Source organism: Papilio machaon, chromosome 9 (genome assembly GCF_912999745.1).
Source record: "Papilio machaon chromosome 9, ilPapMach1.1, whole genome shotgun sequence".
NCBI lineage: Eukaryota > Metazoa > Arthropoda > Insecta > Lepidoptera > Papilionidae > Papilio > Papilio machaon.
Window position 1 is genome coordinate 4,581,197 of NC_059994.1, and position 247,041 is coordinate 4,828,237.

The following is a 247,041-nucleotide window of genomic DNA, read 5'->3' on the forward strand; positions in this document are numbered from 1 at the left end:
TCTCATTTAATTTAATATTAGAAGGCATAAGAATTACATTATAAAAATATATTAAACTGACTCGTTCATTTACAACAATTCTTAATGAACTTGTTTATCGTATTATATGTCGCAAGGCGTGAAATGTTTCATCAATAGCGCTTTTTGAAAAATCGAATAAATTACATAATCGATTTTTAAAAAATCGATTTTTGTAAAAAAAATAATCGTTCCATAAAAATCGTAAAAAACCTTAAAATAATCGATTTTTTCATAATCGATTATTTTTTTAACATCCCTATCATTTTGTTTAATTTACGCGCCACGCCACGCTCATAAGTTCAGCTATGTTGGGCTACTGTCGGCGACTCGATGAATGAATTGATTATGGATATATGTGAAGTTCGCGTGCAAGTGTGATGCATCAGAGCGTCCGGGAAAGACGTGACCAACAGGACAAAGTCAAAAGAAGGATCGAAAACACTTTGGTGCATTCATACTTTTATACTTTGTCTAATACTTGATATACAAATACCACTAACTGACTACAGGTTCAATTGCAATCAAAATAATCAAGTGTAAAGATCGAATTAATGTGTTAGAGAATAGTGTAATATTTAGTGAAATTAATATAGTGTAACAAGTGTCGCCACAATAAGTGTCAAATTGTATTTTTTCACATTTTCAATTTACCAAAGCGTGTGCAATTCGTGCATATCATCAAAACATCTTCTTTTCACTTGTTTCACTTATTTCTCTCAGCCCCAAAAGCAGTATAATTTTGGTATGGTTAACTTTTAACTTGCGTTAAATTTTCGAGAATTTAACGCTTAAACGATTGACGAACTTAGTTTTTTAATAAACGAATGAACGATTAACAAAGTTAACTTTTCGATTAACTGTGCCTACCTGTGGTTATAATCTATATATTTTTTTTTTAGTATTCTGATCGGTACCCTAAAAGCGCGGCTTTATATGGATCGTTTCATTTGTGGTAAGAGTACTTGGTTAAGGGGCAAGTTCCCCTTATGTTTTACTGCCACGCTTGAGTAAATCCCCGCTTCGCCTCCCCTACTAGTAGGTAGGTAATTTCGAATTTTATGTTATAATATACAACAAAGATGTGAAATTGTTATCATGTTAAAATTATAAATTATCTTTTTGGTATCACTTATGGAAGTTCTTTGTAAAGTAGAAATCTTTTGGCTAATTGGTAATAAACTAGTTATGCAATTCAATGCTTTAAAAAATAGTTGAAAATCAATAGTCAACTGATTGTATTGTAGTTAGCAAACTGAAGACAGACATTGAATTAAATAAATTATAATGTGGTTAATATTACTTAATGAAAAAAGTTTGTTTTATGTTGAAATATTTATCTCGCCACATTAAAAAGTAACATAATTCAATCATTCAACCCATACTTAATATTTAATTAACTTAATCTAAAAGTAAATGTAAAAATCAATGCAGATAAAGAATTATATAAAATTAATAGGCACATACATTTTCGTATTTATAAAATGTAAATGTAAGAAATTGTTCATTTCTTTTTATTTTCATAAATTTTCACCAGTATTTCTGATCAAATTCTGATTTCTGAACGTTGACAGTATGGAAACTGAGAAGAATAAAAGATCCATTTTCATAAATTTATTTATGGCCATACCTAATGGCGCACAAAAAGATTTATAACTAATTTCTAGCCATTAAAGTCATATTTTAACTGACTTTGATCAATGAAATTTATTCATTTATGACCTTGTACTTTCCTACATTTGATTTTGTTTGTATAAAAATATGTTTTAGAGTGTCCTAATTGTATAATTTTCATCATCAATCATATTAAAATATTTCATTAAATATTAATAAACTAGTTATTAAAACCCAGACATTCACTTTTTTATTCAATAAAACAAAAAAGTCTCAGAAAGATCAAAGGATTTTAAAATTACTGCAAAACGAATTTTACTTGTCCTAGAAAGTACAAATTTAGTGCTGTACATCCTTTTTGGTTGAGTGAAGGAACGAAAATTTGGTTATATACCTACTACATATATAATATGTACAATAACAGTTGTCACTAACTTAATAAACATTAAAATTTAAGACAGTATTTACATTCATTAGCCGAGTGTAAAATATAAAAGTAGTACACACAATTGTGTTATGGCGTCGGAATAAGTTACCCTTCAATTCATAAGTCACTATAAGCCACAATTTATTTTTTTTGGGAATTTAATACATAAATTCTTATAGATAATTTGTTTATTTTTATTTCATTGTAAATGAAATCAAGGATTTTCGGATTTAGAATGATTGGAAAAAATGGTCCTTAAAAGAATACATACATATACTGCGGTCAAAGTTTTCAGGACTATTTTATATGTGATTGTTATTTGACGATAATGGATTGGTAATGCATTTTGATCCATTTTACTACTAATGTTTAAGTTATTCATGACTGCTATTATATCTACAATGGTCATGAAAGAGTTAATGTAAGAAATAACTTATTTTACTATGTACAATTACAGACTGATTTTGATGATGTATTTAGACATTTAAAATTAAAAATGGGATAAAGAGACGAACGACACAAATTGAATATTTTAAAGACTAATAATTATTTATAAATTTGCTTCTATTTTTTTTTTCTATACAATTTACTTTTTATTTTTCCGAAAAACAATGAATGTGATACAATTAATGTGGATTTTGTATAACAAATAATTAATTTTTGTAATAAAATAGTACTATAAAGATATGGTACAATTATTAAATCACATTGATTTAAATTTTCAATTCTATTTAAATACAATTAGCAATTATTTCAATTCCCATATATTTAAATCTATAAAAGGTGTCTTTTAACAGAGTCTTTTCCCAACTACTTTTATGATTTTTACACAAACATATAATCCTATCGACATTTGCTTTATTCAATGATATATTAAACACATTTTACATTAAGCACATCACTAATATTTACAAAAAGACGTAAGTAAATTATATGACAATTATCATCGTTTGCGTCCGCGCATGAATTGTAGTGCCTTTTGCATGAGGGGTGCTTTCTTGGGCTTGTTGAAGTTTGAGGAGGAGACAGGAGTGGCAGGTGGAGGCCGCACCGAGCCTCCACGTAGCACATTGGGAGCAGACGCTAGAGATGCCACTCTAGCGGCTGGACTAGCGGTTGAAGCATGTGCGGTGCCATGTTGAGCCTATAAAAAAATCTTAATTAAAATATCTAGATTTTTTTTATGAATCAAGTAGATTATACTGGATAAGCGAGAGCCATTATCCAGTCCCAACTGATGACCTCCATAAGCGAAAAACTCTGGTTAGAGAAAATATTATTGCGGTAGTTAGACTACTAGCTAGACTTTCGTTTATCTGGTTTCGATCGTCTTAACTAGCTATCGCCCGCAACTCCGTCCGCGCGGAATGAAAAAAACTTAATAAGCCTTTGTGTTGTTCCAGACTGTGTTCAATATCTGTGACAAATTTCATCGAGATCCATGCAGATGTTCTGGAGATACCCTCTAACAAATATCCATCTAAACATTCGCATTTATAACATTAGTAAGATTAAATCTGTAAAATCTTCTTGAAATTAGTTCATGCAAAATACTTATATGAGGTGAATTTTATTAAATACTCACTTGTTTCCTCAAGATGTTTCGTGGCGGCTTCACCACAGTATCGACGTACGCCATTTTTGTCTGTTTTATGGGCGCTTTCTTGGCTTCTTGAGTTTGTTTAATATTAGCCGTTAGTGATTTCAATCTATGTTCCTGTTCTTCTTGACATCTCTGCGAATTAAAGAATATTACTTAATACACAATAATGTATGCCAAATCGCTAGATAAAATATATTGGGTATAAAATAGCCTAATGATTAAGAGTACTTGAAGAGGAACTCAAAGCAGTAACTTTGAATACTAGCGTTTGACTATTGTTCTTAACCAATCTTGCTCATATTATAAATGCGAATGTTTGGATGGATGTTTGTTTGAAGGTTTCTCCAAAACAGCTCAATGGATCACAGTGAAATTTGGCATACATGTAGATCATAGTTTGGAAGAAGACATAGTCTACTTATTATGTTTTTTTTATTCCGCGTGGACGGAGTCGCGGGCGACAGCTAGTTTTAGAACAAATTAAAAAAAAAATAGTAAAGTTTATTTTACTCTAACAAAAATTAAAGTTTTCATCTGTGGGTCAAGGTGTATGTCAAGCTTACCATATACATTTCCCTCCATGTTTCCATTTCTTGTCTCTGTTTGTTGCGGAAATGTTTCTCACAGAACTTTTGCCACAAATGATCCGTATCTTCCATTAGGTACGGATTGAAGTGTTCCAACATAAACAGTTGTTGCGGTGATGCCATATCAACAACTGGCTTAAGTATCTCATATGGCACACCACCAGTGTACTCGAGTGCTGAAATTCAAATTATTAACATATCTTTAATCGAATTAAAATAGTGTTCACAAAACAGCCATAAGACGAATGTTCTGCAATTTAGAATATTAAGATGACATTAAGGACTACAAATTGTTGAAATCAAATATGTTTTAGGAAATTGTGGTTTTCACAATTATAAATGAAATTAAACGTTTTTTGTTGTTAAACTTACCATCTATATGCTCTTGAAGTACATGTACACACATCTCATACAAAGTTGGTATTTTTCCTATAACTTTGTTCCCCGAATAGACCTTTGTTCTAAAAATTTAATATTATTAATTATTGCAACACTAAACAAAGTTAATATATACAAAGTAAATATAAAATGTTGAATGCGCGTATTATTTTTACCTTTGATTTTTGGAAGATATAACATGACTCATGGCATCCTCGTCTGTGAAATGTGGTAGAAGTTTTGGTGGAGGTCTGGGTTTGTAATTCGGTGAGATTTCTGGCAAAGCGGAGATTTCCAAGGGCGGTAGGGGCATCAGTTTTGCAGTAGGGGCTAGTAACGAAGCCGGACTCAACTGTAAACATTATAAAACAAACCTTTATTTTAGTGTTTTGTCCATATGTGTATTTTCAGTAAATCAGGACTAAACAAGTATCTTACATTTACAACAAGCTGTATTACAAGAACTTCAAAAAACATAACAAAAAAAAGACACGAAAGTTTGTTATTTTAAAAGTTTTCAAAACTAGGCATATTTTTCCAAGGACTAAATCGATTGTTCTATTTCCTCTTAGATTGGGATTGTACGGCTAACTCTTTTGGTAAATGTGCAAATGTGTTTTTATTTTTATAGTAGAATTTTAATATTTATTTGTTAAAATCTGGTACATCCACGGCCTAAATATACTATAGGACAATGTAGAAAAAAAAAACATGTAAAATTATTTAAAGATGAGAGCAAGGTTACGCATTATGAATTTTGTGTACAACAAAGGAATAGATCATAAATATGTAAAGTCTGATGCCTCGTGTTGTGCCAACTATCAGTATTATTGTAGTTCTTATCACCTGCAAAATTATAATATTTACGTTGTTGTGGTTTCAAATGTGTTTGAGGGGAATTCACAGTGATAATACAATTTGGGTGTCGGTAATATAGATAGAAAAACTACTGGATCGATTCCAAAAATAATTTTGTCATGAGAAAGCTACATTATCGTAGGATAGGATTTAATAATTACTGTCATTTATTGACTTAGGAATATACTCTTTCTTTGCGTCCACTACATAGATTAAAGGGAGGCAACGCATCTGCAAATGCGATTGTCTATGCAATGGGCGCGGCAACGGTCACTTCGTTATTTTGGCGAATTGAAGTGGCCTCTTGTTCGTTTTTTACCTTATGCTGTATAAATCCGTGGGAACAAAGTCACTGGCAAAAGTGATTCAATAATGTTAAAGTTTAAAAAAGTAATATGTTCAGTTTATTTTTTAAGCCTTCGAAGTGTGTCCTATGTCGAAATTTATTTGAGAACTTTAAAAAATGTAGACAAAGGAATTCTGTTATACGGGCATTTGACAATTTAACTAAGAATAAGAAAAAATATTTGTACTCACATCGGGAAACGGATTCGGCGATAGAAATTCTTTAACAGTATTAGTTTTCTTTTTAGGCTTAGTTGGACTTATCATCCCTAGCGCTTCGGCAAAGCTGGCACCTGTAATGAGAGTTGAGAACATTACTGTGGTTTTCTAGTGTCAAAACATTCGTGTGAAAAAGTGTACCATCGCTTTCATTTTTATTCTAAAACCAGTGGTAACATTTCTTAATATAAGTCTTTCAGTCATGTCACTTATTTGAAATTCAATTTCAGAGAGCTAGAATATAAAATATGCACATTCACAGAAGCGTTAAACGTTACGTTATAGAAGTACGTACCTGACCCACAATCAATTCCGTCATCGCCGCTGTCCTCGCTATTACTTATATGAGCTTTTTTCTTTGGTATGTCTTCTGTTGACTTACTTGAGCTAGACTTACTCGATTTTGATGAAGAATGAGAATGTTTCTTTTTATCATCTCCACTTTTATCGCTTTCTTTTTTATGTTTCTCTTTTCTTTCTTTTGAACTGCTATCAGATGAATGCTTTTTGTCAGTTTTTTGACTATGATCAGACTCTTTTGATGACGAGTGTTTTTCTCTTGACCTATCTTTGCTTGATTTTTCTTTACTTGAACTATCTTTACTTGATCTGTCTTTACTCGATCTATCTTTACTTGATCTGTCTTTACTCGATCTATCTTTACTTGATCTGTCTTTACTCGATCTATCTTTACTTAATCTATCTTTACTAGAGGAACTGTGCTTGCTACTACTGCTTTCTCTTGATTTGTGGTTATCTCTCGATAATTCTTTACTTGAAGACTTTTCCTTTGTTTTTTCGTTTGAACTATTTTGTTTCTCTGATGCACTAGCATGTTTTTCAGCAGAATTATGCTTGTCTTTTTTGTTTGAACTTTCTTTCTTTGAACTGCTATGTTTACTTGAAGATTCATTTTTCTTTTCTTTCTCCACAGATTTATGACTCGATTTTTCTTTTTTATTAGATGAGCTTTCCTTATCTTTGGTACTAGTTTGTTTATGTGAGCTAGTCACTTTTTCTATTGAAGATTTTTCTGATTTTGTTGATTCGGATCTATGTTTTGAATGTTTGTCTGATGAATCACGTTGTTTTTCTGATGCCGAATCATTTTTTCGATCTTTGTGACTACTGTGTGAAATGTGCTTAGAAGAATTTGAGGATTTTTCTTCTTCCTGTTTTTCTTCTTTTATTTTATGTTTTGGTTTTCTGTCTTCTTCTGAACTTTGTGATGTGTCGGATTCACTACTATTACTTTGAGAATTGTCTGTGTCTTGCGTGTCACTTTCGCTTGATTCACTTTTGACATACTTCCTTTTGTATTTATCATCATTGGTACTAGAGTGCTTTGATTTCTTTGTTTCAGGTTCTTCTTCCTGTAATAACGAAGTATAAAAATGATATTCTACCAAGAACAATGTAAAATTAATTCTACTTCAAAACTAACATACCTCACTGCTGTGATGTCTTCGCTTATGTGAACTGCTGTCACCATTAATATGTTTATAGTCACCTGTAGATTTGCTTGACTTTGACGATTTCTCATACTGGTCATGTCTACTTTTTGACTGAGGTGTGCTATCTTCACTATCCCTTTCACTTATATTCCCATTGTAGTTTGATGCTGATTAAATAAAGAACTTACATTTACCCTATAAGTTAGTACATAAAGGATACACTTTGCAAACCTCACTAAAACACACTTCACAAAAAGAAATATGAATTACATGCAAAAGCAGGAAAAACCCAGTGACGGGATAAGAGGCAACACGTTCCAGGAGGCAAGGCAAGATACCCCGCCTATGGAAAAACCCACTTATTTTTATTCAAAATGTATTATTCAATAAAGTATCCTTGAATAAATGGATAATGCTAATATATTTCACGTAACCTGTTTTCAATCATTTTTTACTGTAATCTATAAGGCATGTGGAGTTTGAAACTCTGTTAAATATCTGTAATAATGTGTGGTAAATTTGTAAATATAAAGTGGCAAGAGATGATGTTTGAAAAAAAAGATAAATAATTTTAGAATAGTATGGTTTTATCTGGTTTATTGATTTGTTTAATTGGAGTTTCAAGATCTCTAAAAACAATTACATCTAGTACCTAAAAATTATTTAACATAAATTTTTAATGACATTAAAATAAACATTAATCCAAACAACATGCAGTTTAATGATATTCTATAAAACGAAAAACGAAATGAAAATATACATATAATGCATTAATTCTTAATGCAAAAATATTTAGCTTTAAGCTTAAAAATCAACTTTTCCAAACATGCAAATTTTCTGATATTGGTATTGTGAATAGTTAAGGTTCACACGAAACAATGTTATTTATGATCTATGGAGGCTCACTGTCATTTCTGTGGTCAGCTTCCTGGTCACTTTCTTCCGCTGCCACCATGACCTTCCATTTGTAAACGAGAGCCCTGGCAGCTTGACCAACATCTCCTGGTTCTTTGCGCAATGCATTCACAGTTCTGCCTACACCGGTCTCTTGCAGATGTTGTACTGTTACATCCAGTTGAAATAATTTGTTTATACATTTTAAAATCTGAAACAAGTAATAATCAATTAAAAAACTAAAATAACTGCAAAATAATCTATGTATATTGTGGTGGCAAATTATAAAATGAATTTATACATCCTAAATTATAATACTTCTATCATATGATAATTTTTCAAGCGTACCACGTTTTCTAAGTAAACAAACAAATTAAACAAGTTCATCAAGTCATTTATGACTTACAGAGAAATTAATGAAATCAAAGTCTATGCTCACTTTTAAACCATTTTGACTACATATGGAAGGCTATTTCTGAGGCAGTTAAAAAGGTGTTAATTTAGAATTTCATACTTTATCTGGTTAAATTATTATAATAACCATGCTAAGTGGAAGCCTTACAAACTAATGGTTGGGGGTGTAATTGTAGTTGATATTATATAAGGTAATTGCAACACTATGAAGTACATTAAATATGTTTTTATTTAGCACAAAAGTTGTTACTATTCTTAGAAACAAGTGGTTGTTTATTAAGATTTAATAAAATATTTGAATGATTTTCTTACATCTTAAGTTGCTTATCAACAATTCAAATTGAAAATTTGCAATGTTTTCAAAAGTTGGTTTACTCCATAGACCTATATTACCTTTGGTAAACCAGTTGGCTTAAAAAGTATTACAAATTACAGCTTATACAAATAATAAGAAACCTAAGAGAACTGACAATAAAAGGAGTTATAAAAGTCATCAACTTTTAGACATAATAATATTATTCAAAGCTGTTATATTATTTAGAATTTGATGCAAGCTACAAAACTGGCAAAATAAGCAGAATGTAAAAAAACAACTAGAGATTGGAATCATGGGATGTTTATTATTGTTAACTAATTGCAAGTGTACTATATCATCTGCCTAAATTTTAAATATAAATACACAATTGCATGAAATACCCCTGTGGACACGAAGGCGAAGTGTAAATATCAGGAGTGTATTAAGTATATTATTAGAATTGAGTGGAAGATAAGACGTGAATATACAATAAAATATAAAAAAAACCTACACAAAGTTTGACAGATACATAGCTATGTGGCTAATTAGGGAAGCTTAGGGATAATTGTGTTGAATTTTTCAAATCCTCACAAACTATAGTGAGCAGGTGCAACAGATTTTTATTTCGTTTTAGTGAAGTCTTTGATGATATTGTTTATATTATTTACGATGAAGAATGAAAAATTATTTCAGAACAAGGAAGATTTGAAAATGACACTTACTTTTTGTTCGTCATTTGGATATTTCTCAATAGCATGCTGATAATGTTTGATCAAATCCAAAACGGACGCCATAACACTTTACTTTAGTAATAAAAGAAATGGCAGGTTTTGTAACATCAGAACATGAATGCCAGCTGGTATACGGTCACCATTTTTATCGCACACATGTCCTGTCAGTGACGTGACGTATAGTAATCAAAGAGTATAAAACGTGTCGTTGGTACAAAATAGTGATGCGACTCTCCTCTATATATTACCTTATGGTTTCATTAAAACAAAAGTGCATTAGATGTTCGATCATTTGAAAGAAACCCAAGTGAAAATGACAGAAAAATGTAAACAAATAATTCATAATTTCCCTGTCCTTCTCACCTGTTCACTCACTTTTTGATGATGTCATTATTTTTAATCTGTCTCTTCCTAAGCCTACCCCGCCACACTGATAATTAAAGTTTCGTACTTCTTTCGCACATGCTGTTCTTCCACAATAATCTTTTGCTTTCTAATTTTTCTACCAATGATGCTACTTTAAGACTTTCTCTTATGAGAGTACATACTCATTTCGTATCTTGTGGGCGCGAGTAAAACCTATTTTCGCGGTATAGGCAGATTAAACTGCCAAAGCTGTTGCAGTGCAGTGAATAATTATCTGAATAGAACTTTTGCAATCTTCGACTATGAATTCAACTAATACGGTATTAATTTACTATACATTAATTAAGGTAGTAATAATGACATTTTAATTAAATGTAATGTAATTTATTACTTACTAGCTGTCGCCCGAGACTGCGTCTGCGCAGAATTAAAAAAACTTAATTAGTAGGCTATGTGTTCTTCCAGGCTATGTTCTACGTCGATGCCAAATTTCAGCGAGATCCATGCAGCCGTTCTGGAGATACCTTTTAACAAACATCCATCCATCCATCTAAACATTCGCATTTATAGTATTATTTTATAGTAAGATTTCGGCGTTGTCACTTCTGTAATTAATGACAGATTGCTGTAGATTAAAACAACACATGGCAAGAGCCCTTTAACCTCGCTTATAAACCCTTTGCTTTGGGCTATAATAACCGCACCGCACCCAACGCATATAACTTATTTACTTTTGCGCACAAGCATTTGGTCTTTGATCTTCAACATCATTGATAATGCCCTCCGAGTTAATAAATACTTTACTATTCTTTAGACGAAATTCAATAATAATAATTATGTTTGAAATGTTATTACTCAGTATTAACAGGCAACTTTATATTCAACAATTTTGCCTGAGGTATTTTTTGATTAAACTCACCATTTTACTGAAATACTTATTTTTTTTGCTTGGATAATTTTAAAATTGCACAAGTGCCAGTATAATTTAGTATGCCAAAAATTCTAAATATGTCGTAGAAATATTTCTACGAGGAAATAAGGGGAAATCGTGAGATAGCCGAGTTATCGTCGATTTTAATGCCTACTCCATATAAATATTCGGGAGAATAATTCCAATAGTGTAGTACGCATCGGTATTCAATGAATTTTACGTTATAAGACATGGATTTAGCCATACGTAGCACATTTAAGTAATAAAAATACACTAAAATATCAGACGAAAATGTCTATAAAAGTAGAAATGTTTCCCAGTCTGCACCGTTTCCTAAAGATACCAGCTGCCAAGAAATTAAAAGAAAATAAAAACAAAAATTTTCTGAAAAGCTCATGAATTTTTACTTATTTTGACTAATAAGGCAAATATGCTAAATTCAAATAATTTTTCTGGAAAACATTTTATGATATGCTGTCGCTGTTAGTGTAGACTTCCCACGCGAGTTCGCTTGACCCTGCTTCGTGGTTATGCTTGCCTGGTACTCGTAGACACGGCGACGCGGTGTCTCCAGACAAGAACACGATAAACGCTAATGTCACCGTTATGTGTCCCCTCTGCACTACCTCCGTGTCATGAGCCCGGGTAACGAAATCCTTGAACATTTCCTCGTCGAAGCAAATATTAAATTTACAAACCACTAAATATGCTGAAATGTTTGTATTCAAGGGACTATAATTTACACATCCATAAAACGTAATGTATTTTGAAATTTCTAACATGTTTTTCTCGATTTTATGTTCTTCATTCTACTTTGACACTAAACATATACATTTGAAGATTCTTTTTATTCTAAAGTGAAACAAAATAAAAATCGGCAAAAGCTGTTGCAATAATTAAACAACATGTATTAATAACATAACAACATGAGGAATCTGTTATTATGTCTACAATTCAAAGCGCCTGCTGTTCCTCACTTTGTCACTGCAATACAATCTAAAATGTAAATGTTATTGCAGGCGTTTACGAGTAAGGCTTACATCTAAATACTCGTACATAAATACAATACACAATTTTTCTTCTGAAATACCGTAAATAGACGTAACAATAAGATACATGTTATCTGAGATAAAGCAAGATTACTGCATAGACAAAGAGCACAGATTTGAGGAAATTACAATTTTCTAAATAGTCTAAGTGTTAGCAGCAAGCAAGACAAAGTGATAGCGCTAAAGAGTGATGCGCTGGGATATATTAAGTTGGTACACCGTCAGTATACAGGGAGAGATCGCTATCGTTAGGAATCACACGGCCGGTGCGGCTGCACCGTTGGTTCCGAATTCAATACGCCGCGGAAGCGTTACGACTGCAATCAGTTTCGCGCCCACAGATCGAGATAATTCACTTGTATGCTAATGGCGCCCTCTGCCGCGCCGTGCGACCGCATCCACTCTGATGTGATAATACAACGCGTCTACACAGTGCTTCACAGCAAAGATTCATCTACAGATAAGAAATACTGACACAGAGTAATAGAAACAGAGGTTCAGCACGTCGTTCAGACTCCAGTGATGCCATTGAGACACGTGCCGGTGTCGACTATGGCCCTATTATGGTTTAGGCCGTCGTAAAGATAATATATGCGGTTTAGAGGTCAATGTAATGTAGTTGTTTAAAAGGAGAGTTGCTTACGCAAATATAGTATGACTTGATGATTCCAGTTTTACTAGTTCATTTCCTGTGCAAGGTACCTACGAGTTAGGTTCGAGCGTTCGCTGAATAGTCGGCGCGGTGGCGCGTGCTAAGGGCTTCGCTATCGTCATTCTATTAAAATATATCGTTAGCTATCGATCAATCGTTTGCATCGGTAAGGTGTACTAAAATGAGATTACTGTAATATTCCGTAATGCAATCGATTACCAGCTGCGTCATAAATAACACGTGCCATTCTCGTTGTAGTTAATTTATTAGAGACCATTCGATCGCCACTCTCATTAATTTACTATTGATACATTTAGTACACGTTAAATTGGAAATAGTTTATACACGACCAAGATTGCCGCTTAGTTAAGCTTTCATTCCAAGCTTACATGTAGATTCTGTATGATATTCTGAATAACATATTTCGTACATAATATGATGTTTGCGTTGCCAACAACGTTAAATCAATTTAATACATTTTAGGCTATCCGTAAGTCAACGTAGGTTCCGGATAATCTCCACAACGGCTGAATCAATTTTGACGGGACTTTTACTTTAAGATAGCCGATGTGTATTTCAAGGCTATTTTTTTGTAATGACATCTAGCAAGAAATAAAATTAGATAAATCTTCTTTCATCGTTAGTTTGAGTTAGTTTCACGTTTTATTTATATTCAATAACATTTTATTACATAGAAGTCTGTTGATTATGTAAACCATCATTGTTTTAAGCTTGGATAGTATTTGTGTTATTGAATATAGACTATCGTTAGAGTTCATCGCGAGAGCGCGCACTCGTCGATATGACCCCTGGCAATTTAATAATATTGTCTCGAACAAATTGAAATTATATTTGGAAAACAAACATTTCCAATGTTTCAAGTCGATAAATTTAGGATTACCAAGTATTCATCACTTCTGTATGCGCTTTTTTTCTTTTCAGTGAAGTCATATCGGAGTGACGAATTGTAATAAGTACATGACCGTTTTAAGTTACAATGCAGAAAATATAGATATATCTTAAAAATGTTTTTACTGTTAACATTTTTGGTACAAGTCGTACATTTTCCCTATACATGCAACAGGTTTAAAGCACAAAGGCGACGGCTGCGTTACCAACGGCGAGTTATTACTTTGCCATCAAACTGATTGATGCGCGCTCACAATTGAGCTGTTAGTTGCATATACCGTTGTCGGCTATCCTTTAATGTACTCCCTGTTTGCTGTGACATTGCCCAGGACACAGTTAGTCATTGTGCATTTTACCATGGATATCCAGTGCTGAAGAAACTATTTTGAGAATAAAACAGAGTAACGTTAGGTATATCCCACGAGTGACCCTACGATAAAGTCGCTTGAAGAACCGCTAATTTAGTAAAGAAAAATTATTCAATAAACAAAGCAAGACGTGTGTAAATGTTATAATAACAGTTTCCTGTATAACTAACAACGTAATTTTGCTAACCCACAATTATAGCATAAGGGGTTTGCGTCGTGCAATTTTGCAGCGTAACGAGGTTCATTTGTGATTTTCGTTACCGGTCGCCGGTTCGCGACCTGCTCTAATTAGCTCGCATGCTTGTGATTAAATGACTAAGTCACGACTAGTCGCTTACCCCAAGCCCGAGCGGTTTACTATCGATAACTTGGACATTCGTCAACATTGCTCATTTGTATGTGCACTGTGATGGGAGCTTACATATCATCGGGATCGCCTCGTGATGCTCGAAGATAACAATTTACAAGGAGGTGCGGTTATTAGAGATATTCCTACATCTGCAACCCTCCGGCTGTTGCGGTACAGATCACGATTTTCTCTCTTGTTTACGTAATAGCTTCAAAGTCTTCAGGCGAGCGGTGAGGAGCTATGATTATCACAGAGAATCAACAACTTCGTGTTAAGCTGCGTTTATTTAAATAATACGGATAAACAACATGATTTTGCACTGTTAAACATTAAATATGGGCACCGGGTTCGCGATTCGTTCGTATTGCGGACGCAATTTACGTAGCAGAAGCCAGTCGGGGAAACGTGAGAGGTTGCGAGTTGTCTCTTTATCGTTTCCCGATCGATTGTTACCCACTATTTATTATTTAAGATAGAAACTCGAGTCGCTTTACAGGAGAATTAGTCATGAGGATACATAAAATACTGAAAAGGTAGGGTGAAAATAATACTTTTGCACCTTTATACGATAAAGTAAATTCTTTGCTTTTTTATGACTCTAATAATTAGTAATTAAATGCAGTTAAGATTGATTGTTAAATACTTTTGTGTACCGTTAGTTCGGGTCGAGTGTGTTACCTATATTTAAGATTTCTAATTAGTCGAGCCGCTTCGAGTTACAGACATTAAAGGAATCTAATTAACTTGAATAAAAAAGCGATAACTAATTATCGCTCGAGGGGTTTGTTCTCGCATTCTCTTAAACAATACCAAGTGTATTTTTTGTAGTCTTCAATTTATTTAGGAATAGCCAACATTTGATTGCTAGTAGTTACAGTCATGTCTGGAGAGAACTGGCGTTAGGAAAAGAGCATGCCCACGTTCCAAAGACTGTCCCTGCCCAAAAAATCATCAGTAGGTACCAATTTTATATTAATGTTAAAATGTAAAAAAATATCACCTTTAAATTTTATATTCCTCAGATTTAGGTTGAAGGGCTTTGAACTTTGTTAACTTGTGAATGAATATAAATGTATGTGAATAAAATTAATTAAATTAAATAAAGTAACTTTGATTATCAAATATTGCGAGTTTCCTGATTATTTCGTACACTTGGACTTGTTTAAAAAACCTTAATTGGTCGTTAATATTAAAAAGGTTTGCTCCAAAAAATGTAAGATATAAATCTGCAAGTAATTTGAAGTCTTTAATTAATAACGTCGGCATTGATTTAAGATATTGATTTTGACATTGCTCCTTTTAGTGTGTTAGTAGGCAACGTAAGTACGGGGGTTTTTGTTAATGTAATTTTCTTTTTATTGTTGTATTTTACGACGAATACGTACATTAATATTTTTGCTCGTAAGAGTTGACATTTATTCTCAAAATTTACGAATGTACGAGAAACTTGTATAAATAATTTGTATAAATTTATAATTGCTTACATCTGTATAATATTGCTCATATTTTGTTTTAAATGTTTTCAGGAGTTAAATGCAGTTGGAAGTATTTCAAAGTATAAGTATGAATAAAGAATCATAACTTGAGTTTGTTGAGTTGAACAAAATCTGAGTTTATTTTTAGACGGAGCTCTCTTACTGCGAAACGTTAGTTTTTATTATGTAAAAATAAGTAAAACATATATGATTGTGGCGATAAAATGACATTTATTACAGAACTATTGAAAACGTAGTGTAGTTTTATGCATAAAGTTGAAATTTATCGCATTTTTTTCATATTGTTGATTTTCCCAGAAAAGACACCTATAAAATGTAGTCATCTACTAATGTAATAGCATTGAATAGTGTTCAACATAATTTTCCAGCTTCGAGCTGCGGAATAAGGTCGATTTTGATTTTTTACATGACGTCTGAGATCTGGGTTACAAATCGAAATGCAAAGCGCGCGCACGATGTCGACGGAAAAAGCTAAAAGCTCAGTACAATCGACCTGTTATCTTCACCCTACGTCCATCATCGGTGATGCTTTGAAAGACAAGCGATCACGTTTCATCACCGCGATTCGGAATCGACTTTCTAAAATCGATATCTGGCTCACTGGTTTATATCGAGTAAGTAACGGATTTGCATTCGCAATCGATTTTGCACGTAGCGATGTTATTGTTTCCGTTGGGTTGTACGCGTTTTACATCTGCGTGTCGAGATGCAGCTTCGTGTGGTTTGCGGTCTGCCAATATAACTCAAGTGTCAATATTTTCACGGGACGTTTTTTTTAAAATCCACTATAAAGATTGTACTTTCAAATTATTAAGGAAATTTATTACACAACGGTTGAATGAAATCAACGTCCGTCTGTTTAATGCTACCTTAATAATTCGTCCACGACTTTACAATTTGATCAGATCATATCGATGGCGCTTGACAGACTTTATTTGAAAGCGATGTAAGATAATTATCGTTAGCTTGACTATTTGTTATTGATGGACTGACAGAGTTGGAGACAGTATTTGTTTGATATTGTATTAAATAAGTCAATAGGTATCTAGCTGCAAGAATGGATGAAAGAGGAAAAAATAATTCACAGAATCATAAAATTATTGACAGTCGGTTTGGCAACCATATTGAGCAGTATGATGCGCGCGCTACGTAGGCACTCATTGTAACCGTGTCGCTGCGAAGTGTTCTCATCACAAGTGTCGGCAAGTGGCAGCACCGGGTCACCGCGATCTCTCACCTGTCAATTACTGACTCCTCGACCTCCGAGTAATTACTACCTAAATATCGCACTATATAATTACTACATGTTCAACTCGCTCCCAATAATAAGTACCTGCGAGTATAGTTTTTGTCGAAATAAAAAAAAAGTAACATGAACGGTGTGCGAATACTGTTAGTCGTTTCGTGTATCGGTTTCTGTGCGTCTATTGATAGACATGAGGTGGTCATCGGGCCGGCACAGATATCATATCGCGGCCGTCCATTAGACGAAAACATACCACCTGTAATGATGAGCGCTGTTGTTCGATCAGATTTTATCTACGAGAAATAAAGTAATGAACACAACACACTACGCAGATGTTCGGTTTGGCGAACCGTGACTCTGCGAATATAGGTGACGTTTAATGTTTGGACGTCGAGGTGTTTGATGAAAACACATCAGCCAGCCACAATAACTCAATGTTGATTGTTAAAACAATACAATCACTACTTACTATCAGACATTCAATAGAGAAATTTGTCTATCTACTCATACTTATACATACCAGTCAGTTGCTCCAATTGATGCAATATTTATTTCATTCGAGTACGTCTAGAAGAGAGCTCAGAGACGATATAGATAACAATTTTCTTTCAGCAGATTAGTTAAATATTCTAATTCCTGAAATAAATAAAATTAAAGATTTAATTGTATAATTTTGTCGTAAGGTTCGATTATTATGTTCTCCTTATTTAGGTAAATAAAACGAAGTGAAAAAATAATATATGTACTTATTTATATCGCATATTGAATACACAATCCATTTAGTAAACATCGACAAAAATAAAAACACGCTGAAAAATTTTCACATAAAATTAATTAAATTATGCGGAGCTTACAGCCCATCGAAGTCCCCGTAAAATTAGCAACGATATTTGTCAGAATTTTATTACAATATAAAAAGACTTTTTGTTTAATGTTTTTATTAATAAACCATGATTATGCTGGAATACTACTGAGTTACTGTGGAAAGACTCTACATAAGTCTTTTATACTGCCCAATATACTTAGGCCTATTCTCGCATGGGCCTCTCTTTTACAAGCAAAAACAGTTCGAAGGATGACCAAGAATTAATATTTCCCGCTACCATTGCAGTCTTATAAAATTATTCTGTTATTTACATCACATTAAATTATATATTTTTTATAAATATAATATTATTTATAAAAAATTATAATTTTACATTTATATAAGTGAGATTTTTATATTGCAAAATAGCAGCCACGTTATTGTTTTAATTTATTGGAAAAACAGAATAGTTTTACATAATGTTTACACATTTGGTTTACGCATTTGGTGGTTGGTGGTTGGTTGGTGTTGCTAGTTTAAGCAACAAAATAATATGTCATTTAAACTTTGGATATTTAATAATTGTAACAGGAAATTCCTAACTTTTTAGACCGAAAGTATTGTCATTGTAATCTGCGGGGACATTAATACCATAGGTGAAATGACGCCTTTTATTTTTGAAACCATCAAAACGGTTCTAGTACCGTTAAATAAATATTAGATTTCAAATTGACTGCACACACTCACACTAACGACCGAGAAGGATTGTGGAACATTTGTGTATTTAAAAATATAATCATGTCTGCATCTAGGGTAAAAAGATGGTGGAAATGTATGGATAGTGTCACATAAACAATTATCTGGAGCATTGTTGACTAAAAATGTTTTAGGTCGTTTGTGACTGTAGTATCCATCTACATCTATGATTAAAATCCTTATTTGTTTATTTTCGTATCATCTGTGCGCAATTACAAAATGCTAAACGGAGTATTTAATATCCGTTTACATATCACAACAATATTTTTATACATATATCAGTTCAGTGGATACTGTTTAGATGATAAAAATTTGTTGAAAGTTCCGATTAGATTACGACATAAATGTCTGTAATATTTACACTAGAGCGTATTTTTACACAGCGGCTGTCGCGGAGCTTATTATTGTGTAGCAATAAATTTTGCAATAAGAGACACGTGTTCATACAGACATTCGATGTATAACACTGAATGTACCGTGTTTAGTGTCGTAGTTCAAACGTACCTTTAGGAATAAAATAAGCTGTTTATTTACATACAATAACAGTCTATTTAATATGCTTATAACTAGTATATAACTTACCTGTGATTTAGTAAAAAAATATTTGCAGACTACCATATAGTAGCAAACGGTAATCGTTTACTTTTCTACATATTGGCAATTTGATAAGTACTTTATAGGTAAAAAGGCACAGAAAATTTTGTGATGAATTTTAAATATATTGTAAATAACTAAAACTACAATTTTGTCCAGACTACTTTTTTGTCTGATAGGTCAATGTAAGGTTATTTGCTAAAAAATAAGCAACAATTTTCACAAGTAGAATTAATATGCATAAGGTTATTGTGGTTTTCTACATTAGTTTGTAATTGTGTAGTGTTTGTCTTCCATTTTCATATTCTTTAATTGTAAAATTATTCAAGATTTTAATATAACAGCGCATTCTTTCAAAACACAATAAAAATATTGTGGCGTAACATATACTATAAGTTTTGTTTTTATAAACATACGAGTAGTTCCGTTTAAAAAAAATGAAATATAAATTATCACATAATATAGAATTGTACACACATTTACCAATCGAGCTTAATTGACTAGGTTAGAAAAATGGCTAGAACGCCTACAGAAATTTAATACCTGTCGAAATAAACAGGCTAAATTTCGTAACTTTATGAAGAAATGACATGTTCTGTTGGCAAGAAACTTTTGAACGTAGAGAGACGAGGCGCCGCGCTGCATTACCATGCAAAGCAGTAGTTATGCTATTATTAGCCGCGGCTAAGGTTAACGAAGCGTAATTTAACCGGCGCCGGATTAGGTCGTTTTTTCGATCGGCTTCCATGTCCCGTCGGCGACGGCGTCGCAGCGGTTTCGGGTAATTAAGTCGGCTATACGTGTAATTGCATGTGAAAATAGCTCTTTATAAACGTCGCAGGTTCAACGGACTGCCGGGCGGAGATAAAAAAAAAAATGTCGGCAAAAACTGACGCGAAAAAAGCGGCCGAACGCGTTTGTCAAAATACACGTCACGGGATTATGGATGTGTGTGCATGCGGTTGTGAGCGCGAAATCTTTGCTATGTTCGCGGTTTATTGATCGCGATATATGATCGTTAAGGGACAAAGCGATACCGTATATATTTAATAGTATTTTATGTTAAAAACCGAGATCGATTTTTATACAAAGGTACTCAAATTTTTTTTTCATTTTTCCCTGTTTTCTAACTTGATTTCAGTATCGACAATCCGATTGTAATACGTTGTAATTGATACATGATTACAATACCAAATACAAGTATAGATAGTTTCCTTGTATCGTTTCATCCCTCTTTCGGAAGTCGAAGCCCGATCTTTGTTTGCTAATGAGCCGGTGAACGGCGAGCGCAGGTGGGCCGCGCGCTCCCGCTAAAGAAATATGATGTCACGTTGATAATAAATAATAGCGGGCTATTAATTTATCATTCATTGTGCGTAAGATTTTAACAAACCGCGGCGACGATGCGTTATTTGTAACGCTATTCTTAATTGGAAATCTAGTTTTTCCTAATTTATATTGTTGTGGACGTATAAAAAATGTATCGTTATTTCTTTGTCTAAACGTTACTTTACAATTAACAACATCATAAAGCTAGATATTATGTACATAGACTTCGGCATGCATTTTTGAACGTCCGAGAATATAACCGTTTGGCAAAAAAATTATCACAATTACTTAATTATTTACATACAACAATTTCTCATCCAAATACATAGCGTATTTAATTTAAACACTGAAAATTTAACACGAAACATTCTGAAATACGAAAAGTTATTTAAAAAAGGCAGTACGTCGCTTACTCATAATTATTGGAAAATATTTTATAGCACGTAGAAACTCGTATTTAAAACGTTTTTTTTTTTATAAAATAGGGCTTTTTTGTAGCCGCGTGTAACCCGATCACATGTGTTAAAGCACCTTTTCTTATAATTTACATTTAAAAAAAAATTCACAAATTTACTAAATAATGAACTGCAAATTTTACACATTGATAGATATAGTGTTGCAGTAAAACTAAGGCTTATATTCATATGGTGCATGATTTTGGAGAATAATAGTGTCTGGTAAGAGTCGTCGTGTTGTTGCGGACAGAGTGAGTTACGCGAAGCGCTGCAGCAGGTCGGTGGTAACGCCGCGCAAGAAGTCCAGAACCTCTGCACCCTCCGCGAACGTCTCCGACTCCACCTCCTCACTCGTGGCCTGAGGAAAAAGAATAACAAGCTCTCTTAAATTTTAATTAATTAGTAAATTATTTTATTGAACAGAGACACCTAAATGTATAAAAATAATTACGTAGATGCTAGGTGTGATTCGTTGCGTTTACTCCTTTCTTTGCGACTAAATAATTAAGAAATAAAAAAGTAAACGTATCTTGTAAAAACTGAATTATGAAATACAGACTAGTTTATATCTTTATTAACTAGCTGTACGGAACTTAGAAGAACCGTAAGCAGTAAACAAGCAAGGATCTTGTCAAGTCGCAATCATCAGACGAGCATTCAATAAATAAGCGTCCCTGTCGGCGAGCGACAAAAAATATACGTCACATCCTGTACGTGAGTTAGGCTTAATTTATTAAACTAAGCTAAGATAACGTCTACGAGGTGTTTAGTTACGGCAAAACAAACTGAAATTGATACGTTCATTGTGGGCCGACCGTTATTTAATAGTTGCTGTATATTTGCACACGGCGGCAGGCGGTGTTTTAAACGGACGCGGTGTCCTGAATTTAATTGAATTGTTGTTTGAACAATAATCCGAATCACTGTAACTGTTTGCAACACTATAGCTAATGCCAGATTGAGAACAGTTATAATTCGACTTCTTGACTTGACTGTTCCGTTTTATTTCAATTAAGTTTTTTTTAATTACCAGATAATTTTATTTGATTGTAAACTACTGTGAATTAAAGCGTCGATAGCCCAAATGTTAAAGACTTTCGATCAAGCGGTCATGGGTTTTAATCCCGCCATTAGTGCATTGTCGTAAACCAGAGTATCCCATTTAAGAATAATCAGAAATACCAGTAAATTTCAAATAATCTGATAACTAAGCAATCTTAACATTGGGTTGAAAATGAGCTACAGAGTACAAAGATGCTCAAATGTGTAATTTACAAAAGATAGCAAGGATTCCAACTTATTATTTTTACTTCTATTTTATGTGAAGGCATTTCAAGATCTTAAACGTTAAGGCTCGCGAAGGTTTTTGTCCGCAATATGTGTAAAGGGATTGTGATATAGCGATAAGAGCTCACTAGTAAACAGCTGAAGAGACGTTAATGCTTCTGGGGTGGACATACAGTTTAATGGGCCACTAAGTGCATGTTTATAGGCTGCGATGTTCATTACATTAATTAAGTAACCGCCTACTCGTTCTATTTATTGCACAACTGTTTAAGTCTACATTTGTTTTAAATTTAATTTGTTTTATTATTTGTGTGTAATTTTATCCTACTTCTTAAAGTAAAAGTTGAATTAAAAACGTTAAAGTCCATCGTTTTTGGATTAAAGTCATTGGATAGATTGGCTCATAAGTCACTATCAATGTTCCATAAAGAAATTTTAATTTTTAATTTAAATATTTTTTAATCAGATTTTAGATATCGCTGTTCAAGTCTCGTTTTATTTCATATTAATGAGTTTTAGTCGTAAAGTTTACAACAGTACATTAATATCGACTAAACTACTTTACGTGAGTAAAAGACATTTCGCTAGACATTTTACTTGGAGAGTTGTTTAATTTGTGTTAAGTCATGGTGATAAATACTCAAAGTGCATTTTACAGCTTCAGTTAACGGGGAGGATGACCAAGACTACTTCCATCTGCGTAGACAGCGTCTTCCCAGATGAGAGCGATAACATGCATCATTGCCAGAAATCTGCCACTGGTTTGTTTCTTACCGTTTTTAATGCCTTTTTAGGTAAAACATGAATTATTAAGTGCATTTTTCTTACTTCTTAAGAGCTTTCTTAACGGTGAGCGATAACGTATAGTTACAACATTAGTGTTTTTAAATGGAGCGAGGTGCGTCAGGAACTCGCCGAATGGAATTCCATGGTCTTTGCCCTTCAGTACCAGCCACTGGCGTTAAGATAGGGCGCGATTGGGCGACCGCACAGGCCGGACAGTTCACGTAACCCGGTTACCCTCCCTCATACTAAGGCATGGTAAGAAGGGGACGCTATTGAAATCTCAGTGGCTGGTATAGACAGCACAGTATACTCCTCTGAGCCACGGGCGAGATTATGCTGCTGTTGTTGGTTTAAAAATCAAAACATACATGTGCTGTCTTTTGTAGTAACGTACTGACCAAATCAAGGTATCGATTAGAAATTCTTATATTTGATGGTTATTCTAATTATACTTTGATGATTTTTTAAATATTTTTTGAACTTTTTTAAACGCAATTAAATGATAGACATTTACGATTGCAGGCTTGTTATTTTTCTCCAATCATTAAGTGAAAAGATGACACACATTGTGAATCTAGTAACAAAAACTTAAATGAATGAGGCAGAGCAATGAGGGTATTTCGTGCTCATTGTTGTCGATTTCTCAGACTGATTTACTAATAACTGCTATTAGCCCGCCTCCGGCCGCCGATATTAGTGTTGCGTGAGGACTACTGGCCTTACTGCCACCGAAAAAAAAAACATAATTATTCCTAGAACGGTAATTTTAAATTGCTCCATGTGTATATGTTGCCTACGGTTATATTAATGCCGTGTCAAGTGCCGATATTCGAAGCCACTGCAGACTTAAATTCTACAAGTGTTCAATTAGCGTTGAAAATAACTTAATTAATTAAAGTTTTTATATACCGTTAGTTATTTAAGTAGGACTTGAAAACCTTTATTATAACAGTAGTTACGTTTTATATTATTAAACAAATTAAAAAAAAGGGCGAAATGAAATTTCCAACACGTTTACGTTTTTACGTTATTGTAAACAACACAAACTTGATATGACAACATTTGATTTACATAATTTTGACGACAAAATTAATATACTGTCTTGATATTGTGTGTGACTATAATACTGAATATGATAAATTCTATGTTATAAGGCACCGGTCGCGTATGATGCAACGGTCCAGTTATTATGGTCTATGTTAAAGACATAAGCACGAGTAGAAACGCACAAAAAGTGAACACTCAAACGGCAAATAGGGAAGATTATAAGTCCAGTTACGTAAAGCAACCAAGATATGATTAGTTAATCAGGTTGATGAGGCGATTGACGAGCGTCTTGCGGTCGTAGAATGCGACGGCGTGTCTCCGCGAGCGGCGAGCGTAAACGCGATTAAGATCTGAGACAACGAGCGGTGAGACGACGACGTAGCCGTAGGTCATTACGCCAAATCTTTGCCCGCACAGCCACTTGGCCGCTCGCCTGCTCGGCCGCCAACGGTACCGCAGTCCGCCGCGCCGGTTCCGAAACACTTCGACGATCACAATTTTAACTTCACAGTCGCATTGTCGTTGCGTACATACACCATGAAACAAATGCCACACGACGCACACGTCAATTAAACATTGATAATTTTCCAACTGGTCGGTACACCGTTACCGTCCCTGATTTTGTACATCGAAATGTTTCCGTTTTAAAGTGAAAGAGCGACGAATGAATTAACGATGTTAAAATTGCCGTCTCTCACACGTATACGTACGCCGCCGATATGTTTGTAGCCACACAAGTCGACAGCCGAACAGTATTTTAGAATGTTCGATTACGTGTAACATTGTGTGTCTTTATATAAATTTCTAATTAAGCATACAAAGACGTTACAAATTGAATTGCATTGTGATATTTTTTCTCTGATATGCGGTCGCGAGAGGACGAATAAAACGAAAGCCAAACGTTCCACTACAAACACTTAACTTGTCCCCGGTGCGGCGGGAAACGAAAGCGGGGCATCATTGTAGAGATAATAAAAGTAAAATGCTGATCACGTACTGAAAAGTGGACTATTAAATTTTCCGCTTCATTTTGGCGACAAACGGTTTGTGAACGGTTCACCGCGTGTTGCGAGTAATCCAATCATGCGAAAAGCGTAATGCGAGCCTCTAAAATTCGTTCATGTTTTCGACGTTGTGATGAAATCAGGCGGCAGGCTTTGATCGAGTGCTACCTCGGCTCTGATAAACAGAATTTACAAATAGTTCTGATCTATCTGATGTAATATTTATTCAAATTTTTATGTGTATTATAAAGTTAGTGAGGCGTTTGAATCTTTGACAATATAATTTAAAACCAATACCTGCTTCTTAATATGTGTATCTTTATCATGTTTGAATTATAATTTATTAATTTAAAACTAAGTCACAGATAAGGATGCGTAAGTTTTCCGCTATATCATAAACATTCCAATTTAAATCTGACCATTAGCTTTCAGTGTATGTTAATTTAGTTCCAGAATTTATGATATTGCGGTACACGGATATACTGAGGTAAATTTTTCAACTGTTTTATTTATGTAATTTAGTAAACAGGTTCGGAATTTTGATGATTCTTTTATGAATTTCTTTTATTCAAATTGATAAATAACAAATGTACATATTTATTACGTAACTTTGTCATAAACACATCAAATTATCATGGCACACCTTATTTGGTGCCAATATCCACTACGATAACATTATAAATAAATATTTAAATAAAAATTATCAGATATTGTACAAGCGTCTTAACAGTGGCCCATTAGCCGTTTTAGCGGATTCATGTCGCCAGACAATGTGACCGAAAATCCACACATAAACTCGCACAAAAACTTAACGAAAGTCGAAAGCGCTTTCACTTATCGGCGGTGCGGTATTGTTCGTTGCCGAACCATTTCTTTTTATGAACCTAATGGCTGAATTATCGTGAGATGTTCACCGGATGGGTCAGCATCTGTTATTACGGTGAAATTACAATGCGGCAGGCGCTGTCAGTCAATACGTTGCATGTTTATTAGCGAAACTATACGTGTCCCGTTAACTTATTATTGCCAGCGGAGATGTGCTTTTATTAACAACCAAAATATTAGATTACGATGTGTTTTATTCGTGAGCTCATTATTGTTTTGTACAATATTAATGGATCTAATTTTGATAAATTACATTTTGACTGCGCTCTAAGATTGCTTTTTGCATCGAGATATTCAATAGAGTTCGTACAATAAGAGTTTCTTTGATTCAATACACAATTACCTTTCTGTATATTTTAAAGGAGAGTTCTAATTTCATTGGGGACCTTTGTAGTCAAGAAATAAGTTTTTAAGACAGTGTTTCAGCCTTTCTAGATTGCAATAATAAGGTCAATGAGCTTTTAATGTTTCTTCTGCTATACAAATTATACTTACCGATCAATATCTTGGTCGAATCTTAGATTGTTCTCGTTTATATGGTTAATACATTAAAATACATTAAAATACATATGTATACATATGTATGTGTTGTGTCACCTGTTATTTTATTTATTAATATCCATCGCAACAATCAACAAAAATAAACTGAGGTCGTTTTGCGTAGAAGCATTAGGACGACTTGTTGCTACAACCAGATATGGTTTGTAACTTGACCGTCCTTATAAACATTGTCAACAATTGCGATAAGTGACTTTTAGGCCTTTGATGTACTGCCCACAGGGCCTGGGAATGCAAGCAAGTAACTGTAAGCTCATAGACATTCCTAATTCGGAAAGATAAATGTTGCGACTTGTATTCAAGGATGGCAACACACAAACTAAATGTATAAATTAATATTATAAATACAAAATGTGACAAAGGGAGTCACATTGCACTAGAATGTAAATGGTGCAGATACACGGAAATTTAAAACAAGATATTGTCAAGTAATCAATCACATACATGTATAGGAATCGGTGTAAAGATAGACCTAAGAAATTTCTGTTTAGTAAAACTGCAATGGATGTTTTACAAATTTTGCCTGTTAAATTTTCATACTTTCCTGAGAAATTATTTTATACGAAATAAAAAAGTACAAATGCAAGGGTATTTGACACGACACTGTAATATAAAATATAAAAGACTGAACCCTTGTGGTTTCGCACCGCTGACCGTTGACATGCAATTAATTATATAACGTAAGTAAATAACATCCGACTGAACAACTGTAATCATCTGATTAAACCTGCAGTAATGCAATTACAGAGATTTATAAGCTGAGTACAAATATGGCGTATAACTACTGAGTCCGCGCTTTGATTTAATCATTTAGAGTAAATTGATTTGTTAGGACCTTTTTGTAGATATATAAATAAAAAAATGCTATAAATCATATCGAAGTTAACACATTTTGTATTCAAATGTAAAATTCACGAGATTATAATATTTATATGCGTTTTTCTGAACTTATATGGTCCCAAATTATTTCTTGAAACGAAGCGGCCAAAGTTTGTTTCTTTAAACTATCTCATAACATAAGCTACTTGTATTTTCACAACTTTCTACATCGAGTAATAACAGTGAGAATAACTTACATTTATTTAGACAATAATAAAAGCAAAACGTACGTACTTTGTGTGCAGTTGGACATTACACTTGCGGAGCGCATAATCATGATTTATGTTTATGAACGTAAAAACACGCAGACTAACAAACTATCGTAGGCGGAGATTTCGCACTAGAACGAGAACTGTACGTGTCCAGAGTATATGTCAACTATAACCCTTTTAGTACAACATTTTATATGTAGTTTTAACGTTTCGCGTACGAAAAACTAACTAAGCAAAAACCTTCAAATTTCTTAATTACAGTTATCATTAACGGATCTATAGGTTATTATATAAATTAATGAAGATATGCCACTTTTAAATACATATATTTTTAAACACTGTATGTGTTTAAAAAGTCAATCTTAAAAAAATAATCAAACTGAATATTCAATGGGATTAATTTAGTGGCGGAGAGATCAATAATACATTCGATCAAATCAACAAATATAAAACATCAAATTATTATGTTTCTTGATTACGAAAAATATTCGTATATTTATTTAGTTCCTAAAATTAATTAAACTTCGAGGTGACTGTACGTGCAATGACCTTAGCTTTATTCCCATTGGTACAGTCATAAATGAATATATATTTCAGACTGATTCCTTAATCGCTATGTTCACGCAAGGACGTTTATCACAAAACTGCCATGCGACTGACTTAATATCTCAACATGCAATTAATATCAAAGATTCGGCTGAAAGTATATTAAAATTTTCATTTAGAAATTCAAGGAAACAAAACTATTGTGATTTTTGAAATGTCGATTAAATTCCTAAAAAATTTAAACACAAAAGTAACTTTAAAGACTTATCTCGGAGTTAAATATTCATTAATCAATTACTGTAAAATAAAATTTAACATTCTAATACTTCAAATGATAAATGGAAATTTGTAATCGAAATTTCTAATGTTATATGCTAATGATCGGTAGTTAAAAGATAAAAACAATTAATTCTCTTTTTGTCTATTTAGTGTCTTATTTCTACTTTCATATCGATAATAGTATTGACCGAAAACTAACTGTTTTAGACAACAATAAAACTTTCTATTTAGTGAGCTGAACTTTTATTGATCTGAGTCAAATTAAATTCATTAGCTGGTTTGAAATATTATTGACATAATAACTGTACTTGACTAAATGGAATTGGTAGATCCCGCAACAACAATATTTGTTGGGTGCACAAATTGGCCGAGTCAGCCAGTGCAATACCACGACCACACAGAAGACAGGTGTGAAGTGGAAGCAATTCCGCGTTTCGTCTGATGAGTGTGGTACTGGAGACCTAATTTTAGTCCTCTTTCTCTTCCCACCCTTTTCTTATTAGGAAAAGATGGGAAGGGGAAGTGGATTTGGTGGAAGAGGGGACGCATAGGAAGGAGAAATATCCTCTTTCTGTGCGTCCCCTTCTCCGTTGATTAAAGGTAGGCAACGCATCTGCATTTGCGGATGTCTATGGGCAACGGTCGCCTCATTATTGCGGTGAATCCAGGTGGCCGTTTTCTCCTTTGATATAAAAAAATAATATTTGATTGCATAAATAAATAATGTTTTATATTACTTTTTACAGTAATTAACAACTTTTAATCATAGTCGTGGTGGTCTCATGTTAAGACTGTTATTAAAAAGCTATTTTATTAAATAGGAAAATGACCAAAAGTCCCTGTATGTGTTTGTAGTCTAAGTTGACATCATATTCGTGCTACATCACTCACCTAAGATAAAGAATAAGAAAAACATTGAATATAACTAACATGCGTGAAGAAGTGAAGAACAGGTTTCCTGAAGCGTTTGAATTGGTAAGCCGCTCATATGAGTGCTAATATTCTGGATGTGCAAAACGCATAGTCGGTTAGATTACCTGTGGTATATTCGTCGTCTGCGGATCGCAGTCCCATGCGTGTCACAAGTCACCCCACACGAGAGCTCGCTTGCCCCGGTCCACGGACGCCAGCAGCCCCGACTGAGGGTGCCACGACACTGCCGTCACCGCCGTCCTGTTGCAACAAATGCTAACATATAAACATATGCATATACATAAAATATACATAAATTGTCTCAAACAATATGCCTAAATTATTATATACATCTTTTGCCCGCAATTTCAACACGCGGAATATACAAAAAAATCTACTAATAAATGTATCCTATCTACTCGGACTTAATGTAGCTTTCTGATGGGAAAACATTTTTTGTCAAAGATAATAACAGCGATGACGATATATTTTGTTCAGAGATTTTGGTATCAGAAACCAACGGTGACTGCTTCAGTGGGTATATGATGATAAAAATGAATTTAGTTTTTAATACGCGTCCATCTTCACGCCATCTTTCAACATCTTAGTACCTTGATTCATATTTATATCTTGAACATATTTTCTTGTTCTAGCCGTTGTATGGACAATTGCTGGGGTCCGCTTTCACCCATAAATGCTTCGCTTGGTTTATTAGCTCTCGCGTCCGCCTTTAAGATGTCTAGCTCGCACCTTTTGTGTCCGCTACTGTCTCGCCCTTGTCGCTATGGTAAATTAACGTATTTCTTATACATTGATCGTATAAAATATATAATATAATGTACAATTAATGATCATAATATTTTTATTTTTTATACTATACGGTGGCAAACGAGTAAACCGCCACTTGAATTCGCCGAAATAACGAAGCGACGCTGCCCATATCTGCAATTGCAAATGCGTTGCCCACTTTTAATGACTGAGAGATCGCAAAGAAATATAATATTCCCCCTTCCTATGCGTCCCTATCTCCGCCGTGGACTAAAATTGGTCTCTCGTACACACATTCATCAGACAAAACGCGGAATTGCTTCCACTTCACTCCTGTCTTCGGTGTAGTCGTGGTATTGCACCGGGAGAGTTGGTCTATTCATGCAACTAACAAATATTGTTGTTGCAACTTATGTCGATCCTATACCGAATGTGAACCTATGAATATGAACTATAAGGATATTAATCTTTTATGCTTCTAAATATAAAGATTTGATATGCTAAATAATTTAAGACAGGGAAAAGTTAAAATAGCGTTGTCTAGGAGGGTATTTCTGTAGCCTTTCATTACGTGAGCCATGCCCCGCAGTAGGGTGCATATAGACCAAGATTACTATTATAACAAAACTATTTCATCCAGCCAGTATCCTGAACTTTACATAATTCTCCACGGATCGACTTAAACGCATTTAAATTTTATTAAATTACTACACGCACAACACTCGCCTTCATTAGAGGGCTTTAAACCCTTAAACTTATTTTCAGTGTTCTTTTTTGTAATAAGAAATCAAAACGATGAACATTAAAACTTTAAAAGGTTTGTCCTGTAGTCAACTTCACAATGTTTTTTATGTTTCTTAGTCATATGTAAGCGCAAAAATCTTAGACTGTAGTATTCATATTTCCTTAATCTGTTTTCTATTCAGAAATTGAACTTGATGTTTCTGCTTAGTGAAGCGTATTTAAAAAACAAAACAACTAATATTATACGGATTTGTATGTATTATATTGCTTGGAAAATATAAAAATGTAACAATAGAAGGGTCAGTTATCATTTATATAATTAAGAAAGCTTTTACATTACCAAAGTTCCGATTATGTAAATTTGTACATAAGAATTCTTAGTAAATATTCAGGCGTTCTATATATCAAAGTGTAACAACTATAAATTGAGCTTACGATTTGTGCAGCGCGGAAAGGTTTGTGGAGTTAATACACATGTTTTGACATTTCCGTGTCGTGTTAGAGGTAAGTAAATTCGTTGCAGTCTAGTTTGCGCCTACGACCTACGCCAATAGGCGTATCCGCTAGCCAGTTGTGTGGTGTTTTCAACTTGAGCAGGATGTTCTAGTAAAAATAAAACATTTTATGACCGTTTTATGTATCTATGACGATAAGTACCAAACTTAACTCTGATATATGATCAGAAATATATCAAAAGTTATATCGCTTTTTTAAATAGAGGTTTGTCTCGTATTTTCGTATTTCTATTAGTAGTAAGATATAGGCCATGGTAGCATTCACGAAGATAAAATCTTAAGAGCCATACAAAAGGTTTAACAAAACAATAATAAACATGTTTAACAAATCGTAGACATTTAATAAAACAAAAGGTTAACGTTTCTTATGTTTGTTTGAATTGAATAAAAGATATTTTAAAGCGCACTTACTCAGAGTAAAATTTGTGACAAATAGTAAATGTGGAGTGTGCGCCGGCGCATTTCAAGCGCAGTGAAAACATAAAATTGACAGCCTCGGGTCGTCATAAATCTGTCCGGGAACAACTCGGTCTACAAACCTAATCCACTTTAAGACCTAGTGTTTGCAAATTCAAGAGAAATCAAAGATTGTTTTTTAAATTAATTAAAAACAGACAGCGCTAATGGACTAATGTCTTATTGTTTCCATTCCTAACGATGTCGTGCTCAATAATTAATGACTTCAATAGTTGGAACTACACGTTAATGAAGTAACAAGTCATCGAAGAAGAAGAAGTTTATTACAAATACAAAAAACAATCATTTACATTTGTATTTTAACAATTTAACATCAATTTAAGTACGATAAATTCGATCTTGCTATGATAAAATATCATTTTCTCAATCAATACACCGAAAATAGTTTTTGATTGCTTTAGAAGTGTTCACGGATCATTTACAATGAATCGTTTTGGCAATAAATGCTTTACGATAACAATAGATTTATAAAGCAAGACGTTTAAGTGGTTAGTTTTGCCTTTTACGGTTTGTTTAAGATGAGAGGGATTTTATCACTGAAGCACTTTCTACATAACCCGTAGTTCTTCCGTTCCGTACAGGAGCGGTAATTGGCGTCCAATTGCATTCGCCACAGCGTTTGTGAATTGTAGGTTAAAGACCGGGGCCACGATTAGAAATTAAAGATGCTGGGTTCCACGAATTGTTTGAACTCAGGACCTTCGCTCAATTGTATATCTATATAGCAAAGATCCAGCGGATGGCGAGATAAATTTCAAGAATCTGGTTTACCGCACATACCATAGAGTTACAGTATAACGTTATCGCAACAATAATTCGTTTTTTTTATTCGTGACGGCGCAAGTCCACGCAATAAATGATGCATACGCGCCGCGAATACACTACCGGCTAGAGGTTGTGACAAAATCTAAGTTCATAGGGTCATAAAACCACTCCGACTACATGCTATATTTTATTACTAAACTGGTGCATTTCGAGTTGGACGCATGGACCGTTACATTTCTCGGAACTTACGAGGTGACTATGAACGGTATCAGGCGTTATGCGGACGTACATTACAAATATTATGTTGGCGCTTAAATCTGTGTCACTGGCACTTAAGAGATACCCATCGTGGCTTTTATTAATATACGAGCGTTTAATAAGACCGACAAAAAAAGACTAAGTAACAAAAAGAATCCGGCGGAGCGCTGTCGAAAATGCGGTATGAACGTAACGTATAATCTGAACGCGGTCAACGCGTTCGAAATCTCTTCACCAGAACCAATCGAATACGTATGTAAATTTTTATTCGACTGGTCTATTTAATTTCGAATATAGATGATGTTTATGCACCGATTTGATTGTCAGAGGCTCTATAAGGATTAACAAGATATTAGAAGTGGACGCTCATAAACAAGAATTAGCGTCGGTACGGTTCGGTTCGTTTACACATACAGCTGACCGTTCCCGGTTGCGAATAACGAGCCACGAGAGAATATCCACCTATATGGTCTCTAGGAAGCGTCGTAAATGTGAAACGAGCGGCCAATCGCAATTGTTGTCATGTTAAAGAGTCGAATGTAAGCAGCCGGACAGAAATGTATTATTTTCCACGATTTAAATGTTTATCATATAATTATTGATATTAAATAATTACAAGTGTTTAACATTAAATGAATACTACTGTCTGTTTTTAATTCATAAGTCAGTCATGCAACAGAGATGGTCAATAATTAAATTGTTCGTAGGCGACCGCTGGCGTAAACCTGCTTGGATGCAATAGTTTTAATTTATGGCGTATGATAATGCATTTCGTGTATAATCAAATCAGTTTTATTGGGTTCAGATCCGTTCATAAATACGGAAAGCATAATACAATTAATTCCAGTCACGTCTTGATTCATAACCGCATTACACGCCTACTATGTTCGGGAACAGGTTACCCAATAAAGCAATTTCAAGAATCTATTCGCGGCGGTCGATAGCCTTTCCGCTACAAAAAGCATGAGAGGCGGCGGCACTGTAATGATGAGGCAGCTCTCTTCAGACATACACTACGTTTGAATTTGCTCTACTAAATTTATAAATTCCTTACATTAATTGAAATTAATAGGTCCATCACAAAATAAAAAATATCCATTAGTTTGGATTTGGTATGAGAAATCTGTTGTAAGTTTCTGGGTGCTGCAGTTACTTAGTGTTTCAAAAGTAATAAACATTGGGAACCATCTCAACACGCTCATACACATGCAATAACTTTCTATGAAGCTCTAAAAAGTCGTCTAGTGTCAAGCCGACGCGATACCTTAGTACATATAAGGATTATCAGTTCATCAACTCAGTGTAGATTGACGAAATTTTTGTTCTTTTTAGAAAAAACATTTATTTACAATACTCGGCATCTGATTTGGCATATCGGAAACTAAAGTACCCACTTTTCCAATTACGAAACAGTTGCGACGTAGTTAACGCCATGCCTAGTTTGAGATGTTATGATGTAGTTTACGACTATACAGATCAAATGAATAACATAGGTTATTTGAAATAACGTTTAGGTAGAGGTTCGCTTTATAATGTTTCCGTTCTTTTAATTACTTGTTTATATCGATACCATTTTTTTTAAAGTCTATATGCTACTGATGTTTTTATAATACTTAAAGTGTCTCACTAATTTCTTTACACATTTTATGTTTAAATATTGCATCCGGAAACAATAAATTGTAATGATATACTGCTGTTTTCAAATGTACATATATCAAGTTGTATCAAGATTCATGATATAGATGTTTGTGGTCATGAACTTGTGACGATTAAAAACATATATACTGAAGTTTAATAACATTTGCGTACTTTTCCTTAATATAGAAATACACATAAAAGTATAAGCGGATCGTTTAAACTCGACAAAAAAACTTTAAAAGTTTTAATTTAAGGTGTTGATTTATGATACGAACTTTTATCTGGTTATCATCTTATATAAAAACGATGTATGTATTAAGTGCCTTAAATCGAGTAATCAAATTATAAGGATAATATCCGAACACTGTGTTTGAGAGTACGGGCTTGTGATTTTATATCAATGAACGGATATATATTTATATAGTTAATATGAGTCGATCAATGCGGCTAATACATCCACCGTTATAACATAGGCTATTCATTATATTTGCGAGCTGATTTTTGAAAGGTTTATTAGACAATTGCTTCATAAATGTCAGAATGAATCACTTCGGGTACGGAAATCGTTAGGTAGAGTTAATTGCATCGCACGCAAGTTGGTACTTAAGCATAATATAACAGAAATGAGCATAAGAAATCGTTCACTTTATTAAAGCTCGGGTAATGGGGGCTTTTTAATAGCAATTACATTTGATGTGTACGCTCAAATAGCTGTTATGATAACGTGCGATTTCTCGTCGCGTTTATGTATGTAACGATTGCGAAGGAATTAGGCTTATCTTGGTCGGGGAATAAATCATGATTTTGCAGTGACAGGTATGAGTATGTGTCGTGGTTGCGAATGTTAATTCCTTGGCGAGGTCCGCGCTGTGTCGGTCAGTCGGCGCATAGATAACGTTAAGGAGAGGGTGACAGCCCGCGACATCAGCGCTCTATTGTACAAAGCCGGAAATGTCTCTAGCTTCGTCAAGCAATCTTGTGAGAAAAATTGCAATTATTCGGAATCATTAAGATAAAACAAGATTTTTTTTTAATTTATCTACATTTCAGAACACAGATATTTGTAGAAGTTACTAAGAATAAATAAAGAAATATCAAGAGTTAACTGTTATTATAGAGTACACTTTTATTTAATACAGAATTCTTTTTTGACTTATATTTTCATGACAAGAAATAATAACGGATTGAGTATTTTAACATTTTTGTCGCAAAATTAAAATATAAAATACTGAGGCAGATTAATGCTAAAATAAAATATACAATCTAAATTATTGTGAGTCGGAAATGCTCTAGACTAAAATTACTTCTGTAAAATCAACTATGTCCATAAAATTAACGAGCAATTTGTTTTAACATAGGAGATAGTCTGACTATAATAAAGAAAAAGCACTAATCATTAAAAGGGAAATCATAAAGGAAATATGCGCAAAGGTGTAATCAAATTTAATTGTGAAATATATTTAATTTTGAAATTACGTCCAAGTTAATAGTTAACTGAGGACGAAGATAACACTGCGTTTTATTATAGAACGGTATATCGGAAAACAAACGCAACAAAACCGTATTAACGTTTGTTCAATATTGAATTAGACGACTTGCGCTAAGTAATAAAGTGACTGAGCGATTCCACGCGCGTAGGAGGTCACAATAACATGGCACCCATTTGTAATAAACACTTGTAGCTTGTTAGAAAATTATATGTTAATGAAATAATACAAGGTACATTTAAACCTTAAATATATTGGTGCATTATTTTGGAAGTATCTTGAATTATCATTTAATTACTAAAACAGAAAAGGATTGATTGACCCATTAAAAGTTTATGTCCATATATTAAAGTAACTTCATATTCAAAAGGCTGTCATGGATGTTTCCCTTTGTTTACATTGTTTCACAGTTTGGCTGCGTGGGGAGCCCATAACATTTATGAGAAGGATCTGAGCGCTTCCAATCGTATCGCGTCGGAATACAATACAATGGAGGTCCATGTAGCGAGGCACTTCGCAAAATCACCTGTCAACTTAACAAAAGCCTATTGAAAACAAAGGACTTATCAATTTTATTCTAAATGGACTTCAATTCGCTTTGTGAATAAAGCAACAAAGAATTTATTCACATTTCACTTTTTACTTCCGGCGCTAAAACAAAGTCTATTTCCTACTACTACACATTAATAGAAACCGTCACAAGAACGCGATCACTACCAAATAAATAAATATGTAGTAGACGATACGTGTGGGAAAGAGAAATTTGCAGTGAGACAGCCCAAGTCAATGTTGACCTCACGATTTCAATTGTCCATACGAAATGTTACGAGGAAACTAAACGATGTCACGAGTCAAGCAATTTTAGTTCTAAATTCAAGGTCGGAAATGTGACTGAAACTTTATTAGATGTCGCCAGGGTCAGACTTAAACTGCAGTATGAATACTGTGAATTGGAACGATGTTGTTCATCGGGTGTATTGATTTCCTCTGGAGTTGTCGGTATCCGACCATTACACAACAGAACTCTATTCGAATAAGAATAAATACCAAATTACAGAAGCAGTAAAATTGACAGATATATTAATCACTGGCCTGAAAAAATATCGCCTGTATTTAAAACTTGATTTACGGCCGTTTAAGATTACTGTTTGACAATGTACGTAGAACTTGATAAATGGCTTTTTAAGCGATTATTATTGAGAAGTAAAATATCTTTATAAAAAACACTATGTGTACGAAACTGATTTGTAAAGTTAATGGATCGATATAGAGATAAAAATGAGTCTATTCAAATAGAAAGACATTAAGAAAACTTACATCTATACTGATTTTTTGTGCCGTATCGAGTCAATTAATTCTCACTTTCCGTAATTTTACACACCTACCTCGGTGTATATCATGAACGTAGAACTGTATTTTATTTAACCCAACGGAGAGAATGTTTACTGAAACAAAGTGGTCCCACGACTGACTCGCAGAATAGTAACTAATTAAATAGTTGCTAATTATGAAGTCCTGCAATGAAACCGTGGTCTGACAATACACAGGTACAGCTCAAACACAAACACTAATTTTAGTGCCGATGGAAGAACTAACAAGAGACGTGAGAAATACAATAATTTTTTGATATTGTTAAAGATTCTCGATTTTCTTAGCTTGAAGGTTTTTCATCTTTCACCAAATAAAAACTTCAATATATCATAACACCGATCTCGCGTGCTCCTTGCTGACTTTACTCTGCAAAAAGTAAGCAAGTTATACAGTGTAGCGTACTTACGAGTGCTCCTTTAATATAGTTTCCAATTTTCCCGTGTGCGTGTTCCAAACGTAGACGGACCCGTCCGCAGCGCCCACGGCCAGCAGGCGACCGCCCGGACCGAACGCCGCTCGCGACCAATCGCAACCCACTTTGAATGACTCGTGGCTGGAACACATCAGGTTGTCACAAATCGACTATGTTTCATATTTAATACGTAACATTTATTATTGATATTCGAGCCCAGTCTCAAAAAGTCCAATTTATTTCTCATAATAAAACATCAATACTACATTAGACAAGCATAAATCATACGTAAATAACTATGTCTGAATAGTTAAAATATTGTAGTTACACAATTTTTATTTTGGGCAACGGTTTAAAGGTTACGTGAACATTCGAACAAATCATAAACAACAGTAACCTGATAATCAATTAAGTGTTAACGGTCCGTCATCATCTGAATAAATCAAATTTCCCCAAATAATTTTTGATTGATTTAATTAAGGCTACCCATTGACATGTACCAATTAATAAATGAATTAGATTTATTGAGTTAATTAAAGATTAAACGGAATTAAATAATACCTGAACGACCGCACTATAGTGTTCATCCGGAGATCTATTAGCTGTATTGTGTCGTCTCTCACGCACGCTAGTAAATAATTACTATCTGAAACAAGGGAACGTAAATATACTGAGCTATATATATAGAGATGCTTGACATAATGATGAAATAACTGTCGCCCGCGACTCCGTCCGTCCGTCCGTGGAGATTCAATTCCAGATCTACTCCAGGCTTATGTTCGGAAATTTCAACTAGACCAAATCAACAAGATTTATAAATTAACTACGAAAAGATCACATCTTATCTATATATATCATCAAATGTTCGGCGCCATTTCCATAATTCACTTGATTAATCTCTCTAATAACGACGTCCGTTACTTTATGTAAAAATATTTTATTTTATAAGGATAGGACTTATCGGTTATTTAAAAGCAGATCGTCATAAAGTTAATTCATGCGCTGAATAATGGTCACTTAAAATTATTAACGATTAAGATGGCTAAAAGATTGCAAAGTTATACGGAACCGAATCTGGTGATTTGTCTCGGCGGTACGTTACTGACCCGGCTCTCGCGTTATTATTACATTGTCTAGTTCCCAATACTCGTAGAAAGATTTAACCTTTGACGATATAAGGTAAAATGCTTTTGCCATTACCATGATCGTACAATATAATGGTATTTTATTAAATTATGTGGGTATTGAGAACACGGAGGCATCATGGTCTCGTTAGAGGTCGCCCATTCGAACTGTATCCGAGGCGGGGTTAGACAATAACCCGAAGATATGTTCCCACCATTATCTTTCGAGATTTAAATATGTCGGCGAACAAGAAACGAGCGATGAAATAGGATTTCACGCTGCGTGGCGGCGATCGCGATCCGTCCGATTACTAAAGAATCCTCGTAATGGATAATATTGATGGATTCAGATCGAGCGTGACGTGTAACTGTGAACCGGCTCCCTATTCATTCGTCGGCGAGCCCAGCGCTCGGTGGCGACAAATTGACGTGATTCAATCAGTTCGCCGAGGTAGCGAGTCCCGACGCTGCGATCGATTGAAGGTATCAATCTGGCTGTTTCGTGCGCCGACCGGACCGTTACTGACAAAAAAGGGATTGATCGAGACACGCGTAACGGAAATGGGCATCGTACACCCGTCACCTTGTTGTGTTGGCACGAATACCGATACTAATAGATATGGTGTGTATTCAATTTTCTTTGAATATTAGTTTTGGGAACAACGGAAATTAACAAGCTCGAAGCCTCTTTCAAGAATTCAATACGCTTGTTTCGCAAACAAGATGGAAGTGGTATTGAAAACTATTACAAATAAATAATGGTTTGTTTTGTTGTTATAACAGTTACGTACTTTTATAGTTTGGTATTTCGTACATCAATACTACAGCTATACATTTACGAAAAGAGCTATCGGGATATGGTGCATGAAATCTGACTGTTGATTAGAATACTTTGTAAGGAATGCGTAATACTGATTACGGATTGGAAAAGCGAGTGCGTATTATGGACACAAATGTAATGAGTGGTTAACTTAAGAAGCATTTAATTTGTAATTAATTTCTTACCTCTACTGAGATCTAGTGATGTGACTTTCCCTTGTAATACGATATGATTGGCTGACATCTCTGTGCGTATGTCCCAAAATCTGATCCGTTTGTCGAAGTGTCCCGAAATGATAGTGGAGCCCGCACCGTCTGACGTCACCAGATCGTTGCAGGACGACCCCGCAAACTTTGTTTCTGTACCTAAAATATTTCTGTTGTTAAAGTTACAAAAAACATGGAAATGATTATAAAAAGCCCACCTTGTGAAGGATTCTTGTAATTATTTTATTGCTGTGTACCTGCGCGTAGTTCACCTGTATTTAGTACTATTGAATAAAGTAATATGGCATGAGGCATTGATTATTATTACTGCCTAGTCTCTTAAAACAAAGTCGTAAAGTTATAGAATACAACATATAGATTCATTATACAAATTGATATTCATGTTACATATTCTATCGAGAGTTCGATATCTATCTTAAATGTCTTTCAAGTTAAAAGCGTGATGTGTGTTCCGATATTAGAAATATAATTATGTTTGAACGACGTTTTTTAATTTTATCACAAGCTTAGAACGTTCTTAAAAAGATAAGGAAGTAACTTCAAATGTGCGATCATATCTCGGATATAATTTTCTTTTATAAATACAGTTTTAGTAGTAATTTTATTTCTTATGGGGAAAGATGCCTTCACATATAGTTAATTGGTTAAAGATATCTTTCTCTACTTTTTATAACTTTAAAATCGCTGTATTTACCAAGAGCTGTGTACGACTAGGACAGTTTACAACTAAAAATTACTTGCTACGAATGCTTTAGCAATAAAGACTAGTCTTCGCAACTGATTCAAGTTAACGGATTTAAACACTGATAAGGAGCTGTGTTTTAGTCATACCCGGCTCTATGTGGTTACCTCGATGAATGAGACATGATAGGTACATAACGCGACAATGAGATAAGAGAATGTTGAACTTACACATTCTACTTCTAAGATCCCAAACTTTGAGCGTTCGATCATGGCTGCCGGTTATTACTTTGGTGGGTTCTTCTAGAAACTTAGCGGCCATCACTTTACCGCTGTGACCAGTTAGCGTGTGCTGAAACAATATTATTAGTTAGAATTAACCATTCCTTTGAATTTCGTCTTACTTAAGGAAAAATTTAGAAAAAGCCCAAAATAATGAAAAAAAGATAAAATTGATAAAGTTATCTTTTACACGTTTTATTCGCATATATCGCAATAAAATAAAACTTAGTAGCCTATGTGTTCAGACTATTTTCTAAATCCATTTCAGCGAAATCCGTTTAGTTGTTCTGTCGATCCATCTAAATTTTCGCATTTTTAATATCAAGGCGATAAAATTTGGAACACCAAATATGTTTGGAATAAGTTTCTTGCGATACCAAATAAATTCCTATATAAAAAGATAATTCAATGGGCCGAGTCATAAACGACTAACTTATAAGTATATGACTATATTATTTTTAGCTCAGACAAAATGTAAGTGAATTTGACGGCGAGAAAATATTTTAATAATTCAATTATCTCCGAATTAAAAAGTGTACTACAGCGTCGTTAAATACGTTTGTGTTGAAATAAAACTCGTTGAATGACAGCGACGAATTCGTTAGCAGCTCATTCCTGCTAAGTAACTTATGCTACACCTTTAGCACATTCTAAGATGACTAAGTTCACTTTTGCAAAATATCTACATATATACATCAATGTGTAGTGGTAAGGGATTGTCAAATAAAGGTACGTTGTCCGTATATCTTGTTCATGACGAAGAAAGCTTGTTAATATTAGAAAAAATGTACAAAAACTCAGGAAGCAAGACATTTAATTATCTATGGGATGTCAATGATTGTGGGAAATAAATAAAAAATAGTAGCGCATCGAAATCTGTCCAGTAAACGAGAGAGATTAGTCTCAGTTTGGGGTTAAAAAGAGAAGTTAAGTAATACAATGGTACGTGAACTACCGACAGTCAACATCGATAGCCATTTACACTCGGCTCCCGGCTCCCGGCTTCCACGATGAACGATTATTGTGGCAGCTACACGGCATCGTGATCTCCTCACTCAACGGTAAGCCACGGACTCCTCACGAATTGTCTCATTACGTGCCGCGTATTTGCATTCAAAGAGTCTATTAATTTAATCAGTGGACATGTCGTGTTGGACACTTAGCCGGCGCCGAGACTTAATGCACGCGGCATTTGGTTGTTACGCTGACAGAAATTACACAAGGGCATTTCCCTCGACGCGTGAAACTTGACTCATATAATAAATTCATCCGAATGAGGTAGGATATCCTTCAACGGTACGTGGGACGTGACAAGCTTGAACAGGTACGAGAGTTTGTTAATCAGATGTCCTCTTTTTTACAAAAGTTCAATTTCCTTTTATTACAAAAACGATAATTAGCGACTGCAAATTTTAAATGCATATTTATGACGGCATTAGTAACAAATCACAACCGATTAAGGTTAATAAATACTTAAAAAGTTACACTTAAAGTGCTCAATTTTTTTAAGTGATTAAGTAACCAATGAATTCGCAGACTTAGTAAAAATTTGGCATAAAACATGAATAAATGTTACTGACCATTTTAAGTGTAAAAGAGTGCAAGGTTTACTACAGAATATGTAAGTTCCAAACTTAAGAGTTGAGGAACAAGCTCGAGTTTGTAGAAACAATTAAACATTACGTGCATTGTACAGTAAGATACATTGAATGTTTACCAGGTAAACATGACGCGTGCCGTAAGATGCCGAGAGCAGTGTAATGTCCCCTTAACTCGGGTGGCAACGCGACGTCTGACCTTCTCTCGCCGTTCTTAATTACCAGCAAAATGCTCCGTTATCAGGTCTGGCCAACGACTCTCATTCCATTTGCGTACAATGAACAGTAACATAAACAAAGGCTAGGGAGACGACGGACACGCGTGCAAATACCGCACTCGCCGGAGCTTGTATGCTACATAAATTATATGCCCGCTTACTGCACACTTTTTATCGACTACTGGTTTAGCTGAAATGCCATTTGTTAAAGAAAACAGACTTTCGAGCCATGTTCGTTTCATAAAATATTTATGGTGTAAGATAATTTATAACACTAGAAACAATAATTTCCTTTGATATATTATTTACTGCTTAATTTTATATAAACATCGCAGTATAATGTAACGGTATCTTCATCAAATTACCTATTTATTGAGCAACTTAATGTAGCTATTTTACATTGTTTAGTTCATACAGATCGTAATTTATAGGGATTAGACATATTAGACCTTAATTTTAAAACTTCCGTCTTATGGTGTACCTACTCTTTGTACTTTGTAAATGGGATTATACGATGTAACATTTTTGTTTGTATTAAATATGTAATTGTATGCAACGGAACGAAATCTTACTAATCTTATAAATGCGAATGTTTATATTGATAGATGGATGGATATTGGAAGGTATCTCCGGAACGGATCAACGGATCTTGATGAAATTTAGCACAGATGTAGAACATAGTCTGGATTTTTTTTAATTCCGCGCGGACGGATTCGCGGGCGTCAGCTAGTAACAAATAAATAGACAGCTTTTCGAGAAGAACCTGACGGGGAACCACAATAAATAAAAATGGAAGTATAGCGTTTAAATAACTTTGTTATTTATGGCTATGATAAAGTAATAAATTGAAATCTTTTACCAGAAATGCTTTGGTATAATCACGATCCAGTATAGGAATTATTTAAAGTTAATCCGCGAGGCGCCATTAGGACGCGCGCAGTGTTTCAGTGAGTGGCCAACGGGACCTTATCATCGCTTTTAAATTTATTGTATAACGGCTAATTAAGAGTACACTCGTTTAGTTCGAACCCCGCGTCACGAATGTGGGGCGCCTATGTACTGTTTAGGGTTATTGCGGCGATAGAACGTCTGCACTAATTGAGGGGGGTTAGGCGATATCATCCGGACAAGGGCCACCACTCTAACGAGCTAATATAAACTGCCATCGCATCTCTACCGGGTCTAGATTACAAATGAATGGACTTGCCGACACAATGAGACCATATAAAAACGTTATGTGTGCGCTCCGAGAGCGCGCGGACGGTCTCGTTCACTAATTTGACTTTAATGCTGATTTTAGGACGACAAGCATCGTACGTTGCCGCTGCCGTATTTATTACTGTTACAATACCATCATTATCCTCGGCAGCTTTTGTTGCGACCATGTATTTGATAGCAGTTTGTGCGTCTTGTTTTGTAATAGGCTCACTGAGAACGTATACCTTAGAACCATTAATCATTTTCGACATCTAATGTGTCCTAACACCCACTTTCTCAACAAAGTGCATACATCGTTTTGTACCTTGCACCTTTAATATTAAATTACCCAATAACCTTTGGTAATTTTTTTTTGTTTATATGCAATCTCATTTCTTTAACGCTAATAAAAGTAAACATCTTTAAATGCATTAATGTACCAAGTCCTTTTAAAGAAACTAAAATATTTTTATGGTTAAATTAGTAAATTAAACCTTATTTACATAGAAAGAGCCGACTTAATTACAAAATATGTATATAAAATAAAACGTTTATAAACGACAGACGATATATCGTTGGAAAGAGCAAAGACCCTTCTACACAATTGTATTCGAGGCGCTTATCTATGCGCTATGAATTTGAATATCTGGAAATACTGTTAGAATATATAAATTAAGTTAGTGTTTCACGCAAAACAGTACACTCCTAATAAATCTAGCAGATTTCATAGCATTCTCTCATTAACTATTCAAGTTGAAGCACGTTGGTAATCGATACGTCATTTATCACTTACAGACACGAAATAAGTAGCTTATTCACAGTCTTAACTCTTTAATTAAAAAAAGAACATTACAAAAAGATTCCTAACAATCATAGCACAAAATATATTAATGATTATTAGTAGAGTTTAAATTATGTGCCCTTTTTCTAAAGTAATTACGTATACTCAACAGTACTTTTTAAAAATATTCGCTTCAAAATTTCTTCGGAGAATACAAATTGCATTTCAAATTTTTCATTATTTATCCACAGTACACTCTGACTCTACATTCATAACTAATGGTAATTGTTTCAAGTACTTCTCATTCAACTTTGTTACTCGTTAAAATAAAAGGTATGCATTAAATTATAACTTTACATTTAACACATTAATGAAAAAGAATGAAAATATTTTTACTTTAAACAAGCCCCAAGAAGCAAAGATGAATAATCTAAAAGTAACGTAAATTCTTTACCTGACAACTTGAATCGCGAATATAATTGGTAAAACAAACGTGATCAAATTCGTCAAGTGAATTATAAATAGAAGGCTTGTATTCCACGGACAGTGTTATTTTTAATAAAATTAATCGGTGGAATATTAAGTAGACGGTGTGTTGAAAATGTATTTCATTCATTTATATAATACAGACAGGTGGTTTATTTTCGAAAGCTTGATTAATATTAGGGTCGTTGCACTGCGTGCGATTTTTCATAACAATTACTGCGGAGTTAAGTCGTCACATTCAACGCACAGTATCATTTTAATGTCATTCGTTAGTTAATTACGCTGTAAAGTGACATAATCATTGTTATTAATACACTCTTATATTGGTTGTCAGGAAATAAAACATTTTACAATTCTATAATTACTTTTAAAAATTGAATAAAACATTATAATTTTATTGTTATAAAAATTAGATTACAAGTTGCCTGATGAACTATAAATTGACTAAGTAAGTACAAGCAACTAAAATGTGTCAAGTTGAAAAAGAAATAATTGAGTGAATTATTTTGCGAACATTTAAAAGACTTGAGCGGTGCATTTTTAAGCGAATCGTCTCGCAATCGCCCAACCATCAGTCCCAGGAGCCTACTTTCAAAATGGCATTTCAATTGGGTTTGAATTAATTGCTTAAACAGTTAATGATAACCTTGTTGACACACATAACGTGGATCTGTAGAAAGCAACTGTTAATCTTTCCACTGAAGAGTCGTTGTTGAAATAATAAACTTAAAAAACCAATTCAGCACAATTCTACCGCAAATAAAAATGCAATAGTAAGTAATTAAATCAATTAGTATGATAATTATTTATTGGCTGAGAGAAAGTTGCTTACGATGAATCCGTCGATTCTGGACAATTTGATCTTATTGTAATGATCGCAATACTTTTTTCTTAAGCTCGTATTTAACTACACTTTGCAAGATCATCTATTTAATTAATGTAGCTGACACCTGTGACATCGTGAGCGCGGTAAAAAAAAACTGTGTGTTCTTCTAGATTCTATATCCATTCAAAATTTCATCCAGATCCGTTGAGCCGTTCTGGAGATATTAATCCAACCATTAGCATTTATAATATCAGTAAGATTAAGAAGTAAGATGTAACGTTAAATTTATATAAGCCACCAAATTTTATAATTGAAAGTTAAAATAAAAGTTTTATATTCCATTTACTTGATTTTATTGTAAATCAATTTAATTTTGCTGTACTTTCAAACATGTAATTTTTTAGTTGCTATAAAACTGATGGCGATTTGATGTTCCTGGGTATTTGATGTCGGCAGGCTGCTTTTGTTAGTGAAATATCTGCTCCAGAAAAAACAACCAAAAATTTAATAAGTGGATATTTGATTATAGCAAAAACTGATTTAATAGTTCACGGTCTGATTTTACAGTGTCTTACAACTATAGTGTTTTTAATATTACCAAACAAACATAATATGTTCGACATCTTACTATGCTAGAAAAGACTGAATTATTTCATATTATTTCTTGTAACATAATCAAAGATATGATGAATCATAGAGGTACGGATGAACATCTTGAAGAATTAATATTTTCCCGCGCTGATTATCAAGAGATGGATGAATGCAATGGCAAATTCTCAGCACTTTTAAACGCAATCGCTATAAAACTGATTGATGATTCATGTTGTGTTGGCCGTAACGAACTTGTTGAACCAACATCTTCCGTTTGCTAACAAAGGCCGTAATCTCCGCAGGATGTAAGCGAGCTAAAAGGACCGACTATAATAACCACTCAGTCAATCTCACCGTTTTCGATAAAACAACTTAATCAACATTGGCGGGTTTTAACTTTATTACACATTACTTAAATAATTAATCTCATGAAATAATAATGATGGTCCGCGATTTTATAACTTAATAAAACTGTTTGATGGGCTAAATTAATACAACAAATTACTCTTAAGGTTAATGAGAACATAACTATCTAATATATAAAATTCTCGTGTCACAGTTTTCGTTGCCATACTCCTCCGAAACGGCTTGACCGATTCTCATGAAATTTTGTGAGCATATTCAGTAGGTCTGAGAATCGGCCAACATCTATTTTTCGTAACCCCCCCCCCCCCCCCATTTTTTTTTAACTGCGCGCGGACGGAGTCGCGGGCGACAGGTAGTAATTTTATAAACTCAGTTATTTAACCAAATAGACGTAAGCGAAAGTAAATAAGTAACAAACATGCGAACTACAACAGAGAAAACAAATTCACAACTGCCAATTAAAGATAAAAGACTTACTAATTAAACAAGTCATTTTCGTAAACCGACTTCCAAAATAGGAAAGTGAAATGTGTGTAAATTATCGAGACGAATGATCGAAATGCACTGTTTTCGTTCATTAAACAAACGAAGCTTCGTTTGTTATCCGTTATAAAATTTGAGAACAAATATAAAGAACTAACAAGCAATCGACCCCAAAAACAAAGTTACACATCGCACTTTACTTTGCCGCTGCCGGCTTTCTCACGTTTAAGCTGTTTGAGTCGCGTGGTTACATCGCATTTGATATTGAATGTTATCTTCAAACTATGGTAATGGTTTAAATTGTGCGCTCAGCGGCGCTATAAATGCACGATATAATAATAACATTGTATCATCTACGTCGGCTCCTAGATAGTATTCAGGTTAAAGGTGCAATTACAAGTGTCGATGTAAACTCCCTATCTATATGTTTACGCAGAGCTTTATTAGGTGAGTTTTATGAAAAGCTGAATACTACTAATATAAATAAGAGTTTGGTAAGTTTCGTTGGATGTATGGATGCAATGGTGTGTGTTGCTACGTAACATCAAAACGGGTGAACGAATCTAAATGAAATTTGATAAAGAGATAGAGTCTGGAGTAGACTACTAACTCAGTCAGTTATTATTTCTACGCGGACGAAGTCGCCTAGTATAATAATATTCTAAATATACTGCATACCAATTAGCATGTCCTTTGAAAATTAAACGTTAAAGGAAAGGCGCTAAATATAATCATAAAGTGTGATACAAAAGACAAGCTGCATTTTATGCACGTTGCAAATTAAAATACGTTATTTAAATTAAATCGTGTTGGCATTTTTATGTTTCCATTTCTGCAGTACGATAAAAATAATATTATATGCAAAAATATTTGGAAGCTTTATAGCAAGTTATTAAATGAAATTCAATCAGTAACGGTCATCAAGTATTTGTGAAAGTTGTAATTATTGATACTTTATTGCATACATATTAAATTACTGTACGCATTCTTTTCTGCTATAGTTTAGCTGCAATTTTTTTTAAGTAACGGTATAATAAAATAAAAAAAATTATAAATAAATATCTTCGTATTAAAATTGACTAATATTTACTTTATTATGGTGACATCAACAGTGGTAGACGCCAGCAACAAGAAATCTGTAGCACGAATAGATCGACTCCACGAACACGAATACCACGATCACACAAAAGACAGCCGTGAATAGCCGTATATGTAATTCCTCATTTCGTTTGATGAGTGTATGTATGTACCGAAGGTCAAACTTTAGTCGTCTTCCCCTTGCCACAGTTTTCTTATAAGAAAAGGATGGGAAGGAGATATGGATTTGATGGAGGAGGGGACGCATAGGAAGTTGAAATATTCTCTTTCTGAGAGTCTCCTCCGCCGACGATTAAATTCATACCAGAGAATTCAAGTGGCCGCTTGCTCGTTTGTCATCTTATAATATAAAAAATCGTAAACATAGATTTCTTTATTGTTTTGTTAGTAAAATCAAAGACGGAAATTATGTTAATTTCCTAAAGAGATTAAAAATAACTGTATTCTAATATCATTTTTAACGGCGTCAGTTAAAACATTACCATTTATTTCTGTTCTAAATAATTGAATAACCTTATTGGTAATACTGGAGTGCTGATAAGTATGTAATAATATTAGTACGTTTCACCAAACTTATGCGTTATTATCTCCGTTTAAATTAACTTAAAGTTTCATACAGTTTTAAAAGACAACCTTATGAGAATTTCATTACAGAGAATTAACTCGTAAAACTTAACACTCATGAATTAACGCGTAATTAAAAAAGCTTAACTAAAACCGTTAGTAGTTACGTAAATAACGGTTGGGTAATTAGTGAAATGTCCGTTTAATGAACTGTGTTTAAATATTTTAACGTAGGTAGTTGTATTGTTTTTGGAAACCTCATCACAACATTAAATTATTTTTATTATAAACATGCCGTAAATGAAATTATAAATTAGATTACATTGGTGCGTGCGTGCGGAACGTGGAAGGTGCTAACGCAATATCCAGAAGCGCTGTTGAAGCACGTTACCGCAGCCTGAGACTATTATAATTAGCTTTCTTCAATTTATCACTTTTATACTAACTGCATGATGGTAAGTACTGAAGTGGTTGTACATTTTTTATATTACAAAGAGTGGTTTACGTTTGATGTTATGGATTTCTAGATCTTTTACTTTAAGGGAAATTTTGGGGTCGCATATTAACACGTGACCTGTCGCTATCCATCCTTTATAGTAATCTTATTTTAATGAACCACGTGCCAATAATTATATCAATAAAGAATTCAACGGTTTAAAGAATTAATTGATGCGTATTAAAGTATGGCATTGCGAAGTGTGAAATAATTTATTGAAATGATTGAGTGAATTCCGAGCGCACGCGACAAGCGAGTAAACGTCAAGTCACTTCCGTCAAGGTGCATATCGATTACGGGTGCTTAAATTGAAAACTGTATATTCAATTATCGGACACACAACGTATCATGACTGGAGTGTCAGATCGTTTAGAAACAATTTTCGCACGCTCGAAATTCACTGGGCAAGAATAAGAGTGTGCGGTAAAAAAAGAACAAAATTGGGCGTTCGAAAAACGTGGTGACCGTGTTAAAGATTGTAGTAATGCTTTTATTGCGTGCAAACACAATCTTTAATGTGTTTATAATGACGATATCGGGCTACGTGTTAGGTGTTAAGTAATTGATAGGGCAGCTCGCTTTAGCCCGCACTATTAACACGCTAATATACAGGATTACTTTAATGAATAATGACTTCATTTGTCATAAAATTATTTACTGCCAACGCGCCATCTCCGACGCACGAAGTCGAATATTCGCGTAACTAATGATCTTCACAATAATGTTATAACCGGCCGAGTGTTACAATTTCTGTACTTTGACCATTTCATAACGCCACTTATAAACTTTGTTTATATCTAGCAGGTTGTTGAAGATTAAGGAAGGAGGAATTAAGATTAAGGAAACTGAGTAAAAGTGACGAAAACCAGTATTAACAAATTTATCTAAACCAACAAATTTAGATTTAAATTTCAATTTAGTTCGGGGATTTTATAGGAAGACAAACAGTATTTATCATTACGAAATATTACTGTTTTTTGAAAAACAAAAGTTGACATTGTCATATAAAACAATGAAGAATAAATAAGACAAGCTTTCTTTCTCAAACTAGGTGCAGGTAAAAGTGAATTTTTATGCATTATCATTTCTATAACTACTTCAATAGCCGGCGAAGATCAATAGGGAGACCTGTGGAACGATAAGCTTCGATTGTTTGCTTAAAGTTTGTACGTATCTATTTTTAATGGGCCATTCTCTAAATTATACGTTTTCATCGCGTGAAAGTTGCGATTGGGATTCAAATCCGTGCTGTAAATTGTCTCCTCGATGGGTGAAAGTATAAATTCTTTCTCGTGCCCAAGATACAGGAAGTGCGTTATTCTTATTTTTCTTGAAAAGCGTTCCGAAAGCTTTTATTAAGTTTAAATACGTGTCGGTCGATTTGTATTTAGTTGAGTGTGAAATTCGGAATAAATACCTCGCTTTGCATGAACAAACAGTTATTAGAGTAAATATTATTGAGTAAGTAATGGTTTTCGCTGGACGTCAATAGTATGAATAAATGTTAAGTGTAGGTGAAGCATTTGAAAGGTTTTGTAGTTACAGTGTAGGCAAAGTGTAGCGAACAAAGAATCGTTGTAATTTTGCGTGGTGTGTGAGACAATGCGCTGTCCGAGGCTGTTCGCCGAGCGTAACGCGGGGTGAATGAATTCAGAATCAGTTCGCGTTGTAACCACCATAACATGCCACCTAGACGAAACGTCATTACATGCCTTGAGCGATATTAAATTTACGATAAAAGAGTTGTTTGAGTTTTACTTTACTATTTTAATCACTTAATTATTTTGTAGCTTTCACTGTACTTGAATAGATAAACTTTTATGTTTTATATCTACTATGTGTATATTTTACAAAATGATCAAAAGGACTAGATATGAAAGGATAGTAAGGGTATAACATATGGGGGCATGACTATGAACCGTAAACTTATTCAATAAGTCGGCACTGCTTGGTTAGCGGTAATATCGATTTATTAATAAATACTTAATCACTCCATCTTGTAGTTGTGACAGAGAAGTCTACGATTGCGGAGATTGCATCAATTAGTTGCTTTTAATTGCAATAAATGTAGATAATGAGTCGTCTGTGGATAAATTCTTTAAATGTTATATTTACTTAGCTGCGTAAACGCGTTTTGATAGCGATCTATAATTGCATTCATTTGTTTTAAAAATGTGACAACTTCCGCGGTACACATTTTGAAGACATTTTAGGTAAATGAGGTCCAATGAAATATGCTGATAAGCGACTTTTTGGTGCTCTTGATCCGTCCAAAATGTTAGCCCATAAACGTTATCTCGCAAATTGTTACTGTAACCGAATGTAAATTAACACGAATCTCACACTTTCTTTTTCGTAAGCGCTAAAAATGTTTTTATTAAATGATGAATCGTTTTATCAAAATGATTATTAAAGATATATGCAAACTTTTAATTTTACCACTTTGTTTTTTGCACTTTACCTATTTGTTTTGTCGCATGAAAGCGACATAGAGCAGGGAAAACTGACGGTTACAATAATTAATCAATCGATGCAAATGAAATACAGAAGACTCACAGTTGAGAAGAAGTTGGGACGATTCAAAACATCCATTTGAAAACTAATTTTTTAAACAACATTACGAAAACTATTGCTAGAACAAAAGAGACGTGTTGAATGACACGAGCTTCTTCGTACAGCAGTGGGCGTTTGCCTCTGTACATCGTATTAACGACGTGAAACTGGGCCCGCGGGCGGCTACACGCCAAATTTCGCACCTATCCTATGCGTTTCATGCGCGATCCACTTGCGGATGTTTACAAGAGATCGTTCACCTACCCGATACGGCTGCGTCACACAAAATTGATTCACTAATGTTTTTTTCTTTAAATTAACTAACTCAATGGAATTACTTTTCGTATATGAATGGTAGTTTCCTCGCTAGTAAATTGCTTTTGCCGATACTCAAAGTTATAACTGTATATCAGTAACAACGGCAATAAAACAAAACAGCGTCGCTTTGCCAATTAGCTGAAGTACATGACAAATTGACGGCTATGTCAGGAAAGTCAGAGTTTATGTTTGCCAGTTTACTCCATGCAAGTTACAATTTAGGCTTAATTTTTTATCTCTGTTTTCAATCGTGGTCAATAATTATAATTTCTTTATAAACCTCATTTCAAAAATATTTTATTTTACTTAATAAATATTAATTTAAAATTCCTATAATTAGATTCATCGAATCAGATAATTTTTGCCGCGGACCGTGGTAATTATAAAATCTAGTTACATAAAATGAACATAATATTATTTAAGAAACGCTTTTAATTAATTTACATTAAGGTGAGCGGATTTCGCAAGAAGTTTTGACCCAAAAAGGTAAACGTTTTTATCTTGCTTACACGTCAACAGAAGGATCGAGACCGGAGTCCAGTTAGGGCTGCCATCTTACAAGAAAAGTAGACCCGAACGCTGCTGGCGTAAAACAAACGAAGACTAATAACTTCACAAGACTCGGCGGAAAAAAAATACATCCACTATTAGCAAAAGATTAACGTAGATTCACTCTAACCCGACATCAATGTCAAACTCGATTGTCCAAATCAAGCAAGCCCAGAGAATTGTGATGAAACCCAAAGTGTCGCAGCCCTAGGTCCAGTTAAAAGGAAGATTGCTATTAACCTGTATGTATCGCTTACAAGCTTTCACTGTTTTACGTACATGTTAATTATTCAATGTTGTTAATATTCTCTTGCTACTTTATTGTAAATTGGTTTCAATATTGAAATCTTGTAGAACTAATTACAGACATTACTAACCTACATTAACTATCGGAAACCCAGAACATGTTTTTTTTATATAGTTTATAACTCATTGATAATTAGTAAAGATATCCTTTAGCAAATTTATGACATTACAAAAAGTGACACAATATAGAAAAATATTGTAAAAATTAAAATAATATTTATGGTGACAACAGTTCTTAATTTTACGTTGGCGCACTTAAGTATTGAAAGAAGGAAAGGAAAAACATTTTTTGCCATTCAAAGAATATAAAACAAAAATAAACACACACACAAGTCCCAAACTTGGCACATTAGTGTGGCAAAATGAAGCCAGCTCAGTTATTATTGCTTATCTAAATATGTATTGCAATCGGACAGTGATCGCGGATGTTTGTTGAGATTGTAAAATTGTATACTGAATCTAAACACTATAATATCATGACAAATGACCAAAGGCTTTAAAGAATGGTGACCGCTATTGATAATTCCTTCTTCTTTCTTATCTTAATAGATTTATCATACAAATTGTCCTAGCGTTACTTCGTTGAATGAATTACGCGTAACTTTTTTTTAACAATATACCTTAATCATGACTAATCGGCGTTGATTATTTCATTGACCTCAGATTGTTGTTGTCTTTAAAAAAATTACTTAAGCAAATCTTCAAGTCTTGAAAAAAAAACTTGATTTTTTTTAAATTCAATCCATTTTTAGACACTAATCTGGTAAAACGAAAACTTAGTATATAAGGGAATCAGTTTTTATTCTTAAAAACGTAAAACCATTTAAAGATATCTTCACCGATTACAACAATTTCAAGCGGAAACGCAATGGAATCGTTAAACTAAATAAACAAAACGTGCCTGTACTAGAAACATTAGAACCTAATAAAAGGTAACATTTTCTAAGCAAAAAAAAACCCTTCAGCCTTGTAACATTATCCGACAAGGAGACATTAACATAAATATATAACACTCGCTTGGTCAAAGAAAACTATTTCTTAGTAAGTACTTGGCGAGTTGACGTCGCGCATTCCCTTACCATTCACAACCTCAAACAATTGTGTGGCAGTTTAACGTCTCTCTTCCCACGATTGTATCGTCAAAGTTAACAGAGTTTGCACAGATTTATGTTTATCTAGTCTGGCAAGTTGGTGTCACGCCGGTTTTATTGTGCAGGCCTCCTCGCCCGTACAAAGTACACGTGTGTTAAAATAAAAGGAAGAACTATTCTGTTACAAAACGAAAGCCAGCAGCCCCTTCGAATATTTTAGATTAAACAGCAATATCTTAATGAGACCTTGGAAGTCGACCGCTTTAAGTCTCTTATGTTCGTTGAAGAGAAGTACAATATGCTTAATCTTTATTATAATTATTGAATACTTTAAATACATTTATGCAATGTTAAATTCATTAAATAAATGAGTAAAAATGCTAAGTACATATATAATAGATGCACGTTTACAATTAACGGCTAACAGCAACTGTCAGTTGTTACAAATATGACTCAATAGCTGGTTTAAATAAACATAAGGATAATAAAAGAAATAACGTTACATAAAGATAATAAATGAGATGATCATTGACTGATAAGGAAGTTCGACAACACTGAGGTCGCAGTATAGGACAATAACCATAGGGGCGATGGACGAACAATAAAATCTATACGTCTTGTCAATAATTCATCATACTTTTTGTCGCAAACCACACCCGTATCTTTAGCTCTCTAACTGTATATAATGAGCTTATTTTCATGTTGGAGGGGGGTTCGCTTTATCATCAGTACATAATTGACCGGCTCTTTATAATTACCTAATGTATCATTGTCAATTTAAATATTTAAGATTGTCTGTTAGAATTTATCTTTCTTTACAACTTTTTTTCCTTTGTTTCATCGCTGTGGAAATTTTTGTATCCTATTTAACTTATACCAGTTCTCACTTAAACCAATCCTACGCCTTTTAGTACGTGGGTGACAAGATGTTGGACTATAATGAGCCACGCAACTAAGCTGGAAATCGAATTCGCGATTTGTTACATAACTACGGACTCTAATCGCTAGCAAACGTATTTATTTTTAACTTATATTTTTCTCATTACGTGAACAAACATGATGTTGATCTAAAAATGAACTTCTAACTGATGTTCAACAATCCGTTTGCGAAATATTTAACCGTGACGATCTTATAATTGTATCGTAAGTCGTTACGGTTGTTAATTTCCAGTTTCTTTGGTTATTTAAAAGAAATGAAGCTTTGCCGGAGTGTATCTCAGAAAAATCTTTCCCATTGTTATTTAAAGGAAGAGCTTAACGTTAAGTTATATTAATTAATGCTTATGCCACTATAGGGGCATGGGTCTTTATTTAAGGCGCGAGAAAACGAAACCTACAGTGAAATCAACAGGTAAGGTTTAGTTAAAAGATAGTTTATATGGTGAAATTTCATTGATCTCTGACCACCCCGCGCGATATAAGCAGTCGCTAAACTTTCTTTTTCATAAAGATAAAGTTATACACAGTAAGTTGCACTAAAAGCTTTATTATCATTGTAAATTATAGATAATTTGACGAAGACAGCGATGAAAGTGGAAAGACAATTTATTTGTGGAGATCTTGTCAAAGAGGAAAGTCGTAAAGCGCGTTGTCACACATGATAATACAAATTAAGCAAGCACTGGTCGTATCATCACGTCGCTCTGGTAATTTTCTTGATAAGCGGTTACTGCCCACTTTAATGGCATCCCCCGTGGACAGAGCCTCGTGCAAAATAAAAGGACTCTTAAATCTGTCTGACGCTTAGAACGATGCTGGTACTAAAAGGTAAGATGATGTAACAAGATATCGCAATAGTTGCCTTTCCTATTGACACTAATAAATTACAGAATCTTATATTTAACATCGTAACTAAACGGTTATAGATTAATGAAAATAAAAATATTCCAAACTATAAAAGCCACTAAAGGCTCAGATAGCTAGTTTATTTATAACCAAATGTCAACTGATGGAATTACAAAGATTGTGTTACCATTTACAATTTTGTGTGAAATACGAAAGCTTCGATACTCTGAATTTTTACCAACTTCTGACGACATTTTCAGATTTCCGTTAAAAAATAACATTATCCTGATGAAGGTCGTATCTTCACGTGAAAATATTATGGGTTAAGGCGACACGTGCCTGGTAGCATTTTGTTAAACAACAATCAAAATCATCAAACTTACAATCGTGGATCAAGTATTTTTTTAAAGAAAAAATTTCTCAATGCTCTACAAGTCCATTGAAAGTTTTCAATGTAGTCAAAACTTGTAGGGAAATCAGTATACATATTTTATTACATCGTAAACTTGATTGAAAAACTCAATAGTTGTTATTAGTTTTTAAACGATTGATTTTTTTTACTAACGTTGTTTTTTTGGGTCTGCGGTCTGTCTTGCGATTGTCCACTTGGGTGGTCGAGATAGTATTCTTACACGCACGCACCTAAATATTTCAACTCCAATGTAAAAAGATAAGATTCTAATTCGCCTGATGGTAGCCACACAGTTTTTGTTGTGTTATAAAGTACGAAGCCGCTTTGGTTATTTTTATCATTAAAAATGTAAAACTGACACATCTTGTTTGTTTTATTCACTCGTTTAATAACTACCTGTATCAAAATTTTATAATTATGAATTTGCCTTTTATTATTTACCAAAACTGCTCATATCAGGAACAAAAAGTAACTCTAATTTAATACTTATCAAATATTGCATTAGTTAATACTATTTTTTTTACATAAATACATACATTTTTGACGTTTAACACTTTAGTTTACTTAGAAAGGAGACGGTAAATTAAACTAGCGCTGAAAATAAAACTGCGTTAGATTTTGATAAGGAGCGTGGTAGGCGGAAGAATCCGAGACAATGCGTAGCGAGCGGCCTGGCAGGCTAGCGTGCACATCCGTGGAATATTTGTACGATAGTGTTGCAATTAGGGCCGTCTGGGAGGCTGGGCGACGCTATCGCGGCATCCGGCGTCGCGGCAACTATCTTGTGAGAGATCGAGCGCCACAATCGGCCTTTACTGTCGCTCCGACGGACGCCGCGCAGTGCGAATCGCACTCCACTAATGTGGCTGCAGATGTGCTTGCGTGACGTTAAGGGTGCTGCGATTTATTTGTTTCGCCGCTCGAGTGCTTTATAGTGGTCTGCTGCACACCCGTAGCAAAATGTTCCGAACCAACATCAATAAATTGAAAACATTTTTTTCTTAACTTATTTTTATTTGTTGTTAAAACGATGCCTTTTAGATTATTTTGTTTTACATAAACATAATATAGACCAATGTAAATGTACTATTATCCAAAACGATCCTCATCACACTAACGATTTTACTATTTACCTCGCTTTTCTGATTGGACAGGTAATAAAATGTAGATATGACTGGCTGAAGACAGATATAGATTTATAATACTAGATTATTAGATTAACGAGTTCCATGCTTACTCAATAGTTTACCCGAGGACATAAGACGTGAGCCTACACTTGCTAAATTTAAATACTTATTAAAACACTTGTTTAATACGTTGTAACCATTTACGTAAATTAATTTTATAAATATAAACTAATTTAATAACTTATAGCTAAGTTTATATAAAGCGAGTATCCTGCAGTGAAACTGCGTAAGCAGTTTTGCGGGACATGGTTTAAATGAACTTTTTATGAATAAATATAATAATAAATAACTGCACTCTTAGATACTTGAATAATCTCGATTATTCCTTGTTAAAACACTTGGAATTTGTAGCAACACTGTATTCGATGCTACTTCTAATTGCCGGTATAAAGTCCTTAGGGAGATTTTAAATATTTATAGCGATCATCGAATTTACAGGATGTACTATAAATTTCGAGTTATAAAATAAACGTCTAACTTTAACAGCGTAATTAGATCTGAAATATTTAAATGTGCGATTTGCGCTCAGGTCTATTGCGCCGGTCGTAATAAAAGTGTTAACGTACAAGTCGTAAGCCTTGATTGCCCCTTCGGAGAAATGGTGCCTAGGAAATGCTAGTTAGAAATATATTGCATGTAATGAGAACCAATCAATCCGTGACGGGTTTGCTCCTAACCTTCCGGAAATTATTATTTTTATTTTTAGTACTTAAGAAACCATCCAATCCGATTGTAATTGCTTTCTTCATCATGTCTTTATTTTAATGTAGGCGTAGAGTTGTGGAGAACTTCAAGGTGGTACATTCTCATTTTATATAAAAGTTTATAAACATACAGCTATAATATTGACGTAATTTTTTTATTTCATGAAAAAGATAGACTAATTTACCAAAAGAAATGGATCGCCTAGCCAGAAGAAACCTATACGAAAAGCTTTCGTGCAATGAGAACATAAAATAGTAAAGCAAGATCGCAGGCCTCAGTAAGCATCAATGATGTAGCCGCGGGGATGACGAGTTATGGCGATGTGTCGCGACCAGTATCAACCTACCAACCTAACTGTTGATAATTAATGCGGTCGTTTAATGCCCGATGTCAGTTACTGCAAGTGTGGCGATGCAAGTCGCTTCCGTACTACGATACGAACACTTAGTGTGTAATTCTTTTACGGATCGATTCCTTGTAATTGGTAGGGGACAGGGTAATCGTGCCTGCAGGTGCTAATGAGAAGCTCGGCCCACTGTTTTGCGCAAATAAACGATCCTAGTTTCTCCAAGTAGTTGCGGGATTCTAGAGTTATTGTAAAACTTATGAAGGCATTCTATTTTCTTTTATCGGAACATTATACGTTGTTTTATTAGTGGTTAAGAAGCTTTAAAAAATAACAAAACATTGCACCTGAATTCTTACAGACCAGAGTAGGAATAGAAGAATAAATGAACACTTGTCTCGGGTATTTTAAAAATACTTTTTCAGTTTTCTATAAATATAAGTTCATAGTGACGTACAGTAAATATGCGTAAACATGACAATGTCGTAAGATGAATATTGATGCGGAGACATCACAATTTATGGAGATTTCTCCTGAGTCTAAGGACTGACAATCATATGTAATGCCTATGTTTACGGCCCAGCGTTCACTTCTAACATGGTTTCCGACAACGTTGGTGGGGAACGAAATGTGCACACATCTCGAATATCAATTACTTTATCTTACAATATTAAAGTTATGGCGAATATACTTTTTGAAATTATCTTTAATGCCGGTCGGCACTTCTTTATCGAGGATTCATAACGTGTTTTAGTTGGTTATAAAAAGTACTGAGATAAATTTATAAAAGCTCATACAAAGTTTATTATTGATAACCAACCAGTATGGCTTCTGAAATATGGTATGTTAACCTAACCTACGATTAAATTTAAATTAGTTAATCTATCAGGTTGAAAATAAATAAAATAAACCTATTTAAATTTCTTTATAAAACGCTAAAGTATACATCTACTCTATTTTATTACAAACATTTACAATAAAATGTACACAGTTCAACGGGCAATATAGAGATGATAAAACACTGGGCGATGCAGGTGGTTTGTGACAGACGGCTTAGTCGTTGGACTTTGTGAAGACGCTGCGTCTCAAAGCTCGGGTAATTCTTATGACTAAACATAAGACATAGATCTAGACCACGACGGTGCGTACTTTTGACATTGAAAAATAAGTGACGTATCCCCCCACGAGCGTAATTCAAATAGCCAGCTAAATATTTATAACGTATCTCCATTCCGTTTTATGTTAAATACTATTCCGTATACAATAAATTTCGCGTCGCATACAAATGCGTGTGCTTTCCTTATGGTCATATTACGACGATGAAATTATTCCGAGGATATACTGTTTGAATTAAGAGATGCTTTGTAAGCGACCGGTTAAGTTATAAACTTGGCCACAACTGTATTACATTGAAATAAATTTAATAAAACAAAATGTTATTATATACATAATTCGTGTCCTTTCATGTCCTTCGCAAAATGTAAAATTTTTTTTTGTTTTATCATTATACTAGCTGTCGCCTGTGACACCGTCCGCGCGGAGTTAAAAAAATTTAATATATAGCCTATATGTTCTTTTAGACTATGATCTTCATCAATGCCAAATTTCATCGAGATCCGTTGTGCCGTTCTGGAGATACCTTCAAACAAACATCCATCCAAATATTATTATATTCGCATTTATAATATTACTAAGATATAGTTATCACTAATTGCCAGGACTGACGAGGCGAAACAGATTGTCTTGTGAGAAATCCCGATGCCAAATAATGAGAAAAGAAAAAGACAATGAAGTAGATCCTATCTCAAATGTTGCTATTTTGTAATCATATTTAGATACAAATGTGTAACGAATCGGTAATAACTGTAAAGAAGAAAAGCAACATAAATAATTGTAGGTTAAATGCATATTTAAAAAAGAAATTTTTGGCGAATACATTCTTGTTAAACCATTTCAAATAAGTACCACCTAGGATTGTGCTTACTCATACAAATCCATAGTTGACGGTTGGTCGTTGATAACATTTAATTCAAATCCATCATTTAACTTTTCACTGTGTATTAACAACTTTTAAAATAGAACCAGTTGTTAAGTTATCTGAATTCTTGACTTAAAAAAAAGGAAAAATTTAAATACATTATTCGGTTTACTGATTTTCGTCTAGACATCCCCACGTTGTAAACGGTATGAGTTCCGCATTAGTGTCGTTGCCGTATTCAAATGTACACAGTGCGTCCAATCCATTAGTCATTAACACCACAAGACAAATAGTCGTCGCAGACGATCATTGTTTCCACTATTGTCTACTTTGTATACAAGACTGTTTAAGAGGTGAGACATACATTTAATTGACAGCAAACTGACCTTAATATATAGCGAATAAGCGATTCGTAATAATTGAGAAGTCACTTTGCCTTAAGCTTCAGACATCGGTTACTTTATTTTGTATGTGAACGACCTAATAAAAGAAGCATTTGCTAAATAAATTATGTTGAAACATTTTTTAGCCTTATGGTATTAAATCGACATTTTAGACATAAGAATTTATACAGTACTAGCTTTTACCCGCGACTCCGTCCGCGCGGAATAAAAAAAAATGCACACAAGATAAAAAAAGTTCCTATGTCCGTCTCCTAGTTTTAAGCTACCTCCCCATCAATTGTCAGGTAAATCAGTTCAACCGATTTTGAGTTATAAATATTGTAACTAACACGACTTTCTTTTATATATATAAGATGCAAAAATAATATCGACAGTCTTATTATGGAAACGTAAACATTGATAAATCTTTTAATCTTTCTCTAATTGACGAGATACGGTATATCGGGTCTTTTGCCTTCGGCCAGCTTCCGCAAGTGTGGCCCCAGTTGCAGGCATGACGCGCGACGTTCCTAAGATAATGCTAATGTCCACCGATACAGCGGTCAAGTGACGTTCGATACCACAATCACATACAATAAGTATATCAGTTAAATGGCTGTCAAATGGAATCAGCGAATCGCAATTGCCGCAATACTCGGCATCGATCGGAAGATAATCAACGGTAAAGTTGTCGATAATATTGAAGTCGACTATTAATTTAGATGTCGTACAGGCATTAACGGTGTTACTAAATTCGTACTGCAGTATTCATTATGCGAAATATTTATCTATTTAACAACCAGAATATATTTCATTAGTTTTCTTTACTCATCGATAGAAATATTCAAAATAACCATTTACTATTTTGTACTGGCACACGTATTTACTTCACGCCGTAATAAAAAGTGATTGAGGTTCTGTAAATTATAACCAGGCTAGAATGTAACGCAGCGTTGAGCACTAAGCCAATAAACAAAAGTATATCAAAAGTCCATAATTACTGGTATACCCAGGCCGCGAGCTTCTTGCTCATCCTCGATAGTCGACACCACGCTTTATAACGCTCGCCACAACTTTAATTAACACAAGAGCAACTTTAAAAGATACAGACGTTATATACCTATACCGGAAATTTATTTAAACCATACACCGTAAAAAGTGATGTGCAATGAAAAGTTTTATGTAACAAACCATCGCTTCACCTGAATGATTTTGAGTAGATATTGTACATCTTTTTGCAAATATTTCGAGTCAAAGAATCTAAATAAATGATAGAATTTTGTGCTTAATCTATGTTACGCGGTGCGCGCCGACCGACGCAAATAGTTATATGCGGGGCTCGGTGAAATATTTACAGCGTTATATTTTGTTGCAGACTGTAAATGTAAATACGTCTGTCGGTGGATGGAGAGACGGTCGCGGCCGGCATCGGCGGGCGAGCAGTGAATCCCGCGCTCCGGACGTGATCGACCGCGAAACCTACTCGATTTAATCAAATTAATTGATACAACCGTTAGGACATAATGATGATGTATTGTGAAAATAATTTGATATTTTAAAGTATAGCGTGCGCCGCGCGTAGAAAAAATGAATTGATGTACCGCAATAGGATGAGAGTGGACGATTCTGTCTCACTAGAGCCCGAGGTATTTGACTTCGGCTTGCACTTCGCGGACAATGCCATCAAACATGACTAATATAATTGAACTCCGCGCACTGTGCTCTGTAATTTATGGTGAATTACACATGAGAATATAAGAATTTTTTATAGACGAATTAGTGTGGTTTATAGGATTGTTCTAGCTACGTGAGAATGATGCGCCTTCATCGGTTCAGAAATAAAGTTGAACTAACATAATGCAAATAGTATATTCAAAAAGTTTTAGATTTGCTGATAAAATTGTTTCGTATTGTACAACTGACCTTTAAAAATTGTCTTAATTCTTAAAGTTTATCAAAAAACAATACAATGAAACCTTTTAGTACCATAGTATTAAATAATATTTGATTATATAAATTGTAATCGTCGATGCTTTCTAACCAAGATTTATAACAAACGGCACATTGAATGTAGCAACGGATGGAAAGCCTTACCATGCGCATCAAAAAGACAAAGTAGTGAGCTTTATGCAAATACACGAGTCGAGAAGATGAACTGTACAGGTGGATACTTCGTGTCTCAACTGAGCTATTTCCAGACAATAAATACATGTACGCGTACTCCTAAATAACAATCAATGAAATAAAATATTAATCAACATTACAAGATGAAAATAAATCGATAACAATGATAGGGTGCTGTGTACGCCTTGAGGCACGTTCATATGTATTAAAAACGAATGAACATTAAAAGGCATAATTTTAAAATTATACATTATTAACATCTGGCTAAGGGTTTAATTGATAGTAATAAGGCTACAGACCCTAAGGCTTATAAATGTTCATCGTATAAAAAACTATGTTCAATATTTTGTTCGCCACTACTGGAATCGTAATTTTATAGACACTTTTTTTTTTCAAAAGACGGTTAGTTTATACCCCTTTGTCATGTTTGTAACTGTTGCCAATACTTAAGTCTTGATTATACAAATAAAATAAAAGGCAATATTGTCCGGTCGCATTTGGCACACGAAAATTAAGACGGAACGTAACGGTACAAATATAACAAATTCCTGCATGCATCCATCTAGAAGGTAATTAGGTGCTGCGGTCACGATTACAGGCGAAGTGATAACATTAGACGTGTGAGCCCATAATTTGATACAAAACTTGCGGTGCAATGAACTTGATGTAATTTGGTAAGTGGCCAGAAAATGATCTGACCACTTAAGTAACTAATTCTCTCACTAAATTGAGAGCAAAATAGCGTTCGGGCTCTTTCTTCGCGGATGATTTAAGAGTAATTTAAATAGGGGATTGTTTTTACTGCTACTAAAAAGCTAATGAGGCTTAATGTATCAATAGAATGTTATTATTACGACATTAACGGTTAATATAGATTAGTGATTTAAGTGAAATCTGTTTGCCCAAAGCTGCGCCTGCGTAGCCCCAATAAACCCTGAATAAGTAACTGTAGTTGGATATAATGTAACAGAAACTTGACGTATCCGAACAACAATACGATTACGAAAACAGTTATAGGACATTTATTACCGTGACTGAGTTAGCATGACCCTGCAGCACGCTGCAACAGTATTGATATTTAATGCAGTCGTAGCAGTAAAACGTGACGCTCTAGGACAGTCCGTCGAAATGATTTGCTGTCGACGTTCGCCCTCGCAGGGACTTGCCCGGGCTCAGGGATCTGGTTTACGACGACTATTTATTGGTCTGGTACATAAGTGAATATTGATCGTTGCAAGAACAGAATTAGTATCTGCTTGATAAATTTATATATTGTATCGTAAAACTATGAATAAAAAAGCTGTCCAACATAACTTTAAGTTTAAAAGAATTTAAGTATACTTCTGATCCTTCAAACCAAGTAGTAGGATGTCTGTTGTACTAATATTACATAACTACTTTCCTATAATTAATGTAGCCGTAACAATTAGAACAAGCGTCGAGAATTTCAAGACCTTAAGTAAGAATGTAGAGCTTGTAAGCTGACATTGCATCTGGGTATAATTTACAGTTGTACCACGTAAATTAAAATCGCATATTACATTGACCGTGACTTACGTGGCAGCGCTAAGCGCCGAGCGCGCAGCTGACAGCTATCAGAACGAGAATAACTGAAGTGGCCCACAATGTGTCGTTACGGTTAGGTGGCATTAGCGGGGTAAGCGCGCGGCTAACGCGGGTTCAATGCCAACCGGCACGGTCAAACGGATTTGTACGACTTCATGGAATAACAGGGCAGTTGCGAGCGTTTCGCGTGCCTGCTACCACGATACCGTCGCACGAACGTTGCGTGCGAGTTACGTTGGTATGGGTGTTAGATCGCGCGACAGCCGCGACACGATTATAAAACAATAGAACCATATTAAAGACATCGGTTAATTCGCGATCAGAAATCAGACATCTAGTCTAATAACACCTAATACTTAAAAAAAATTAAGAGTCTTTTTAAAATTGCTTGCTTTAGATGGAAAAATTTCTCTAGAAACTTTTCAATTCATTTGATTTACATAATTTTTTTTCAATTTCATATAAATTTTCTTAATCATTGTTTCGAAATCTCATTTTTTCAGTCGTCTTTAAATTTTATAGACATGATTATTTTTATACAGTTGATGTTACAAAAGTTTAATGACTAGACGAACAACTTTACCTACGTAAAGAAGGCTCCTCGTAATGAGTCTAAATTACAGCTTATGACTAAGTTAAAATACCTATAATCGGTTGTAATTTTATTACCTACATGTTGATTTTATTGCACGCACAAGTTTTAATGTGCAAAATCAATAACGAGGGATATTATTCAATGCGGTATAGCGTGCAATAACAAGCAGACGTGTTAATACTGGGCTGCGGCTACTGTTACAAAATTATGTTTTTACAATGCGTTTTCAATTTTGTTTTTTTTTAAACAACAGTATGTTCTTTTATGCCTATATTTAAATTCATTAAACCAGTCAGAAAGAATACAAATAAAACCTCCATAGGTCTAAAAGTGTTGGTATTATTTACTTGTACTAACATAATTTAAAATATATAACGTCTTAATGATGTAAGATGTGATTTTAAAGGAGCTTTAAAAGAATAGACATGGCTGGCTATAACATTTAAAGACTTAAGAATGCTATACATCCTCTAGACTACGGAAATTCGGAATAATATTGACCAGATTACATGACCTAAATATAAAAAAAAAAACAAATCATAACTTTAGAACTAAATGAGGACAAAACAAGCTTTGTCTTATCCAGATAATAAATTGATTTCATAAATTCATAATTAAATTAAAAGTACCGTTGACACAGCTACGACATTTCAAATAAAATAAAGAAATAAGCGGCTGTCATACTTGCCCTAAGTTATGAATAATTCATTGAAAAAGTTAATAGGACTAAAATAGTAAAAGAATCCACATTCATATTAACATACCTGTTAAATGAACATATCAGGCTATTTTTATTCTTTGATGCTATTCTTAGACTAAACGAAGCAAAATGTATAGGTAGGATGATAATTTTTGCAACTCGTTGGATCTGCATTTAGTATCAGTAACCTAGAAATTGTAGAGAGAGTGTTCGAGATATATAGACTGATAAATTGCAAATTTTTATATCTTTTACTGCACTTAATACGAATAATAACTTTTAATGGACGTCTATATTTCTATGGAAATTACTACAATTTATCTTAAGTCATCACTCAAGATCAAGATTTAATGGATGTCTTCATTTCAGATATTTTTTGTTGTCTCGCTTGTCACCTTGGAAGTAAAATAAGGGAATGGCGATGAATTAATTCGTCATCAGTTCATCGAGGCGCGAGAATTAGTTAATAATTAAACGACACGTATAATGGGTAAGAGTAATATATATATGAAGGAAGATGAGGGTGGGCGTACATCAGTATTCTGCTCTTCGTTCATCCTTGATGGTGTGGATGTTCGAAATCAAATACGCTGTGCGTTCAGTTGGTTTAATTAATTGAATGGAGATTATAATAATCACGAAATATGGCCGGATGAGCAAGATGTCATTGGATTGTTTTGGAACGCGGCGAAGTCGGAAGGAGGTTAACAACACGTCCGTTCGAGTTGATGTCTGTCGCCTGACTGCCCTTCAAAAGGTCAGTGAGGTGAGGTGAATGCCAGAATGATATCTCCGATTTGACACAATAACAATGACGAATTGTCACCCTGACAGCTGACAGTGTTGTTATCCTCCACTTCCGAATACACCCAAGTCAAATCAACTTGACGTTCCAACAATCACTACGAAGATGTCGCTGTAGTCTGCGCTCTCCGATATATATACTGTTACATGTAGTACTAAGAAAAATAGCATAAAATCTATGGCCCTGCTTCGCAGTGCGCTTGACTATTAATGAGCTGCATATTGATTGAAGGTAAAGAAATGTACTCCTATACCTATTGGTGTGTCAAGAATTGTCAAATTAATTAAATAATTTATCGTGTTGGCAATGGTCAATGTCCTAACGCTCACGTACGTTTGAATGACATGAGCAGCTCGAGTTCCGGCGCAGTAGTGCTGTTGCCGGCGCCAATTAAAACGCTAATTGCAATTTTAAGCGCTGATTTATCAAGTGGTCGGCGGCTGTGCGGAAATATACTTCTTCGAGATAAAAAAATTATAACATGTGAAGTCTAACTAGGCTCCTAGTTCCAAGAGTCTATAACTACCATTAAATAATGCTGACTTTTCAACAACCCTTGCGTTTTAAGGTAGACTGACAGATCTAATAATTTGTTTACCGCAAGTTACTATCTCTATGTACTATTTACGTATGAAATTAGTTGGACGCATTAAATCGCGATAGACAATGACAATAAAAACTGCAGAATCCACTTCTAGACGTTTAAAGGTCGTGAGACAAGCACATACAAAGATCCATGTAAAAAGCTAATACGCGAAGTTCATTGTATAATCCCATTACTTCCAAGCACTCCGATCAAGTGTATCCATATTACCCATTTACCCAACAAAACGGTCGTTACTTAAACGGTTACATTTCAGAAACAGTTGCTCTGGCATTAAAGCAACGTATAATACAATTAATTAAACGGAAGTGTTAATAAATTTTATTCGCTTCGTTGAAATATTTTCTTCGCCAATAGTTATGGCAACTGAGAAGAGTAGAGGGAAAGAGGGAGGCTTATTCAGTAAATGAAACACAAAAAAAACAAACACCAACTTTATGCCGCTTTTCGCTAAAGACATTAAACAGTAGAATTAACCATGTCCCTGGCGAGTCTTTGCGTAGACGAACTACAATTTAATTGATGTAAACATTGCTTAGACACGTAAGGCTTTTGACCTATCAATTACATTTAGTATTTGTTATAATTTAAAGTCGAAGATTGGATAAAAAAAACACACGTTACTCAAGAAACGCGGAACTAATTACTTGTTTGTAATTGAAAGTTAAGTAACGCCGGTCATTAATGATAATTCTTTTTTATCATTAAGTTAAGTTAGCGGTGCATGAGACTGGAGTACATATGTTAGCGTTGCGCTGAGTCTCTTCATTACGACACCTGCATATCAAGTCATTAATATAATCTTCAAAACGAAAAGAAAAACATCACTAACTATAAAGTCAGGTATGATTAAAATAAATGAAACATATCGCATGGATTTCAGTTTGTAATTCAATTAAATTTTTATACATTTTAGGAATTTTTATGCTTTACAACACCGTATGTGAAATTGTATTTTCCTCACATAAAAACGCATTACAGAACGCAGAAGATATAATAAACTAGCTTGCATGATATCTCGATTTTTTATTTAAATAAAAACAAACCCAAAACGTAAAAAAAGGCTTGGTTTTTAATAACACTCATGTAATTATAAGTTTTCCTATATGAGAGTGTTATGAAATATTGAATGAAAACAACGTATCTACATATAACATGCGTTGGTACATCAACATACCAAATCTCCCGTTACCGATGTGAAATTAATACCTAGCCTCCGGACGGACGGCTGGACGTATTTTTTAATAGTGAAAAATGATCGCCGACCACGGGGCCCGTTTATGATCTCGAGATTCCAATTTGTATATAATTATGGAGTTAAATCGCTTGTTTATATCGATGTATGTTATTATGAAATGCCAACATACGTAGATTTATAGCGCATTACGAAACGATTATCGGATACGTGTTAATTATTCAATGTTATTGATTTTATAGATTAAATTTGAGTACTATTAATATTTTAGTTTTACACACAATGATAGTGCCAGATGGTTATTAATTTAAGAGAAATCCCCAGAAACCCTATATCGATTCTCAAATAATTAAGTTTTATTTACGGAATGTTAATTGTCACTTATGAAAATAAAGGTATATATAAGTAGAGGTTTAAATTCTGGAGAAAAGTGGAGTCGTGATGAGGTAATCTCATTAAGGACAAACGATATGAGATCAATAAAAAGATCAACGAGCGGAGACGTGCAGTGGGCCTGGTGTTATATTGGCGGAAGCGGACGGAGGCAGCGCGGCCGCGGGCGCCGTGAGAAACGCCTCAAGACTACGTCGGAGCGTGCACACCCTATTTTTGATGCAAATGCGCTAAAGAATCTCCCACTATTTAACTAACAACTACTTCCGCTTTAAATTGTACCTCTATTAAGAAGTGCAATAGAGTCTATTCATTTAGTTTAAAAGTTTTACTTTGATAATGGACTTAACAGACGATGTCAAAAGATTTTTACAGGGCGCTAAAACTATTGCGTGAAAAAATACAATTGTTATTATTTCTTAGAATTGAAAGGGAACAGCATACTTTTAATGTGGATTGCGATATTAAACTTTTAATTTAATGTATGCGCCAAGCACGGAAACAACTGTCAGTATATTTAAATTAGTTTTTTTTTATAAATGATCTCTTTGGTGTTCTGTAAACCTCTTTTGGAAAGCTTAAGTTGTAAATACATCAACGTCAATTATTGATAATTACACACCGCGCTGGCCAGTTGCACGAGTAATCTTAACGTGTGAGTAATTGAAAATAACGAATACCGGTTGTTAAAATTGACAATGCGGAGATTGTTTACTATCCTTTGCGTACGGGTAAAGCCACTAATAGTCTCGGTTAAAACCAAAGACGTATTACTAATTTTGCTCTACCGATAAGAAAACTACGAGATCTGCTTACCTTACTTATTTTATTATTGATGTAAATGAACTTACGTGGGACCGACAACTTGATTTTTTTTAGCTTTACGTACACTATTAGGGTCAGTCGAAAGAGGATATTATATTCGAATAATCGTCACCAGGAGGTAATTATGGGAAAGATTGACGACCAGGAAAATAATATAACTTGTAAGCCAGAACTTCCAATTAAGACCATGACACGAAAAATGTTTGTAAACTCTGAAAATAAAAAAGGACACCAACGAATCGCGAATAACTCAAAGAGAAAAAAATGTGAGGTCAAGCGAATCTGTCAGGCGAGCGGTCGGGATTATGACACGCGATCGGAGGCCAGCCACGAGAATATTGAATTCGACGGACGAAATGATATTGTTGGAATTAAAAGCGTTTAATCAAAAGAACGAGCGCGCATCGCGTTGCGCCGGCTGACAATAGCTGGGCCTGTCATGCTGAACGTTGAAGACCCGCGCCCGATCACGACCGCGACATCGAAAATCAATAATCGAATGATTTAGCCACCGCGCCTCGTGCGAACCTGATTAGCCACGATAATGCCGAAAGGCCCGCCGATAGGTTATCGTCGTAGCAGCCAATTCACACGACCGTATTATTTCTAGACGTGTAACGGTCGGACACATATTTTTCAATGATACCTATCTTACGAAACCGCGCACGACAATCCGATTTACAGTAACACACTCGATATCAACGGCAATAAAGCGGCCGTATAGAGCTAAGTGGCCTGTACGTTCCCGGTACATAATACTATATGCGTCTGATAACAGACTCGTGCTGTTTCGCCAATGCTGTTTCGAAGCTATAAATGAATAATCCGTAAGCGTTGACTTCATAGGCGGTAATCAAATTAGACGAAGGTCCCTATTATATAGAGAAAATGTCGATAAAATGGCATTAGAGAGGTTTGTTTAATAAATATTGCCGTTTACATCCATGAATATTGACATATATTTGCTTTCACTTTGATAGCGTTCTTACTCAAATTAATGTTTGAAGAGATTGCTTTCGCAAATATGCTTATTTCTAGAAATACTTCGAAAAGTAAGAAAATAGCACATTTAAAAACGATTTTATTACTTTCTATTTGAATATTTAAATTTCATTTAAATACATAAGTAATTCGAATTTGTAAAAGTAGTTCGCAGTTGTAAAAATGCGATAAGATAAGCACAAGCAACTCTTTGTTATTATTGACGTGTTCAGTACCCATAGAAGCTCCAACTTGTTTTAGTAAGTTCTAGCAATAAAGTGGGCTTAACCAAACATATAGAACATTAATCAACCTATTAGGTCAATAAGGCCGTGAGAGTTTACTTTTAAAATTACAATCCTAAATTCGTTAGTGTGCCAAAGAACATGAAAGGAATTAAGTGTAGGCGACAGTACTTTATCGAGTGGAAATATTTTAGGGAAACAACCATAATAGTTGTTAGCGTATTGGAAGGCGGCTGGTGGGTGTATACCCGCTGGTTTTAATCTGTTCTAACATAATAAATATACAAATGGTCTAACAATTTATTCATGAGTTGGTATCTTGTTTGATTACTAGACTCATTACTATATTCGAACTGTGATCTATTGAATATTTAAAGCTTATTAAAATTTCAGTTAAACCATGGTATGTTAATAGAGTGATGGCCATCTTAAAAAGCAAATTTATTTACTTCAAAAAAGTTACTAATTTGTTATTGATCTATTAGAATAAACCTTGTTTGTTTCTGAGACCATAATCTCTGTACAAAACATATAGTCATCCCTATATTTGACCTGAGAGATGACAATATGATTTAAATGTTGATTTTGTTCACAGAAATCTAAAGTAAGAATTATACATTTTACTTTCTGTTTTAAGCTTCGCGCATCTAAAAATTACAGTCACATATTGTTATGTTTAAATAAGTCTAATATAATTTGCGTTAATCGTTATGTAGTATTTTTATTTAAAATACATTTTACGTTTACATTAAACATTTCACATAGTTCCAACCAACACTCTAAGCAAAGTAACGCTACGATCTGACACTGAAGTCGTGAAAATGTAAAGTTTAATTGGAAGGAATGCATCTCCTAATTGAACCTTACATAGCAGTCGTGAAATATCAATTACTAGATTAATTTGGGATTCAAGGGTTATCGAACGTGAATGCTTTGTTTACTGAAGTTTTATAATTACTGTGTGATATTGTGTTTCATTTGCTTATTGAGAACTGAGGATGTTGACGCAAAAATTATTTGTAATTTATGCATTGTACAACGTTTATTAGCTGTCTAGCAATTATTTTAAAACTAGCGAGCGCCCTCGACTTGGTTAGCGCAGAATATAAAAAGCAGAAGTAGCCTTCAATATCTCCGCGGGCTAATACCTACTACTCAAAATTGATCCAGCCGTTCCGGAGATTACCCGGAACAAATGCGACCTTGCGAACTACAGACAAAAATTTTAAAACTTGGTTTATCGTTTACGCAACACAAATTCATCATGTGTACGAAACATGATTTTTTTTTCGACAATAATTCATACAGACACTCCAATTTTATTATTATATATAGAGTTAAGATGTATAGATGATTGTACTTACACGCGCTTTCTTCAATACCTGCTTATTCGCTTATACAAATGGATATTTAGAGAAGTAATAAACATTATAGATAAATTATTTCTCTGCGATTTCATGCTTGATTCTTTATAAATGTAGTATATTTCAAGCGACATTAGACATTTTAAATTTATTTGGATTAGGTTAATAATGTATCATTTATTATCCAGTCCATTCGAAAGTAAAGCTTATTATAGTATTGGATTTTGGTTAAGAAAAAAATTCAATTTAAATCAGATATCAAAACTCTTGTTTTATAGGTCACGACATACACGCGTATACACTTCTAAGAAATCATAAACACTATAGATAAAATAGCAAAATTAGCATAATTACTGAAGAAAAATCGTTACTTGGGTGGTCCAATCTTTTTCGTGTATGTAATGCAACGGCGGACTCCAAACTTTAATATCACAAACACTTGAACTTTCATTATTATTGTGATTTATTTTGGTAGCCGATTCTTCTTTCTGAATGTATATATTAAAAAAAAACTATTGTAGTACGCACATTCCAATATCTGATCATAATCCAAAAAAAGAAAGCACGTTATTTTGAATGAATTAAGTACAATTATATTAAAGAATTAAACAAGTTACTAAGACAATTTATTTGCACATTTTTAACATAGCGATGAACTTTTAAGGCGAAAATATAGTTCTTTGATAAAGTTGTTATTTAGATGATGTCATTTCTTTGAAATTCTATATATTATGATTAAATTAAAGTGTTAATAAAAAACTTTGACACCTTTATTCATCATAACTGTATATTATAATGACTACAAGTATTATAGAAATGACAAGAACAAATTCATACTTCATTCAATTTAAAGTATGTCAAATCGAAGTAAAGTCACGGTCAGAACGAGTTTCGCGACTAAGAGCCGACTCATCCTTCTCTTGACCGTGTAAAAACGCCGCAATAGAAAAATAGCCGGGCGGTGCGCTGGAACAAAGTGTAATTACAATTCGTGAGGTATCAATGAGTGGTGCAATTACGTCAGCGGGCTCTATATAATCGGTGGGAGCGTATTTCCCGGGTGTTTCGCCGACGTCTCTTAAATAATCTGCCATTACCATGATTCATATCAGAGCGAATAGAGAGACTTAATGATGGATCCCGGCCCTCCCAGCTTTGCGCGTATGCCTGTGACGGTAATGGACGTATGGTACTCCATCCGCCGTCCACAACATGCTTTTAAATAAAATATACAAAAATTTACATTCACACCCGTTATTGTAATAAAATAAATTTAGTGAAAAAAGCTTATTCGAAGTCAGTCGTTTAGAATTCCTTTTTTGTTTCTTTATTCTTTCTCAAGAGGTTATCTGGGCTAAGAATTCAATATTCAAACATTCAACATTAAAATATGGTTCAAATATTTTCATGCTACATCAAAAATTAAAAAGGCAAATATGCTTGCGAAACCTATTCAAATATTTATGACACTTTTAGTCTATAGAATGCAGAATACTGCACTGCTTGTTTAATAAAATCATATAAAATGAATCATGTCTCGTTCAGGAATGCCTTTCACTTTTATATTTTTTTGCTTTAAATAGCAAAGCAGTGGTATAAAAGAAGTCAGGCTTGTTTAAAAATATAAATAGAACGCTCCCGTTCACCGACAATCGATAGGTGTAAAAGGACTGGCAATACCATTTTGAATTCAATTGTATTGTCACTTAGACTGCGCTGTATTATGATACAGTAAATAAATTGCATTTTTTACAATATTGAATTGTGGCTTAGCAATCGGAATACCCGACAGATGCGTTCCCGGTAAATTTATGTAACACAATCTATTCAAACACGGTGTGAGGTGTACGTGCCGAGTTTAGTAAATAATATATTTATGCGCTTTGCCTTATTACAGTCCAATCCAATTATCTTCCTAATATAGCTATTTAATTTCTCGAATTACTTTACATTTATTAAACAGATCGTATTTTAATATTATTCTTATAGGTGTATTTTTCAAATACATAGCAATTACTCAATTTTCTACAAAGCTAACATTTTGTATAATCGTTTTTTATTTAGTTTTTTAAATGATAGAAAATGAAAAAAATCTACTACAACAAAGTTCTTAAATTAATACGTAAATCATTAATTGACAGCTAAGAAAGTTTATAAGAATTCCAGTTAAAACATTTTATAACATTTCAGATATTTTATATCAACGAGGTTAATATCAAAAAAGCATGATATCATTTTGAATTGAAAATATTCGCAAGACATTCATTATAATGACATTATCGTTCTAAAATGACTACGAGTAAAACCAAACTGTGTATTTAATAATTAACTAGCTTTTACCCGCGACTCCGTCCGCGCGGAATAAAAAAATGCACACGAGATAAAAATGTTCCTATGTCCGTCTCCTAGTTCTAAGCTACCTCCCCGTCAATTTCAGCTAAATCAGTTCGACCGATCTTGAGTTATAAATAGTGTAACTAACACGACTTTCTTTTATATATATAAGATGTAACCCTTGCAGCTATTGGTTTACTTTATACAATTTTAAATAGTTTAATTATATGCATTAAAAATCGTATAAACCTTTTATACGATTACGCGAGACCATTTTAAAAATAACACAATGCAGCCTTTAACAGTACAATAGCTATAATAGCTTTGCATCGTCACTGAGGTTTGTTTGTAGGGATCAATAATGAGAAACAAGAATGCTTTTCTTAAAAACCACAAAAAAAACTTCGCGATATTCACTCAACTGGTTTACATTGTGTGTTCATGAAAAAAATTCACAATAATAAATTGTCATATTTACAAAATTACTGTTATAAAAATCAGAACCGGTTTTTGTAACCTGTACCAGATTTTACCTTATATAATTAAAAAATGCGATATCAACTTTTCTCGGCCAAGGGAATATAATAATGGCATAATGCATGGTTTAGACAAAATTTTAGTCCTTCACGCAACTACCACCGTCAAAAAGCAAAGTTAACTGCTTAGACATGGATTTTTTGGATATTTAGAATTTGTAGACCATAGAACAACTACTTTATGGTGACACATAATATTAAAAAATTCAGAAAATTTGCGAGCACATTTTTAAGTCAAATATAACAGAGCTAAGTATGGCTATAAGTTTTTCTCTTGATATCCATATCTCATGGTAAAAGCTTTGTTTTATAAACCTTACATTCTATTACATGGCGAAGGTTTAATCGAATGCGGTAAGTGCTTCTGTTTTTACGACGTGCATTAGCTCGATTTATATAAAGTTTAGTATTCTCGGTTGGTAAATTGTAGTAACCAGATCGTAACCACTACGCTCAGTATTGAACTCTGAATTTACCAATTTGTACTCAAAATTCTGAGAAAGATTCATGATGTCTTACCGAATAACGGTCTTTTGGTTAATGACATCGATAGAGTAACAGTAGTGGTAAATGTAAAAAAAACTACGTTCAACGTTATGAATTTGTTATTGAACCTGTCGATTTGCATAAACAATGAATAAAATAAAAAGAAGTAGCTGGTTTTGAAGCGACGAGACGATTCTAAGAGTGATATCATCGGTGTCGCTGATTTGAGGCTGGGCTTTTCACCAGCGACGTATTAATTATCGTAAAATACAAGTCCCGTATCATTCATTAAGTCATGAACGGCATTCATTTATTGCAAATTCATCGACAGCTAACAAATTAATACGTTACTACTGTTGCGGTATTTTTACTGAGAGAAGAGAGAGGGAAAGGCGCGGCTCATAAAATGGAAAAGGTAGTGGTATATTATTACACGCGTGCTAATTACCCAATCTTATGGAATATCGATATGAGTTAAGAAAGTGCTACCTTAAAATATATTATACGAAAAATAATGAGGTCTTTTGAATAATATGCGGTTTTACGAGATGATTGAGCTAAATAAAAATGTGTTAAACGATAATTCGATTAGTCTCAATTCAAGTTAAAAAAAAACCCTTCAACCAAACATTTCTATGTGAACTTTTGTTTTTAAAAACAATTAAATAGCGTTTGATAAAATTAAAAACCGCTCAAAGAATTGAATCCTCAGTTTGTCATGATTGAGTTAATTTTCTCTAAATCATTTATCCTTTAGACGTATGGCAGGTTTTCAAGCATTAGTATGTTCAAAGTTAGCAGGAAATACATTGTAATTGTTTCAACTACGTGAAAGCATGTAGGATGAAACCGACTGAGTTTCTTCGTATACACGCTAAAATCTCTTTGTTAAATATGTCAAGCGGAATTTAATTAAGAACTAGCCTACATGTTATAAAAAACGTTGCTGTGAGTGTCGAATAGTATTTGCATACCTGTACTTGCTACTACTGTAAATGTAGCTTTAAATATTTCCTTTACATAATTGAGCTACAGCAAAAAAAAAACTACAAAATCTACAGCACCGTTAATTTATATTTAATATTAAAAGTGACAGGCAATTGAGGTACAACGGCGCGGCGCCCGCTAGTTGTTTGGTGTTAATTATTATAATTTGATACTAATATGTGTATCCTTGCGTTACCGTAATAACTGATCTTATCTAACTAACGCCCCACAACAACAAAAATTGCTCTAAAGAACAACAGTTATTAATTTCATGTTATTTTTTATTGGCTTGAGATATCTGATTATTATGAGGTTAGTACACATGCTAATGTTTTTTTTTTAGTATTTGTTTGAATTTAACTTACACATTTTTTAATGTAAAAAAATAAAACCGTTGCATTTCCGTCATTCCTAAAACTAGACAAATTGAAGCTCGCTACGGTCGCTGGCAGGGAAACTTATTTGATCCTCAATGATGTGTACGGGTAACGGTGGACGCTTAACTATTTGCTCTTCGCGTTCTTTAAAACAAAAACCTTCTCTTCATTAGTATTGTTTACTCTAAAAATCAACTTGAATATTTTTTGTAGGAAATAAAAGAATCTCAATTTCTTATGAAAGTGTAAGAGCGCATTCGCACGTGCGCTTTTTTAACGCCGCGTTAAAACTCGCCGTTGGAGGCTCTCGAGCGATAAACGCTTTAAAATCATTCTTGTTTCCTTCGCCCAGTGTTCAATATGCAACACTGCACGATAAAAAAGGCGTCGCATTTTAAAAGTGTACGAACAGGTATATGGAAATGTTTTTGTTCTATTTAAACGTTTTTTCAGCGCCCGTTAAATAAACGCCTGAGAGAATGGGGGCATTACCTGTGTGTTAGTTTGTTTCTTTTTTTATTTTGTATTCCTTGTATATCAAAATTTTTATAAACTTGTCGGTAGCAATTAAGGTTCACGTGCTTACATTGGATAATATGATTATGTATTCAACTCGTGCATCGCAATATTCGATATTAAAGTACCGTTCTCAAATGTTGTAATAGGTTCAACAGCGTCAGTAAAGCGGTAACATTATTTGGTAGAGGTGTAAATCAAATGGCGCCTATAAACGAGTACAGGTTTATTCATGAGCATTTGTCGACGTTATAATGCAAAAGAATTATCATATAAATACTTCGATCGCTTAAAAGAACTTTAAGTATGGGCATTGGACAAATACTTTAAAATGTATAACATTTAAGTCCGTATTTTCGTTGCTTTTTGACCAAGCTTTCTCTAAATTTGCTTAAGAGATAGCGACAAATTAGGTATGAGAACTCTTAACTAGTAAGGTGACCTAAAACGCGGGTTCAATAAAAGTCATGCAATCTTTATCCTAAATCTAAAAACATATAATATACTCTAAATATGGATAAAACAGTAAAGGTGTTTTTGAAGCTCAATAATCTATCCTATTGAGGTGAACTAATAAACTATTCCAAACTAATCCTAACTTGTTTTTTTGTCATCTGGCATATAACACAATATTTTTTTAATAAATTCATCCTTGTTTTGAGCAACACTACACTTAACAAATTGCAGCGTAAATTAAGGCAGGTGTGGTTCGGGAATATAGTAGTCACCACGTCATATGGATGATATGATAGAGTTCCGCCCCCTACGCAATAAAGGTTGTTTAATTTGCCGCAACGCTTAGTCGATTCGCTCGTGACTATCGTTTATATATCCAGAGCGACACGCACAGCCGCCTTAAATGGCATAGCCCAAGACGTGCACTCATATAAGGACGTGGGGCCATCGCTTACGGACTTAGCGACGAATGCTGATGACTTTACCAGCTAGACTGGATTGACAATCGGATGCTTAGACTATTCCAGTTCCGATGTCCTGCTTCTACGAGGACTGTATGTATCGGATAATTACATCGCCTTTATCAACTTTAGATTGCTTGTTAAGATGTATTGATATGAAGAAAATTATCAAGTGTTTTCATATAGACACATGTTACAGAACTATTTTCTTAGTTCATCAGTTTGCATGTAATGATCCTCGTTACGTCGTATCGAATATTTTTGGCAATGGCAATTAAATGTCAATTATTGTAAGCATTATATTTTCAAGGAGAAGTGCTTATGACAAGGTTTTTATTTACCTCTGTCAAAGCAGTAAGTGGTTATTTAAAATAGATTATAATTTATTTTGTCTCATTGGTTGAATATTTTTTTTACGTAGATGAAATTATTTTAAAATTAACATATACTAGTAACAGGGATTAAGTTAAAAATATAAGAGTTTATTGATATTATAAATCATTGTATGAAGTGAGAGATGTATGTCAGGATGGTGCGGAATGAGAAACCGTTACCTCCGTGTCACATATCTTTTAAGGTTACGGGCGGCACGAGTGTTTACACATAGTTTAAGATTAAAATGTACGTGAGTAAAGTTGCATTTGTGTCACAAAAATATATACCTTGGAATGTCAAACAGGTGTTATTACATTGGTTAATTGTATTCTATCGCATTGTTTCTATTAAGCTATGAGAGTTTGGGAGAGGTTTACTGATGAATCAGAGATTTTTTCTCAATATCCAGTATAACATCCATCGCTTAACTAAGTCGAAACCTTCATGAGAGGTCATGTTACCTCTAACATTAATCTTTATTAATAAATAAATTAGTAAATTGCTTTGGTTATTGAGCCACACATGTAAACCAGTCAAAGGCTAAGTCTTAGTCATTGCATTTATTCATTATCATGTGAGAATATCTAGCATTAAAGGTAAGCAATATCATAAATTAAGTCCGTATAATGAAGCCATAAAAGCCTTTTAGGTTTTTTCATTGAGGGTTCTTAAAGTTTTTTTTAGACCCGTTGCAAGCGATAAAGCCTCATAAGTTGGTTAAGTTTAGATTGGACCGCGTAATTGTCATACTGAGAAGGTCTTTAATGTTTTTCGAATGATGCAAAATAAAGAATCGGTTAGCTAGGCATTGATTAGCCTACATCGTCGTTTCATTATACCACGGTGCGCAAATAAATGCGCAAATAATCGTCTCTCGAGGCACGCAGTGTGTGCGACGCAAATAGACGAGTCAAACCGCCAATACAGCGTTGCCTATCTTTACCAACTAACCTACAAATTTCCATACATGCACATCAATTAACAGTTTTAATTGGTTTTACTTTTATTAATAGTGATACATGCAGGAATAAAATGGATATAAATTAGATTGCATGAACAGGATCGTATAAGATGTATTAAATAAACAATATATATACGAGTTTAAATATAGACAGCGTTCGTACAAATAGATCCATTTATTATAGATTTTTATTAGGGATGGTGATCACTTTTAAACTATGACTACGTCCGACGTAATAAAATGTAAAACATTTTAAGATTTCGAAGGAATTCTGATACCCGTTTGTTAGTTTGCAATAGGCAATATTACCTGGAAATAGGATATTTGTTCAACGTGGCAAACAGTGAGTTCACCACTATCGTGTTTGTAAACAATTTCACGATTTTTAACTTTTTTGTCCAAACGAAGTTCGGTGACCACTAGGTTATCGTGACTAGAAAAATATATTAAAGCTGAATTTAATTAAATTAACTCTTGCGGCTAGAAGCTTGTGTAAAGAGTATGCATCTGTTTTAATTGGACAGAAGCTCGCGTTTCGAATATCAACTAAGAAGCTCGAGTGGTCGCGTACAATTCGGTATTTTCTAACACTGCCGGTCTCTAAAAGGGCCTCCCTCATTAGGCGTCTACACGGTCGCCCGCTGTCGCAGTCTAGGCCTACCTTTATGAATATTCAGTAGACGGCAAATTGTAAGTTAGGATAACATTTATGGCACATTTAAAGATAGAAAACCGTTAAAATTCATCATGTATAGACATTTGCATTGTAATTAAATCTAACCGGTTGATCCTTATTATAGTTCAGTCCACAAAGGTATAATAATAATAACAAGTAAAAATAGAATTCAACGATCGTTTAGATAAATGTCGAAAGGCAGTATTAATAATAGACTTTATAGGTCTATATTTGAAGCCGCATTCATTCAATTGTAAATAAAAATGAAAATATTGCCAGTAACTTGTCCCGTGAAACGATGCGAGAGCTGTCGTTTGAGACAATTTATCACTGTGCAAATCGGTGTAGGGCGGTGAGTGTTGATTGAATGCAATAAAAATATGGTATCGCTGGTGCGCGAAAGAGACGACTGAGATTGTTCTGTGGTCGGCCAGCAAGGACGCATCGCAAGGCCGTTTGCAACTTGTTAGTTATCCCACGTCGTCCCTTCCCTCGGATCACACGCCCTGTCAAAGGCCAATCAGATGGTACTACAATGTGAGGGTTTTGTAGCCCCGGGGTATTTACAAGATAGTATTCTTTGAGTTGTGGTGCAGGACATGTAGCAAGATAATAACAAAATTATTCTACGAAAATAAATAAGCGGTTAAAACTTTAAAACACAAAAAGCTCAAGTATGGTATCATGGAGTAGCATTATTATTTTTTTGCCCAGGTTACTACTAACATCGATTGAATCAACTCCTTAATTTTTTTTTAATAAAAAAGGCTATTTTTAGTTAGGATATTTATATATTGTACAAAGACATTACAATGTACTATCATATCTTTTCATCTTGCACAATAAAGCTGTGACGTGCATGTAACTGAACTTAGAAACATAAACGATAATAGTAAATTTGCAGAATTTGCAGATAAATATTGATAGACAGCCAAGTTAATTTCTTTAGAAATATCCTCGTAGTCAAGAAGTAGTAAATGTTCCGTTAACAATTAAATAAAAGTACTTAAAATGGCAGCTTGCTAGTGGTTAGGGACAAAATAAACTCAACGGCTGCACTATAAATCTTAAGAAAAGCCGGCCTGGACGTCCGATACAATGCATGTTAAGCAGAGTATTAAGATAACATGAGTTCTGCAGCGGCATGTACCGAACTGATTCAGCCGGGATAGCGAACGCACGCGGCCTCGATTGGAATTCAACAAAGGTTAATATGATAAAACGAGGCTCATGTTCGAGGAACGAGGTCCCGCTACGATCACATTTGCAGCACAGGTGAATGAGTATGGATCGTTTGCACAGTTACCACATACATTATTTAAAAGTGTAGTCCTTCTGGCCGACTTGGAAGTTACAAAGACCGCTAGATATAATCCTTGCGTGAAACAGTAGCCAAGTGTCTGTCTGCACGTTCTTATTCTGCCGTAAATTAATGTTTTATCGCGAACTATGTGTTAGAAACATCCCCCTTTTTGGAGAACTCTTCTTTTTCTCGAGTTGACTACGTTTCCGCACCTTTTTTATAACCGTATTAATAAACAGACAAGTAAAATGATTTCCAACGTAAATAGAAGATTTATTTAACTTACTACTTTTAAAGTTGGTATTTGATTGAGACGGCAATTAAAAAATAACAGGAACTTTCCTTCGATTTGCATAGCGTGATCTCTGATCTCTAAGTTGATAATGAAACGTTTGCACGCAGGCGGAAACTTGAATTAACGCCACATGTAATTTGCAACAACGGTAAAAAAATTGTGCGACTTCAAATCAATTTACATGCATTTGAACAGTAAACATCTGAATCCTTCTCAAATGGATTTTTCGTTTATGCAAAATCAAAATTTAAATGCTGTAAATAATTGTAAAAGATTTATGAGTGAAGGTTCTTATATTAACAATACAGTAAAAATACGTTAATATTCTACTGAGACATATGACGTTTGTGTGAGTAATGATTAGTAGACATTCTTGTCTTTTAATAGTTCTAGATAAATTTAAATTCTTTCATGTAGCAAAATAATTACAAGAATAATTGATTTGTAATGACCGGTCATCTAAACGTCGTACGTTTGCGGTGCGGCATGAGTGTATACAGCTATGACAAAAGAAATAAAATTATGTTCTGACTCTCGTTAACCTGTCCAACAGGTTTAGGACTATTATCGTATCTAATAATGCGTACGGTGTATTTATAATAAGACTTCTGTCTAGACCCATGTTATTAATATACAACGCCCTATCATCGACGCCTAAATTATTTCAATTATGAACATGTAAGCGTAGAAAAATACTTTGAGGTAGTTTGTAAAAATAGCTGTGAGAAATATAACATCTGCAATAAGCCGATGTTGTCTCTGATAGCGCGAAATACGTAAGGAACAGGTTCAATTAAAAATTCCATTATACTAGTATTGATGTGGTACGATCGAGCTTACGAAAAGATATTGACCTCGGATCAAGTTGGATGGTTTATGATCGATGATGGAATTAGAGTTTGTTTTATAGCAAGACAGCTGGCGCCAGAGCGACTTCGTGTGGATTTAATGCGATAGCCATTTATTAATTATTTCCTGTCACCTTCTATCTACTCAATAAAAATGGAGGAAGTAATTTTAGTCAGATTTATTTATTGATTAGGAATTTTAGAGTAGAAAAAAAAAAACCACTATCAGATCAGTCATGACCGTAGTAACATGGAGTTTTATAACTAGTTGTCGCAGGAGCACCTTAGCATCTGCTTTTCGATATTTATTTTTTTATCATGTTACCGCTATATTTTACGCTACCCTGCAAATACTAATAATAAATAATATTTAGTTAACAGTTTACAAAAATCTTTTGATATAGATATATATATCGCAGGCTAGTAGTAGTAAACATATTGGTTATATGTAGCAATGTCCTCTGCGTTAACATAAATTATTTTAGCATAAAATTAGTTTCGCGAATTAATTTGGAACTAGAACAGATACAGATTTCTGCGACCGGAGATTGTATCACAGAGAATTTTATTATCCAGCGCTTTTGACTCCTAAACTATTAAAATCTAAACAGTTAAAATTGCGAGATATTAATCAACTCGCAAGCAACGGAGCATTCGCTGTAAGTAAAAGTGTGGCGTCAGATCGACAGGCTTCTACCTCCTTTTTATTTATATTGAAACATGAGCTTTGAATAGTGAGGATGAATACTTTTTTTCGGAGAGCCTCAGTGAGCCATGCAAATGTGTTTTAACGTTTAACAGCATGAGGCCTCGACAGGCGTATAGATTAACGAGAGGCCATTAAGAATACAATACCTGTATTATTGTCGGGCTACTCTCATTACTGGCAACCTTAGTCTCTTCTCGATAGCTGAGATGTTATTTGAGCGCCGTCGCGGCTTTTTGCGAGCTAGATGCGATTTGTTTTTCGTGTCTTAGACCGCGATCATCTTGAGGCAAGCGACGAGTATAATAAGGTTTTTTCATTCAATGACAAGCTTATTTGCATCCGATTTGATAGGCCCGAAGGTGTCAGGGGCGTGGGGTTGTGATCGATAACGGGTAATAGTGGCGAGGCAACAAGCTTCTCATTAAGTCGATCAATGCGCGAATCAAACGCTGTACGGATTTCCATTGGCGAATTAATTCGATGGACGCGAGATCGAGTAACGGTGTCGACGTGCCAATGACATTCGTCAGCGGTGGTCGCGCACCCACGCCGCTGTCCGCGCCGCTGCTGCCCACCGCTGCCCACCGCCTTGCCTTGCCCGCTCCAATGCGCCCGAGCCTCGCTTCTCTTGCGCTTGTTTTTATAAACAAATTACAAAGCGTGAATTCATCATCGCAACATGAGTGAACGCTTCCAAATATTGAATTGGTACCGATCTATACATATTAACAAATCTGATTCCCAGTACATCGTAGTAGCGTTTTATTAGATACGAAACCGCACGACTACTAGTAATGAACAAGTCGTTGCTCTACCGCAAGGTTCGGTTAGCGGTGTTTTTTTGTGCGTTGCTCTCCTTATAGATTGATTTCTATTATTGCACTCCGAGGAACTGTGAATACTATTACGATGCAGTAATTGGCGGCTGCAAGCTCAATGGTATATCGATATTGCACGTGAACCCTACTTTCTTTTTGATGAACAATAGTATTGTGGCTCGAACTTGTATAACTATTTTCAAGTCGTTCAGAGAAAGCAAAAAGACATAACATGAAATATATACTACCTGTATAATTGCTTGAAATTGATTAAAACGCACACACAAAACTGTCGGGACACCTTTTTTTTAGATAAATTAGGTTTAATAAACTGTAATTCAATATCTGAGCTAAAAACGTCGACCAGTAGCGGAGAGAGCAACAGTGTACAGTGTAAAAACAAGAATTCTTGGTATTATTTTTAAATTCCTGATGCAATATGAAAAGAAAAAAACGTAACAGACCAACATTAAGGATGCGATTGCATTTTAATAACGTAAAGACAATGTTTCAGTTTTGCATTAAATATTTTATTTTAGATTAGCCCGCGATTTATTCTACGCAGAATTAAAAAAAGGGAGCCTACAATATGCCCGCGTATATCAGCTACCATCCCGTTCAGGTCCAGAAAAATTTCAAAATTGGTTTTTTGTTATCAATAACGCAAATACATCATGTGCACGAAATATGATTTTTTCAATATTACTTTTTGATACTTTCTTGGACGTACGTAAATACTGAATTCAAACTATACGTGTTTTGTAGCGAATAACACTTTCCTTTTATTTTGGTGTCAAGCTCAGGTGCATGACGATGTGTCACAGTGCATCTATTGTCACCGTGCGAGTTGTACTTAAGTTATGCGCCCCAAATACAATAAGCGGCTCGTTAGTAACGCGAACTGTGGAATTTAGGCAATAATGGAGCACACATGCTTCGTTAGACGTTCACATTTTTCGGAATAGACGAAATTATTTCTAAACAACTGTTTTAATAAAAAAATATCGAAAACTTCGTACGAACTTGTTTTTCACTAATTTAGAATTTTATTTTTTACGCCAACTGTATGTGTTTTGTGCCGTTATAAAGGGACACTCCAGGGAAAAAGAAGAATACGTCAATCGTCTAAATCGGTTCAGTTGTTTAGGCTCTAGATAGTCACAGAGGAATTAACATACATACAAACCCACATACAAAAGAAACTAACATACGCTCGAAAGACATAATCCTCTTGCCAGTCGGGTAAAAATGCTTGGTAATAATTGCTAAGTACTAGATTTCTACTGATGGAATGGTGGTATTAATGGCTTTTCTTAGATAAAACTTTAATCTTTTGAATTTCCTTTCGTACTGAGCTTATTTGCGACAAGGTGTTGATTAAATCTATTGCCAGAGGCGTTGTGCATTCATTTATTTTAGATTCAAGCGCGAACCGCGATACATGTATTAAATACTATGTAGTAATATATCGTTTTTATTCTAGTGCAACAAATATTCATACTAAGTTTATTAAACCAGTAGATATGCATACAAGTGCACATGTGCTATAGAAAAGAATGATTCTGATTATACCTTAATTTTTAACTTGATGAAAGTTAACTTTAAGAGTGAGTATTTTGGTTAAGTTTTTTCTCAAGTTGACATGATGATAAGCTACAGTAGCGCAATGTAGGCTTCAGCCTCTGCAGCCTTGGCGCTCTACATTTCGTTCCGCGAATCACGTCCACTTAAGACGTCTGTCTCCAAGAAAATGGCCTGTGAAAAATGGAAAGTGGAGTAAATTTGTCTAGTGCAGTGTGTTAGTGGCCACACAATAACGGTACGTGTTACTTCGATAAGGGTACATGCACATGCAGTAGTCAAATTTAACGAAACCGTGAGAATATTAGTCGCGGTCCAAGTGAAACTTGCAGGCTCTTGATTGAGATAAAAATCTTGCTACGTTAAGTCCTCAAGAATGTTAGTACCATGATTACATGGCATTATGTATTACTATACCTATATGTACAATATCAGTCCAAGCTCTTCGTACAGGATTATTGCAATTTACGAAACAAAAAGTATTTATTCGCTGCCCTAAATATGGTAAATCAAAGACTTCAAAAGAAATAAAATTTGTTGATGCAAATCGTTTTATTCACATTATTAATAAAAAGTTTTAATACGAATAATTTCAAAAATAGATATCCATTTCTTCTCGTAAACACCATCGAGAAGAACCGTTAATAAGACATCTAAAGGACCTCACCTTGTTCCCTTTGTGATGTACGATATTACCATACGATTAGAATTACGGTAAAATATGTTCTTATTGCCCACTGCAACTTACCTGTAAAGATTAACATAAGACAGTTATTATTGCCCTGCCGTTAAGAACAAATTTTACTGGCTTTAAAATTATTATTTATGAAAGTTTATGAAGGTACAGATATAGGGATTATACAAACTTTATATAGAAAAGGAGAAAGCTTGTAGGCTGTAAATATTATTACTATTTCTATTTTGGTATATTCTACGACAGCTAAAGCGCACGCAATTTATTACAACACTGAAAGTAACATTCTTTTTTTATTCAGATCATCCTCTCTTTCCTTAACACAATAAGCTTGCAATACTATAAAAGGATGAATTATCCGAACGAGTCGCAAACGAATCGGCATAAATTATTAAGATAACCTAAGTAAGTGTAATCATATAAAAGAATTTATAGATGGGACGATTGTACATTGAGAGAATAAGAAAATAACATCGTCTTTTTATTAGCTTGGACAACTTAGAGTTTAAGTCGGCAGTATAGTACAATGTTGTAAATGGTTAAACAAGTATTTATACAGCAGGCAATGATGTGAGATAACTTGCCAATATAACCTTATACCCAATAAGATTAACCTATATATTTATATAGTTTAATTAAAGTTTGCTAACATTTCAGTATCTATCATTAAAGTGACTGAATCTAGTTTTAAGAAAACTAAAAGGCCAATAAGTCAATAGTGATGAATAGTTTTGAATCAAAAGAACTAGTTTCAATATAAACACAACTAGTATTTTCGTATACGTGATGCGAAGAAATTCTTAGTGAAGACCGACGTGGAAATTAATGAGAAATAATACTTCCACACTATCTGCTACAGTTATTAACCGGCAGTTCATTTTCAAACTATTAAGCTTTATACCATTAAATACTTTAACTGCCAATTGAACATACGTCTTCGCTCGTAAAGCAATGCTTGCCTTCTACCATTTATTGCATAGACATGCTTGTCTAAGCGCAACAAATACATCGAACTTTATTATTAACTTAGACAACAGCAAATGGAATTACATTTTTATTGTTTTAGGCTATTTGCCATTAAAACTTTTTCAAGCAAAACTAAAAGCCAAATGTTAATATTTGATTGCAGCCAGTGCAAGGAAACAACGGCTTCGAACATGTCGTCACTTAACACGCGCGGCCTCGATCGTGATAAGAATATTGTCGCCCCAGATGGAGAAAAAGTAAAATTGATATTCTTTAAGTTGTTCCCAAGAACTTTCAACAGGATTTTGTCACAATTTCTCTAAAAAATATGATAAGCTTAGAGATCCATAGATATACCTTAAGTATGTAATTTAAATTTGGGCTGCAATTTTAGATATGAAATAGATTAAACACCGTTTTAATGTCTTTATAAGTAACAGTATACATAAATATTAACTTAGTCTGCTAAAGAGAACACATCACAAATTCGTTTCATAAGTTGAGTTAATATTTCGTTGGATAAAATGTTTAATTCTAATTGAAATAATACCGAAACTAAAACTGATTAATCCGAAAAAATAAATAAAATTGAATTAAACAAATATGTTTTGGGACGTCAATAAATTCTTAGTAACCTTCTGCGACCATGCTTATGGTAAACCCGACAATTTCTAGTCGTTTTTAAATAATTATCATGTATTTAATTAATAATATCCTAGTTATAAATCAAACGTCCCCTGTCCCGTAAAACAGGTCCAATTCAGTTAGTTATTATATCTCGAATATACCTATAGTTAGATATGGAAACGAGACGAGAAAAACATTTTTCTTGAATTATAGGAAATTGTGTATATTTATCTAGGAAATGTATACCGTTGAACAATATTAAAATATGTCTGAAAATATCAAGGGCCGTACCATAACAAACAGTGTTTCAAATATATTTTAGCTTAAACATACATCAACCCTTTTATACCGTGACTACGCCCGGCGGGCATTTTTGGCAAATCATGGTTATTTAGATACGATCTTTACCGATGAATAGTGAAGTACTTATACCGAAAGCATTGTGTTAAATATGTATCATATTTACAGTAAAACATATAATCACGTTGACGTCAATAATATCAGCGGCGGTCAAAGGGTTAAGGTAAAACACCTTTTTAACTAAACAGTGTCCAAAAGTATTTCTTGGAGTAATACAGCAAGTGTTTTGTTTCATTGTCAATGATGAAAACTGCTTGAAATATCTTTTTGTTTTTTGACAAATTTTTAAATACACTCCAAAACCAGAATCATTGCGCAGTAATGACGACTAAGCAAATATTGAAATAAAAATGAAAGTCGCTTTTGTGACTTTTAACAAAAAAGAAAGGAATCATTAAATTTCTTGTCATCTTTTATAAACTGGTTTTCTGTTATGGAATACTTTTTAGTGGCTTAAAGTTGAAATTAAAAGACAATTGTGTTTTTATAATGCGTTAAAAAGTTGTCCTGTTTAAGAAACAGATCCATGTTTTTGTCACTTTTGTAGCTAAAGTTGTATTATGCCACGTCTTTGTTCGGACCGAAAAAATGCCTTGAAACCTAATTTATAAAAATGATATTAAGTATTTATTCACCTGTGTAGGTACATTCAATGAAAATATAAAACGGAAGCGATAGGTGTTGACATCAAGGATTCGATCACAGCTCAAGTTTATAGAGAAATATCACTACTTTTCTGACTTTTCTAAATTTGTAATTCCCATCAGGTTTTCTCGTAGGTGTGTTTACCTAGCGGATACTGTGACTCAAGTATTCATTATTGCTATCTAACGCGCGAAAGTTAAACAAAATGCTCTGTGCTCTGGCACAAGTCCCAGTCACCGAGTTTTGTATTCAATAGACGATAATTACGATGCAATTAGGTGCAATGAAAACTTGTAAGTTTGCCGTATTCTTGTCGTTACGCATAACTTGTAAACAATAACCAGTTTAATTAACATTAATTAAAGATAACATTGTTTTATTCATTTGCTAACTAAATGAATATGTTACTTGATATTATAGTAAACAGGCATCGTATCTAATTCTAGTTGGTTTAATTGCCTGTCTTCTATATGTTTTTAGACTTTACTAGCTTGCGGCTTAATTTAATGGGTTACAAGCTTAAATGTCAACTACTTCTCTTCACAATCATAAAACGCAATTGGACAAGCTCAGTGGACGTTTATACAAGTTAGTCAGGCATAAAAGTCCACATTCCTATTTTCTTAACCACTTTCGTTAAGTATTTAAACAAAATAAAAATACAGTAATGGAAAACCGAGTTACAGTCATAGAATACGAATATTTGAACGAGCATTCCATTAATAATAATATGACGATTCCATTAATACGTGTCGTAAGAAACATGTACAACTAAATATTTTAAATTAAATTTATTGAGTTGTAGAAGTAACGGTTATTTTGGTTTGGTAGAATAATAATAAACAAAATAATAGTAAGTGAAACTAGCATAGAATATTTTGTTGTTACTAAAATAAGCTATATTTTTTTTTTTGATAATACTCATTTCAGAGTCATTGAACTTCAGCACTTTATAAAAAAAATAGGATCTTTAAATTATTCCTTTAATTAGTGGGAACCACTTTTTTGTATCGATGAAAACATTTCGATATAGTTTAATAGAAGCCACATATCAATTAATCTTAAATAAACAGTAATTACGTCGGTCTGAGGTCATGGAAGATTGATGAGTTCAAAATTAATGTTACATTTATATCTGAGAGCTACGCCTTAATAATAACTTGATAGTATAAAAAATCTATTACTTCATTATTTTTAATGCAAACATTTATACTATTAATTCATTTCTAAAATGTTATTATTTGTAATAATCGGTTTTAAAAGAGTTTTCAGCGAAAGCTCACCGCAGTGATAACGTCGACATTATGTATAAAATCAAAGGTACGAGAAGTAAATAAGTGAAATTAATATATATATAACATAGAGGATGCGCAGGGCCAAGGACCGTGGGCGTGTTCCGTATATAATGACAGATCTTATGCAACGATTTCTAATACCAGTCATTAAAGGAGATTAGATATGGGCAGTCGTAGAAAACATTTATAATATACTATCTTTAAATTGTGACTTTATATGTATAAACGCAATTATGATTAATAGAAATGGAATTTAAAACGATAAATGATTCATATTTGTGTAACTAGTTGAAAGTAATACACTAATTTATATTTTTTCAATAAAATGGTCGTCCAAATAAAATGGTGGTTCAATAAAATTGTCATTATTAAAGTTTGATTTTTATCTAATTCGTTCCCGTCTTTGGATTATAAATTAGAATAAAAAAAATATATCGTTATTTAAATTTGAACACTCAAGCTAGGTATGTCAAGCATTCTCTTGGCTTGCAAGCGATAATTGAAGATAACTTCTTCGTCGTACAATGCAAGCAATGACGAATTTACAGCAGTATAAAATAAATAAACCTCAAACATTTTGATCAGATTTTTCAAAATAGGTACTAGAATTCTACTACGAGGTGAGAATACTATGTTGCTATTGTTCTGCATTGCATATGACTACAACCTTAATATTTGGGTCCATGTATCTACTACCGCCAAATGCTAGGTGACGCGCAATAAGTAAGCGCTAGCGCAAATGAACATAATTTATGGGTACTTTATGCAAAAATACTAGACATTTCACATCGTAGGCATGTACATAACCATGGTTGTATAAATCCTTATATCTCAAAATTTTTCTACTGTAAATATATAGGACCTAATGGAATGTTAACTTGTCAGTAACATAATTTAGGAGTGTTGTTTATCATGTCTTGTACATTAATACAAATAATAATAAAACATCATAAACTAGGGAATATAACACTAAGTTATATAATTTAAAATAGGGAGTCGTGTAATGTGTATTTATATAGATATTGTACTTGGGTATTAAAATCTGAAAACTGCATATACATAGTCAATAGAGAAAGCAGTACTGGTGTGCCGCATTAGAATTTGCATCGTTTTAAGATAATAAACCGAATAATCAAGCGTGTCCTTCTGACCCGTAGAAAGCAGGGGTCATCTGCATAACCGATTCATTGTTGGAAAATATGCCGATGGCCAAAACGTCACCCGGACGATTGACCTACTTTCAAGTGAAATGCAGTTTCGTTATAAATAATGCATAAGACAATGTTAAGGAAGACATATTTCAGAATTCGATTTGAAAGGGGAAACGATAAAATCTAGAGATAAAAATATTCATGACGTTAATTGTGTGTACATGAATGGATAAGTGATACAACAGATGTGCGAAAAGATCGAATGTGCATGGGAGAGTGAGCACGAACATGAAGGAGCGTGGTTGCGATGCACCGCGCGGCCGGACGCGGTCGGCGAACGGTCGCCGCTCGGCGTTCGGTCACTAGCGTCCGGCACAATCTCTCCCTTTCTCTCGAGCTTATCGCTCTCTCTCTCCGTCCTTCGGCGGCTCGTTCCTCTTCTTCTTGCAAGGTTAAGGTTACGTCAGACGTGTTATGTTATAACCGTTGGGGCGCACTTCGGCAAGTTCAGTGTCTCGTGGAGAGTGGCCGCGACACTAAGCTCGCCACAGCACAGCGCGCGCGACGTCGCCGGACTGTGCTCCCGCCAGTGATATACGAACAGTGAAAAGTTCATGAACTGGGTGTTGAATTTGTTTGAACTATATCCCGTGACGACATTCCTCGAACATTTCTACTAACCTGTGACCTGTTTTGTAGGTATGTATTTACACAAATGAAGATTTTTTTAGAATTGTAAACAAAAAAATATATAATTAAGGATTTCAGAGAGCTAAATCTATTAGCTAGGGACCTGTTCCATATAAACTGGTCTTTAAACATTTTACGGTAGCCACAGGAACCAGTGTTGTGGACGCGGCCGCATCTTCCTTGGCATGAGATAATTAATCGTTATCCGTGGAAACCTGAGCTATTAATTTGTAATTAATAAAATAGGGCCAGCGAAATTATTAAATTGGATTTTTTTTAATTTATCAATAAATTTATTTAATAGCAAATATGTATTAATTTATGATTTGGGGACAACTTTACATATTTATATTGTAGAGTTCATGAAAAAAAACTATTGTACATGAGATAAAGACTTCCCACGTTAATCTAGTCAACATTGTTTTTATTATAATGTGCGTAATTAGCTTGATAGGAATCTGAGTTAGTTTTACAATGAGAACTTCTCAGACATTAGTCACACGAAGTATTTAAAATTGGTGCGGAAAAATGCATAGGTTATTGTAAAACCGTTAGGATGTCGATACACGAAGTTTTTGCGATCATTGCGGCACTTGTACATTACATTCGTATATGTAAGCGGTACGCTCCGGTGCGTAAACAGCAATAAAGGTATTGCGCTATATTTAAACCCACTTCGCCTAATTTCATAACAGGAACGTTGAGTATTTAGTTCTTACTTTGTCCACTTTTAGTTCTGTCTAATTTCATGAAAAATTTTATATATTTCGAACACAACGGCATTAACATTTTCATCTAATATTTATTCTAAAAATAACAACAATTGAAATTATATTCAAGTATGAACGAATATTGTTAATTCTGAGAATTATAGTGTTCATATATCTTTAAATCACATATCGTTCGATTTGAACAAAAGACATCAACGGGCGCTGGTAAAACATCGCTCATAAAACACGCGTTGCGTGCTCATCAGACGAAAACGTGAACACTCCGTACCGCCGGGTTATTTAAAAACGATTAAAAATTCTACTATTACCGACGATGACTCATTCGAAAAGCTCTACGCTTTTGCTGCTACAAAGGAAATACAATATTCTTTTAATTAAAAATTTTCAACATCCTTAATTGAACACTTTTCCACCTGTAATGAAAGAGTAAAATCGAAGTAAAATGTATAGATTATTTATGATTATATATATTCAGTGAATAGATATAATAAAAATTCTTACAATTCCTAAATGAGGAATTTTTATCACATTAATATAGACAACATTATATATATATATATATATTTTATTTATTTACTAATTTACATTTTTTAAATTTTTACTAGTTATTCATTTTATTTCAAATAATATTATAGAAACATTTTAAAATATATAATTACCAAATCAATATGATAAATTGAACGAACCATAGGAACATCGAAGCAGTATTTCAAGGAGGTACTTAGAGGCAATTACATACGCAACAATCGGTATAGTATTGGTAGCGGTAAACGATTGGTCACAGTCGGGAACGGTCCCGAGAGCACGATTGAGGTCGGGGGTCAAAGTCGTACCAGCCTTTGGACAACGACTAGGCATTATCGCGCCGGCTGCACTACAACCTATGTTCACTACTGTCGGATCTAACCTAAAATACGTAAACGTTATTTGTGATCTCTTTAGAAAGTACTAAGATAAAATAACATTTAACTTTTAAAAAAGCTATTTATTCGCAAACTTTCTTTGAATTTCTCTACATGAGTAACTTATTCTAAGTTGATTATTTATATCAAAGTCGATAAAAGAAGGCGAGAATGATATAGATTTTACTATCTAAATCTTTGGACATATACATTTACGGATGTTATTGTAGTTGTATTTTGTTAAAATATGCTATTCCTGTTTTTACCGACAGGTGTTATTTATTCCTTTAATATGAACTGGGTGGCTCCTATTAGTCATCGTTCTGTTTAAAAATGCACAACTGAAAATCCGCACATAATCGAAATTCTATATACCAGTATTATCATAATTAATTTTTAATAAAATAAAGAACCTATCCGATGCTATCTGTTCTACGTCTAAACTTTCCTTTATATTGAAATTGTATTACCCGTTTAAGTCCGTACCCGTGTATTAGCAAGGGCACCAGCGTATTGTCTTAATAAACAGGGTTCCTTAAATAATTACTTTTCTCAGGAATCATACATACAATTTCAATACTTGACCTATTTGCGGGTACAGAAAGATTATAATAAAGAAGGCCGCGTTAGAAATGACGCTTTCGTGACTGCACAAGATACCTCGACACGCCATTACTGAAAGTATGTGATTATTTATTATTTCGGATTAGGATAAAAACTTATTAGAATACTAGAAGTTACCTAAGCACGATATACCATGATGGTAGAATTGGACCGAGATAAAAATTACATTTTATTCTAAAAAGTTTTTCCTTACCCATGACTCATTAGTAGCATACCAAGAGTTCGCAGTAAATACTTACAGTAAAGCACAATCAAAAAAAAAAAAAAACAACGTAGCGCGCAAGTGGCGTGCATCGATCTTGAAACAAGAGAAAAACATCAAATTATCAGAATTGTTTATCATAAAAAGTTTACGAAGTATTCGATAAAATAATTAATGAACCATTTTATACGCATTTTCAAATTCTTCAATCCACATTTAGAATATTTATATATGCTATAGCTGTCAATTTATTCTTTGCTAAAATATTTGTATGTATGCTATTAGTTATTTGTTGAAAAAAAAAAACTGTCGTGCATAGATAGTAACATCTAATCCTCGCTGCAATCTATGTCGAATTTTTTAAGCGAATGATGTAAAAGAAACTGTTTAAAATATTGAATAGACAACACTGAAAAGTAAACGTACTAAAAATGTTCCTGCTTTAAAAAATGGTTAATTGTAACAGTTTTGTAAATGCGGAAGTTAAAATAGGTGCACTAATTTAAAATATCGAATACAATTTCATATCAGCAGGACCTGTCTCATTGTTGGTGCTCCTATTTATCAAGTAATGTTCAAAGGGCGGGTACGGCGCGGCGTGGTCGTGCGGGTCACAACGGATTCCATCAGGCGAGCTTACCTTGAAGGATTTTAATTACGTCGCGCCGAGGTGAACGTACGCTCCTATTATCCTAACATTTGGTTAAGTAACATGGAACCTGATTGTTTTATTATTTCATCGTTTTTCTTTTTTTAGTACATGATTGGTGTGAATTTTCTAAAACGCGGAAACATAATTTAAAATGAAAAATGCTAATAATAATTGCCACATTTAAAATCGCAGTCAGACATTAAGCACCGTTATTTTCCAATGAAATAGAAAAAGAAAATTATAAATTTAAAATGTTTAACAAATTATTGGATGGAGTCAATGTCGAGTTTATTTTTATTAGATAGTTCAATATATTCGCATGAGTTTATTGACACAACGATGACAACACTTAATAGCGTTGTTGGACTTGCTAAATAATGCAAATCGGCGAAAATTTCGCTTGAATGTGTAAAAAAACTTTCATAGTTGACCTGATTTGATTTGAACAACTGTTAATTTGAAACTCGTTCTGGTTACCACGTCAGATAGTAATATAGCGAGTCCGTTAATGGTAAATAATGTGTTGTACGAAGCTTTGTTCGGATCAGTTTTCGTACTGCGTGGGTGAAATCGTTTTGTGAGTCATTAGGGGCATGGTGGGTATGCCCAAATATTGAGATGATGGCGTATCATGTTTTTTCAAGTTGCGTTGATCCAAAGACGTTTGGCAGCTCATCAAGGGTATGGTGGGTATGGTAATTATATATAATAATAATAATTGCACGTTTCAAATTAAAATTTGCATACAACAAACGGGTGTAATGATGCAAGTTAATCAATTGGAAGAAAAAAGTGTAAAAGTGTTAACACAAAATATTGCGGTCTGTGTCAAAATTAATTGTGTTACCAAGATAAAAAAATCTGTAGGCGTTTAAATTTATTGATATATAACTACCATGACCTTGAGATGTTGCAACATTGTCCGTAGCTATTAGAACTTTGAAAACAGATCGTAAGCAAAAAGTATGCGGAATGTAGTGGTGAGATAAGGTACTTGATCAAATTGATTACGGGGCTCCACACGCGAATGGTCTAATAAAATAGCTAATGGAACGGTACCGGTGGCGTGTGTCGCATAACGGCGCCGATCCCGCGGCTCTCACGGCCGGTGTTATGCAACCTGCGGCACGACGCAATTTTATTGGTCGAGGATCGCGATCGCATTCTCGTAGAAAAACCAAAATAGTTCAGATTGACTAGTAAAGTTTAAATATTTCTGCTAAACATAAAACATCAAAAGGAAATTGCGGATCATGTTTTTAGGAAAATTACAATGTTATAAGATTATATAATATTTTTTTTTTAAATAAGTATGCTACTGCGAGGATTATGCTTAACAAATAAAAAAGATAAAAATCAGTTAATACAGGCGGATATTTATGTAGTAAAGATCTTATCTAAGTATAGGACGTTACTTACACATGTTATTAGTGTTAAGTAGGAATATAACGTTACCACAATTACAAAGCAAAACGCTACCCATCAAAAGCGTAGTGGTTCTATAAATAAATAGATAGAGTCGGAGATTACACGTACCGAGTTCTTTATAGAATTAGATGCATCGACACCGCACACTAATCATGTTCCCGACCGAGGCCTGAAGTAATGGCCGACGGATGTATGGAGTCGAACGGATGACCGATCAAAACGTATAAGTGCCCTCGCCGTCCATTAGATTATAATGGACGACGTCGTGGTTACGTGTAAATTAACTAAGCAGGGATTTAACTCAAGAGCAATTTTTCACGCTACTGAGTTTATAGTTAAGGAAACCTTGCTGTAATTAGGTATACAAGGAGAAGTATGTAGCAAAGAACATATGGATGTGTTTACATTTTCATTCGATTACGTAGTTAATTACGATGTAACTTTATTAGCTGTTTCTCATATGAATCGCGCGATGTGAAGAGTTGACTGATAAGTGAATTCATTGCCACCTAAGGCTAATTGTGAGAACTGTATTAAAAAAGCGGGATAAAACTCTCATACATTGTGGACTTGAAATAGGTGTAAAAAACTACCATTGTTTTGCAAAAAAATAATTTCAAAACGTGAGTGGAATAAATGTACATGGTCAATAAATTCAAGCTCTATTGATCGATCTATTACAATAGAGACAATTTTGTAATTTGCTTTAGAAAACTACCGTATAAAAATGTTTATCACTGCCTATGCCTCTAAAATACGTTGGTAAATGTGAACTATCACCGTATGCGATAAGCCTACAAAAATTGAGTTCAGTAAACCTGAGTATGTTTACCACTTCTTTCGATATTTACGGTCATACTTGCGTGAGAGTTATTTTTAAAAATCAATGCATCACTAAACAATAGCGCATTACCTAGAAATTAAATTTGAAATGAGAAAAAAGTTTTTCGATCGTCCTCAATTGATTTTTTGCAATGTTTTCCATTCACATAGTAATTATTATTTTGATTAGTTGGACAGCAAACGGCAGACAAAAAACAGCAATATACAATGGATCTCAGGAGCGTGTTTGAAAGATATAATTTTTAACCTGAACTATTTTTTTTTAAATTAAAGGTGTTTGTCGTTATTCACAAATGAAAACGTATTCCTGGGTTGTAAATTAAAAAATCTAGCTACTGTTTGCGTTTAAAGGTTAATTTAAACTAAGTACCGTTACAAAATGATCTAATAAAAACGTTATCTAAAACAGCAATAAAAACCACGGTTTCTTTTAATTTAGAAAACATTTGAGGAAACTTTAGCGTAACGGTTGGCAAATGTTACGTTCGATATAACTTTTTTCTTATCACCGTATTTGGATAAAGGGTAAGGCTTTTTAGCAGCATTTTTCAAATTACAGTAGCAATTTAACAAATTAAATGACCATTGAACTCGGTTAAATGTTTAGAGGATTGTGATATTCGTGGAAGTAGCTACGCCTCGGCAGCATAGCGACGTGTCACGTCCCGGCTGCGGAATTCGGTTGCGGCGAGCACGCGCGTGACCGCAGCCCGAAACGCACGATCCGCGAATTAGTCAGAAGCTTCTTATGTTCTTGTCAGATGGCTTGCGGTGAAACTTGCTGCCACTACCGACGCACTTCAATTATAGAAAATCAGTATGTGACCCAAATATATGCAGCAAGCCTCGATGTGGTGTCGACGCGGAATGCCATTTGCAGCGCCCGCTACTCATACCGCAATGGATTATCTGTTTACGCGTATGTAAACATCGTCTACAGCTTATAAAATATAACAAAGGCATCTCTTTTTCTTTGTTGCAAGTATCAATAGAAGAGAACATTAAATAAAAGATTTACGTTGCAATATTCTATTAAAAGAGTTTTAAATTTCAATTAAAGGCCAATTAAAAAGTTGCTATTTAAGGTAAACTTAATGAAGCATACATACATACATTGCGGAAAAAAGTACAAGGCAAAATTCCCGGAGTCGGGTCGTGACGATTGAGGGAGCTAGTGTGTCGGGAGCGGCTGCGATTGCTTTAACGAGTGGTCGAGTGGGCGCTCTACACAGATCCAATGCAAATTGAGTAGCGATTTGCGCTTGTATAAATCAGCTCACCACCACCGTACACCACATTTCGTCAATTAACATTTATATAGCAAACGATAAATCGAAGAGTTGTATCCTTTGTATTGATTTATGCACGACTGGTTCGATAGAGGGCGCCGATAGCTCCCACATATTGACAAGACAATTTATTTAGCATCTCAAAACATGGATGGAGTTTTCAAGAATGAATAACTCCGGGAATGACGTATCCGCCCTCCATACTTCGCTTGTATCAACTAGAAAGTGAATTATAAGTCTAGAACAATTTGTTTGAGGCGACTAAGTGGCCTCGCGGGTTAAATTACAGGGAAGGATCAGGAGAGAGCGAATTGCTTTTGAAAAGATGAACCTTACTTACAAATATTTCTTGAGCGGCAATATAACGTAGGATTTTAAAGGGTAATGTAACCTTAAAAACATAATAAAAGGAACTGAAAAATAATTTTTCAATGTGTCTTACGAACAGAGTACACTTTGGTAGATATAGCTGAAGCATGTCGATATGTAAATGTTGCGAGAATTTAAAAATTAATGAATTGTTCCCCTGTCGTCTAGTTATTGCCTTACAACGCGCTGATATCTCATTGCTAATGAGAGGACTTTGTCGGCAATACATTAGAGTATGTTTGGATTGCAATCGCCGGTATACCTTGTACAATGGAATAACTTAGATTTTACCTTATTGAGAAAGTAACTATTGGTTTAATTTTAGAAATTGTACATATATTGACTGAAAGAGATTCTCAGATACGAATTAGGATCTTAACGATGTTATTTTAATACGCATTAACTATCCATTGATAAATTCTTAGATTCTTTGACTATGAACAATCCAGCAAAAGATGATTTCCACGAATAAGGAAAACATGTCTGGTATACTATGGGTAGTATTTAATTAATGAAGACTTTGGTTTTTAGGTATAAATTACAACGTAACACATACGTAAGTTACTAAACGTCACCAATAATTGTTATTTTGCTTACACATATTGTTGCGGTAACAAACGGTTACTGTTTGATAGTATCATTGTTCTACGTCGTAGGTTAAGCCTGCTTTCTGAGCTTTAAAACAAGTTGGCATCCATTATCGATGGTATGTTTTAACGGAGATTGTGTTAATAGATGGGGAAAGTGCGTCGGTAGTTGCCGGGTTGGGGCACGTTGACTGAGCTATCTAATCGGGCGTCACCCCACCGGTGGGCAACGATCATGATAACAGCAACACCGAGCCCACTAGCCAATTATGTGGGAAGAGGTCACGATCCCTGGTGCGATACCGACGTTAAAGCAAACCGAGCTGCCGATCGCGAACTAATCACTAATCTATTACCGCTAAAATTAACACCTCTCGATTAATTAGCTGAATACGGACAAACTAGGCATTTAATTCTAGCTAATTTCATTAAATTAACTTGAAGCTGATAATGATAATTAATCAATCTCGATTTAGTATCATTATTACTATTATCCATCTATTTACTTATAGAAAAAGGCAATAGCAATTATAGAGTTTTACGTCATTAAAATGGATGCTTCAAAATGCAGTGGTAAGTATTCCTTCAAGGGACATCACCATAATGAACTTAAACTAACACATCCCGAAGGATATATTAAAACGTGTCCTGCCAATCCTTGCATATGTAAATAGAGTGAACGACAGGCGACGTAATTATAATAAGTACGGTTGGCGAACAGGAACCTTCCACGCCCCATCATTTTATATGATCACATTCTTGCAATTATGCAACACCTTCGAGAAACGTGGATATTATAAAAAGATAGAAAAGTAGAGTTGACTCAGTTATAATCAGTGCACGAAAACAAAAAAACACACACACACTTTATATAGAGTACGCCATTATGTAAATTTGAAAAATGGCTTGATGCAATGTTAATGTCAGACAGAAATGAAAATGATGCACGTTTTTAAACATTTTCATTGTTACGAAGTAAGTACTGAAAAGAAACGTATATTATGAACAAAAGTTATTCCAGAAACATTAAAAACATTTATAAAGAGGAACTCTATTTTTAAATTCTAGGTACAGTAATAACATTATAGTATTTTCCAATATTTAAAAGTCAAATCTTAAAAAAAAAAAAAAACTTAACATTTCTTTTGGTGAATGACATGTTATGACAAAGAAACAATTACGGTTTAAGAACCTCCCATCAAAACATCATTACTACTCAAGCAACCATGTTTAAAAATACATAAATCTGCTTGAACATTACGTAGCCCGAATTAAAAGAACAATTTTTAAATCTTACCTTTTATAAAAATAAAGAAATAATTAGAAGGGAAGTTTTATTATAACTTTAATGTTAGGTTAGCGCGTCTCTCTGTTAGACTTTTATAGATATCTGCTACATTGTCAGCGTAAGTAAAATAAAATAAACAAAAGTACGAGTAATCCGGCTTGTCACAAACTCTATTAGATTTCCAACTTATTTTTTGCAGACGTTGTCATCGTCTAACTCGATACGAACGATGCGAACGTGAGAAAATGGTGAATCTTATTTTATAATACAGTTTGTCAGGAGGAAGATTACAAAGTGTCTTCAAAATATATAAATTCAATAAAATATTCTGTAAATTTTTCAAAATACATTGAGAAAGGGAAAATTTTCGTCTTAATATTTGTCTGTTAATTTTACTACAATTCTATCAAAAAAAAAAAAATAAGTTTGCATTATTGCTGTCTTACCACTTTCTTCCTGCAATAATTACTGGCATTCTTTTAATTCGCGCAGTTTAGAAAGGAAGAGTGCAAATGTCACAGTATGGAGTCGCAAGAGAGAAAGCAATGACTCATCGTGAAAGGAGTTTTAAGACAAACTTCAATCTTTAAGTTACTTAACAGCATTGTTGGGTATGAGGTAGAAGGCTCCATGAACTACGTATGGAAGGGCACTTTCTTCCTGCGCATATCGAGCTTTTTCAACGCAAAGCTAGTTTACTTGTACGACTATCACATGTTATAACCATGTATAAGGTCTGGAGTAATTTTGTTTTTACCATCGGTTTCTGCTTTAAGCGTTCGAGAGGATTTCTCGTTTGCGATTATGGCCTCTCTTTATTTCGTGAGGTGGTTCGTTGCCTTCGATATCGATTGTTAACGGTTCTCAGTGAGCATGAGCATTTGCATAGTGTGTTCATTATAGTTTAGCGTGAGAAGTTATTAAAATACGTTTAAGATGGCTGTGCATTTGGCGGTACTGATAAAGTGTAGCGCAGTCGTGAGTTGACTCCGAGCATTATTGCTGTCGGCATGAGATCGAGATTCACGGGCTAGACGGGGCTTCAGGGAAGGTTGGATTGAGGTATTCGCGAGCATCTGCGACTGACCAGCATTGTCTAGTTAGCACTGCATTGTAATTCCGCAGTCGCTAAAAGACAGCGACACGTCCAACTGACTTCCTATGCTCAAAATGCTGCCTAACGTATAAGGTATACTATATTTTAAGGGTTTGTACGAACTTCTATATGTTAATAACATTTTGGGCGCAATAGATACATTGTTACAGAAGAATGGCAGTGAAATCGCGTGACGAAACGCTCTGCTGTAAACATTATAATTCCGCTTACGACGTTAAACCACTTATTCGGCTTGTGGCGACCGTTATCCGGCGCACGCACGACGCCTGCATCAATGGCATATTTTTCCCCAGCGACTCTCCACGCACATCTACCATTCAAGGTTAACCCGGTCAGTGAGGCTCTTTGTTTACATGAATAGGTGACATGTCTGGGAGCACACATTATTCGAAATTGTGAAGGGTCATTTCACAGGTCGTTTGAAGATATCTATAATTTAAATAATATGTTAAAAATCATGCAAATAAACATTTATTGTAGTTACAAAGGACATCATTTATTTTTTGTTATCGAAATAAGGAAAATCGCTAGTTTGGATTAAAAGGTCTTCGGGATTCATAGGAAAAAAAACCATCTATATATGGTATAATTTTTTGAAGTACACTTTCGGGTTTTAATGAATATTCAACTAGAGTTTGCGACGGTAAAAGCCGTCTGCAAATAAGTCATTAGAGGGCGGGGATGTACACATCATCAACGTCTTTGACTGAGAATGCCGATACCGTCAATGCGAGCTCAACACGTATTACTTCCTCGATTGCCTATGGGCATTCGTAGTGTATGTGTATATTAAATGATATAAAGTTGAATAACCTCTTTACTTTACGATACCAATAGAATATGAAGTAAAATTATACATTTCATAACTGTTTTCATATTACAAGTAAAGAGATTTTCGATCCTTAAGTTTTACCGCTTTACAGTAGCGTTAGTTAAGAGAGGTCACAGTTATTCTGACACTATTCAACACATTTAATACGCTGATATTAAGGTTTTAAAACAGTTTACCGAGCAGGCCGTTGATGATATTAAAATCGAGTTTTTGAATTGGATCAAGCTACACCCATAAATGTATTGCTTAATAATAAAGTAAACCTGTAATTTGGGGCAATGTGAACGGGATGCGCGCTCATTAAAGTGGAAAGTATACCGTAGTCCGCATCCGTGAATGCACCAGCACTAGCGGGGTTGATAAACCTGTCCCGACCCGGCTGACCATACACACCATCGCTTTTTTCTACAACAGGTTTAACAGCAAGCTACGTTTTTATTGAACACGCTGATTTAAACGTACTGCATGTGTGCATGAACGTAGTATATCTTTTATGTGTAAATAAGCTTTTCGTTACACTTCATGCAACATTAAAGCGCTCACTTGTCTTTAATTACACACAATGATACAAAATATTTCTAGAAGACGTCCTACTATTTACTTACGTCCATGAGTTATTTCAACAGCGTTAATTGTTGCAACATAAAACTGCAAGAGTTACGAGCTCTAGTAATGATTAAAAAAAAAAACTCTGCACGAGATCAGAATATACATAGGTAAAAAACGATGGTCGATAAATCTGAGTGAGCTAGCTGGAAATACAGCTAGCGAGTCTGTGTGATAAGTGATATGTGCTCGCGTGCCTGTTGGGATCGCGCCCAATACGAGCGGCCGTCATGCCATCCGTACATTTTAACGAGAGAGCGATTCCCCCCGCCGATAGGTACGGCCTAATGAAAACCTCTTTGAATAATGCATTAATACTGGCGTTAAATCGTGAGCACCCACAATCGACATTACCAGGTCTCGAATGCTCGATGCAAATTTCAATTCACTCCCGACTCTGATAACGTACCGGATACATTTAGAGAAATGCCAAACGAACGGTAGCTCGAGTGCTAAATGTGAGCTATCGCTTAATCGTCGATTTCTATTCTTGAGAAATGATGTTCGTATTTTACGCCTTTAGCCCGGAGATAATTCCGTTGGAGTCGTGCTTCTGGACCGTTTGCGGGTATACATAGGTTATAGGAATGAGTTGTATTTATTGATAACTTCCGCGATACGAAATCGCGGTCGTCGTTGACATAGGAGGGTCTGGTCATAGGGCGGTGGCAGGCGCGGGTGATGGGTGTCGGGAGATCTGGCTACGCGGTGTTTCGTGCTGCGCCTCACGCCGCGACCCGTGCTCACCTTCTCTATTGAAATGTCAGTGTTCGACCGGTGACGAGACAATCGTAAAATACAATGTTAAGGTCACATCATGACTTCAATAAACAATTCTCAACATGGGAAACGTGATGTTGTCGATGCGGTGCCGGGCGGAACTTGCGGAAAGTGTGCCAACCGTGTCCTAACTCAGCGTAACTACGTGTTCCTTAACATAAATTTAACACCATATTTCCATTTGATTTACATTAGTTAATTTAATTTGTTTACGGTTCTGCTGTTCCAAGTGCAATACTTTCCAATTGACTTAACGAACTTAAACGGCCGACGTTAATTAATCGACTGAAATGATAATTAATTATTACTCGACGTCAAAGCACACCGATGTCGCGTGCAAGGGTGGTTAGAAACTAGTAGTAGTTACTCAGAAGTCGATGTGATACTTACCGTTCCCGCGTAACACATACCTAATAGCGGACGAACTATTGGGGTCGTTATGGCGTCTAAGTTGATATGCATAATTTATCAATGTACGAACAATATTCAATACTAGAAACCATTACAACTAAATAATTAGTACACATGTATGTAATTATGAAATGATTCTTTCTTCTTTGAACTTTTGGAAAATAAACTTTAATCGCATACTAGTAAAAGCGACTATTGAAATAAAAAAGCACGATGTAAAAGTTTACAAGTAAAGTGAAGAAATTATACAATAGCGGTCTTTATGTTAACAGGACACTAATCGAGTCATCGATAGCCAGCAATGCGGCGTTTTACTTTCTTATTGTAGCCTCAAGAATCTAGTTAAGAGAAAGTAGATTTGTAATAAGCGAGACCCCTTAAACATATAGTTTTAACTGATTTTAAGTATTGAATTTCAATGATACTAAAGTAATAGAATGAAATTATTGTAGCGGTCATATAATCAATACCTTTTATAAAATACTAGCTTTTACCCGCGACTCCGTCCGCGCGGAATAAAAAATAGAAAACGGGGTAAAAATTATCCTATGTCCGTTTCCTGGTTCTAAGCTAACTGCCCACCAATTTTCAGTCAAATCGATTCAGCCGTTCTTGAGTTATAAATAGTGTAACTAACACAACTTTCTTTTATATATATATATAGATTGTACGTACTAAAATTGAAATTTCTGTGTTAAATTAGGTCGTAAGTGTCAATGTGTAGAAAATGTACATTTACTCATAAATATTTATATCGTACACAAAGCCTTCTTTGTACACTTGCACATTCACTCGGAATTATAATGGCTGTCACAGTAGGATCCCGAACAAGAGCCGAAACGGCTCGCATTATGGAAGATAAAAGATCTGGCCACGGTTTTACTTAGCAACCGCCGCGGCAAATATTTCTAATATAGATGACACAAAAAACAGTTTCGTCTGTAGAATAACAAATAGGGAAATAAATTGGCGGGTTATAACTTTTTAAACCTTTACTTTCATATGATGGTGTTGTATCGGAGCCTAAATTATTTGTATAAATAGTTATCATAAGTTTAACTACGAACGAATTTGTATCGCAAATAATATATAGCGATTTTACATCATCGATAGAAAACAGTATTAAAATATGGCTGGATTTCACAGATAAGCCTATCAATACTCAACGTGATCGATTCGATACCGGGGACGAAGCAGTACTTTGTAACTTAAGTCGTTACAATTTGTAGCAGGCGGTGGATTAGTTTTTGCTTATTGCGGTTTGGGCGAGGAGAATGCGGTTCCTGGAAGAAATTACGACAAGTTCAATGACGACGGCCAATGTCGTTGTTTACGGCGCCATATTTCCCGTTGCGTCGCTGCCTCGTCGAGTCATAAGTCGTACGGTAGCGATACAGTTAAGCTCAATTATGGTAGGTTACTATGTCCGACTACGTGGCTGACATTTTTCAATTATTACCCCGTAACCTTGTTCACATAGGTGACCGTTTATTTCCCAGCCCCAGTCCTAACGACCACTGTTACACATCTTTTCTCAAGGTTTGCATCATAAGCAATTGTTTTTTAGCTGGCCTTGTTTCATATAAACCGGGCGGGATATCATTAAATGTGTAAACATGTTATTACCGGAATCTGATATAAAACTGTTAGTGAATAAGACAAGGAAAACTCATAATACATTAGTAAACATTACAACTGTGATTGATTTATATACCTAAATCGTCAAATCATTCTTCTTTCAACTATCAAAAAATCCTTTAAAGTTTCCGTACTAAAATTTTATAATTTTTTATTGTTTCCAATAAAATTGAATTATTTACAGCGGTTTAAAATCGATTAGTTGTTACGAATTAAAATGATATTCAAATTCTCACCTAGGCGAGACTAATTCCTGTTCTCGGAGCTGTGAAATCTCTCAATAACAATCAAATTAAGAAAACGGCGTAGACAAGGCTGCGATCACGTACTTAGCAGACGTAGATCTAAAAGAGCGTATAACCATCTCACTACTGAGGTTCAACGGCCAACCTTACAAAAATTTTAATCGAATTATACTCATCACGAAATAAATAATCTAGCTACCGCTTCAATGACATTTTTTTACGTGTAGTTCGTTCACCTTAAATACAATCGCCGTCGTCATTTAGTACGAAATAACTAATAAATCAAGAATCGATTAGATAAGAAAGCTGCCTCGTGCTGTTGCATGTTTTGACTCAAATCTTTAACATGGTTTATTTATATTTCAAAACATGTTTTGCATAAATATTTGAAGCTTTTGTTGGGGTTAGTATGAATGGACAGGCTTTTAAGTTATTGACAAGTTTACAGAGACGGTCTGTTGAAATTGCAAAGATGACTTCGAATGGTTTGGCGTCACTGGAAAGACAGGAATGCGTTGCGGGAACAATGTTAGGACGTGAAGGTATATAAAGCTATGAATAATAAATTAAAGTATATTATACAATGGCTAGCTACTTATTCTACTCATTTTAAATTTAAGTCAAAATAAAGAAATTCTAAAATGTCTTAGGCAACCAAATTGCTTGACATAATAATCAGACATGGAATAATCATTACAATCTGCAAAACTTTTAAAGACTCAAACTTTCTCTAAGTATGAACGTCGTTGTCAAGAATCGTTTTTCTTACTGTTAAAGTAAACCACAAACACTTGAATTCCACGTGTATAAAAAGATCGAAAACCCTTACAGCCGTATGTTTATATAAGTTAGAGGCTTCCGAGAGTAAACATTTGCGGGTTATCGACCGGACTTCTATAGTTCGAAAGCTTGTGAAGGACACGGTAAGAGCAACATATAATGTTAAGTAAATATTACAAGAGCCGACGCCCCGGCAACAGACATTACGATACAATACGAGAGCATCTGGTATATTCCTGCTGCACTTGATTAAATTCCGATAAAACGCGCCAATTCTAGTGGAAACACGCACGTACGCTTTTCAGTTGTCGTTATCTAATACAAATTTACAGCCTTAGATTAAAGTGCTTTAAAACAGTGCAACATCGGTTGCAAGGGCGGCGAGGCGCTTCAGTAATGGCTTCTTTACGTAACGCCGATAAAAACACTTCCTCGTATTGCTCACGTGAGAATACTGCTCCGCGTTGTCGTGACATTGACAGATGGGGATCTTCGCTGATCTTCGTAAGCTGCGTATTTTAGATATGCGGTATATTTGATTCTGTATCCTTACAAAGTTGTTTAGACTAAACCTTATGTTAAGAACAATATATTTTTTGTGCTTACATTTTTTATTTTCATTTATGGAAAACTTGTAATTAAAACAAAAAAAGAATACAGAATTATTTAAAATGTTTCAATTAATTTTTGTATTCCTTTTTTATTTTCAAATAAAATGGCAAAGTTTAATATCTTCTATGAACTTATGCCGCCGTCATCAAAGTGGATAAGTAATAAATTTTATAACTGCTATGTGCCGCTAACATATAGCCATATTGATGGGTTGTAGCCATTATTTATAAGATGCATTCACTGCGTTATTTAAATTAATGTTGGATAATTTATTCATCAACGCAAAGTATATAACGTTAATGGTAAACTATAAGGAAATAAAAGCTTATTTTAAATATATTCGATATCGATATTCATACGTAGCCAATGCCTGCGTACATAGCGAAATCCAATTTTTTAAATTCAAACAGTTGTTTATTGAATTAACACAAAAAGGTATTTTACGTATCTTTCTCTATAAATTCTCCTCCCGCATTATAAATTACTGCTTTTTTGAACAAGCGAATCCTGTTGCTAATACTTTTTTTACGAATGTTTGTGGGTAATTACGTCACTTAACATCACGAAAATCATTACTTCGTTTACATCAATCTTTATTCTAAACAACACCGCTAAAGCTATTCTTTGGGAACGAATTGCTTTGTTCATACATCGGTTTATCTGGTCATTTGATAGATAGACAGTCTTTAAAAGTGATAAACTATGAAATTGCGATTACAAGCCAATTTTAAATATTTAGCCAGGTGGGTTCTCCGTGTAGACAAAACAACAGTTAGGGTTCATTGATCAAACTTGCACATTAGTACCATGCCTAGGATCGCACTATGAGATCTCATGTCTGGTACACACATCATACTGCCAAGATAGCATCGGGTTTCTACTTGAAGTGTTCTAATAAAAACTGACGCTTGTTAATTTTTTTATTGTTATAATTAGTGTTACAAATATCGATCGTATTTATTCGAGCAGGTGCTATGGAACGGGCTTTTGTTGATATCAGATATGTCTAAACATTTTGATCACTACATCGATCTTATTTGATTGACATGATTTTTTGTGACCATTTTACACATTTGTTTTTAGATCTCAAAGACCGGGTTGTTCGTCCATTGTGGGTCACTTCAAAAGAGATTCATAATAAATTAGCGAAGTACTGTAGATGACCTGTTCTGATACAATTAACATCCTAATTTATAACCGTAGACCAAATGTATGCGAGTTATTAACTTAAGAATTTTAAATCATGACTTATAATAAATTGAGGATACTCCGCGTAGATATCGTTGCAATAGCATAAATCATCATGCGCAGTTGCATTTTTTTCTATGCTTCGACTTTTTTATTATTCATTTCAGTATGGGCAAGCGGTCTTTACATACAAGGGATAAGAAGTATCAATTATAAAAAATATAGCGTATCTTTCATTTGTATTTAATGATGTCCTGATAGGTTATTGATAGAGACATGGAAATTGAATTTTACGAAGTAATTGAATCGCGTTTTCACAAAAAGGATATTTTTTATCTAGATTCACGCTGTCTTTAATTTTGGTACTTTCTAAAAACTTCTTAATTCAGGTGTCGTACGTTGGGAGTGTAAATACAGTTAAATGTAAATGAAACGATGCTCTTCTTAGGACACCTCTTCTTTTGAATACAAAAATACGAGATTTAAATACAGTAATGTGGATGTGAAGCGAGAAGCGATTATTCTAAGACCCGCGTATAGAATAGGGTCGCCGTCGAGTGCGGATTTTAAAATTTAAATCGATTTCTTAGAATAATAAAGAAGTCTTAAACAATGGGTTTTATGTTGTAGCTATTGAGTCGTAATTTAATCGATAACATGCGCAAATGTTAATATAAAAAAAGACAGGAAACACCGATATCCGAATTATACCTACATACGAGTATGTTTTAAGAAGATATTTCTTAAATATATGAAGAAAATATAGACTGAGTTACATAAAATGCATTGACCATTTTACCAAAATCAATTTTAATTATATAACGTTAATAAAGACCTAATATAGTAAATTAATATAAGGAAGAGTATATACTTTAAATATGGAAACGAACTAAACACGGACAGTGGCAAGCCTTAACAGTCCCGCTTTATCTATGCAAACAGCAGAATACTCCATGAACAAGTTCCTAGAAATCCACAAACGTGATACTTTTGCAATTATATCGAGTACATAATGCCTTCAACTCGACTGAGGAAATTATGTAAGCCAAAACACGAGTGAAATTTGTAAAGAACGTACTATGTTTTACCCTATAAGTATTTTGGTAAGCTATAATTGATACTGTCATGGTGTAAACTGAGTAATGTTTTTTTCTTGTTTGCAGGACGGACGCTGGCGGGTAGCGGTTGCATAGCTCAGAGGTCAGTAACCTTACGATCGGAATTCATGAATCTTCAGAAATAACTCGTCATTATTCCTTATTAGCCTTAAAGGAAGCGCTTAAGCCAAATGTACGGAAAGTTCTCATTGCTTTGAAAAGGTCTAATGTACAATATTGAAATCGTTAGACTGTCCTGGAAGCTAAATTTATATTTGCAGTGACATATTAAAAACACATGGAAATCAATATTGTGGTACCGTAATCTAAATAGTAATTTTTGTTAATATTTAAACATGATGTTAATTGGGAAGTTTGTAAAAAAATGCCGTTGCAACAATTTTGGTGTTAACAAAGCATTATTAAATTCATATACAGTTAGTTGTTTCGGTAAGACAAACATTACGCGATCATTAATAATTATAATTATAATTATTGAGTGTTTGTAATAACGATGGATACATATAATTGTATTGCTTTTATGATTTTATAAATAAATGAAAGAAATTTGTTGGGAATGTAAAATAACACTAAATTTAATATTTTTTACGAGGATTCATCGACGGGATGCCAAATTCTCCTCATATAAGTTAATGGAAACGTCTCAAATTATTTATCCTTTTCTTTAAATATATATTAAATTTCATGTTAGTGGCAGGGTAAACAGGTTTATAAAACAACTTATTTCGAATAAATAAACCTTAAATAATAACATAACATATCTAAGTATTGAATCCAAATATATTGCCGTGTGCAATAAACCTGTTGCATGGTGCACATTAAGTTAAGCCGGGGCGAAGCATAAGGTGTCGAGACAAGAATAATTTAATGACGTCAGAAAACATCAGGGACATATTAATGTCTATTTTAGTTTCTAGTTTATTGTGTGTAATTGTTTTCTTCAATGCAATTGTAATATAATAATATAATTTGATTGAAAAAATAACACTTTAGGAAAAATTAAAAGTAACAAAAAATAATAGTTGGATACTGATAATAGTTAGATACTGGGAACATAACGCGGTAATACGATTCACAAGCAATGTCCAACAATGTAAAACGTTATTGGTCTGACCCCCAACAAAGCGTCTACAACCTGTCCTTATCGCGTAGACTTATGGGCTGCAATGATCCGAGATCGCGGCGCGCTCATTGTTCTTATATCGATTCAATCATCCGACGGGCATATTGTTTCCTGATTGTATTGCAATAATCGGACGATTTCTATCTTAATAGACTTATGTTAATTCAGCGGACGCGGCATACAATTTAAAGCGATCACACAGGAGGCATTATGCAGGAAATGTCCGAGCAGTGTACCCCCTTAGGCGTAGGGAATGCATAGGGAAGTAATCATTGTGCGTATTATAACAAGTAAAAGGCGGTCGCCATACATACCGGAGGCATTTAATTGACAATGCTCAAGATTCATCGCTCGACTCTATTTAATATATGATGCTCATTACCGTAACAACAGGATATATCAATCTGTTTCCTAGAAATTTATAATAAAACGAACCAAAAATTTAATTAAACGTAAAAATAAATATAAATAAACAGATGTAACAGATGAAAAGCAATAGACAATATAAGATGTTGTATGCCATAAGAACTAAGATGAACATTATAAAACAAAAATAACACGTAATGCTTCGCAACACATGGTACAAATAAATCTTCATCCATATTGTTCATTTAAAAGATGATCCTAAAGGTCGGTCAGACGCATATAATACTAATGACGCATCGTTACGAAGACCTATGTATTCCTACAAGTAATTTTTGCGGCTGGAACCTGAAGGCAACACTATGGCGTAAGTAATCTGTTTGCTGATTGCCCTATATGTTCGTGAATTGTGGTCTCGACGGATATCTCGAATGACATTAGTGAGAGAGCACAAGCAATTACGCGTGAAATAGCTTTAGAGGGTAGACCACACACTGTCATGACAGTCGTTTCTAATATCTGTTTGTAAGATTAACCGCGGTTTATTATATTCGTGTTTTACCATAGCAATAAAATACTTTAAAATTGAATTCAAATATTTTGGTATGCTGAAATTTGAACATTTATATGTTGCATTTAATATTAACATTTAAGTGTAATAAATATTTTTTATGCCAATTCTGATAGAATTAAGAATATATAAGTGTTGGTAAACAAGTCACGGTAATCTAACGCTTTAATTTGTCGTTGATATGCATATTGCATGCTATTTACTAGTATGTAAAAGTGCCGCATCGCTCGTATCCATTCACGTGTTTGTTTTACGTTCATTATTTAAAAAGTACTGTCGCACAGACGCGCCATCGTGCATGTAAAGTCAGGCTGAGCTGTCACACGGTTGGAGGAACTGTGAGAACATAATTGGATATTCGCGGTAAGTTCTAGATCCGAAAGTGAGATACGGAGGGCGACGGTATCAACTGTTCGTCTGTGTTATCATCGCGCGACATCTTTATGCCGGGGTCGGTTTTTCTACGCGCGCCGTGCGGTGGGCGGTAATGGCGTCCATCCCAACGGGATTCACGCGCCGGCATCGTTTTGCGTCTCATCGTGCGGCCGCAATATATCGCTCCACTTAAATTAGCTTAGCTTGTTCCGGTATACTATAGATATACAAGGAAAAATGGTTGTGGCTCTCGCACCTGCCCGACTGCAATTTCTAGAATCGGTCAAATTCTTCTCTCGAAACGTCCAAGCTCTTTTTCATACAAGATCTATTCTAGGTAGATTTATTATTGATTACTTATTATTATAAATTAAATGATTGTTTCCATTTCATAACCGTTAAGAAAAAAGTATTTAAGATTTTATTTTCTTAATACGGACAGATAGAATACTAAAAAAATTGTAAAAATATGATCATAAAAAATCCAACTTTTTTATTAAGCAACATTATACAACGGTTATTATTCTTAACGATCGTTAAATAAATCAGATTCAAGCGTCAAGATAATCATGACGAAACAATACTAATGAGTAAATGCAAATCTCACACGTGCAACGGAACCATTTCCGTAGTCTCGAAGGCATACCAACAAATTTTTGAACCCAAAGAAACCGAGCAAATACCGTTACTTTTAAGACAGATGAGTGCGTTGCACACTTTTATTAATACTTATTTAACTCGTAATCATTTAATAAACTTTTAATGAAAAGAACAATATTAAAAATACTTGTTTATTATTTAATGTCATAGCTTCTTCTATCACAAACTTAGATTGACTGACAGTGCTAAGATAAGTCATGATCACAAAGCATTTATGACGAGATACGAATATAAATGACAAGCTTTTAGTTGATTATTTTCGCACCGATAAAATAAAACATATTAACGGTTTATTGTATAAATTTCGACCTACATATCATGTACAGGTTTTCGATTCGAGAGTGTTCATTTCGTTCAAGTCAGTTTGGAGGTTAATTAATTTTGTGCACGATATATCGAGGTGTAAATGTAATCAGGTCGTAGTCGACGAACGAAAGTGACCGTTCAATTGACCAAAAGTTGTGTATGTTCGGGCAGCGTGTATGTCTCTGCAAGGCGGAAGAGTAACCTTGCGGCACCGTTATAACATTAGTGTTTTTGCATGCCATCAGTGGGACAGGAGCGAGCCGGCGCTCCCGTACACGGGGAAGCCAATCAATTACATATTAGCTTAATGTGATGAAGATTGTTCGTCAGTCTCGCTTATGCATTTGTATGGTGCGTGCAAACCGAGTGTGCGACTATAACTGCGAATGTCGAGGCAATCTTGCTTCGATTATTGTTTGTTTTTATCGTCGCAATGTAGGTGCCGCTATTCTATAGCCGTTATGGAATTTCATAACAATACCATTCCATATGTGACAAAGCAATAAAATTTACTTGATGTCAACCAATTATCACATAAAAGTAGGCTATTTTTTTCCTTCACAGAATAAATGGGAGACAGCACTGCTATTAGAGAGGTTATAAATATATTATTTTGTTATTTTGATCGTGATAGAGGAGCCAGTTACTTTTTAGTACACAAATGTATTATTAAAATAAAAACATGCAATTTCATTTCATTCATAACAACTGCATATAATAAGAATCGCTTGTCGGTAACGGAACAGTGCGAACACAATAACATGAATAGCGCGCGCACCGCGTCGTTTCATTAGAATGGGATACAAATGACAGTAGTAAGGAAAGACCGGTAATAATTATCTCAGGTAGGTAGTCACATATTATATTTAATTAGTAGTGCACAGGACATCATGAAGTGCACAGAGCTGGGCGGTAACAACGGCTTTGCGAGCGGGCGCAGGCCGTCGTGTTGGCCCCCGGCCGAGCACCGCCCGCCCTCTCTGAATCGCGTCTCAACAACAATAAAGATCCGCCTATGGAACACTTCTTGCTTTTATACTCACTGTAATTTAAACGGCTTTGTATTGTTTTAAGAATAGCAATTTCACATACATATTTTGGAATAAACCTTTATATTCAATTGTTAGACTTTTTCAATATAAAAGCGTGAGTGTTGGGCTGGGGCAAGACCTAATAATGTAAAATTAATTTATGGAATGAATTATGTGATAATACAATTATATATAATATTAAATCATATAAATATTGCAATGCGAAAGTTTAGATGGATGGATGGATGTTTGTTAGAAGGTATCCCCAGAACTTCTAACGGATCTTGATGAAAATTGGCATAGATATAGAACAAAGTCTGGAAGGACGGAGTCGCGGACGACAGCTAGTTATATAATAAAATTATAATATTACGCAAGTATTACTAATAATGTGTACTCATTTCACGTACCTACGATTATTTGTACAGTGGTTCTTTAAGTCAGTAGTAAAGTCGGTTACTAGTTATGGTATGAGATACGACAAGGTTACTGGCACTTTAGACTTCAACTTGGTCGATAATGAATAATGAGTTTGCGAGCCCGTTAGCGTACACCGGTCTCAGTACACGGATGGAACTCACATGTATTAGTATTAGTACGACAGTATGTATTAGTATTAGTAGACACATCTTACGAAATTTGGTATTTCGAGGTACGGAGCGAAAAGATCAGTAAATTGATCGCCTGCGCTTTTCAATTACTCGCCAACACTTCAATTTGAAAGCAGCTAGCGTGACGGCAAAAAGGTGTAAAGTAGTCGTAATAACAGTTAGCCTAGTTTACGATTTATGTACTGTGAATAAATTTAAACCGGAATAAATACATAAGAAATTAAACTGTTAATTCATGTAATGTAAAAACCAACAATCATAAAATTATTCCTACATTTAACTGCCTTGAAACATAAGTGAGAGAATTTTTTTTATACGTTGCAATGATGACGGATGTACTGTTGGAATTCAATCTGCCTATGTCTATGATCACCACCACTAGATTTAGATTATATTCTAATAAGTTCAGAATGTTGTAACACCGCGAATTCGATTCCTATGGAAATCGGTAAAGCCGCAACGCAATTTGCTCCTGAAACTGAGACGAAGAAGATTGAAGCCAACCTGTAAATCGAATCTATCAGGTGCAAGTTCCTATCATTATCGTTGCCTTTGATTTCCCTGCGGTTGACATTCCCATATGAGAACTAATAATTTAAAGGATAGTATGCTCTGTATTTGTAACATTCGACCACGTATGGTAGCCATCCGTCTAAACTATAATGAAATTTTTCTTGTAAATCAAAATGCTACGTAAATAATAAAAAATAAAATAAAATTTTCCTATACATTCATTAAGTGGCTATTACTACAATTTATATTATTTGACACGTAACATAACATATGAACACAAACATCTTCTCAATGGTTAGACTTCACTTGTTTACGAATTTGAATAAGCGCAATGTAATATTGGCGCAATAGATTGCAATGCCCACGTCTCGTCATTTATGCGGCATTATCACTGATCACATTTCTAGTCGGAGCTAGTTTTATTTGGCCATATTTCATTTTATATCGATAGATGTATTACCAGCTCGGTCCGACAAGATTCTATTTACGAGCGTGGGTTTTGAGAAGCTGCTGTAAGCAGATAGCGTTGATTCAATCCTACATTGCAAGACAAACAATCCGGTACGGCTCCGGCACGTCGCTTTAGGCATTTGTACGGAATAGGTGTATCGCAATTCTGTACAAGGAAATATAACATTGTTTAAAAATCTATTTTATACCCACGTTTCCGCTTTAGAAGAAATAAATTAAATATTTTATAATATAATTTATCTTAATACAATTTAAATGTTTTAAGTGTTGTTAATTTGATTCGTTATTGATATGTTACATTCTGTTCCATTAATAAAATCGATTTACAAATTACAAATATTTTGTGGCGAGTAATTAAGATTTTAAATCAAATTTTAATAATCGTAATTGATGGCATATGAACAGTACAAAATATTTTCAAGTTCTGTGAAAGCATTTAAACTATCTGACCTATCCGGGTGAGCCTTAATAAAAACATGATTTACGTTCTATTGTTTTGCTAAGTTTATGACTTAGGCGGCAAGTCTTGCAAGCAGCTATAGGTACTACTCTTCCAATCCCACAAATGTAAGTTCCCTACCTTACGATTGCTTGGAAATATTTTAATAAATTTATTGCTGACTTTTAACTTAGAAATTCTTCTACAGAATATGACAATGCTAATCTGCATTTTTTAATTAATGTATTACTTGGTAACTATATCAAATTGTTATGCGTGTAATAAAAATTACTAAGATTTGATTAACCGTAAATAGCACTGTTAAACGCATTCCACAATACCGCGTATCAATGAATCTCAGTCAGAGATCGGACTGTCAAAATTAGAATGAACTGGAACGGTAACCGAATCTTGAAAACAGGCGATTTGAACGTGACAATCGGGGACGCGTGTCGTCACAAAAAGAGGAGTCTGGTGACGAATTCGGATTAGCCGCTTGAATTTGGGCAATTGGAGTGGTTAGTGCGGGGGCCGCCGCCGGGGGCCGCGAGCGCGGTCAGCGGCAGCTCGTGCGCAACCCGCCGCCGCCGCTACCGTTACTGCACCAATTCGTAGGACAGTTAGTTGCACGAGCCCACTGCAGACTTTAATAGGATCAGAACCTTCAATAATCTACATGAGTTACGTTAACGATTCACAATTACGCCGTGATATGAATTTAACAAGGCCGTAGCACGTCGTTAGCCCATCGTTAGCCGTCCTTTACGTGGTTAAGTAAAACAAGCGTCCCCTTTCGCAGTTGTAAGCAGTGCACTTGGCGTTGTCTCGTCATGATGGATGTGAAAATAAGCGAGTGACATTACCTAGATTGACGAGGTGCTATAAAGATCGTTGTCTAAAAGAGCTTGCTACCTTGTGAGTTTGAGCGAGGTAGTGCCCGAGGCGATAGTGGTCGTGACCGATGCGCATGCGCTGCTGTTGTCATGCGCCTCTTGTTATTATAATGTTTAGCGCCTACCGCCTGTCACGATGCCCTTTGTCGACGGTCAATATTACAAGCTTTTAAAATAAATTTACAAGTATACTTTACGCAATTATAATTGAAGTTATTAAAAGTGAAGTGATGTTAAAGACAGAAGACAATATTTGCAAAAGTGGCAACATTGTTTACATGGCAAAATGATTTGGGATGTTGAGAAATTTCTAGTCATGTCAGACAGTCATCGGGTGCACATAACGGTAATTGAAATAAACATTAATTATTGACGTGCAGCACTTCGTATACTCGTAAATTTCCCATCCTTCATATATGTTACCTGACAATTTAACAATTATAAACTATTGGAAGTCTTCTATAAAACGACGCATAAACTTGTAGGTCACGAAGGTTGCGAAGCTGAAGTTTATTAGCAACAATCAACCGATAATTCCGTTATCTATTACCCACATATATCAACGGAACAGTGGACACGGGTAGGGGAAGTGAAGTGTATGGCAGCTTCGACCTCCGCGGACGCAATAATTGAGCATAGAAATCAAATTACAGATGATTGATGATGCCGTTATGGCACGGCCGTAGACGCCGCCGAGCGGATCGTGTCATTTGCCTTATAGGAATTCGACAAAATATATGAAAGAAAAAAACAATGGGGAAATAATTGATAACTTTATTGAAGAAACAAGTGTTAACATAGATTTATTAAATTCATACGACAATCAAAAATTTATTGTTTTGAATAATAGTAACTAATAGGTAGACAGAGATAACGGTTAATTATTTAGAAATAAATCAGCGTCTAAATGCCGTCAGCTCGCCGTGCGAATGCCGACGTAAACGCTAAACAAACTGGGATAAATAATTCATGTATGACAAAAGTAGAACAGAAACGTTCGAATCAATCTGTTCAGCGGCGGCCAGACAGGCAGCGACACTGTAATTTTACGAGATATGCCATATAAAACGATTAGGGGCAATAAATGCCTGATCGACTCACGCGTCTGATGCTTTATGACGTCGTTGCTTTAGTAGTTAAATGTTTATGCTTGAAAACGTTCTACGAAATTAGGTTGCTTTAGAGTTTAAAGTCATTTGTAAGTGGCTATTGCGCATTTACTATCTCAATAAGTCCAATACCAATACAGTTGTTGTTTATTAAATTTTAAAATTTAAAGCATGATAATACGAATTTAATTATATGAACGGTTTGTTATACATTTTTATGGCAATTCTAGTCCATTATAAATATTAGTGTGTTGGGTAATTGTAGCAATAAAGTACCATATATTGATAACTTTACAATTTTCCTTTCCTTAATTGAAACACTGTGGGATATGAAGCTTAATGACCGCCAATCTAAATAACTTTCAAATGTTTGACATGGTTAACCTGAATTTATGTAAAATGTATGAAATTCGATTTTGTTTGAAAGCGCTTGTGTAGTTAAATTTTATTGTTAGTGTTAGCTGTAGTAAGTGTATGCTTGTTATTTGAGTATTAAATACAAATTAAAGATAGTAATAATTAATGGTTATTAAAAAAAATAACTCACCATTTAGTAACATCGAAAAAAAATTAGTAATTATTTAAATCACCAAAGTAAATTTTAAGTCGAGTTATTTTACAACACTACATTTGATAATATAATCAACAAACGATTACATTCGCTTAAGTATGTTCCATGAAAACGTTTTTAGCCAAACAGCGTGCTTTTGATATAACAATGCGGAGTTAAGAGAGCGTTTTGAGTTCATCGTCGTAAAACGAAACGAAAATTACACGTAATGTAGGTAAACTTCTATGAGAAGCGGCATCAGTGCTCTCTACTTACAAAAACGTGTTAACACGAGGCAAATTTATAATATGCCGCGAATACGTTTTATGAAATAATTATATATTGATAAAATTTTATTAAAAATAAATCTATGTTCTACCGTTGAGTAAAACTTAAAACTGACTAAAGCTTGAAACAATAAGTCGTTATTTTAATTGAAAAAAAAAAACAGTACATATTTAAAAAAAGATACCGAATAAATACGAGTAGGTGCTCGCAATTGAGTAACTACGAGTGTAATTACTCGTGATATTAAAATTACATTAAATTTCAGAATACTTTGTATACTAACGCTATTGAGATTTTTTCAAATAGTTTAATGTGACAACATGCAAAACCATACTGTAATAGAGCATCTTTATATCACAGATTGTTGTAGTATATTTAAGCCATAAAACAAATGACGATAAAGGTTTTAAGCAATCAAAGGGGAAAGCGAATAAGTGTAATAAGCAACACCACAAAGTATGTAGTAAACAGAAATAGAAATAATTTGCTTCGTCGCATACATTGCACTAGGGGTCGACCGCAATGAACTTCTCTCGCCATCATTACGACGCGGTAAAACAATATAAGGAATACGTATCTGAATTGAATTCAGAGTCGCATTAGTGCCGGATTGCGGTAGTTACTCGCGAGAAGTCGTTAAGAAGCGAGTTCAAAGAAAGCCGGGAGAGAAACGGATGCGTCCGCACCTGAAACCTAGTTCCGATCACCGCATTCAGTCGCCGCGGCCAGTCGTCGACAATAAAAGTAAATTATAGCATTTAGTCAATGGTCCCTTATTCAGTTTCATGTTTAATCGCGGAGAAAACTAGTCGGGATTGCACGTTGGTAATGCGAAATCGCACGATTCACGCTACATCAGTAGTATCTAAAAAAGTAATTTATCATGATTTTAGTTATTTTCACCTACTTGTAACATAGAAATAGTGCGGTTAATTCGACATTGCAAAATGCCGATAAAACACCATGTTTACATGCTTGCTATAAATGTATTAAATATCCCTAGTCCGAGATTTACTGCAGCCGCAACTTTATTAATAAAGCAACAAAATAGATATTCGATAATAAAATAACAATTTAAAATAAATAAATCACAGTCGAGGCGATAGTATTCCACCTGCCCGCCGGAATGCGGGGCCAAGCTCGGAGCCACGCCGCGGAAAGTGGTTTGATTCTTTAAAGCGCTGCAGCCCTATCTCAGTTCTGCGGCGCTTGCGGTGACGGAGAGTAAAAGCCAGCACAATGTTGTATATCTGTATTACCCATTAAGACCTTCGCGATTAGATCAAGTTACTCGATAACAACTCGTTTACAGGCTAAAGCTTGTCCTTAATACGGCAAACTAGATTAGCTATAGGAATGCTTACTTGAATTACGACGTCGTTTGTGTTGAGAGAGGGGAAATTAATTAATTGAAGGAAATGTTTAAGCTTTCCTTTTCGATTGCATGCGGACAATATGCTTTCGTTTAAGAACAGAATTACCAATAATTATACTCTGTTGTTCTCAACAGTTCGCAATTAATATGCAGATCATGGCGTAGGAGGTAGAGAAAATTGGCAATGTTTTGAACGAGGCTAGAGAAATCGCAATTCTCTCATTAATGTAAGTCTCCGACGCGCAGAGTCAAGCCAGCAGTCTAACACACTGACCCCGTCGGCGTCGGCAATCGCAACTAGGAAAACCAGTGTGTAAAGTATTCAAATGAATTTACTTATTAAAGTATGCAAACTCTGACCTTTATATTTGTATTTTAAATAAGTTATCTTTTGTGACAGTAAGATATTAAAGAGGAAAAAGGACTATAACTTACAGTTTCTAGGCATAGTAATAACAATAAGAATTAAGGCAGTGGTAATATATATAACAAAGTGTAAAGTAACAATTACCATATATCATTGTAAGCAATAGCATCTTTGTAGTTCAAATATAGAGTCCGTACAATGAACAGAATTGACACCTGATCGTGAACGTCCGCCTCGTGCAGTCGATCGAGCGCAGTCCCATGTCATGTCAAGCCATACGGAAGTCGCCGCGGACCATTGGAAAGCGGCACAACAAATTACTATTTCATTCAATGTAAATACGTGAAGTGCACTCGTAATTCCGGTAGATATTAATGCTTCAATTCAAACGCGCCTAATAGTTTACCGACGAACGTATGAAGCTTTCAGAAATTTCTCTTCGGTATTGACGGCAGTGTCAGTTTATTCATAGGTAAACTTCAGATATAATTTTATGGTGAGACGGATCGTTTTTAGTATGCTTCACGTCGTTGCGAATAGACATTAAAAGAGAGTTGGATGAGTAATAGAAATTTGCCATCATAACGTCTGTGTTAATAGAAGTTGTACCAACCTGATACATTGTAACATAACAACAAAGCGATATACTTTCACAGCCGTCAAACACCAATGTGTATTGTAATGTCTCGATCGATCGGTAGAAGAAATCAAAGCCGTCACCATAGTATGCCAACAAATACCGGTACAGAGGGAATCTTAAACAGCAGGTTAAAGGCATCCGGCTCATTGAATGCGCTGACCCCATCTGATCGGGGCTTGAACGAATTGAACGTGCCCGCACATTCGACCAAGACACTTCCAATAAATGAATGTATTAGCGTAAAATTGCACACCTTTATTACATATACATATTTTATATACACACGTAGTGTGGCAATAATTACATTTCAAATTCCTTATATTTATAAAATTGCTTTTTGTACAATTATTTAGGATTAACGATGCCTCTTAAATGTAATTAATCGGCGATAGACTATATTAAAGTTACGAATAAAATAAAAGCTACGGAACTTTAAATAATAACGTATTAGTTAAATTTCACACACAATAAGCAAGGAACGTGCAATAAATAGAATAAATCGTGCAATAATGTGGAGTTCATTAATGAGCGCTGAAGCGATATTGGTCTTATCTCGTATGACTATCGCCATCTTTCCATAGCGCAAAGTCACGTCCTACTTTAAGGAAGCAATGCGCCATGTTGCTGTCGCACGACCTTCCAATACAGGTCATCGTGTTATTCTAAGGCTATTAATATCGAGATTAACCCAGATCGTCCAACACAATAAGCTTTTAAGGTGTAAAACAAATTTCATTGTACAAACAACTCAGTTCTTTGTTTATCTAATAAAAGCTTATGTTACTTTTACTTTATTGCAAATTGATAAGAGGTCAAACGTTCTATATTAATCCGTGACCAATTTCATTGTACATTATTGTAGTGTGCCAGCTTGTTCAGGGCTTGTTCCGGCAGATTAATATCACAATTGTGCGACTTGGCCATAATTTTACAGATTAATATTAGATACTTTGATTCAAAAATTTATTTATAGGTTTTATATTATTAAGTTTTTAAAGGAAAAGTAGTATTTTCAAACGCTGAATTCGAAGTTTTTATGATTTGTTCAATTTATGTTTCTGAAATTTTTCATTATTATTAAATTGTCTCTAAAAATTTTAATGTTGTTTATGCAAAAATTGCGAATTCTTATACATACAAAAATTCGAAAGAAGAAATAAAAGTCGCACAAGATTATGTTTGAAACTATTAAAAAAGAAATAGATGTGTTAATCAATTTTCTTAATGGACGTACAGATCAAATCGCATTGCAACGTGCAAAAATCGAATCAAACTGTAATGGTTCATTATATTGTAATGGGCCACAATCATGATCGATCTTACGCACGATTTAGGTGTTTTACAATTGTATAATAGGATGATTGATGCCCGCTTTAATATTTTGAACAAGAAATATTATATCCACATATTGCTTACGTCCGCTTTATGGCATCGGCTAGAAGATGATGGCGCCCCGACAGAAATCGATCAGGGCAACTTCATCACCGCTATTCATCTTCGCCCGGAAGTCAATTTTCGATTCGTGATTGACTCGATCAGTATAGTAACTTTATTAAATAAGCTTTTTGAGTGACAATATAATGATAAAGTAAAATTACAAAAGGCGTAATAAGTGTTGGATAGATGTCGTTCAGCGACAACAATATACAATTTATTCGGCGTGAGGCGTAGCCGAGGTGTATTTTTAAAATAAAATTGCTAAGAGTAATACCGTTGACCGCGAAGTGGACGGAGTGATGAGATGGACACCGTTATAGACATTGTATACAGAACGTGAGCGTATCGTAATGCAGCTCGCTACCGGCCTCAAGCATATTGTTTGTCTGGATCGATAAAAAATATTAAAGAACTAATACGATGTCGCTACACGACTTTTTCACAAATACCAATTTCATGAGGTGACTGTTCTCTAGATTTATAAAAAAATAATATAATTTGATGTAAACAATTTATTACTGGTTGATAGGAAGTTTTAATAGGATATACGAATTGAATAAAAGTATTGCATTAGAAAAACTGACTCAAATCAAGCTTTTACGACCATGTTACAATCATTATGCTGCGTTAATATCTGAATTCTAATATCGTTATTTGAAATTTTACAAGATGTTAAGTACATAGATGTGAATGAAAGCACGGTACGGATGCGATTTATTTATTGACAGATATACGTAAAATTATTACTTCTATAATAATTTTCAGCAACTTTTTTAGTAATTATAATTGTTTTAAAAATAATTTTACCTTTGCTTGTTACAGTTGATGAAGAAAAGGTCAATTCCAGAGAACACCATGAGGATTATATTTAGTTTATTGATAGTGGTGTGTGCGGCCAATGCTGCAAAGAAATTTGAGGGAACATTGAGGTCAGCGGCAGACGCCCCACCTCAAGATAACCTTGCTGTAGAATCTGCATCACCAGAACCCGCTGTGGTTGATGCACCTCAAGAATATAAGAACCAGGAAGCACCACCTCCTCCTCCACCACCTAAACCGGAAGCATCTGAAACAGCTGACTCAGCCGACACACCTGACGAAGCGGATGAAGTAGAAGAGCCGCAACAGCCGGCAACTGCCCCGGAAACCGCATCCGGCGGTGTTCCACCCTCAGCACCCAGTGGTATCTCCGCTCCGTCGGCACCTGCAAATTCGCTCGAAGAATGTGATCCCGAAATGATTGGATTCGAGCTTGTTACCGGGTAAATAGGAATACTTCAGTAATTAGCAAGTTTGGTTACAAATACCATTCAAAAGGAAATTGATTTGATTTTTAATATATTATTTTTTGTTATTAGATATGTGTTTTCGGCACCATCTCATATTCTCGATGATATCCCCGGGACCCTCATGCTGACAGATTGCTTGGAACAATGTCAGGCCAACGATACATGTCGCGCCGTCAACTATGAAACCGGTCTATGCGTACTATTCAGTTCAGATGCCGACCAATTACCAGGTGGGTCACGAAATTCTCACTTCAAAATTATATCACAAATAAAAGCTTCTTTCGTCCTTCCCCTTGAAGGTAGGAGCAACTTTCAACAACTTTAAAAACCAGCTACCAAACAATACAAACTTTTTTGTCAAAAAATTATTTAAATACCGACATGACTTTGCTTCATTGGAATGAAATAATAAAAAACATACTCGATGAGTATTGATATTATAAAGTATATTCCTTGACCCGATTCTTGACGCCATTATAAAAAATCTGAGTGATGATGGTTAATAATGTGCGACCCGCTTTGATTTTTGGCTTCACTTTTTCTTAATGATTCAGCAACTTTTGAATTGAAAGTGTTACAAGACGTTTAATAAGATGGTTACGAGTGTTAGAAAATATACATATTTAAAATTATATGTGTAAACTTAACCTATTCATTATTTAATATTTATTTGAACAGGAGCATTGACGAAGTCACAATTCCCGGTCTTCACGATCTACGCACAAAAGTCTTGTCTGGGCGTACGACCATGTGAACGCGCGTGGTGTTTCGACCGAGTTCGTGGCTATCATCTTAAAGGAAGAGGCAAAAGGACGCACACAGTTGGATCAAGGCAAATGTGCTTGGACCTATGTCTTGGTGAAAATGAATTTGTATGCAGGTACGTTATAAAACAAAAAGAGAATTACACATTTGTCAATCATGATGCCAAACGATATATTTATGGATCTTAGCAACAATATTTTGATGGTAATTATCTTAAAGGAAACTTGAGATATGCCGTATCTTCCTATTTTAGTTACGAACATTGTCCAATGTAATATGAAACATTGAAAATAAGTAATTCATAGTGTTAAAACGCTTTTAAGTTGCCGCTAATTGGCGCAAATCGTTTGACGTATAGTGGAGAGAATGCATTTGCAAACAAAACGGCATTGAGTAAGTATTCTAATAGCTAATTGGCGATCCGGAGATATTTTAACGCAACTGCTAGACGTTCCGTTTAAAACGCACAACCATTAAAGATAAATATAAAAGCATTTTACGTGTATAATGTTCATTAAAACTGCATTAATTTTAAACAATGATCACGAAAAAACAATTCCAGATGTACTGTTTTGTAAGTAATATTCCTTATATAAATTCCTTATATAATACACTTCAGTTTGCATTTTTCATATCTGGATATTACGTATAACATATACTATGTTACTCTGCAAAGACACTGAAATTAACACAATATGACAACTTACGTTTCATTGTAAATTTGAAGCATAGCATTCGCGACATTTTTAGTGTTAAAAGAAAAAATCAACTATACTTACGTTTTGAATAGGATATATAAGAAGTTCAATTTCAATTAAAAGTATCTCTAGCCAGCGTAAATGTAATAAAATAGATGGAATGGATAGCCTAACTACAGAAAGATAAGCTTTTAAGATAGAACGATCTTGTTTGCTCGTTTAAACTGTGTTAGTAATAGGGTAATACTTAGGGAGGGCCGTTCGGCACGCGTACCGTTGGTGCAAATCGTCGTATCTCCATTGAGGCTGGCGAACGCCCAAGCGCACCCCGGGCGGCGCATCGCGATCTTCCACAGTCACGACATTTGGCAAATATTCCCCGACGTGGCGAACGATATGCGGCACGGTGTGGGAGCGCTATGCCCTATCACTTCCTACTTTCACAAAACAATAACTACTAAATCACAAATTCACAGCTCCGCAACATCATGAATTCGTGTACACATAAATAACAATTTAAATTTATTGTAATTCAATATTAACATAAATACTACTATTTTTTTTTAAATAACAGTCAATCAAGAAATTACTGCCTTGTTTATTGTTAATGACTAAATAATAATTACACAGGCATAGATCTTCCAGCCTTTAAATTATTTAACGAAAATCTAATCTACTTTTCATCAAAATCAGATTTACTAATATGTCGAGTAAATAAAAATCAAAATTTACAACGACTGAAGTCGATGTTTAAGTAAAATATGGCGACTAAAGTGTTATTTGTAAAGGACTAAAGAATAAGCAAGACGCTCTCGACTATAAAGCTGAAAACCACTTAAAATAAACGTCTCCCGGTAATAGCGACGAGCAGTTTTGTAGAACTAAAAAGGGAAACATAACTAAAAGTAAAAGCATTTAATGTCTCAGACAAGAAATACAGTGGGATAACTTGCATTGCAGTTAATATTAAAGAATGTGAAGTCGTTAAATGAGAATACGAGAAGTTAGAGATTTATTTTAATATCCAATATTTTAACAGAGAATAAGCAAAGTTAGTCACTAATATCTAAAGTAACCAAATCATTTTCTTTTCAAGATCGGCAAACTACAATAACAAAACCGGAGAATGTGTTTTATCTAACATGGATCGAATTACTTTGGCTGGCACTAATTCTTTCCAACCTAACGAAGGTAAATAAGTCATTATCAATGAATATTGAAACGTTTAAATTCGAAGGAATTGCTGTGTAACAATGAAAAAATTCTTTCAGACACTGACTATTTGGAAAACAATTGCGTGGAGGAACCAACCAAATTGTGTGAGTTTAAGAAGATGGGAGGACGCATATTGAAAACTGTGGACTCTGTATATCAAGATGTGCAAACTATTGAAGAGTGCCGAGAATTATGTTTAAACTCGCCTTTCCGTTGTCATTCATACGACCATGGAGACACCGGTGACCATGTATGCCGTCTTTCTCATCATTCGCGTGCTACTCTTGCCGATATTCAGGTATTTTTAAATATTTTCACTTTTTAAAATTACGATTGAATATAAATTTACTAATTTAATTTAAAATTATTTAATAACAGGATCCTTACTTAGAAGTCCCTGAAGCCGCCACGTATGAATTGTCCTCGTGCTACAATGTCTCCATTGACTGTCGTGCAGGCGACATGGTAGCTCGTATTCAGACATCGAAACTTTTCGACGGTAAAATCTATGCTAAAGGTAGCCCGAACTCCTGCGTTGTTGATGTCAAGCAAAGCCTCGAGTTTGAATTACATATGGGATACGATAACATCGAATGCAACGTCAAGCAAAACGGACTTGGAAGGTAAAAACCAATATTCTTATAAAATAATTAATTAAATTGAATTCGCTTAACTCAAAATCTCTTCTGCAGATATTTAAATGATGTCGTTATTCAACATCACGATACTATCGTCACATCTTCCGATCTTGGTCTGGCTGTCACATGTCAATACGACTTGACTAACAAAACCGTTGCAAATGAAGTCGACCTTGGAATCCACGGCGATATTCACACTGGTCTGTCTGAAGAAGTTATTGTCGATTCACCTAACGTTGCTATGAGAATTACCGACAGGAACGGAGACGATACAATTGCTTCTGCTGAAGTTGGAGATCCCTTGGTATGCAACATTTATCATACAGAAAATCGCAATCACGTTTTAATATCAACAAACAACAATTAGACTAAAACAATTTTATTTCAGGCCCTTCGTTTCGAAATCATGGACCAGAACTCTCCTTTCGAAATTTTTGTCCGGGAACTGGTTGCTATGGACGGCGTCGACTCAAGCGAAATTACTCTCATCGACAGCGACGGTTGCCCTACGGATCACTTCATTATGGGACCCTTGTTCAAGTCTGCACCAAGCGGGAAGGTACTTACTTTAAGTTGTAAATGGAATATACAAATCGTCGTGTGATATTTTTCCCCTTTCAAATGGTGTAATCAAATTCATATTTTATTTTCAGATGCTGTTATCTCACTTCGACGCGTTCAAGTTCCCCTCATCGGAGGTTGTGCAATTCCGTGCACTGGTAACACCTTGCATGCCAACTTGCGAGCCAGTCCAGTGCGACGGTGGACCCAATGAACTCCGATCGGTCATGTCGTACGGTCGCAGGAAGAGGCGTTCCACCCCGGCTTCTCCACAAGAAAAAATGCTTCTCGTCCAAAATATTCAAGTCACCGACAAATTTGGTTTCGATAAGCAACGTGCCAAGAACACTACTGAAGATTCAGTATATGTAAGAGAGACCGACGTTACCTGCGTTAATGCAGCGGGAGCCATGCTAGCAGCGGCTGCGTTCTTAGCAGCTCAATTGGTTGTACTCGCCGCATGGACTTGCAGCTGGCAACGACGCCGCGCCGCGGCTAAGGCAGCTGAACTTCTTCCCGGACCTAACGCGCCATCGGCACTTTGCAAAGTCTATGACCCCAGCTTTTCTCGTGCACATCAGAGGCACTTTTGAATAGCTAAGGTGTGTCGACGTGAGCTGCGTCCGCAATAATAGTTATAATATATTAGTGTAAGAGCCCCCGTCGAGTCCTAGCTCTGAAAGGTGATAATGTTTGTTGCCTTTTTTGTAGCATAAGACAAAGATAGCGGTTTAAATGGTAGTATCTGAGCGCCCCCGCATCACGTGTTTCGTACGAGCAGGAGTTGCGGTTGGCGCGGCACGGAGACGGGGACGACCATATGGGCGTGCGCGAATGTGGATGGATGTAAGACTCAACATGTAGTATGTCATTTGATTGAAATTTCTGTACGAGGTCGCCTGCTTGTCCCCATCTCCGGAGTTGCAGATGGGACGCAGCCGTGAGTCGTTATCAAGATCACGTCGCTCATTCGTTCACTTTACGCTCGGTCATCTTCGATGAAGTCCGAGGACGTATTGTACCATATTATAAACTAGCATAAGCCTGATTTTAATATACAGTAGGATTAAGTTGAAAGTAAAATTTCAGTACCTTTTAAGTAGATAACCGAACGTGCGACCTAAGTCAACAAGTGATGGATTGACGGCCGTCCCAACATCGTAATTTATTCAATCTAGGATAATTTCTTTTTTACTTATTTCTATTTGAAATCAAATTATATTTATGGAATATATTAAATTAAAACTAAAATAAGTCGTTTTCGGCTTAGACCTAATAAAGTATTTTTACATGATACTAGTGCCTTACTGACTTTAAATGATGATGATGTTAAAAAATGTAATTCATTTGTTTCAATCAACTAATTTGTCATTATACAGTAATAAATTATTAAACATTCATGGTGTATTTATTGCTCAAAATTCCTTTACCATTTCTTTACTATATTTACTATTGCTAAACAACCATCAGGATTCAAGTCAGACAAAATAGTGAATTACAAAAACATAACATGCATGTGTATTTGTAATTGAAATTAAATAATTAAAATAAATTAAAACCTTTAAAATTAAGATAAATTAAATTAAAATGATATTTTTATATTCATCAAAATCAAAAAAATAAAATTGCTTAACATTCTTCTGTGTTCTAATCGAAAGATTAAGAAATAAACTATTCGTTTCCAGGAACTTTAAGAAATATTTGTGCCTTTTGTCCTAACGGAAAGATCAAGATGCTGATTGGTGGTGAACTCAATTAGAATCAGGCGAGGCCCGTACTTCAAATTATACACTTTTACCTACGAATTCACGACTCGATACGAACTTCGACTCTATTTTTTCTCTTATTACGACGACTTTATTTATCTCCTATTATTCACTCTTTATACTGGAAGTACTGAACCTTGCCTGTCAGCCCACAGGTTGATTTGCAGATTATACGAAATCGTTCTCCGTATTTCTTAGATGGTGATATCTCAATATTTCTAAGTATAAATTACGTCCGATTACGCCTTTATTTCAGCTTGGATTTTGACCGGTCGTAAATATTTTTAAGCAACAAAGCAATAGCGTATTTAATACATTAACTGAAAGTTTCGTCTTCATGCGTCAACGAGGCTTCAAGATTATGAATTTGTAAATGAAAAATAGAGATAGCATAACTGTTTTGCCAAAAGAGGAAAGACAAGTTACAGATTCTATATAAAATCTCTTGAAAAAATATCCATAAAAGTAAAAAAAAAATGTAACTTTACTGAATAAGTAAATTCCAAAACTAGAACGCGTACATATTAGGCGAAGTAAAATAAAACCTGTTAACATTAAATGGCATGGTAAGATTCGCCGAGGTCTCGACCGGTCCGGCCACGACACACATCAACCAGATGCGATCTCCGAGTGGATCCAGCGCGAAACAATCACGTGTGAAGAGGCACACCTCACGTAAGCGTTCGTGCTGCAGATTGAATCAGCGCTAAGGCGACAACGGCACGCGACCAAAGGCACGCGCCGTAAACTTTGTTGCCGCACTACAGAATCTAATCTTATGGCACGCTTTTAGATTTAGATCACGGTCGACCGCTATTGGCACGATGCGGGAAACCATACACGGTCTAGGAATTCATAAAAATCTGAACAGACAACCACCAACGTTGTCTTGCGAACTATGTAAAATCGTGTTTGATGCAATAAAGGACACTGGATGCAACATTGTCAGAAAAATAAAATGTTTTACAATTCATAAAATAGTATTACAATTTCTAGAAGTTGACGTGTCTCCGGTGAAGCGAATATGAAATAAGATGAATTGAGCACTGAAATATTTGTTCCTTTTTATAAAATGATGCAGATTCACGTCTTTTTATAAAATTAAAAAAAGGATACGAAGGTATTGACTTATGTTTTACAACCCTGATGCAACAGATAATAACACAAACATTAATGCAACTCAGACCACACATAGCGGTGCTTATGTTTTGTATTTTATAGAATAGGGCGACGACGCGACAACTAGGTAATCCCTAAGATATAAAATATACCCAAGATATAAAATAATCTATAATCTTATCCATGACAATATTCACAAACACAAGAATTTTATGTAAAAACTTTCGTTGAGAAAGTTAAAGAAACATATAAAATATCATATACCATCGTTATACTCGGTTCTTTGTATATTAAACCACTCTTAGATACTTGAACCCGGTGCAACATTGTCTTTTTCTTATTAAAAGTACTTGGGGTCAAATACACGGTGTTTTATCGTAAATATTATTCCAAATAGGTCACAGGTCACACATCCTTCAGATAGCCAGACAAGTACAAGCAATCGCAGAGCTCGATAATATCGCCTCATTTATGTGATCTTGTTCCGTCGATACAGAACGAATAGTTTAAGTTCGTATCTAACATGCGGCATCAAGACACAAATGAAATATTACCGACGGTAACTATCTATTCACAGAGCTAATCCTTGACCACTACGGATGCAGGATTTATTGTAAATACAAAAGGAGCATGTGTTCTTAAAACAATGATTTATGCGAGCGTTCAAATCAAGTTATTATAAGTCGATAAAGACCATTAATATTATTTAGAATTATGGTTCAGGGTAAGAAATTCAATTTATCGATGGAATTAAATGGTGATTTATTAAGTTTTAATGACAGCGATTCAATTATAAATTATAGCGTTGGTAATGAGTTGACACAAAGTTCACTTGTTTTATGTAAATTAATTATTTGTTTTAAACTCGTAGTCGTCTTAAATTTTTTTCTTTTTGTAGGTCTCTTTGATACTGAATTTAATCTGTTTTAAAGTGAAATTAATAAAAAGAAAATAATCTTTAACTATTACATATCTTTATTTTTTTTTATAAATATACCTATATTTCCCATTATCTTCTTTAATTAATTGCCATTACGAAAATAATATAGAAGCATTTACACATACAACATGGGAGAATTGAATAAAGCAAATGCATATAACCTGATATGTTGATTTAAAATATAAATCAACAAAATAATAAAACGAGTAATAGCCACAATGTGCAAAGTAAAAGCAGATCGCAGTGAATACATCGACAACGACATTGTTGTGGTAAATCTCGGGTACAAACCTTTTTGATACAAACTAGCGCATACTTTCACTGGGAATGGAAAGTAACGAGGACAATACCTTAGTGGAAAATAATCCCTTTCGGCAAGTTTCCGTTTGATGACAAGTTCCCGAGTAAGGCGAAACCCACAACATTCCGTTTTATTTTGTTTAGAAATACAATAACGATATTAAATGAAAAAAACAAATGTATTATTGAACTGTCTTTATTTGTCGTATAGTAAATTATTGTTCTTAATTATGACACGACGTACAAGTGTCATGTTACATGACTTTACGCTATATCGCTTGTATATATGTGGCTACAAAAGTAGTCTGAACTTCAGGTTAAAGTAGTTTACAAATGAAAATTCGAGTACAAAAAAAGCTAAGTAATCAAGTTTAGAATGGCTTTCGCCTGATTATTCCATTTACGGATGTTCGTGATGCAATTTGTCTGCTTACTTGTATAGGAATCTTTGTTGGTGGTCGTGGTCACGCAGAACTAATTATCACAAGGAAATGTAAGTTCCACTGAGGGATCGTTCGATGTTAGCAGGTAATTTGGTTTACTCCGAAATGTATTAGAAACTTACTGCCACATTCATATGTTTAATATAATGAAATAAAACATTTTTGTGACATTCTTGACAAAACAGGACCTTCTTAACGATCAATTGAAAATGTTTAAAGTTTCTTAAAAAGTAAATATGGCTCTAATCTCTTAGTGTCTTACATGTATGATCCTTGGACAACTGTTTCTAATAACGATTATTTCGAACTTAGTAGTCAGATTAACAATGGCAATAAATTTTGCATTTAATTTCAATGGCACAGTTTCCTGTTAGACCGTTTGAAACATGGAATTTATCTTCTTGTATCGGATAATTTGCTTATCTATAGTTTGATTTCACGTCTCACATTATACCCTAACCTGCTACGGTCACGATCTGATTCCGATATTAGACCAATTGTTTATGTATGCTCGTGAATTAATGTTACAAAAGCACCAGTCGTTTAAATACTACAGATCTAGTAGACAAAGTCGGCATACATAAAAATAATATTAGTTGTGATTTATTACATTTCTTTCTTTAATTCTATTTAAATTAAGTGTCAATAAAATTAATTTTATGTATTTTAATGAGTTTAAGTTTGATCTAATATTTAAAAAATTCAAATCAAAATGAAGTGTATACTTCCTGATCAAAGAGGCAAAAGGCTTAAGTAAATATCTCGGTACAGTAACCTTATTTTATTGTTTTAATCGGTTAAACCGTTTTTACATTGATAATTGCTATATGTAAAAGTGAACGCCGACGACCCGAAAATTGTATTATTCAAAAAGAATTAAGTAAAAAGCTATGTAGGGTGAACTTTTATTAATTAATATAAAATCACTTAGCGCCAGCTTATGCAGAGAAATTTCGTTCCATATTTAATGCAATTACTGGTAGGCTATTAGCATAATCGTGGCGTTAATGTTAATTGTGTTTTAATGTTTTCAAATAAAAACAACGGGATGGTCCTAAGATTTTAGGTATTAAACTGTTATATAAAGATACCTATTCTATTGGAAGTCATATAACGCGAAACATAAAACAATATATATTATCATTTCCTGGTTATTTGTAATGACACTTAACGTACACTTTTAGTATTTGCGGTGAAACATTTATGTTATTTTTATCATCACTTCTTTAGATCCAATTTAATGAAAAAGCATTAAAAACATATTAATTTCCGTATGAAGTTCCGAGTAAATGAAACGTATAAAAATTCAAAAATACTCAACGCAGGAGATTATCGATATAGAAAAGTCTATTCGTATTGATATGCACAAGGTCACCTAATTTCGGTGTAATTTTTAGTGTCATAATTTTATCTTCACTTGCCTGTTAAGACGGTTGTTAATAATGAATATCAAGCTTTGATATATTTTATATTTTTGTTTTTAACGGGAATAGAACGAAAAAAAATCGAAACTAGCAACAGAACAAGTTGCGAAACATTTTGCACCTACCATGACCGTTGCTTAATATAATGACATTAAAAATAAAAATAAATGAAATCCTAGTCCTATTATGTCAATTACGTTGGCAAGTGAACTACACAGCTGTCAAGTAAAGGGCTAATCATTGTCGATGGCCAGTTATGAAGAAAAAAAAGGTGTGGAATGTAGTTCTGCAGAAGTCAGGTATACAAGTCGAGTCAACGTATGATTTTAAATCACTTAGCCTAAATAATTACAAGGCGATGCGGTGAATTACCTGCGATGAGCGAGAATTATGACCAAGTCGTTGATCCCAGACATACAAGAATCATTGAACTTTATCAATTTTGTTTAATCAACATCGCTAAAAATAATCAATATCTAAGCCTTAACTCATTACGAATATTAGATGCTTCTTGAAAATTATAATGAAGACAACCTGAAATGGTTTGTCAAAAAAGTGTGCGCCTATTTAATTGATTAAAGTTAAAAAATATAGTGGAATGTAAAATTTAATATCAGTTACAACGTCGAAAAAAATGGAGCTACATGGAGACATCTCCCTGGTCTGTAGCGACGGAGTTCTTAAATAATATGAGACATACTTTTTATCTTTCTGTCTACAAGTTAAATTTATAAAATGCACAAAGGTGGCGAACCTTTAAATGGATAAAAAATTAAATAAATGATTCCTTGTTTCTAACACCTGAAAAATAAACAATAAATGTCGAGTACAAATAGTAATATGAGCGATAAACGAGACTGAGTCGCCGCGCATGGCAAATCAGAGGAGGGTCACGACGCGCGAGTTAACGACGCACTAATAGCGGTCGTGTTCGTCGGCCACGCCCCATCCCCAAGTCGGTGCCTCGCCCCAGCTCGACTTTATTATCCCGACTGACGGATTATGTCATTATTTGTTAACAATAAACATGTAGCTTAATATTATTTCCCTTAAGCTGTAACAGCTTTCTTCGAACCATTGAATCATAATAGCTCTCACTATTCTATAACTTGACCGTTTAGTTATTTTCCTTGAAAAAGTCAACTGCACTGTTACGTAAGTCGTGTGTGAATTTGCACTGAATAGAATTGATTGAACATGACCTGTTGCTTTAACTTTGTACTTATATTGTGACTTTGTAATCACGGAAAAATGTAACGTTTTGGGTTTTTTTTAATCAAAAAAACAAGGTGTAAATCGTAAAAAATGTATAAACTAACAAATACAGCATGTCATCGGACATACAATAACAACAAAAGCGGTGACAGTGAAACAAAACAACAAAACAGACTTTCGCTGAGCTGGATTCAAAGAAAACGTGCAAATATTTGTGTAGCACAGTGTTGTAAACATTCAATGTACAAAATAAATTGCTTCCATATCCCCTTGAATCATGTCGTTAAAACATGTTTTAGCATACTTTCCTTTGTTAACTGGGTCGTGTTTTTACAGAAAAAAGCGACTTCAAATCGAATGAGTCACAAGTGCAATGCGATCCCGTTTTTTTTATGTAAATTGCATTGTACACTGGTGTGACAAATTATCATTTATGTCGAAGGTCTTTGATAAACTTAACTGTAAAATACAATGTCGCGTATGAATAAGCTGTCGTTAAAATAAAATTGATGTCTTCACTGTTCAAAAAGGACCATAACCGAGGTTCGATTACTAATAACGAGGTATTCAATCTTATTCTCATTGACACACTAGCGCTATAATTCTTTACAGAGAATGAATATCGAGTGTACGCGCTGTAGAGACGAAGCGTATAAGGTAATACGAGCGGGTTTCTCACCTGCTACTTATAAAGCTCAACTCGACTTTGTATCTCAACTCAATATTGGTTTGAATAAAATAAACATTATATGTGTGTTTTTTCGGCATAAATTTAACTAATAATCTTATAAGGAACAAAACTTATGGATCCATTAATTTACGTACATATTGCATTAACTATAGGTATACAAACGAAGACATTAAAGTCTTTCACACTTTATTTCCTCGTTTCGACAACCTATTACAAGTACAAAACAACGATCAAAAACCAATTTAATATCGCCACACCAAATGGAATAGAAACAAAGTCTAAGCGCCTATTTCCACTTGTTGCCTAGACGCGCGACCGCCTTTCGTCGTGAGTCTTATTTCCACTGGAGTGGCCACAACTGCTATACAAAATGACAACTGCGCGAAGCCGTATCGCGTAACTAGCTGCTATAATGATACTTTCGACTTACCCTTAACCGCTGATCGCCGACCGTCCATACACGACTCGCGAAGTCATTAGACGCGCCCACTATGTACGCGCCCGTCGAGTCGAAGTCCACAGACATCACGCCCGCGTTAGACCCCACTAAAACACCTCTGCTTTCCACTACACCTATTAAGGTAAAACAATAGATATATAACTGTAATTCGTGTTGAAATATCAACAAGTTTATATTGAAAGCACTTACTCTTCGACATATCCCATAATTTAACTTTTCTATCCGCACCTCCTGTTGCTAATATTTTGTCTGTAGGACTCCATTTGACTGCATTTACTTCACCGTCGTGCGCGTCCTTTATATTACGAAAATTTACATTTTAATTCAAACATAGCACAATATACTGACGTCCCAGAAGGGTGGGCGATTACGATCTTCTTCAAAAACAACTGCAAAGATACTTACAAATCTTAAGCTAACTTTGGTGGGCAAAGTTGACGTGTAGTAATGAATAGTATCCATGATTTTGTCGTCATTGGAACCTCCGGAGCCACCGCTACTTCTACTACTACCCTCTCTCGCCGCGTCTTCCAATTCCTTGCGGACTTTGTCACTCTTCTTCCTAAAAGAAGCAACACTAACATAAAATTATCGTTACACCAGTAAGTCTAAGAGCTTGTTTGAGATCCGTACAACCATGTTTAGCGATTCATTCAACCAGCGCAACAAAAGCGTCAACGTGCTGCCAATCACAATGCTGAAATTAAAAAATCAGGCCATGCAAATTTCATGTAGTGTTTGTTTGTTTCATAATTTTAGCTATCCTACATACAAATATTGTTTAATACTTTATTAAAGTATAATATAGTCGGCAGGATTTCTATTATAATATTTAACGTAGTAACTTTTTCATTTGTTTACTCATCGCTCTGTTAACTATGTCGTAAATCCAGTAATAAACCCAATTTTAACGTTCTTCTAACCATAGAAATAAACGGAAAGGAAAAATATAATTTTTACAACAATATTATGTAAATATTGGCGAGCGTTGGTGGTTCAGGGGTTAAGGATTTGACGTGTAATCTGCAGGTCCTGTGTTCGAATATCGCGATGTACCAATACGTTTTTCGATTTAGATATGTACATTTTTCAAGACCATCCGATATTCTTAGGATGAAAGAAAACATGGTAGTGCAACTAGCACATATCTGCGAGGAAATTCAAAGATATGTGTGAAGTCAACCAACCCGCACTGGGCCAGCGTTGTTGAATATGGCCTAGTTACCCCTGACTTAAGGTAGGCTCCGAACTCCCCACTGGGGAACATAGTGGGCTGATGATGATGACGTTAATATTTTCATTATAAATAATGATAGTTGACATACTAGATGATGCAGTACTCCGACGGTCTACCTTAGGGGATCTATAAAATAGAATCTTCAAAGAATATTACAATCTTCAAGGATGATTCCTGTATATCGGTGGCATCATTTTTTGACTGAAGGTTATGTTAACATTATTACAATCATATTTGTAAAAATAGCATGCATTTTAAAGCATTTCTGATTCTAACATAAGCCTGTAGCGAATTTATATAAGCTGGAAATGGATAAATCTTTTCAACTAGATTGATGCGAGCAATAAAACGAATTTGTGGAAACGAGCAAATCCAGACAGCCATAAATTTGAAAGTCCAAATGCATAAATTTAAAGTTTTATTAATACTTGATGCATACTATTTTAGTAAGGCCATATAGGCTCATTATGCTTCAGTTAGATTATGTGTTTCTATAAGGTATAAGGCTATAGTGAAAAAAAAACATCCGAAATGGTGATTATCTTTTCTGTTTTACTTCTAAATTTAGAAGTAAAAGAATTTAGAAGGTTTAGGACAACCGTGAATAATCAAAATGCAATAAAACGTCAATATTAGGTTCCATTAAAATGAATACAGTTTGTCTACTCGTATTTTATATAAAAATATAGGATTAATAAACAGGAATATAATGGATTTAATCAACAAGGGATGATGTTAAGACAGGTGAAAACATTGTTATGTCAAACAAAGTCAAATCATTGGAAACATATTAATAAAGGGGGACAAAACTACAGTTATGAACAACAAATCAGAACTGGAAAATAAAGGAAAGTAAATCCCATTCAAATATAAAAATAATGAGGAGAGTAGAAACACAAAGAATGAGTCCACAAAACCATAGAGCAGTTAAAACAAAGGGAAAGGATCTAGGTCATTTACCATGGAGAAGTAATGTCAGCCCTACAAACGCCACAATGCCGTAAAACCACCACATCCTCATTCACATTATATCAAACTCACCCGAAACTAACTCTACCAAAGGTGTTGATGAAAAACGCAGTAGGGTTGCTTGACCTGTTGAAGAAATTAAAACAAAAAAAAGCAAACAAAAAATCACAGATACTTATGCAAGCTCTGAATTCGCGCAAAAACCCACTCTATCAAACACATATCAATTACTAGTACTAATATATTGTGAACACAAAATAGCTTTTATCATTTGTTATATATTGTTCGAAAACCAACTTAACCTAGAACTATTTTTTAAAGTCAAATACAATCGAGCAGTTTTTATCTTCTTCCAATACATGACAAATGAAAAATGTCTACTGTGCTGTTTTATAGCATTTAATTTATATTTAAATGTACAATGCTTAGCAACATTCACTAAAATAAAACAACTACTAATTTAATAAACTAAATCAATGACCAAATGCCCCACGCAGACAAAAAATATATAATCTATGTGCAAGTAAAAATTTTGTCAACAAGAAAGCTTAATATAGCAACATTTTTTACATAACTAACGTAAGATATTTTTAATTAAGTTAATATACAAGTTTATTATTTTATTACAAGCACATTGAAAATGTCAGTATTGTTATAGACAGGTGCGATGAATATTCACTCATAAATATAAAAACTCACTTTAGAAAATGTTCATTTTCTTCATTCATTTTGTCAGCATCTTTAGCTTTGTATTTAATTAGACGTTCAACTAAAGATCGATTTTCATCCTGAAAGGAAAAACCCACAAATTAACTGCAAATAAATATAATAATAATATATCGCAAATAAAATATCGTTACCCGTTTACGCATTTTGATCGATACTAAAATAGCACAGCGAAAAACATAGGAAAAAAATATTTATCCCGAAGTGATGCACACTATGGTAACGAAATTGCGACTGAACGCTGTTTGTGAAATTATACAGTGTGTCCGTATTCCACGCCTATGCATAAACATTGATACACGTAACGATAATCACATGAGAGTCGTAAAAGATACAGGGTGTTACATTTTACGGCACTAAAACTATCGTTAACTAACGCACTAATGGAATTAAACATTGATTTTATAACAGATGTTATTAACCTCATCCAATTATAGTTACACTGATTACACCTATTAACACATATAAAAAGAATAAAGACATTCAAATTGTATTAGTGTATTTTATAATATTGTATATGAGGAACTTATTTATAAAACTTTAAAATTATTATTAAAAATTAACGTCAACATTAAACCATCTATGAAATGGTTTTTCTAAGATGTATTGAACGAGACCCATACTATCTATATATTTACGTATATTTATACTATCGAAAATCTATACCAATTAGTCGAAGAGTAAATAAATTCACCAAATTATCGTCAAATTATTGATCTATTTTCATCCTAACCTAAAAATAGACCGAACCGAATTCGACCTACCTACTGGTGGAAAATTTCGACAATTTCTATACATATGCAATAAGAATCATACTGAATCTGATGGACAAATCCTCAGTGTTGGCAAACTGCCATAACTCCAATGATGCAATAAAAATTTGAAATTCCAGTGGGTTAGGCGTCGTGAGCGACGTTGTGAGCAAACGGGGACGATGGAACGTTTACGATCTTGTATTAGGTGAGGAATACACAATTGACTTTTGTATTAATCTCGTTACACTACTGTGTGGGCCGTGTTAATTGTAAACACATTGCTATGCCAAAAATAATTTTAACGTGTAAACAACCGTCTACAATGAATATTAATATTTGGAATATATTATTATTTTAATTAAATGTTTCAAAGATTTGTCGTTTTTATAAATTCAGGAGATTTCTTTTAAAGTTATTTGCTCTCATATTCCACAATTTTTTCAATTGCACAAATCTTTAACAAAATGTACAATTTCTTAATATCTTATACTTGTGATTAAAGAGTACATTAAATTGGCAAATGTTTGTCAATTTATTTGATAATATTTGCCTTAGTTTCATGAAATGTGTTTACACATATTTGACAAAAAAATTGATCACTTACTGAATGTTTGATACTAACATACTTCTAAAAGACAAAGTATTTGTATGTTTTACCTGTGCTTTTCTTAATTTATCTTCAACAGATGATAAAGCTATTTGTAATGCTTGGTATTCGTCTCTAATAACTTGATTGAGTCCTTGTAACTCGGCCATATTTGATTCATACAACTGGATTTCAGCTCTTAATGATGCTATTAGTGCAGTGTTTTCTGAAATTCTAGAAAATAATACATTAATTAATATTAATTAATTGTTATTAATAATAACAGCACACAGAAGCTATAGAAAAATTAACACAAGAAAAATAGGAGACATAAAACCTATGGTATAATTTTAACTAAATGTTGCTGATTTCTATATTTTATTTATTACTAATATTAATAATGTAAACAACTGTGGACTGTGTGCATTTTGGACTCGGAAAGCCACAGTTAGAAAAATTTACACATAACAAAACTCTATTATATTTCTTATCCAAGTGTAAACATAAATTTTACTTTCATTATTATGATTATAAGTAACTAAAAACAAGATTACAGCATTATTATATATCAAAGGATATGAAAGACATATTACAAAGTAATAAAAGGCCTATTTTTCAAATATTAAATCAAATTCATAGATATACATAAGCACCACTTGGAAATTGACACTTATTTTGCAAAGAAACAAATTAAAATGCCTGGTAAACAATCAAAATTTTTGTTAGTATGCAAAGTTGGACACACAACTGTCGCCCGCGACTCCATCCGTGCGGAATTAAAAAAAAAACTTAAAAAGTAGCCTATGTGTTATTTCAGACTATATGCCGAATTTCATCAAGGTCTAGCGGTTCCGGAGATACCTTCAAACAAACATCCATCCATCCATCTAAACATTCGCCTTTATAATATTAGTAAGATTTGGTTTCACAATTTGGACAAAAAATTTAATTAGCAGGCTTAATCCAATATCATACCCTTATGCAAATATAAAACTGAACTAACATAATATCTTTCGCCTGTAGACTCTTTTCTTGCTCATGTACTTTTGCATTCAAACTTATTATTTGCTGTGCGCTCTCTCCCCGACGCCTGTGTAATGAAGTTAGTTCCTCTTGCTGAGCTAATATTTTTTGTTCTAAAGCTTGTATTCTTTCATTACTGGCACCTCCTGAAATGAGATTAATTTAGAATTTATTAGATAACTTAGCAGAAATAGAGCTTTAAGTAAAAAAAAATTCATTCTAAAAGGTTGTTGAGTAAATACCAATAGGTTGTTGAGTTTGTTGAGTATATTCAATGGATTTTGATGTAATTTGGCATAGATGCAGAACATAGTCTGGAAGAATACATAGGCTACTTATTAAGTTTTTTATGAATTACGCACGGACAGAGTAGCAGGTGACTAACATCTAACTAAATCCTTAACTTATAAATTACAATATTGATATCTTTTAAAACTAGACAATGTTTGCCAAACATTTCTTCAACAATAAAATATCTGTAGAACCATCAGAATTTCAACTTTTTGACCCGTTCAATGAAATCGGTAGGTCTTTTTCCATAGGAAAGGTGATTTCTTTCTTAATCCATAAAGGAAATAATTATTATTCTATCTTACAGATATTATAAAACCAAATTTTTTGATGAATGTATATTTGTTTGAAGGAATCTCCAGGACGGTTGAATGGATCTTGCTGAAATTTGGCATACAGTCATAGTCTGGAAGAACAAATAGGCTACTTATCAAGTTTTTTTAATTCCGCACAATGGAGTTGCGGGACACAATTGGTTGATAACATAATAGCAATACTACAGATACAAAGTTCACAAATCTAACATGAATTACACAAACCTGCATTAGAAAGAACACTCTCTGTGCTGGTGTAACGAATTCTCTCGTTAAGTAATGTTAACTGTAGATTTTCATTTTTTAAAGTATTAACATTGTCAAACAGTCTGCTTTCTGAAATGCATACAATATTATTCCAAATTAATGTGTAAATGTAAATCATTAAGCAAGGAATTTAAGAAATCTTCTAATTCTACGTATCGTCAAAATACACAACTTATTAAAATTCTTATGAAATATTTAATTTAATAATAAGAGTCAAATTAAATGTATTAAAGTTTATGTTGGTTTAGTATGAATTAATGAATTACAACTGTTAATAACGGTTGCTTTAGGTGATAGATCATTTTGTACATTTAAGGCATTAAAATGTGATATCTCATTAAGTTTACTCAATTATAAATAGCATATAATGTCAATATTAATAGACAAAGGAAACAAGAAGAGGTTATGTTACTTACGAAAGGCTATTATGTCTTGAAATGCTGTTGTTTCCCTCTTATTTCTTGACTGCAATTGATTTATAATGCTATTTCTCCACTGTCCACCTTCCATTTTTGATTAGAAGCTTATAGCATTGATTCAAAATAAATATTACAATACACTCCAGATATCAAAACAAACAAATGTCATGACGAAAATAATTTGGTTTCTTTCTTTACCACTTTTAAGACATTTTAGTGATATTTAACTATTTTTATGAAACAAATAACGTTTCAAAAAAATGTGTTATCAAAATTGATAGGAATATTTACGTTCGTAAATATTAGTTATAGCTTTTATCTCAACAACTGTCAAACTCCAAAGTCAAAGGCAACTCCAGACATACGTACGTAATCGAATAATAGTGTTCACAGCATATATAAGACCGATAATTTAATATCCTATTTTTTTTAATTGAATAAAATATATTTCTTATTTAAGAAGAAATTGTAACATGATTTTGTTATGATGAAGTCTTATATAAACATTTGTGGCTGCTACATTTGCAAAGAGTACAATATTCATTTGAAAGAACAAACAAAGTAAATAACAACACATGGCTAGATGGTCGCATGGTGAAAAACGGATGTAGGAGGCAATTTAGTAGTATTAGTTTAATATTTGATTTCTGCTGATGAATCGTTCTAGTTATTGAATTTGTATTTCTTAATAGAATACAATTAAGAGGGAATACTTATGTAATGCAAAATAAAAACTATATTGTGTAACAAATTTCTCTAGTTGTTCTTAGTTAAGTATAATTTCTTTATTTGCATTATTCTATTAAATATTATTTTAAAATGTAAATTATTGATTTTGAGAAAACGGACTAAATAATATTCAGCGCCTGGGAGTAATTTTATCATTTGACTAACATATGTATAACTTCAAAATCTGTATTTTGTTATCAGGTGCTTTGAAATACACATATATTTATAACGTTTTCCACCTTAGTATTTCATATAAGATACAAATTTGCATAATATAAGAACGTCTGATATGTAAGCTACGTAATTACTGAGACTAAGTTATCACGGCTTTAACTGTTGCTATTCAATTAAGGATTTGAGATTCAATTATAAGTTTAGAGACAGCAAGAAACTCGCTGAATTCCTATTGTCGTCTCTGTTAATTTGCATTTTGAGATATCGATGTCCGACACCTTAAATAAATTAGATTTCAGCTAAATGAATTAATATTATTAGCTTAGCTTTTACTGGAGTTTGTTACTATTTAAGAAGAGTTCAGTTTTTATTACTACTAGCTTTTACCTGCGACTCCGTCCGCGCGGAATAAAAAATAGAAAACGGGGTAAAAATTATCCTATGTCCGTTTCCTGGTTCTAAGCTACCTGCCCACCAATTTTCAGTCAAATCGATTCAGCCGTTCTTGAGTTATAAATAGTGTAACTAACATAACTTTCTTTTATATATATATAGATTTCCGTTATTGCATTCCCTAATAAAAACGGCATAAAATCACGTATATACTTACAGTACTGTACTCGCAACCGCGACTTTGACGACGTGAAATACTGTTTTCGGGCATTTTTAATGACTTAGGCTACTCATTTTACTTAAAATAATAGAATATTACAACAAATCATAATTAACATACAAAACATTCACATAAACCTTGCATATTCCCTTACAAACGAAAATCAATAGCACAAAAATCACGAATGGAGTTTGAGCCTAATCAAATAGCCGAAGTTAAAGTGAAATTTGAACGAAGTGGGAATCTCGGCTTTGAATTATTCATTCCGTTCACATGAGTGCGTCCAAAAGGAGTGGATAGGGAGCCCAGTTTTATGCACTGAATGATTCAAATAACCGTTCTCGACTAATGTTACCTTTTTAATATTGAAAACACCTTACGCTTTTCTAAAGCAACTCAGAATTTTATCTTCCTTCGATAAGGGAAATTAAAATCGAAGATTATAGAAAGTAAAAATATTTGATCTGTCGTAAATGATATTATGATATTCAGTCCGTACTGCCATTATATTGTTTATTTATTTTCTATTACATTTAAATTTAATATATATAATACACAACTTATGTCGTTTCTAATAATCTTTCATCCATTGACTCTTAGAAGTGCATAGTAAGTTATTGTAAATAAAAAGACAAAGAATCAATGTAAAGGAGATTACTCTAAACTATATAAAATATGTAAAATTTTACCGGCTAGCCTGAAACATAAATATCTTCTACTTGTAAATAACCACAGTAAACAGGATCGATTCGCTAATTTGGTGCAACATAAAATGGGCACAAGGTCTATGTCCAAAGGTAAATTTGAAATACCCATGGTACAAAATTACTATGGAGATAGAATGTTAAAAAAACGAGTTCCATATTTACTCAACAGTTTACCCGAGGACATAAGACGTGAGCCTAAACTTGGTAAATTTAAACAATTATTAAAAAAACACTTGTTAAATTCATTGTAACCATTTAAGTAATGTAAAGCGAGTGACCTGCAGTCAAACTGCGTAAGCAGTTTTGCGGGGCATGTAATATTTGAAAGTATAACTGTGTAAGTGTAAATTTTCCAAAATAAATAAATAAATAATAAATTGGGACAGTAAGTGTAGGGACACCGACGACGAACTGATGACAAAGTGTAAATGCGAACCTTAGGAAATCGTTGTTGCAAAAAGCAGAGGCTCGCATGGAAAGCTCTGAGAAAATAGGATTTCCTGGTACATAACTACAAACTTACGCCCAACAATGCACATATCTTTATGCAGTGCAAGTAACGAATTTAGGACGTTTTATAATTATAACAGTTAACTTTAATGAGAATTCTAAAAAAATAAACTGACAATGGAAGCTTCTATCCTTTTACTTTGTTTCTCAAAAACCAAAGTATAAACAAAACATTTACAAACAGCATGGAGGACAAAAATCTTAGTCGCATTTTGTGGAGCGCGACGATTCGAGAAATGACATCTTAGTGCCGCCTGCCGTCTTAAATACTTAGATATCGTTAAATTATCTAAAAGTTATGTTAATATATTTTTGTTGATTCAAAAATTAATTTTCGAAAAAAGATTTTACGTTTCAATTATATATGCTAGAAATAAACCGAATGTTGCATTTATCTATATATTACCTAAGTGATAAAAATCGTGTCAACACGGGAAAAGTTTTCAGAAAGAAGTGTTTACATAAAAGTTAGATTTCGTCTCTAGCCGAACGGAATTAAAGCTTAATGATTGATGAATTAATGAGTTTAAACATTTACAACACCCAAAATCAATTGGCAGACTTTTGAGATCACGGCTATTTGTAACCGCTTATTAAATAAGTTGGGTCAACGTATACTAGCTTATCCCTAAGTAAAAAACTGCAAGAATTTATAAAATCGACTGTGTAGTTTTCAATTTATTCTTTAAAAAAACAAAAAATTAAATCCTCTCATTTAAAGTATATCACGCATCATAAAAAATAGGCATTTCTTCGTCTAATTGCAGTCCACAATACTGTCTAGGGGGACAGATACCATTAGTATGGTCTGATTCGAAGTAGTTTTTATATATTTGTTATATTTTTGATTCTCTAGGATGGAAAATCTATTAATATCTATGATTAATCTAATTTTACTCATCGAACAAATTCTTACAGTAGACATAAAGTCAGCTAATTAACCCGTCTGGCAACGAGTCCATTATTTTTAGACGAAATGAAAAAATCCTTTTTATGTTTTGTATCGATGTCTAATGACTATCCAATCTATGAAATTAAAAAGAGTAAGCTTTTTTAAGATTATGTTATAGCTTTACAGCCTTTACAGGTACGATTTATGTAAAGGCCTTTTGAATACCTAACCTCTTTGGTACTTGTCACAAACGTCAAAACGTATTTAAAATAAAAAAGAAGAAGTGTGAACAAATCATTTGACTCTATATTAAAAAAGTATATATTATTAAAAGGGTATATTAACATAAAGTTGAACTTAACCAACCGTTAATAGTTTACTAAATGAAGATTGTCACAGTGTTCAAAATTATAATAAAATAAGAATATATGTTATGTAATTATTGTGAGTATTAAATATTGTATTATTGTGATTGTAATTACCAATTATTGTGAAAAAGTTGTGAACAATATTTAAAATCTTTTGACAAAACTTATTACTCAGAAGAAATCGAATATTCAAATTAAATTTTAAAGGTAATCTCAGAAAATGGACTTTTAAAGGTCGCGGCCCGGAGGCGGACTTCCGCTGTCTTCTTTGCAGACGAAGTTGCCTGACGGTACATAAGGTTCTATACGGTACAATACCCAAGGTAAGCTAATTAACTTCTTTCAACTACAAATTTGAAATGTGATGATATTGTACAATGTCTGAGCACTTTTGTCAACATGTTACAACAATTATTTTTATTGGTGCTTCGACATAATCAAATAGGCATATACCTACTAAGATATTTTTTTTATATGTCATAGTGAAATTTAAACAATTTTATGCATTTAATAATCTCCACCGCGTCCTTTGTTCATTTTCATAAAAATTAATGGTTACATTTCATTGTTTTGCACCTACTGCATTGTGTATTAATTATGTTTTAGATATCATTCCGGTTCACTAAATTTATGACCGTAATTTATAATGGTTTAAAATTTTTCTTGATAACATTTTCTGGTCATTATTAAAAATGCTATGTGTTTTCGGGCAATCTGTTAAAATGTAGTTATACACTTTAACCTAACAATAATCTTTAGTTTTATTAACGCACGTTGTTGAGAATTGAAGTTGGATAAAAAGTTTTTTAATCATTCGTTTTAACGTCGCCCACGAGGCCCGTCTAATAGTCCTTAAAAAACATCGCCGAGGCGCCGTCTTTACAGCCTAGGCTCATGAAAATACGCCCGATGCATACTAATTAATTACTTGGCTTTAATTGAAGTATTCGATCTATTCTATCCTATTCTGAAATTTAAATTGTAACGTAGAACAAAGAGGCAAAAAGCAACTATGGTAATCATTTGTTTTGTTGTTTTGCTTTTTCTTTCTTTATTTATTTGGAAAATGTTATCATGGCTTAATATATATTGTCAGGCAACGAAATTACAAAGAACTCTATCTCTGTCATGTAATGATTATATCTTTTCCTTTAAATCCAACACTTTTTATTAACATACTTTAACAGATGTATACGAGTGGGAGTAAAATAAAACTGCTCAATAATAATTTCCTTATATGTATTATACAAGACAAAATGACACTTCGGTATTTTGTTACATACAGTTTGTTTCCAGCTTTTTAATCTGCAAAAATATTTTGTTATTTTGCTATTAAGTTCGATTATTTATCTCACGTCAATATCTGAAGTAAAAGAATAAAAACAATGGCAATTACCTGAGTCTTCGTCACTGTCATCCGAAGGTGGGTTTGCTTTTGGAATATCTGCGAACAATTATTACTTTATTAAAAATTATTAAAATCACTTAGCTATTCTGTCGTCTGTGCGTCGTACTTACTAATATTATGCTTTGATTGCAAATTAAACACTATAACCAACCTTCAGGTTCATAGTCACCACGTAAGCCTTTCGTGCTTCTTACACCGTCGTACTCTGAAATATGTATATAAGTATAACAGTAGTTATTTTTTTGCTTTCAAAACATAAAAACTCATAAAGCATTAAATAAAAATATTTTAATACTGTGAATTTAATCACTTTTATTAATCGAATTGTGTAAAGGCGTAAGGATGTCCTACAACTAATATAAATAAAATGTTTTTACCACTACTTGTGTCGTCATCGTTGCTCTCAGTTCCTGGTTTTTGTACTCGTTTTTTAAAATCAGGTTTATCTTTTTCATCACTTTCGAAAGAATCCGCTCGTTCGGATGGTTTTGGTTCCAACCTAAACGTACGGCTACCTTCTAGAAGTGTACAAAAGCTTTAAGGGGTTTATCAAAATGAGTTTACTAGCAATTTTTGCATTCTTTACATGTTACGCATTGAGCACAGTTTATTAACTTGTTCGGTATTGATTGGTCTTAATTATACGCATGAAATTTTACACGCGATCAATAGCTGGTTTATTAAGCTAATATTGAAAGATTTGATTTTTTGTTGACATAGACTCTTTTTATATTACAAGGTGGCAAACGAGCAAGCGGCCACATGAATTCGCCGAAATAGCGAAGCGATCGCTGCCCATAGACATTCGCAATTGCAGATGCGTTGCCTACCCTTAATCGACGAAGGAGGAGACGCACAAAAGGAGAATATTTAACTTTCCTATGTATCTCCACCTCCATCAAATCCACCTCCCCTTCCCATCCCTTTCCTTATAAGGAAAGGAAGGGAAAGAGGACTAAAATTAGGCCTCCGGCAGGACACTCATCAGACGAAACGTGGAATTACTTCCACTTCACGCCTGTCTTCTAAGTGGTCGTGGTATTTCACCGGGCGAGCCGACCAATTCTTGCAACTGATGTTGTTGTTGCTGGCGTCTACCACTGTTAAAATATCTATAGGCTATACTTATTATTATTACTACATTTTGTATTTTCGAACTGTCAACGTTGCGGGCAGTTGCCCTTTTATTAATCACTAGCAGTTGCTAGTGATTAATAAAAGTACTGTAACACGTAAGTGTTAGAAAGTTGAACTAAGAAATCTGTTTGGTTTAAATTCAAATTGTTCCAAGCGTGATATAAAATAAGCATACTCATATGTATTCATGTGCAATAACAATAATATTTTGAGGACACAGTCGTTACTGTAATAAGCAAAATAACGATAATAACTGTTTCAAAGGTTAAGATGAACTTCGTGCAACCTACGACTTGGGACAAAGTCGATTAAAGATATGCGCTTGAAGTCACCTAATATTATGTTCACTGAAACTTAAAGTTGTTGAACTTGTTTTAATGAGAAGTGAGTGGCAGTTGCTTCTTAATGCGTATCTAAGTTCTATCTATTTACAAGTCGTTTACAACTTAACAACTCAAATAAATTTAAACACAAATTAATAAGAAAACGACTAAACTCACGGATAGATAGTCCGGTTGTGGCACTGACTAATTACAGTAAGTATGGTCAGTGTAATAAGTTTAAACAATTTTAAATTCATACATTGTTTAAAAATTCTTAGTTTGTACAATCATATTATTTTCGTTTCACAATTCTTAAACTAAATATAAAAGGGCAAAAATTACCTTCAAAACGTCTTATTTTTAGTGAGGGCACTCCGTCTGAATTGGATGTTAGATCGAATCCGATATTAAGATCAACTAAAAATTGGACATGTTGTTAAGAAATATTGGATTTAAAATATTGATAGTAGAATGGCGACTCAATAGTCTGATATTTGAATAGAAATGGCTTATAGTATTTCAGTAAGAAACTTTATCGAATGGAACAATGGATACAATAACACTTTAGAGAAAACACCCTTGTTTTACCTACAAGTTTTGGCTCGTTCTGTGTCATCAAATGCATTGACCCATGATATTAGGACCTGGAAGAACAGGACATGTTAGTATTTTACCCTATTTGAATTACATAACAAATAAATGAAAATTATAATACGATAAACGAAGCCCATGCCGTTAACAATGATTCTCTCAGAAAATTCATGGTAAAAATACTGATTTTGCAATTTTATGCTTGTATTGCTAAACGTGTATTGTTGCGCTATGATTTTAATTACGGAAATTATCCCGATAGTGTTTAATATCTGTACTTGAGTTGCATTTATAGACGGAAAATTAATTGAAATTCTTTACTTTCTGTTTTATTGATTTTCCTTAACGTATTTACAAACTATGTTTAAAAAAAACTTTTAAAAAGTTGTTGTTTTTGTGACTTGTACGACTATATATGTTGTGTTCTTTATAATACCCAAACGTGTTATTTTTTTTATAACAACATGCTTATACCATAATATGGTAACATATTATATTTGATCAAATTAAAAAAAAACTGGCAACTTTGAATGTGCATGAAAAGCACATGGCTTAAACTCTTTAGATTTAGTGGTGTTTTTACCGTAGATTTTAACTGTTAATCCTTTAATCGAAATTGGCGTTTAGGATAGTTATCTTAAAGGATTACCGATATTACTTTTAGACTAAGGTTTTAGCCTCAGTCTCATAGTAGCAAAGCGCTTTCAGCCTTGCACTAATCCATTTAAGGAATTATAAGTTACTAAATATCCTAAATAAATAATTTTTCCATTATGTCATTAAAATGTGCACTATAAATAGTTGGAAAATCTTTAGGCAGTTGGTATTTACAGTCAGAGTTGCGTGATGTTGCTGTAAATGGAACTTTATATTACTTTCATGGCTCGTAAGGCATAGTTTATGAGTGTCTCGAAACTTTCGGCTGAATATACTTTTGCTTTAATAGATGTTACGATATCTAATATAAAATCAGCTAATCATCGTGGAAGTACAATACTAGAGCCATGTTCATTGCATAGTGTTTTTCCAAATTTGAATTAACAATATTTGTTTGTAAAACTTTGACGAATTAAAAGAAGGACTTTTTTCTATTTACCTGGAAGTATATCGTAGCAAGCATAAAAATGTCGTGACACTCTTTAAAAGTACAGAATTAAAATGTTACTACTTGATAGTGTTACGACTTGGGTGCCTTGAGTGACTGAAGTAGGTCAATTTCTTAGCACACGTACGACATTTACCAGCCGTCTACACAATTATATGGCTCATAACCCCTGCGGTGGTGCAATCCACAATAAAATAAAGTGGATAAGCTTATGTACCTTGTATGAGTTTGATAAGAACTATTAAACACATACAAGTGTACAAAAAAATGTATTTATTAATTAGTCATACATTTCATGGATAAAAAAAAAAAACAATAAGAACACGAATTGTAATTCTGAGTGATGGAACATCATGAATTTACATTTGGCATGGTCATCTATTTTCTCTCCCTCTATTATATCATAACTAGCTGCTCGCGACTCCGTCTGCGCGCAGTTAAAAAAAAACTTAATAGGGTTATGAAAAATAGATAGTAGCCGATTCTCAGACCTACTGAATACGCATATAAAATTTGGTAAAAATCGGTAAAGCCGTTTCGGAGAAGTACGATAACTAACTTTGTGACATGGAAATTTTTTATATTAGATAAATCCAATAAACGATATCATACGCCGGTCTCTTGTACACCACCACCACCGTCAACGTACCAAGTCTACTAGAACCAACTGGTATTGCAAGAGACGATGGCAAGAGGCCGGACGGTATGAGTTTGATTCCATGGAAGAAGGGTCGGGTGCTGGTATGGGATGCTACCTGTTCAGACACGCTGGCCCCATCCCATCTTCATGGAACCAACAACAGAGCTGGTGCGGCTTGTGAAGCGGCTGAAAAGGCTAAGGCTAACAAATACAGGGGTCTCGGCTCCGAATATGAATTTGTCCCATTCGGTGTCGAGACCCTTGGTCCGTGGGGTCCTAGCGCTAGAAGGCTTTTTAAGGAAACAGCAAAAAGGTTAGTCGACATCACAGGAGACCGAAGAGCTGGCAGCTACCTCGGACAAAGAATTAGTCTAGCCATTCAAAGGGGGGAACGCTGCCAGTATCTTCGGAACCTTGCCTAAAGGGACACCTTTTAATGACATGTTTTAGTTTTTATGTATTATATTTAATCTAATATTTTAATTATCTATATAACTTATTTTTATCAATGTAATAGGTTACGCTCACAGGTGGGCACAGTTAATCGAAAAGTTAACTTCGTTAATCGTTAATTCGTTAATTAAAAAATTAACTTCGTTAATCGTTAAAGCGTTAAATTCTCGAAAATTTAACGCAAGTTAAAGTTAATCGTTAACAGTTAACCATACCAAAATTATACATACTAATTTCACACTTATGTGGCGACACTTGTTTAAAATAGTAATTTGACTATACATTTATACAATGTACACATTAGTATTAGAGACAAATATGAATGCATTATAGTATATTTCATTACGAGTGCGGAAAGCCTGACATTGCAAAGAGTTCCAACAAATGTCTATCCGAGCCGAGGCGCAGCCGAAGGTGAGGGTTGACAGTTGGAACAAGTTGTAATGACAGTTTCGCACGTGTACTAAACAACTATTTTTGATACAGTTGCGAAAAAATTCAGCAATTTAATAGAATAATAAAAACACAATAAACTCAACTAACTAAAATGTTTGAAAAATGGCGCCAACCGTAAAAAATGCAAACAAAGATTTTTTGTTTTCTTCACCCATTCTGGGTAGGCAAAGGGAACTATGCCCAAACGGCCAAGTCTTCAGTAGATTATTTTTAATGATATGAAATGAAAATGAAAACTAACCTAATTCATTGAATCAAATCATTAAATCTGATATTGTAACAAATTAGAAGCTTCTCTTTAGAAATATTTGCATGAATCATAAAAACTTCAATGATTTTTTTTTGTAAAAACTTCGTGGTTCGTTATTCTTTTTAACAGACATTATTTTGACAGTTGGGAAAGACAAGTTTAGAAAAGCTAAAGAAAAAGCACGAATAAAAAAGTGTTTTAATAAAGTTGCTCACTCAAAAAGTGGCGTATTATTGCAGGGACGAAGAGCGTTCAGAATGTGGGCTATTACATACTCATGCTTTTATATACTCGTAATGAAAGATACTACTTCGAACCTTCTTTTGATTTTGTCCTGTTGCTCACGTCTTTCCCGGACGCTCTGATGCATCACACTTGCTCCCGAACTTCACATATTATATCAATTATCAACTCGTTTGTTCACCATTCGAGTCGCCGTCAGTCGCCCAACATAGCTGAACTAATTTAAACAAAATGACAGCACGTCTCAAAGTTTCTAATTTAACGATTAACGGACTTTTATTAACGGAAGTTGAGTTTAACGGAAGTTAACAAAAGCGTTAACACTTTTTGAAGTTAACTTAAAAGTTAATCCGTTAAGCAAAATGTTAACTTCGTTAATTAACGATTAACGGATTAACGAGTTAATGCCCAGCTCTGGTTACGCTGTTTATCAAAATAAGGTTATCGCTATACGCTAGCTTTGATAAATCCATAAATCTTTTAAGTTGTTAGAGTAATACATCGCTTTTTTTCTTCGTACTATTCTGTCCCTGCGATAATGGTATGTGATTGGGATATATGTATACTGCATGGTTAGTAAGCTAAAATCGACCAATTAAATTCATGATTAAAATGAAGTATCGTTGTAAGTAAGAATTTCTTATTAACGATAATTCTAGCATTCACAATGTAAGTTAGATATATGTAAACATTGTCACGCATATTTTTACTTGTGTTTCAAATGTCCGGCGGCAGACGAGATTGGCAACCGATAGCGGCGGAGCAATTTCAGCGCGGTCGATGTAACGGAAACAATCTTTGATCCACAGCAAAACAGAAAAATGTTATTTGCGACCATTTCTATGAACACTTTTGCAAACGATTTATAAGACGATTATTCCTTGTGTGTATATTATGTATTAGAATTTAGTATTTATCCGTAATACATATTTTCTAATATTTTGATTGTTATAATTTTTTTTTTATTCTGTGAATCTTGTTTTTTGTCTAGTGTGATTTTTTGGAAGTTTGAGATAAAAGAGATGAACATTGTCTTTTATTACCTACCTGATTTAAATAAAAAAAAAAAACTGTTAGTTTGTTTTTTATCATCAGTATAATAGCCTATGAAATAAGATATTATTTATGATCCTCGAAAATACTACTTACTGTGCATGAGTTTTTATTTGTTTGTTAGTATAGATTGAATATAGAATGTTTTCATAGTTGTATATTGATATATAAATAGGTAGAAAGTGTAAGCAGGTTCGTCTGAAGTTGCGTGATATTCCTGCAAATGGAACCATCGCATGACTGTCGTAGCTCGTAAACTTCCTTTTATGAATGTCTCGAAACTTTTCTTTTCATAAAGTTCCTCCTCCGTGGTTGTAAGTATTTATATATTGAATCTAAAGGTACAAGAAAGTATAGTAAGTTTTAAATTAAAAAATAGAAATGCACAGCACCTTAGTTAGGACAAGAACATTTAAAAACGATTAAAAAGAATTGAAAAATAACTAGTATGAAAATTGTTTAAATTTGATTCTAATTCTTTTGTAGGAAATTTAACTTATTTTTTATATTTAATGGCACTTTCGCAAAAATAAAAATGCCTTACAGATATTTTGTTACGTAGTGATTTCCGACTCGTAGATGAAATCGACAGTTGACAGAAATAAAAACAATGCATCCGATGGTGAAACGGATCGGAACGGAACCTTTGCCTTCGGCCAAAGCGACAATTTCTTTTTGATAACCAGTTTTTTAAATTTTTTCGATACATTTTTTTGTCTTTAAAACTTGTTTTAATGAAAAAACGAATTTCGCTAAATATTTACAATAAAATATTTCACTTTGGGAATGTTTTTATTCTTCAACAAATATTGATTAAGAACCTACCCAGTATGATAAGATGTTCTTTATCATTTTAACTACATTAGGCGTAAATGTGCATGTATGTTAACGACTTGGTAATCTGAACTATTATCCCAATTTGAAACTCGGTGACAAAATTTAATAAAACAAAGGGGAGATAAATGTTGTTTGTATACGCTTGCCTCTTGGGAAAAGTTGGAGCGACTTAATTTCCTTGATTAACTCTTAGAGTACCGAGCAATTTAAAAACAGTGAAATCGGAGAGAGCTTTAATTAAACTTGATCAAAGAGGGCGCGCTAACGCAAAAGTGAAATGTCTATTTCCAATGCCTTTCTCTTGAAGATTGAACTTTTAGTGTCTATCTTATAATTATAAGAATCTTCAATTGAGACCTTACCTGGTTTATTTTCAAAATATCAACGTAGAGTTTTTTACTAAACAAAATACCTACAATTCATTAAATATTTCTGTCTCTTACCTCAATATAGTTTACTCTAATCAGGTGTAGTAGTCACTGTATCTAAATATACTTTACGTCAGCGACTAAAGAAATTTGAATAAAATTAGATACTATTTTTTTGTCTCCTTTAATTTATTACTTTTGCCTTGAATAGTTAGTATTAAAAGTCATTGCAACGGACCCACACATTGTGACATAAAAACTGATGACGAAATGGATGAAAAATGCAAATTCAAAATATCTCTCACACTTATATCTTATTACACTGGAGCTGTATTGCAATTGTATTTATAGTTTTGTATTTTTTAGTTTTAGTAGTAAACTTTGTCGCGTTCACATTTTCTCGTTTTAAATTGCCACACAAACAGCTCCACTCGAATTGCACCCGCAATTAGGCGTCGTTAAACACTTAACGTCCAGTCGGGCCACTGTATTTATTGACATTAAAAAAAATCCTTATTGTAATTTCCCCTGCGCCAACTTCTAAAGATAATTTTTTTTTCTACAAACCCCTATTTTGGTTCAGTATTTCTACTCTTACCTACCTTACCTGTAATACATACGATATCATGCATTATTTATTTTGTATATATGTACATAATATGTAAATACAGGGGTACATAGGGCGGCGGAAATATCCGTAGCCGTTACGTTGCTACGCTGTCTTGCTTTGTTTATGTTCTACGCGCGATTCCTTGATACATTACAGAGCAAAGTGCACAACACCGTGTCACCAAGATATACTTTAAAGAAAATATGAATACAGCAAGGAAATCTCTCGATATAAATGATCTTGTACGTTGTTGATTTAAAGTATGTTATTTCCAATCAGTTTATTTTACGAGTGTGTTATACTCCATAAATTCTCCTAGTTCAGGATTTTTTAAAGTCTGTTAATTGTACTCGGATATTCAACCAACAACATTTTATTTATATTTTACGTATTTTAAAGAAATAAAAATAAGAGAAGGCCAGATTTAGTTATTGAGACGTGACCTTTCTTAGAAAAAACTTTGATAAGATCCGTGAATGTTTCTGATTGTAAATTTGTTCGTCAAATAAGCAGTATTTTTATTCGGTTTGATTTCTCGGACGATTCATTTTGTCGCTGTTTTTTATGTACCGAAAACCTTTTTAACTGTCTAGGTTAAAAAACGTAATTAAATGTCTGAAACCAAACTTGCTTTTATTCACGAAGAAAAAGTACCATTTTCATGCCACATCGGTGTGCAATATATCACTGTATCGCGGGTTTAACTAAACACAGCGCCACCTTACGGCGTAGCAGAGCAAAGCGCGGAAATGTTTATCGTAGCTGCGGTAGTCGTAGCGAACTTCAATTTAAATTTTTAAACACCACCAAGAAGACAAATGACGGTGCACCGCAACCTCACAACGTCGTGCATCAAACGCTTTCCATCTTTCTTGTATGTTTTCTGAGAATATAATGGTTTTGTATTATTTCATCATTATTTTCCTTGCTCAAACTTTGTCTTATTGCCCATTTATTTGTTTTTTATTCTGACTTACGAATACTATTTTTTATTATTGTTAGGAGGGAACAATGGGTGATTTAATTTTTTTTAATGAAATCTTTATAACAATCTTAAAATGAAGCTTGTGATAGCCTAAAAAATGAGATATGGTTAAAATAGTCGTAGCGTTTATGTTGTTATCTGTTTTAGAACCAGACCTGGAAACATTGCATTATCAAGGAACTTACCGTGAAATACTACTACATGTGACCATAGTTAATAATGTATCTACGTAAAATATTTGTTCCGTTTAAAAAACCTAAATATTCGAACCAAAATAGAATGGGCAAAAGCGAGTAAATTGTTGCAAAGTAATACACAAAGATAAATGAACTGTGATTTTTATGATTCACTAATGGTATAAAGTTTCATGATGTATTGGTAGCGTGATTTTGCGAAATTTGTTGCCTGCATTGCTGCTACGTAAACCTGGATTTAGATTGACATTATTATCATGTTACATGTTTCTTCTACAATTTCACAAATAAACACTACATGTAAAATAAACTTTACTTATAATAATTTAAACTTGACTTCGTCGGCGTGACATCTATAAGCTATATAAAACAGAGTGATTTTTTTTTGTTTTAAAAGTTAATTGCTTTATACATCATTAGGTCCTTATACGTCATCACCTTATAGGTCATGATGTCGCTCTATATTGTTCTCATTTTTATTTGTATAACTTGTTTCAAAGTAAGTAAAGTATTTTACCTAATACCTTCATTTATTATTTGAGACCTCATTTAAAATGAACACAGTATAAAAATATCGTTTTCAAAATAAGCCCATATACCGTCAAAAATCAATTTCAATCAAAAAGATCAATCCCTTGTAAAACGATTATAGCGTCCACAGCGCAAGAAAAATAAATGATGTCACGCACATTTTACTTATGTCCCTAAAGTCCGGGAGCGGATCGGATTGGCGACCGATACTAAAGGAGCAATTTCACCGTGGTCGGCCTAACGGAAACAATCTTTGACCCAGGCAAGTCCGCAAATATTATTTGAGCTCAGTTATGACTATTATTATTATTAATATTAATAATACGTTATTTTTTCATAACATTTTTTAGCCGTTAGAAAAATAAGTGGGAAATTGAAAGAAGAAGAATTAATCAAGGCACAATTCTGTTAACGTAGCTCACTTGTAAACATAATGTGGTAAAAGAATAGATGCTCTGTTTTTATTTATCTCTCTGTTCTGATTTCAATTGATTGCACCAAATGCCTGTGACAGTGCATTAAAATATGGAAAAGGAAACAACCATGTTTGTTATACTTGCATGGTATAAAGTATGGTTTAAGCCATATTAGGTTCTTTCCAAAAATAGTGTTACAATGTGCAAGAAACGCACGTTTCGGTCCACTTCTAACGCCCGGTAGAGCACGAAAATGTCAAGCGGAGAAGCAATTTAAAAATTGTCGGTGCCGCAAAAGAAATGGTTAAATCTTCTTTTGTGAAAAATTTATATGTCAACGGTACCATTATACAGTACTGTATACATTTGATCATGGCAATTTTGTATTTGTCATTGAATACTTGGATTTAAACAATTTGAATAACTGTTTATACGTCTATAATATTCGAAAATCAAAGGGACCTTAAATGTTATTTGATAAAGTCTATCCTTTATGCACAGTTAGAGCGAATTCATTTACTTAATTAAGCCTTAGAGTAAGGAGCAATTTAAAAAGTGCGAAATCTGAGAGCGCCTTAATTAAACTTGATCAAAGAAGGCGAGTTAACTCAAAAGTACAATGTCTATTCCCAATGTCTTTTTTTTTTAATTTGAGCTGAAAGTAGATCATGTATTAAGTGAGAGTACATGTCGTACAATTAATTGAATTCAGCGGACGCCAATTATCACCTGAATCCCGTAGTTACCTATTTTTATTCTAGATAAAACGACGTATTTTTTTCCTAAAATATATATAAATTTTACAGGTAAGGCAGCCCCTAAGTTTAGATTTAACATACTAAATGTACATTAAGGCACTGCATAAGTTACGATCAACAACTATGAAATCAATTTTAACATTATGATAAGTTGGCTTGCGTGATATTTTTGAAAACATTGAGCTTAATTTGTAAAACTTTTCACTTTGACGTGGTGTTTGAATTTGCGTGGCGACTCTTTGATAAATATTAAAGTTGTATTAAAATTCTCATACCTTAATAAGCTAAAACTTAATTAAGGAAATTGCGGAGAACATTTTTGTACAAAAATAAACCAGTTCCTAAAGGGACCGTCAACCGTTCCTCGTACTTTTTCATGCATATGTTCATATTCATGTTAAACAAGAAAAAATTATTGATTAAATTTAGCAGTAGCGAATAGGCTCTAAATTAGGTTTATAATCATCAGCGGCCTTTATTGTCGGTTTTATTTATTTTTTCTATAAAAAAACAGCTTATAAAATAATTCCTATTCTTGATCCATCAAATAATTTTCTTGTGGAATTGAATACAAGTTCCAATAGTTTTTAGACTATTTAAATACATTGAGGTACTAATTAAATGTCCATTAAACTCATAAATTGTATTACGACAGGTTAGTAAAGAGGTAAAATTTCAATTCAACAATTCTATAACTTTGATATTACTAAAGTTATAATTTTCTATTTCATTAGTATACATTCATAAAATATTATTAGAAATTATCAAACTAACTTCATTATGAAATACATACTAACGTGTTTCTTTGACAGAATTAGTTAAATTTTTTTTTTTTTTTTTTGCTTTGTTCACGTAGCTTTGTCTTTGTTTTGAATTTTACTTAGTAATTCTTGGTATTATGTAAAAGGAAGTACACTCCCAACGGGTTTCTCACAATGATGATATACAGTGCTCTGTCATTTTGCATTCTTAAAGTCTTTTAAAAGCGGTAGAATGTTTTTAGTATGCAGTAAAATACACAATAAAAATATTATAAAGCACACAGTATACAAAAAGACAAGGAAACAAATTAAATATGATTAGTTCACTATTATCATTTAATTGTAATACAAATCGTTATACACATATAAGAGTTTGCAGAAAGTAGTAAATATTGAAAACATTTGAAATGTAAACTAAACGGATAGAATTAAGATTACAAAAATCTTAATTTCTTGTAAAAACTGTTATCGAATCTATGGGTCGACTTCTGATTGCAAATTTGATTCACAAATAAAGCAAAGCTTTTACTAAAGTCATTGTGAACATTTTCTACAGTAGATGTTTTATTTAAATATTTACTTTATTACTCTGCAAAGACAACACTTGTCCTGTGTATCGAATAGATGTATACGGTAAGTTTTACATTAAGACAAAATACTAATATGGCATGGTACACATTCTTTTCTACGGTAGAACAAGAAAGTTCTTTTTTTTAATTCCACCTTTGTCGGATCTTTGTTGACTTTGATAAATTGTTATAGCGTAGTTTTATTTTACTTGTAGATCAACGCACTGTTTTATATCTATGATGTATTCTTTAAAACCATTTAAAAATGCATTTTTTATTTTCATTTATTCGGAAATATATGTGAATAAAAAAATGTGAAAATATGTCCAATGTATGTATTACGCTCTTGTTGTATTTATTGTAATAATTTAATACTTTCAGTTTTACAATTTTTTTTAGTGTAGCAACTTACAGTATCAATATGTCTTTCTATGTCAAACTAATTTAGTCTCATAGAAAGTTATGTAAGTAAAAGGTAATTTTTATTTGTCTGGCAGTGCTTGTGTACTCTCGTCACGTAAATACGAGTAAATGAGAAAAGATAGGGCCTTCACTGATTACACCTCGGAGCCTAAGAAAGTAGAATATGACCTAAACTTTCATATTGGCCTGTTATGTAACAGACATAATAAGATGAAATGGAAAGAAGAGTTCATAGTAGCTTTCTAAAGGAAATTGTTTTTAAATCGAACCAATACTTTTTCAGTTTATTCGTTACCTACAAAAATAATTAGTATTTAATACGTAATTTGTCCATAGTACTTTTTGTTATTTAAGGGTGTTACTAAAGTTTAAATAGTGAAATAAAGTTTTCTATTAAAAATATATTTAAGAATAATATGATGACATTTAACATAAAATATTATATAATTTTGTTTATAACAGTTTACAAAAAATTCTTACAATGGTTACTTTTATTCGTGACCTAAATTATCAATAAGTTACATCGCTTAATCCATAGACCATCAGCGACACAGCGCTCCATTTATTCGCAATCGGGTTACGAACGGAACGATTCATTTGCTGCAGTTTCGGCAAATAAAACTAACGATTCCGGAGCGTCTGAGCTCGTTAAAAGCGTAAGAGTATTGATGGAGCGTCCGCCGGCGTAACGACCACGGCGCGGCCGCATCCGTCAATGACAGCAGTCACTAGCTCACGAGCACGTCGCGCTGCAAGCTACAAGCTACATATGCAAGCTAATGCTGAAACGTAAACCCGTCATTAATCTCGCATGTACACAGAGTGACACTGTGTTAGCTATGGAAGTAGCTCTTGACGCGACAGGTGACAACAAATATAGAACTGAATGATTGAATAGGATGAATAGAAAACCACTAGCCATTACTTGAATGGGCGAACGTAAAATATTTTTAGAGTACATAAGCCTCTGTACCTATTGCTATATTATATACTTTATAATCTGCAACGTATGTTCCTCGAATAGACAATAGATTTCGTGATAAGGAGAAGGTTGTGGTAAAAGTTGGTTACCCTTTGTGTGTCATACTTTCTTTTAGTTTTCTCCTTTTTTTCAACGAAGGTGTGTTACGTTTTTGTCATTGTATAACATATGAACCGTTACCTTGTTTTCCTCGTATTATGCTATATTTTTTGCATCTTTGTTGGTAAGACTTTTAACACCTGTTACCACATAACACGCCTGTTTTTAAATAAAACGTGTGTTGAGATTTTGTAAAAGTTTTATTCCTCAACATTGAACATCATTCAGCGTTGATTATTCAGTGATCGATTGCACTTCAAAGGCTGCACTCATTGAAACCGATGTACGTAAAATAACTGGTGGAACGATGGAACTGTTTTTAAATGAACCGTTTATTGATTTGATACCGGCACGTAACGAAGTGTCGTCATTAATTTAAAACTAGCAAACAGTGGATAGTGGTTTTCTTTTAATCGAAAATATCGATTACGTGTTTTCGTTTATTTTTTAAGTAATATGATTTTTTTTTACATCTCACGGAAATTTAATAGCTATACAATGAAATACTTAAAATTTAATATAAGGCAAAGTGTGTTTTTAAAACTTTGTCTTACACTAAAATTAACAAATATGTTGATAATTTATAGACCCAAACGGGTTCTAAGAAAAGCCACATGAAACAACCTTACCTTTCTGAAAATGACCTTTAATATATTTACACTTTGGATACATGGAATTTGAACCCTAACTTTCGTTGAAAAGCTTTCAAAGAACCTAATACATGTTTGAGGCTTACACTGACAAGTTTTGTAAAAGAGCAATACAGGATAATTGTTTTACTATTATTTCTCTTGTATTATATTAGTTAACATTTAGGTTAACACAAGGACAGGGAGATGATGCAGTAATATTTAGGTATTTTGTAGTGTTGGCTGTGATAGAAAATAATTATTCAATATTTATAGTTTACAAAAAATGCAAAGGATTCAAAATATTTCACGTCGTAGATAAAATTTTACTTTTTGTGGTATTCGAAAACAGAAATTCAATACAATATTTTCACTAAGATAAACAAAAACATTTTGAATTTTAAAGATAACACGATCATGTCTGTTTGTTTTTATGGAAAAGTTATGTCACAATATTATAAATTAATCACGAATGATAGTTATTTAATTTGTCATATTATATTTTGTTCATATGAGATGTCAACGAATGTAGTTGTATTATAAATATACAGTACTTGAGTGGAAATTCATCTTTACACCACGTACTTAGAAATAATTTCTTTTGTTTAATTGCCGATATAAATTGACGATAAAAAGTTTTAAATTTTTATTTTTGTATATAGTCCAAAGCGCCGAAAATGCAATGCTTTGTACCGTAGTTGTGCACAGATTAGTTTAGATTTAAATTTCAAATTAATGGGATTATAATTTTAACGTAATATTTTAACCAATTTTAATTTCAGCGTAATATGCGAGAGTGTCGCAAATTTGTAATATCACAGAAGGTAGTCAGTGCCATATGAGGCAATATGTAAGGGTACGGGTTAATTGACTGTCCTTTGCTATCTGACCCGCACTATACTTACGTATGTGGGCCAATCGTATTGAGATGCAATAAGGGCCCTTAACGACAGTCCCAGTTCACAGATACTTATCTATAAAACAGAAACCAATTTATATTATACACTCGGTATAACAGAAAAATCATGTTCTTTCATCCTTACTTATGTAACTTATTTTTTTGCCTAAATAACGTTATTTTCAGCTAAGTTTCATTTAATTTAGAAATAATATGGAAAAAACTGTAATTACTTTGTTTTTAGTGCTTAAAAATACTTAAATAGAGTAAATTATAGCTGAAAATGCAAGCAACTCTTGAATAAGTCGTCTTAACTTCAAGTGTATTTGCGGTCGCAGATTAAGGACCGGTTACTTATTTATTTTGTAGATAGCAAAAGTCAAGAAGCAATTTATCCTACAAAATGAAGTTTCAAATTTTAATCGTCCACTCAAGCATTTCTCGCGATCCTGTCCTTTGAGGCAATGGCCGATTATAAATTGCTTTTCAAGAATTATACTTCACCTCCATTAAATGATGCAAGGATGGGCAATTTTGTCCAACGATGCGAGCTCGGTTCCGTCTCGGTCAGCAAACGAAATTTTGTTTGCGCTGTTTATTCCGAAAAGTCAATTAAAATTTCCATAAAATTCCATTTGAACTCCTATTTGTAGCTTTATTTTTCATTCCGAAAACCAATGAATTATTTTTCTATCAATTCACTCGCATTCGATTCCCAATTGATTTATGAACAATATTTTAAGCATGCGTAGCCACATATTGTTCATGTTTCATGTTTGATTTCTCTTCTCTTCGTCAATCTATAGAAAGGGTCATTGAACTCATTGACAACGAGTTCATTTTGAGACCTGCATTTCTAAAACATAGTTGTTTTTGTTAAGGTAACAAAAACAGACCCGCAAGTAAAGGTACCTACGATGTATCTGAGGCTAGTCTTAGTTGAGAAATTCTTTCCGCTTTGGCAATCATTGTTATTATTTGTCGATTAAAATAAAGGAAGTAGCTTAATATTACGTACGTGCCAGAAAATCCTTTGGAGTTGGATATTTCTACCTGAACATGAAAGCAATTGTTCCCGGTCGCTTGCTCACGCTATCATTGCTGACTGTATTACAACGGCAGGACAATGAGCCACATTTAATCTAACTTTCTTTCCCTCTGCGAACAAACAGAAAGAAAGGCCACACCCACACGAGAGAAACACGACGGTCCTTAATTAATTAGCGAGCATTTCTTTATTGTGACGAACTTCATTGGAACGCTAGCGAAATTTTCGCTTCTTTTCACTACGGCTTTCATTCTCCGTTCTTTCAACGTTCTTTTTAAATATTAAAACGCTATTTGTGTTATAGCCCTTTTAACAAGAATTTTCTGACAGCTCTCCATTTACAAATGAAATATTGACTTGGATAAAAACAAAGAGAGTAATTATCAACGTAATTATTGTTTTACAGATCGCTTCATTTCAAAACACAAACGGTTCAGTTTCTCAGTAACTTTATTTATAAACTAACTAGCAGTCGCCCTCGACTCGATCCGCGCGAAATTTAAAAAAAAACTTAAGTAGCCTATGTGTTCTTCCAGACTATGTTCTACAACCGTGACAAATTTCATCAATATCCGTTGAGCCGTTCCGGAGATACCTTCAAACAAACATCCATCCATCCATTCTTCCATCCATCCATCTAAACATTCGCATTGATAATATTAGTAAGATATTAGTAAGATTATGATAAATCTTCTTTTTATTAAATAGTGGAACCCATCGTTTCTTCGTTGATTTCGCCAAGTTTGAAGATAATTGAAACCGCAAAACAAGAACCGGTTTGCATAAGTCAAAGTAAATTATGACAGTTACTAGCAACCCCTTGTAAACACTAATAAATGTCACAAGATCTTTTTACTGTAGCTGTCATATTATTTTGTCTTTTCTGTCATTTTATTTGTCTATACAGTCAAAACCGTTTATGGCGACATCGTTTAGAACAACATACCGGTTAAATTGACCAAAATCAAAGGTCCTGGCTGAATGTTATATACATATCTTTCCTATTAATACCTGTCACCGGTTGTTACAACTATCGGTTTTTACGACTCAATATGAGTAGTCCCTTCGATGTCGTTATAACAGATTTTGACTGTAATTGGGTTTTATATATGTTCTGACAAAACCAAGCGCTTCTCTCACCAGTTCAGATATCCTTTTTTAATTATATAAGATTCGCATTTATAATATTAGTAAGATGAACAAATTAACTAGCGAATGGCAAGACGACGAATGTCAAGACGGGATCTAGTATACTTTGACAAAAGAAGGGAAACGGATGATGTTCATTGAAACACTGAAAAAGGACAACATAATTGCTAGTAATCCACATACAAATTGAAATATCTATTACACAGAATTTTACTTTAATTAGTATTTCAAATCTTAAATAAGTCAAGGGATGTGTTGGGCTTGATTCGCAAGAATGTTTTTTTACCGTCAACTTTTTTTTACGTTAAACTATAATTAAGTGTTTATTGAAATAACGTTTGGATTTATTGCTATAAAGTTAGGTTTCGACCAATAAACTAATAATTGGGTCTCAAAACAGTGACTAGAATAAGAGTTTTATTATTGTTTATTTGTATTTTTATAAATCTTTCGTTTTTAATTCTATATGTATTTATGATCTGTGAAGAAATGTGTATGTGAAGTAATTGTGAAGAATTCAAAACAACCGGTGGTGATGCCTTTAACGAAGAGTATGTAGCAAGTGTGAGCTTCTGAACCAGACCCAGAGGCAGCATAGTATATATACCAATTAAACATGTAATGCGATGGAATCATCTCACAAATATTTTCAAGGTAAGAATCGATAATTTAAAATGACCGTTACCCCGAAAATATTTTCTATAATTTCAATGGCTAATACGTGCTTGGGAAATTGGAAACAATTTCTAAGATAATCATTCGGTTTTGTATCGCTCGATGAATAAATTATAAATACATTTAGCTGCCGCGGGCTTGGAACCATTTCTCTTGTTACTCGGCTAGCCCATTCGCAGATCTCCGAACATTACTCAGCAATAAATTGGCATTTGCGCTGCCATACATAAATTACATGGGGCGCGCCGAAAACCAAGTTCGTAAGTAGTCACTTTTTGTGTTACTTGTTAAGATATATGCGTTCTTTTTGCCAAGAAGACATTTCTAATGTTATGGAATGCGTACATTTTCTTATCACGTTTCTCTTTAAATTGTATGCTTTATATGTACCTTGGTGACTTGGATAAGGTTAGATACCTTTGAGACAGGAGTTCAAATTCGTTCGTATACAACTATTATCGCTCAGACTAAGATAAAACATCACAGTCGCTGTCGGCTGCGGCAATCATTCTCGCGAAGCGGCCTCATAGCACGCATGCCTCCTATTGATAATAGAAGCGTTGCTGGAGTTTCTTCCGCCACTTCTTCTACCTTCTCCCAGCGCTAACGTTTTCCGAAGTGGTAGTAGTGTTAGTTGTATTAATAATAGCAACCAATCAAGCCGAGGTTCAGCCCTCTTGGGCACTCACGAATCGGAATGCTAAACGCATAATGAGTGACAGCCCAAGCCGAGACCCCATCTCGAGGGCTCTTGAGCCCAATCACTCTATGGAGCGTCTACCGAAGTGATCTAGAGTTTGGTGGCCTCCCAATCTGGTAATAAGAACGAAGTAACAGCCCGAGCCGAGGCTCCTGAGGAAGCCCTTGAGCCTAGGTACTCTCAAACGAGGTTTAGGTTAAGCATTATTACATCTATTATATATAACATATATCATATTATATATATTACATTACATCGTGTCGTGAACTACATTTCTCTGTTACTGTAGTCACGAATTGTCTACTATAAATATACGTACCTACACACGCATGTGCACACGTATCTGAATCGAGGTACCTACGCACCACGGCGATATTTACTCTAAATCGGGCTGCACCCGTCACTTAATCGAGATACCTACGTATCCCGTCGATAATAACTCTAAATCGGGCTGCACCCGCCAATGTCTATGTAAGATGCACATCCTAAAGCAAGGGTTTTGCAACCCGAAAATCTCTATCTAAAATGAACATCCTAAAGCAAGGGTTTTAAACCCCGCCAATGTCTATGTAAGATGCACATCCTAAAGCAAGGGTATTGCAACCCGCCAATGTCTATGTAAGATGCACATTCTAAAGCAAGGGTTTTAAACCTCGCCAATGGCCTCCACCACCCCTTACAGCCATCCCTGTCCACACGGTCTGAACTGCTCTGATTAATATGAACAAACAATTCACCGCAGTGATACATACACGACACAGTAACATCGCATATAAACTGTACTTCTGATATTAATGGCAATTGTTTAATCGCTTACCAACTGGTTCTCTAAATCATCGCTTACCAACTGTATCTCTGAATCTGAATCAAAACTGAATCTCAATCTCTGTGTGCCTTTTTATAACATTCAGCCAAAGTGAGTAAAACATTACCCTCCACAAATGAAAATATTCTGAAGTTGACAGGAGCAAAATGTTGCTAGTTCAAATACTTAGTTTTTTACCGAACTTATTCGCGTGCGTTCGCGACAGCGCCCGGACACCTCAAGCCTCAGGTGAAGCTGTAAATACCTCTTTAAGGCAAACAGTAACTACTCAGTCACAAAAAAACCGTTCGTATGTGGTCGATATTTTAAAACTTAAGTAACGTTTATGTAAATTCGCATAATATAGATGTTGTTGTTACCTTCTTGCACTGGAAGGTCCAATTCAGGTCGGTAATATAATCTCTTTACCAACTAATACTCTGTATATCGTCAAAAATATAAAGAAAAACAGAATACACCACTATGTTTTTTTAGACGCAGAAAAATATAAGGAAAAATATATTACTTTGCAAATTGCAACGCCGAAAGAAAAGGCTTGGGGTATTTTTTCATGCTTTTTGTTTTATGTTTGGGCGTTGTAATAATGTTAAAACACGTTACACAGAAACGATTACAATATAGTATACAATACAAGAGTTGTATACAAGAATAAATAAATTTAATAAATCAATTTCACACGGTTCTTATGATGTGATTTTGCACTTTAAAATATTATCACATTATTTGCTGTTTATGTGTCACATTTGTACCAATAAAATCTTTGTTTTTAAATAAATAATTTACAATTGATGTAGACAAAAAAATACATTTATTCCAATAGGTCTAAATATGTCACAGATATTTGAATGAATAAACAACGAAACTTCAGAGGTAGATAAATTGATTACATAAAGCTACATGTTCGTTTGCAGTAGAAATATCGACTAATTGTCAACGTTATCGGTCTGGTATGGTCAAAATCTCAATATAACGTCGTTGCAAAGCCAGCTAAACCTATTATAAAGCGGCTTTGCTTAATTTATCCGAATTAAATTCGAGTGTGGATTCGATTGCATCACAGAAGTAGCCTTCGAGTTTTATATGTTTCATTTTTATTTTGTTCGAACATGAAACTGATTTGAAGAAGATGATTTGTGAAGAAAAAAGTAAAAATATTGGTATTATTCTTTTCTTTAAAAATATTCCTTATTTTCACTTTTGTTTATTTGCTTTCTTAGTAACTGCTGCGACTTTCCTTGCGTACTGACTGGGGAGCATTCATTCTTTTGTTTTGTTTGTTTTTCCATGTTTTGCGGAGGTTTTTTGCTCAACGTGCATCGTAAATATTTAACGCAAGAACGTAAGAAATTTTCTGACCGATTTCTGCCAATTGCATAAGTAAGAACGTTAATATAGCAGAAATAGTTATGTAGAAATAACTCTTTACGAAGACTTCACCCGCGTGATTTTGAAAAACATAGTATACTTCATACGATCTCGGAAGTGGTAATTTGGTCATTTACAAAACACCCTCGTCGTTTATTACGGCCACGTTCTTGTATGAATCTCTTGATCTTCTAATGAAGGTTATTATCATGTCTCTAATACAAAGCCATTACCTCTGTCAAATTGCATGGGAAGGGGAGAAGAACTCTCCCCTTCGTAAGTCAATTCTTTACGTACATTAAGGTGTCATTAAAGTTAACAGACCAATTAACTGAATCGTTACTGAGCCCGCTGATAAAATATGTATTGAGATCGTTGAACCTCATTATTTTAATTTAAGAGTGCAGGGAGCGCGGTGAATGGTGTTCATTTAAAATAAATATCGCATTACCGTTTGTTATACTATGTTTACACGAGGACAGCACAGCGAAGCAGAACTGCAGACAGTGCAGTACTGATAGGGTTTGAATGCATGCTTATTGTCAAAAAATTTCATCTACGAGTATCTCGGCGTGTGTGGTCTAACAATAGCAGTACTGTTCTATCCAACTGGTCTGCCTCACTGTCCTAGTGTGTAAGTGGTATTATCGCACGTCGCATTAATCTGCAGGTACACGGGAAGCTCGATGTTCAATTAGCTTCACCGATTTTGGTATTGTTTGCTATGAAATTAAATTTGTTTTAATTGAATAAATAGTAATTTAATTGTAATAGAATTTGATAAAATATGTCAATTTTATCGTTTCACAGGTTATCATATCTTTTGCAACTTTTTATTTAATTAAGATTATAAAACTTATTACATTTGCAGTATCACAATTCAGAGTTTAGACTTACAGTCCGAGTTTTAGGGTGGACTTTTATTTAATAATAGGTGAACTTAAAAAGCATTACATGATGCTATTTATAAATGTGAGATTTAGATTCTTGAGTAGGTACTAGAGTTACTGTAAATTGACATAGTCATGTTTGAGAACAAATCGTTATTCAATAAACGTACGACTTGTACAGTCCGTGTCTGATAAAATGTCCATCTCAATTACTCAATTCCCTCAACGGGGCACGGCGCTCTTTGTTCTGATTTTTCTCTACAAATGTCTGGATCTTTAGAACAATTGTAATGCAGGCGACTGTACATGTCTTGGATATAAATAAAATGTATTTATTTTAAAAAATACTACCGATAAAGTATTTTTACATTGAATGTTGGTAGAAAGGTATATATGTAAACTATTTATTTAAGGTGCAACAATGATCTTTCAAAAAAAAGGTAGTATAATGAACCTGCTGGTAGCTTTTTTTTTAATCAATCAATAAAATTTACAATAATACTCGTTATAACCATCCCAATTGAATTTATGTTTGGGTTAGGATATTATTCAACAAATTTGAAAGTCTGATTTGAAGCTTGAGTTACAAAATGACGCCTCGAACATTCTTTTTTTGTTACCTAAGGTCGTTTAAAAATATTCTATAAGACGATGTTATACATTTTTAATTGGTTTAATTAAAAAGACACAATTAAGTCGATTGATTTATTAACTTATAAGTCGTAGTAAATCTTTAAGGAAATTGTTTTGAGTTCAGATTTCCGTCACACAATTTCGAGAATACGCCAACCACTTAAACAAATCTCTGAGACGCCTCACCGCTTCAAAGTTTGCTTAATACTTTAAACTGGTAATGAAGGCATTAAGGCGCGCTGAATGCATAAGGAATGAGCTGCCACCACAGACTCGTATATAATTAGCTTCTTTAATAGACATTTCGAACTAATATAAGGGTCGGTGAGTTCTTTAAAGTTTTTTTTTAATTTTACTTTAATATTACTCGGCTATGAATACAATTTGTCTTCACATATCATGAAAGACTTGATGAAGTTTTATTTATCACACAAATTTGTTACGAAGAAAACTTAAAGCTTTGCGATCACGATGTAGAATGCCATCTACCGAAATATTTATTTTCCAACAGATATTGTAAACTGATTTGTCCAGAATTAACGGACTTCCTAGGTTGCTTTAAGATTGTCTATACACAGTGAAATGTAATGGTCCTATAGGATAAGGAGTTGTTTATATCTTAGGTAACTTTTCCTTGTTTGCTGAATGCTTAACAAATTCAGTGAGTGTATGTAGTGACATAAATAGTTTCTTTCCATTCCTTATGGGTCGATTTATATAAATATCACTTAATTTACTTATAAAAATAAACTATGTAATATTTTTCTTATTCTACACACATTACTTTTTTAATGGATATTACTTGATCATAAACTTATTATTCGGAATTATGTACTAACGACTCTCGCTTGAGTTTCCAAGATCTAATCTCATAAAATCGCCTAAGGGTGTCTGATTTTCGTATCGGGTTGTGTAATATCAATTCAATGGTTACAGCTCTTGCAAAATCACAATAGTTGTGATGTGTTAAAAGCTGGGGTTTCCTGAGAGCGTGGAAAGTGCCTTAAGAAATTGTTTTCAATAAAAGTAGTTAAAGTGTTTCTTTTACATAAACAATGTTATTGAGTAAACATGTTTGATTGACGTTGTGGCTTATTTTAATTAATTTTGCAGTCTTAAAAGAGCGAAATGCCTTTATTTCTTTCATAAATCTTTAAGAAACATAATAAAATAGACAACATATCTCTATCGAAGGGTCAGCTAGCATAGAACTCTGTTAGATTTGAGCTCAACATGTACATCGTTTTTCTCCTTGTCTTTGTTACTTTGTCTCCTCATATATAATGTAACTAAGTTTACAGTGATAATAAATACATCCAATGAATGAATTTGATAAAACATAATTTTCTAAAGTATTAATTGTACATTAATTATCTGTACTGTGAACCAACTATTAATTAATTTTCGCGTACATTTCGAAGAAATAAGTAATTATTGATACTACTTAAAGTTTATTATGTACACATTGATTAAACTTGTTTCATTTTAAATTTATTTAACTCTTCAGTTCCATACCATCACAGCCGAACCATTATTTTGTATAATGACGTCGATTTATTTAATTGTGAATAATGTTTGCTTTTAATGGCGTGGTAGTATTGCGTGAAGTTGCTTAATATAATGTTAAAATAAAAAATAAGAGCTCTCGACAATACTTAATTAAGAATTACGTTTGTCACAATGATTGCTCATCTACTGCTATATATATTAGGTATATCTACAGTCATATATACATACATTACATATCTTTTAGGTAATATCTTCCATATGTCACTCTATTTTTATCTGACTCTGTATCATTTATACTTTTACTGCTGTACTCGGTCGTTATTTGGTCAGTAAAGGAGATCCTTAGTGTAAGATTTCTCATGATAAGTCTACAACAAGGGTACCACTTAACGTATCTGAGTACGATCTTTATAACTTTGGGGGCCTAACTATAAAAAAATTATAGTGCTTCAAATTCATATGTATGTGTTAAAGCTTTTATCGCACGCTGATATAAGCCATTACCAGAAATCATGATTATTGAAATATGATTATGCGTAGGATTCCGAAATGCGATCTTGACAAATAAACAACAGAATATTTATACCGGAAGCAATTTTGGTGACACATATTTAAAATGCACTTTTTTAAAATCACATTGCCGTCCATAGAATCAATCTCACCTCGTTCCCTTGTTATTTGACATTACTTCGTTACACCGTTTATCTATACACCAGTCTACTATGAGAAAAACATTCGTTCAAATTCCATAAAAACGCAATAGGAGAAGTATAATGCTTCATACAAGGATCAGTGGGACTGTCACAAGATCCCACCCGTTATCCAAGCGTTAATAGGATCAAAGCGGGCTTTATTTGGGACGTGTCCACGCGATTTCGCCTAACTTATCGAATTTGCAAATCGGCTTACGCTTCGTTAACCATATTGTATGGGACTCGGAACTTTTGAAAAAAATATTACTAACGAATTTAATACCTTTAAAAAAAACTAACTCAGTAAATGGATCCTACTCCTACTTCCATAACCATTAATTTTATAACTTTTAACTGTCTAGTTATAACGAAATAATAGTTAATTCATTCATGATCCAATCACAAAGGTGCAATTATCACGTGTCATTAAGTAGTTTGTGCTCTAATAAATTATTTAGTGTTTAAATTATTATTTTGTAATAATTATTTTTTGATTTAATTATGTTTGCCTTCAAATTTATATCTCATTTTTAGATTTAAAGTTAAAGTCACTTTGCTATTTATTTTATAATACGCCGTGTCTTTCTAATACGCTTGTCATTCCAAACGCAATAAAAGTCATTATAGTACCTATATTGCTTTGATTTTAACAACAGCATAGCAAAAGTTAGTAAATGATTAACTAATACAATTAAAAGCAACACCTGATGTCTATGGGCAAAACAATAAAAATAAAGGATGAGGTAATCGAAACAAAACAATCTTAGTTAGGGAGCACAAAATAGACAGAGAGCACTCCCGCTTAGTCTCTTAAATTATTAACCTCTGTGAGGGTGATACGTAGAAAGGTTCTGTCTTGTTTACGCGTTAAGGGAGGCAGGGAAGGGAACTTAATACCCTATATCACTGTCGGGGCAATACAAACTAGCGGGGTCGCAACCTTTTCCACTAAATTACGTATCGGCACATGGGATAATACGAACTAAGTTGAATAACATTAAAACGGATAACTCGTCCCATAATAAGTGTGCTGAATTTATAAAGTCCCTTAACCAAATCCGAGTTGGACGTTCAAGTAGATAGTGACATGCAAATTGGTTCGGAACAGACTCGTTAACGTCGATCGTTCAAAATCAGTTATTATTAGGTTCGGTTGTTATGTGAACGGACGGACGAGCGTTAGGTGAACAAACGTTTATACATCGATCGTCGAATTGCGTTCGGTTTCAGTAATCATCATAAATCGAGTCACATAATTCAGGTAACGTTGCCATCACAAATTTATGAACGAATTTGTATTTCAAATGACTTTATTCTGATTGACGACTAACAACAAACTAATTCGATAGCCGAATACCGTATTTTATCAATTGCGACTAGTTACTTTTTGCAAATTGCAATTTTTTGGTAAGCAAATGTACCGAAAAAAATTACAAACTACATAATAGTATGAAGAGATAGTCGAATGTAATCATAATAATAACATTATTTCCATACACGTGGAAGCTAATGCATTGATTATGAGCTTTATCTATTCTGGAAGCACCTCGGGACCCCCTGGAGAGTTCCACATTCGAGGCGTTACACGACACAGGGCAAGTCGCCTTTCCTTAATAATTTATTGGATTGATAGAATCTCAGTATCGATTTCAATAGTCCTTTGACAATTTCTGTTTCTCGGTGGAAATGTATGGGTATACTAATACACAACATTAGCTACATCCTTATCAGCTAAAAGCGTCCTCTGTAAACTTCTAGGTGCTTTTTTTAGAAAGTATATAAGAGAAACTTCCCTTAATTTTATGATCATTTTGTACAAATAAAATTCTAAATGGAAAAGAGCCATTTAATAAAGCTATATATTATTTCTTACTGTAATTTGCTTGATCTTGTCTCCAGCGATAAAACAATATTGCGAAATAAAAGTTATAATAGTTTTTATATAACTTAGAGGCAATTAGATATTTAATGACGTCGTGAAATAAAAACATTATGACGTCGACGAGTGCGGAGATTTCTGCCCACCCTCGTGGTGGTCGTAACGCGAGTGCCACTTACCTGTTACAACTTGCTGAATTATTTATGAAACTACCCATTTTATTGGATTGAAATATCGTAGCCCCAAACGTAGGTACTTACAGGAAACAAAGCTATTGTGAGACAGCAGATGTCAGTTTAGTCGTAGTCGTAGTGTAACGTAGGTCTGTGATTTTTTTTATAAATTGTTTTTGTGTATTGTACTATTTAATAATTCTCATTTTATTATTATTATTATTAATAGAAGGGCAACACTGTACTTCACTTGGTAACAAAAAAGATCAGTTCAATTTCGATCACTTTGAGGTGAAGTAATAAAAAAATTATGAATAAGTTAAAAGTTTAAGTAAACACAAACATTAACTTTACCTTAACCGCTTACGATTAGTTGGAAATGTATTTTATAAGTCTATGTGTAAAAATACTTATTCGAGTTTATTGCTCAGCGTCCAGTCGTCTCCTCAGCTATTAAATTCGTCGGAAATGTCACATAAAACGTTCGAATCGATTTCGCATAAACGATAGACGTGATCGGTTGGAACGTCTAAGTAAAGTCCAATTTGATGTTGGCGGTGAGTCAATCCTTTTACATCCCGATGGCCACGAGCAAACAATGTAATCGAATATGCGATAATACTTTTACCTTCATCAATACCACAAATATTGTACATTATTACATCGATTTCATAAGGGTATGTCAATAATAACGTAAGTTATACAACACAATGTAAACATGCTCCGACTTCGGATACTGTTATAGTAATCATATAAAGTTGTGACCAAGTCAGAATTGTTAAATTATTAAACGTACAAGTTCGTAACGCAATATCTTCCCCAGTGTTCCATGAATCACTGCATCGTAATATCGTAATGTTTGAGATGAGGAAGTTAGTGAATATTCCCTAACTAAAATTCAATTACAAGTTTTAGGCGTGAGTGACCATCAGATTAAGGGCAGATCCCCAGATCGAAATTAATTGGTTCATCCAGATATTGTTGGAGTCAAGAACCCTCATCTCGCAGGATTTATGTCGGGACAAATTTGCTATATCTTGAAGAAATTAATTTCCTACTAAATAGTTAATAATCAAACATTAACAGATTCTATTTATATTGAAGGAGAGAAAAATCTTTCGATGATTTATTTTTACTTTTAAAAAGAAACCACTCAGCTGCCGAATATATTCTTAAATGTTATCTGACCTTATCTGATCTTTGGCTTCCACACTTCTTAAGATGTTTCGATGATTCGTCTTTATTCACGATTTTTATTCCATTTAAATTTATCAAAGATTTTTTGAAGAAGAAAAAAACGAATAAATATGAATCAGTTCAAAAAAAAAAAATATATTATCTTAGTTTATTTTTTAAAGTAATAAAGTGTACGTTACTATGGTTTTCTACTACAGTTAAACTTATATTAATGTTGGAGTAGTGTAATCTGCTTAGATGCTGAGATGTGCACTGGCTGTTTTAGTTTTATGAAAGTGTACGTCAGTCATGTGTCAAGTATTTTTATGGTCTTTCAAGAATAAATTTTCCCATGTAAACGTGTGTTCTTCATCAGGTTATGGGCCCAGAAACGCAATATTATCAGGTTGTTTGGTTCTAAATGTTTTGTTTTAGACAAGACGCCTAATAAAGATAAGTTTGTCGCACGTGCTCGAGAAGGCATAATGGTGGGATACCCACGAACTTCTAAAGGATATCGAATATGGATACCAGGTGAACATAAAGTTGTTATTGCACGAGACGTGAAATTTCAAGAAAATCATAATACCAACATCAATGAAATTTGCGGAAGTAAAGAAAGCAATGTAGATGGAAATGTGATTATCGAAAAGGATAAGAAATCAAGTGATGAATCGATCGTTGATATAGTATTTGATAAAGAGACGATATGTGATGATATTGAAATTGTTCATGAAAATAATATAAATGATAATAATGATAATGGCAATGCAAGTGAAAATGCAACTGGTGGAACAAATGAGATTATTTTAAAAAGAATGCCTGGAAGACCGAAAATACAAAGAGGTCAACGTGGAAGGCCTAAGAAGTTATATAATGTTAAAGAAACAGAAATCAGTAGCTACATCGTCGATGAAAGCTGAATGCATGAGGAAGCTGAATGCGTGAGCCTGGCAGAATATATATGAAAGAGAGTATATATTTGAATAGCTTATTAGCTGAAGTAGGTTTGGATGAACTTGCTAAAGTGGTGATGCATGTTGACAATAGAGGTGCGATTTGTTTGGCTGAATGTCCTAAACGTAGTATACGTCCTGTACGTAGTGTTGTGACAGAAAAATATTTAACCTTAAAGCATCTGTCAACGGATTTAATGATAGCCGACATCTTTAATAAAGCTTTGCCAATATCCAAACATTTACTTTGTGTAAAAGGTTTAGGGCTCGTAGATAATGCAGATTAAAGGGGGCGTGTTGGAGTAGTGTAATCTGCTTAGATGCTGAGATGTGCACTGGCTGTTTTAGTTTTATGAAAGTGTACGTCAGTCATGTGTCAAGTATTTTTATGGTCTTTCAAGAATAAATTTTCCCATGTAAACGTGTGTTCTTCATCAATTAATACATATTGTTGTCTCTGTTTTATCTAAGAGAATGTAAGGGATGGCATTATGTATTAATGCAAGCGTCATTGCAAGGGAATTCTACGGATATGTGAACTAGGTATCTCCGGAGTTTATTTACAGATGGCGCTTGTAAATACCATGCGTTGTACTTTTGTTCTGTTTTCGCTCGCAACAGAAGCGATATTTTAGTTTAATTTAATCGGTGGTCCAAATGTTAGCAATAAATTAACATATTGGTTGTATTGTTATATTATTTTAAATATATTGTTACTACAAGTATGACAAATATATTATGGTGAAACCTCTCTAATCGGTATACGAGCAGATATTACAATTAACAATGTTAATCTATCGATGTATTGTAATAATTATTTCTTTCAAAATCGTCGGGTCGTATACGATTTCTTAGCGATTCGTGTATATTTTACAAAAACGAATTATTATACTAAAACATACAGGCAAATTAATTAATGATTTATATTTTAATGCCTTTGTTTAGGTCAAATAGTATTTATGGCGCATACATATGGTTAAAGTTTTTTTTATACTTCTATTAAAAGATGACAAATGAGCAAGCGGCCATCTGCATTCACCGAAACAGCGAAGCGACCGCTGGTCATAGACATCTACAGTTGCAAATGCGTTGCCTAGCTTTAATCGAAGGAGTAGGGTACGCACGTAATGAGTATATTTTTTCCTTCCTATTTATTTCTAATAAATAGGTGAAGCCAGCATCATTTGTGAATGAAGTTTAACACGAAATTAAAAATAAACATAAATGTTGTTGTATGGAGGATGTGCCGTAAAAATAAAAGATTAATTTAGAATTGTATACCTAATCTAAGATATCAATTTGGCTTTATTTCTATTTTAGTAGGAAAGACGGTTTTTATTTCCTTTTTATTATATGTGAATGTCATTTAAAAAAAATGATTAATAAATGTATCTAAATATGCATGTCTAAAAACGTAAAATTAGATTTTTGATGTTAGAACGAGGAAACATCACTAAAAGTCCCAGTTGATATAAATTAAATACAGTAAAAATATATAAATATGTTTTTCACGTATATAATTAAGAAAGGTCTGGAAAACATTTGTTCGCGTAATTAAGAAAAGAGTTGAAAAATCATCAAGTATCTCGGGGCCCGGACGGCTGTGATTCGCAAGTCAAGTGGCACATCTGTTACCACTTCCCGCTCTACCAATTTGTAATTACGGAATTAACGAGCTGGTTATGAACAACGGCGTCTTCATTTCAAGTAGGCCGTTTATTTCCCTTTGCTCTATTTCATAGTCGCTCCATTTCACCTAATGAAATAATGGACTCGTTGCGAAGGTCTCGCCGGCTACCGGAGGATATTGTAATAAGCGTTATGGAGACAATTTATGTTACAGACAAATGACGCTGGATATTTTACGTGCCACCTTTGTATGAATACGTATAAAATTGCTATTTGCTGAAATTTCTTTTTTCTTATTTTCATTTTATTACTTGTTCAAAAAGCCTGATTTAATTTACGTGTTCAAATTGCCACGTACATATTATTATAGTTTAAGAATATACAGACTAAAAATATTTTTTGAGAACATTGTTTACCTTAGCCTGACAGTACGTTACATCAAATGTTATTTTTGTAGAATTTCATAAAGAAAGATGACAGTGTCGAGTACTATTGAGAAGGAAAATCCATGAAAGCGTTTCGCAAATGTCTCAATAATTCTGAATTTTCTGCATTGAATAATGTCGTCGTTAAATAAATCCGAGATGTTTAATATGTAAAAATATTTCTATATATTATAGATAGTAAATATATAACACCATCACGAACTTTAAATGTAATCTAAAGATAAAAGAAAATACATTCTATGTTACTTGCGTATCTGCATGTTTGTCATTCGCCCGCACTCGTGGCTCTGTACACGCTACACACGTCTATAATCCTTTGCGAAGTAGCACAGCAACAAGGATTCTGAGAGGGTCAAGAGATTAATTAGTTTGCTGTGCCATGACATACGCATTGTTTTTGTACGCTACGGATTCTGTTCTACCTTGCTAGAATTTGTATACTTATACGTGCATGGCTCATGTGTCGAATTAAAACTTTTTACCTCATACGCAGATGATAAAATCCATTGCTGTCCATTAAAGGCTTTGCTATGATATATTTTAATATGTATACTATTAATATGCTCAGTACTCACTTTTCGATGTGATGTCGATATATGATGACAACAATTTTTTTTTAAATAACTGCCGTAAATAATACCTTTAACAATAATAGGATAACCTTTTAACTGTATTAGATTTCCATAGTATAGGTTAAATTACAAAGTTTTAAACTCGGTTTATATTCTGTGCTTATTATAAATTTAAGAAAAACTTATTTGTTGTTGAAAATTAAAAATTAGCCTTTAGATACTGTAAACAGATATGTCAGATTAAGCTAGTTTACTTGGATTATGCAAATCGTAAGAATTTAAAAATACAAATAGCATGAACAAAAATAGACAGTTTTGGGGTTAATATGGATTCTCAGGCTACGTATGTGTTAAAAATCGGGCTGAACTTTCTGGGCAACCTATTATGTTAATAAGGATTCTACAAAAGGTAACCAAAGGAAAAGGATTTTCATTACATTGCATATTTGATAAATCTAAATGTGTAAAAATGTAAACGATTTGTTCAAAGTGACGAGTTGATACAAATGGCTTTATTGTACTTGATTTGCGGGCGTGTGCAAGTTAATTGGCTTACAGTGAGACGTAGCCGCATGTCAGTTGCACGAAATCTTTTACAGGTCACCGCAAAGACAATCTGTACAGAGCGCTAATTATATTAAAATTGCTTTTACCTTAGCAGTATTATAATTTTAAAAAAAGCTCTATAAGCCGAAGCATTATTTCCCAGTGTAATATTGGGGCAAAAACGACTGTCTCTACATTATGATTTTAAATAAAAGAGTAGTTTTCTGTAATTCAGCTTGATGATATTTTAAAAAATAGCAAGAAAAATAATTTAGTAATTTCGAGAAAAAGGTGCAGCAAATTCTAATTAGCCTGGATTTTATGTGACTTTCTTGCAGCCATTGCGAATGAATAGAAATAATTATTGCGCGTTGCTAATTAACAGTTTTTTATTTTGTAGTTGCTACATTGAAATTGAACAAATTATATTACATGCATTTACATATTAATATAATTAAAGTTACTTCTTGGTATGAAGCGCAAATAAAAAGAAACATTACAACGAGTTTATACATTTTAAAATTTATATTACATTATGTGTAATATACACATACATTATGTATAATACCAGAGCTGGGCATTAACTCGTTAATCCGTTAATCGTTAATTAACGAAGTTAACATTTTGCTTAACGGATTAACTTTTAAGTTAGCTCCAAAAAGTGTTAACGCTTCTGTTAACTTCCGTTAAACTCAACTTCCGTTAATATAAGTCCGTTAATCGTTAAATTAGAAACTTGAAGACGTACTGTAATTTTGTTTAAATTACGTGCCACGCCACGCTCGTAAGTTCAGCTATTGTGGGCGACTGTCGGCGACTCGAATGGTGAACGAAAGAGTTGATAATTGATATATTATGTATGTGAAATTCGCGGGCAAGTGTGATGCATCAGAGCGTCCGGGAAAGACGTAACCAACAGGACAAAATCAAAAGAAGGTTCGAAATAGTATATAAAAGCACGAGTATGTAATAGCCCACATTCCGAACGCTCTTCTTCCTTGCAACTGTATTAAAACACTTTTTTACTCGTGCTTTTTCTTTAGCTTTTCTAAACTTTTATGATTCATGCAAATATTTCGAAAAAGAAGCTCCTAATTTGTTACAATATCAGATTTATGATTTGATTGAATGAATTAGGTTAGTTTTCATTTTATTTCTCATCTCATTAAATTTCATTTTCATTTCATATCAATAAAGAAAATCTACTGAAGACTTGGTTGTTTGGGCATAGTTCCCTTTGCCTACCCAGAATGGGTGAAGAAAACGAAAAAAATATCTGTTTGTATTCTTTTACGGTTGGCGCCATTTTCCGCCAGTTGAGTTTATTGTGTTTTTATTATTCTATTAAATTGTTTCATTTTTCGCAACTGTATCAAAAATAGTTGTTTAGTACACGTGTGAAACTGTCATTACAACTTGTTCCAACTGTCAACCCTTACCTTCGGCTGCGCCTCGGCTCGGGTAGACATTGGTCGGAACTCTTTACATTGACAGGCTTTCCGCACTCGTAATGAAATATACTATAATGCATTCATATTTGTATCTAATACTAATGTGTACATTCTATAAATGTATAGTCAAATTACTATTTTAAACAAGTGCCGCCACATAAGTGTGAAATTAGTATGTATAATTTTGGTATGGTTAACTGTTAACGATTAACTTTAACTTGCGTTAAATTTTCGAGAATTTAACGCTTTAACGATTAACGAAGTTAATTTTTTAATTAACGAATTAACGATTAACGAAGTTAACTTTTCGATTAACTGTGCCCACCTGTGTATAATACACATTATATAATACATATTAAGAATCACTCAAAATGGGCGAGAAAAAAAATAACTTAATGTTACACTACAAAACTCATTGAATTATTTTATATCCGATCCTTTACCTTGTTACATTTTTTTCAGTGTTGGATAATACTGTACGAAACACCTTAAAAGTTAATGTTACTTAGAATAAAAAAATCATAACAATTTAAGGAATAAAAATTGTACTACTTGTAGAGGATGGCGGCGATGAGGAGAGAAATAAAACACGAAGTTTCAATATGGTGCGCACAGTTCGCTGTCCGAAGGCTGGGTTGTGACTGTGCTGTGTGCCGACTACCTTGTAATTCCTTTATTTTTATAAGTTCAAATGTACAAACATTTTCTCTAACTACCTCGGTAATATTCAGTATTTCACAGAACGGTACGTTATATCTTGATCATATCAAACACACAAAGAAACATATTAAAATAGTACAAAATCGATACAGTTATAAGACAAACAACATCAATGAAATATCACGAAAGTCTTTGATACTCCATCGTCAACACTACTGTATTTTAACGGACACAGCTTTACTTGCTACATCTGTATCCACTAAAGAAGATAATTGTGATTAAATTTATATCACAACAGTTATCAGAACAAATCTAATCTTATAACGATTTAAAGTAAGCAGTAGTAGATTTAAGGTAATGTCCAGTTATTTTTTCAAGGCAATATTTTCACATAGATGATTTTTTATTGTTTGCCAAATATAGTTCGACTAAGAATTTCTCATCGTATTCTTATGTTTGTGGGAAACATGTTTTTCTTTAATATTTCTAAGAGGTTTTGCCTAGAATTTGTTTTAGTATTAGGTTATAATATGTAAGTATGAACACGTGTCTGTGTTGCCGAGTAAATGGAAGGTCTACATTTATATTATCAGAGTATTTTAGGAGCAAGTCATCTAAGTATTTTTTCCAACCGTAGTGTTTTATTTTTTGATATTTAGCTACGACAAAGTTCTATTTAAGTAGAGTAAGTAGGGTGAATTATTATATAAATTTTAAATTAGAATTCGAATAATTATGAACATATTAAATTTAATAATACAAATATAACCGTATTTTAACGATGGTAATCATTTTTGACATCCAATTATAATTCGAGTGTCAAGGTAATTGAAAATTAAGAAGAATATATATTTTTTTATAAAGGATGTGTGTGTATCACACTGAGCGTACGCTGAAGCAATACACGCAACAAATGATTCTAATATTTTTTTCGCGTTTCTGCTAATTACTTTGTTGTATAGCAGTCATGTAAATAATGTTTCGCTATTTATTTGATAGCAGCTGTAATGCACGACTTGCTACGAGGTTGATGCCGACGTAAAAATATATTAAGCTCAAATAGTCTCATTGGGGTCACAATAAAACAAATGAGTAATACCTGAACACTATGGCTTCCGAAATATATAAAGGAAGTATAACTTGGCACATAGTATGCATATGCACAGTGTCTTAGTGAAAATATTGACTATTCAGTTTATTAATATTAAGTATCAAGTTAGTATATTCTTTCATTACTTTTTAGTATTTCGTTGTGCAATTTAACAGAATACGCCGTATAAAGATAATGGTATTTTAATTGCAATGAGCGTCATGTTTTGCATTGTAATATAAACTTTAATTAGAAAATATGCTCATAATTATCGGAACTTGCTATGTGCATGCCAATTACTCACAACAGTTAACGCAAGGGAGCGAAAAGCAATTTATAACGCAAAATATACCGCTTAGTTAATTAGATACTTTATTACATATTTTTTTTTATTGGTTGGTTTTATCTTAGGAAAATAATACTATCTACTTCAAATCATTTGAAATTTGTGAGATATTGCCTGAGATGATTAAAACGCGATAGATGCATTAGGGTCGGGTGAATCTGATCTAATTTGCAAGTACAGTCTAACAGTCTTAGTTCTAAACATTATAGTACCTTATTCATCGTAGTAATAAGATACTTTGACACAATTATATATTGTTTAACAATGTCTTTAATCATCGTGTCATTAGTGAAGTTAGTAGAGTATGCAGAGTCGCTGCCGTGTGATAAAGGCTGGTATTTTGCTCGCTCTTGCTGCACAAAATCAAGCGCTAAATTCTTGTAGCAACTTCGACACAGACTAAGATCCAGTTGCCTTTATTCGCTTTTAAGCAAATTGTCGTTATATTTCATATTAAGTTTACATTTAATTTGATAGAGGTTGGTGAAGTTCTTACTCAAATTTTAGTTATCGATAGGACACAAGACTAACACTAAAACTAATTTTAATAACACTATTTCTTTTGTAAAGCAAAAGTTAAGGTAAAAAGTATCAACTAGTGTTATCTCTAAGTCATGAGGATAAAATTGTGGAGCAATCGTTTTAGGCACGAAAGCTGTTCCTTAAACAATTAACTCTGATACGCATCAAGCCGGCGCTATTATTCACTTGCGCTCCACATTCCTGTTAATCGTTGTCGAGGTACTCCCCCAAATTCCTTTTAATGACCTTATTTAACGGCTTAATAATAATTATTGGTATTAGAATTATTCTAATTATCAGTTATTTTATGAATGAATTTTAATAATTGCTTTCGGTGCTAGAAAACTTGTTATGATATTTATAAAATCCATCTAATAATGTATATTCCACATCGTGAAAATATATATAATTTTTTTTTTGCAAAATATTACAGCTTGTCTGCTTCAGACAAGAGGAGTGGTGATTATTTAACATCACTATGCCTCTGTTTATTTTCTAAAACACCATCGTTACTCGAATATTTTATACTATTGCCACTAAGCACAATTATCTAATAATCTATTATGTTAATACTATTAATATTTAATGCAAGTACATTTTGCTGAATCGGTAGCTTCGGAATATTAATCGCGTAACTTTAACAACGTTACTGCATAAGCCGATTTTATATAAAGTTTCCTCGAACCTGCTGCTCGAAGAAACTTAATGTAACATCCTTAAGATGTTACATAAATTTAAAAGCATCGTTTCCACAGGTATGAAAATTACTTTCTTAGAATCTATCGCAAGGCACTAGTTAAATATAATATATGTCAAGATAATTGTTTCAAGTAGAAAAAAATAACATATACTTGTATAATTAATAATTTTTTGAAAATATAACAATTCAGCTTGGAACTGATTCATTTACATGAACCATATTGTATGTAATTTAAAGATACTCTAAGAAAAAATGTGACAGCCATAATGTGTGATTAATTACAATATATCGTCAACTTAGCCTACAAATAAAATTGTAACACACCGTAGCCTACGGCGTAGCAAACCACCTAGTAAATGGCCTAGCCTACAACGTAGCCTATGCTGTATCCTACAGCATAATCTGGGGTAAGTCTAATTTTAGTCCTCTTTCCCTTCCCACCCCTTTTCTTCTAAGGAAAGAATGGGAAGGGGAGGTGGATTTGATGGAGGAGGAGATGCATAGGAAGGTTAAATATACTCTTTTTGTGCGTCTCCTCCTTCGTCGATTGGGGGTAGGCAACGCATCTGCAATTGCGAATGTCTATGGATAGCGGTCGCTTCGCCATTTCGGCGAATTCATGTGGCCGCTTGCTCGTTTACCACCTTGTAATATAAAATGTGTGGTAACGATGTAGTATACACGTAGCAATGTGTGTAAAATATGTACTATATTTAAGATGCTAATTAACGATTTAATCTCGCTCAAGGATAGCTTCATCAGCGTTGGTTGTACCTGTTAGTAATAGCATTTTACATGCTCGATTCTGTCTACAGCTACGATCAAAGGACCGCTGCACCGCAATTAATGCCAGCCCCGTACTGCATATTGATTATAATCAGACTTCACTATACTGACGGTAAAAGATAATGAATTCAAATTTGACCTACATATTTAAAGTAGAAATAAACAATATCGTAATCACGCATTAAGTCAGATTTATAAGCAAAAATAATTTTGTATAATTAATTGTTTATATATTTTAATTATCTATAAATATTATAAAATATATGTGACGAGCAAAAAAAAACAGCACTAAAATTCTAATACAAAAGCTAGATAAAAGTATATGGTGGTTTGTCTGTAGGAATTTAGAAAGAGGAAAATCTATCTCGTAAAAGTTTATTGCTCTAGTAAATGATCATGTCGCTACATCGATAGTTAGGATCAACAGCTTAAAATGCTTTTGGGAACATGAACATTTAAACTCATTCGACCATTATTTATTTCAAAAACGATTCTATGTAAGAATAACTTATACAATATACCATGTACGTGGATATAAAAATGAAGTTTTGTCCAACAATTATAATTGTCATTTATTTTTTAATAAATAGTTGAACATAGTTACATATATATAAGTAGACTAGCTGTCGCCCACGACTCCGTCCGCGCGGTATTAAAAAAAACTTTATTAGTAGCCTATGTGTTCTTTCAGACTATGCTCTACATCTATGACAAATTTCATCAAGATCTGTTAAACTGTTCCGGAGATACCTTCAAACAAACATCCATCCATACATCCATACAAACATTCGCATATATAATATTAGTAAGATTAATCTAGGCGAACGGATGGACTCACTTCTATTTAAATTTGATTTTCTTGCTTACTTTGTTTTTGGTTGAACTTTTACGTACGCAACTTTTCCTTTACAATTTCATAATTTTTTAAAAAACGCCTGTCATTTACAAATGATGTACCTTACAAGCATTATGTATAAAGTATTGCTATTACTATCTAATGGCTTACGGAATATGTGAGGTTTTTGCAAATACAACAAAGGCCTTCACTATCCATGTTAAACGGCTGACGCTAGGAAAATTAAACCGTTTTATCGGCGTGGCGTAGAGTAAGTGAGTAATCATTGGTAGTTCCAACTCGTAATGGCGTCGACTCGACTTTGATAAGAAAGCTTAAGGCGAGGTGATGGAAAATTCTCGATTGATCGTAGTTGTTTTCCTCTAAACTGCAATGTAAAATCATAATGAACTAGAAAAAAAAAATGATAAAGAGTTTTCAGTAAACTGAATAATACTGTATAGGGTTGGTACATAAGAGAATACTTCTGTAACAGCAAGTCTAATTATAAATAAAAATAAAATTTTCTATTTTGCGTGATATATATAATACATAGCTGTCCCCCGCCACCCCGTTCGCGCGGAATTAAAAAAACTTAATAAGTAGCCTATATGTGTTCTTCCAGACTATGTTCTACGACCATGCCAAATTTCATCAAGATTCGTTGAGCCGTTCTGGAGATACTTTCAAACAGACATCCATCCATCTAAAAATTCGCAGTTATAATATTAGTAAGATTAATTGAAGCTATCAAAGAACCTAACATAAACTGTCAGAAAACTAGGTTGCATCCCTTTTTAATCAATTACTTCTCGTTAAGTCTATGTTAAACAAAGTAAAATATAGTTTTCAGCCCCTTGGTAATCTTTGAATATTTTTAACTTTATCAGTTAAATATACAATACAATTAAGGGCAAGTGTAAACTTTTATATTGTAAGTTGGGTTTACCTCAAAGAGTAAAATGCTGTATTATTTTAAAGTCAACACGAGTGTACTCGTATTTATACAACTTAACTTCATATTAAAATCTTCAAATCGTTTAGTAATATTAATAACGGAATATTGAAGATAGTTTCTTGGGGGATTATTGCAGGCGTTAAACCTAACGATATTCAGTATACATAAATAGGAAAGCTATGCTGACCGGTTACGACATTACGGCGAATTTTATGCGATACTCAAGAAACATATTCTAGGCAACATTGTGCATGCTTCATTAACTTTAATGGATTCTATGCGAACAACCGTTTTGTGCATGATTTCATTATGTACTTTTTATTGAAAAAGAAATATTTTATATACGCCAATAACATTTTATAAAGACAATTGTGGTGTATCCGTCTTCAATTGGTTTACAATTGCTTTGATATTTAATCAATATGTAGTGTCATAATGATATGTACATAATGATATGGTACCATTGTGATACAATTTATTGTAAAGTTTTAAGCCTGCTTCGAGACGTATTTTAAGTATAAACATAGCAGTAAATTATGGTAAGATTTTACAATCGTTGCTGTGATGCCGCTTAACATGTTGACCCAGTGCCCACTGCGAATTAGTAGACGAGGGTCACAGTGATTTATTCTCGGGAACTGATAGTAAATAAACGTTACAGAGTAAATTGACAGTCACAGCTGAAATTCACAACGTGAAATGTTGTAATACACTCTAAATTTATAATAAAAGTAGCTTTAATATATCTGAGTGTGAGAAAGACCTTAATTTATATATTTTCTTAGCGTAAGATTTTAAACCATATGGTAACTAATATAAGGTAAACTGTGATGTATATTATATATCTGGTTGTTTATGCTAGTATGTGCAGTTTAACGTAGAATATATACCAATAGATTTTGTTTTTAAATCAAGATAAACTTGTGCAATTTCCAAACGATTTTGCTGTACATATTAAAAGTACATTAATACGGATATCGGATATTTAAAGCCGTATTGAGAGTTTTCCCTTAGTATAGGAAACTGGAGACATAAAGGAATCCATTCATGCTATTTCTGCAATCCGCTGCAATGAAATTGAATTTCAAAAGGTCCTCGCCCAACAATCTTATCAGTATTCGCAAACATGTCATTTTCTCTTTATGCTCGATTTCACTTTGTGATTTTATTAAAAGTAATTAAATTTGAAGACAGATTTATTAGTTTTGTTTACTTATTTTTATAAGGAAAAGATTTCTTATTTTCTTTAAATCCAGATTTAAGCAGAAATTATTTGGATGTGAACTTCTGTTACTTTCGCACGGGCGCTTTTGATCGCGCGTTAAAAAGGATTCAAATAGAACAAATGAATTTCCATGTACCTACCTATACGCTTTTAAAACGCGAAGCTTTTTTATGGCAAAGGGCATGCAACAGCATTACGAGCTCTGGACGAACGGAACAAGTGATTTTAAAGCGTTCTTCGTTCGAGCTGAGTTTTAACGCGGCGTTAAAAATGCGCCCGTGCGATTGAGCGTTTATTGTAGTCTATTTAGTGTTATGTATATATTAGCTGTCGCCCGCGACTGCGTCCGCGCGGAATTAAAAAAAAACATGATAAGGAGCCTATGTGTTCTTCCAGACGATGTTCTACATCTGTGCCAAATTTCACCAAGATCCGTTGAACCGTTCCGGAGATACCTTTAAACAAACATCCATCCATCCATCCATCTAAACATTCGCATTTATGATATTAGTATGAATTAGTTTGATGTGTCACTTGAAAAAAAAATGTTTTGTTTAAATCCATACGTAAAACATTGAAAGACAAATTGATAAATATAATGCGACCTCGATTTTAAAATTTTCAAGTCGCCGAGTCTTGGCAGCACTTTTTTACAGAAAATTCTTTTGCACTAAAAGTTTTTATCCATAATTGTAGCTTTCTTACCTAATGGTCTAAAACATTATTATTTTATTTTATCCAACTATTACGCGTTGAATGATATTATTATCTATTACGTATAAATATTACTAATATTATAAATGCGAAAGTTTTGATGGATGGATATTTGTTTGAAGGTATCTCCGTAACGGCACAACGGATCTTGATGAAATTTGGCACAGATGTAGAACATAGTCTGGAAGAAAACATAGACTACATATTAAGTTTTTTTTCCATTCCAAGCGGATGGAGTCGCAGGCGACAGCTAATGCGACAGCGACAGTAATAAATGAACATACATTTTTGATAAACAATATAATAAGCGCTTAGCCTATATAACATTCAATGCGAGAAAAGAAAACATGAAAATAAGGTGATTGTGATAGTTAAATAAAAAAAACTGGCTCGTCAGGTTGATTATTATATAGATGATCTGATCCTCATTAATTCTACTAAATCTTGACTAGATCATTAATTCATATTGTAGAAGACGTAGTACCCTTCATCCAAGTGGCCACTTGTCTCATACTTAAATTATTAAAATATAACTGCAACTTATTAAAATTATTTCCAATTGACTTCGAATTTAGCGTTTTAACGTCTCTGGTTAATAACATTCTTTGAATATTTACATGTATTCTATAGTACTCTATAGTATTCTAAAAAACGGTATATAAAAATTACAGCCGGTTTAAATTATAATAAAATTTTACTGCGCAATACAATAGCGATATGGTGAAATTGCTTTCACGCGAAAAATTTGAATTTCAAAGGCGCACAATCATATCACCTCAATATCCTCTCAAGCGTAATTAAACTAGTATTGGCTTAGATAACAATTGGATAATTTATATAGTTTTTCTACTCTACTTATAGACAATTTTTTTATATTATACACTGCAACCTCGCAAAGTTAATATATATATCTAATATATAAAATTCTCGTGTCGCGGTGTTTGTGGTTAAACTCCTCCGAAATGGCTTGACCGATTCTCATGAAATTTTGTGTGAATATACACACAAAATTTCATGAGAATCGATGAATTCTGAGAATCGGACATCTATTTTTCATACCGCTATTAAGTTTTTTTTTTAACTGCGAGCGGACGGAGTCGCAGCTAGCAGCTATACTATCTGTATACTAGCTGAATAAATCCTGAAATCGGGTTTTGACTACGACGGTCGACATATATATACATATATGTGACCGTCAAAACCCGATTTCAGGACAAACTAGTTTTGCTTGGGCTAAACTAGTTCTTCCAATACGCGATAGGAGTTACTAATAAGGCCTAGTCCAAACTAATTTCGCCCAAGCTCGATAGGATAAACCAGTTTAGACTAGGCCAAACTAGTTGATCCTGATATTAATACGTACACTCTAGGATAAACTGATATGCCCTAGTCTAAACAAAAAACATAAGAAAATTAAAAAAATCGATAAATTTTATTAGGTAGGTATTAGGTGATATTAGGTATTAAAAAAAATCGTAGTTACCTTACATTGTTTGCTTTTATTGTAAATAATATTACGCAACTGGAGAAGAGGAGGCCTATTCTTAAACGGTCTAATTACATCAACATAGTTCCATAGTATAAACTTTGTTAAACATAATACCTTAAGTGTTTGGCAGTAACATGAATATCTTGTCAGACTAGAAAAATATTAAAGGTACCTCTAGAATGTTGCCAATAATGTTCCGATCTAATATTACAATATAAAATTACACAAGACCTTCCACACTTTGACAACAAGCAGATATTCCAAATCATCATCATCAACACGAAACTTTCTACCTCGCACAGCCGCGTTATAGAATACTTCCTCTGGCATTGCGGATGTCCATGGGCGTCGGATCAAATAACTTTCGGTCCGTTGCTCGTTTGCCCCCTTCTCATAAAAAAAAAAAATCATCTCCTTGACCTTTTCCCACTCACTTGAGGTCGGCACAAAAGGTTTTATAAACCTTAAAATTTTGTCTTAAGTTTTTACGGCCGGAGATATTCCAAATCCTTTACCAATATTAATGACATAAAATTTTAATAAAAACCGAATTTCAATAAAAATCAAATGTTAATTTTAGACTAGACAAATACACTCTACTATTATTTTAGTTTTTTTTTATGTTGTTAGGTGGCAAACGAGTAAACGGCCACCTGGATTCGCCGCAACAGCGAAGCGACTAACTTTAATTAATGGAGAAGGGGACGCACAGAAAGAGGATATTTCTCCTTCCTATGCGTCCCCTCTTCCGCCAAATCCACTTCCCATTCCCATCCTTTCCTATAAAGAAAAGGATGGGAAGGGAAAGAGGACAAAAATTAGGCCTCCGGTACCACACTCATCAGACGAAACGCGGAATTGCTTCCACTTCACGCCTGTCTTCTGTGTGGTTTATAGTTTTCTAAAGAATCAGACACGAAGTTTCTATTTAATATCTATTATCGATTAGTAGCAATGCAAAGCGAGCAGCTTTTGTGTTATGTTAATGTAACTTTGAGGAACTTATTTCTAAAACAAGTTTTATGCGGCAAGTCATATTAGAAACTGCACGTTCACGGATCATTAGACGCGAAAGTAGGTCGTATGGCAAAGGGAACAACGATGCCATGAAATTTATTCTATGAATTTTTCATTACACTCGATCATAATGTGCACATATTACAGTATAGAAGCAAGATTAATTCGTTATGAATAAAAGTCTAAACAGACACAAGGGGTTATAAACATTTTTATAAAAAAATGTTTTAAATTTATTTCTTCACGTCTGATTAATTGAAGTCAATAGTAACTATATTGTCTTTGTTTATATAAGGATATTAAGAAAAAAAAAATCTCTTCACAAACCTGGATGTGCAGTGCTTCTCGTTTTATGAGATTTTTTTTATAAACGTTCCAAAGCAATGATTTATTTTTACATTTCTGATAATAGTTGATGCAATATGAAATGAAATTGTCACTTGCAGTGGTTATAATAATTTATCCAAAAGTGGTTATCATTTTATTATTTCCACTATTAATTAAAAGTAATTATAATGTGAATTGAGACGTGTAGTAAAGTTGTCATATGAAAACCGATGTTGTGATCGTATTTCATTAATTACCAATTGGATGTATTTCATTAAATCTTTTTTTCTTACCTTCTTTTGTTTTATTCCATTAAAAAAAATCCTTATAAAGATAATTGTTTCTGGAAAAGCCACAGGTTTATGTCATTTTCGTATATTTTGAAAAAAAAAAGTAGCTGGTTATAAATAGCACAAATTCCTTATGCACCTATATGTTATGTACATATTGCACTTGAATGAAATTTTATTAAATGAACTAAAGTAGTACAATATTTCGAATAAGGAAGCATAGCTTTATCATTTTTGTTCCCTTTGTTGAGTATCGTCATAAAACGTAAACGAAAAATGACGTGTTTGTGTGGGACACAAGATTGTATTTGGCGAGGCGCTTTTGAAATTCAAATTCAATTCGATTTTATTGAAGGGAATCGTACGAGTAGCGCGAAAAGCTTCAGCGCCATATGTTTGATAGAATTCGAATGATGGCAAACCTAGTGGAAATGTGATGACTATACTGCATTTTTAATAATTTTTCAACAGTTTCTTGTTTAAGAATAGCACTTGTTATCATGAATATAACTTGCCTTACTCAGAGTCGTATAATGGTCACTTAATGGTCATTTTGTGTAGATTTGTCTTACTACATCGACAATGAGGAACCCTATTAATAGGCTACTTCGAAACTCTGTATGCGATAATGCAACATGCTCCTAAGTCTACCGACATACTATAACATCACAAAATAACAATCACAGAGGGCGTAAGCAATAAAATTATAAATTAATGGAAACGAGTCCGAACCTAAGTCTCCATAACTTTTTTACATTGCAAGCATTTGATATTTTAGAGTATACTCGTATTTTAACATAAGAAAGTATTATATGTAACATTACAGTTTATTTAGTTACATTTGAAAAAAATATTCGGTGCTATTTTACCATTAAAACCTTTGTTGGGTTTTTTCCTTTTTTTTAATTCATTAAGGTTAAGTAAATTAGGTAGGTTTTTAATAATACAATTATAACAAAGTTTTAACACAAATAAACTTATATTTCTCGCGTTGGTAATTGAGGTTATCTGTTCTGTTAAAATCAAAACGAAAAATGTGGTTACACTAAATGTTTATGAGATTTTTTAAATATGTCTTTGTATATGTGTAAATATAGAATTTATTCGCTTGCATAAAATGCATTTAGATTGACACTAGAAAAGCTCAGTTTTAGTCAAAGTTATGACAGTTCAGACTAATTGTTGTGGAACTTTCCGAACTCAAAACTGTGTACTGTAACTCGTAAATCCAATGTGTAGGTAAGGATATTTTAAAATACACGTTTCTAACAACCGTACATATATAACAATGGAAACAAATGTTGTTTTTATGATTGGTTCACAAATAAAAGAGTTTTACTACGAAAAACGTGATAAACGACTTGTTTAAATTATCGCTTTCATAATATAAGAAATAAGCTATTTTAATGATTTGTATATTAAAATAATGTATTGAATGGAAAGAAATGTAGTACATAGATTTTAACAATGCCATGTACGAGTATTTATTTATTGTAACTATTTACTGGTGGATTTATCAACCACTACTCATAGATCTGTACTCGATTATTCAACTTCGTTTATAAGATTTCTGCAAAACATAATGTCTGTAAGAGTTCATTTTTGGCGAATACAAGCACCGGATTTCTAAAAAAAAAATATAAAGAAATATATTATAAGCATTGATTATTGTTTGTATTCAAGGCTGTTTCCATAGAATTCTTATATTCTTAGATAACTAAAGGAACCTATTTTAGAAAGAGGTGTAGGGATTAAATAACACAACAACCCGTGACTTTAGAGACAATATATAAAAGAGATTCGTCATTGTGCGTGATAAGTTTCAAAACCATTCAATTAATGTTTTGTCCCTCAAAAGATTGAATTATCTCTAACTTAGACTAAGAGACGCCTTTTAAAATCAAGAACAATGGAATAATTTCCGCAGCGCAGTTATCGCATTGCAGCAGTTACTTATTACTTTCTCCAATTTCACGATATTATATATATGATATACATTATTATATACGTATCTAGTCTTACAAAGATTGTAGTGAAATGTTTAAGACTCTCAAAATTAAAAATCGAAACGCAGTAAGTTATGTTTAGAAATGTTCAATGTGAAAAACGTTGAATACTTTGATAAATAGTTCGTACGCAAGGCTGCAATAATTCGTATACCATTTTTGTCTTTCGTCGTCAAAACCAGTTGCTTGGTACCTGGGTGTCAAGATCATCAGGAGAAGAGTTGCTGTGATTTTTAGGATGGCGCAGGCTTCGATATTTTGTTAATTCTTCTTAGCCTAGTAGTCTTTGTATGTCTCTACTGACCCAATAGACGACTGGCGTCGATGATTAAGTTGTGTAAACGGAGCTCGCACTACGCGATACTCGCGACGCAAGTGTACAATATTAGTTTCAAAGATGTACTTTTTTTTGGTGTGTAAAGGGCCTTATACTAATATTTTTATATTATGTCCTAGATAAGACTAAAGGATTTTTTTTATTGTGACATATGAGTTTTATAGAGGTTATACACATAACGTCACTATAGTAGTTAAGTAAACATTAATATACTTCTTATATAGTATTATATAGCTTCCCCGAATACCTATAAACAATTGAAATGTAGCCGTTTGTTATCATGACTTCATATAAATCATGGACCCTCGTCTACGAATTAGCAATAAACCGTAGGCCGTAACGCATAAAACGTCAACGCGCCTCAACTAAATTGTTATTATAATTAAATTTGAAGACTACGTTTATTTATTTATATAAAAATTAATCATAGTCCCTAATTAATTTAAATAATTTCGCTAATAAGTCACCAATCAAATGTGAACATAAAAATAATTGAATTTTAAAAAGTTTTACACTTGAATTCTAAGACGTTTTCTAAAAATAACATAGAGAAAAATACAGTTGTTGCAGAAGTAAATGTAAAGAAAATAATATGTTTTCTTTTCATTTTTAGCTATGTTATTAAGTTTTTACGAATAATGGCAAATAATCTGAACGATATTAATATTGAAAGCTCGGCTCTATCTTAAAACATAACGTAGGTAATAAAACAAAATAATAGCCAAATTGTATTTTAAATATGATGTTTTCGATTTTTTTTTTGTTCTGCTAACATCTAGTTTTATAGTACAAATAGTGTCTAAAATTACGAAGTTTTGATTTAGCTGAGTAGTCACATTATATTCTAGGCATGTTGTCGCGATCTGGCAGCGCAGAGTTAAAAAAATAAACCTCAGTTACTTCTTTCTTCACACATCAGCTACCTTCCAGTCAAAATCCCTTCGAAAACGATTAAGATGTTTTGGAGATTACCCGGAACAAACGCGGATTTGCGGACAGACAGGAAAATATTAAAAAAAAATTCCGTCATAAATACATCGTGTATGATTTTTTTTCGATATTACATACAGACATTAACTTATGTTTCTTTATTTACCAATTGAATCGTAAATTAGAACTACATCAATCTTGCACGTGTCAACATCCGCTACGTCGTTATTAATCTTCTCATTCATTGAATATTTCTCGAATTCGACAGTATTTATTTCCTATCATTTCGAGGATATCGTTTAAATAATTAAGTTTTTTTTGTAACAAAACACTATCGAACCTTAACAGTAAGAGAATTCAATTTATTTTTAAAGAATTGCATATTTCACATTAGGTCCGTTAGACAATGAACTGTAATTAAAGAGAATTTGTAAACATATAGTGTTTGACCCAAAAAAACTAATCTTTCCATATTAATTATTTACCACATTAGTATCGATCACAAAAATCGATAAAGGGCACTGCACTGTGGTTGATCTTCATTACTTATTAACAGTAATTGGGGTTCTTTCATGTCTAGTAAAACGCTTACCAATAGTAGATGAGATATATATCATAAATAATCATATATCATGCCGTACTGTCAAAACAATACCAAGTAGCCTTACTCTGTCTCGAAAAAAAAATTGTTAATTGAATTAAGAATTTTTTCTTACAAGTCAATAAAATCCGTTTACGCAAGATCGCATTAAAAAGCTACAGAATTTCTTCTATTCTTTGGTTTCTGTATTTATTAGTAGCTGTTGCTTTCGATTTTCTATTTTGATATATATATTCATTAATCGACCAAAGGTATCAGCATCACATATACTAGGATACTGGAAAATTTAAAATGAAATTAATTAAAAGAGTGGTCAAATTTAAGTCATGTCACGTACAGTTGTATATTCCTGAGACTAACGTTGTACAACTTCATTTATTTTTAAATGTTAGCTTAAAAATATTTTACAAGCTTTTGTAATTATGAAAGTATATTTTAGTAAATCGACTATCTTAATAAAAGCGATACTTATCAACCTGCCCTTTCCTCCATAGGGTCTGCAAAGTATGTACTACTCTCGCATGCATTTATAACAACTTTCATAAATAAATTCACCTCTTCTTATGCATATCCTCTTTCAAACAATCCATCCATACTTTTTTGGTCTTCCTATACACTGTAGCCAGCACATCTAATTTGATTAAATTCAGGTGAAACTAAGTTAAAAATCAAACACAGTTTTGTTAGTTTTAAGCATTGTTTTATACACAATCGTTTGGCAGATTTACTCGTTAGCGAGTAAAAGATTTACAAAAATTTTCTATTATCTATAAGGTGATACAATCTAAATTGACTAACATTTACAGCTTTTTTAATTAATTTAACTATGATAACGGCAACATAGGTAATTTTATTCGACCCAAAAAAGTAAATGATTCTCTACGGTAAAATATAATAGCAAAGTTACTGATTCGTAAATATTTATGTTGTCGTTTTATTTTAATATTGTTAATTCCGTAAGTAATAAATATTAATTTAAAATGAATTTGTAAATATTTTGATTATTAAAAAATCATAACTGTACAGTATAAAAGATTATTGTATTAAAAACCATATTACATTGTTATAAACAATAGACTTTACTAGTTTATGTATCAGTTGAAGTAAAATCTACAAAACTGTTTACTAGAGTAAAACAGAAACGTTCGTTACATATGTATATAAGTAATTTTCACAATTAAGTAAGAACTGAATTTAATTCTGAAAATAAATGAAAACCTTTTTACGAACCGTGATAGGTCAGACGATCAGTGTCAAAAAAAACTGTAACGAAATAATTACAAGTATATTCTGATAATTCGAATCATTTATCTTTAAATAGAAATGGTCTCTATATAGTTTGTATTGAAATTTGTAATTGTTATGCGCATTTACATTATTCCTGTCCAGAGCTGGGCATTAACTCGTTAATCCGTTAATCGTTAATTAACGAAGTTAACATTTTGCTTAACGGATTAACTTTTAAGTTAACTTCAAAAAGTGTTAACGCTTTTGTTAACTTCCGTTAAACTCAACTTCCGTTAATATAAGTCCGTTAATCGTTAAATTAGAAACTTGAAGACGTACTGTCAATTTGTTACAATATCAGATTTATGATTTGATAGAATAAAAAAAATCTACTGAAGACTTGGTTGTTTGGGCATAGTTCCCTTTGCCTACCCAGAAAAGGGCGAAGAAAACAAAAAAACAAATCTCTGTTTGTGTTCTTTTACGGTTGGCGCCATTTTCCGCCAGTTGAGTTTATTGTGTTTTTATTATTCTATTAAATTGTTTCATTTTTTCGCAACTGTATCAAAAATAGTTGTTTAGTACACGTGTGAAACTGTCATTACAACTTGTTCCAACTGTCAACCCTTACCTTCGGCTGCGCCTCGGCTCGGGTAGACATTGGTCGGAACTCTTTACAAGGCTTTCCGCACTTGTAATGAAATATACTATAATGCATTCATACTTGTCTCTAATACTTATGTGTACATTCTATAAATGTATAGTCAAATTACTATTTTAAACAAGTGTCGCCACATAAGTGTGAAATTAGTATGTATAATTTTGGTATGGTTAACTGTTAACGATTAACTTTAACTTGCGTTAAATTTTCGAGAATTTAACGCTTTAACGATTAACGAAGTTAATTTTTTAATTAACGAATTAACGATTAACGAAGTTAACTTTTCGATTAACTGTGCCCACCTGTGTTCCTGTCCAATGATTGAATAAAGCTCTGAATAAATACTGGAAAATGGTAAACCCACACTAGAATGCAATCTGTGGTTCGAGTGTGTTTTCCTATTTGTAATCCAGAGCTAGATTTAATCGTAAAACTGAAATAATTTAAAGTGTTATTGTCGGATCGGCTGTTGGAAATTATTAAATACAAATAATAATTGAACAACTAATTTTTTACAATTATAATGCAGGCTTGAATCACCAACAACTTTCTAACATCGTGATTACATACCATACTAATACAATAAATAAAAGTTTATCTATCTTTGCTGTGCAAGCTGAGTTTTCATCGTCGAAATCTGAAAAGATATCATTACAATTATTATTTTTGTTTATTTAAAATATTATAATCAAAAAATAATTATTTTTTAAAGTAAAGCAATACAAAATAACTTCATGTACGAAGTCAAATATTTAGTGAATAATTAATACGCTACCAAAATCTCTTATTTGTTCACCATAAGCTTCGCCTTGAAAATTTGAAGTGATCGCGTCGTTGTTTTGAATATTTGCCAGCTGACCTGTTCAATAAATTACATATTAATTTCAGTTAATTTGAAATTGTTTTACTTTGAATCAATTAACAATTTTTAACGATATGCCATACCTTTTTTTATAGTCTGATTGTCTAAGATCGATTTTTGTGTAGTCGTGAAAGCCGATGGCGGAGCGGGTATTTCTATAAAATAATTTTATTTTACAGCTTACAAATATTTACATTAAAACATAACCTAATTTTTATATTTGTAAACAATTGAATCCCTTAATTTTAGCTTAAAAAGTAAAGAAGATTCCGATCATAAATTGATGTTCAAGTAAAATATAGTTTATGTCTCAGTTTAATTTTGAATAGAATAACATGTATGAATCATAATATTATCTCTATAAGTATTTTAAACAATAAATTTATAGTTTCATAACTGGATTTAAGAAGTCTGCTGCAAATTTAATAAAACTACTTAGGGAGTTCTATGACTCACGATCTAAAATAGAACATAAACAAAACAGTATAATTTATAAAGGCGGATTTTAGTGAGCTGTAGAAAGTAATTTATTCTAAAGTTAAATTTGATAACATGTTTGGATTACTAAGAGCGCAGTCATGGCAAAGAATTAAAATGTGTTATTATTAATTAGCAATATTGTAAATGTAAAATTACATGAAATAAATATTATAGCAGATTGGGCAGCACTGTTTTCGCATTTTTAGCGAATTCAGACGGCCGCTCGTTTGCAACCTTGGACTATGAACAATATAGAAAAATAAATAAGTAATAGAAAAACGTACCGTCCAATTTAATAATGCCATCAGTTTCGCCGAGGGAGTTCTTAGCGATACACTTGTAGAAGCCGAAGTCCTCTTTGGTAATATTTCTTATCTTGAGCATCATAAACTTGTTATACCCGCTGTCCACAGGGAACGCTTCGTACTTGCCACCTACAATTTCCATTTCTACTTAAATATCAAACCTGTATGATTATCAGCTCGTCTATATTTTGAGAGAATATTCTCTGTGAGAAATAATTTAATAATCTAGTAGTGATCAAATTACTTATAAACGGCTAAACGCACGCATATTATGTGAAGTGATGAAGGGCCCCTGACGGGCTCGAAACTAGTCGGTGCCGACACCGTACAAATACATGAGTGTATAGCCAATTATAAATTAGTTTAATCTAATAGTAATGTAATATAACTACAATACACGTAAATTTAAGCCTTTAAAATTTATAATTTAAAATGTTCAAAAACTAAAATTATATGTTATATATTTTAATTAAAACACATAAATATTTATTAACAAAACACTATCGAGAGATTAATCGTAATCATTATTTTATGTTTTGTTGAAACTTTAACAGAAATATCTTTATGAAGCCAAAGAAAATTTGTGCCCCCAAAAATCTTAAAATATTAAGTTTTTTGAAAAAATAAAAAATAAAATTTTACTTAAGAATTGTAAGGCATGCCGGGTTCAAGTAGTTAATAAAATCACTTAGAAAGTTAAAGCATTCGAATTATTTAGCAATCTCGTCTACTTCAGTTGTTGAAAGTAGAATAGGTATTCAATTTTAAAATGTTCTCTTTCTACTTGAGTAGTCACACACATTGTACGTACTCGTACAGTCTACGTACAAAGTCTGTGTTGCTCCCTCGCTCTGCTTCGAAACTATTTTCATTATCTAGTCATAAATCAATGATTGAATCGTACGATGCTAGAAGACAGGGCGCACATGTTATTTTACTGAACATGATAAATGTATTTGTGTTGAACACAATGTCATAACATCGGCTTTATTTTAAATTATGATAGCTTTACGAACTAAGATTAAGTAATAAGTACTTTATTTATAAAAGGTCCTTTTAGTACTAGTACTAGTAGTAGAAAATTTAACGAATATTCAAGTATTTGATTTTTACTTCTTATCTTCTGATCTCTAAGGAATACTTCCCATTTTATTACGCTGTAGGTATTTTTGTTATTTGTGCTGTTAGAGTGGTAGCATTTTTAATGTTATGTGTAACATATTTAAATTGTTATATTGTAACTTACTTTTTAGATGAAAAAAGTGAATCTACAAAAATCATATTTGAGTGATAATGAATATAGTTTTAACACAGTAATTTGTTATAGGTATATCGAAATGTTATGCGGTATCATATAACACATGGCAATATTCTCACCGGATATTATCATGTCGCCGCGGTCAGTGGTCCAATAATTAATGGAGGAGGGGTAGGCCTCCGTGTGGCACTCCAGTGTCACGTCTTGTCCGATGTACGCGCCCTCCAATTGATTGGGAATCGACAGCATTGGTGGGACTGTTAATAAACATGTTCATTTATACTGCTAACAAAGACAAATGTATTTTAACTTAAACCGTAAGTTAAAATTACCGAAACAGCTATACAAAAAGTTATATTACTGTTTTTCGGCGATAATTAAACGCGATTACAAAATGTTTTTCTATATGTCTTTCAACAGTGGAAACTCACTAATTTTATTTAATAACTACATAAATAAAAGAAGGTTTGTGATTATACCATAGTATAATTGGATAATACTAAACTGTTATTTCCGATATCATTTTATTCTAAAACTGTTGTGATCCTTACAAATGAAAACAGGAACAAAAAAGATTTAGTAGAAATGAAAAGCTTTCACTTCATTGTTGCTTCTATTCATAGAATTACAAAGATTTCTTTTTCAAGTAATATAATACAATATGATCTTACAAAGCGTAGCGACTTCGTTCGAGCGAAAACAAACGTAGGCAGTTGTTATCGTGTTGTGGAAAGTACAATCAGTTTCTAAAGTCGCTGCTCTATGTATGGGTTACTACGCATTGTTATTTTACTCTGTTATTTATAGGTATTTTATTAAAACAACAATATTTATGCATTTTGTGTTTATGCTTACTTTGGAATAAAATACCAATACAGACCTACAAAGTTATCTGCAAAAGTCGGGCAAAAGATCAATGATAAGCTCTTAATGATATGACTTTTCCTATCTTAGTATACAGCATGAATAATAATTAATTAATGTGTTTCTTAATTACTTGTGTATTATGGCGTCTTATCACAAACTCAGCACAATATCTCGCTAATATCGGTTCTGTTATTAATATTATAGTAGTCTGTTACCTGTTAATTTTGAAGGATTACTGAAGACTGGGTTAATCTAAGATAATACTTACATTGAACCATAAGCATGATACGTTTGCTAATAGATGGCGGCACTTCGTTAGACGCTATACAGAGGTACGCCCCCATATGAAGACGAGACACCTTTGTTATCGTCAGCGTCTCCCCATCTACGGCCGCCACTGACAACATATAACAACTTAAAAGTTAATCTAAGTTCATGTTTTAAAAATTATAGTTACTTAGCGAAATGATAATTGATAAATGATATTTTACAATTTTATACATGTTATGTCACCTATTTCTTCTGATCCTAGTTATTTAAGTTTGTCGTTTTATAAGTTACTAACAACAATGGATTTCTGTTGTTTGAAATAAAGAATTATGAATTTGAATTTGAATTTGAAAGTCGGACAAATATAATTAGCAAATAAATATTTTTTTTAAAAGTAATCTGCGACGTCTCCAGGGTATACTTTGATATCAAATGTATATAACACTTTATGAATATTTCAAATAACTATCAATTCTATTATCGTTTTATATTAGTTATAACAGATATAAAACAGCATATAAAACTGTTTCAAACACATATGGTATGAATCTGTAAGGTAAGATGTAGGTACCAGATAAGAGCACTCATACCAAAGTCAGCATACTGCGAATACTAGTATGTACTGGCCATTCAATTCGTCGCCATACTTGCGAATGAAGACTCCAGTAGCAATCGATCTTAAGTACCTCTTTTCGTGATTACACAATCCGATACGAGAGCCGAGCGCAGCGTAAGCGATACGGGGTGCAGAGCTGCCGCCAAATGAGCTGGAATGCCGCTTCAAAATGTATTCGGCCGCGGTTTGGCAGCAACTCCACTCAGCAGGCCGATCGTTAAGTCCGTATACATACATAAAAACTCTATGCACCTAACTCATAAAAGTTTGAATAACCCTAAGATGTAAAGAACGACATATTGTTTAATAAAAATAAACTAAGTGAATGGAAAAATATCTCCAAACTCCAGTGACTTGATATATGTAACTATGTAAACAAAATCGTAACAATTTCTTTGGAACGAAGTTCCTTATCGCGCGTTGTGAAAGGGGGCTAGACGAAAAAAATTCTTACGAAAAGTTGTCACGACACTTTTTGCTATAGTATCCATGGCAACGACGTGACAATATATAACGAAAATTCATAGGAACTTCGTTTCATCCGGGTGTCCCTTGACACTTCTCAAGTTTTAATGTTATTAAATTGAAATAACGTTATATTACCTGATTCCCCGTTATAATTAAAGTCTTGTCCATCTTCACGCCTCCACATAACATAAGGTTCAGGATAGCCCGATGCTCGACACACCAACGTTACGTCGCTGCCTTCACGAACCACCGTATCCACTGACGTCATATTATCGATGATTGAAGGAGGCACTGCAAATAAGACAGCAATATAAATGTACATAAAAGCAGAAGCTAATACAAGAAGTCAGTTAAATCCCAAGTATTGCTTTTTCATAATACGAAGCTTCTAATATATTCTTCTTATTGCAGCAAAGGGAGGTGCTTTCAAGTTTTTTTCTTAAGATCAATTTGTACACTGGTAAATATCTAAATATTCAAATCTTTGGATTTTTTGTGACGAAAATACTTAACTATTAATAAGACTGCTTGAAAAGGGTATGAAAGTACGCAAAATTCGTAAAATTCTTACCAACGACGTGCAGATAACCTTTCCTTGATCGCATAGGGTCGGTGTTCACCTGACACATATACCATCCACGATCCACCTCTTGCACGTTTTTGATATGCAAGTACCAAGATCGGTGGTCATTGTATGATAGACTTATTCGTGGATTCTGTGTTATTATATTGTGATGGATACTTAAGATTGTTTGTGTGTCCATTCGTACCCAGGCAACCTAGATAAATAAAAAATAAAAATAGAGAATAACCTTTTAGTTAAACAATTTAATAATAGAAGTATTAAGAATAATTGTGAACCTTAAATCCTCTCAAGTTATCGACAACACATGCAAGAAGCGCATCCCGGCCAACTCGGACCGTAACATTTGGTATTGGCTCTGTAAACCTCGGGTACATTGACTCTGCAATAAAACATTCACTACTACATTGTCTGCATTTTGCTCGAACAAAACATGTTTACTAACAATAATTTTTTTATGGAAAAAGTTGATAGGTTAGCCGAGAAACGTAACCTTAGTGTGTGGGTGCCGCCTCGTCTACCGACGCCGCACCGGCCCGAGGGGTGCGTGATTTATGTCGGACCCGCCAACGACAAATAGCGGTTTGTCGCGGTATCACTCTTTCACCGGTAAAATAATGTATCAACAACCAACGCTAAAATATCTCCAGTAAATTCACTGTATTTTATAACTTAGTAGCTTCACTAGAAGGAACTAACTTGTTGGTATAGTCTTTAGGATTTAAATGGGCTGAAATTATTATACTAGACCAGAGTCAAATTCAGAAATTTGATACGAAAAAATCGAAGTTGTAGGTGACCTATATCATGTCAGTTTTAATTGTAGACTAGGTACGACAGAAGACAATAGTATCATGTTGAATGGATAATAATTATAGCCTAGTTTCAAATTGCGAGTAGAATTGTATATTACAAGTCTAGTAAGTCTTTAATTACACAGACAAGTCGATAAAAGTTTTAATCATGTGTCTTCGAAACTAGACAGCACTTTAATAGCAATGATTTTAATTTTTTTAGCTTTGGAAGCCATACATTAAATTTGTACTTGATTATTTAAATCAGGTTGGCACACGAGCAAAGCTCCACCTGAACACGCCTAAATAGCTAAGCGACCACAGCCCATAGACATCCGCAATTGTAGATGCGTTGTCTACTTTAATCGACAGATTCCTACGCATCTCCGTCTTCTCCGTCAAATCCACCTCCCCATTCCCATCATTGTAATTAACGTAAATTTCCTGTAGAAAAAAAAAGACTTCAACATCAAATATTATGATAAACTCTCATGGAATAAAGAAATAATTTCATTTTTGTTATTAAGTAGCCGTAACAACATTACCGAATCAGCCGATTCGATCGGTAAAATACCAAGAAATTACAGCATACGCACACTAAGCATTCTGCGATTTCTTGAAGGTAATCAGGAAATTTGTATGGTAAAAGTAATGTATGAATGACTGAATGAAATGAAATGAATTTACGTTTTTCGATTTACATATGTATACATTCACCCGAAGTTCTTATAGTGAAAACATGATGATGCAATTTGCACGTATCTGAGAGGAAATTCAAATATGTGTGTGAAGTCAACCAACCAGCACTGGACCAGCGTAGTTGACTATGGCCTAGATACCCCTAACTTAGGGTAGGCTCCGAGCCCTTCAGTTGGGGCTTATAGTGAGATGATGATGCCACACTTACCATTTGGTACTTCTATAGGTTCTACAGATACAACATTCTGCCCATTGGGGAATTCCCGACCTGCGAATTAAAATATAATCTGAATTGCATTCTCGTTATAACGAAGCAATTACATATAACGTAAAATAATGCAGTACATAGTACTAACGTTGTTTGAGTTAAACGTTCTATAGGGTCAAATAGTCGGAGAAATTGAAATAAAAAAAACTTGAGAGGTGTCAAGGGACACCCGGATGGAACCAAGTTCCTTTCAATTAATTAGTGAAGGAACCAATGTTTATTCTATGAATAAAAAATTTAAGTCTTCACAAGAAGTACATTTTATTTATATGAATTTTCGTTATATATTGTCATGTCGTTGCCATGGTGAAGTAGCGCTCATTCGTCTATAGCAAAAAGTGTCGTGACAACTTTTCGTAAGAATTTTTTCCGTCTAGCCCCCTTTCACAACGCGCGATAAGGAACTTCGTTCCAAAACGTAAATTGTACCCCTACCACTGGTACTGTGTATTGATGTTTCACTAGCTGTCGCCTGCGACTGAGTCCGCGCGCAATTAAAAAAAAAAAAAAACAAAATTAGTAGCCCATGTGTTCTTATAGGATATATTCTACATATATGACAAATTTCAGCGGGATGCATGTAGCCGTTCTGGACATACCTTCAAACAAACATCCATATATCCGAATATTCGCATATATATAATATTAGTATTAACATTTACTAGTAATAGATCGAGATAGATGTAAAATTGTGGACATCTTAATTATGTGGAACTTTTGCATGTTATTTTAAAACAGAAATTATATTTTAAATAAGTAACTAGTTATTAAGTTCTTAAAATCATTTGAAGCCCTTAGAATATCATAATTTAATGTCAGTGTTGTTAACGACTACCTTTACAACGTGAGGTAGTTGGTAAATCATAAAAATTAAGTTGAACAAATTAGTTCGTTCAACTCTCGGTAGTTCTATGCAATTACGACATATAAAACTTTACAACGCTGTTAAAAGTTTCTATTGTATAATTGTCGACCACAAGACGACGAAATTGATGTGAAGTTTTATAACAAATGTTACAATAAATGTTGAATTTTATGCATTTTATATTCTTCGCGTAAAGCGTCATTATTTTATCTGGCTGACAACGATTCAATTCGCATAACATTTTATTGATGTCTGCAACATTCCAGAGAACACTTGAAAATAAATTTTTTGTTAAAATAAGAAATATATCAGCCGAAGTAAAGTATAGTATACCTATATAGTATATTAACCAACTGACAAGAGAGTAATGGGTTTGTATGTATGTAAGTTCCTACGTTTGTTGTCATTTTGCTGACGGCCTAAAGCTTAAACGACTGAACTGATTTTTTCTAATTAGATGTCATTGATTTGTCTTCTTACCCAGAGTATCGAATGCAGTAAATCGGTACAAAACACATTCACAAGACGTAGGGAATACAGCTGTCAATTGGAGAAAAAAAAGAATTAGAATCTAACCCGCTATAACTTTTATTTACTTTACCAAATATTTATTCGAGTATATCCTAAAATAAGATAGTTTAGAAGAAATTCTTGATTTAAAATGTATCCAATAGATGGCGTTTTAATTTTTCATTATGGCTAGGTTATTTAATTACAATCAATGAGTCAGTGATCAACTGTAAAAACGCCGTACACCATAAATAAATCTATTTCTAACGTGTGAGAAAACTACTTCCGTCCCACTAAATATAGACACTATTTAAATTTATCGGTTAGCGATCTGTCTCTACCCACCTCTAACTTTCATATATCCCCTTATAAATGGTTTCGATAAGAGCTATAATTAATATTCCAATTATCATCGGCGACGAACTACGGATGTAGAAAGAACTTTCTTGAAAGTTTCTTTCGTAATTATCACTATGGTACGGTAATTTAAAATTTTCGAAACTTTTCCAACTAAATTGTCGTTACAAAAACTTAATGAAAAATTATCGAAATCATGAAAGCTTTGACTTTGAACATTAAGTCGCCCCACTTTTTTGTATAGTTAAGTTTGGTATATGATAGGTAATTTATTTTATTAAGTATATTTAGATATCTTTTTCATCTGTCGCTCCTACACTCGTGTCTTTTTATTTCTTTGTTTAGAATTTTTAGACAAAAAAAAAACAACAGTGCTAGATCCCGCAAAAACAATATTTGTTGGGTGCACGAATTGGCCGGGTCGACTGGTGCAATACCACGACCACACAGAAGACAGGCGTGAAGTGGAAGCAATTCCGCGTTTTGTCTGATGAGTGTGGTACCGGAGGCCTAATTTTAGTCCTCTTTCCCTTCCCATCCTTTCTGAATAGGAAAGTATGGGAAGGGGAAGTGGATTCGGCGGAAGAGGAGACGCATAGGAAGGAGATATATCCTATTTCTGTGCATCTCCTTCTCCGTTAATTAAAGGTAGGCAACGCATCTGCATTTGCAGATGTCTATGGGCAACGGTCGCCTCGCTATTGTGACGAATCCAGGTGGCCGTTTGCTCGTTTGCCACCTTATGATTAAAAAAAAAACAGATCGAAATACTCATTGGGCTCATGTTAAGCGACGGCTCTAAACAAGAGCTTGATCAGACCGGACCGAAATCTATCTAGATTCGATCCCCGCGACGTACCAAATTCATATGTTAATTTTATTCGACGTTCGTCCGGTGAAGGAAAGCATCGTTATGCAACCAGCACGCACATATCGACGAAGAAACTTAAAGATACATGTGACCAATCAACCCGCACTGGTCTAGCGTGGCTGACTATGGCTTAGTCACCTTAACTCGGGTAGACTCCGACCCCGTCAGATATTTTAGCTGACGACGACTCAAATTAACAGTGCAGTACAATAGAGAGAACCAACCTTTAAATGACAATATAAAAAAAAGTATATAACGATATTAGTTTACAAAAATACAGGCGCAAAGTACTATGCTGTTCATTTACACAATACAACAGGCATCAAGTCACTGGGCTGTTTTTAATTCGGTACAACAACCGCATCTATGGAGCGTACTCTACATTTTCTATTCATCACTCCGCCGATAATGGAACAATCCTGTCGTAGCCGCGAAGAGGGGGCTGTCAACGCGAGTCGTTACTGCATATTATTATAGTGCTCGACTCAGCACAAACCTATACTTATAATGTACTGAGGGGACGACGGAGTCAATTAATGCTTCTCAAGGAAAGGGTTCTTTTATGATTAAAGTTTAAAATAGCAGAGCATTCGCTTTGTTTGAACGAGAAATATTTATTAAACTAAAACAATTATCGATTCAGTGTAAGTATATTTTGAAACTTAATGCTTGTACATTTTATATTACTTTCTGAGATTTCATCATCATCATCATCATCAGCTCACTATACGTCCCCACCGAGGGGCTCGGAGCCTACCCCAATTTAGGGGTGACTAGGCCATAGTCAACCACGCTGGCCAAGTGCGGGTTGGTTGACTTCACACATATCATTGGATTTATTCTCAGATATGTGCAGGTTGCATCACGATGTTTTCCTTCACTGTAAGAACATACATATGTAAAACGAAAATCGAAAAACACATTGGTACATGGCGGGATTTGAACCCAAGACCTGCAGATTGCAAGTCAAGTGCCTAACCCCTGAGCCACCGACGGTCTTCTGAGCCACCGACGCTCTTCGCTCTTCCGAGATTTGAATTATCGAAATTATTGTGTTGTAATTTTAAATTCGTAAAACTAGTAGTTTTACTGCTACTGGATAAATCGTTAATACGTGTGCTTTTTACGATAAAATCGTTTTCCAAGTTGGGAAAACAATGTAATTATTTTTATCTAGTTTTACGAATGTCACTGTGTTCGCTATTTCAGATTTTAGATCAGGTGTAAGTAGAACTTTTATACGGTTAAGTCTCAAAATAGACAGACTAGTCGGCGGTTTTGATATCACGATCGGCTAACATGTAGGTACGCTGCTGTGGTATTAGATAAAATATAAATTACCCGTAGTGATTGAATCACTGAGTTCTATTCGTGGTCAACTACTATTTTTTGTACCTTTCAATTCGGATAAAAAAATTAAAAAAACTAACATACTACATCAGGTGTAATCATGGTAAAGTGTTAGTTTACCAATTATAAAAAAATAACGTTTACATTTTGCATTTTATTTGTCATGGAGAGGAGAAATAACTGAAAATGTTAGGCATTCAATAATGTGAAAGATAATTATTAATTGAGATTCTACGGAAAAAAAGATCTTATAGCATGGTAACTATATCGAGTGGGTGGGTCGGGAGCTAACTACCCCTCAAGTCTCGTTGACATAGGGTCATTGAGAAAGCAAACATCGCTTTTAGTTCAATTGCCAACTTGGCATTAAGAGGATTGACAGCGAGCATAATTCAACGACAATGGATTTGCTTTGTTATTTGAAAATCGTTCAATGTTTTGGAAGTGTAACTAGTAGAAAGTATTTTTCTTGGCAGGCTTTGTTAGCTGTTCTACATAAGTATAAAAATTATAAAAAAAATTAATGTTTGATTAGATCTTTTTTAGTAAACAGTTTTTAGTGCATGATACAATCACACCGAAGCAAATTACAATTTAATACATAATTACAAATAACAATCAAAGCAATTACACCGAATTAAAAATTTAAAATACTTGTAGCCTAAGATATTCCATATATTAGTCCTTACAAATACATTGAATTAAAATAGTTATATTATTTGTATTATAAATACTAAAGTTGCGATGAATGAATGGATATCTGGATGTTTGTTAGAAGGTGTCTCCAGAACCACTCAACGGATCTCGATGAAATTTGGCATGGATGTAGAACAAAGCCTAGATGAAGCTACCAATAAAGTTTTTATATCCCGCGCGGATAGATTCGCGGGCGACAGATAGTAGTGAATGTTTTTTTTTTTTTCGAAAAGAATGATTTGTTTACGCAATTATACTTATGATTTACTTATGTTACCTGCTTTATGTTGAAAATACGTATTTAACTCAACATAAAATTTGTTGATGAAACAAATTCGTAATGAGAGCAGTCGCTAAATATTAAACTTTAATAATTACGCAAAATGACACTTAAATTGATTAAAAAAGTTTTTCAACCTTTACCTTAATAAACTTTAGAAAAGTGTTTTTCTTTGAAATGTCAGAAAATGAGTTAATATATACTTACAAAGTTTTAATAACATATTGACTACTTAAAAAGTTATAGGACTTTAAATAAGATATTTAACAATAATCACAAAGAGTACTTACTGTAGTTATTTTCTAGACAAATAAAAAATAAACATTTACTTGGGTAACGTCTTTACACCGTATTAACCTAGTTAGAAGGGATAATCATCTTAAACAATAACGAACAAACCCTCCTAGGTTATTATTGTTAGCAGAAGATTACGTGGAAAAAGCATACAACAAATACTTCCACTGCAAAGAAAGCCATATTTTCATTTTTTTTCTACACAAAGTCAAGTAACAGATCTAAAATTCTCTTCATTGTTGATGGTTACTAAGACGCATGACATGAACTGAACAAAATATTTATTTACCGCCTTCTACTATAAAATATTTTGGCTATACTAGGTAAATAGTTCTGTCAACCTTATAAAAAAGCTTCAATTTAACATACAATATTTACTATATTATACAAAATAGTATATATAGTAACACGCAAATGTCAATCAATATGAAAAAAAACAAAACACTGTTGAAAATTGTATTGAAATAGTCTACATAATAAGTGACGGTATTTTCTATAATCAAATTTATAAGAAGTTAAACACAAAGAAACTTACAAAAGCTGTGTTAAATATAGATGTATGTGCTGGTAAAATAATAACAATTCAATTCAACAGAAATCATAACTCCTATCCCAAAATAAACCTATTCAATTCACTCCAAATGTTCGCATTATTAAATCTGAAATTTAAATTCTATGATTTACTATTGACCACCATTCGCCATATGCTTTTTAAATATGCAAAATCACAGCTGATTTTAAGAAATAGTTGATTTATTCTTTAATATTGTATTTTGTACTATGTATTTATGATATAAAGATTCTAAATTCTATTGTATAAAATAATTAAATAATCTGAAAGGATAGGATGAACTTTGTTTTCTTTGTGTGGATACTAAATAAAGTAAAACAAGATCGACTTATCATTTCTCAAATGTATTAAGAAATAACAAAGTCGAGCAAATTTAATCTTGCGAATACAACATCATCACTTTGATACCAGTAGTTGTAAGAAAGAAAATAATCTAAAGAAAAGAGACACGTTGAATTATTGTATCCTCAAGCTACGGGAAACAAATAAACTACAATGTCTTTATTCACAAAGTGTACACACTGTTGCTTACTGAATATCGGAATCTTTTTCTATTAAATGAAAATTAATACGCAAAAATAGATGGAACAATTTTAATAGAAAAACTCTAGAGTATTTTAATACTACTGACACAAAAAAATAGGGATACGCTTTTCACATACCTTAACGGGAGGAAATCTTTGATAGGAAGCGAATGTATAGACATAATCCATGAGACTCGGAAGTATTTCTCGATTTTTGAACTATAAATTACAAATCTTGTAAAATTGCTTTGCAATTTATCTCCTACTAGCTTTTACCCGCGACTCCGTCCGCGCGGAATAAAAATAGAAAACGGGGTAAAAACTATCCTATGTCCTCTTCCTGGTTCTAAGCTACCTGCCCACCAATTTTCAGTCAAATCGATTCAGCCATTCTTGAGTTATAAATAGTACTAACACGACTTTCTTTTATATACCTAGTCCAGCCATAAGTTCTGTTACAAATGAAAATGCATTTTTTTTAAATGAAGTAATGTAATATTATTAAAATTTATATCTACATATTTATTAACGTCTCAGCAAAAATTAAAAAAATATTCTATTCTAAATGGCCACCTTTAGCATTTATACAGGCCTATAATCTGTTTGGCCAAGAATCTATGGATTTACGCACTGTTTCCAAGGGAAATTTCACCACTGCTTGCTCCAAAAACTTTTTAAGAGACTCAATGTCACCGTGTCGTTTAGAGCAGGCCATTTTCTCTAAAACTGACCATAATTTGAAGTCTAAAGGGTTGAGGTCTGGGCTAGATGAGGGCCAGTCTTTAACTCTTATAAAGTCCGGAACGTTGGTTTCAAGTCAGGCTTGGGTAGTTCGTGCCTTGTGACCAGGTGCAGAGTCCTGCTGGAAAGTCCACGGTATATTTTTAAAAAGTGTCTTGCCGAGGGTTTTCACTACATGATCTAAGACTGTATCTTGATATACTTTGGCTGAGGTGTTCACTCCTTTTTCACAAAAATTTAGTTTTGTGGCTCCTTGATAAGACACGCCCCACCAAACCATCACTGACGCAGGATGATGACCACGTTGTACCTTTCCGACAACTTGAGCAGCTTCTTAAGAAGTGTGAGCGTACACATTATCATTTTGCTTATTGTAGTGTTCTTCAATCGTGAAAATTTTTTCATCGGTAAAGAGGATATTTTTGTGCCTTACACCTGCGTATCGCGACAGAAGGCGTTTTGATCGATTCACTCTCTTTAATTGTAAAGATTGATTTAGGGCATGTCCTGTATATCGGCGATAAGCACCGAGGTTCGGCTCTTGTTTTACAATACGCGACAGAGTCCTAGCGGGAATCTTCATTTCTCGCGATAAGATTTTTTGCTTCCCAATGGAGTTTCGACGAATTCTGGCTTTAACAGCATTAACATCCTTTGTGGTTGTAACAACACGCGGCCGCCCCGATCTTTTCTGGTCTTCGACAGACGAAGTGTTGCTGTATCTGTTGATAGTACGATATACGAACATACAGCTGATACCAAGCTTTTCAAGTGTCTGGAATATGATCGACGGCTCCATACCCACTTTGTGTAAGGCGAGCACTGCAATCCTATTTTCTTCAATACCCCATTCCATATTGTAATTTGATAATGAACACAAAAAAATATGTGAAATGACGCAAAAACTAAATAAGTTTTTAAAATAGTATACATGTTTCAATTTAAAAATAATTAAAAAGTTGAAAAAAAGAAAAGTTTTGATGTAACAGTATTTATGGCCAGACTAGTTATATATAGATAAGTTACCGCAAAAGTCATGGAATAAAGAGGTTTAGACGTTCTGGAACTTTTTACTATATTCTGTCCTCACAATGAGACATAGCCTCAAAATAAAATCTTCAAGCATCTCCTCTAACAATTTTGCGTTGAAAATTTGCAACGAATGTCGAAAAATTTTCTCTCGAACGAAATTTCAGGAGCGGATGACGCAATCGAATTCGTTCTGCCAATCGATGCGCCTTGATGTAACTTACGTTCTATTAGATTTTGACGAGAATCAGACTTTTGACCTTATTTGAAACAAGACATTGGCTGATTTTCAATCACTAAATGTGATCAGACAAAGGCTTCTAGGAAAGACAATAAGATATACATAAGAAAATGAAGTAAGAGAAAAAAGATGAACAAAACTGAAATAGGAAAGTTGGTTTGAATAACCAAAGTTATACTATAATAAGCATTTGTACGCATCAAATTATATTTACTTAATGGTAGTGCTTTTGCGGCGCAAAAATGTAACAGTTTTCTCTTTATATCAAGCAAAATGTTTGAGGGTTACGAAGCAAATTTTCAGTTTTGTGAAACATTCGGTAATCTTATTTTGATAATATTCGACAATATTGCGACAAAAGAAATGATATCATACTGAAACATGGAGTCTATATTAATAATATAGTAATCCATTTGCTGCATTTGCTCCATACATGATCACAAGCTTTAAGATATTATAATTTAAAACCTAAAGTAGATTGTCAGTCGTTTTAAACACGTTTGTGTTTTTTATTATGTATAATTTATATCGTAGATTTATAATTAATCTGAGGCATTAGAGACGCGGGTGGGTCTAAGCTTGGTCCGGTAAATTTCTTCACGTCAGTTTAATTTAGACTTCTTATTTTTAGTTTTTGAAGCTGATATTTTGATCACATAGTCTGAAAAAGAAGCACTATAAAGAGAAACTAAAAAATCCCAAATTTCACAAGTCTTTTTTTTTAATACGCAGTAGGACATTTTTCGGTGGCGAGAAGTACATGGCTTATATTGATTATTATTTATTCATGTACGTTCCGTTTCCTGATTCAGCCTCGCCGAAGGTTTACACATACATATTCTTATTTAGATATATACATTTGTAAACATAGGGTTGTGAGTACATTTCTTATCAGAATTTACTACGGTGTAATAATAACACAAAAAACATCATACAAAATAATGAGTACCCTTTGTATGATTATTTTATGTTTACTGTTTTGTATAAATAAATTAAAATGTTAGACTAAAACAGTAATCGAGTTTATTTGGTCCCAGCTTGATAAATGGTAGTGAATCAAATTTTATTAAGAAATCATGACATTGTGCTCGATAACCTTATACAGTGAAGAATTTTTGAAATTAATAATTAACAACGTCGATATCTTTCGTTATGATAACCTTCGGATCACTTGTAATCTTTCAATGTTTTCCAAGTGATACAATCAGCATTTTACTAGTAAGAGGCGCTGTGTCGAAAAACATGTTTATGTAACTTCTGGTGATAACTCTAACTGGTTTCCACTGCCAAATCTATTGAACAAAACATAATATCTCTTTGTGTTTTTAAAAATGGGTAAAAACATGTTTTTTCATATGCTAAACTCAAAGTTATTTTATACACTAGCCATACCATCAGTGTAACGCTTACTTACTTATTCCACCCCGTAGTTATGTTACGGCATATTTTACCTAAATTCATTATTTTAATTACTAATCCGAATTAATATCGTTAAATTAATATGAAGTAAGTAAGATTAATCGCAATTTTATTTAATACCGTAATGGAGGTGATCCATAACTGTCTCCGCATCCCAAGACGACTGCGGATATCCGTGGATGAGTCACGGATTGAGGCGACCCCTGTCCGTTTTGTTTGTGATTCTTCCCCTTGTTAACTGAATTATGTTTTAAGAAATACGAGAACATTTTATAAACCCTCTGTATAAATCTCGTTCTAAGTGATTTCGAAATTCGAAACAGATCACTGTTACAATTATACGGCCTCGAAAAATAATTACGGTTTCCGCTTAGAATCGTTGTTTTTTTTTTGTATTTTTGATTTTTTTATTTACCATTCGTAAACAACATTTGAAAATCGAGTAAAAAATTCGAGATTCAATGCGTTAAACAAGGTAATTTTTTGCGAACATATTCATTTACAACGAATTATTATCAGCCTATAATTGAAAGTCAACCAAGAAACAGTAGCATTGTCCAAAATATAAACATAATGTCAAAGCTATAACCAAGGCATAAAATAGGTTACTATTATACAAATATATCTCTTATCTTAACTTACGAACATAATTAACACGCTTAATCGTACGTGTTTGATTACGCAAGCAATATTTTGAATAACAATTGCACTTGTTAAGTAAACAATGCAAAGTTAGGCTAAAATGTACTTAAATTAAGAATCGGAACTTTTCTATTTTCTTACTTTAGAAACTTTTATTCAGTTGTGGGAACGAAGTGTAAAATAATGTAAATTTAATTCAACACTCACCTGTCGTAATGCAGAAGGTTGCCAGCAGCGCTATCCATATCACAGTGTATAAATGTATAAAAAGAGTCATTTTGTCGCGTTTAAACTATCAGCAGAGTGCAAAGAAGTTTGGCGCGTAATTCACCTATATTTTACGACGCTGGATGCGTGAGAAGTCGCGTAAGCGTTTTTGAAAGCTTTGAGCGAGCGTGCCATCGCTTGGCGGGCTACGGAGGCACTGCCGCGGGGCGCCACTCCGCCGCGCTAACTACCCCAGCCGGATAAACAAGGGCGAGGAAACCGGGTAGAGGCAGACATACCGTCTCCCAAGTATACCCGGCCCCGGATAATGGCATAATAAAATAAGGCAAAAGATGGCTAGCCGAAGAACCAGAGCAGTTTTAGACGAGTCGCTGTCAAATATGCATAATTTGAGGAATGAATGAGTTGTCGCTTCCGTGGACGGATCATTGTCTAACTTAATAAGACAATATACCTTTGTTTTAAACTTATTAATTTATCGCACCTTAGTGTGTTTCTTAAAATACTTAATAAATATTATTAATTTTCATGTTCGTCGGCTATGCGTAAGATACCTCCTTTAGAATATCACGAATATAATAGATATTATTATTGTTAATAATTAATAAAGAAATTAAAGAAATTTATTATGCACTTAATTTCATTAATTAAATATAAAATAATAATGACCGCACATCGCTCCCCAGATAACTTTAGCAAATTTTGTCCTAGAATAATATTTTCTTTGGAAACGGGTATAATTTAATGTTGCTAAAAGCATTTCTTAAATTTCTGGCTACGACCTATCTTGTGGAATATAACTGTTTTTATTTCTTATGAATGTTATTCATATGAAAATAATATTGTTATTCATATAACACACCCACTTGTTTCTTGACCGGAAGAAGTTTTTTGACCGTATTTAACCGGTTAAACTTCTATTTCATGATGTACTTTAACTATCTATAGAGATCTTCGAGACCTCTAGAACAGTGCAGTAGTAAATAAGTTAAGAGCAATCATTACGTAGCTTCTAATTATCTTTTCATGCTTATGTCAGTACATACGAGGCAAATTAATGTGACGTGTCAGGAATCTAGTCTGAAGGGAATACTAAGCTTCATTCGGTGGTATATTTACCATGTTGCATGACATATAGCATTTGAGTAGTAAATCATTAATTTCATCAAGAGATAAACACATTAGGTACATCATCTTACTATATGATGTATGGATGTTTGTTAGAAGGTAACGCCGAAGCGGCTCAACGGATCTTGATTAAATTTGGCACATATGTAGAACAAAGTCTGGAAGAGCCCATAGGCTCTTTATTAAGTTTTTTTTTTAATTCCTCGGGGACGGAGTCGCGGATGACAGATAGTTTAAAATAAGAATATCTGACCAGTTCAAATATTTCGGATCTATCGTATCTAACTTAATTTGATTTGGACCTTCGGACTGGAAGACGCCCCTTTATCTATCTATACAAATATTAAAATTGTTGTGCCTCTATATAGAAGCCGAGGGCGACAGCTAATTGTTTCGACGGTGTACCTGCTTATTTGAATTTTAGGAATCAGCCCTTTGTCATTCAAATACGCGTACAATTTTTTTATGTTAATAAAATATATAATGTACTTTTATTAAGGTCGTAAATGGTAACACTATAAATTACATGAGAAAATAAACACCGTTTACATAATATTGTACGCTTAAGTCCTCCGCGTTCATATTACGTTACATGTAAATAATAATGTTTCTTTACAGCCGTTTAAGAATTATTAAATCTCCTTAGTAGATTAATATTGTAAGCTAAAACGTCTATTATAGTATACGAAGGGACATACCCTTCGTATAACTATAAGAGAGAAGTATAATTAAGTAATACTTCTTACTGAAATGTTCTTTATTTCTGAATATTATGATTGATATAAGTTTGAATTTTAACAAGATTATTTGGAATAGCTTTGATCGAGTAATGGTCGTCTTAAAGAGTCGGCGTGTCGCCAGCGCCGCCAAATAGTCGCGCCTGGACCGTTTCGCAGTTTGTTGACCTTAAAATGTAGGATAACGATGTTCCTTACGATCGAAATATAAGTTGTTACATTTGGCAACAACATTGTTTTTCTTATGTATGATTATTTATTTGATCATTTTATATGCCTAAATTTCATTTGTTGTGCAAATTATAATGTACCTCCAATTATATTCAAGACAAAACATCCTGTTTAGGGAGACACCCTCTAATTTGTACACGTTTTATTCTCCTTTTACAGATTGCCGTTTATTATATAACGTTTCAAACGTTAACTTTAATTAGCTATTGGATTCGTAAATTCCAAATTCGTATAAAAGTGTTTGTTTATATAATTATAAAATTTTAGTCAGTATAGTACTAGATGTTGTGGATCTATTTGCTATTTTGATAGCCGATGTAGTTTTTTATTATTGACTTTACATTTTTGACGTTGGCTGTTCTTTTACCCATTTCTTTCGATTTGCTTGATATTCTGGTCTTTATTAAAATATTATCATTCTTGAACCTGTATCGTTATTTTATCATTTAATTAATTAATTTATTTTGTTTTAATTTTTGTATTAATTTGGTTTGTTCATTTCATGACATTAAAAGAACCCTTATCAGCAATTTAATAAATAGAGAAAAAAATGTTTGAATCAACGGTTTTGATGCTTTCATATATCTGAGTAGTTAGATTAGATTTTTTTGATCATTTTTATTTCAACAAGAATGATAGTGTATGGTTCATCCGACACGATTCATCGATCGATCAATTAGCGCTGTTATGAGTAAAAGTTTAGACCCATTTTTTGACCAAGCGCTGGATGCATTTTTGCTATCGTTATACCATTTACGTTGATATTTGAACACTAGAATCAGTGAAATCAAAACTTATTTATATATGATAATGGGACGGGTTGATATAAGTCTTTCTATTTAAAGAAAACTTCGATTGATATAAAAAGTAAATGTAATTTAACAACTCGATATTTTCAGCGACTTACATCGCAACGAGTTTTAAGTTACTCGTATACCTTGAAGACATCATCCGCTAAGTTCTGTTACAATATGGAAGTTTGTAAATCAGCAAGAAAATGCAGATATAAGGAAAGCTATTTCCAACAAAACGGTCCGCATCGGGCCAGAAATTGGTTCCTCTTCCCGCTCCACTGCCCGAAGAAAGTTGTTATGCTTAATCCTATTTTTATTATTTGGAACTACTTCTTGTTTCGGGGAATGTTTGGATTTAATCTTAACAGCGATTTTTATAAATGTTGATTTTTATTTAAACCGTTTTCTCGATTTTTTTCGCTAAAAGTCACAATCTTTTTCTGGTGCAATACTGATTAATTTTACAGCGGCTCCCGTATTAGGTGCCTATTTCATCACTCCCTGGCCCCATATCACTTTCTGAGCTTAAATTTTTAAGGCCGGCCGTCTGGCTGTCGGAAGAGAAATTAAATAATTAAATCAAAATAGGTATCTCAAAATTTCTTCCAAAAATACACCAACAATAAATAGCAATATTTCCCAGTTACGGTTGCGATTTCTTCTGAAAAGTTTTAAATATTGATCACGGTAATATGACAAGCCAGCTCTTCGTAGCCCATAAGGGTGGGTACAATTTTAACGTTTTTTATTACAAATATATAACAGTCTGGGCGGGCTTACACTCAAGAGCGTTTTATATGTTTTTAATGTGTATATTACATCAAAACAGTTTACTTAAAATAAAAAAAATGGCTTATATTTTTCCAAAAAATAAATCTTAATCAAACCAAATAATCTTAAATAAATTCTAAGATAAGATTTAGAATAGTATCTTAGGTTATTTGGTATATTTGAATTAATGCAATGTATATTATAAATCATTTATCTTTCCAGTTACTTTTCCAACTTTCAATATGCACCCCATAAATCTTAAGTATCCGCGAGTATTTGAACAAGAAAATGAAAAATAAAATTGTCCTGGGTCAATTTTCTTCCTCTCCCGGAACAGACGAAAGCCTTATCTCTCAGCCTTTATTATTTCCGAGTCCGTCCGCAATATTATGCGCGACGCTACGGCAGATGGATCAGAAAACATAAATCTGACGTCTAAACATGTTTACGCCTAAAGCGCTTACCTTAAGCGGATCTTCTATGTTTCGTTCATTTTTATCAATCTTTTATTTTTCACTATTTCGGAAATGCGATATAGCAATCGCTAGATTTTATGAATATGATAGGTTGAATTAAAAACGTAACATTGAGTTTTACCTAAAATACAGTAATTATTGTAACCCACATTTTTCCGAGCTCATTGTACATTTTGCCATTTTTGTATTTTTTGTTTAATAGTTACTCTACGAGTGAAATAATCAATTGTTGAATAAATACTAACAATGACAAGCATACGCCATTCTATTCTATTTTTTAAATAACCATTAAACTGCTGTTCTGTTTTGTCACTTCGCCACGTACAAATATATTTGCCTTCATGCTTATCACGACGAATGTCTCACTCGATGGGCTTCTACGAAATTGTTCACATACCGATCTCGAAATCGTGCATATTTCGCCGAGTTGCTGATGTCGGTGGAACGTATTCGAATAGTTTAAAAATACTACGCTAGCATTGAAATTTTGCAATCGTATGCAATCAGGAAAAAAATAGAATACAGAATTTTAAATTATATCAAAATTGTTGAAATCGGAGTCGTCTTCCTTAATATATAGCATGAGGAATCCACACTGAGGGACCTTTAATTGAGAAATTAAAGATCTTAAATGATCCACTTAGTATTTACTAAAAGCCTGTGTTTTAAATCGATAAAATTGTCGTTGAATATTTAAAAGATCCGACTTTTAAAAAAAAATCGAAAGCATCGACTGTGCCACTGTACTCGGTGGTAACATTCTGAATTCATGAATGTTTTATTGGGGAGGCGACGAGGAGTTAGCGAGAAAAATGTGACGTAATTCATTCACGCTCGTCACGGACACTAACTGCGTGTTTTGTGTTGTTTGGATTTAGTGTGAGTAATGCAACTTGCCCTCGAGTGCGGTAATGCAATTTACTTGAGGCTTATGTTTATTATTTTCTGTCTCATTCTAAGCGAAGACAGAAAAATCTCAGCTTAAAGCAACTTTCTTTCTTTGAATGAAAATGTCACTTTAATTTTATTTTTTTCATTTGTGCCGGTTATTTTTTATTATACATAAATTCGAAATATCACATTTAAGGTTTCGATGAAATATTGAATGAAATCTCTTTATAAAAAATGAATCCATAATACAATTCAACAAGTAATTTACTTTCAATTACAAAATAATAATATTGACTAGTATAGTATAGGATATGTAAAACAGAATATCAAAACAAATTATAAGAATTGCGGTTTATCATATATTCTTTCTAAAATAGAAGCTTAATTACTATCTTGTTTGTATCTTTGCATTTTTCTGTTGCCAAAAAGGAGTTCTTGTATTTATATATCTTACTAAAATTATAAATGCGAATGTTTGGATGGATGTATGAATGTTTGTTTGTTTGAAAGTATCTCCTGAACGGCTGTATGGTTCTCGCTGAAATTTGGCATAGATGTAAAACATAGCTTGTAAGAATACAAATTCTAGTTATCACGTTTTTGTTGATTCCACGTGGACAGAGTCGCGGGCGACAGCGACTCGTAGTAGTAAATAAAACAGAGTACGCACTGACTATTGCTTTGTAAGAATATGTAGCACATGTCATTGACCTATGATATAAAGTGTTGTACGCAGAATGATACGGCGAGACATACTGGCACCGAATTGTAGCCAAACTATATTTATGTATGCCTTTTGGCTGCTCTTCAATTGTAAGCTTTTAGATTATTTTACGTAAAAATTTAGCTGTTTGTATTCGATGTTCTATTTTTCTTCGATGAATGATAATACTGTGTAGTGCGTGAAATGTTGCCTTCATATATATGTATTTATATATACATATATATATATATATATATATATATATATATATATGTATATATATGTATATATAAATACATTATTCAATTATCTTTACATAAAGACTAATTACAGCTATTTAAAAATCACTAAATTTCGAAATTTGAAAAATAATAATAATAATAATTGTACTTTGTAATAGAGTTTTGGAAAGCTCGAAGACTCTACTTTAAGAATATAAAATCGTTTTTTATAAAAAATTGCGTTAATTATGTGTAAATTCAATTTAAAACAAAAAACGATTTTTCCCATGTTAATTAAATGGGAAAATAAAAAAACAGTAGCGACCCCTTAGAGTTGAGCTATAGGGCTCGGGTTTGGTGAGAATTTTTTTTATATCAAATAGAAACATTTGAGAGGGTATCGGTTAAAAAAAAATTAAAATTTTTTTTTTGAATCACCCTTGTAGTGTTTGTGTCTATGGAATAGATACAATTCACTGTCTCATGTACCACACTGGAGGCACAGCTGTCTCTGGGTAGTTGAGTGACGAACGCGGTACGAAGCGGACGTGCGCCTGCGCTCCAGTGTGGTAGTGGTGAGCCAGTGTCTGTCTTTAATCATCTTTAGGGACCCTATGGTCCTACAAATGGCGACGAGGTGAAAAAAAAAAAAAAAAAAAAACACAAAATAGAAAATTGGTAACTATGTCCGTATTTTGCGCCCTAAGTAATAAAATACTTGTGTGTAAATTAAAACATTGCAATCAAGATATTTAATTTTGTGCCTAAAAGTGGTGTACAATTATTATAGATTTCATAATAGAAGAAAGATGACAATATGATATGGGGAACATTAGTTTATAGTCTTATACGATTTTATAAGTTGTATACGCGTAAATTAGTAATGATGATATATTGCAAGCATGCGATATCACTTCCGCCGTATCTATTTATTATGATGAGTAGGAATATTTGTCTATTAAAGTTTAGTTCACAAAAATATTAATTGTCAATAATATTTACAAATTATTACAGCTAACTGTAAAAATTAATTATAAAAAAAGCGATTGAAATTATTGTAAATTATTATACCTTCGAGTACTTACAATATCAATCTTCATAAGTGTAAGGAACGTCAATAAAAGGCAGGGTCAACGGGTGGCCTGATTTATTTGTAAAGATGTTTTAAATCTGTTATATTAATCTACTCACTATTTGGTCATCAAATATTCTCTGTAACGAGACACATCAAATGCTACAATAAGTATCAACTGACATATTTATTTTGTTCAGAAATAATTATATTTCTGGCAAAGGTATTTGTGAATCTTCTTCAACGAACCGTTCTAGGATCTAAGACAGTGTCATACGAAATATGGGTCTATTATCTATTAACTGCAACTAAGTATTTCACGTAAAATGACAGGTACAGGCCGTATTTTGAAAATCGGCTATCATTTTAACTAAAACTAGCTTTTACCCGCAACTTTGTCCGCGCGGAATAAAAAGATAGAAAACGGGGTAAGAATTATCCTATGTCCGTTTCCTGGTTCTGGGCTACCTACCCACCAATTTTCGGTCAAATCGATTCAGCCGTTCTTGAGTTATAAATGGTGTAACTAACACGACTTTCTTTTATATATATAGATAATACAGATATGTGGTGCTCTGGATTTCCATTAAATTGGAGATATATCTTCGTCTATTTTGGGTATCCATTAAATTGGATATATGAATGCGTAAATAGGTAAACCTAATAAGGTACCTTCGGAGTATTGAAAAGTATACATTTATAATTTGGATTTCTATTAAATTAGAGATATTCTAAACTATTTTGTTACATTGTACAAAATGAAATTCATTAGATTGAATTTAATGTGTCTCCGACTTCTTTTAAATAAGAAGCATTAGTAAAAACAAAAGAACTTTCATTAAATTGAAGGTATTTTAGATTTAGATTTAAATCGAACATTTTCAGTAGGAAGCAGCTGATATTGCAACGACTGCTAAAAAGAGAGGTACATTATTACAATAGCGAAGATAATTTGTTGTTTACAACAAAAAAAAGTATACGCTAAAACGAGAAAAAATGAAGAAAGAGATAGAATAATTGTGTTAGTGTAATTATGATTTTTGCGTATATTGAAAGATTGTTTTAAAATTAATCGAATGTCGTTGAAAATAAGTCAAAACCTATTCTTACTAATTGACTATAACGATTTTATAGGTGATAAGAAAGATAGAAGACATCACCCGCAATCGGTTGTTTTCGTTATGTCGTGGTCATGTGACGTACACTCTGTACACTGAGAGCAATTTAACTTTATTTAACATATAACATTAGATCCGACGATATATCAGTAGATGCTAGAAGTTATCGATGGCATCTCAGTTGTATAGTTTGATGCGTTGAGATGTATCACTGGATTGGTTATATAGTTTATTTATCAATGTTACAATAAGTTCCCTCTGATGTTAAGAAGTTTTATTGATAAACCTATGTTAATAAATAAAAAAGTAGTTAATACTTAAGTCTGTTCGTGGGTCCTTAGCAAAAAAAATATATATATTACCAAATTATACGTAAAATTAAATGTTCAATTGTGGGAGCATGAGCAAATGAATATCCGGGTGCAAATAGTAACAGATACATGTAAATACTGCACAAAAGTTTGATTATTTTCTTTTGAATATTACCAGGTCTCACAGTTTAATAGAAAATTTGTGTTGTCTAAATTTAGTTAACTCTAATTCCGTGACGTCGGAATGTCGATAAAAAAAAATGACTGAAAAGGTCATTTGTCCATCATTGTCAGTGTAGTATACAAGTGTGTGTAACTAGTGCACGCTGTCATGTGTATTGTACAGGCAGTAGTACATTGGCCCAATCGTCTAAGTTTTATTTGAATTTAAAATATAACTAAACTATAAATAGGTTAAGCGTTCGTCCGTGATTTCGTAAGCGCGGAAAAAATATAGCCTAGGTTCTATTGATAGTCTCGACAAAATCGGTCCATGCGATTCGGAGATTATTCATATGGCCATTTGCCTGATTGTCCCTTATAATATAAACAAAAATTAACTTTAACTGTCAACTTTAACTTGCATTAAATTTTTATTAATTAAAGGCTTTAACGATTAACGAAGTTACATTTTTATTTAACGAATTAAAGATTAACGAAGTTAACTTTTGCTTAACTGTGCCCACCTGTGACCAGGACCATAACAGGTTCACAAATTATTAACATCCTGAAGGAACTCTTTAGTCGACTGGGCTATCCACATTCAATCACTGCAGATTGTAAATGAGCCAGCAGTTTGTAAATGAAGAGTTTAAAACTTTTTGTGAAGATTGCAACATTAAACTTTTAGTACTGTTCCATATTGGCCGCAAATGAATGAGGAAGTCGAGCTTCAAAATAGGGATATCTTAAAGTACCTTAGAATAAGTGTAAGCGAAAAAAGAGACACGAATATAAGAGAAACATTATATTAGTATTTTATGATGTATAACTCTACTCCTCACTCAGTAACAGGAAAGACCCCTTCAGAACTTTTCTTTAAACGAAAGAATAGGGATAAGATTCGATGCTACATGATATTATTATTATTATTCGGGTTAGTTTCGACATACAACATTTTTCAATTATTTAATTCAATACTTAATTTTGACATTAAGCTTGAGTGTTGTTGATACGCCGGCTTGATAATACATCATGGCGTCGGCCGGAACGCTGAGTGATTAGTGAATTGATACATACTTAAACCAATGATCTTATGACTTATGATAACATTGATACTTAGTAAAGCAACAACTGCAATTTTTTTTAAAAAAAAGGGAAATGGATTAGCTAAGTGTGCATTTGAATAATGCATAATTATCGTGATTAAATAGTAAATACTTTATTGGCATAGCCGTTTGGTTTATATGAAATTTATGCATAATAATGCATATTATTATGCAAAATAATGAAAAAAATTTAGATTTCAACTTAATTTAAGGTTAATCTATATAGTTTTCTTCGTACTATTCATGGCGATCATAGTATATCTTCGAGGGCGAGTTCATTGCAGCCACTGATAGTGACAATGACTCACACTTTTGTTGTTTTGTTTTGTATTTTCTGTACTACAAAATATATCTAAATTATACGTAAAATGTTTGTTAGCAACAAGACCTACCGTTCTCCTATTTCAGTTGTTAATTATTGCAGATATCCATTAAGTTGGTTGTACAGTCACATGCACGGAAATGTAAACATTGTTCTTGTTATGACGACATGACTTCTGATGGCGTTGTTCGATGAGTACATCATTTAATCAGATGATGTAAATTTCTTTTAATTTAATTAATTTTTATGACTACCATTAGGTTTAGGTTTAAAGATCTTTATTAAAAAAAAAAAAAAAAAAAAAAAAAAACACAATGCTTCACTTACTATGAAAAAAAAAAGGAATAGATATGATCGGAACCGTACCGCCGTGCGTAAACAACTTCTGTAAATCCGTGCTCGTAATTTTATTAAAAAAAAATAGTTATGAGTAATTGCATTTATTTAAAGTAATAGTTATAGTTTTTCTGTGCGTTGTAAGGAAGGTGTAAGTTTAAAGCGTTTGCTATAAACAAATGTTTTGTGAAGTTTTAAATGTTATTAAACTATGCTGAACAATTATTGATATACCCGAAAAATAAATATGTATATCATACAGGCTTGCGGGTTAATACGTAATATAGATACAGAATATAGGATGAATATAAAGCAAAATAAACCTTAACACAACTATAGAAGAGAATCTAACTTGACAGAAATGACAAAGTTATATATGTAGAAAATATTGAGAGATTATTACAGTTCAGCGATGATTATGATTTAAGTTTATTTTTGAAAGCATTAATACTGTTACAATTCTTTATCTCGTCTGACAGTTGTTAAACATTTGAAGGCCTTCGAACGAAATAGTTTTATTCCATAGATAGTTCGCGGAGTAATAGATTTAATTTGTGTTTGTTACGTCAGTTATGTTTGTTATCTCTTTTTTCGAGTTTAATGTTAGACTTAATGTTTTTATTTGTTATGTTCATTATGAGAGTACAAGTCCTAAATTTAAACATTTGAGTGACATTAAGTAATTTTGTTTGTTATAAAGTTCATTAGTTGGAGTTCGGTAATCAAAAAATTAAATTGGTGGTAATGATTTTCAGTAGATGTGAATACATTAAATTGGATTAATACAGTGTCAATGAACACAGAGAATTCCATTCAATTGGAATTGAGGTTACCATTAAATTGGAAACACTTAGGTTACCATTAAATTGGAAACACTTAGATTACCATTTAATTGGAAACAGTTAGGTTACCATTAAATTGGAAACACTTAGATTACCATTAAATTGGAAACAGTTAGGTTACCATTAAATTGGAAACACTTAGATTACCATTAAATTGGAAACACTTAGGTAACCATTAAATTGGAAACACTTAGATTACCATTAAATTGGAAACACTTAGATTACCATTAAATTGGAAACACTTAGATTACCATTAAATTGGAAACACTTAGATTACCATTTAATTGGAAACACTTAGATTACCATTAAATTGGAAACAGTTAGGTAACCATTAAATTGGAAACACTTAGATTACCATTAAATTGGAAACACTTAGATTACCATTAAATTGGAAACACTTAGATTACCATTTAATTGGAAACAGTTAGGTTACCATTAAATTGGAAACAGTTAGGTTACCATTAAATTGGAAACACTTAGGTTACCATTAAATTGGAAACACTTAGATTACCATTAAATTGGAAACAGTTAGGGTACCATTAAATTGGAAACAGTTAGGTTACCATTAAATTGGAAACACTTCGGTTACCATTAAATTGGAAACACTTCGGTTACCATTAAATTGGAAACAATTCGGTTACCATTAAATTGGAAACACTTCGGTTACCATTAAATTGGAAACACTTCGGTTACCATTAAATTGGAAACACTTCGGTTACCATTAAATTGGAAACACTTCGGTTACCATTAAATTGGAAACACTTCGGTTACCATTAAATTGGAAACACTTCGGTTACCATTAAATTGGAAACACTTCGGTTACCATTAAATTGGAAACACTTCGGTTACCATTAAATTGGAAACACTTCGGTTACCATTAAATTGGAACACTTCTATTGCTGACTACAGAGAATTCCATTCAATTGGAATTGAGGTTGCCCCAGAGGACTCGAAATTTATGTTAAAGAATTAGATAGGACAAACAAACTTGCAAGTACATTTATCTCTACGCCTCATGTAGTCGGAAAAACTACATGTCACGGTAAGGAATGAAGAAACTGGACAAATACTAAGAATGAACGTTACACATCTAAAAAGAGTGGAAGGGGAATGGAAATGTAATGGAAATTTAAATGAAGATACATCAAACATTAATGAATGAAACAATCTGGTTGGAAATTATTAATTTATAATTACAGTAAAAAAATATATATAAGATGTTTATTGAGTTGAAAATAATAATAAAATAAAACTTGTTAACAAGGAAGGGATGTAGTGTTTGTGTCTATGGAATAGATACAATTCACTGTCTCATGTACCACACTGGAGGCACAGCTGTCTCTGGGTAGTTGAGTGACGAACGCGGTACGAAGCGGACGTGCGCCTGCGCTCCAGTGTGGTAGTGGTGAGCCAGTGTCTGTCTTTAATCATCTTTAGGGACCCTATGGTCCTACAACCCTAATATATATATATATATATATATATATATATATATATATATATATATATATATATATATATATATGTATATATATATATATATATGTATATATATATATATATATATATATATATATATATATATATATATATATATATATGTATCTATTATAATATCTAGGTTAGATAGGAATATCTTTATGCACACTTGAATTAAGAAAAATATTAACATATTTTAATATTCTTTTGAAATATTTACTATGAATATTTTTAGATTGATGTGTACCATGTTGACAGAAAAAAAGGAAACTAACTTTATTTAATTTCAGAAATTTTGTCTCTCGAGACATGAAGCATCTGAAAAAATTCTTCTGAAAAATTAAATATCATGTGCTAAAAATTATTATTTTTTCATAAAATCATGACTTTTTAATACTGTAAAGAGGGTTAAGTTATAAATAAAACTTTCATCACATTTATGCAACGGCATAAATGCATAGCAGTTCAATTTACATTTAAATTTTCATAAAAATGAATGAAAATAAAAAGTAACCCGGGGTAAATTCAATTCAAAATAAAAAAAAAGATTCGAAAGCAAATGGATTTCATATTTCTCTTTCGATTTTATTCCTAAAGACTCCCGCGGCTGTAGTTAATTTGAATGTTGAGATCTTATTTAAGCAAAATTCTTGCATCTTCCACCTAAAGATAATTTAATTCTTTGAGATCTTTTTCCCGCTGGGATTACACTGTATTAATAACTTTGAACGATGTAACTTACTTAGAGCTTAAGGAGTGAATGAAATTTTTAAAAAGCACCGACGGAGATACACTATAAAATTAGCCTAATTTTGCATTCTTTCTTTTTAAAATTCTAAAATTTCATAATGAACAATGCATAAGTTTGCAAAATGTTAGACATGGTTATTCAACAAACCAAAAGATAAGTTTATATTAATTGGTTAAATTCCTTATAAATTCAAAATTCAGAACAGATTATTGCTAAAGGCGAGATACCAACAAACGTTATTGTACATTTTAAACTTATTTGGTACTAGAATTTCGTTCGAATTGTTTCGAAGTTTAAGACGGTCAGCGGGAAATTGTGTCAATTATTTTGAACAAGCGATTGGATTAGGAAGGAGTTGGCATTCAGATCACAGAACGAGCTTGTTTGTTCCTGAAAGCGAGTGTGGACAAGTGCAGCAAACGAAACGAGGCAGCGCCGCACCACCCGGGCCGCTCTGCCCGCTTGGCCTCGCTTGGCCCCCATCCAGTACCTTGATTTAAATGCAACATTTATCGAGACCGCCGGCATAGAAATTCTTTAGCCATTTTCAAACATTTGAACTAAGTGAATTTATTTTATTTGAACTACAAATCTAACATTGGGCTTTTACTGGATATGCGATCCATTTATTGGATTTTCTGCAAATCGAAGTTCGAAAACGGTGGTGCTTTATTCCGTCGACGATTAATGAATACATCTTCAGTTGAAGTTCACAAAATAAATGTGGACTTATTCCTTATTCTTAATATCGTCTAGCGGAGTTTCTCAATCATTACGCATAGCTTCTTACAAGTATTTTAAATTACAAAGTACTTTTAGTCTGTCTCACTAACTTAGTCGTCTGTATTTGGATATGACGCTTGTCATGTTCTATGAACGATATTTTTATATCCGACAAATCGGTCTCACATTCGCATGTTATATTCAAATCTTCAAAGAATAAGTTTAACGCCTTTTTATCATTTTAAACGTTATATTATACGTAGTTCAACTTATGCTTTAATTTAAATAAATATGGAGATAATATAAAAAGGAGAGATAAACTAAAGGGTTCTGGCCGCTGCTAACAGCAATAGCCATAGACAACGTCAACTAAACTATAACTCGAGACGACTAGATCGGCGCTCCGGGATTACATTAACTTCGGCGCGCGTCAATATCGCCCGCTGTTAAACTTTATTGAGCTCTTAAATTATTTTAACGCCATTATGTTCACAACATTAAAAAATTCTTTACAAGGTAAATTGCTTTCTCAACTTTGCTCGTAATATTAGATCGTACAATAACTTTTCTAAGTTATAATTTGATTTTATATAATAATATCACAATTTTTTGCCGGTAAAATTCACAAAATCGGTTTAACATTTACAAAATAAAATAAAAAGTAGTTTGTATATATGTTTTCTCTTTCTAGACGAAGAACATCTAAATATTTGTATTAAATAATTGTATTTTATTTTTCCAATTAAGTCTATGAAAAAGTTGTTAAAATCGACTTTGAATGAAATATAAGTAAATTATACAGAAACAACAATTGTGATCCTAAAAATGAGGTGTAAATAATCATTTAGAAATGCATTTATTTCGTATTGCAATACTAAGACAGCAAACGTGAAAAGCAATTCTTTAAACTACCTGAAAACATGTCAGATAGTGGTAATGCATGTATAGATTGAGTAAAAAATATTCAACGAAAACTTTCGTTTTGGACGTTTTAAGTCAAAAACACACCGGAACTTCTTCAGAACACTTCAAAACACAAATTTAAATCACTATCTATACAATAATTTGGACAACAAAAACATAGATATTGATATTCATTTATATGGATACAATTATTTATCACTGTGTGTGTATGTTTACAGTTGTTACTAATGTAATAAATACGAATGTTTGGATGGTTAATTGTTAGAAGGTATCGCTAGAACGGCTTAACGAGTCTCGTTGAAATTTGGCATAGATGTATTACGTAATCTAGAAGAAATAGGCAATTTTTTTTTAATTCTTAGATTGGTGGCGATAGCTAGTATTTCATAACACCGTATAGTCTAAATCAAAGATACTATATTATGAACCTTTGTAATAACTATAAATTTCTTTCGAATTAAAAAATGAAATCAATAAACAAACATGAGCATATATTTTATGAGCGAACATACTTTTTTTCAATTAAATTGAGTGCAGTTTACGGCGTGAGATGCGTACTAACTGATAGCTTTCACAAAATTGCACGTCCCGGTGCTATTAATCGGATTTCGCTCTGCATCCAATTTTATTAACACAATCAAAAGCGCTATGTGTAGCGACATTCGGCGAAAATACCTATTGTGGAGCGTAATTACCGCAAAACTTGCTTGCACTCCACGTCGTATCTTTTATTTATTGCAACTATTATTTGCATGTTTATTTCGTTGTGTTGTTAATCGCGCATTAAAATGACAAATACGACTAAATTTTTGTAAGAATAAGTCATAACTAGCTAATTTAGTAAAGCTTCTATGCGACACTCCGGGGAAGATTCTGACACCTACACCTACATAACTCATCTGACACTCATAATTCTGACACCTACATAACTCTTCAAATAAGGTCAAGACCTTTAGACTACAAGGAGTTACAGCGTCCAATTTATATTCATTAATTGATAAAAATATAACTTTAAGATCAAAAGGGAATAAGGAGTTGCATAATTTGTTACTTTCATAATTGATATGATATTAATTATAATTGCTCTTACTCGAAGCATTCTAATGTATCAGATTTATTTAACGGATAGTTAAGGTTAAGTTTTCTGAAAATATTTTCATATATCTTACAACAGTCAATTCAAAGTCCCTACAATAGCAACAGTAGTGTATAATGTTTAGAGGTTCGTTGGTTAAACTTAAATGAAGCGACAATGTTTTATATTATTGTTAAATAAAAATATCCAACTAAATACAACCAATAACAATGTATGTGAGCATTGAATTTATTCCGCTTTTGAAACAGAAATAATATTATATTACGTTTGCTCTGAGGCAATCGTATAGTTGGTTTGACCGAATTGGAATGAAACAGCATCGAGTCTAAAGTTGGTCCGAACTAGATCAAATATCTTTCAATGGATGAAGATTCTTTGAAATAGTATGTGCGAAGTTATGTAATATTCTGAAGACGTATATTTTTTAAACATATTTATTTCATCAATTTAGATGCTATTAACAGTTGTTAATCTGGCTAATAAAAATTGACATTAAACAAAAATTCTAGTTCTAGATTACTATATTAGTTTTAATTCTAGAGTCTAATACACACCAGATAGACGACTTAAACGTCACAAACGGGCTAAAGACTTATAATTCCTAGGCAGTAATAAGCAGTATAAAGATTCCCAGGCCGGATATGTGACGCGGAACTAATTCTCGCAATATTTTAATCCGGTAAAATGCAAAGGAGCCCAATTTGCATAAACCTCAGCTATTTGTTTCATGTGAGCACTTTATCCGCTTTTCTATGGACTATTTTGCCTACTTAATTTATCTGTTCACACGATACAAAGCCGCTCGGCTAAAATATTTCACGTTCAAATTTTTTGCATCGCAGGATTATAACAAGAATGTAAATTATATTGTTCCACGATACAATAAATATGAAAATAAAAGCCATTTCAGCTGTAGAATTAAAATAAGGCTTAAATATGATAAAGTAATATAAAATGATACGATATAAACTAAATCAGATTTGCCGAAATTACTACGCATTGACGAAGTGATCACCTAATCTTTAATTAGTTACTTCAACAGCCCCTTAGTGTAGATTATATGAAAAATTGTTCAAAATAGAAACACGTGCGTTACAAGTTTAGTTTTCTTATAAACTCTTGTACAAGTTTTCTTATCTTTAAATTAAATGTTCACAACCTGTGAGTGGTTTAACAAATCTTGCGGAGGGAAAGCATTAGACTTGAACTATTGCGGCAGACTCTTGATAGCGACTGACAAACGTACGGTCTTACACTGCGAAAACAGATACTCACTCAGATAGTGCGCTAAAGTTTTAGACATTATCTTTGAATATTAATGGTAACATTTACAAGCGAAACGGGAACTTGTTCATATTACTCTTTTATGTGCATTCGCAAGGAAACTTTTAAAGTTTTCTTGCTTCACGTCTTAAGGCGATTTTGACAAACATGACAAACATTTAACAGAGCAGTAATTAAGAGACGGTTTGTTTGACAGATGTTTATGATAGAAAAATAAATAATCTGAATATTTTTCTTCAGTCTAATGATGTTGAACATCGCGACCGTCTCGGCATATTCAAGATAGCCCTCTCCCTGTTATTTGAAAAAAATGGTTTTCTTTTCATACCCCTTTTCTCATATAAAAGAACCCTTCTGTTATTCAAAGACTTTCAGTGTCGGTCGACGAGTCGGCGTTATTTAAGCGGGGGCATTCGCTCAGAATTATCTAAACTTCTCGTTCACTCACCTCGACTTGATCTTACGTATTGTTGACAAACGTTTCACGAAAAAAAATAATTAGGGCCGGATCCGAAGTCCGAAAAAAATAAGAAAACGACAATGCCACCTATTCGGTTCTATAACACTTTGAAATTGCAATTATTCATTTAGCTATCGTTATTAGGAGCTTTCAATTTATCGTGCAATACCTATACATCTGTATTTTCGAAAACATTTTTACATACATGCTGTAAAATAGCGTAGTGGCGTTCATCGAATCCAATTTCATTAACCCGGTGAACCGAGTTATACATCTACGCTGAACCCAAATATGTATATCTACTGCGACTCGTAATCACCATGTAACTGTTTTCAAACTGCACAACGCTTTGTGCGTTCAATTACACACTGTACCTATATATTTTATGGGTAATCCTTACTAGTCCTTACTAGTCCTTACTAATATTATAAATGCGAAAGTAACTCTGTCTGTCTGTCTCGCTTTCACGCCAAAACTACAGAACTGATTTAAATAAAATTTGGTACATATATATTCTAGAGCCTCAGAAAGAACATAGGCTACTTTTTAACGCGAAAAAAGGGTAGTAAGGGGTTGAAAGTGCGGGTGGTAATTTGTATGGAAATATCGTCATTTGCACAGTTAAAAGCTTGAAACTTATTTATAAGGCTAAGGCTAATTTGATATAAATAAATATGAAAATCAATTTTTGTAAAAATTTTACCCTTAAGGGTGTTAAATAACATTAGGGGGTGAAATATTGTTTGGGAATATGTGAGGTTTAGGTGAATGTTTTGTTTAATATGTTTTGCTGTTACCCTTACTAATATTTAGTTTAGAGTCCGAGAAAGGACAAATGTTACTTTTCAACGCGAAAAAGGGTTTGTAAGGGGTTGAATGTGGGAGTGGAAATTTGTATGGAAGTATCGTAATTTTTACAGTTAGAAGCTTAAAACTTATTTTTGAGGCTGCTAATTTGAGAAAAATAAATATAAAATTCAATGTTTGAAGAAATGTTACCCTCAAGGGTGCTAAATAACAATAAGGGATGAAATTTTGTTTGGGAATATTTTACATTTTGGTGAATGTTTTGTTTAATATCTTTTGCTGTTGCCCTAACAAATATTTAGTCTTGAGCCTCAGAAATAACATAGGCTACTTTTTAACGCGAAAAAGTGGGTTGTAAGGGGCTGAAAGTTGGGGTGGTAGTTTGTATGGAAGTATCGTCATTTTTACAGTTAGAAGCTTGAAACTTATTTCTAAGGCTGCTAATTTGATATAAATAAATATAAAATTTAATGTTTGTACAAATTTTACCCTTAAGGTTGCTAAATAACAAAAGGGGATGAAATTTTGTTTGGGACTATGTGAGGTTTTGGTGAATTTGTTTACTATGTTTTGCTGTTACTAATATTTAGATTGGTTTAGGTTTTGGTGACTGTTTTGTAAGTTTATATGATTTGTTGTAATCCTTACTAATAGTAGTTAGTCTACATCCTGAGTAAGGACACACAGCTACTTTTTAACGCGAAAAAGAGGTTATAAGGGGTAAAAGTGGGGATGGAAATTTCTATGGAAGTAACGTCATTTTGCAGTTAGAAGCTTGAAACTTATTTTTTAGGCTGCTAATTTGATATAAATAAATAGGACATTTAAAGATTATAAAAATTTTACCCTCAATGTTGCAATATAACAAAAGGGAATGATGAAAGTTTGTATGGGAGTATATGATGTTAATGTGAATATTTGGTAAGTTTAATCTGTTATATTGTAATTTTTTATAAGTTAAAGTAAAATTCCACATCAACAACAACTAAATTCACGCCCGTAACCCAGAGGGGTAGGCAGAGACCAAGCACCTACATTTGGCGCGGTCCTGGCACACCTCTCTCTGTGTCTAGCACGTCGGTTAAGTAAAATATTATTATTTTAGCATTTTTATTTTTATTTTTATTTTTGGAACGAAGTTCCTTATCGCGCGTTGTGAAAGGGGACTTAGACGGAAAAAATTCTTACGAAAAGTTGTCACGACACTTTTTGCTATAGTAAGTATGTTAACGACGAATGAGCGCTACTTCACCATGGCAACGACGTGACAATATATAACGAAAATTCATAGAAATAAAATGTACTTCTTGTGAACTTGTGACTTAAGTTTTTTATTCATAGAATAAACATTGGTTCCTTCACTAATTAATAGAAAGGAACTTCGTTCCATCCGGGTGTCCCTTGACACCTCTCAAGTTTTTATTTTAGTTTTTGGGTACTACCCGAAAACAGTATTTCACGCGGACGAAGTCGCGGGCACAGCTAGTATTATATAAAGTACGACGTGCTCAGATTCAAAATATTTGAGCAGTTATTGTCATTTATATGTCTAGCAGCTCTTAAATTCTTTGCTGTTTTTAAATAAAAGATAAATTTTCTCGTTTTTTTTTTTAATCTTAGTTATGTTAGACTAGTAGAAACACACTAACGCCAATCACACTAAAGTCACAAAAAGAATTTTGGCTTGAAAATCAGCCACAAAAATATTTTAGTTAACCTGTCATGACTTGCTTTAGAGAAGTAACACGTAAATGTATTTTTGCTTTAGCATTAGAATGTGAATAGATTTCCTCTAGAGCGTTGTTTTAAAGGAAATTAATAGGTTAAAAATAAAATATTTTTTTGCCTCGAGATGAAAACTGTAAATATTTTAAGAATAAAATTTTGGGTAGCTTCTTTGTGTTGAAGATATGAGTATCACGTACCTTGTGTTGGAAGTCGTGCTTGTTTCTTTTCTTTATTATTTAAAAAATGTATTTGGGACACGTGTGAAGTGTTTTTACAATATAAAAAGATCTCAATGTATATGTTATTATGTTGTAAAGTTAATTTTAACATATTAACAAATTATTTTAACAGAATTATCATATTACATTTTGAAAGTTCTTTCAAGTTGCGTGATTCTTGGCCGTTACATAGTTAGGCGGGAAATATTTAAAGCTTATAAAATACTTTCTTTTTTTCTTGTGAACGTGCTACAAAGAACCTTTAGTCTGAAAGTTCACGAGATTATCTTGAAATCTGTGTTGGCATTGTAAGACCGTACGTTTGTCAGTCGCCATCAAGAAATTGCCGCAATTATTCAAGCTTAACGCCCTCCCCTCCACAAGCTGTGTTAACTTAGTGACCGTGAGTATTTAACGTCACTTCCTTTTTCCCTGTACTAAGATACTCGTATAATTTAATCGTTTAATATGAATTTTAATTTTATAAAAAGTGTTCCCTGTTAACGACTGCCAACTTTGACAGAGACTCAAAATTCCTTTCTTCTTTTAGTTTTAAACATAAAAATACTTAAGTATTTGCTGTAATAAATCGATACTGAGGGAGAGTATACATAACCGTTAAACAACTCTGAATGTTGCAATTATATATAGTGTTATTTCTAAAGTTGTTAAATATTTTTAACAACTTTATTAACAACTTTTGTTTAACCACGGCGTTTAAATACTATATAATTTTTACTTGATTTATTTAAAGTTCTTAGCAATAATTAACATATTTAGAGGCTGTCCCCGCGTCACCATTTGCATAGCTGTCGCATTCGTCGCAGTACGGTAATAAGATTTAAGCGAAATGCAAACGGAATTACGCGTCTACCTATAGGATAATTAGTATCGCTACCTCGCGGCATCTCATTTATCCTGCCCGGTCTCCGGCGGGAGGTCGGTCAGCTAGCAGTAAATCTACCGACCTGAGCGCTCTTGTCTTTGTAAACTTGAAAATCTAATTACATTTACAGCTACGCTCAGGTTCGGCTTTCTTCCTGAATTTGCATTTTCTCGAGATTTTGTACCGTTTCGCTGATAAAACTCTTTTTTATTTCGTAAGTTAAGTAACATCGCTGGCGGTCTTTTCTCGGTCGATATTTGTGTGACACGCACACGAGCGCGCTTCTTTGTAAGTATCGTGGCAGTGAGCTCCATTGGATGTGCGTGAAAGGTAAATGTTTGTTGTAGCGCCGGTTTATCTGCTCGAACAGGCCCAATAAAGAGCGTCTCAATGTTGTAAAGGCGTTCCAGATGCTTATTTGCATTCAGTAAGGCTTTAAGAGCGGCGAGGCAGTGTACGGGATCGCTCCTAGCGCCGGGCCCCAGTTCAGTGTGCTAGACGAAGAGCTCCCTCGGTAGTGATTACACCTTACTAATACCAAATACTTTCTGACGTTCCCGACTCACGGTCCGTTGCACGAGCGGCTGCCATACTTTAAAAAGCTTTTCAAAATCATGACTGTATTGTCGATTTGAGTTTATATTTTGGTTTGAAAATCATTTTCCTGAAAAGCTCTGTTTTAACTAACTTTATATATACGTCTATTTAAGTATGTTGTTTATCGGGTATATGTAACTTTCGTCTCATCTTAGAAGATTAATACTCCCCACTTTGTTGTATCGCTTTTTTTAATGATTCACAAAGTTTAGAAAAAGCAATTACTTTCCATATTTTTTCTTTCTTTTCCGTTTCTTTATTTCACTGTTTGTTTTTCTATGTTCGATAACCAGATTTTTCTCTAAGTTATTTTTTCTACAACATAAGGTGGCAAACGCGCAAGCGGCCACCTGAATTCGCTGAAATAGCGAAGCGACCGCTACACATAGACATCCGCAATTGCAGATCGCGTTGCCTACCTTTCATCGACGGAGGAGGGGACGCATAGTAAGAGGATATTTCCCCTTCCTAGGTGTCCCCTCCTCCGCCAAAACCACTTCCGTTTCCCATCCTCTCCTTATAAGAAAAGGGTGGAAAGGAAAAGGGGACTACTTCCACTTCACGCCTGTCTTCTATATATGGTCGTGGTATTTCATCGGACAAGCCGGCCCATTCGTGCAACTAATGTTATTGCAGGTATCTACCACTGTTAAAATGTATATATGTACAATGTATGGACAATTTGCTATACTCAGCAATGTTTAAATTATAAAATCCTGTACTTTTTTAGTGATTACTAACTACAACAGAATATTAAAAAATGAATGTTAACATAATTTTGAATTGTCTGTTTTCAGAAACGACGTCTGGAATATTCGTCTCAGTTAACATTAAAACTACAAACGTAAAACTTTAGCCAAAGGAAGTTGTGCTTTGTGGCTGACCGAGCGTCGGAACTTGCACTGCATTACGAGAAGTAAACCTGCAGTTAAGTGTTTACTTCGCACATTCCAAGGCATTGCGCCGGTAAGTTAGGTCATAAAAGCAGCCCGACACACTCTCGTATTTGCCTCACTACGAGATCATCTTTGCTATCATATCACGTAGTTTACAAGAGAGCATCTTGAATGGCTACTACACTACTATACTATGAATAAAAGTTCTGAACAATGCTGTTATAAGAATAAAAAACAAAGTTTATTCTAAAACAACAAAAGTCGATCGTACTCGTAGAATTTGGTCCAATCAGTTGATTATACGAGTTCAATTGGACCAACTATAATAATTAACTATTGAATTATACTCATCGCACACTTACACTCGTCTCTTAGGTGCATCCGTTGCATTATAACCTTAACGGCTTAACGCTTACCGTTTATTTTAACTCCAGAAAGTCCCGTTCGTAAACATATTGGCATCATCCGCTTTCTCCTTGTAAAAGCAAAGATAGTATTATTTTTTATACTCGTCGTCGACGTCGTCAGCTCATGCATGTCCTCGCCGAGGGGCTCGGAGCCTACCCAAGTTAAGGGTGACTAGGCCATTAGTCAACCGCACTGCCCCAGGGCGGGTTGATTGACTTCGCACCTATGTTTTAAATTCTTCGCCGGTATGTGCAGGTTGCAACACGATGTTTTCCTTTACCTTTGACCGAAAGTCGGATAATGTACATATGAGATTCGAAAAAAAACATAGGTATATGGTGGGGATCAACAGGACATATTATATATTTCAGTCCGGTCTGGTCAAGCGTTTAAAAATTGGGCAACCGACCCTTTATACTTGTAATACGCATAAAACATACGTTTACAATAAGAAGGACAATACTTAGGGAGACATCTTATATGGGCGCAGGTTTCAGGTGTCTTATCACTATCGGTGGAATTTATTTTAGATGATAATGAATGGCATTGGTCACATAATATCAGGAAACTTGCTCTTAATTGTCTCCCGCAGAAACAAATTGTTCTGGCTTACATTTTAAATTAAGTAAACACGATCAATCCATTTATGATTTAACTTATAACTTCGTTGAGAAGTTTTAAACTACGTTGAGAGAAAATAAACACGGTGCACTTAAATCATAGAAGGAATTCAAAGTTTCTAAAGAGGTTTCAGGTATAATGAGCAAGTAATAATGGTTCAGTTTCTTACATAACTATTCAATAAATCGTTGATTTATAGTATTTTTTTTTTCTAATCGTTACCTTTCATTCCACTGCCGAGCCACAACAATAATTTGTAAGCATTTTCGTTTTCTTTCAAAACGAAACTGAGATAACTGTATTTTTAAAATTAAATAATATAATTATTTTGGCCGTGATTTACTTAAACCGTGGTTAGGATTATTTCTTTATCCCTCGTTTAGTAATTTATTCGTATTTACCTCCTGCATTGATGTAATTTTTACACTACTGTAAAAATTACATCAATGCAGGAGTCTCAACAGGAGTCTTTACATCAAGTCAGGAGGATCAAAGTCTATGTAATAATATATCTTCTGTACTTTAAAGAAAAGGTTAAATTTAATTAAATTTTGGTGCACATTTCCTATTAGAAAATAAACAGAGTTTATCACGTTGAAAGGAACGAAGAGTTTGCGCTCTTGAAATTATTACTGTCTAGATTTCTTTTGATTTTGAAGTCAAGAATTTTCATTAAAAATAAACACGAATTAAATACGAAACAAACTATTGAGAATTTGTATGACTCACCAAACGCTATAAACACAAAACCTACATAACATACATACGGAGAAGTAATCATTTATACTTTGAAATAATAATTAAGTTGTTTAGGTTGCACCTCTTGCAATGAATTGAATATAATATTGTTAGGACTGTTGAGGGTAGCCACACAAATGTTAGGACTGTTGAGAGTAGCCACACAAATGTTAGGACTGTTGAGGGTAGCCACACAAAAAAAAGGATTTATAAGGAAGCGTGCGCTGCTGCTCGAGGCCGAGTCGGCTACAGACTGTTGAGGCGAACGGACGTGTTCGCTCGCCGCACATCTGTCGCTCCGCCCGACATTACGTTGAGCAATCCGCACCTGCGCGCGCCATAAAAGGTGCCGCCGTCCTTTGTTCGCGAGCCGATTGTGTCGACGCAATTTTTATTGCGCCCGCCTTCTGGTAAGCGCTAATCCTAGTTTCTAGGTAGAACGTCGTAACGTCTATTGTTCCGCTAAGGAACTATTATTGCCTTGCCATCTGGTTTCTTGGGATAGCGACGTCATTGTTTCCGACTTCGGGAACTGCGTGAAAGAAATTGTGAAGTGCAGTTTTCACTGCGCTGAGCAATATCTTAATAACCGCAATTTTGAGAAAGGCTAGCGGATACCTAACGGTGATAACGAAGCTAGTCAGGCAGCCCCGTTCGCCTGCGTTTCCCCTTCAGGGAACCGCGTAATTCGGAAGGGACCTCCATCATTGGCCTTGGGTAGTGCCCTAGTCAACGTTGGTCCACGCTTGGCCCTTTAGAGCCCACGGGTAGCTTTAGTTAGACCTAAGTACACACCCGAGTGCACAATAAGATCGGCACTCGGACACACTAGGGCTTCACGTAGTAGGCACACATCCTCCCTGCTTAACCCAGCAGGGAGGGAGCTAGGGATACACACCCCGGCATCCCACCGGGAGACTACATTTAGAATAGGTACGGTCAGCCATAAGTCCAAATGGCGGACCAAAGTTTAGGAGCCGTCCTTAACTTCCTCAGGGCCAAGTTCCCTGATGCGTTTAAGGCGTTAACTGCCTCTCTACTGGAATCGGAATCCGGGGCCCCCGTAGTGCCTCCTAAATCTCTCGACTCGACGTCGAGTAACGCGTCACCATCAACTACCGACACTGAGGAGATGGAGTTGGACTCCCCCTTGTCACCCGAAAATCCTGATGATGCAGGCGGGCTATTCACGGAGGTGAGGAACAAGAAGAAGCGCAAGAAGCGCTCTTCCCCCGCCTCCTCGTCGGCATCATCATCGTCCCCATCTCCCGTGCCTCAGAAGGCGCCGCGCCCATGTCCCCAGCTCGAACCCGGATCTTCCCAGCCGGTTCAAATCCCAGCCCTTATGGCTATCCCCGTGGAAAGTACTCAGCCTCCGTTATCTATCCGTCCGGCTCCCCCCGCAGCCCGCGCGCTGCTCGATAAAAAGCCACCGCCAATTTATATTCAAGCTCAGGACAAATGGCCGATGATCCAATCGGCTATGTCCAACAAATTCAAGGTCGTCGCTGCAGCGACAGCTCAAGGTATCAGGATGCAGCTGGAGACCGCCGAGGCCTTCAGATTCGTAACCCGCTTCCTCCAAGAAAAGGAGGTGTACTATCATACTTACACGCTTGCCGAAGAGCGCATCCTTAGAGTGGTGATCAAACGCATCCCTAAGGAAATCCCCGTAGAGGATATAGTCCAGTCCCTGAGAGATCAAAAATTCCCCGTTATAAGCGTATTCCGCATGACAAATAGGCGTACAAAATCGCCTATTGACTTGGTACAGGTACACCTAGACCTGTCGCCGGAAGGGAAGGCCATTTTTGACGTTAAGTCAATCTGTGGCCTAAGCGGGCTCATAGTTGAACCGCCACGCAAGAATGGCCTCCCCGGACAGTGCCACAAATGCCAGATGTACGGACATTCGGCCCGCAACTGTTTCGCCCGCCCTAGGTGCGTGAAGTGCTTAGGCGATCATGGTACATCGGATTGTTCCAGACCGAAGGATAAATCACTCTTAGAGGCTTTCGGAAAGCCTGCCTGCGTTCTTTGCCGCGGTGATCATACCGCTAACTACCACGGGTGCCCTAAGGCACCTAAGCGAATTCAATCTCAACCCCAGCGACCGTCGCGACGTCAACCGCTTCTGCTTCCGCCGTCTATCAACGAATTCCCACCTCTCCAACCGTCGTGGAAAACGAACGCACAAAACACCCCCGCATGGGGTATTAACAAGCCCACTCCTAGCGCACCCGCGAGCAGTGTATTAACCGCGCCCATTGCTAAACCGGTACCGGTCAAGCCGGCGGCAATGCCTACGCCACCTAAAGCGACAGAGAATCCTTTTGAATCTCTCAACCATCTTTCAAGCCTCAACATGGAGGAAGTACTAACATTCGCCGACGAATATGAAAAAGCGTCAGGAAATATAGGGACCCGACTGTACTTAATTAAGAAGTACAAGCACATCGTAAGTGCTCTAGAACATAATTAGACGCCTCGATGGCTGCAAACGCGCTAAATGATTGTAGTAATCCGTCTCTCGCGAGTAATAACGGCAGAGTCAAACCGCGTTCAATTATCGTAGCTTTTTTCAACTCGAATGGTGTTAGGAAACAACGCGACGAAATTCATAACTTCCTTCGCGATCATCAAGTCGACGTGTTACTCGTGCAGGAAACCTTTCTCAAACCGGCTATGAGGGACCCGAAAGTCTCTAATTACAACATCGTTAGAAATGATAGGACCGGCGCCCCAGGCGGTGGCACTGTCATTTACTATAAAAAATCCCTGCATTGTGTACCGATTGACACGCCCGCGTTAACGCACTTAGAGGCATCGATCTGTCAGCTAGCCATGACTGGCCATGCCCCCATTACGATAGCTTCGGTCTACCTTCCTTGTAGATCAAGCTCAACCATCATACGCTCCGACTTCGAATCGCTTCTATCTATCGGAGGAGCCACCATCCTTGCTGGTGATTTCAATAGCAAACACATTCGATGGAACTCTACCAGAATCAGTAAACGCGGCCGTGAGCTTGACTCACTGTCGGACTTACTTGATTTTGAAATCATAGCGCCACTAGAGCCCACTCACTACCCCCACATACTGGGACACACTCCGGATGTGCTTGATATTGCAATCATCAAGAATATTAACCTAACCTTACGTAATATTGAGGTGATACATGAGCTTCACTCAGATCACCGACCAGTTTTGCTACAGCTAGGGCCCTCTGCACCGGCTGACCCCCCAATGAAGACGGTCGTTGACTGGCACAAACTTAGTGCCAGGCTCAAAGATATTAACTCCCCACATCTAAACGACATCCCCGACATAATTAATTCTGATAACGATATGGACGTCGCGATCGGCTCTCTAACAAGTCATATCCAAACCGCCATCAAGGACTGCTCAAGGCAAATGCCAGAGTCAGACAATCAACGCTGGGCACTACCACCAGATGCCAGAGACTTGTTGAGACGCAAGAACGCGGCTACCCGAGCTCACGATTTGTATCCCACTGAATCGAACCGAAAACAGCTACGTAAATTACAGCGTGAAGTCAAAACACGCATAGCTGCCATCCGGAACGAACGATGGGATTCAACGCTTCGAAATATAAAGCCATCACATTTAGCATTCTGGAAGCTTCCCAAGTCACTTAAAGGCGACACGTACTCAACGATGCCGCCATTGTCGCGCCCAAATACAACACCAGCTATGCTGGACGAAGAGAAAGCCGAATGTCTGGCTGACAGCCTCGAGGTCCAGTGTTCCCCCAGTAGTCTACCGGTAGACCCTGACCACCTACAGAAGGTGGACAGCGAGGTTGACCGGAGGAAAAACGAACCCCTTCTTGACTCAATTGCTCCGGTTACCAGCGATGAAGTCGAGAGTTTAATTAAAAATTTACGTCCACGTAAAGCTCCCGG

General features: G+C 33.8%; 5 protein-coding genes and 1 long non-coding RNA gene across 10 annotated transcripts; 2 read left to right on the forward strand and 4 right to left on the reverse strand.

The window, feature by feature from the left end:
• Positions 1–2,847: 2,847 nt before the first annotated feature.
• On the reverse strand, positions 2,848–10,008 carry LOC106719050 (transcription elongation factor B polypeptide 3). Its single transcript, XM_014513297.2, has 10 exons — positions 9,829–10,008; positions 8,410–8,608; positions 7,498–7,670; positions 6,345–7,422; positions 6,023–6,123; positions 4,804–4,979; positions 4,622–4,710; positions 4,226–4,425; positions 3,645–3,794; positions 2,848–3,203 (listed from the first exon to the last, which is right to left on the reverse strand). Exons 1-10 carry the CDS (start codon positions 9,898–9,900, stop codon positions 3,003–3,005), a joined length of 2,439 nt encoding a protein of 812 aa, XP_014368783.2. The 5' UTR covers positions 9,901–10,008; the 3' UTR covers positions 2,848–3,002.
• An 11,170-nt stretch (positions 10,009–21,178) lies between these two features.
• Positions 21,179–144,707, reverse strand: LOC106718699 (autophagy-related protein 16-1). Of its 3 annotated transcripts, XM_014512860.2 has the most exons (15): positions 144,440–144,707; positions 143,982–144,092; positions 143,132–143,297; positions 142,200–142,362; positions 140,761–140,849; positions 140,134–140,187; positions 138,261–138,417; positions 138,045–138,150; positions 137,826–137,968; positions 41,056–41,176; positions 40,102–40,281; positions 38,534–38,618; positions 37,967–38,113; positions 29,663–29,798; positions 21,179–21,500 (listed from the first exon to the last, which is right to left on the reverse strand). In XM_014512860.2, exons 1-14 carry the CDS (start codon positions 144,531–144,533, stop codon positions 29,705–29,707), a joined length of 1,710 nt encoding a protein of 569 aa, XP_014368346.2. In that variant the 5' UTR covers positions 144,534–144,707; the 3' UTR covers positions 21,179–21,500; positions 29,663–29,704. The 3 variants fall into 3 exon arrangements, with proteins under 3 accessions (XP_014368346.2, XP_014368354.2, XP_014368362.2); XM_014512868.2 differs by lacking the exon at positions 140,134–140,187; XM_014512876.2 differs by lacking the exons at positions 142,200–142,362; positions 143,132–143,297; positions 143,982–144,092; positions 144,440–144,707 and adding an exon at positions 140,922–141,002.
• Positions 125,157–130,802, forward strand: LOC106718690. The gene is made up of 9 exons (XM_014512849.2): positions 125,157–125,593; positions 125,690–125,850; positions 126,299–126,500; positions 128,180–128,274; positions 128,355–128,596; positions 128,677–128,921; positions 128,991–129,240; positions 129,325–129,495; positions 129,590–130,802. Exons 1-9 carry the CDS (start codon positions 125,157–125,159, stop codon positions 130,088–130,090), a joined length of 2,304 nt encoding a protein of 767 aa, XP_014368335.2. The 3' UTR covers positions 130,091–130,802.
• LOC106718733 lies at positions 141,674–155,849 on the forward strand. The gene is made up of 3 exons (XR_001357386.2): positions 141,674–141,747; positions 148,670–148,758; positions 155,777–155,849. It is a non-coding gene; the product is annotated as an uncharacterized LOC106718733 (long non-coding RNA).
• LOC106718723 lies at positions 149,665–152,134 on the reverse strand. 3 transcript variants are annotated; one of them, XM_045679172.1, is made up of 7 exons: positions 152,019–152,134; positions 151,896–151,947; positions 151,646–151,720; positions 150,221–150,358; positions 149,995–150,048; positions 149,832–149,879; positions 149,665–149,740 (listed from the first exon to the last, which is right to left on the reverse strand). In XM_045679172.1, the coding sequence occupies exons 1-7, from the start codon at positions 152,064–152,066 to the stop codon at positions 149,736–149,738; spliced, it is 420 nt and encodes a 139-aa protein (XP_045535128.1). In that variant the 5' UTR covers positions 152,067–152,134; the 3' UTR covers positions 149,665–149,735. The 3 variants fall into 3 exon arrangements, with proteins under 3 accessions (XP_045535128.1, XP_014368373.2, XP_045535129.1); XM_014512887.2 differs by having other exon boundaries at positions 150,221–150,361; XM_045679173.1 differs by having other exon boundaries at positions 150,221–150,361; positions 151,892–151,947; positions 152,019–152,036.
• A 44,663-nt stretch (positions 155,850–200,512) lies between the features above and the next one.
• On the reverse strand, positions 200,513–218,506 carry LOC106718048 (neurotrimin). The gene is made up of 11 exons (XM_014512042.2): positions 218,258–218,506; positions 207,601–207,660; positions 206,178–206,281; positions 205,888–206,095; positions 205,452–205,607; positions 204,231–204,359; positions 203,215–203,352; positions 201,817–201,981; positions 201,136–201,207; positions 200,966–201,049; positions 200,513–200,827 (listed from the first exon to the last, which is right to left on the reverse strand). The coding sequence occupies exons 1-11, from the start codon at positions 218,325–218,327 to the stop codon at positions 200,727–200,729; spliced, it is 1,287 nt and encodes a 428-aa protein (XP_014367528.2). The 5' UTR covers positions 218,328–218,506; the 3' UTR covers positions 200,513–200,726.
• Positions 218,507–247,041: the final 28,535 nt, after the last annotated feature.

Excerpts from the sequence above, each read along its gene's own strand:
- LOC106718690 (XM_014512849.2), top strand. The coding sequence starts at position 125,157 with ATGAAGAAAAGGTCAATTCCAGAGAACACCATGAGGATTATATTTAGT. Across the intron at positions 126,501-128,179 it reads GAAAATGAATTTGTATGCAG|ATCGGCAAACTACAATAACA; the intron begins GTACGTTATAAA and ends TTTCTTTTCAAG. Across the intron at positions 129,241-129,324 it reads CTGAAGTTGGAGATCCCTTG|GCCCTTCGTTTCGAAATCAT; the intron begins GTATGCAACATT and ends ATTTTATTTCAG.
- LOC106718048 (XM_014512042.2), bottom strand. The coding sequence starts at position 218,327 with ATGACTCTTTTTATACATTTATACACTGTGATATGGATAGCGCTGCTG. Across the intron at positions 206,282-207,600 it reads ACCTATAGAAGTACCAAATG|AGTCAATGTACCCGAGGTTT; the intron begins GTAAGTGTGGCA and ends GTTTTATTGCAG. Across the intron at positions 200,828-200,965 it reads TGAACAAATAAGAGATTTTG|ATTTCGACGATGAAAACTCA; the intron begins GTAGCGTATTAA and ends ATATCTTTTCAG.
- LOC106718699 (XM_014512860.2), bottom strand. The coding sequence starts at position 144,533 with ATGGAAGGTGGACAGTGGAGAAATAGCATTATAAATCAATTGCAGTCA. Across the intron at positions 137,969-138,044 it reads ATTATGGGATATGTCGAAGA|GTGTAGTGGAAAGCAGAGGT; the intron begins GTAAGTGCTTTC and ends TTACCTTAATAG. Across the intron at positions 29,799-37,966 it reads ACTATATTAAAGGAGCACTC|GACGGCGGTGACGGCAGTGT; the intron begins GTAAGTACGCTA and ends TTGTTGCAACAG.
- LOC106719050 (XM_014513297.2), bottom strand. The coding sequence starts at position 9,900 with ATGGCGTCCGTTTTGGATTTGATCAAACATTATCAGCATGCTATTGAG. Across the intron at positions 7,671-8,409 it reads AGCTGACCACAGAAATGACA|CATCAAACTACAATGGGAAT; the intron begins GTGAGCCTCCAT and ends TTATTTAATCAG. Across the intron at positions 3,204-3,644 it reads GAAACATCTTGAGGAAACAA|GCTCAACATGGCACCGCACA; the intron begins GTGAGTATTTAA and ends ATTTTTTTATAG.
- LOC106718723 (XM_014512887.2), bottom strand. The coding sequence starts at position 152,066 with ATGAATTTTCTGAGAGAATCATTGTTAACGGCATGGGCTTCGTTTATC. Across the intron at positions 151,721-151,895 it reads CACAGAACGAGCCAAAACTT|TTGATCTTAATATCGGATTC; the intron begins GTAGGTAAAACA and ends TCCAATTTTTAG. Across the intron at positions 150,362-151,645 it reads AAAAATAAGACGTTTTGAAG|AAGGTAGCCGTACGTTTAGG; the intron begins GTAATTTTTGCC and ends GTACACTTCTAG.